This window comes from Symphalangus syndactylus, chromosome 8, assembly GCF_028878055.3.
Source record: "Symphalangus syndactylus isolate Jambi chromosome 8, NHGRI_mSymSyn1-v2.1_pri, whole genome shotgun sequence".
In the NCBI taxonomy this organism is placed as follows: Eukaryota; Metazoa; Chordata; class Mammalia; order Primates; family Hylobatidae; genus Symphalangus; species Symphalangus syndactylus.
The window spans coordinates 114,308,283-114,552,640 of record NC_072430.2 but is presented as its reverse complement, the minus strand read 5'-3'; the positions used below and the strand labels follow the sequence as shown (position 1 = coordinate 114,552,640).

Below are 244,358 nucleotides of genomic sequence, written 5' to 3'. Positions count from 1 at the left end.
CCTCGGCTCTTGACTTCACATCACTTTTTGTTTCTCCACACTTTGCATATGCGTTTCTTTCCTCTCTAGCGCCTATGCTGGCCCTTTAAAACAACAATTAAAAACCTTTCTCCCTCGTATTTCTCCTAGAGCTCTTTTGAGCTGGAGGAACCCTGGCTCTGCCAGATACTAGCTGGGTGACCTGGCAAGTCACTTTTTACTTTGGTTTTCTCATCTGTAAAGACAGTGCCCAGCTTAGGGTTGTATTAAATGAGTGAAGCCATGTAATGCGTCCAGCAGGATGCCTGGTGCTCAGTACAAGATGGTAGTTATATTACCCTCTTTTTCTGCCTCTGCACTTCCTCCGTCTTATCTTTTTTGTTTTTTCCTCTGTTGAGGCTCAGAAAATGATAGCCCAAAGTGAAGGCCTCAGATGCAACAGTGTTTCTCTGACTTTCTGCCGTGCTCTCTTCTCAGTCTCATTCCAGGAGGCAGGTCATAGAAACTACAGCCCGTCTTCCCTAAGAAGAGTCATTGAAACCAGAACCCCCTTTCCCTGAAGCCAGACGTAAAACCCAAAAGCATTACCCTTTCCTCCACCTTTCTGTGTAAAAACTGGCCATAAATTATTTGACCCACCTCAACTGTAGGTTATAAAACTCCTCTTCTAGAGAAGCTTCTATCCCATATCCAGGAGGAGGGAATGCTGCACAGAGAGGCCAGGAATCTAAACTAGACTGGCCAAGGCCAGGTCAGTCTGTTAGCATTAGATTGTCTATTTTGTCCAATCATATTTCTACATGACTGTCTATACTTTGTTGAAGCTAAGTATAAAAATGGGTAATCACCCCTGTACCTTTGGGTCTTCATTCTGAAGGCTCCTGTGTCAGGTAAAACTATAATCAAGTAAGTTTTTCTCCTGTTAATCTTCTTTTTGTCAGTGATTTTCAGCTAACCTTTGGATGGTGAAGGGAAAGTTTTCCCTTGACCCCTACACCTCTCCAATGCTCATTCACAAATTGTGATAGATTTGTGTGCTGTTCACACACAGTTCAGAAATGGGTAAAAGTATCCTGATGCTAAATGTGCATAGGGTCAGGAAAAGAGACAGAGGTAAAACCACATGACGGGGAAAAATGGACTTAGCAAGAGCAATTCTTAAGGGGTCAGAATAGAGCACTTTGTACTCTGTATAAAAGATGGAAATGGTAACTTGGACTGAGGGGTGACAGCGTGCTGGCAGCCCTCGCAGCCCTCGCTCGCTCTTGGCGCCTCCTTGGCCTTGGCACCCACTCTGGCCGCGCTTGAGGAGCCCTTCAGCCCGCTGCTGCACTGTGGGAGCCCCTGTCTGGGCTGGCCAAGGCCAGAGCCGGCTCCCTCAGCTTGTGGGGAGGTGTGGAGGGAGAGGTGTGGGCGGGAACCAGGGCTCTGTGCAGGCTTGTGGGCCAGTGCGAGTTCCAGGTAGGCGTGGGCTCTGCGGGCCCCGCACTTGGGCTGGGAGGCCCGCTGGCCCTGGGCAGTGAGGGGCTTAGCACCTAGGCCAGCAGCTGTTGCACTGGACTTCTTGCCAGGCCTTAGCTGCCTCCCCACGGGGCAGGGCTTGGGACCTGCAGCCCACCATGCCTGAGCCTCCCCTCCATGCCATGGGCTCCTGCGCAGCCAGCCTCCCTGATGAGTGCCGCCCCCTGCTCCACGGCACCCAGTCCCATTGACCACCCAAGGGCTGAGGAGTGCAGGCACATGGCAGGGGACTGGCAGGCAGCTCCACCTGTGGCCCCAGTACGGGATCCACTGGGTGAAGCCAGCTGGGCTCTTGAGTCTGGTGGGGACTTGGAGAATCTTTATGTCTAGCTAAGGGATTGTAAATACACCAATCAAGACTCTGTATCTAGCTCAAGGTTTGTAAACACACCAATCAGCACCCTGTATCTAGCTCAGGGTTTGTGAATGCACTAATTGGCACTCTGTAGCTAGTTAATCTGGTGGGGACTTAGAGAATCTTTATGTCTAGCTAAGGGATTGTGAATGCACCAATTGGCATTCTGTATCTAGCTCAAGGTTTGTAAATGCACCAATCAGCACTCTGTGTCTAGCTCAGGGTTTGTAAATACACCAATGGACACTCTGTATGTAGCTAATCTAGTAGAACTTTCGTGTCTAGCTCAGGGATTGTAAACGCACCAATCAGCACCCTGTCAAAACGGGCCAATCAGCTCTCTGTAAAACAGACCAATCGGCTCTCTGTAAAATGGACCAATCAGCAGGATGTGGGTGGGGCCAGATAAGAGAAGAAAAGCAGGCTGCCTGAGCCAGCAGTGGCAACCCGCTTGGGTCCCCTTCCAAGCTGTGGTAGCTTTGTTCTTTTGCTCTTTGCACTAAATCTTGCTACTGCTCACTCCTTGGGTCCACACTGCCTTTATGAGCTGTAACACTCACCATGAAGGTTTGCAGCTTCACTCCTGAAGCCAGCGAGACCATGAACCCACCAGGAGGAATGAACAACTCCAGACGCACGGCCTTAAGAGCTGTAACACTCACCGTGAAGGTCTGCATCTTCACTCCTGAGCCAGCAAGACCACGAACCCACCAGAAGGAAGAAACTCCAAACACATCCGAACATCAGAAGGAACAAACTCTGGATACACCAGAACTGTAACACTCACCGCAAGGGTCCGTGGCTTCATTCTTGAAGTCAGTGAGACCAAGAACCCACCAATTCCTGACACAGGACCACGTGTTTCTGGCCACATTGTGAGGACAACCAGTCTTTAACAATCCCACTGGGAAATCTACCAGTTATTCCAGTAGGTCAAAGCCTGGGCAGAGAAGTTTATTTTTATTTTTTTTAAAGGTAGATTTGGAAAGCATGAGTAGAGTAGAGCTCAGTTTGTGGGAAGGGGTGACGGGGAGTGTACTGGAGGTGTCTAATTGGATGGTGACCTCAGGCCAGACTGGGGAGGTTAAGGATGGACAGCAAGGCATTAACAAAGGCACACCCCAGGAATCCAAAATGAACATCTGCCTGAATGAGTCAACCTATTACCTACATTAAGAAATGAAACTTAGGCATCTTAAATGTTTTTAGATTTATTTTATTATATGTGCATACCTAAACACAGAAGTCTTAATATCTTTCATAAATATCTTTCATAAACATTTCAGTATTTATTCATATGTATTTTTTCCACGTTCTTTGGTCATTCAGTACTCATAATAGACTTCATAGTTATCTGAGGGAAGTCGGCTGTGTAGTCATTTTTTTGTTTTAACCTATAAAATGGCTAATAAAGGATTTTCATCCTGTGGTCACAGTGACTATTCAAAGATTTATGGAGGTAAATTGATCTGTAATCCTAAATGATCATAAAATAATATCAGTAAATTTGTCTTAAGCTTTTCCAAATACATTCTGCCCTCAACTTGTTTTTATTCTCCTGAGTGTCAAATCAAAATTTGTTTCTGAAATGCTGCAGTTGAGACCCACTAAAGTAAAAAGAAGTGGGATTTTTTACTCCCTGCCAAGACAAGGCCATGGAATTGGAAGTGTGAGGTCACAGGGCAACAGCATGACTTGGTGTGATAGCAGCAAATTCTGGAGACTGTGTTCTATTAAAGTATCCTTTATAACTTGAGGAAGGATGTTTAATTCATGTTTCAGACTGTAATTCTATTCATTTATGACCCTTTCTTCCCTAAAGGCCCCTCCACACACATCCTATTCTCATCTCAGATACTCTCAGAGCTGGGCAGCAGAGTGGAGAAAGTTCTTCGTTGACTAAAGGAATATAATGCTAAAGAAGAGAGGAGCTAGTACCTTGTTTAAGGTACTCCTGGAGGCTTGAAACAGCAAACCAGTTACTCCCAGCCTGTGCAACAGGCCCTAACCAGATCACTAGTACCACAGATTTTTCCACCAGCACTGCCATGCCCATTTATGCCTTTTGATTTTGACACTGTAGTTCTCAGTGCCTTGTCTTAATATACTCAATAACTCAGTTTCTTTTTCAGAAAAATAACATAGCTCATCTAATAGAATTCTAGAAAGCAGCAAATACTGAAAAATGAAAGTAAAATGTTTTGCTATAGGAGATCCTATATCCAGAATTTAAACTGTTTTAGTTGGATCTGAGTCATACTATCATGGATAACACATGGTTTATTCCAAGGTCTCTCAAAAGCTAATTTCAGAAGAAGCAACCTCTTTGTTGAGTCTAATTTTTTCTACATGGGAAGCGGGTACCTTTTTTGTTTTTCCTCTGAATAAGATAAATATCATTAAGTATCATGGCTTAAGAAATGATCTACTATTACAAACACTGCATTTATCATATGTAGTAATTAGCTTTTAGTCATGTACTTAATAATATTTTGAACATTTATCTTGAACTTTTTTCTAGTCTTCCCCAACTTTTTTTTAATAGTTATTCCTTTCAAACTCCAGGTAACAGTATTCCTGAGAATACATCTTGTGACAGTTTTATGCACATACATATAGATACTTTAGCCATTACACATAAACATTGAACACATTACATTCAACACATTTAAGGGCACCTTAAATGGAACAGATGCACACATCTGCAAAATTTCGGTAGTCCCAGTATGAAAACATTCCTACTCTATAAGGCCCTGTTTCTCAGAGTAGAGGCTTTTTTGCAAGATACAACATTGCTTAGCTTATAGAAAGTTTCTAATAGACTTCACACACAAGAGTGAAGGAGTCAGGCTAAAAGGCAGACAGACCAGCATAATCATGTTCAGAACAGCCCAATACTTTTTAAATACATATAAAGGTATTTATGATTCTTGTTGGATATTTAACAATCTTCTTTGACTTCTTTGCTATTTAAATATTTCATACAATTATACATAGATAATTTGAAGAAACTGGAACAAAGCACACACATATAGAGAGACGCACAATAGCCCAGACACTTGTAATTACCAAACATAAGGCCTCTAATGCTAATTTAGCAGCATAATTTTTAACAAGTGAAATATATCAGCTTGGAATCATATAACCACTTAACATTTATATTCCTGCACTTGAGAATTATTTCAGCATTAACTGTAAATAACATGAAAATATTGTAAAACATAAAAGAGGTCATTTACTGCCTCAATTTTCTGAATTGTTAGATTTGAAATTTTTAGTTTTGTTCTTTTATCTTTAACTCATGGATATCTTTCATTCTCTTAGTGAATAGGACCATAACCCCAAATTATATTTGAAATTATAAACCACAGTATAAAGTATGCCTATTTAATAAGCAAGTCTAACAAAAAATAATTTTCCTTTATGATTAAGGTGGGTTTAGTAGGTATCCTCTTTATATACGTATACATTTCACAGCCAACACACTCAAAGTTTAAGCATACAGAATGTGTTTTAAATTCATTGCAGGGTAATCAAAGTCTATATTTAACTTCATCTTGAGGACTACAACACATACACACACACACGCACACACACATACACCACCGTACCAATTTAAGTATGTATATGAGTTTGTATATGCTTAGTTGTTAGGTAACAGTTTTCTTTTTTTTTTGAGACGGAGTCTCGCTCTGTCGCCCAGGCTAGAGTGCAGTGGCGCGATCTCGGCTCACTGCAAGCTCCGCCTCCCGGGTTCACGCCATTCTCCTGCCTCAGCCTCTCCGAGTAGCTGGGACTACAGGCGCCCGCCACCGCGCCCGGCTAATTTTTTGTATTTTTAGTAGAGACGGGGTTTCACCGTGGTCTCGATCTCCTGACCTCGTGATCCGCCCGCCTCGGCCTCCCAAAGTGCTGGGATTACAAGCGTGAGCCACCGCGCCCGGCCGTAGGTAACAGTTTTCTAATGTAAACTGTTAAAATTTTGAAATTCAATTGTGAACCACATGATGCACAGCCCTATTATAGGATCAGTAACACACTAGATGTTGGCCTCACAAGCCTTGTAAGTGTTACACTTTTCTTGAAGTAACTGAACTTCAAGTTAAAGGCCTATTTGTAAAATATATAAACTGGAGGTGTCTATGAAGAAATTGCTTACTTTACACGTTTTTCCTTATAAACTTAGATGTTCCAAGTATCATAAGAATATTGTTTCTATTAGGAAAATGTTATTTTATTAAACCGATTCTAACAACACTAACCTTAATATCTGAAAATATGGCCTCCAGGGCAGGCACAGGATACTATAAGGAAAAGTATTACTAATCACATTTTCCCATATCTTCTAATCTTGGTATTGATGTAGTCAGGGCCAGGAATAGGAATACCATCTCTTTTAAGTGATTATATTTACATTTAGTTTTTATAATTGTATAGGCTGTTTAGGTTCTTAATTCAGAATTATTTCTGATTATTTCTAGAATATTCTCTAATATTCTAATGTGACAGATTATGAAATGGGATGATCTTATGCCATCTGCATTTTGATTTACAACATGCAATGAAAATGGTAGTTGAAAAATAAGTATCTAAAAGTGACAGCTCTCTATATAGTATTTTTTTCTTCTTCTAAATGGCTGTATTGTTAATCAAAACAAAAATGGCTGCAGGCATATTTGTTATTTAGTCTCCCCAAAGTAATATTTTTCCCATTAATTATTTTTTAATGTAAATTGCTACTTGTATAGCCAACCTGAATTGATATTTTTTAAACTATAAAAATAAATATTTGCATGAGATGTATAATGTGAGTAATCTCAAAAAATTGCATTCTATTTTTAGATCATATCATTTGTTAATATTTCTATGAAAGCAGCACTGAATAGTATATATTTTTAACTGCTGAAGGCTTCTTGAATCATAAACAATGTGCAGTGAAATGGCTCTTTCCCCTTATTCCTCCCTGGTTTTATGATTTTCACACAACTAAATCCTTTTAGCCATTGACTTTTAAGATGTTTATGAAACATCATGTGTATTGGCAGCAAAACCTATTCAGATTTGTGCCACCCATTAGAAGTAAAGTGCTATTTTGTAATTAATCTTTTTCAAGCAAAAGTATTGAACTTGTAGTAGAGAGATCACTTTCATGTCTTCTCCATACCTGCAGAGCTTACAAGATACAGAATTAAACATGAGACTCATCTAATACTGCATCCGTTTTCCCCAGCTCAGTGGGAGTAAAGGTGAACTGGCTAGATAGTAGCGGGTTCTCCATGCCATTTTCCTCACTGATGTGAAGGACAGTGTCTCCATGCTGTAGGAGGCTGGATGTCTCGAGGCCTGTGAAGTCATCAGGGTCAGAGAGTTGGGTAGAGAGTGGACTGTGTGCAGTAGCACCTTGTGCTTCTGTGTCCTCCTTCTTTTCTCCTTCTTTAGTGGGGAAGTTCTCACTCTGTGATCAAAAGGATCATAACATTATGGAAAGATAGGATGGGTACCAGAGAAGAACATCAAAAAATGTTGTTGTCTAGTGGTAACTGGAAAAGGAATCAGATGGCTTGTCCCAGTTCCAGACTTTGTTATAGGTAGGACCTTACGTAGGCCTTTCCAACTTTCTAACCCTCAGTTTTTGAACCTGTAACATGAACACAATTTTTTGTCTTGCTTATCTTGTAGACTGTGAGGATCAAATGAGATAATAATGCTTAGTGTTAAAATGTTTTTTAACCATTAAAGACTATACAAATGTATACAGTAACATTGCCCTTTAGTTTTCCTTAAATACCACATGAGAAGAATCTGAAACTCTAAGAATTCATTTATAAAAATGAAAAGAAAAAATATACCAAAACAAGAAAAATATCAGCAGGAAGAATAGCAAAACAATGAGGAAAAGGATCAAAACAAAAAGTTCCTTTCATCTCATAGGACATAGAGGTTCTATATTTAGAGGCTTTATCTAAACTGGTAACTTAATTTTTTTAAACTGAACTATCTTTCAGCTATCCTTTATCTGAATGCTTGGAAACACAAGTGCTTTGGATTCTGATTTTGGAATATTTGCATTATATACTTACCTGGTTGAGCATTCTTAATCCAAAAATCTGAAATCCAAATGCTCCAATAAGCATTTTCTTTGAGCATGAACTTTGAATATTACATCAGCACTTAAAAAGTTTCAAATTTTTCTGAAAAAAAGTTTCAGATTTTTGTATTAGGGATGCTCAACCTGTATAAACCTGTTTTAAAGAGCTGTTTTAGCTGCAAAGTATTTTCTCTTAGGTTTTTCATAAGTAAAAATAGCAAGGCTTTTCTTGGTCCTTCTTAAGTAGTTATATGCCTGGCTATACTTTATATAGATTTTTCTCTTTCATGATGGCAAGAGTAGTATCTGTTTGGATAACAAAGCATTGCAGACCTGGACTTAACTATATGGAATAAATGTGCATACCCAAGTGGCTGCTAGAAGTAAGTACACAGGGAGCAAGCCTTGCCTGTTTCTCTAGTGCCCTCACCTGCTTGGGAGACAGGCTGTGGAGATCCGCAACAACTATGGCGGGAGAAGATGTGAGGACTGGTTCGTCCATTGCTTCTGGTTTCCTAGAAGGGCCTGGGCTGCAGCCCTGTAGTTGGCCTGTTGCAGGAAGCGCATCTGTTGGGGCAGCTGCTGGCTCTGGCTGAGCCTCAATGAAGGTCACAGATCGTTTCTGATCTGCTGCAGGTAGAGGTGAAACAGTAAATTGGGGAGGAGTTGGTGGAAACGGACCGTCAATGCTTAATAGTTGGTTTTAACCAGTGTCTCCTGGGGATTTTTTAAAATAAAAACACTGCTGGTTTATTAATAAATGAGAGCATGTTTGAACATTTTGTGCATGTTTGATTTTATCTTCTTACAAAGAGTAAGACTTAGGTAGAAAAGTAATTTTCACATAAATGGCCTAAAATAACATTTGTATAGAATATTAATTGAAGTTGATCATTCCTCATAACAACTGCCAACAGGACTTAAAAGTCCCTATTATTCATCATAGCTTTACCTTCAGTGAGACATATAGCAAACTCAGTTCTTGGCTTCAGTAAAGAAACCACATCCTTTTATAGTCAATTTCCCAGTATTAGTGGTTTACCTTGGGCTCTTCCATTTTTTCTAGGTTCATGGGGATAGAGACAAGGACTGGGGAAGGCAAGAAGAAAAAAAGACACTACAGTTTTCCGGGAAACTCCTTCCCTTATGTTAGCACCTCCCCAAAGGTGTGCTTATTTCCATCAGCTTGGTTTTTGTAAGCCTTCCTGGCTGAGCTGCATGGCATCATGTCAGTGGTATAGTCAGAAGGGACACAGGAGGCCTCACCAGACGGCTTCGTTTTAGGTTGAATGCTCCTGCGAGTGGTTGACAGCCGAGCCCCTTGGCGATTTCTGGGTTCATTCTGAGTTTTCTGACGTGATAGTAGAGGACGTCTTAGCTAAAGAGAATAGGCAGAATAAAACTTGCAAGAGGGTCTAACTGCTTAGGAGGAAATCGTTTCTTTATATGTTTCTGTGGATTCTTATGGTTGTTCCTTACATTTATAGCTGATAAATTTATTTCTGCATATTTAACTATAAGTATTTTCTTCTGACATTCCCTTTAGCTAGTTCATCTCCCAATTATTAGTCCTTTATATATGCCAAGAGCATTGACTAACATAATTTAGATCATAAACTTGAGAATTTCAGTAATTTTAGGATGCAAAGTGAATAACTATTGCTTACTGATCAACCTGTGCTCATTTAAAACTTATAGCTGAACATATGCTTTCAAAGGGGAGGTTTAGAACTCATGGACACAGGAAGGGGAACATCACACTCCGGGGACTGTTGTGGGGTGGGGGGAGCGGGGAGGGACAGCATTAGGAGATATACCTAATGCTAAATGACGAGTTAATGGGTGCAGGAAATCAACATGGCACATGTATACATATGTTAACAAACCTGCACATTGTGCACATGTATCCTAAAACCTAAAGTATAATAATAAAATAAAAAAAGAAAAAAAAACAAAAAAAAAACAAAAAAAAACAAAAGGGAGGTTTATTTTCAAAACCTGAGATGCTGGCCAAGTGCCTGGTACCTGAATCAATAATGGGAAGTTCCTATGGAAGCAACAGTGATAAGTTGCTTTCAGACTTTTATTTAGAAAGTAATGTAAAAGAACTCCGCCTAAGGAAATCTCTAAAGACGATCTTCAGTTTGCTTTAAATAATCTTGAAATGAGAAAGGACTTCTTTTTCTTTGCCTTTATGCAGAAACAGGCCTTAAATCAACTGTATAACAAATCTTCCTCTATCAGTAAGTTTGGCTGGTAAAGAAGGTTTCTGGGTAAGGAACAAATAGAATTATAGCCCCACTTACTTTACCACATAATCAGCTTTGCTAATAAGAAAATTCAGAGCTAAAATAGAAGATCAAAACATTCGGCTTGCCTAAGTACTTACCACGTTTTAAAGTTGCTCTGTGCTGCTTATTTTAGGTAGGGTGAATGCAAAATATAAACTTTAAAAAAAAACATTGTTTTATTTATTTAGTTAGTTTTTTAGAGACAGAGTCTTACTATGTTGCCCAGGCTGGACTCTAACTCCTGGGCTCAAGCAATCCTCCCACATCAGCCTCCCCAGTAGCTGGGATTCCGGGCACATCCAGCAGCAAAATATCTTAATATACATGGGCATGAAAAATCACACAGAGCTTCCAATTCGTAGGATGGTTCTCTTGCGCTTTAAGGGTCTACTTACCTGCCTCAGGCCCCTCTTCCTCCCCAGTGGCTGCTGAACGAGGAGGTTCTGTTGACCAGGTTCACTCTGTATACTTGCCACCCTGCCAAGCATCAACAGTGTTAGTGTACCCCGGAGAGAGTACAGGAGACCGTCCTCTGGTGGGTGTTAGCCAAAATCACTTGTATGATACAGTCACTTCAAAGATACTATTATCTTTGAAGGATGGTTGAGAGAGTCCCTGGGATGGGTGTTTTCAAATGTTTGGGAGGGAGAACAAGGCCTTGTAGCCCGAAGCTGCCAAAATTGAGATTCTGTTTTCAATCACTGATGCCGTATCTATCATTCAGAAAACATTGGTTTGATCACACCTCTGGTTTGGAAGCCACCAAAAGGTATAAGATGTCATATTCTAATCTCAATTTTTTTTTTCCAAGGGGAAGGGAAACGGTGGTGACAAACAAACACAAACAACTCTATCACGTGGATGAGAACATCTTTTTAAAATTTCAATTTAAATGAAAATAAGATGGACAAATATCGAACACATCAGACACAGAATTTATTTGGGTGAAGGGGCACATTCAACACGTTTGCAGCCTGAAGTCTCTGTGACTACTGAGTAAACAAATGTTTTTTTAAAAATGGTTTTAGATTTAAAAGGCTGGCAAAGTATAGCTATAGTTAAGCTATCATTACAACTCAGGAGCTTTAAAATTGAGTAACTGCACTGAAACATACCATGCAGTTGATAAAAGCAACAACCTGCTCCCCCCAAATTTACTGTGTATGTGTGTCTTTTGTATGCAAAAAATGACTGGAAATAGTTGCTATTTTAGTTTTGGGTGAAGCTGAAAACACTGGCATGGGCCCATGGTCCTTTTTCATTCTGCATGCATGTATAAAAGGTATTTATAATGGGAGTGGGGGGTGAAGAAAAGAAGTATCCTGTGCCCCAGAGAATATTACAATTCTGTGGATGATGCCAATGTGATTATTTGGTTAATGGTTAATTAATTTGTGCTTTGCCTTTGCAAAAGGAGAGTCATCTACAGATAGTTCTTAAGAGAATAATATTCCACAGAGGAATCCAGAGTCAGCAACTGCCAGGGAAAAGAAAGACTGTATCTGTTCATTTCCATTTTTTAAATAAAGAGCTACTTAAATACCCAGCTGCAGTAGGAGAGAAATTGGTGGTGAGGCAGGCAATCAGATGTTTCCCCTTTTGTGTTAATAATTGGTTAATCATCACAAAGTTGACATAGTCACATTTGTCATTTTTTAAAAGTCTTACATTTCCACTAAAAAGTCAATGTGATTCCAAATAGGGTTTATCACCGTTTTTATGAAATAAGGGTGTAATTATACCATTTGGGGTTCACATTAACGAAATTCACAAAGAGTACCAAAACAGGTGCTTTTTAAACTTTCTTGTTCTCCTGAATGTCAACTTCAAAAATATCCATGTGCATTATCCTTATACATATATAATCTTGAAACAGATGTGACCTTTCCATGAAGATAGAAAATTAACCCAAAGGAACAATGCAATAAATTCTGATAAGCAATCCAGACTATGTTGCTGGCATGTTTGAAATGACATCTCCTTATTAATTATACATGTTAACATGTCTGTTAAGTTGGAAAGAGTATTCAATAACCATATGCACAAAAGTAGAAACAAGTTTCTCCTAATACTAAGCAAAGCTTTCATTGGAATGGATTTTTCATTGACATCTAAATGTTACCTCAGTTCCCTTGGCCATTAAGAGGAGGTTAATACTTACCAACTACCTCCCATTAAGGTAGAGAAAAGAAGTTAGTTGATGTACAATGGTTTGAACATGAAAAGTGATGTACATAGCATGCTCTCTTGTTTTACATTTGATATTGTAATGAGTTTATTGCTTCTAGAATACTAAAAGGAAGCAGGTAATAAAATGTTTTGAAAATAATAGGGCAGAGAAAATGAAATCGAGGCAGTCCACTTGTCTCATTTTTATTCAGGAATCTGTGATTGTGAGAAAAAATGGTGTAAGAAAAGAAAAGAAATTCATGTTACTCAGGGAGTGTTAAATGTCAAAACATAATGGTAATTTCATGATGATTATTCCAAGAGAGGATCATAAGCATCGAAATTTTCTCTATGGATAGAGAGGCTTATAACTAAGAGATATATCAAGTTTATAGCTTTAGTATTTAGCTGTTCTGTAAATGATATAGCATTTCATCATGGAATGCACCCATCAAAGATGAAATTACAAAATATATCCTTGGAAATATCCCGGCTTATAAATTATACTCGCTCTAAAAATGTGATTGCTAACATGTTTATATTTGGAATATTGAAGGCTGGCTTAACTCCGTACAGTTTGGAATAAGCAGCCAAAAAAGTTCACAATGATAATTTATACAGAACATGTTTCTTTTTCTGGGGTCTATATCAAATTGAAGTTACATATGAAAAGTTTCAATTTAGCTTCTCTCCACATCATGTAATATTTCAGTCATCTGCAGGATTTGTGATTTATGACTATAAAATGTGCAGTACTAGAATGAACCAGGAGAAGACTAAGGGGTTTTCACTAAGCACCTCTCTATATTATGTCCAGTTTTTATTTAAATTTTTTGAAACAGTCCCATCATAGTCCCTACCTACTACAACTGCAGTAATCAAAATTATTTTTCTCTTTAGGGAAATGCTATGTTATATTTGATAGTCATATTTTAAAATATTAGATTGTATTTTGTGGTCACAAAATATCATACTCCAATAGACAACTGAATCCTTTCACATAAGTGAAATGTATATTTCATGCTCTGAAAAGTTGAGACTATTTGTCGAGATATGTCAGAGTAGTGGGACAACATCTTAAAACTGTCCAACAGAGAAAACTGGTTTTCTAATTTTTTTTTTTTTTGAGACAGAGTCTTGCTCTGTTGCCCAGGCTGGAGTGAAGTGGCACTATCTTGGCTCACTGAATCCTCCACCTCCTGCATTCAAGCAATTCTCATGCCTCAGCCTCCTAAGAATCTGAGATTACAGATATGTGCCACCACACCTGACTAATTTTTTTTTTTTTGGTATTTTTAGTAGAGACAGGGTTTCACCATGTTGCCCAGGCTGGTCTCAAACTCCTGGCCTCAAGCAATCTGCCTGCCTCAGCCTCCCAAAGTGGTGGAATTACAGGCATGAGCCATGGTACCCAGTCAGGTTTCCTAAAATTTTTAATCTTGGGAATGAGATATGGCTGATTTCCATAGTTTTGGCCAAGCAATAAGGTGGAACAATAAGGATATAAGCAAATAAAGGTTTCTAAATTGAAGCTAACATCTTACAATATATTTAGGAGTAAATAATCTCATATTTTTGAGTCAATGAAAAATATCACTATGGTAAACCATATAATCTAGGTCTTAGAGAAGTAAATGCAACTGGGGCTCAGCAGAACTGGTGTGACCCATATTATCTACAAAAACCAAAAGCATATTTTTTGAAATGCAAGGAAGTAATTTATAAGCTAGGGAAATTTAGAGAATGTTAGGAAGACAATTCTGACATAGATGACCTCTTCTCTCCTATATCAGTATAATGGCCTGGATTGCAGTATATAAATATGTATGCATCTCCTAATGAAATAGATACCTAATACTATGGAGGCATATCGTGCATAAAGGATATATTTTATAAAGTATATCTTTTATGCACTATATACACTTTATCCTTTATAAAGGATGCACTTTATAAATAAGGTATAAAGGATAGGTAAACAAGGGCCATTCAATAATGCAATAAAAATTCATATCGCTCATTTCAAAATTACAAAAAAATTATAAATTGAATTATATTTCCTATAAATTAAAAATTTAAGTAGAAGCACTAGGTGAGACCAGCACATGGAAAAGTGAATTCATATTTTCATTGCTTTTATCTGTGCTTTTGGTTTCAATTTTAATATCATTTAGAGAAATTTACAGGTGGCACAAAAGACATGAAGCATCATCATTTACCCTGAGTGATTGCCTTGTGATAGGAATGCATGAAGCTAGCACTTCACGGGAGCGATAAGGCATCTGTAGAGAGCAGGGAAATACGCAGTAGACTAAATCCTACTTCCCCTTTTCTCAATAAAAGATTATTGTTTAAAATTTACTTAACCTCAACAACATCTGAGAAACTGTATCTTAAGTGCCACATAATTTAGAGATTACAGGCTAAAATCACATTGAAAGGAGGAATAATCTGGATCTTAGATATCCCGTGAGAACTGATTTAGCAATGGCAAAGTAGATATCTGTGTATCACAACACATTTTCTTAGTCGTTAATTCTCAGCTACTTAAAAAAGTTTTTTATTTTTTGGTATTTTGAGAGTACTTGCCAAGTTTTTATGCTTTGAAAGTGTGTATAATCATGAGATGGGTTCCACTATATAGGTTATTTTTCTTTCTTTTCACCTAGACTATATAGTCTTGTTCAAACATTTTTATTTTTCACTGTGATTAAAAGTATCCTTGCAAATTCAAGTAGCATTATAATCTTTTTTTAAAAAAATTAGAGTTGACTGTCAATTTCTGCCTTTCAAAATGTTCTAACATGTCCAACCAGAATCTAATTCTTTGGTGTAAACATCTGGCCATAAGTTCTTGAATAGCCTCTGTATGTCTCTATTCTTCCGGAGAGAAAACATGTCCACAGATATGTGTGTGTGTTTCACGGTAGAGACAGAGAAGGAACATCTACAATGAATTTCTTTATCTCTAAGAGCAACAGTCTCTAGAGAAGAGAATTCTCCCATGGAATATGATTTCAGCTTATTAATTTCCAATACAAAGAATCTTTTCTGCAGAGCATAGTGTTTCTAATAGGCTATTTCTGGGGATGAATCTAAAAGAAACCAGTTAGCACATTTTAAAAAAAATCCTAGAAGTAATTTTCTATAGGTATGGCCAATTTTTATTGATTTCCACCTATTCATCAGGTTATCTTGGTCTCTTCCTCATTTAGCCCACTCCATCCAACTTACCCCTTTTGTCTAAAACAAATGTCCTTTCAAAAGGAAACTCTCATGCAAGTTTGGTAAAATGTTGTAAGAGGGTGGGAACAGCAGAGTTTATTATTTTCCCTTAGATATCTTCGTGATATTCTCTAAGCTTTAAGGCGAGATTTTCATTAGGACTACTTTGGGTGTATTTTAGGTCCTCAGTGTTGGAGTGTATGCCAAGTGTTATTACCTGGTTAATGCCTTACTACTTCAGGATTTTAAGAGTCTGCAGCTTAAAGGAAGTTCATGCCAAAAATAAGAAAGTCTGGAAACTAAATATAAAAAGTATATATCCTATTTTGTAAACCAACCTCCTAGTAAATGCCAAAAGTTCCTCTCCTCCAAAGAGAACTTGGTGACATGATGTAGTTCAAGAGATACAATTTGCAGGGTATGGCAAAGGTGGATGTGCTACTGGTTGGTAGAAAGCGTCTGTGCTATTAGAATTATTTCAGAAGCCAAAGTGAATGCCTCATCTTCCCATTTCTTAATGACCACAACTGGGTGTGGGTGACTCACACCCAGAACTAAAACACAGTGGTCACAGAAACAACGGATCAACAGCAGTTGATCTAAGACAGTCATCAAAGTACTACCATGACTGACTAATTCAGTTATAGACAAATCAATAGCTTCGGCTCTGAACCAGTCTCACCTACCAAAAACTCTGTGTATATTTCCATTGACACTGGAACCAGGACACACTGAATTGGTTTAGAAAACTACAGATAGGTCCTTTGAACCCTGAGCCTACCAGAGGGGGCCAAATACTTGGGAGAGTTCATAAAAATAAACTCAAACTCCTGCCTTCTCTCACCAATCCTTACTCATCAAGAGTAGAATTTGGCCTAATTAGAAAAGCTCCAGCACAAAGCTAGCTAAGTGGAAGTCTGATTTAATACTCTCTACTCTCAGTAGGCCACTGAAATTGTCTTCTAATCAAGGTTCCCATCACACATGTAATTTTAAACATTAAATACCTGCTTTCTTTGAAAGCAATGAACACTCTGCTAGACTTGGTTCAGATCTCTTCCAACACCGTGAATAAAGGGAAGCCCTCTTGAGGACTGTTTTGTTTCTCAACTTCCTCCTTGCCCCCAAAGCTCCTGCTAATGGAATTAAGTCTGCACTCTGCAGCACTTCCACATTTACCACCAATAAGAGACTGATCTGTCAAGGCGAGGGCTGGCAAACACGAATGTCATGAATTATGGGTCTGGTTAAAAAAAAAAATACACCCGATGATGGACTAAATTTCCCATTTTCAACTGCAAAAGAAAATGTGAAATCCGAACAAGATGCAAAGAAAACAAAAGACAACCTTTCACAGGAACAGCCTCTCAACATTTCCTCATCTTTGTGATAAAGCAATAAACACGGGTGTATTGTACTCACTAGATAGTGCAAACCTGAAAGGGAATGTTATCTCTTGAGATGGCACAAAGATAATCTAAGGATGAACAAGAAGCCTTATCCCTAATGAGGATTAGTTGAGAGGTGTGAATCAACAGCACAAGATTAGGAATGTTTGAGGTGGTTTATCTGAGTGTTAAAGGTGCAGTCCCCTTTTCTGAAGCTTTAAACCAATAGTCAAGACATTACATTATTTGCATCATAAGACTTCTCTTACTTACCAAGAACTGTTTGTGTCTGATATTTCATGCAAGTTTTGGAGTCACCTTTGTGCTAGAACAGACATTCTTTGTATAAGTGTTGCTGGAACAAGCTACTATAGAAGTCTGCACAATACCATGCATCAAAGAGAAGGAATTATAGTATATAAATTGTATCCACATTACCATTCTTTTTATAACATCATTGTCTATTTTCTTACCATCCATGGTATTAGCTAAAAGACCTGTTTTGATTTAATAAGGGGCTTCTTGATGATGTATTAAAGGGCCTCTGAAAAACAATTCTTAATAAATATCAGTGTGGGAGGGAATAATTAGATGGGATAAATTTAGCATTTGGCATACCAGACTTTTTAGACATCCATGGGAAATGCCCCATAAAGGATTCTATAATTTTTTTTAAAGTAAGCTTTTCAGGCTTACTTGATTGAGATTTAGCTCTGACGCTGAAAATGAAGGAGGGTTTGCTACACCTTTGACTTCCAGGCTCATATGTTCATGAACAACAAAGGGCAAGGAATGGAAATAGATATTAAGACGGGGTGAGAAGAGACGGAGAAGACAGAAAGACAGAGGAGACAGGGAACAGCTAGTTTCCCAGCACAGACACCAATAGACAGGTAGCATTGACACTGTACCTAGAGAGGCTGCCCTCGGTGGCCAGGCCCTGGGAGTCATCGAGGACATTAGGTTCACTGCAGGAGGGGTAGGGAGATGAAGCATTTAGGGAAAGAAAATGAAAGAAAAAAGAAAAAAGGCATGCAATTTTCTGCTTCCAAGAACCAAAAATAAATAGATTTAACAGAACAAGGAAGGAAAAGGAGACAGTCAACCATTTCACCTTGTGCTGGGTTTGTCAAGACATAGGACTCAAGGCAATGGGGGAGGAAGGGCTTTGGATGGATACAACTCTCAGAGGAGTAACCTATTTATTGGTCAAGAGTTAAAATGAACTCCGAATGGGCCCATAGGCTCTGAAACACATCGCAGAATGAATCTGTAGAAGATGAAACTATCATTTCCTTTGGTAACCATTTGGCTAGGTGGTGATTATTTTTAACCTGTCTTATGTACATGGTGTTTCATTGACCAGGACCCTGCTTCTTTCTTGTGCATTCTAACACTAGCACACAGAAACCACTTACCATGAACTGCTACAACCAAGCTCTTGGAACTGATGCCATTAAGAAAAGCAAAGAAAGAACACAACTTTCCCTGCTAATTTTGCAATGAAAATGCAAGTAAACAAACGGAAGGAAGATATCTTAGAAAATTCACGTGGAACTCGCATTTACCTCCTTACTCTCCATCCTCTAGTGACTGAATTGTAAATGCCAAAAGAAGAAACCTGTCAGGTTGGTGAGAGAATAATTAAATTGTTTATGGATTGATTGATATGTATGTAGCTGAACTGAGATTTGTGAACAGAAACTGTCATGCTTTATCTGTCCTTCCTTCAGTGCCTAGCATTGAACTAAGCATCTGTGAGGCACTCAATAACTACTCGTTAAATTGGAAAGAACTAAACCATTTAGAAAACTGGAGTGCCTGGCCCCAAAGAATTGAGGCTCACCTAAAAGTTCACTATAAAAACAGCCTCTGTCCCTAGGAAGAGACTCACTTTCCCTTATGTACAGAGATAGTATTATTACCTTCGCTAGTCTTCCAAAATATGAATGAAGCCCAAACTATTTAACTATATTATTTTTTCTTGATTTCTAGAAATCAAGAAAATGTACAATCAAGATATGTATAATAGGACAAATTTTCTCCCTGCAAACAACTTGACCCCTTAATGAATATGTAAAAAGGAAACTGATGGCCTGGTTATTTTAGGTAAATAACGAAAAACCTCTTTATGAAATTTCTACAATTCTATAATTTAAATAAAACTTTCAAATAATTGATTTCTTAAAATATTCTTCATAGAACCATGCACATTGCTAGCAATTAAAAATATACCGATAGCTACCAATATTAGCTGCTTGTGTGGCTTTATATCTTTTTTTGGACATGTTATTGTTTGGCTTTGATTTTGTTCACACTTTTTGTGTATAAGACTTTCTTTTCAAAGGAAAATTACCAGATGGTAGGTAAAACAATTTCTTACAATGATATAAACCTTTATATAGTATTAATCTTTGTAATAATTAAATGGTACTTACATAAAACATTGCCTTCTTAAAAAGTATGCAACTTGTTTATTAATGATTTATCATTTTACCCTATTCTTTGATATTCTCCAAACTTGGGCTTTGTTTCACAAATTTTATTTCATCTGTGTAGTTCACGAACCATTTGCGAAAGGATTTGGGTACAGGGTAATTATTCCTACATATAAACTAGTTTTGTGTGAATGTCAGAATATGCCCTGAATTTTATTATTTTCCATGTGTGAATTGTACTACAATGAATCTATAGGTATTAAAAATAAGCAACACACTAAAACCACATAAGGTCAATTCCTTGAAAAACTCAATTCCTGAAGTGAAAATATCATTGGTTCCAAAACATTTATCTACTTAAGATAGATGTTTTGACTCACGTGAGATCATTTTCATTTTACTTTTATTGTATATATATATATATATATATATATATATCGGAAGTTTTTTTACTTATATTCTTAAGAGACAGAGAACACACAAAATATTTAAGGGGGTTTTGTCATGGAATCATAGAACTATAGATGGAGAAGTTACCTTAAAGGTCATTTTAGCAAACCTCTTCATTTTACAGAGGGAGAACTGTGGATTACGGTTAAATGACCTGTCCAAGGTCACACGCAGTGGTGTAGATCCTTTTCTGCTTGGTTAAGTGTCACTACCTACAACTGAATACTAATAATATATCAGAAGCCTAAACTTTACCAAAAACATGAAGATGGTCCTAACTCTTGCCAAGTACCCATCATTAGCTTGGCTAATGATAAATCTGAAATACAAGAATGCCATTTGACAACAGAAAGAAGACCATATGTCTATGGAAAATTTTTAAGGAGAGACAATACTTGGATCAGAAATTGGGATCCCTTCTACTAGCTTGGCTTAGAAAACTGCAAAGTGTTGCCTGCAGGAACCTAGTTGACAAATCCTTTGTGGAATGATCTATCTAAAAATATTACCATTGCTTGCTTCTCTTTCAGTCTTTGTAGAATAACAGGAGTGTATTTTCAGAATTTCTAACTTTGCCCCCAAATGCAGAGTATAATATAACCATAGCTGTTTACCTCTGGCTGGGTAGCATGCCCACCTCAGCCTGAGGTGCAGACATGCTGGAGACATGGCTGGAGAATCGCCTCCTTCCAATGGCACTCAGGAGGTAAGCTTCTTGTTCACTTACCACGCTGGGCATGCTTATAGAGTCATCTAAAAGGGGCAAAGGAATAGAGTGTTACAAAAACTATGACACTGATCAGAAAAACCCAACCAAAGCTGTACTTGGGTTCTGTCCTTGGCTTGTGTACAACTTAGGGCTGTTTGTAAATCTAAATTATCATTGGTCCCTTCATACAGATAAAAAACTTAGACCTTTGTGGGTAATGATAATTCTTCGCATCTATACATCTCCCACCCTTCCACACTAGAACATCCTTCATGAAACAAATGTAAATTTTTACAAGTAGATTATTTGTGAAAGTCAACAGGCATCAGCAAATTTAAGATTTGAGAAAAGCTAGCACATAATTTTTTAAAAACATTGCATAAATACTTCAGGGGACTTTGTTATTGAATGAGTCAAATACATTTCCTTGACATTCAAAAACCACATTCAGTGCAGTTAATAATTTCTAGACTGCTGAGGGAAAGACAATTTCAGATATTTTTAGGAAAAATATTTGAAAGCTATAAAGAAATAATGCTTATTTTAACCAAAATTTTAAAATTTAAGTATGTGATTTTGTTTTCTCCATAGAAGCAGAGTTTTTTTTTTGTTTTGGTTTGTTTGTTTTTTGTTTTTGAGACAGAGGCTCGCTCTGTTGCCCAGGCTGGAGTGCATTGGCGCGATCTTGGCTCACTGCAACCTCCGCCTCCCAGGTTCAAGTGGTTCCCATGCCTCAGCCTCCAGAGTAGCTGGGACTAGAGGCGCACACCACCACGCTCAGCTACTTTTTGTATTTTTAGTACAGATGGGGTTTCATCATGTTGGCCAGGCTGGTCTTGAACTCCTGACTTCAGGTGATCCACCCACCTCGGCCTCCCAAAGTGCTGGGATTACAGGCATGAGCCACCGTGCCCAACCAGAAGCAGAAATTAATGTACTCAAATTCATATGAAAATTGACTTTAGCACAGTATTTATGACAAAGTGACTTAATTCTAAATGAGCTAATGTTGTTGATGAACACTAATATTCTTTGATAAACATATTGAGTTTTGAAGAATGTGTGCTACTGTATAAGATCATCTGATACTATTTATTTAAAATATCAAAGTAATCATATTTCTAATTGAACTTATTTCAAATCAAAAGGTGAATATAAAACATACTAGCAATTTTAATTTGCTATAAAATCACTGACTTAAAATTGATTCTTGTTATAGAATGATATTTTCTTTTTAGATGTGTCCACAGGGAAGAGAATAAACAAATGTGTCTTAAAAATATAAAAAACGTGGTAGGATACATTCAGCTATTTCTACAAAGGCCTTTCCCAAATCCTATTGATTATTCCCCCTTACTTGTATTCACATATCACTTAACACTTATGTCCCCAGTATTTGTTTGGTGATTAATCATGTGCTGTCTACCAGTAACTCTTTTGTTAGGTGTTCTTTATTGCAAATGTCTCTCATCTCCTCTACATAACTATATCTATTATAAGATCTTAGAAAGCAGAGAACGTATCTTTCTCATACTTCCTTCTTCCTTATCTTATACCTGATAAGCCTTAATACAAGTCTGATTATTGAATGTAAGAAAGTTTAATTCAAAACAATGATCTGGTTTTCATACCCCTCCCTATTTAAATTAATACACACCCATATCACAAACACACAATACCATTTGTTAGCAATCTTGCTTTCATTCGGATGGTTATGATGTCTGTGATCAGAGATATAAGCAAAAGATTTCATGGTTCCCCAATCCCCCTGCTGCCTCATCAGTATGTTAGTGTTGGCTTTTGGCCAGTGATATCCCTGTTTTAAGTCTTACTTACTTTTCTTTCCTTGCTCCTTCCTACAGGTTAGGTCATCTATTATTTTCAAGGTTACCTGCAAAATATATTTAGCTCTACAAAAATAGATGATATCATTTCCTATAATTAATAAGAATTACTGAGAGAGGCTACTTAAAGAATTAAAGAAAAAATTGATTTTCTTTAAGTTTTACCCATACTTAATGGATATTTAAACTGCTGATCCTTTTCTCTTTCATGGTGTTTTCTCAGTCAAGATTTCCTTAACTACAACTTTAGGTGTATTTTCATGAGCACTCACCAGGGTGATTTAGACAGGAATGTGTCTATAGGCCAGGCACAGGACTATATGATTTTTCCCTTGTCTGACCAACGCTGAAGCTAACTGCAAATATTACTGGTAAGTACTGACAAAGCATTTATTTTTTCTCTTCTCTTACGTTCCCAACTGTCATAGGACATTAAAACACTTTTATTCATCTTAGTTAATTAAAATTCTAACCTCAACTCTCATTTCTTCTATTTAATTTAGTTCAGAGTAGAGCTTTTTGTCGTTGTTTGGTATGGAGAGCCTCTGAGTGAAGATCTAAATTTTGTTCTCATTCATATGGCATTGACAACACACCTTTGCTATAAACGTTGTATCAGAGTATCTTAACACACAAGTGGAAAATAATTAATGCAATATTAAGACCCCTGAAATTACAGTAGCATTTAATGGAACCTTTTACCCTAATTTTACTTTTGATAACCTCCTGTGAAGAATACATATGTAGTATTTCTCCTTGTGTCATAACACCAAATCTCTGGCACATGCCTTAGAAGCTTCTGGGCTGACCTAGTCACTGGGGATTCTCTTAACTCAAATTTGGAGTACTTTCCCTCAAGACAGCCTGCTGGTTTGCATACTGGCTGGTAGAGCCAACTGGTCTTTTCTGAGTCCTAGGCATATACACGGCTCACTTTTCCTTGCCTAATGAGGCCATTTAAGTTCCAATCAACCCTCTAAGCAAGATATCCAGGAAAAAGGAGAATAAGTGCTTTCCTTGGTTAGTTATCCACAATTTAAATGGGAGTTAGTGGAAAAAGTTGACTATATAGGTTTAAAGAAAATTTAGGAGTCACTAACGATTTACTTTTTTCCTGAATTCTTTTTAAATGACCAAAGGATATCAAGGAATTTATAGAAATGCAGGCATTAGGAATCATGGAATCAGTCACATTTCCCCTAGAACTCCTTTTGTAAAAATGACTAGGGGATCAGAAGCGGAAAAGGTCAGAAGGGCAGTAATCCTTCCCAAGCCCTTGCTCATATGGCCAAGCCATGTCTTCCGCCCAGATTCTTTGGAATGACCTACTTTCCTCATCTTCCTCATCAGTCCGACTCAGGGTGTCCTGCGAAGCCTGCTGGGATGGCTCACTGTCCTGCTCCCAGACAGTGCCCGTGCCCGTGTTAGAGCGGGACATGGTGGCCAAGCTCAGGCGGTAAGCAGAGGTGGAGGTGCCCACGGTACTGATGGATGTCTTGCCTTGGTAGGCTAGAGGATTTGAGAGACCAAAGGAAATGCATGGTGAGAATCTTAAATGTCCACTTCGAAGTCCTCCCTGACCACTTGTATTTTTTAGGAAAGGTTAGTTAAATAATGTGTCCCAGACAAATGATCTTTATAACAAAGTTGCAAATGAAAGTGGGGATTTTTCATTTTAAAGAATCAATATTGGCCACTGATATAATTAAATAGTTCCCTTGCCAGAACATAACATCTGTAACAATATTAAATGCTTTGACATTGTTGCCTTTCTTATTGGTTTTCTATTTTATTTTCCAAGGTTGGTAGGATGCAAATTAAATTTGACCTGAATTGTAGCTTCCAACTTGGCAATTTTTACTAAGAAATATATCTTATCTGACACAAGCATATCAAAGTAATAAATAAGTTGTCTGATATGAACCCCGCAATGCATAATCAAAACTGTTCTTATTCTCATTTTCTGGAAATTACAACCTATAAAATACCCCTCAGTTCTATGTCAGGTTATTTTATTTCAAAGTAGAATATTTGAATGATAATGTGTAAACTTCACCAGGATTATACCTGTCAATTTTTTGTTTTTACCACATTGTCTGCAAAGAACAATAAAAGCTTTCAAAAGAAAGCAAATAACCTTTCCCTCCCACAAAAAAGAAAACCTAGCACACATTACATTTTACTTGTGGGTAATGACTGCCCTCTAATGGCAAATAATGATTTATTTTCCTTCCTCAGTAATCTGCTGCTCATATAGTTATAAGAAAGCAATGTACTCTCAAAGAATACCTTTAGAATAATGTAAAGAAAGTACCTCCTAGTTTGCCAGCTCTAAGGGAATCCTTCCCCTTCCAATGTGTGAAAAGTTAAAGTTAAAGGCCTTATAAATCAATCACAGAGATCTGGTTGAAAAATCCCCTTACAATAATCACTTTCTATGTGACAGTAGTAAGTTATTTACTTGTAAATTATTTATCTATTTTCTACTTGTCTGTTTCCTCATTCTTTACAGGGACTTTCAATTATATACCTTGAAGGTATTTGTATAGATTAAAGGAAATGATCTACCATAAAATAGAAGCTCAATAAATGAATGTCCCCCTTCTCTTTTTCAAAAAGGAAATAAAGGTAATGATTTAAACCATTTTTCTTCCAATTAAATACTCAAGAAAGAGATTAACTACTAAAATGAAGATTAAAAAATATATAGAAAAGGAAAACTAAATTCTTATGATATCCTTTTGATTTCTATTTTGTTACTGACAAGAGAGGAAGTCAAATCTAGTGGTGGTCAAATGGCTAACTTATTAGAAATGGTCAAATCTAGCAGTGTACCAAAATGGCTAACGTATTCATAGTTCCAAAAAGTGTGGTGACCTGGACAGAGGGATTCTTTGTAGGCTGTGAGTTCCATTAGTCAAACAAATTCACAACACTCTCATGCACACTCACCTGATCCACTATGAACTGCCTCTTTTAGAATTTTTAGTTCACTGTTGAACTCAGCAATGAGCGAGCTCTTACACAAAGGGCGTGGTATGAAGCGCCGCTCCAGCTGGTCGGCAATATGTTGCCGGGCGGAAAGCTCTTCATGATTCTCTGCTGGTTGGGCCAGCAGCTGAAAGGAAGGCATAACATTCTCAGGGCCTCAATTTTCCATCCATAAAATGGGCTAATTGCTGTACCTATTTCATTGTTGTGAGGAATAAATAAGGTAATGCATGTGATGTTCCTAGAATGGCACTTTACACAGGAAGTGCTTAATAATTACATCGTTTTAAATCACTGCCCTAAGAAATTGGGGCATGAAAAGGACAAGTGTAGATGGGTACTGAGGGTCTTGGAGGAAAAACATACGTTAAGTATCCTATGTTTTTCATACGTTTATTTAAAATCAGATCTCAGTCATGCCACTGAAGATAGAAGATTCTCCAAACTATTCCACTGGACCAATCTTTTGGGTGGGTAGAGTGGGGGATGATTAGTAGGGAGCGGGCAAAGTTTTACAGACTCCAATAAAGCTCTTACTGTGAAGGCATTTCTAGTGTGAAATTTTATCCTCTGGAATATATTTTTGGGTGGTTTTCTCATCAAGCATAGTATTAACAGGCCCTACTAACTGGCAACAGTAGGTACCATGAGCACTCCTGCCATATTCCTGCCTCAGTAGAGAGCCACACATTCATTGGAGCTTGCCACTTTCAGGAGGAGAAGCACACACCACACCTTGCACTGGATGAAAGGGCGCAAAAGCACAAAGATGGGTATTCGGGTCCGCACGATGAAGTCGAGGAAATCCCAAAGGGCCAGGCCTCCCACCTTCCGCAGAGCCATCTCCTTCACCTGGAGGCTCAGCCAGTACCACTGGCTTCCGAGCTGCCTCTCAAAGCAGACGAGAATCACCTTCAGCGCTTCATACCGGGAAAAGAGAAAAATGAGCCTGCGGACCTGTGCTTCCGAGGAACCCAACCTACATCCAGAGCCCTTTATGAAACTTTAGAAATTTTCTAAATTTCTAAGCTCTCTCCATGTTTCTAAAAACTTCATATGTATTCCTGAGCAAGAGTATTCTGGACATCGAGACAAAAACGTGTATGCTGAGTGTTTTGATTCTGATAAAGAGTACTCAAGTATCTTTCTTAAGTGCATCTTAAGAACTACTATTTTGGAAAATATAGAGCAATGTGGTCCACTGAATTGAAAGGAAAATGTTTCATAAACATGATGTGTGGCTAACGTTTTACCTTCCAAAAGTTTTGTCATAATAACTTTATTTTGTCATAATAACTTTATGGTAATACGGACATATCAGTCACATTCTTAGCTAAAACATGGATCTTAAAAATCTTTTCCTTTTTTCTTTTAACCATAAAAATAAATATTTGTGTTACTAAAATAAAACCATGAAGAAGTGCACAAAGTTAAAAAATATTAAGTCCTTTTCCTTCCCAGTTCCCTTCCTGACTCCACACTAAACTGCTCCCCAGAGGTAACCAGTAAATGCGTGCAGTGTATCTTTCCAAAAATAAAAAACACCTTCCTTCATCGCACACTACGTCTATTACTAAACCCTACTGGATTTATTTGTCCATATCTCTTTCCTCTCAGATTCTGGCAGCCCTTCACAATCTACATTTATTTTTATTTTTCAGGAAGCAGATTTCCCAAACCGTGTGTCAGGACAAACCAGAGTATTGTGAAGACATCAAAGATTATGACGGGAGCTCCCTCTGCCACTACAGCTTTTACCATGGAGTCTGCCATGGGGCAGTCAAGTGACCTGGGCCTTCTTGATCATTCTTCAGGCCCATCAATCTCAGCATCTAAAAGATGTGTATACTAAACACATTTTGATTCTGATTACTAAAACACGAAAATCTTTCTTAAGTGCATTGAGTGACTAAATGCACACAGAAATCCAATTCTCTAAAATCCTCAAGAGTCACATATGCCTTTACCATCTTTAGGATGTTTCCAGGAGAGAACCATGCCATGTAACACACAGAGAGAGATTGAAAGATTCTTTCTTACCCGTATTCCTCCTCAAAATCTCACTTTTCACAGCAACTGCTTATCTCAATTCCTTTCCCTCAACTAAACAAATAAACAAAAAACAACACTCTTCTTTCTCTACCATAATTCTGATGACATTTTCACTGTTACTAAGCCTGTTGGCTGACTTTGGCTTTCTGCCATTCTACTTCCCACCTAAACCTCCATCAGCCTAAGACACAGCAGTGTATAAAAGGGGCTCAAGAACAGAGACTCATTCTAGCTCTGTCACTTATTAAGATATATGCCTTCAGGCAAGTTACTCAACCTTTCTGGGCCCCAGCCTCTTCACTCCTAAAATGAGAATAACACTAACTTCTTAGAGTTATTGGGAATATGAGAGGATTCAAAGTGGTAATAGTGTAAAGCACAGAAAACTGCTTGGTGCACAGTAAGTGCTCAAAATAAATGTAAAAACAAACTTAAAATACAGGTTCAGTAGCCTGGCCACGTAACAAAGTAAAAACAACTCTTTACTGAAAAGGCGGAGAGTGGAGAGGACAGAAACTCATCAAGTGTCTTCTCATATCCTTCCTGTACATGGTAAGCCCCTTTTCTCCATCATCCTCTGTTCAATCCTAAACTTCATGTAGGGCTCTATGATAGAGCTTAGATTTGAATTCTACTTTTGTATACCTTGGCCAACTGAGCATCCATATGGGTTGGTCCTGGGTACATGCATTCCTTGTGTCTTTTTCGCCTTTTTCATTTTCATTGTCAATCCCCTCATTTTCAAACACATCCCATTATAAGGCAGTTCAAACACCGCCCCCATACTCCAAACTCCAAGGACTCATTTTCATCAGTGTGTTTGTGTTCATCTTATACTTCTCACCAATATCTGCTTTGGTGAATTGAAAAATATCAGGCAAGACTTTCTCATTTTGAAATTCCCCACTGCCAGTGCCACTTATTCTCAGTGCTATGGCAAGAGTGGTCTTTTCCTGCTGGCCCAGTTCATTCAGAGCCAAAGAGTGGCTTTCCATTGCTCCGTCGGTCAGGACTAGGTTAAAGGCAGCATGGGATAATGGGAAAGTAGGAGTCAAAGAGGGAAAGGGATTGGGAAGCCTGTGGGGGCAGGACTGGACTGGCCTCACTAGAGTAATGATCAAAGTGGAGATTAAAGACATGTTAAGGGAGGAAAAAGAGCTAGTAGGGGCATAACATATTGCAAGGTCACCAAATCTTGCTGCATAGAATGTAGACTGCCCAACTCCAGAACTCCATTTATATAGGTGACAGACCAATGAGCCCCACGTGTTGTGCAATGCTGTGTCTTTGTATATTAGACTGAGTTTAGATCCTATAACAGCTACTGAACCTCACTAGTGATCTTGTACTTAATCAGCATGGAAGAATCTTTACTGCAGATGCCTTCCTTACAAGCCCAGACACTCGTATATAAAACAGCCAAGTAATTTAGGCATGGCAGATGTGAAACCACGTTGTTTTTTGGCATATGTTTACTGAAGGAAACCAGACTTTTTTGCAAGGGTAATGTTTCTTGTTCAAGTGGCTTCTTTAAATACATTCTGGATTGAGGTCTCTTTAAATACATTCTGGTTTGAGGTCTCTAAATTCTTTCTGAGTTAAGTTGGAACTTAACTAAGTACGTCTATTTATTTATTTATCTATCTATCTACACATATATTTTCACATACCTATACATACACATGCACAAACAGAGAAAGTACCAACCCAAGTATGCTGCTTGGCTGGTGGACTCAGCCAGCCCTTCCCTGCGCAGGTCTTTCCCTGCATCCCCAGGGGTGGAGCAGTGGGCTGGGGAGCTCTCTAACATGAAGTTCTTGCTCCTGGATGTGCTGATGATCCGCGGTGGGAGGAGCACATTGATGACTGTCTGCAGCAGCAGCTGCACCTCAGGCTGCTCCAGCCATGGGCTATCTGAGGGGCAGAATTTGGAAGAGGGAAGTGGAAAGAAAAACATCACAAGGTAGACTGTCCACAGTAGATACAGAAAAACTCAGCTCTTTCCAAGTCCAAACTACAACACCCTAGAAATTCAGGTGTTTCCCATCAAGTACAGCTTCACCAATGGACAGAAACAGTGTTCCTGGCACCTGAGTATTTTCTCCATAGTGGGTACCCAAAAACTTGTGGTCTTAGCCAAATGTCTCGCTTACCATTTCAATCTCCTTTCTTTTTGCAAATACTCATGATGCACTGTACTTACATTTGAGACAAACTTTTCCTAAAAGAATCCCTCTACCCCTAAGAAGAAAGAGTAATGAAAATACATTGGAATTTAATGACAGTGGCAGGATTTCTGCTAAACCCAGTGTCCGTAGGTTGCACAAGTTTGTTCACCTGTCAATTCTTATATTGTACTTCAATGAATACCATTTTCTCAACTGAATTGAACGACTGTTCCCCTGATGTTTGCTGTACTGAAATGACTTTAAATAGGATGTATCTCCTAAGAAGTAGAGGAGAGAAACTCTGGTCCCAGGTAGCTAAACTGAAAAGAAAGAAAAACTCTTATTTCCTAAGATGACCCTATTTAAATTATTCAGACTGACTTCAGTGATAGCCTTCATGGGAACAGGAAAAAGAAATAACAGCCTGACATTTAAGAAAACACAACAATGATAAATTTCCTTTAGTTAAATTAATCAGACCTTTGCTTCCAGATCCTACTGTGAGCACAAATGGGATGAGCAGATTTAAAAGCATCCCCTCCCTTCGCTCTTGATTGGTGAATGGGGAGATCACATGGCTTAAAGGAAAATCTTCTTTTAAAGCCTGTGCAGCAATAATAGAAGAAAAGATTAATTGACCACCACACCCATTTAGTATGTTTGTTTTTACACAGTATGATGGAGACGGTGACTCCCTGCTGGCTGCTCCTGTAAACTATGAGTTCAATTGTTGTCTGTACAGCATACAAGCTTCACCCAAAACTGATACTTTACCATTGTCTTGATATAATTGAGAGCTATATACCTAAAAAGATAGTAACATCTTGAATATTAAATGAAAAATTAGAATACTTATGGCCAGGTACAAAAACAACTTCACATCCCCATTAATTTTCTCTATTTTTCTACCAATACATATTTTAACAGCAAAGGAGAAGGAAGAAAATCAGAACTTCTCACTTGCTCCTTTTGGTAGTTATTCCTCTGGCCCCTGCCATGAAAGGCCTTCTTCAAGCCAGGAAACAATATGCAATATAGAAAGAAATATGTGATCTTTGTATGCAAGTTATTAAAGTGTATCACTTTAGGGATGTCACTGTTTCTCTTCTGCACAGTAGCCACAGCTCTTACTTGATCTCTTTTCTATCATCTACCCATTCTCTGTATAATGAGCCATCAAGCTTGGTTGTCAAACAATGGATGGGTCAGTTATCCATTTACATCAGTTGTGTACTTTCCATTTACATCACTTGTGTACTTTCCATTGAATATGGAGCTTTCCAGTGATTTACCATTCTCTAAAACTGGGTGACACACAGAAATACACAGGAGATGGGATTCTGCAGTTTTTTTTTTTTTTTTTTTTTTTTTTTTGCCTTGGGAATGATTATTTTAATTTTAAGAAATAAATTAAGGGGGAGAATTTTCTTTAAAAAAGCACTCATAATATTCAACCCACAATCATTAAAGAAAATTAAGATATTCAAAGTCTAGTGATAACATTTGAAAGAATTTTATATTGCAATTCTTTCTGAAAATAATTTAAAACCAGACTGTGAATATTACTGCCTTTTAATTAACAATTGTGAGCTGATTTTCTGTGAACCATTATTTTGCACACATTTTCAATGACTGAAGTGTTTCCTGAAGTTGTGGCAGGACTAAATGACTCTGCTATATTTGAGATCTCAAGAAGAATTACAGAAGCACAACTTAGGGCCAAGCTCAGGGCTGAAGCTCCAAATCTATAAAAGTTTGGAGATGTTTACACTTTTGTTTCACAGATTTTGCCCAGCCTTTGCAGAAAAAAATGAGAACACCATGATCTGGTGCCTCAACCAGCAACTTAATGAGCGTGACAAACAGGTAAGGCAGTCACACCTGTATCTGCAATGCTACAAGCCGGACAACAGCTGTGCTGAAGGGCAGAGGTGGTGAGAGATAAGGGCTGAGATGAAGAAGGGGTAATCCATCAGCAACACTGGAAGGTCCTACCACTCCCATCACCTGAAATACAAACAGAGCACATGACCAGCCTTGACTATTGCAATTTCATGCAACCGTAGTAAGGGAGTCTCAATGATGATGATAATAAAAATGATAAATTGAAGGTTGGGCATGTTACTTTCAATCTTTTCTTTCTTGTTGCCTTCTGAAGGCATGTAATGTCTGGAGTCAGATTGAACGTTACACTGAATTCAGCCAAGGTTTTGTAGAATGTTGTTTATAGTTAACTATGTAAATAATGAGAGATGAACTAAAAAGCTATTCTAATCAGGAGATTGGACACTTACTTGTGAATTCAAAGGAATGCGGTCAACATTCCTTGATGGAGCAAATACTGACAACAATGATGATGGCAACAGCTCTATTTGCACTAGGCATTCCAACTACAGATTTATTGCTCAACTAGTGAAGCAGCAGGTCCTATTTAATGAGATGCTCTAACATGGTTTCCACACATTTTACAAAACCTTGTCAGGACCAGACTCTAGATATTACATAAACAATTAAAATTTTTTTTCTCCACATAAATCCTAGACTGGCCAACTCATAGTGTCATTTTGCACCATAAAAGAAAAAAATCCTCTTTGCATTTTAAGTTCCCCACCCCAGACTACCTCAACTTCTAGCCAATTGTGCAGGGTCCGCCACCCCACTCTCCAACTGGCAGCCCTCAACTCTCAGCGCAACTTGAAGAGGTGAATTGTCAAAGTAGTGCATGGGAAGCAGCACACCAAAATCCCTTCTGTGTAGGGATGGGTTCCTGGATCTCCCCACACACCACCTTGAAATGTACCTCACTATTTTCAGTGTCACCTGAGCCGTCTGTTTTCATGGGCAGATAGGGGCACAAAGTGGTTGACCTGTAAATCTTCAGTTCAGAGAAGTCAATAGCAGAGTTACACTGTGCAAAGTTTCATAAGATTGCCACTTGGCTACTCACCAGATTGACACAGACATTGATCAGTGACCTAAGGTGAGGCAGGAAGGATATGATTGGCTGCCTCTGAAGTGTCAAACAAACCCCTTCAATCAAATTGCTGGCAGGCTCCCACTCAACCTGTCGCCTGGAATACAATATAGGCGCCATTAGAGGCTTGGCTCCCTTCTGGAGAGTCTGAAACAAGTGAATGAGACAGTGATTCTGACGCCATCTAAGACAGGATGTGTCTCTGGGATGAAGTTTACCCATATTGTTCCAAAAGCACAGAGCACACTGGGAGGGGAAGAAGATACTGAAAACGTAGCAGAGGCAGGCCTGCCCCACTCGACTAAATCTATTGAAGAAAAAACAGAGATGATGAACGGGTTGCATTTTAATTTCCCTGGTTTTAGCTTTGAAAGAGGGTCCTAAGACTACCACTGTAGAAAACTGATCACAGGGGTAATTACTCCCAATAGAACTAATCTGACCCCAGCTGCATTTCTGAAACCTGTTTATCAGATTACACACGCCCATCAGTTTTTACACCAGACTACCACTAATTTGATTTATATAGCTTAACTCCTGCCAAGAAGATCACATTAGAAGAAAATAGTTTATTTAAACAATGTTCTTTCTTGGCCTCCCAAGAAATGGTATGTATTTTTTGGCTACTTTCTACGGTAGTATAAATGGTGTTACTGTACACATAACCCAATTAAATGAATATGGGATTTTCTGTAATAAAAGTCAATCCATTTCATAATTGTCCTAGTACTGATTCATCCCTGTGGCCCCAAAATAAACAGCTTGGGCTTTACTGATATTAACAGTATTTCCTTATATTTTCCTGGCAATACTTTCTAAGCTTATGTTTTCTAGCGAAATGGAATCTGCAATGACAAATGGAAATGTATTCATAAATGAGGCTATGTGACATCTCCGACACTGAAGGTAATGTGCAGGTCAGGTTCAGTCAACATTTCTTGTGCTGAACTGAGATCACCTAATGAGTTTAAATCCAAGCCAACTCTATATTCATAGCCTATCTCCCAAGAAAATTGCCTATAACTGACCAAGCCTATGTATGTATTAATCCAGAAATCTACTTTCGGGAAGCATAAATGGGTCATTTTTGGAGATGTTTAACATCTTTAGATATGAAGTATTTAAGAAAGGAATTTATTTCAACACACCCTTGTGAGACAGTTATAAATCTTTGATAAGCCATTTGCTGATAGACACAAATGTTCTATTGGAATCACTAAAGAAATAGTGTTTTAAAACAGGCATTTCCATGGCACTGAAATAAATAACCTTGAAATAATGTATAGGCAGTCATCACCACGGTATAAAAGAATATAAAAACAAATAATCAATTATTAGAATAAAGATTTTCAATTTGTTTTTTTAATGACTCCTGGAGGCTGGATTAGTGTGAAGGAGATTATGGACTAATACCTGAAAAATTCTGATGAATTGAACATTAAGTGCTATAAATTCTCAGGAAGGAGTCGCACTGATTTTTGGGTTTAGTTTAAAGGGACAGAAAATTTTCTCACTAACCCAAACTTGAAATTTCTGAGTAAGTGGGTTTACCAGTATTAATCTGTTGAACTATCTGCTCACTATCACTACAGTTTCCAAACTCGGCTCACATCTCTAAGTACAGTGGTTGAAAAACATCTGCTAATATGTAGGCTACCAATGAATATTTCCCAGGTCACTGAACAAAGATCAAGCATTAATAGTGTTCATTTAGTCACGCTGAATTAGGTAAAAAAGTGAAAATTAGGTGTTTGTTTTCAATCCTGCAAATATTTAAGCTTCTGCTTGGCGATTATTGTAAAGCTTGGAATTTCTCTAAACTGGTACCTAAATATGTTAACTAGCTATGTTAAATATGGTATTTTGAACATAAAATTCATTTTCTTTTCTCATTAGTTGTTTCATTTATAAGGCCAATTATCCCTTATTTTAAAAGGGATTAAAGGGTACTAATTGAAATTTTTATATGTGTCAGATGAGGAGCATGATAGCTAAGAAATGGATAGATTTTTTCAAGATGAGCACATATACTTTTAAAGAAAATGTTATTTTTCTCAAAATGTAGGCTTTGCTACTTAGGCATTCATAGACCCTATTAACTATGCACGTATACCAAAGAAAACTTTCAAGTCATTCATTCAACTCCAGAATGATCCACCATCTTAAAAAATGACAAATATTAACTTTGACATTTGTGATAGCAACAGCTAACTAGGAGGCACTCTCACCTCAAAGTAGGCATCTTATGAATTTTATTGAACATTCTATCCAATCTTTTTAAAATGAGGATGAGGGCCGGCCTCACTGCCTCAGCTGTCCAGTCAGTAATGGGTAGCATCTCCATGATGTAGCGCCGAAGCCCACGACTCTCCATTGTCTGAGTGTCATATGGTGCCAGCTTCAGAAGGGAGTGTGCAATTTCTGCCAACCTAAAATATATATATATGTATATATATTTTAAAGTATAAGCTTAGAATTACACAACAGGAATTTTTCCACACAGCATCATGTTAATCACCCCTTCCAGACCACCAACTCCCTGAACTAAGAACATTCTTCCCAACATCCTCTATCCCTCTGCTCTCCCACATATCAGAACAGTGATACCTACACATGCATATTAATAGAGAATCATAGAATGCTTCAGAGACAACATGTAAAGAGCATCTGATAAGGAAACTAAAATCCAGAGAGATTAAGGATAGGCCAAATATATTTAGAGAATGTCATTTCTGAGAATGTGCATGTGTATATATACAGGTATATATACACACAAATACATGTATATTATATATATGACATATATGCATATAAAAGAGAACCTAACTTTAATGAACAATAAAATCACAAATATCAAATGTCCTTGTAAATTTCATGGCTTCAGAACTCCCTCAGTACCCATAGTCAAGGTCAAAGCCACCCTACAAAAAGTGCTCTTGGTTTTTGTTGCAATCCAAGGAGTTCTTCAGGCTCCATTTCCATCCCTCTCCTTTAAAGCCTCCTCCTCTCTTTTTATCTTATACATGTATCTTTTCTCTCTGTTGAGATTCTTCATATAATAGACCCAGTTGTACTGTCTGGATGACATTGATTTTGGTTGCCTCTACTTCTTAGATTTCCCAACTCGGTTCCATACAGGAACTGCCAGAGGGAAAGTTGTGCTTCGACTCTCAAGGTTGGCCCAGGCTTGCAGTCACCAGACCCAAGTGTTAATGTCCTAAGTGTCAGATTTTCTGAAGGAGAATTGGCCAAATAGATTAATTGGGCAAATGAGGTTTCTAGTAAATGTAATAGTTAACGAAATAATCTTCAGAACTAGATATGGATTACCAATTTCCAAATAATACAAATACAATGATGTACATAGCCTTAAAGCCAACTTAATTTAATTTTGTGTGAAGGAGAAAGTATTTAAACATTTTACAGTGGCTCCTGATAAAATATACTGAGTAGATGCAGAATGTGTACAAGATAATATTAAGAGGTAATGTATACTCATTCATAAAAATATCTTACAGCTATTCTGTATGATTTGAGCTTGATTTTTTTCCTCAATAAAAAAGCTTATATTCTAAAAAATACACTTAAGACACAGTGGCTGAAATGTTCATATTCTTTGTCAAGATACTGAAAATTCATTTGAAAACAAATTTCTTTAGGAAGGGTAATACACTAAGTTACTACCACCCATTATTTGAATCTTTGGCTTGAATCAGTACATGTTGAGTTAGGCAGGCAAAGGATCCTATGGAACTGGAATGTAGGACAAAGGATTCCTGATGGAGGAGGGGTGCAGAGAGGCCTAATGTTACCTAGGAATTCATGTGTGGATGGCATCAGCAGGAGCAGCCATACGTGGAAAGTTTTCAGGATTGTTACTAAATAGAGGAGGAGATTTGAGATAAACAGAAAAATAAGATCTTTTTTTTTTTTTTGAGATAAGTTTGTACTGGAAAAGCTCTGAAGATAATCTTCTCTGTGTCATGGAATCTTAGGGTTGAAAGATCCCATAATAGTCATAATATCCTGTAGGCAGTCAGGTTCACACTGGCACCTCTTACTATTATTATTTTTCTAACACAGCTTAAAAGGAAAATGAAAAACTATAGTTTCCCAGGACCTCCAAAAATCTCATAAATAAGAACTTCTGGCCGGGCATGGTGGCTCACGCCTGTAATCCCAGCACTTTGGGAGGCCAAGGCAGGTGGATCACGAGGTCAGGAGTTCAAGACCAGCCTGGCCAAGATAGTGAAACCGTCTCTACTAGAAATACAAAAAAATTAGCTGGGCATGGTGGTGGGCACCTGTAATCCCAACTACTCGGGAGGCTGAGGAGATTGTGCCACTGCACTCTAGCCTGGATGACAGAGCAAGACTCTGTCTAAAAAAAAAAAAAAAAAAAAAAAAAACTTCTAAGGTCTGGGCCCAGAAATCTGTATATTTTTAACTTTTATTTTGGAAAATCTCAAACATATAAAAAGGTAGAGAGATCAGTATATAGTAAGCCCCAAAATACCCATCACTCAACCTCAGCCTTCCAAGTAGCTGGGACTACAGGTGCACAGCCCCATGCCTGGCTAATTTTTGTAGTTTTTGTAGAGATGGAGTTTTGCTATGTTGCCCAGGCTGGTTTTGAGCTCCTGGACTCAAGCAATCTGCCTGCCTCAGCCTCCCAAAAGTGCTGGCATTACATGTGTGAGCCACTGTACTCGGCCTACAGTGACTCTTGTTTTACTTATACCCCCAAACACTCCCCCTTTTTCCCCACCCTAGACTATTTTAAAGTAAATCCCAAGCATCATATCATTTACCCAGACATATTTCAGTATGTGTCTCCAAATTTATGGACTCAGGAAAATTAAACACAACACAATATGACATTTAACAAATTAAAAATAATTTTTTAAAAAACCCAAATATCCAGTCAGTTTTCAACATTCACACATTATCTCATAATTACTTTTTTTGTTGTTTACAAATTAGGAAAAAATAAGGCCCATAAATTTCTATTTGTTGATACGTCCTTAAGTCTCTTTTAATATGTAGAATTCCCCCCTTCTGTGGTTGTCTTTTTTTTTTTTTTTTTTTTTTTTTTTTGAGACAGAGTCTCGCTCTGTCGCCAGGCTGGAGTGCAGTGGTGCGATCTCGGCTCACTGCAACCTCTGCCTCACGGTACAAGCGATTCTCCTGCCTCAGCCTCCTGAGTAGCTGGGACTACAGGCACATGCCACCACGCCCAGCTAATTTTTGTATTTTTAGTAGAGACGAGGGTTTCACTATGTTGGCCAGGATGGTCTCGATCTCTTGACCTCCTGATCTGCCCAACTCGGCCTCCCAAAGTGCTGGGATTACAGGCGTGAACAACCGCGCCCAGCCTTATCTTGTTATTTATTAAAGAAATTCTCTGTAGCAACACTCTCAATTTTGCTGATTGAATCTCCACGGTGTAATTTAATCTATCCTACTGCCTTTGTATGTAATTCAATTGGAAGTTAAATCCAGGGCCTATATCTGCAGACTCAGTTTTGATTTTTTGGCAAGAGTACTTAGCAGGTGGTGTGTGTGGTGTGTACTTCTGCCAGGAGGTACAGGATTCCTAGTTGTCACTCTTTTTATGATATTAGCTGTTCTTAGTCACTGCACAGATCCACTGATGCATTAGGAGTAGTGCAGTGGTAATATCATGTAATTCTTTGTCTCACATATTAACTATAGCATTGTAATAAAGAGAAATTGTGATTACTCCAAGAGAACTGAAGAGTGAATAACTGAAAGGATCTAGAGGGTAAGAGCTCCTCAGTTGATTTTGATAGGCATCCTGGTTTAGGAATCACAGCCAAGGCCATTACCTCTCTAATTATTTAGATTGGTCTACAATTGCTTTATGTAACTAGCTCCATGGATAGAAAATTCACTACTGTACAAGGCAACTTATTTCATCTTTGGAGGTCCACACTGTGAGAGTTTCCTTTCATCTTAGGCCTCCAAATTCCCTTTCATTTCTTCCTACTAGGCTTAATTCTGAAAGCATAAATCCAATCCATCTTCTCCACCATGACCCTTCATTATCAAGAAATAGTTATTGTCTCTTAATTCCCACTGTCTTCTCTCCAAACTGAACATATTCACATTGTCCTGGAATTCTGTGTGAATGTGGGTGTTTAAAACAAATCATTTTAAACAGCTTATACATTCTTTTGTTTATCTCTTTCTCATGAATTTGATATACAGAAAATAATTCTTTACTTCTCAGGTTATTTGTGTGACAAATAAGAGTACATCTATATGCACTTATTTCTTTTCTCTTATTATTTTAAAGATAACATTGAGAAGTGCTTGTGAAATAATCAGTGTGTCTATTTGAAGCTTCCAAAGAATATTCAGAGCTGAATTTAAGAGCCATTTTACGGATTACTACCTGAATTTCTCTAATTCCTGGTCACGTGACAAAATAAATTTGTTTTGCGCATAAAACAAAATTTCCCTTTCCCATAGTCTTTGCTGTACTATCACATGCATAATCAAAAAACTTTCCTATGGTTCTTTCCCAGTGGGAACACAAGAGATTTTCCCATTCGGAGGGTGAGGGAGAGAAGAAAAGAGAAAGAGAGAGAGAGAATGAGAGAGATAGAGACCGCACATAAGAGAGAAAGAGAGACAGACAGAGAAAGAGAGAGAGAGAGAATTTGCAGATTCCGTTATCCAGCTGCTTTGGCAGCACTGGGTTGGACAAATGAAGCAATACATTTCTGTAGGTCAGAGACTCTAATCAAGAATATTTTCTTCAAGAGCCTTGCAACCAACCATACATTCTGCAAATTCAGAAGTATAGATTGCCTTAGCAATGCTTCTTAACTTGTTGGTTTGATTCGAATTATTTCAGCAAACATTTGTATTTTTTATATCATCCCATTTCTCTTTCTCTTTTGAAAAATCAACTTTTCATCCTTGGGTGACATTATCTATTCTTATAACTTAAGAACGATTTAATACTACCGTCAATTCGCAAATTTATATATTAAGCTCCAACTTTTACATATATTCAAGTGTGCACTTAATTTATAAGAGAGCCTTAATTACATCCTTTGCTTAGTATAAGTTCAAAGCATCTGGATCTGCCCCTACTCAGCAACACAGAATGTCTCTATTTGGTTAGAGACTATGGCAGGCCTGTCTTTTTCAAAAGCTTGTTGTGAGAAATTGCATTAAAAAAGGGCATTTAGTCTAAATATTCCCTGGGCAATAAAAATGTTGCCCTCCTATCGACCCAGGCCATGAAATAGCTATGCTCTTGAATGACATTATCCTGGCTTCAGATCAATTGCTCTTGCTGAACTGCATTATGACTTTGTGCCAACTTTATATACTAACAGGCATCCAGCCATGTACAACCAGCACTTTATCTACCATAGGGATGTTGTTGAGGACTCTGTTCATCATACTACTCTTCCCTTTTAACAAACACCAACCAGGAGACTGTTGAAGCTCAGAAAGCAATACCCCAAAATGAAGACCTCAGAAGCCAAGGTTTTTCACTGATCTTCTCCTGCCCTCCTCTCTGTGGCCTCTCATTCTTTTCCAAGGCTAGCCATGGAAACTGGAAACCCTTTTCCTCAAAGCAAGTCATTAAAACCAGAACCTTTTTTCCCGAAGCCAGCCATAAAACTTAAAAATATTACACAAACTTTCCCCCATGTTTCTGTGTAAAAACTAGCCATAAAGAAATTACCTGACCCATCTTGTTTGATTGTAGGTCATAACAATGCCCCCTTTCCAGAAAGGGTCTTGCCCCATTCCCAGAAGGAAGGGATGCTAACCAGAGAGGCCAAGAAGAATCCAAACACACAGGCCATGCTGGGTTTCCTCACTTGGTCTATGAGCATGGGATCATACCCTTTCTGTCCAGTCATATTTATACATGGCTATCCATACTTTGTTAAACTTAAAAATGGAGAGCTTCCCCTATATTTTTGGGTCTTCATCCTGAAGGCTCCTGTGTCAGGTAAAACTATGATCAAATACATTTTCATGCTTTTTGATTATGATCTGCCTTTTATCAGTTGACTTTCAGCAAACCTTCAGAGAGTGAAGGGGAAATTTTCCCTTGGCCCCTACAAGATTTTTCTTGTTCTTCGTATTTTAAAAAAGTATTGTTTCACCGAGCAACTGTTTTGTTTTTAACTTATTTATATTATGATTTTGTAATTAATCTTTTTTCACTCATTGCTTTGATAACTAAGAAGGTCAAATTTACGGTTCATGAATAATATCTAATATGATCTTATATTGATTTCCAGTGCTAATCTTATCATAAAGATAATTAACTCCTTGAAAATCTTTCACATTATCCTGACTCTATAATTTGTATACACTCTCCCTTCAAATATTTTCTGAGTTGCCTCAAATCCTTTATATAATAATACATAAATGTAAATGCGATTATAGTACTTGCAACTTTGTATTATAGGTATTTTCTTATGTGCCTCTTGCATTGAACCGTGATAATCTTGAAGACCAGGACCTGGCCGGGCGCGGTGGCTCACGCCTGTAATCCCAGCACTTTGGGAGGCCGAGGCGGGCGGATCACGAGGTCAGGAGATCGAGACCATCCTGGCTAACACGGTTAAACCCCGTCTCTACTAAAAATACAAAAAAATTAGCCAGGCGAGGTGGCGGGCGCCTGTAGTCCCAGCTGCGCGGAAGGCTGAGGCAGGAGAATGGCGTGAACCCCGGGGGGCAGAGCCTGCAGTGAGCCGAGATCGCGCCACTGCACTCCAGCCTGGGTGAAAGAGCGAGACTCCTTCTCAAAAAAAAAAAAAAAAAAAAAAAAAAAACCAGGACCTTAGTTTACATCCCCAGTGTTTAACATAGTATTTGAACCATTCTCATCAGCGTTAGTATCTATTGTGTCCAGATCTGTGCCAGGCACAGAGCTAAATCATTTCTAGTTCATTTAACCTTTAATAGGTATTGACCTCTAGAGGGAGCTCCAGCCTCTCTGACTCTTGCTGTCCCCTCCCTCCAAATGCCCTAAGGAAGAGTATAAATACAGTCAGGTTATGGGACAGTCATTATCTCATAGTCTCTCTCTCTCTCTCTCTCTCACACACACACACACACACATCCATCTTTTAGGAATATTTTTCCTTTTCTCTCACAAAATGGCCATTGGTCATACTGATTTTCTGACTCCGGGAATGTGATGTTTCTCTGTTCACAGAATTGCTTAGGTCAGCTAGAGAAGACCAGCGGGAAAGGAAGTGGAGGGGCTGAATAAATTCCTAGGTTGCTATGACAGCAGGACCTTAACACTCCAAATGTCCCTCCCCTTTCTCTGAAGGCTCCCATCTAGGAGCTGAACTTCTCAGTGTGAAATAAACTCTTCCCCATTACTGCACAGCAGGGAGTGTGAACTCCAGTGAGGCTCTGGGGTTCTCCAGGGCAGTGCTGGGTGTGTGCCCACAATTCAAAGAATGTGAAATTACACTGGAAGAAAAAGAACCTATGCTCACTGTACATTTCTGTCTTCTCATTTTCCTTCATTTAGTACTTTCTAAATTTAAAAAAAGGCAATAACCAGGAAACTGTGAGTTTTGTGAAATTGCAACGTTATTTGGAAGTGGCTGAACCTAACTCTACTTTTACCTTTATAGATACATTAAATTTTCCAAGTGAATCTTTTGTTACCCATGACATTTTTCTTTGAAGGGATTTTTATCACCCTTAACAAACGATTACAAATCTGAATAGACGGTCCTCTGTAATCACGTTCCTTTTGAAACACAAATACAGCCTTTAGCATGAATTTCAAGTGAAATGGCATCTCTGTAGGAAGACAAAATACAAGTGCACAGGGAAGTAATTCTGGGGCCTTTCCCTAGCACACTAAGAGTAAAACATGTAAATGACGACTGGCCTCATCTAGTTCAGAATTTTTACCACGACACATTTTTTTTACGGTTGGAAGGCTGTTTATATAAAGGGGATTTCAGGCCTAAGCCAAGTTGGCTGAGTTAAAACTGCTAACTTCCCTGCAGGGCTCATTACTGGCTTTTTAGGGACCCTAGAAGCAGAAAGTAGTTGTGCATTCCTCATGTAAAATAACAGAGAAGAAACATTCAATTCTTGTGAAAAATTAGAATCTGGGCAGTAAATAGTAGTGAGAAGAATTCTTTTCTAGAATTCTTTTCTAAGAATTCAGGTGATAAAATTTCCCTTTCTTTCTCTTTTATTGAGAAGCAAATATATAAACCGTGCTTTTCTATCTTAAGAACATTTTCCCCTTGTCCACCCTAAGAGCCTGTTTGATGGACTTAATGCACACTTTACCAGAGGGTTCTGTATGATGTGTACCTAAGTCACCGGAAACAAATCATTCTATATTAAGTGTTTTTCCTGGAGAACCCCCACTCTCAACCCAACACACACATTCAGACACGTGGGCCAAGCTGTGTTCACACTTGGGGCAGGGAAAGCAAGGCCAGTACCTCATATGAGACTTCACATCCAGCAGTTCCAGGGCAGTGACCCGAGGCTCCCCAGCCAGATTTTGCAAGATCTTCAGCCGCGGCCCACAGTGCTTATAGAACTCTGTGCAAATATTCAGTAAGGACTCCCGGGGTCTTCTGAACTCTTCCCGAGCAATTCGTTCATCCAGTTCCTCTCTGGGAAGGCCTTGCCCTTCCTCCAGTAAATGAAGGTTTTCCCTGGGAAATTGTGTAAGATTAAATAGGGGTCTGAAAATGTATTCATGTAGCAGCTGTGAGAAGAGGGTATCACACCGAAGAAAAATATAAGATTCCTAATGAGTTAATGCATCAGTAAGGTGAGGCCAAGGAGAACCTCACCTGAAGGATAAAGAAAGCTTATCAGCCTAGAAGAGACTGTCATCCCAAATTGTAGTAAAGCCACTTTTGGGGGTTTACCCAGAAATAGTATGTTATGCATCAAATGAAATCTAACAGAGCCATAAACCAGCTTAAAAGGCAATCATCTCAAGACGTCAGAAGTGGTATGAAATTAGAGCAAGTCTTTCTGTACCTGATAAAGTGCAGTTTGGCTCCTTGTTCCTGGTACCTGGGAGTTAGAAAAACAGTCTACATAACTATTAGAGCAAGAATGGGATCCTTTGGTTGGGCTTTCTTACAGACTTTTTCATATGAAAAGCCCTTGAAGCTATATATTTTGATAAGTTCACAAATATACATATATTACTCCTAAAACATAAAGCCTTTATCTTTCATTTGGCTAACACATATACTGCAATTATAGCTACTACAAAAGCTGTTTTATTGTTGCATGATTTGGGTAAAGACAACTATTATAAAAATATATACAAACTCATAGAATATAGCCAAATGAGAGAAATTTTTGGACATTTTGAAATTTAAGTTATAGTTTTAATACCATGTGCTCTGTCTTAAGTGACAGGAGGGAGAATCATGGCTGACTTCCTTTCAGTTCTGGAGACTTACTGCTTTATGATTCATGGATATTAAGACTTTAAAAGCCCTCTTTCTTCTTTAGAAGCTCTCATTTAACCCGGTGAACCTAGAGAAGTCTCTAAATATCACTAAACTATAGTATATCATTTTCCCTTAATATAGGAAATTGAGGCATGAGTTAACCATCACACCAGGCAATTTATAGCTGGGTTTGGAATTTATTTTTGTTTTATTTTTAATATGAATATATATGATGAGCAGGGAATTAACTTTACATGAATAATGATACACACTTAAAAATAGGCTTCAGAGAGCGTGAAAATTTATTGAATTTCTCCTTATGATTTCCATGCCAACTACTCCATACTGGAAAAAGATAATTTTTTCTTAAGCTGAGTTTGGGTTTGCCCTATCTTAAATCTTCCTTGTAGGAGGAAGCTAATTAGGCTTTTTGTGTATGTCGGAATATTTAAAGCTAACGCAGATGAAATGAAACGGGTAAAATATTAACTAGCATAGCCAGTATCAGAGTTACACCAAAACAAGAGAAGGAGATTAAGTTAACAACCATGAAAAGCATCATTTGAGGGCATATGTCAAAGTTTGTATGAAATGTCTGCAGAAAATCTGTCCAGATGAAAGTAAGTTGACTCTTAGTGCCCCGGGAATCATAAACCACCTCCTGATTATTATTGTTTATTTGCCTTTTGTTGAAGGCAAATGAAACAACACTGGAATAGTTCAAAGACCACCCAGGAGGCAGAGAACCATGCTCGAGCAAACAAAACAACAGCAATGCCTATTTATGAAGTTGGTTTAGATTTCTCTTTGACAATTTCAAAAGAAGCCTTGGTATTTTCTTGTAACTCTAAACTCTCACCTTCTTTTCTTTTCCTTGGAGGTTTTCACACTCAATATTGACTATGTTCAGGATTCCTTTCATTCTCAACAGCTGACATTGGGTTGTATGAAATTGAGAGACCATGGAAGAATAAGGCGCAGTGAATTACCTGGTGTTCACCCCAGACGACATGGTGTGATTGGCTGTGGTGGTTCCCTTATGACCTTGGTCACACCTGCTCATCTGTGGGGCTGTCATGGGCCTGTAACAATGACAGTAATCACCACAGCAAAACAACAACAGCAACAGAAGTGGAAACATTTATTAAATCCTCAAGTTACTGAAGCACACATAAGTTTTAAGTTAGTTTTAGAGTCTTCAAAAGACAGGCTGTCTAGCTTTGGGCTTTTCTGTTTGTTCTGAGAGGCACTTTAAAGGAACGTTGATTCCCAGGGGTTTATAAGCTCATCATGATTTAAGTTCTTCCACTTCTTTGTTCTGAGTAATAAACTCATCAAAATGACTCTTCCAACAAGACATTTATGAAATATCTACAGACTTCTAAGTCTGTACCAATTGAGAGTAAAGAGCTCATTCTTCAGTTCTACTGGGTAGTTCACCATTCTAGATGATAAGTAAAAGGCAAGGACGTATGTACCACTTTGGCCACCTACACCATTATCAACTACTCTATTTTTTCGGAGAAACTATCAAAGAATAAAAGAATTCTCCTAGTCACATCACACCTAAGGCTAACCAGGAAAGTGAGTACGTTAGTATCTATTATAAGTCAGTAATTTAGATGGTTAGTAATAGATTTGAATCATCTCATTTTATATCTGCCGGATTTACTTTAAATAATAGGTAAAATTTGCCTCTGTATTGGCATCTAGGACGAAAAAGGCATAATGCAGTTTTTTTTAAAGCAACTGCTTTTATGAAATCATCAAGGCTTGCTTCTTTGTTGCTCACTTTCTGTCTACTGGGGATAGCTAGAAAGTAAACTTTTAACGATCACACCAGATCTCCTCTTCCTGTGCCTGTTGTGATAGACACAATTTAGAGATGGCTCCCAATATCTTTGCCCGTTGGTGTTACTCTAGTGATTATATTACATTATATGGCAAAAAGGGGGAGTATCTGCATAGGCCTAATCTAGTCACATCAGCCCTTCAAAAGCAGAGAGTCTTCTCTGGCTAGGGCAGAGAGATTTGAAGCATAAGGATTCAAGGTGCTATTGCTGGTTGGAAGGTAGAGGGGGAGCACGTAAGAAGAAATGCAGGTGACTTCTCAATGCAGAGTGGTGCCTGGCTGACAGCCAGCCAGGAAATGGGACCTCAGACCTAAAGATGCATGGAACTAGATCCTGCCAAAAATTGAATGAGCTTGGAAGTGCATTCTTCCCCAGCGCCTTCAGATAAAAGTTCAGACTAGCTGACAACTTGACTTCCACCTTGAGAAACCCTGAGCAGAGAATCCAGCTGAGCCTACCTGGACTCCGGGCCTACACAACTGTGAGATAATAAATGGGTTTTGTTTAAAGGCTCTAAGTTTGTAGTAATGTGTTATACAACAGTTAAAACTAATGCACTTGTGATATATTTATGTAATAGTACTTATATAATTGTTAAACTTCTTTTGTCATAAGATAAAGAAACTACGAACATGGAGAAATTAGAAATTAGGGAATTCTTATCTTCTTTTTGTAAATACAGTGAAGCCAATTTTGGTTTCAGTAACTACTACCAACTAATGAAGCTAGTCTTCTCTGCCAAAAGAATATTAAATGCACTGGAATATTTAAAGCCACAGAATTTTAAATGCCAGAGCTCCATCCATAACTCTTTGTGACATTTTGAGTAAGTCAATTTTGGATAAGTTAATTGACTTATCCTTATAAAAAGGTATAGAAATGAGGAAAGCTTTAACATTATGTAATATGAGGAGAAATAGGCTGAGCATGGTGCCTTACACCTGTAATCCCAGCACTTTGGGAGGCCGAGGTGGGCGGATCACTTGAGGCCAGGAGTTCGAGATCAGCCTGGCCAACATGGGGAAACACCGTCTCTACTGAAAATACAAAAATTATCTGGGCCTGGTGGCACATGCCTATAATCCCAGCTTCTTGGGAGGCTGAGGCACGAGAATTGCTTAAACCCGGGAGGCAGAGGTTGCAGTGAGGCAAGATCATGCCACTGAACTCCAGCCTGGGTGACAGAGTGAGTCAGTGTCTCTGTGTGTGTGTGTGTGTGTGTGTGTGTGTGTATATATATATATATATATATATAAAATAGAAATACAGTGGCATTTGGGAACAATTGACTGCTTTTCTTTCCTCTAGTTGTAGGAAAAGGCCAGTGATGTAACCAGATGGGTACAGAAGGAATAGTGTAAGTCTTTCATTTCTCTTTAGGTTATTCTTCTGGGACTTTCATGAAACCATCAGCAATAGCATAGAAAACGATTTCTCCTTGGAAGAGGCAATTTGTCATGGCTGTCTGTGCCAACTCTTCTCATTTCCTTAGTTTAGATGCATATGAACATTTCAGGATGGTAGTCTACAGAAGGCTTTTGGGCAATATTCTGCTTGTCTAGTTTGGCAATGTAGCTCATGATTAGAAACTAAACATCTGTTGCTGTTAAAGAATTAGAATCCCATTCCCTCTCTTTCTTGCTGATGCATGCTGAAAAAGTCCTTCCTGGACTAAAGGGCTTCCCCCTTACCAGCACAGCAAGATGGGGCTGGGGGAGTTGGTGCCTTTTTGTGGAGGCATAGACAATTTCACACTAAGGATCTGGCACTTTAGATTGGACACACAGCATGGCAGAATGGAATGGAGGAGCAAAGACACTAAACCCAGGAAGAAGGCTTCCCCATCCCTATCCTGGGGAAGAATATTTCCTGGCAGCTAATTTAGATGGGAACGGAGCAGAAAAGCCCATCATAGGCATAGTGTCCTGCATCCACCTTCCTCACTCGCATTTTATTTTTTTGTCTCATCCAGGGCTCCCTGCCTGCCCCTTTCCTGCCATATGGCAGCTTAGTGATGCTGCTTCTACACCCAAGCATCTTGTGACAGGACTAACTGCTTGAACTTTGTTTAGGGCTGAACTCTGATGCCAATTTACCTTACCATTCCCAAATTTCTCAATCCTCTCTCCGCATTACTTAGTCCTGTCCCACACAGAATCTATTAATTCTAGCAGTAGGATAACATTCTGCTGTTTATATTGGTTATGTAGTTTCTGCAATTATAGTTAAAAATACAACACTTCACAAACAGTAAAATAATAAAAGAATACTTAGTTGAAATTGTAGGCATTCCGTGTCTCATAAAATAATATAATAACTAATAAAAATGTAGATTACATCTTTAAATTCACTAAATTGGCCCTCTTACACAAGATGTGTTTACCACTGGGTTATAACTGCTGGAGAAGCTCAGCAAGCTATGTGCAAATGTGTGTTTAGCAATGATAGTAAGAATATTAGTACTATTATTATACTACTACTAATCAGAGTGCTTAACATTATTTATTCAAAAAACTCAGGAACTGTTCACAGTTATAAGGCATAAAGGGCTGAGTTTAGGAGGTATCTGTAAATAAAGATTGGGTTTTAGATTTTTATCCATCACATTTTTTTCTTATTTTTTTTTTTCAGTGGATACATATGACGTAAGGCTGCAGCTATTTCTGCCAATGGGATTACCTGGTGAGGACCTCTACACTGTATAAAAGGGCCTGTAGGGACGTCGCAAGAGCAGCAGTGGCCGCAATCTCTTCTCGGGCAGCAGGTACTGTCTCCACCTGTGATGTCTGCCTCTTTAGCTTTTGTAGGTAACATGGAACTAAGGCTTCCAAGACCATCAGCATCTGAAGACTTTGAGTGACAGAAAGAAAACCGAGTCACCTTTTACATTCTACTTTTGTTGGTTGTGTCACATTTAGGAGCATAGAACAATGAAAAGCATCTAGAGATATATGAATTCTAAGCCCCCTTGCCACTCCAAATCAAAAGCAGTTAAAGCTGCTGGAAATGTTGACCAACAATTATTAATTCACTAACCACCTGCTAAAAGGTGATGAATCTTGCCTTAAGGAAACATGTGATCTAGTCGGGGGAATTAGCCATATATACAAATAAATGGTTGAAAGAATAACAGAATGGCTAGGCGCGGTGGCTCACGCTTGTAATCCCAGCACTTTGGGAGGCTGAGGCGGGCGGATCACGAGGTCAGGAGATCGAGACCACGGTGAAACCCCGTCTCTACTAAAAATACAAAAAATTAGCCGGGTGTGGTGGCGGGCGCCTGTAGTCCCAGCTACTCGGAGAGGCTGAGGCAGGAGAATGGCGTGAACCCGGGAGGCGGAGCTTGCAGTGAGCCGAGATTGCGCCACTGCACTCCAGCCTGAGCGACAGAGCAAGACTCCGTCTCAAAAAAAAAAAAAAAGAATAACAGAATGATAATAGGTGGAGCTATATAGTCCATCTAGAGAAACAGGCTTCAGAATAAAACTTCAATTCAGGAGTTTGCTGAGAGTGATTTTCCAGCTGCAACAATTTTGAGACAACATAAAACCCTTTCATGGGAGGCTGGCTTCCTGAGCTTAAAGAATTAAATAGCAAAAAACGTTGGAAACAGCCATTATGATGCACTCTGACAATGCCTGCTTACCAACGCGAGTGAACACCACTCACTGGATAGGGCCCACACTCAATTTAGTCCTGGGGTGCCAGAAACACCTTGAAGGGGAAATGGAGATTAAGTAGTTATTATGCAAAGTGGGTTTTCCCCTCTAAAGTTGTAAGTGTGTAACACCACCAACATAAATCTTTTTTTTTTTTTTTGACAGAGTCTTGCTCTGTCAGTCGCCCAGGCTGCAGTGCAGTGGCATGATTTCGGCTCACTACAACCTCTGCCTGGGTTCAACTGATTCTCCTGCCTCAGCCTCCCCAGCAGCTGGGATTATAGGCATTCACTACAATGCCCGGATAATTTTTGTATTTTTAGTAGGGACAAGGGTTTCACCATGTTGGCCAGGCTGGTCTCAACCTCTTGGCCTCAAGCAATCTTCCCACCTTGGCCTCCCAAAGATCTGGGATTACAGGCATGAACCACTGCACCCAGCCATCTTGTGTTTAGAGATTCCCCAATTATGTTAAAGTTTAAAGATTGTGGGTTCTAGAAAACAGCAGTCATGAGGTGATATCCCAGAGAATCTGAAATCAAGATTTTCTTTGATCTATTCTTTTTCCTACAGATACCAATGAGTTTTTACTATGCTCTTTATAATACTGAATACTGGTTTCTGGTAATATAATTTTGCCTGTAATATGTGCTCTATAAGCAGGAAATAGCAATTATCAGAATTGGATGGGTATGGAGAAAGAGCTATGATACTCTTTTGAGTTATCCTATTTTTTGGCAACTTAAAAAAGGAGGCAAGAAGTTAGTTCTGCTTTCTGTAACAATAAAAAGTACCTTGCTGTAGACTAATTGTCTTACTAGAAAGGGTGGACAAAATTTTTAAAACACATCGAAGGTACCAGGTAGAAGCTAAGGCTAGCAGATATCTTTTGGAGGTACCAGACTTCTGGGGGAAAGAAAGCTTCTTCAGTTCATCCAGACATTGTGCAGCACTCTTTTTTTCCAGGCATCTGCTCGTTTGTAAATTGCTTAGGGCCAAAAGGCTAAGGACAAATCCAAGCAGAAATGTCAGCTAAGAGCTATGAAGCTAAGCAGGATTTTCAGTAGCCTCATAATTGCGAGGAAATATATATTGGAGTTCAGGGACTTCCAAAGAGGAGTTAGGCCCATGGAAGGCTGATCCTAGGAGTGTGAAATAAATAGAACAGCCCTTACAAAGACTGAAACCCAACTTTAAATCAAATCAATCACACACTGAATTAAAATGATCTGCCCTGCCACAATTGCTAGTCAGAGAGTAAAAACGAATCATTTTTGGAGGAAGATAACATTGGGTAGATCCTCAAAGCATTTCTAATTTTTTTAATGCAATATTCACTAGTCAAAATTACCTATTCCTGCTAAAACCAAATGATCAAAATCCAAGGAAAGGAACAGACAATATAAACAGGCCACAAGTGATCTACATATTAAAGTTATCAGACACAGACTTTTATAAAACAATGACTAAAATGTTAAATAAGAGAGATAACAAAATGGAGAATTTCATCAAAACTCTGAAATCTATTAAAAGAGTGGAAATTCTAGAACTGAACACTAAAATATTTGAAATTAAAAACCTGAAAGATAAGTGTTAATAGTAGATTAGACACAGGAAGAGATGAGTGTGAACTGGAATAAAGAACAATGGAAAACATCAAGACAGAAGAACAGAGGGGAGAAATGATAGGAAATACAGGAAAGAACACAAGAGACATATATAGAGCATGGGGTTAAGGGGGAAAAGATATATATAAATAAATGGAGAGGGGAGGGAAAATGGGATAGAGGTAATATGTGAAGAGTTATTTGTCAAATTTTCTAAAATTATTGAAAGCTATCAAGCTTTATATTCAGGAAACACTGTGAATCCCAAGAAGTATAAACACAAAGAAAAATCATAACTAGGCACACCACAGTCAAACTGCTTAAAACCCAAGGCAAAGAGGAAATGTTAAAAGTAGCCAGAGAAAAAGACACATTAGGGCAGGGCACGGTGGCTCACATCTGTAATCCCAGCACTTTGGGAGGCTGAGGCGGGCAGATCACAAGGTCAGGAGTTTGAGACCAGCCTGGCCAATATGGTGAAACCTCATCTCTACTAAAAATATAAAAAATTAGCCGGGTGTGGTGGTGCATGCCTGTAGTCCCAGCTATTTGGGAGGCTGAGGGAGGAGAATTGCTTGAATCTGGGAGGTGGAGGTTGCAGTGAGCTGAGATGGTGCCACTGCACTTCAGCCTGGGCGACAGAGTGCGATTCCGTCTCGAAAGAGAAAAAAAAAAAAGGACATGTTAAATTCAAATGTGCAATAAGGTCTAATGCTGATTTTTCAACAGATATGATAAGTCAGTAGAAAATGGAATATTTTCTTTTTTATTTTATTAGTTAACTAATTTATTTTTTGAGACAGGTCTTGCTCTGTTGACCAGGTTGGAGTGTGGTGGTGCAATCTCAGCTCACTGCAGCCTCAACCTGGGCTCAAGCAATCCTCCCACCTTAGCCTCTTGAGTAGCTGGGACCACAGGCATGCACCACTATGCCCCACTAATTTTTGTATTTTTTGTAGGGACGGGGTTTTGCCATGTTGCCCAGGTTGGTCTCAAACTCCTGAACTCATGCAATCCACATGCTTTGGCCTCCCAAAGTGCTGGGATTCCAGGCATGAGTCACTGCACCTGGCCTGAATATTTTCTTTAAATTAAAAAAAAAAAAAGCCGGCTGGGTGTGGTAGCTCATGCCTATAATCCCAGCACTTTGGGAGGCTGAGACAGGTGGATCACCTGAGGGCAGGAGTTCGAGACCAACCTGACCAACATGGAGAAACTCTGTCTCTACTAAAAGTACAAAATTAGCTGGGTGTGGCGGCGCATGCCTGTAATCCCAGCTACTCGGGAGGCTGAGGCAGGAGAATCACTTGAATCCGGGAGGTGGAGGTTGCTGTGAGCCAAGATTGTGCCATTGCACGCCAGTCTGGGCAACAAGAACGAAAACTCCGTTTAAAAAAAAAAAAAAGCCAAAGGTAGAAAACAATAAAGATAAAAAAGGAAAGAAAAGGCAGACAATAAAACTACAATAGCAAAAATCAACAAAGCCCCAAATACTGGTTATTTGTAAAGGGAAAACTATTGATAAACTCCTGAAAAGAATAATAATAAAAAAAAGGAGGGATCAAAAATTCCCAGTATTAGAAATAAAAAAGTGAACACAATAAAAACTCCATAGTCATTAAAATTTTTTTTAAACAAAGCATATCAGGAACAAATTTCTGTCAATAAATTTGGGTACTTAAATTAAATAGAAAACTTCCTAGAAAAATGTGACTTACCAAAGCCACCACCAGGATAAAGAATCTTAATTGTAAAATGTTCCCACAAGAAACCACATTACTTACAGTTTTGTGTATAAATTCTACTCAATACTTTGGAAAGACAAAATGCTCATCTGAGGCAGGCACAGTTCCTTTGCCTGTAATCCCAGCACTTTGGGAGGCTGCGGTGGGAGGAGCACTTGAGCTCAGGAGTTGGAGACCAGCCTGGGCAACACAGTGAGACTTTATCTCTCAAAAAATCAAAAAAAATAACAGGGTGTGAAGGCACCCGCCTGTAGTGCCGGCTACTTGGAAGGCTGAGGTGGGAGGATTGCTTGAGTCTGGGAGATCAAGGCTACAGTGGGCCATGATCGTGACACTGCACTCCAACCTTGGCAACAGAACAAGACCCTGTTTCAAAAATAAAAAAAAGCTAATCCATACCAAATTTCTACAGAGAATAGGAGTTTTTAAAAAAGGGGTAGGGGGCCTGGGCGCAGTGGCTCACGCCTGTCATCCCAGCACTTTGGAAGGCCAAGGCGGGTGGATCACCTGAGGTCAGGAGTTTGAGACCAGCCCGGTCAACATGGTGAAACCCCGTGTCTACTAAAAATGCAAAAATTAGCTGGGTGTGGTGGTGGATGCCTGTAATCCCAGCTACTCGGGAGGCGGAGGCAGGAGAATTGCTTGAACCCAGGAGGCGGAGGTTGCAGTGAGCCGAGATTATGCCATTGCATTCCAGCCTGGGCAACAAGAGCAAGACTCTCTCTCAAAAATAAAAGAAAATTAGAAAGGGGGGGGTGGGTAGGGAAGACACTTTCCATTTCATCTTATGAGTCCAGCTTAATCTTCATATCCTTGATACTATAGCCTGACAAGGACTTTATAATAATAGAGGGTTACAAATACACCTGCTAAAACGTTTACCAGTGGGTAGTTAATAAAGTAGTAGCTAAGCAAGACACCCTTTTTGTTTAAGCACTTGTAACTTTTTTAAGTATCCAGAATTGGTTTATCTTAAATGACATAGAGCTACCTAGAATATCTCTTCTACTCCTAACTTCCCTGTGATCCTAGCAATAAAATTCATTAGATAAGACCTTTTTAAAGAATAAAAATTACAGACATCGCTCTCATTAACATAGTTGTAAAAATGCTAAAATAATTGCAAACCAAGTCTGGCAATACTGAAAAATGATAATTATACAACCCAATTACAGTTTATTTTTAAGGAGGCAGGAAAGTTTTAATTTTGAAAATAAATCAATGTAACCTATCACGCTTAGAAAATAAAGAATAAAAATCATATAATCATCTCTATAAATAGAGAGGAACATTTGGTAATATTCATTATCCATTAATAAGAAAACTCAAACTAAACTAAGAATAGAAGGCAGACTCCTTAATAATTAATTTCTTAATGAGTAATAAAATTACTTCCTTGATCTTACTGGTATATTACAACAAAATCCTTTAGCAAATATCATTCTTAGTGATGAAATATTGGAAATCCCCTCCATACCCCGAGATCAGAAATGAGACAAAGATCCTACCATCATCACCATCATCACTTCTATTCCATTTTGTATTAAGGTTCTAGCCAGTGCATTAAGGACAGAGAAAGGAATAATGTGTATAAGAATTTGAAAGGATAAAATACAACTCTCATGATTTGCAGATGACATAATTAATTAAATAGAAAACACTAAGAAATCGCACATATAAAATAAAAAATACTGATAACTTCATTTACAAATGGGCAGAAGACTTCAGTAGGCACTTTGCAAAAGGAGATGTCCAAATTTCGATAAACATTTATCTGAAAAGCTTCCAAACCTTTTAATTTGAAAAAGGAAAATGCAAATTAAAATGATAATGAATGTCACTACAACCCAACAAAATAGCTAAAATAAAAAGACTGAAGATAACAAGTGTTGATGAGGCCATAGGGTACTAGAACATTTACATACTGTCGGTGGGAATGAAAATTGAAACCACCTTGGAAAACTTTTTGGTAGTATCTACTAAAGCAAGAAATACTCATATTCCATGACTTAACCCAGCAGTTCCATCCATAGAAATGCATAAATATTTGTGTACAAAGACATATACAAAAACATTCATTGCAGCTTTATTTATAATACCTTCAAACTAGATACAACACAAATGCCTGATAACAAAAGAAGATATAAATAAATTGTAACATAGTCATACAATGAACTATTATAAGTGAATGAAAAAGAATCAACTACTGTTACACACATTTATATGAATGAATCTCATGAAATAATACTGAATGACAGAAGTCAGACATTAAAAAATAGCTACTATACTATTTCAGTTAAACAGATTTCAGAAATAGGCAAAGCTGATTGATCATATTAGAAATCAGGACAGTAGTGCCTCTATCTGATTTTTCAATCTGAGTGGTAGTTACATAGATGTGATAACATTATGAATATTCATGGAACTGTAAAATTATTATTTTTTAGTGTTTTATGTGAATGTTACACTTAAATAAAATACTTTTTAAAAAAAATTAAGTACAACAGAGACTTGCTGTTACAAATGTTGAAGTCCTGTAGGTATGTTACTTATTCCCATGAGAGATATCCCAAGAAACCACTACTTAAGAAACCCTGACCTTACTGAGACATCAAGATATCATCTGGTTTAAACTGACAGAATGGAAAATTAGGGAGGATTAAAAAAAATTCTAATTTAACTTAACAATATTAGACTTTGGCTTTTAACTCACAATGACAAGGGAATTTGATTGTGAACTCTAACACCTTTTGATTTCAATGTGTTTGAATTTTGACTTGAAAGAGAATTTTATGACTCAATGGAAATTTGGTAAAATTTGAAATGGGAGAATTTTTTAGTCAAACTTAGGTATTCTCTATGTTGCAGGAATTTTAATATTGGAGAATCTGTATGCATTTTATTATTACAGTGTCTCAGTTGCAGAATATCTGACATATCTGGTTAACAACGTAGCTGAACACATTTGGAATGGCAAATAGAGTAGAGAGAAGATGTTTACAATTACATATAGAATGGATTTGGAGTTAACTTAATGCAGGATTTGATCCATTCTGAAACTTTTTCTAGATCTGTGGTATTATAGGAAGAGCAAGAAAGTGGGAGTAAGAAATCCCCTCCATACCCCGAGATCAGAAATGAGACCATCCTGCAGCTTTGTTCTCCTGAAGGCCACAGCCACATCCATGCCTGACCACAGGCCTACTGTTTTTCTCCCCATTGCTCAAGAAGACAAAAATTCGAGAATATTGGGGGAAACACTTCTTACTCATTCCTCATGTGTCCTTCCAGTAAAAAGAGTTCAATTAATATAAATCCCAGCTCCTCTTGGCCCTTATTCATTCTCTTATGGGAGAGAGAAACAGGCTTAAGGTGCAGGGCAAATATATAAAGATATATTGGGCATAATCAGCTTGGCTCCTTCCTTATTCCTGGAAGAGCTTGTCAACAGAGTACAACTTTTAATAGATCAGATTTAAATCTCAGACCAGAGCCAACCTCTTTGAATTGGGATGACTCATTCTTCATGTGAGTCTTTTGAATTCTCTGCACTTGGCAAAATGAAGGCAAGATTGATATTCTTGGCCTTTGTGTTACAGAAATTCTTATTGCCCCTTGAAAGGAGTTTTCTTAAATAAATATCTGTTATGAAATTTTGTTTGCTACTGATTTACATTACTTGTGAGGAAAAATATTTTCTAACAAGACTAAATACCTTAGCATCTGCACAAAATTCAAATTAAGGGATTTCAAATGAATGAAGATGTACTATTGTTTTCCAGAACCTATGCTATGTTTTCTAAACTTTGTTTCTTCTTTTCTTTTCTTTTTTCTTTTTTTTTTTCTGACAAAGTCTTACTCTGTTGCCTAGGCTAGAGTGCAATGGTACACTCACAGCTCACTGCAGCCTTGACCTCCTGGGATTAAGCAATCCTCCTGCCTCAAGCCTCCCAAAAGGTTGGGACTACAGGTGTGCAACACCATACCTGGCTAATTTTTAATTTTTTAAAATTTTTGTGGAGACAGGGTCTCACTATGTTACCCAGGTTGGTCTCGAACTCTTGGGCTAAAGGAATCCTCTTGCCTCAGCCTTCCAAAGTGCTGGGATTACAGGTGTGAGCCACCACACCTGGCCTAAATTTAGTTTTTAAAAGCTTACTTGTCAGAATGTTAGACTGATATTAATCAGCATAACCTTTGTATTCATTCAATTTTATTTTCTCTGCCATATTTACTTATCACAAGGCATAGAATAAAGGGCTGCAGATACCTTCTGAATGATTCGGGAGCATACGCCACCACGGTGACACAGAGCTTAATGGCTTCACTGATAGAAAACGTCAGATCTTCGTTTCCATAGCAGAAATCTGAAGGAACAAAAAGTAAAGGCACACTATCAGAGTAGATTCAGCAGGAGATAAAGAAGCAACTATTACTCCTAATGTTATCATTCCAGTATATACTGTAGCTTTTTCTTGTTAAATTTTATTCCTATACTGTGAAAACTATTAATTTCTTCATCTCAAGGGAATGAAATTCTGTTTTCTAGTTTTGAACAATCAGATGTAAAATAAAAATACTTTTCTGGAGTGTTTAAAAAAAATCTCAGATAATAGAAGACACTGAAGGGCATTTAAATTGTCTAAGGTTGAGGCTTTACCCTTGAGTTATCTCTAGTTTTACACATTCCATGAAAATAAAAGACCATTCACTTAGAATTACCCAAGATAACCCAACTTTCTGAAAACTGTAGTGCTAGAGCAGTGGTCTACTGAGCATCATTTTAATATAGTTTTCATGGCAGAGAATTCCTTACTCTTTAGGATTCATAAGAGATTTAAGAAAAAAAAGTACTCATTCAATTTCTACTACTGTTCCATTTATTTTTGCTACTTCGATTTAGTTATATATATACACACATATAAATATATGTATATGTGTGTATAATGTATATATTTATATTTAACAACTGCAGTGAGAAAAAGAATGTCAAAGCAAGTTTTGCTTTTACCTAATGACTTGAGAGGCTTCTCAGCTTTGACCAGCTCTAAGATGTCTAATATGTCGGTGGTCTCTCCCTCTAGGGACTGCAGCAAGTCAAACAGGCACTGAGCTGACACACCTTTGCTGGGCCCATTATTGGCAGCATCCTGATAAAGAAAAACAATTTTAGTTTATTGACTCTCACCACAGTGCAACTATAACTTGACAGGAATTCAAATTTTATAAATGCTGTTACCAGTAACAAGTACAACATCTAGCTGGAATTCAGCTTACATAATTCTGGATCCAGCAATGCTGTGGTATGATTTTGGAGTGGTATACCTGACTTTTAAGGGATCTATTAAATTCTAATCTAGAAAAAAAGAGATATTTGTAAAAGCTCATAAAAATACAGCAATATATGAACTTCCAAAAAGTTCATATCAATGGTTCCTTTAATTGAAGATGGTAGAACTAAGAAAATATCTATAATTGATTGGTTGAATACTACAAATATGTTTGGGGAACATATGCTTATTTTAACTAACAACCCTGGAAATGTCACAGGTCTTCTTTGATAATGTATCTCCACATGGAGATACTTACAATTTTCAATCTATTTAAAATGGCCTTAAATAATTCACTGAAACAACAAATCCTTATGAAGTTCTTCTGTGCCAGGCACCAGGCTACACACTGGGGTTATAGAAAACCAAAACCAAAATGCAAGTAAAACAACAATACAACAATAACTAAAACCAAACAAACAAGCAGAGACAAAAGCATACAAAGGTCTTGCTTTCATGAAGATTAAATTCCGTTGGTTGAGTGTGGTAGAAATTCATGTTAATGAAACAAATACATATAACATGTGATATGGTGGTAAAATCTCTGAAGAAAAAGGAAAACAAAGCAGGGTAGGTGGTAGAGAGTGACAAAAAGGAATGAAAATTGGGAAACCTTCCTTTAACCGTTTTCTACTTTCCATCTCTTTTATGAATTGAATATTTAAAAAACTGTAGAGTTGGTCTATTTACGTGTTAGGAGCTGAGATGAAAGCTGGAGAGGAATGTTGAAGAGAAACGATATGATTTTTGAAAGAAATATTATTTATGGTATGCATGTCTCATTGGTTAAAGAAAGAGAGCTGAGAGACTGAATATACAAACTGTCAATGACTAAATCATACATAAAAATAGAGGCCGGGTGCGGTGGCTCACGCCTGTAATCCCAGCACTTTGGGAGGCTGAGGCGGGTGGATCACGAGGTCAGGAGATCGAGACCAGCCTGGCTAACACAGTGAAACCCCGTCTCTACTAAAAATACAAAAAATTAGCCGGGCGAGGTGGCGGGCACCTGTAGTCCCAGCTACTCGGGAGGCTGAGGCAGGAGAATGGTGTGAACCCCGGGGGGCAGAGCCTGCAGTGAGCCGAGATTGCGCCACTGCACTCCAGCCTGGGCGACAGCAAGACTCTGTCTCAAAAAAAAAAAAAAAAAAAAAAATATAGAACTTTGACCCACAACCTGCAACAACCTGCTCAGGAAACCAACCCATTGTCTACAATAACCAGCTCAGGAAGCCAGCCTAAGTCAGGCTTGTAGGAAGTCAGGCCACTACCTCCAGTGGTAACCAAACAATAACCTCTGTAACAACTGACCCAAAGTAACCAGGACTTGCATAGTAACTGAGAGCTTTCCTAATTTTTGTCCCTGCTTCCAACTTAGGACCAACCAGAGAAAGCCCAATATACACCCCTAACCCATCATATAAGATGCCCAACTACTAGTTACTTCACCTGCAGCTTCCCCAGGCCAATAGCTCCAATCAGGACATACCTGAAGCTTCCCCTTTTTTCACTATACAGCTTTCCCACTCCTCTGCCTGCCTTTGCATCTCTGCCAAAACACAAGTGATGGTAGCCAACTCCCTTGCCATAGTAAGCTCTAATAAATAACCTTTGCTTTTCTCATTTTGTTGGTCTTCATTTTTCTTCCCACAGAGCTCACTTACAGGAAATTCCAGGAGAGGGGCCACACTAGCAAACAGCTGGAGCACAAAGGGCTTCCGGTGTAGAACGTAGAACTGGTGACAGGCAAATTCGATGGCTTGACGCAGCTGGGGATTGCTTTCATAGTCGGAGTACACCTATGGAAAAATGCCAGATATTCAAAAAATGCCTTAATAAAGTATCAACATTGTACTCGCTTTTAAAACTCATGGTCATGGGAAGTTTGGAGGGAAATGGCTAACTTTGTAAACTGGTAGAAAGGAATGTAAAATGGCATAAACTTTCTCTAGATAAATTTAGTAATACACCTCAAAATGCTGAAAATCTAAACATACTTTTTTTCCAGGAAGTTTGTGACTAGGAATTTATCTCAAGGAAAGGACTAGACACATGTATAAACATGCATAAACATGCATACATAACGCGGCCTGCTGCAAGACTGGTTATAACAGTGGAAAATATGAGACAAATTATTCATAAATATTTCTTGGTTAAGTGAATTATGGTATATACAAACCGTAGAATACTGTGCAGTAATTTCAAAAATGCTGTAAGGCTAAATGTAGCTATATAAAATGCCTATGATATTCTTAGTGTTATATGAAAAAACTATGTTACAAACTTGAAAATATATAATTCTGTGTGGGGTGTGTGTGTGTGTGTGTGTGTGTTTGTGTAGGAAAGAGTGCCAGGATTTGGAAGTATGAACAATGATTACCTGGGAGAAAGGATTTTAAGTGATCCTTATTTTTTCTTTAAACTTTCTTCATCTTTTGAATTTTGTAATGAACATAATTGCTTTTGGTAATCAGTAAAAAAAATACTTACTAAAAAAATAGAGAAAATTGCAACTATCTAAAAATGAGGAAGAGAGTCCTGTGATAGTAACCTTCTTGCCCCCATAGGTTGAGCAAACTGCACTTTGTATGTGTTATGATCATAATTTTTATCAAAACTTCCTCAAAAATAGAGAACTAGGATGAGGCCCTGGGCCCTGCCTGATTTTATTTAGTACTCCTAAATGTAGCCAGCTATACATTAGACATGAGTAAATAAAAATTGTTCCTGCTGCCGGGCGCGGTGGCTCACGCTTGTAATCCCAGCACTTTGGGAGGCTGAGGCGGGCGGATCACGAGGTCAGGAGATCGAGACCACGGTGAAACCCCGTCTCTACTAAAAATACAAAAAAAAAATTAGCCGGGCATGGTGCCGGGCGCGTGTAGTCCCAGCTACTAGGAGAGGCTGAGGCAGGAGAATGGCGTGAACCCGGGAGGCGGAGCTTGCAGTGAGCCGAGATCGCGCCACTGCACTCCAGCCTGGGTGACAGAGCGAGACTCCGTCTCAAAAAAAAAAAAAAAAAAAAAATTGTTCCTGCTAAATTGCCTTCTCCAATCCCATCACACTATATTTACTGGGAATGAAAATCTTTTTTTTTTTTTTTTGAGATGGAGTCTCGCTCTGTCACACAGGCTGGAGTGCAGTGGTGCAATCTCGGCTCACTGCAAGCTCCGCCTCCCGGGTTCACGCCATTCTCCTGCCTCAGCCTCTCCGAGTAGCTGGGACTACAGGCGCCCGCCACTACACCTGGCTAATTTTTTTGTATTTTTAGTAGAGACGGGGTTTCACCATGGTCTCGATCTCCTGACCTCGTGATCTGCCCGCCTTGGCCTCCCAAAGTGCTGGGATTACAAGCGTGACCCACCGCGCCCGGCCGAAAATCTCTATTCAGTTAGAGGTCAGGGAATCTCTTGGGAGAAACATCACCTAAACACTTGCCATACATGTGACTCAAGAACATAAGTTCTCAAACTTTCTAGGGCAGTGGTCCCCAACCTTTTTGGCATCAGGGACTGGTTTCACGGAAGACAATTTTTTCATGGACCAGGGTGGGTGGGGGGGATGGTTTCGGAATGAAACTGTTCCACCTCAGATCATCAGGCATTAGATTCAGGAGCATGCAGCCTAGATCCCTCGCATGCACAGTTCACAATAGGGTTCCGGCTCCTTGAAAATCTAGGGGTGGGGGTTCCTTACAGGCCACACACCAGTACTGGTCCATGGCCCGGAGGTAGAGGCTTCCTGTTCTAGGGCATCAAAAACCATTTGAAGGTCTTGTTAAAAACACAAACTACTGGGCCCCGATCCCTGAGTTTCTGATTCAGTAGACCTGGATGGGCTCCAAGAATGTGCATTTCTCTTTTTTTAAAATTGTTTTTCTTTTTAGAGATGTGGTCTTGCTATGCTCCCCAAGCTAGTCTTAAGCTCCTCACTTCAAGAGATTCTCCCACCTTGGCCTCCCAAAGTGCTGGCATTACAGGCGTGAGCCACCACACCTGGCCAGAATGTACATTTCCAACAAGTTTCCAGTTGATGCTGATGCTGCTGGCCCAGGGACTACAACTTAAGAACCACTGTCCTAGACGAAATGGGAAAGCATATCCCAAGTCTGGGGCTCTCAGAGTAGAAAGGAATATTGTGAACTCTTGCAAATTTATGGCGGGATTTCATTTGTTGCCTTCTGTTGTCACAAAAGATGGTAACACCATCATTAAAAAGTTTCAGTACAGATCTAGTTGAACAGCTAGATATGAGCAGTACTCATGTTAATTTTCTGGTTGGGAAAGGAGGTTCTGGGCACCTGCAGCATGGTGGGGAGAATCCACTGGTAGCCGCTGAGAGAGAAGAGGTGGTTGAAGTGCACTGCGGTGTTGATGACGGTGGCAGCGTACTGCCTGAGCAGGGCACTGTCTTCTGGGTGGAGGATCAGAGCCCCGTTAAAAACGTTGAGGAAAAGCATGATTTCGTCTCCCCATGGAAACTCGCTCGGCATGCCCAGGAACATTTCCTCCAGCAGCTGGATCCACAAGCTTTTCTGAAGAGTGTCGAGGCCAAACAGTTCCTTTCCAGCTGTGAGAACATGAAACAGCAGAGACAGAATTAGCCCCGCACCAATCCTGTCAGCATGAGAGGTGATCAAACCCAAGGCGCTGCTGTTCTCCGTTTGTTCCAGCTCCAGGATGTGAAGATCTACTGCTGAAATGTTTTCCAGCACAATATTACTGGCCTTGATACAGCACTTCCCATTTCTCCATGGACTTTCATCATCACCTCTTTAACTAACTGTGGGTAAGGCAGAGCAGGCATTGGCAGTGTTTTACTGCTAAATAAGCGTCAGTTGGAGAAAAATAAATTATTTCAGCTAGAAAATAGCAGGGATGGGACTACTGCTTGGTCTTTTAATTAATGGTTAGAGGCTAGAGCTCTATCTACTCCTGCTGAAGCTGAAGCGTTTTGTTTTTTGTTTTTTGTTTTTCGTTTTTTTTTTTGGAGATGGAGTCTCGCTCTGTCACTCTGTCTGGAGTGCAGTGGTGCAATCTCGGTTCACTGCAACCTCCATCTCCTGGGTTCATGTGATTGTCATGCTTCAGACCCCTGAGTATCTGGGATTACCGGCACCCGCCACCATGCCCAGCTAATTTTTTTTTGTATTTTTAGTAGAGACAGGGTTTCACCACGTTGGCCAGGGTAGTCTCGAACTCCTGACCTCAAGTGATCTGTCTGCCTGGGCCTCCCAAAGGGCCGGGATTACAGGCATGAGTCACCTTGCCCAGCCTGTCTGAAGCTTCTGGATGAGGGCAATAAAGCATAGGGATGCTAATTTAAGTAAATTGTTTCAAATTAGTAACTGAGTTACAGAGCGAGGCTCCAAAGTGGGTCTCTTTCTGTGTCTCTGTCTCTTTCTCTCAATTGAGGTATTATTTAGAGTAAAATGCACAGATCTTAAATGCAGAGTTCATTGAATTTTGACAAAAATATGCACTATGCACTCATGTAAACAACATTCCATCAATATACAGACAATTTTCATCACCCTTCTGCCCCTTTCCAGGAAATTCATTCCCTCCAAATCCAGAGGCAACCACCATTCTGATTTCTGTCATTCTAGATGAGTTTTGCCTCTTTTTGAACTTCACACAAATACCTGGTCTTTGTTTAGTCAAGTATTCTCATACCCTTAACACCACCATCCTACCCACGCTTCAACTGCTGATGATTAGCTTAGAGCAGTGGTTCTCAAAATGTGGTGCTTGGGATAGCAGCATCAGCATCACCTGAGAACTTATTAGAAATGCAAACTCTTGGCCGGGCGCGGTGGCTCAAGCCTGTAATCCCAGCACTTTGGGAGGCCGAGGCGGGCGGATCACAAGGTCAGGAGATCGAGACCATCCTGGCTAACACGGTGAAACCCCGTCTCTACTAAAAAAAATACAAAAAATTAGCCGGGCGTGTTGGCGGGCGCCTGTAGTCCCAGCTACTCGGGAGGCTGAGGCAGGAGAATGGCGTGAACCCGGGAGGCGGAGCTTGCAGTGAGCCGAGATCGTGCCACTGCACTCCAGCCTGGGGGACAGAGAAAGACTCCGTCTCAAAAAAAAAAAAATAAAAAAAAAAAAAAAAAAAAAAAAAAAAGAAATGCAAACTCTTGAGCCCCATCCTGAAACCCAGAGGTGGAGGGTGGGGCCCCACAATCTGTGTTTCAACAAGTCCTTCAGGGGTCTCTTGTGCACACTCAGGTCTGAGAAGCACTGGTTTTACAGCACTGTCTGCTGATTCAGATGCTCTCCATTTGAGAACAAAACAAGTGCGTTAGAAAAAGCCCCAGAGAGGCAAGGTTTCTTTGTTTGATACCTTGAGGATCGCTGAAGAGTGAAAACTCAGCATCAATAGCACTACGAGGGAATGAGGGCAGGCGGAGGAGGTCTTCCTGAAGCATGGAGACGTGGGACTGTTTGTGGGCTGTGGGGATCTTCTGGGTTAAGGAGATGAGAAACAACACCCGCCCTACTTCTTCCAGCTTGCGGGTGAACACCTGGAGAAAACAAAAGCAGGAGCAGACAAAAAGGAGAATTAGAAACTCCAGATTTATAGAGTGAAAAAACTAAAGGAAAACCTTTAATGGCAAACTGGGTTGATAAAGTGGGAAAAGGGGAAAAAGTGAAATGAGGGAGACGTGTTTTTTTTCCTTTACCACAAGAAAGAGCAAACAATTCTTAATTGCCTCTTACTTCCTTCTGCCTGCTTCACAGAAGGAAATGTTCCTTACGGAGTTTTAGGCTGGAGAGGAGCATAAGACAAGCATTGTCAAGATTAGTTCAAAATTAAATAGAGCCCGTTTGTTTGGATGCTATAATATGGAAGACCTTCACTAACAGGGTCAGTCAGTCAGTCAGTTCCAATTGCTTCTACCATTGCCACCAACGCCTGAAGCTGTTTCCTGGGAGTTCCGGGTTTGTCTTTAAAAAAACAAAGACTGACGTGAGATCCAGGAAAACCCTAACTTGGGACAGAAGCTCGTATGTCCTTGATTGGTGCTCTGAGTTTAGAGGGCATACACATGGGGCTCTTGGTTCTTAGGTCATTTTCTCTTGATGATTAGGAAGTTTATACGCAGTGAGTAGCTACTGAGGAAACTTCTGAGCCAGACTCATAGGCCTCCATATTATAATCTCCCAGAGGAACTTAGAAGTCTTAAGGCTCTAACTTGAAGTGTGTATCAGAGCAAGAACTCCATTTGATGGCATTCTTTGAAAACTTGTTCTTAAACATGATGAACAGACACATAAACACACACACACACACAGAGACAGAGACTAGGGAAGTACCATTATTGATTAGAGTTTTAATTATCTTATCCCAAAATCACGGGCTGGGGTAATTTGGGGAGAATTGTTTTAGAAATTGTTTATATTTAAGATCTAACAGTTTTGCCCAACATCTCACCCCTTGCAACACATTCAGTATTTTCTTTCTTTTAAATAGAATGTAGGTAGTTAATGGTAGCTATATTTTTAATTAAGTGGTCTAATTCTATGCCATTCTCACTCATTTCATGAAGATATTTTTGGATATTTTGATGCCAAATTATTATCCTTGATATGTACAGAAAATTGAAATGATCAAGTATCCTGAAATTCTTTAAAGATTTTATTTAAAAATGAATGTAATAAATATGCAATATTAAAATTGTATCATTTTTAGAATTGTGTACTAAAGCTATATTTTGCATGCAGAATAGTGACTTTCCTTAAGCTGAAAGTCTGATTTGAGATTAAATGTGAATATTATTCTGTTCTTCAACCTTAAACCTAAGTACAGCTGCTAGACTATATCTCTTCCTGTTTCAAGAGAAATTAATAACATGCCCAAGGTCAGATTCCTGGTCAGAGGCAGAAGTGGGATGAAGTCCAAATCTTTGAACTTTAGTTTAATGCTTTTTTTTTCAGGCATACTAGAGTGACCCCTTTCACTTTGTAGCCAGCTAGTGTAAACCACTGGGATAACTTACATAGCTACATTATGTGTATTTCCAATCTGATTTTACAGAAATGTGAAATGAAAATCTACATATACAAAATAATAGGTAAATAAATTAGAAGATTTCTATTGTTTATACTCAATAATTCCTCATTACACTACTCCAAGTGAGTGTTTCTTAATACCTTTAAGTAATGATCCAATTTGTAAATCTTACACTATTTGGGGGAACAATTTATTGAGTAAGGGCCAACTACTGTCTCCAGAGAGGGTCAAAATGGAAACATAAAATCTCAAAGTTGTCAACATATGAACAGATATCTACTCCAACAACATGACAAAACCATGGAATAAAACTGATGTGGTCAGACACCTGTTTCTGAATGAGCTCCTGTCCCTTCTCTGGATGCATATGTACAAGGTTCAGCTGGGGAGATACTGACCTCCGGAAAGGATAAATATCTCGAACATAGGTCTGTGTGGATTACATAAAGAGACAAAAAAAAGAGTTCAAAAGATTAAACATTTATTCTCATTTCTTCTTTACCCAAAGGTCTAAGCCCTAGGATGCTATGCCAGGAGAAAAGCAGCTAAAGGCAATGTACTAAACAAGACTCTGGAAGATCACTGTAAAGTGATGTCAGCGAACATCCTGAAGCCCCTTCTGCTCATTAGATCAGGTCAGCATGGTCATGTTTAACATGGTAGAAAAGAGATGCAAAACAACATTCAAATTCCAAATAGACACACACAGGTATTATACAGGCAACATAATTTTTCATGTAATAATGATCAATAACTAAGTGTCTTATCTAGCTTATCTCACTTAACTATTACAACTGCTCTAGCATGTATACCATTATCATTACCTTCATTTTACACACAAGAAAACCGAAAGGTAGAAAGGTGAAGTCGCCAGTCAAAAGCCCCATTGATAGTAAGATGGTGCGACCCAGGTGGCCATACTGTTACCCTCTATAACAGCAATGCCTCCCTGATTGTAAGCCACCTTCAGGTAGGCATGATAAGCCTTTGGCACAACTCAATGGGATGTCATTAACTGGTGTCTCACCTTATTGTAGTGGATAAGGTTCCATCGTTTATCCATAAGAAAATAATGTGTTGACTGGGATTCTGGGATATTAAAAAACTCCAGACACTCCTAGAACAATAGCAACAAATTTTAATAAATGTTTATCAGGAAGATATTATGTGCTAGGTAGTAAGCTGACAGATACGAATTTCGAAAAAACAAGGTAACCTCTTACGAGAAATATATATATATATATATAGATGTCATATAAATTGTATACATTAGATATGTGTGTGTATATATGTATACACACACACACACATATACATATATATACACATACTATGGCTGCATATATACCCACACAGAGTTATACAAAGAATGGTACAATAAAGACTGATAATGTGATATAAACCAACTGCTCTCATAGTGCCCAAAGATGTACAATTATAATTCAGACTGAGTGATGGACTGTGGAGGAACAGTGGCACCTACTGGTCTCAGCATCAGGAAGAAAGCATGTTTGAGAAACATTTAAGAATAATATAAACTATCATGCACTGTGCACATTATATACTACATACGAGGCATAGATAACTTGTATAACCTGAACTAGTATCTCAGTACTGTTGAAAATGAAACTGAGACTAGAGAAGTCTTATCACTTGATTTAGGTCACACTGGTTGTGGTGAAGGCAGCGTTTGAACATACTCTGTTTGCCTTCCTGCTATCCTACCATTCATCGTGAGTATAAAAATGGAGTATTTGTTGAAGTTGGGCCTTAGAAATTCTCTGGAGATGTCTGAGTGAAGTCAAAAGGAGTAGTAATGACCCTTTCCACTGAAATAAGATGCACGAGTTTGGAAAAGTTGCTTTTTTTCCAGAGGTCTCTTCTACTTATATCTGGGCCCAGAACTATGTTCCTGAAAATCAGATTACTAAAAGTTTACTGACTAAAGTCAGTAGAAGTGGGGAAAATTATGGAAGGAAATAGCATAAGGAAATAATGGGCAGATTTTAGTAAAGAGTAAAGAAATGCATACATCCATTTAAAGACAGAAAAATGCCATTTTATTCTAAAATGGATCTTCAGTGAGGTGGCCATACATTGTCCTTAAAAATAGTTTCTGTTAAAAGTCATTTCTACCTTCAACAGGGCTTCAAATTGAGTGTCTTCATGGACTGGTAACTGGGTTGGGATATCGCACTCATTCTGTCCATGAACTACCAAGGTTTTAGTACCTACGGAAGATAAAAAGAATAATAAACTGACTTTTTCTATAGGAAAATTTGTATTTTAAAGCATAAAATATTAAAATATTATCAATAAGCTGATGTTTTTACTGTTAATTACAATTCTTAATTCATAGTTACATATATATTTTATTTATTTATTTTTAACCTGGAAGTTTAATATTAATACATATATATTTTAAATGTATTCACGTATTAAAAGTGATAGGTATGGAGTTCCCAATACTTTTAAAAAATTTTTATTTTTAGTAGAGACTGGGTTTTGCCATGTTGCCCAAACTGGTCTCAAACTCCTGACCTCAAGCAATCCACCCGCCTCGGCCTCCCAAAGGGCGGGGATTACAGGAGTGAGCCACCGTGCTCGGACAAGTTCTCAGTACTTCTACCTGTCTTTTACATGCATAATTGTATTTAAATCTCATAGCCACCCCATGATGTGGGTATTATGATTTTTTACCTTACAAATGAGGAAAAAGAGAAATGGAATAACTTAAGAGGCATATTTATTTAGTGGAAGAGTTGGAATTCAAACCTCAAGCATTGCAACAAGTAGTACATCCCTGTTTTCTAGATGAGGTGACCAGGCAATAAAAGTTAAGAAAATATAAACAGAGATATTAGCAAAACCAAACCAAGTACTTGAAATGTAGCTTAAAGCTACATTTTCTGTATTCTTCTTGGCTGATTGAGACAATATTTATTCTACTTCATTCATTAATTACAAATCTTTGTGAACATTATGATATACCTCGATTTTTAGTGAGTTGTCTTTAAGTATGTTAAAAATAGGAGTTTCTTTGCTATAATAAAAACTGATCACTTTTTTTGGATAATCTACAGAACATATACATACACAATTCCCATTTATCGAATGGTTATCATGAGCCAGGTATGGCAGCAAGTATTTCACATATCTCAACTCATTTATTCCTCACAATTGTGAAGTATGAATTATATCCCTATTTTATACACAAGGAAAGAAAGCTTTGAGAAATGATGTACTTCTTCACAGTTAATACTAGTTATGTGACTAATAAATGACAGTGCTATGATTTAAACACAGGCTTCTTTGCTGTGAGAACCTGTGTTCTCATCTCTACATAATTCTTTCCCTTTTATTTCAATACATGTATCATCTCAAATTTTCTTAGTCACTGCACAAGGATAAAGAATTGTCAAAATCTTTGTCTTAAGGCAAAACAAGCTATCTGAAGTGAAAAGGAACTGTATCTTGAGTTTACATCACGCTTCATGTTCTTTTGTAATGCTCCTTCTTCCTGCTTTCCCTTTTCCAATTTTTCATAAAGCCCTCTCTCATGGAATTTACAAAGGACTGGAGTCCATGCCATACAAACAATATTATTCTCCTTGCACTGCCAAAAATTTACTCAAAAAAGCTTTCAGTTCAGCTGGCTCTCTGCAATAGACTTAAATAAATCTTCAACCTTGGCAGCCCTTCAAGGACTGATTCATGCGGATCTCAGTTCTGAGTCTCCCTTTTCAGCTGGCAACCGCCGACTTTTTAAAGGGTCTATTGTATTTCCTCTGATTATATTAAACAAAAATTCTTTGAAGCACTCAATACTGGGGGTTAGAACTCTGAAAATTTTCTCATGAATGAAAGAGCCTCTTAGTCTTTCAAAGGGCTATTTATAATTTTTATTTTAAAGTTATGTTACTAAAAAATAGTAGTGGCTTACCTGGCATTGAAGCGGTCACCAGGAGCTTCACCTCGCACTGCTCCTTCTTCATCGTCTGCTTGAGATCCTTGAAGAAGAGGCCCTCCACGTAACCCACCACCTCCCACAGGAATGTCAGGGTGGCTGAAATGGCATCCATCCCCCACTCGCAGGGGGTCCGCACAAAGTACATGATTAATCCTACCTGCAAGTCAGGATAAGAAGAGTTCACAAAGCTACAATAATCCTGAGCTCACATTCTCATTTCCTTAGCTTTTCTTGTTTTAAACTCAATCTTCTGTGCCTTCGTATTCTCTGTTCAGATGCTTCTCTAACACTTTCAATGTTACCAGGAGAGGGCATAACTGGAAAACTGACCACACAGGCTGCTGTACATTTTTATATATCATTAAAATGGCAAATTCTTAAGAAAAAAGCAGATCATTCCCCCCTCCGCCCACCCAGGCATCATGTCACTTGGTAGCTAAGTACTGAGGCCATCTAAAATTCATCTGTATATGAAGTTTGTCCAAGCACTATTTGCAGCTTGGATTATGTCTAATAGTCTCAAACCTAAGAGCACGCTGCTTGGCTAAGTTGATGAACTTCAAAATTTTTGTTTGTGTGTCTTCTTTTTTTTGTTTTTAAATTCAGGGGTACACATGCAGGTTTGTTATATAGGTAAATGTGTGTCATGAGGTTTGTTGTGCACATTATTTTATCAGCTGGGTTGTTTGCATATCTTCTAATGTAATTTTGAAAAACTGTGTGCTCTTTTGCACCTTTTAAAGTTGACATCTAAAACGCCTCAAAGTTTACTTTTTGTTAGTAGGAGGTAGAATATGTTCAGCAGTCTATAGATTGAAATAAGATGAGGACTGACTATAATTGGAATATTTGATGAAATAACTTTCAATTATCCTATTCAATAATGTGCAAATATTCAGAAAGAAATAGTGTAAATTTTTTTTCTTGTGGGTTTTTACCATTGTTTCTTCAAAAATTTTGTAGTCCTGGAAAACTTTCTAGTTATGTTGAAAGAATCAGCGTCACAAACCTAATCTGTTTTGGTGTTCTAAATGCTGGACACCCTAAGGAGGGCCAACCCTCACCCTTAATAGAAATTTATAAAACATAGGACAGATAGAAAGTCCTATGGGTTAAAGTGCATTGATCAATCAGAAAAGATGATTTCTTAAAACTACTAATAACATAGAATTCAGATTCTTTCTCCAACCTACATGCCTGTCAGTGCAGCCTGGTAATCTCTGGGATGATGGGTTGGGTCTTCCTTGTGTGCACTAGAATAATGGTAGAGATGGCAGACTTACTCAACAAGTGTTAGTGCATATCTGTAAGTTGAGTATTTGGAGATTTATTTCTTTTAAAACTATCTGGGCATCAAGCTCCTTTAAAAATATTTTTGTTGCGGAGCTAAAGGATGGAGGAGAGCAATGGTCTGGGCAAGCATTTCTCCTATTCAGTGACCTGGGGAAAGGGCAGGTACACAGGCAAGCAAAAGAAACATTGAAGGCACTCTCGCCTCCAGTCCCTCTTTAGGCTCTTTCCACACCAGCCTGGATGGAGTGTAAATTTGGCAGGGCACACACCTAAACTGAGGGAGGCCCTGACATTTGGCTTTCCAAATCCACCTTTGGTTTTTGTGTGGTGTAGACAGAACCCAGAAGTAGTGGATGCTTGGCTGGAAAGCTTTCCAGATAGAACGGCCATAGGCTGTTGTCACTGAGCAGGATGCTATAGCTGGTGGACTTCCTATGTTAGAGCCATATGGGACTCATGGCAAGAACTCAGGGGTCTAAAGCACCCGCAGAAGCTGAGGGGAGGTTGAGTCTCCCAGCAAACACTGCCAGGAGCAGACAGGCTTTGAGTGACAGCAGCTATGGGCTTGAGTTTGTGCCCATCCAGACATCCAGCAACCAGCCAGACTAAGAACATGGTCTCACAAATGAAGGACCCAGATAAAATGCAAGGGGTGCGATGTGGAACAAAGGTCTTTTTTCTCCCCAACTCCACATAGCTATAGAGACAAAAGCAGTGGGAAGGAGGGAGAATTCCTAGAGACTATGCATTTTTATCCAAGAGAGCCTGAAAACCACCAAAAAGTACTGTTTATGTTTTGGTACCGGTCTGAACTTAAATCTGGATTGGACATTTATTCATATTTTTTCCCTTGCCAACAAGCAAGTAGGCACTCAGAAGGAAGATGACCAAATTAGTCTTAGACAAGAGAAAGGAATTACAAATGCTCTCTGCGCATGGGGGTTGTGGTGGGAGTTAAATTTATCACCCTGCTAGGGATACATATGCATATGGATAACTGAAGGAGTATGCCCAGCACAGACATTAATTTGGCTATTTGTCTGCCAGGATTAAGGGGCAGTTTCAAGGCATAGTCATCAGGTTCTAGTCCCCAAACTGCATATTCATTTGGGGTTTAAAAAAAGGATGTGAAGAAATTGGTAAGCCTCAGAGGATCAGGAAAGAACTGCCAGGGCAGTTAAAACTGTCATAGACAGTTGCCATGGAAAAATATATACACAAAAACTTTCCATCTAGGACAACAGTTGCATCCGTGTGTGTGTGTGTGTGTGTGTGTGTGTGTGTGTGTGTGTTTAAACACAGAGATAGGAAAAGAGGAAAAAATACCAAAAGAACACGTGTTTTCTCAACAGAAAACAAAAATAAAGAACAAATATAAAGAAGTTATATATTGCTAAAGGAAGACAGAGAAGAAACTGACATTTATATTGACTGCCCTCCATATGCCAAAGAGTATGCCAGGCAGGGGCTTCCCTACACAGAATTTAGTTGACCAGGATTTGCCTTTAGTAACGTAATTAATGGAAATTTATTGAAAAAAAATCTCCTAAGACCTTTTCATCATGGTGCTGCTTCGTAATTGGAAATGAACATTTATAACTCACCAAATAGTTGAATAGGATGTGAGATGTCTGAGCAGGAAAGTCTCCAATATTCAAGAGAAGTTTGCGCAGCATGTACATTAACTCGTCCTGAAAGAAGAATGGAATTTTTAATGTTTCCTTCAGCTGCCATGCTGCAGAAAATAAAATTAACTTCTTGAAAATTCGGGATTGGGTGAGGGATTTTTCTTACTTTTGCCCACATATTGATTTTAATTATGTTCAACATTTTAATATAGTATATGTGATACTTGTTAAGTAGTATTTAAACCATCTGGAACACCTTTCTCCTAGGAGCTAACACATAAAAATCACTGAGCAGTAAACGACTTTGTTCTTTTTAAATTGACACTGTGTGTGTAGGTCACAGGCAAGTCACAGGAAAGCTGTACATTTAGTTAACTCTATTGGCCATGGTAGCCTGATATGGGAATATGGGGAAGACCTATGTTGAAAAATCATTAAACAAACCATGTTTTTGTGAACTTCTTAATTCTGCTTTCTAGGTTTTGAGTCAAAGAGAAAAAGAGAGGTTACAAGAGACTAGATTGAAATGTCTGTAATTAACTTTACCTTTCAGAAACTAAACTTAACCTTCCAGTGAATATGACTATATCATAGAAATGAACAAATAATTTTTAATCATCGCGGTATTTTGCCACTGCTTGAAAAACTACTTTTATTTGGCATGATCTTCTTACAAGGTGGTCTGACAAATCAGATTTTTGATTAATGACAAATTTTAACATATTCTAATAATCATACCTGCATCAGACTGCCAAGCAATCAGAATTCAATGAAGGTACTCAATAGTAAGAACATTATATTTAATTTAATCTTGCAGTATTTTAGGATCCTCACTAGCAATGTAACATATATATACATATATATAGAAACATGAATTAATGGAGAAATTAAAAAGAAAACAGCAAAGTTAAGTATTGCTCATCATTATCATTATTTAAAAAGTACTTATTGGTTGTGTATTGGAGGGCATTGAGTTGCATGCACTGCACTATAAAGTTCTTTGCATGATTTTAACAGTGTTCACACTTGTAGCCACAGAGCTACACTAAAAAGGAAGAGGAATTTACTTGTCTATTGCTGATGGTCAGTTTTTCCAGAAAATGTCGAAGAACCGTTGATGGATCTTCAATTAGACAGTTCCATAAGACTTGTTGAGCCACAGCACTCACTTCAGAAGAGAAAGAAAGTTGAACATTTGTCTTAAATGGAGATAAGTCTATGAGATAAAGTATTTGACAATTTACAAGCTTTAGTCTCTGCTTTTTGCCTTAAAAAGGCTCTGTGAACTCTTTTTTCTTTTGAAAGGTAGGTGTTTGTTCTCTTCGTTGTTGTCTCTGAACATTTTCACATGTAAAGAACATGTTACCAAAAAGTGTAGGAGTTGTCTTCAGGTATCAGCAATGCTTTTGCAAAGAATATCTCTGTGAATATATGCAATTGTCTTTGTTGTGGAAGTCACCCCAATAATAGCAGTAGTAAGCACTTATTAAATTACAGTCATATTTTATTATTTTATGGAGAAACTATGAAAGACTATTTGGTTTTTGAAAATATGTTTTGGTTTAGAATGCATATGAATTAGGGATTTTTTTTTTCTGTCCACCTGAATGCTTCAAACAGTATCTCCTTCAGCAAGATAAAGTAGTTGAGCCAGTAACAACTAGGTTCTCACTTCTAATGAAGAAGTCTTAAGATAAATAATTAATCCTAATGAGAAAGAAAGTGCTATTTCTGTGGGGAAAGTGGTCAGGCTAAGATTGTCTAGAAGTGCCCAGACTAAGAAAGCAGGTGGGTAAAAAACAGGGCCAGTAAACACCGAATGGTCTTTAGTTTGAACGTGTTTCCCAATTCCACTGGTTTTCAAAAGTAGGAATACAGAATTTAGCATAAATTTATTTCAAATAAATAATACCAAATTTTGATTCAGAAACAAACCATACAATTAAAGTTAAAGGACATATAAATAATATTAACAAAAATATAAATCCAGAGCTGTAGCTTTCATGTGTCTCTATAACTAATTAAAATAGGTGTGAGTTTTTCTCAGGTTGATATTGATTGCAAAAAATATCTTTACATGTGAAATAAGCCAGGCACAGAAAAAGAAATACTGCATGTTTTCACTCATTTGTAGAAGCTAAATAAGTTGATCTCTCGGAAGTAGAGAGTACAATAGTGCTAACTAGAGGCTAGGAAGGGGAGGCGGGAGGGAGGCATGGGAAAGGTTGGTTAATGGATAAGAAATTACAGCTAGATAGCAGGAATAAGTTTCAGTGTTATTTAGCACTGTAGGGTGACTATAGGTAACAATAATTTATTCTATATTCTCAAATAGCTAGAAGAGAGAATTTTGAGTGTTCCTAACGTAAAGAAATACTGTTTGAGGTGAAGGATATGCTAATTACCATGATTTGATCATTACACATTGTATACAGGTACTGAAATATCACTGTACCCTGTAAATATGTACAATTATTATGTGTCAATTAAAACTTTAAAAATGTTCATATTGTTTTTATTTTAATTGCTTAAGTAAGGCAGTTTCATGCTTAAAATATGAAAAATACAAAAAAATGCAAAGAGAAAAATAAGACTGGGAAGTCCACTCATCACAGAAACAATTATTAACAGTTTGGAGTATGTCCTTTCACATACATGAAATATATACTTACGTGCATTATTTTATTATTATTATTTTTTTGAGATGGAGTCTCACTCTGTTGCCCAGGCTGAAGTGCAGTGGTGCGGTTTCGGCTCACTGCAACCTCCACCTTCCAGGTTCAAGCGATTCTCCTGCCTCAGCCTCATGAGTAGCTGGGATTACAGACATGTGCCACCATGCCTGGCTAATTTTTGTATTTTTAGTAGAGACAGGGTTTCGCCATGTTGGCCAGGCTGGTCTTGAACTCCTGATCTCAAGTGATCTGCCTGCCTCAGCCTTCCAAAGTGCTGGGATTACAAGCATGAGCCACCATGCCCAGTCTACTTACATGTATTTTTAAATAGTACTATATATAGAAAATATTCTTTGGTATTCGGTTTTTTACTTAGCAATATATTAACACTTTTTATATTAATATTCATCTAGAATGCAATTCCAGCGTTCACAGAATGTTATTATATGGAGGTACTATGATTAATTGCTTATTGTTAGGGATTTAAAGTCTTTCTAAATATTTTTATTTTAAATAATGATCAATGTACAACGTCCTTTATACAGCCCTCAAGATTGTCTTAGGAAATTGCTACAAGCCAAATCTGTGTCAAAAGCTTTTCACACTTTTAAGGTTTTTGATACGTATCATGAAATTCTGTTCTAGAATGCTTGTACAGAGTTTTATACTTCATCAGCAAAGTATGAGGATGCTCTTTCCCCTGCTTTTTCACCAGCAATAGATATTTTCATTTAAAATAATCTTTGCCGATTTTGTAGCTGAAATGTAAGATTTAATTACAGTTTTAAACAACAATGTTGTTTCCAGGTGTTACTGGCCATTGGATTGCCTGCTGATATCCTTTGCCCAGTTTTCTAATGGGGTTTTAAAAATTATTAATGAGTTATAAGAGCTTTTTTAAATGTAACGTTAAGAAATTAACATTTGTCTGTCGCAAATGTTACTCATCTTTTCCCTCAGTTTATCATTTCATTTTGCAATTATTCTTTTTAGTTAGTTAGTACATCTGGAAAGGTAATCACGTAAGACAGATGGTATTAGTGGTGTCAAGCTAATAGCTAAGATTTCTCAGGTTTGATTTCTATGTGGCTAAATAATTATTGTGTTGTTCTGTTCTCTGGTCACGAACAACGCTCCTGGACCCAACTACCTATTTTAAATGCAATTTTTTTGGGCATAAAGGTACAGGGAGAAGGAATTGGAGAGAGTGATAGTGTTAGTGCAGTATGTTACGAATCTGTAATTATAATATGTGCATAAAACAGTTCAACATGTGGCCAGTACATAATGTGTTTAAGAGCAACCTACTGTCTTCTATCAGATAAACAGCTTAAGAATGTCACTGATGATCCGACTGTTCAAAACCGTACCTGCTACTCCATCTTCCCGCACCTCACCATCCTCCATCAGATGAACAATGGGAAGTACTGCTGCACAGATGCATGCTGGGAACACTGCTTGTGGGGGCTGAGGCACATGGTGGTTCGGCGTGTGTTCAGTGGTATGTTCCTCATCTAAAATGGGAGACAAAATCAGGGTGCTTTTCTCAGTAACATAATTCTTTGTTGTTACTGTTGCTTTGAGATAGGGTCTCACTCTGTCACCCAGGCTGGAGTGCAGTGGCATGATCACTGCTCACTGCAGCCTCAACTTCTTGGGCTCAAGAGATCCTCCTGTCTCAGCCTCCAGAGTAGCTGGGACCACATAGGTGTGCCACCACACCTGACTAATTTTTTATTTTTTGTAGAGATGAGTCCTCACTATGTTGCCCCAGTCGGTCTTGAACTACTGGGCTCAAGCAATCCTCCCACCTCCACCTCCCAAAGTGCTGAAATTACAGGCATAAGCCACTGCATCTGGCCTCAGTAATGTAATTTTAATGCAACATTTCTCCGTTCAAGGCCTACTTATTTAACAGCATAATCCTAGCTATGAGAAAATGCCAACATTTTAAAAAAGATTACATTACACAAAGTGTCTCTTCATTTTGTAACAAACAAAAAAACCAGCCCACTTTCCAAGCACCATTATTCTTGTTTGGTAGAGAAGCAAAGCACAGACACTCTGGGACAAGAGGATCAGTTCACAATATTAAATCAATGAAGATAAAATTCTAAGCAGAGACTAAGACATTTTTCATAGATGCAACTGGTTGTATGCACGTGAGTGTGTGAGAGATGGTAAGCAGTAATATGGGGTAGAAGAAAACACACATGCATTTAGGATAAGAATGACATAGCCCACTCATATTAATGTTTTCATCCTCATTGATAAATACAATAACAAATTAATAATAAATATAATTGCATATAGGAATAAAGGAAAAAGGTTAGACTTAGTAGGCAAGGAAGGTAGAAAAGGTATTTAACAGCTTATTAATATGAAAATATACATGTCCCTTTTCTAAAGCACTAAAGAATTGTGAGTGTTTGATTCTCAGATTAAAACTTACATGACTATTTCGGATTTTAGAAGGCCTATGAAGGACTAGAGGGTAAGAGACTTATACTGTCATTCTCAGTCCAGGCTTTGAGAGGTGAAGCTAGCTGATCTTCTGGGTCGGATGGGGACTTGGAGAACTTTTGTGTCTAGCTAAAGGATTGTAAATGCACCAATCAGCGCTCTGTGTCTAGCTAAAGGATTGTAAACGCACCAATCAGCACTCTGTAAAATGGACGAATCAGCACTCTGTAAAATGGACCAATCAGCGCTCTGTAAAAGGGACCAATGGATGCGGAAGGGGCCAAATAAGTGAATAAAAGCTGGAATAAAATAAAATAAGGGAATAAAAGCTAGCCACCCGAGCCAGTAGTGGCAACCCTCTTGGGTCCCCTTCCATGCTGCAGAAGCTTTGTTCTTTCGCTCTTCACAATAAATCTTGCTGCTGCTCACTCTTTGGGTCCTCATTACCTTTAATGAGCTGTAACGCTCACTGCAAAGGTCCACGGCTTCATTCTTGAAGTCAGCAAGACCAAGAACCCGCTGGAAGGAATAAATTCCAGACACAGCTTCATAGTAGATGCATGTGGAAATCTTTAAAAATGTATACAGATGTAGTGGACCAAGCACTTCTGGAACAGTGGAGTATAGATCCCTGTTCCTCCATAAAAGCAGTGAGAACACTGTGAAATACACGTTTTTTCGGAGCTTTCAAAATTTACTAAAAGCTTGGAACTATTTGAGGAGCATGTATTAAACAAACAAACAAACAAAAAAGGATAAAAGACCAGTGGTATTTCTGGCATTTTAACTTGCCCTACTCACCTCCCCATCTTCCCAGGTCCTTAGGAGCCTTGAAAATTGACAACCTTGCAACCATGGTAGCTGTTAAAACCAGCAGCCTAGCAGCCACTGGATGGGCAGAGCAGTTTAGGAGCTCCCTAAAAGCCTCAACACCAGAGAATTGTCACTACTTGACCTATCTAGAACCCCATAGAAAATCCCTGTTCACAAGATTTGTCTTTATTTTGCTTGACTTAAAGCTTAGTGCAAACAGCTTTATCCCCAGGGCATTTACCAAAAAAAAATCAGCAACAATTATTTAACATTGTAGCTATCTGAGGTGCTCATATGAGTTGGTAGAAGCTGGAGGCTTACAAAAATCTTAAAAGGCAAATTGGGGAATGAGATTTCTAGGGGGCTTGCAAATCACTGACGTATTCCTGGTTATCTAGATGGCTGTACATATGTACAAGGTTGTGCACATGCCCAGGAAAGACCTGAGAAATTCCTGATCTCTCATGTTTGGCTAACCTTGAAGCTCTACACAAGCAGAAAGTACAAAAATGAAGGGCAGAGTTTTAAACTACTGGAACACTGAAGATGTGCCTCAACACACCCAAAGTGGCCCTCAGTGAAGTCTGGAAGACTTATTAGTTCAAGGAACTTAAGAAAATCTCTGTCTAATCATTACCTGACCACTAATGTAACTGAGCAGGGATTTCAGTGCTCACACTCAACAAAGGCTTATGGACTTTACAAATTAGTCAAGGAAAGTTACTAAACAAACAAATAGCAACACAATAACAACAAAAAATCCTGTTGAGGAAAGGGGGACATTTGATTTGCAGAGTTTCCACATTATATAATTTAAATTGTCCATTTTTCAATAAAAAGTTATGAGACATATAAGAAACCTGGTAAATATTGCCCATATACAGAAATAAAAGCAGTCAACATAAACTAACCCTGAGGAAGCTTAAATGTTGGACTTACTAGACAAAGATTTTGTCAGCTATTATAAATATGTTTTATTTTAATATAATGTCATAAATGTTATATAAAACATTATCTTATAAAGTTATTATAAGATAAAGATATAAATAAAACTATGTCTTTCACATGGCATATCTTATATTTTAAAATGGCAGACATATATCTTACCTTATCCAAAACTGCAATAAATGTAAACTGACTAATCAAAAGGCAAAATTAGCAGAATGGATAAAAACAAATATGAATCAACTGTTATGTTTAAGAGACGTAATTTAGTTTCAAAGACACAAATAAGATGAAAGGAAAGGATGAAAGAAGATATGCCATACAGACAGCAATAAAAAATGATGTGGAGTATCTATGTTAACATCAGACAAAGTATACTGTAAGTGGAAAATTTTTACCACAGGCAAAACAGAGCATGTTATAACGATAAAATAATCAATGAGAAAGACACAACAATTATACAAATATCTGCATATCAAGATTTCATTGTACTGAGAGAAGGATTGACATACACATCAGTAGAACAGAACTGAAAGACCATAAATATACTACTACATTTATGTTCAATTGCTTTTTGACAAAAGTGCCAAGAAAATTCAATGGAGAAAAATGGTCTTTTCTGTAAATAGTGCTGGGACAACTAGTTATCCAAATGCAAAATTCTAACTCATAACATAACAGATATTAACTCAAAGTTGATCACACACCTAAATATAAATGCTAAAACTCTTAGAAGAAAACATAAGTAAATCTTTGTGACCTTGGATTAGACAAATCGCGACCTTGGATTAGACAATTGTTTCTTAGATATGACACTAAAAGCACAAATGACAAAAGAAAAAACACACACATTGGACCTAATTAAGATAAAATTTTTGTGCCTCAAAGTTATCTTTAATAAAGTAAAAAAGATACTCGCTTCTCAGCCTTTTGGCTAAGATCAAGTGAAGAAAGTAAAAAGACAAACTACGAAATGAGAGAAAATACTTGCAAATCACATATCTGATAAGTGACTTATATCCAGAATGTATAAATAGTTCTTATAATTTAACAGTTAAAGGACAAATTGCCCAATTTAAAGTGGGCAAAAGATTTGAATGAACACTTTTACAAAGAAGATATACATATGGTCAATAAGCATATGAAAAAATGCTCCATATCGTTTGTCATTAGGGACGTGCAAATAAAAATCACATTGAGTTACCACTTTATACCCACAGGGATGAATTAAAAAAAATAAAAACAAAAACAAAAACTAGGGACACACACTGAAATCAGCTGAGGAGGTTTTAAAAACACTGATGGGTCCTACCTCAGAGATTTTGATTTGGTCTTAGGTGTGGTTGGAACTTTTTTTTAAGCTTCCCAGTTGGTTGTAATGTACTGTAGCTAGGTGGAAAACTATTAACTGTCTAGAATAATGTATTCTGAACCCTCAGCAATATGATTACATGCAATGTAATTAAAATAGAGCCAACTTAAAAATGACAATTGCTGAGGTAAATCAACAATTTTTTTTAAAGGATGCCATGCTAATTTTTTTTTAGAATGTCAAGTCATGAGACAAGTTATTTAATGAAGGCAATGTAATCAAGTGAGATAATGATATTAACTGGAAAGTGTTTCAAAACACATAAGTCAGGAGAAATAAAACGTATGCAAGAGGACACACCTTCAGCACTGACGGCTGAACGCACTGACCAGACTGACCCGCGGCGGAAGGAATAATTCCTGTGGGAAGTACTGGAGGTGCAGGATGGACTCACAGACAGTCGACGGGATGCCAGATTGGTGACTTCTTCTACTGGCAAACAAAATGGGGAATGTGAACTTTGGCTTTATAACAAAACAGTTATTATCACATTGCTCTTGTATCACAAATGCATATACTGCTCTCAGACCATAAGGCTTAAATAATTTTGAGTGTACTTAGAAAAGGAAAAATAAAAATTAAAAAAGCCCTACAGAGGAAAGACAGAAACTATCTCCCGAAGTTTTTACAAAAGCAGGACAGAGAATCACTCAATTCAGAATGATTAATTAATCATTTTTTGACACCAACTGACAAACTGCACTTGTGAAGGTTGAAAGTAGTTAATGAAAGATTGGTTGCATTTACTTTAATACACATACTAGATTCAGCAGTTCCCCGAATCATTCATTTAATGTAACTAATGTCCTCCTCTGAAAATGGCTAACTCTAAACTTCAGAAAACAACTTTTCTCTTTCTTTGGTTAGTGTCAGGAAGTGAGAGAGAGACGGAAGGGGGCATATCACCTCATGTCACATAAAATTGTCAATGTTAATTTCAGAGCACATTATTTCCCTGAGACTCAGCCCCCCAAGAAGTCCTGGGTGCAGAGGGCACCTTCTTCTTCCGGCTCTGAGTTGGGTGTGCATGTAGGCTCATAGCAAGCCTCCTGGGTGATGGGGATGGCGGTGATGAGGCTGGCTTCTCGACCAAGACGTTTCTTTTCTTCCTCCTGCTGCAAGTTCTTTAAGATGTGTTCTGCCCTTTGATGGGAGCGGGACACAGCCCGGGCAGAAAAGGATTTCTGTGGAGACATAAAGGCAAGTTCATTTAATAGCAATTCTTCTGCAAGGTCACAGGCTGGGTGCGGTGGCTCACGTCTATAATCCTAGCACTTTGGAAGGCTGAGGCGGGTGGATCACTTGAGGTGAGGAGCTCGAGACCAGCCTGGGCAACATGGTCAAACCCCATCTCTATTAAAAATACAAAAATTAGCTGGGCGTGGTGGCACATGCCTGTAATCCCAGCTACTCAGGAGGCTGAGGCATAAGAATTGCTTGAACACAGGAGGCAGAGGTTGCAGTGAGCTGAGATCATGCTACTGCACAACAGAGCGAGACCCTGTCTCAAAAAAAAATGGAGGACATTTATTTCATAAGGTTAATAAAATTGAAAGTCAGAACCATGGAAAAGAGGAAGAAAGAGAGATCTCTCATATAAGCCAGTTAGTTATATGACTTATTTCATTTCTGTAGCTCAAGTATCTGTCACACTATAAGCACTTAATAATATTTGTGGAAACAAAGTTATGGAATGAAAATTATGAGAGCTGATAGTGTTACTAAGGTTGAATGTAAAATCTGACTCTATTTAACAGTAACCAAGGCATACTGGAAAAATATCAAGAAAAACTCACTCCTCCATAGATGAAGGATCAGGAACAATGAAGAAAAGAAGATTCACTGTAAAATAGCTATTCTATTCATGTCTTAATTATGATGCTTATGCCCAGACAAGCTCCAAGAGCTTTGGAGACAGAGTCAGTGGCCTCTGAGCAGGGAAGTGATCACTGAAGTTCTTCTTTATCCACTTGAAGTAATGTTTATGCACAGTGGCAATTCCAGAACTCTTTGTTGGCTTATAGTCACACAGGGTTCAAGAGACAGGCAGGGGATGTTGATTACTCTTCTACAGGGCTGCATTTGTAGACAATCCCTTTGTGGAGGATCTTAACATAAGACTAAAGGTTTCCTATGTTGAATGGTAGGTTTCCTATGTTGAATGGTAGAGCAGCAATTAAGAGCAATTTTTTTCTTTTTGAGATGGAGTTTCACTCTTGTCGCCCAGGCTGGAGTACAATGGCACAATCTCAGCTCACTGCAACCTCCACCTCCTGGGTTCAAGCGATTCTCCTGTCTCAGCCTGCTGAGTAGCTGGGTTTACAGGTGCCTGCCACCATGCCCAGCTAATTTTTGTACTTTTAGTACAATTCATTTTCAGAGCCAGGTAGCTAAGCTGGTTTATTATATTAAGGCATAAGGTAAGAACTGTGGAATGAGAAAGATAACTGGGTATAAAATCAAGGTACTTGATTTCAAATCCACAGTGAGCTTGGCATACAGATTGTGGCTGGCTCAGATGAACCCACCACCTCTTCAGGAGAAAAACCAAAGATCTTTATGTTGGTGGTTCAGATGCTGAAATTACTGCACATATGGGAGAAGAACCAGGTGTGTATTTCTCTTTGGCAAGGTACCATCAGATATGAAGGTAGAATTAAAATAAAATAGGCATATTGTGATGGGAAAGAGTTTAAAAAACAGTTCTCCAAAGAAAGTGACAAATGCCTAGAAATACTATGAGTAATATGCAAAGATGTTCAAACTAATTTCATATATTCAACTAAAATTTTCAAAGAAGTGTGAATAAAATAAACAGTAAGTTGTTTTGGCCATTCAAAGTGGCAATTAAAATAATAACACTAGTTAATAAGATACTTTTCAGTTCTATAAGGACAAAGTAATATAACTTTTCTGGGGATATTTTGTGAGATGCATCAAAAACCTTTAATGGTTATTATTTTATTATTGCCATAAATCCCATAGGAATTTATGCAAGGAAACAATGATAAATTTGTGCAAAGAGGTGTTCTTTTTTCTATTTTTGCTTTATTTTCCAAATTTTCTACATTACTCTTGTAATTTAGAAAAATACTATTAAACAGGTGAAAAAGGCATATTTTGAAGATCAATTGTTTCAAAAGGTGCATATTCTTGTTTTTTGTCTATAAATGGACTGTGTTCTAAATCTGACCATTTATGAATTATATTACATATAGCAGTAGTAAGAGCAGGGGTCTCAGAGTGATGTCTGTGATGATGATACTGATGATCAGCAAAATGAAGAATAAACTCAGGTTCAAACAAGGAAATAGCTGCCAACTCTCTTCTTTTTCTTATTTTTTTCAGGGCCAGGGTCCTTAACTTGGCTTATGTCTCATTGGTTAAATGAGTATGCTCGTTTTGTAATAAATAGAGGCAAAAGGGCTACCTTTGGCCAAGAAATCAATGCCTAATGCTTTTAGTAGCTTTAACAGGTGACTTCTGCTTTGATTATAAAACAAGACTTTTTTTTTTTTGAGATCTGCAAGTGCTTGCTACTCAATATTATTCTCTCTATTATATTCACAAGGACAAAGACCTTTTGTGCTGACTTTCTGTGTTATTATTTCATTCTTATGATGAGAATGAACAAACTACCACATAATTGTTCTCTTTTACGTGTACACTATGGAACCTGGAAGTGTCTGTTACTCACAGACTGGTCTTCATTAATGGGGTCCTGGACACTCCCGCTGCACTGAGGAACCCACGGTGGGTCAAACATTGGGACGGATGGCATTCCAAGCACCGGCGAGGGAAGGGTGAAATTGATACTGGGAGGCGGAATCTGTTAGTTGACATCAGAAAAATTAGGTGAGAGGAAATAAAAGCTAGAATGAGGCTGAAGTATAATGATGACACAGTCTGTCTCAGGAAGTGTTAATGATCCAAGTGACTTCGCACAGAATGAACAAGAATTTTAGAAAAGGGCTATTTGCCAAGATTTTCTGTTATAGAGCACAAGATGAACCTATCTGGGCCTCAGTTTACTATTTCATTAATGGCTTTCAATCAAATGATCTCTATTTGAGTTTATCATCCCACCCTCCAAAACACACCTGTAAGTTTATATATAGCAAAATGTTTAGAAGATAATTCCCCAGACTTTCATATGCTTACCTCTGGGAATGCTGCTGAGATTTTGCGGTTTATAGAGACTTGATTTTCTTACTCTATATTCTTCTATATTTTAATTTTTTAACAGTAGGAATGCATTCATATATGTTAGGTTTACTTATATAATCAGAGAGAAAAAAGAAGAATATCTTTGGCCACATACTGTGACTTTGAGGTTCAAGGGTTTAAACAAACCTTGGGTTGGGTTTGCTAATGTAACTCCTCTGTGAGAAGTATCCCTCACCTTAAAAATCTGCTGTGCCCCTTCCTCCATCCGGGGCCAGACCTGATAGCGAAACCTCCACAGCGTGTGGAACTTGAGGACAGCGTTCAGCCTCTGCACGGTCTCCGGGTGGTGGAACTCTGACATCAGCATGTCGGACACGGCCTCAGGGACCTTCACTGCACACAGCAGGAACATGGCAGCTAGAGACAGTCAACAATTCATCAGCTATGCTTTTAAAATATTGCTTAGTTCCTGGGGTTGGGGAGAAGTGGAAACTGCTTCTATCTTCTGAAAATGACTCCTGAGCTATATGGAGCTAGGCTACCAGCACTGGAAAAAGCAAACCTTCTTTGTACCACCCACAGCCTTCCAATAGTTGGTGCGAGGGCAGCAACAACATGACATTTCAGTAGAATCACTCATTCTAAGCAAAGTTTCCTTTGACTCACAGTGAAAAGTGAATGCCAGAGAAAGCAAATGAAATTTTAAAAGTACATCCTGAAATATGTTTTTTAGGAGATAGCTAGAGTCATCTCTTAGTAACCCAAGGACAATAAATAAAGTTATCCTTTAACAACTACCTCATTTACATTAGCTATATTTTAAAAATTCCACATCATAGACTCTATTAGAAACATATATCCTTCCCAGAGATAGAAGAGGTTGAGAAGCCAAAAGAGATTTAATGAGTCATAATACCATGAAAAATTATTGTGAAAAGCCAAATATCAGTAAGTGAAAGGCCAGGTTCCATGATAAGTTATAAAGTTAATGAATAATAAGCTTTATAAATAAACTTTATAATACAGATAGAGGAGCCAGCGGCAGTTATAAAAACATACCCTACATGAGTATGTCATGAATCTCTCATGTTCTCTTTCACAGAGCCTAACAATGTGCTTAGGCAGTTGTGCCAGAAGAAATGGGGTTAAATCCTAGTCGCTCTGATACTTCTCTGCCATGAGATCTTGGGCAAGCCTCTTAACTTCTCTTAGCTTCCGCTTTTCTTTATTGGTGAACCTCCCAATAAGAACAATAATGATAATACTAATACCTGCTTCCAAAGTTGTTTTTAGAATAAAATAAAAGAATATATGAGAAAGTGCTTTGTGAAGTGAAAAGTACAATGCATTTCTAAAGTATATTGTTTTTTAAAAATAGATGCAATGTAGTTGTAATGGGAAGGGCATCTATCTGTGCAGTCAGAAAATCTGGGTTTGGTTTCCTTGCCCTTTGAGCTATGTGAACTTACATATGTCCTTTCAATTCTCTGACTCAAGTTTGCTCATCTATAGGATGGTTTATCAATAAGATAATGCATATGATCTAGTTCTATAACAAATGCTAGTTATTGTAATCATTATCTTTTGATAATACTTTTCTTTAGCCTACTAGGTGTTTAAGTCTCCACTCTTTCTCCTTTCCTTGCTTTTCTTTAAAATGAAACCTACCCTGCCTCAATTTTTAAACAATAGGCTCATTCTTTAAGTCACTGTAGAGATCTATCTTAATCTCTACTGAAAAAGTTTTCTTGTAATGCTCATGAATCCTCAGAGCCAATGGTATTTGTATGGCATTTGTTTCCTTTCAGTTTTTAATACCTTCATAACAATCTCCTCAAAGAATTATTTTCCTTTGCTTCCACAGCTTGAGATTATTTGAGTTCTGTACTTTTCTGATCACTTTTTCTGGCTGGTCTTCCTCCTTTGGTCCTCTAGATGTGGAGAAGACCAGTGGCTTAGTGGTCATTCCTCATCTTTCTTCTCTACTGACCCTCTCCCAGAGAGCCCATCTACTCTCATTATTTCAGCTGCCATGTATATCAACTTGTTCCCTAAGTTTACCTCTAACTTTGGCCTTCTTCTTTAGTTTCAGTGTCATGTCACCAATCATATATTACCAACTCTCCTTCATCTAAAAATTACTATGTCTTTTTGAAAAAAATTTAAAAATTTATTTTAAAAATATGTACATAATACTTGTACACATGGAGTACATGTGGTATTTTGTTATATGAATAGAATGTAATGATCAAGTCAGAGTATTTAAAATATCCACCACCTTGAGTACTTATTATTTCCATGTGTTGGAAACATTTCAAGTCTTTTCTTCTAGCTATTTTAAAATATACAATGCTCTGTTATTAACGATAGTCACACTACTATGCTTTTGAACATTAGGACTTATTCCTTTTATCTAACTGTATGTTTGTACCCATTAGCCAACTTCTCTTCATCCTTCCTCTACAACAAAACACTATTTTTAAAACCAAAGTATTCCACATATTGCTGCAGTATCAAACTTAGTAACAATTCACACTCTGTATACAACATTGCTATATGGCTCAGAAACCACCACTGTTTTTTCACAATTCAGTGGAAGGTCCACAATCATAAGCTTGTCATTCAAAGTCTGTTACAAGCTGAGTCCCACTCACCTTTCTAATATTATGGACTTGTGACCCCTCTACAAAAACCATGGTAGCCATGTTAGTCTTCAGTCTCCTCAGGCTTTCCAAAAAGCCCAGTGCACTTCCACATTCACCCAGTTGTTGTTTTTTGTTTTGTTTTGTTTTGTTTTTGAGACAGAGTCTCACTCTGTCGCCCAGGCTGGAGCGCAGTGGCACGATCTCGGCTCTCTGCAAGCTCCGCCTCCCGGGTTCATGCCATTCTCCTGCCTCAGCCTCCCCAGTAGCTACAAGTGCCTGCCACCATGCCAGGCTAATTTTTTTTTGTATTTTTAGTAGAGATGGGTTTCACCATGTTAGCCAGGATGGTCTCGATCTCTTGATCTCGTGATCCGCCCGCCTCGGCCTCCCAGTTTTGCACCCACCATCTTCCCTTCCTGGCTAACTTCTAAGTGTTCTTTAAAGCCCCATCCACCTGTTTATATTTTCCATGGAAGTTTCCATGACTATCCCACATTCGGGGAGTGTGCCATTCCCTGAACTCCTATAGCGCCCTCTGAGAAGCAAAAACCTAAGCTTTAATGTGAACAAAGATATTTTACCAATATATTTATTGCAGTATGGTATAAAAGAGCAAAAGGCTGGACTCCACCTAAATTTTCATCAATAGATCTTGTTTAAATTACGATTATGTCTATTCACTCAGTGGAACATTTTGTAGCCATTAAAAAGAGAAGAGGTAAAACTATAAACTGATTGTTTTTTATTTAAAAACAGTCTCCTAGATATAATGAAAAAAATTCAAAGTGGACTTACAGTATGTCCCATTTGCATGAAAAACAAAACATGCAATATATAACTTACATATATACATACATATATATGTGTGTGTGTGTGTGTGTGTGTGTATATATGCACACACACACACACACACACAGTTTACCCTAGAAGGATCCCTGAGAAACTTAAAAATTGTTGCCTCTGGGGAAAGGAACGGTGCGGGGAGGGGGAAGGGGGCTGGGGTATGGGGAGGGGGGGCGGGCCATAGGAGAGAGGGCAATACTTTTAACTTCATACAATTTTGTATTACTTGAATTTTTATCACGTGTATTTTGAAATTAAAATAACCACATACAAATTTAGGGATCTGTACAAAAAGTGGAAAAATGAAGAATACACATTTTGCCTCTATCACTAACTAGCTATGTGGCCTTGGACAAATCACTTAAATTTTAATACATTTGCTTTGATATTACCTTTTGGACACAGAACATTACTCACATAAGATTTGATAAAGTTAATTATGGTGGTGCATGTTAAATCTAGGAGATGACACAAAAAAGAATTTTGTTTCTTGTGAAATACAGTGAAAGTGCAGGATCTGGGGAAAATCATTCTCTATAATTTGGTAACACCCTGAGAGAGACATATGCTTTGGTGCAGACCATATGGTGAAATTGGAAGGGAGCACACAAACCCTGGGTCTACCTTCCTATAGCACACAGCTCTAGAGTCTACAGTTATAGCAATTGCCATTAACTTGACCTAGGAGCAAAAATAGAATGAAAGCACTTCTCTCCTATTTAAACACTTGGATCAGTAATGGCAGTGGCAGCAGGCACAGGGTTCCAGGTGGTCTTTCTTTACCTGCTGCCCCTGCCATGTGCTCATCCATGCTGAGCAGGAGCTCCCAGGCAGCCGGCTGGATGTCTCCGTACATCTCCTCTGTCAGAATTGGTGCTGCCTTGATTAACAGAGATAAGGGAGCAGGCGACAAGCTCATCACCTGGGAAAAGATGGAAATCATGTTTTAAAATCTTTTAAGACAGTGAATACTGCACTTCTCTTGAAATTTAAAAGCCACTTCCCCTCTCTCTGCTTGCCTTAAGTGACCTTAAAATGCTTTCTAAAATGGGAGCATATTTAGTTGACATGGCATATGATAGATAAGCTTTATACCTTATAACTGAAGCATAATTAGAAAAAAATACATTAATTTTATGACGTTTTCACCACAAAATTGCTTTGCAACCACCAAGGAGTAAACTATAGATTGAGTACAACTCCACAAGAAAAGAAAAACCCCAGGAAATACATCTTTGTGTTAAAAGTCTTCATAGATTTTTAAAGGATCCTGTTTTCCTTCCTAATAGTAGATTTCCACCGAAAACTATAAGCAGCCTGTAATTGATGAAAAAGTCCATTGTGAACATGCATGGCATTTTCCTTTGAAATACATAATACATTGTGGTTATTGCCCCAGATTAACCCACAAAATCCTATTTAATCCATTATTTCTGACAATTTGGGTGACAAATGTAGGTTCTAGACAAGTCATCATCATTTCAAATTCCAGAAAAATATGAACAATTTTTTTTGGGGGAGAAGATAATGATTTAGAACTTATGTTGTAATAACAGTATAACAATGTGTCAAGCACTGGATAAATAGGTACATGTACCATTTTCTTTAATCCATGCAATAAGTCCTTGGGACAGGTCTAGTGTTGTAACCCCCATTTTATAAATGAGGTGACTAAGATCAAGAGAAATTAAATAACTTGCCCAAGGTCCCAGGGCCAGAGCAGCAGACATGGGATATGAACCCAGACTGTCTCATTCCAAAACCCATAAGTGTCACTGTTACACACATGTGGGAATATACACATGTGGGAAGTTAGCTCTCCTGCAATGAGGACATTGGGGAGAGCTGTAGTTCGAAGCAAAGTTCCCAAGTCTTGTCTGTGGAAGCTGGCTATCTAGCAAGAAGAGATTTTTTTTTTCTTTGCACACTTGGTGGCACTCTTGCTCACCAACTGAAGGGGCTTTATGCCAACACTGTACCAACTGACGTTGTATGTCCCAAACATTAGTAAATAGGCTGTCTGGAGTCCCCTCCCTGTTAAAAGTTCCATGAATCCTTCTGATCCAGCTACCAATACCTGAAGTCTGATGTACTTCAGCATTCCGGAATCTTTTTTTCCTTCCAGATTGGCATCTGAAACTCTCTTCTTTAGAGAAGGTGTCCTCAGGCACGACTTATCTGAGCACTGAAAAGAACAGGGATATGTAATGAAGAGTGGTGTGTTTTCTAAAAACCCAACAGTGCTATATGTCCCCGCAATTCTCCAGGCAACCATCTTCTAGTGGAAGGGATAATTAAAGGCCTTTTTGTGGGTCCACATTTTCTAAAATTTATAAAAGCAGTTAATTTTATAATTAAAAATTAGCTTAGAGATATTGAGTAATGAATTCCTCTTTGACCTTTGAGGAAACTGGGATCCGGAGAGGTGGAGGAACTTGACTGAGTTGCAAAGCTAGTTATTAGCAGAAAAAGGAAAGGACAAGGATTTCCCCATTTCCATTTCAGGGCTAATTATATTTCATCAAGCAGTTAGAAAACACAAATCTTTTAAAATATTTAGTCAGATAAAATCCACTCTATCCAATAGTCCCTTCATAGGGTTGGATGCTGCAAGTTGCACGACTTGGTCATAAAGGAGAGAAAACATTTCAAGAGAAGTGTTAGGAAGTTAAAGGTCAAATACAGGACTCGTCAAGGAAGCATGAGCTCATAGTATCCATTATCAAGGACTGAGTTGTACAGGCAAAATGATTTCTTTTCAAAAACCATACTCTTCTGTAAGAGACAGCAGCTCTTCTTAAAAATTGTCTCCTCAACCAGGTGATTCATCTACGTAAGGATGAATAAGACAATTTCTTCCTCTAACTCCTTAAATGCCAAGGGATGGACTGAACAATGCAGCTGGGAGAAGGATTGAACCTAATGAAGGCAGGCTTATTTATCCAGAGTCCTGATTCTTCCTATTTTTGCACTCCAGGCTGTGCAAAGAGGGAATCGTTCTCCTCACACAGAATAAATGCTCATTTGTTTTTCCAGTGCCATGTCAGTGAAACACTTTCTCCCTCTAGCCAAGGGAAAAAAAACTGAACTTCTTAAGAATTTTTGAACAGAGCTTCATAGTGTTACAGATAAAGACATTTTGAAAGAAAAGGCAAATCTAAAAGTGCATGGATATTCCAAGAAAGTCTTTCAAAACTCTGACAAAAAGACCCAAGAAAATGCAGCTATTATGTGACGAGTATAGAACCAACTTTTAAAATGAACCTACTTGAAAACAAGTGAATCAGGGCTCTTGCTGTGCATTCTAAAGAAAAAATCATGGAGGTGCATATGTGGGAACACATATTATTTGGGAAGATAACTATTGCTTTGCTTTTCTCCCCTGTGAATGTGAAAGCCATATATAGCATAAATAACATGCCCATTTTATATAATTTGAAAACTGTTCTAAAATCATATATAGTAATAGTTTTCCATATTAATGTAGAGGTGTATCTGACCCTTGCAAAAGAGTCAAGATACTAAAAACGGGCACCTCTCTGTTTTATTATTTATATTTATAAAATAATAAATGTACCCCTACTTGCACTCATTCTCTCTCCTGCCACCCTGTGAAGGGCTGCCTTCCACCATGATTGTAAGTTTCCCAAGGCCTTCCTAGCCATGAGGAACTGTGAGTCAATTAAGCCTCTTTCCTTTATAAATTACCCAGTCTAGGGTATTTCTTCATAGCAGCATGAGAACAGACTAATACAATCCCCAACTCAATGATAGCCATTATTAGGTTCCTTTCAGCCTTTTCCCCCATGCATCTTAGCACAACGGTGATGATGCTATGTGTGGCACACAATTTCAAATGATTCATTTTACTATGATTTCATAAAGAGTATTTTTCCATTACAATTATTTAAAAATATGATTCTTAAATTTTGCAAATATTTTACCACTTTCTCTTTTGGTTGGACATTTTTTCTCCAGGAATTCTTTTGAACAACACTTCTTGATTAAATTACAGGAATTTTAACCAGGCAGATACAGGAAAATACTCAACACACCAAAAAAAAAAAAAAAAAAAAAAAAAAAAGGTGAGCATCTATATTTGTCCCTGATACTCTGTGTTTCTGCCTACCAGGAACAGAAAGTATAAGTCAAGCTCCTCAAATATTTAATATCCTACCATGTTGCCTTAGGAAGCATGGTGGGTTCTGCTGGCCTCATGATACTTAGGGTGCTTGTTTTAGTGGAAAAGGAAGGAAGCTGGAAGGGCTTTCACATCAAGGTGATAAGCTAGTAACTCTTTTTTAATGACTTGATTAGAAGATAGATATCACAGAGATGGGGGTATATGTGTGATGGGTTTGGGTACACTCTTGTAAAGGTCTTAAAGTCCCTCTACTGGTGTGACTCCTAACTCAGACTACTGGAAGGAGCAGGAGACTAGCTCCAAAGGCATCTACTAGTGGTCCTTTGAAGAGTTATAGATTTCACTGGACTACAAGATGCACCTAGTGGTTGAAATGACACATCAAGCAGGGATCTGTAGAGAAACTCAAGACTAGCAACCCAAGACCAAAGGACAGAATAGTGATAAATTCTGGAAACAACAGTGATAAATTCTGTCCTTTGGTCTTGGGTTGCTAGTCTTGAGTTTCTCTACAGTTCCCTGCTTGATGTGTAATTTCAACCACTATGTATATCTTGCAGTTCAGTGAAATCTCAAACTCTTCAAAGCACCACTAGTAGATGCCTCTATTAGTGATAAATAGAGATTACTGATAAATTCTGTCCTTTGGTATTGATAAATTAGTGATTAATTCCTCTACTCAGTCATTGTTGAGGTGGTTCTACAGAGGGAGCTGTGTTCAATGGGAGGCAGTTATGCAGCCTCATGCTCTGTCAGGGATACTTGGGAATCCCTGCTATGGGATAGGGTAGAACTTGGACCAATGATATTTTTTCCTATGCATATGTCTTAGAAAAATCCATCCTAGTTGACTCTGTGACTCCTCTCGGCATCCTGACCACTTTTGATTAGATTACCAATGCAAAACCAATTTTTTGACTGGCTAAGGATTTATCACTTGTGGTGTTTGGCCCAAAAGAGGAGGAGATGGCCCCCTCAAATTCTTGTCCTAGGGAATTAAGAGAAAGAGAGTCTGAATCATTTAGTGATGGTTGCTGTGCAGAAAAATAATGATGCCATCTTGAAATTTTCAGTCTCTGTACAAGATGAATACAGTAACAGGAGCTGGCCAGGGGATAGAATGTTTGTACAGATGGAGATGATTCAGAAAGAAGCAGAGATAAAAGACTATGTTCATCCTGAAATGGACAGCAGCTTTGGTTCTCATTCCCCTGAGGTTTAGCTGTTTCTTTTCCTGTCCCCAGTTTCATGAGATTCTACTGTATCCTTTGAAGAATCTCCCTAATTGTTTGAACAAGTTCAATCTTCTGTTCCTTACAACAAAAGATTATTGACTAGAGAGGAATAATAATGGTTTTAAGTAAAATTTTGCCTATTCATTGAATAATTCAAGAATATTTTTTGAGTTAACCATAAGCCAGAAACTAGACTAACTTCTGGAGTAGGTGCCTGCACTCCTAGAGAAGTGTAGGAAAGACAGATGACAAACAAGTAAACGAATGAAAAGTCAAGATAAATAGAAAAGCAAATTCATGCATGAAGGAGGACTCAGTGTGGAAATAACAAGGTATTTATATATTTCTTCTTCTTTTTTTAATTCTATAATAATTGTAACACTATAACAAGGTGTTTAAAATTTGGGGAAATTGAAGTCAGCCTACTGGCTCTCTGAGAAAGGGATTTCCTCACGTTTCTGGGAAGAAGTTTATGCCAACAGAAATGCAGTATTTCTCAAAAGGTAACCTAGATAGACTCTTCATGCCTTATACACCTTTAATACATGAATTATGTAAGTTATAGTGGACAGTCATCCTGGCCCATGAAATTAAGATCCAGGGCCTGGTCTTGGCCTTAAAATAATGTTGTTCATAGATAGCTTTAGGAACAATGTTGGTTCTGCAGGAAGTCAGTTGACCTCTTGACATTTGCACTGGAATTTGCTTTATGGAATTTACCCACACTGTGTCCTTTATTTTTTTGAGCATGTATCACAATTTGTTCCCCTCTCCTTTTTGGTTGAAAGAGGAAAAAATTTAATCTGCTCCTTTTTAAATTAACAAGCATTAATTAAACATTTATCCTATTTATAACATAGCTTTGGACAAAGTACAGACACAGAGGAAAAATCTCAGAATTCTTTGGTAAAGGTGATATATACATGTAGAATGACAGTTTATTTTTTAAAAACCCTCAAGTTTGGAAGCACACTAAAATAGACTAACAGATTGTACAGTGAGTCCCTGAGCATTGAAATGTAGATTAGCAAATTGATCAGAATTAGATGGGTTACAAAATGTACTAGCTGCCACAAATATACTCTGCCATAAAAAACCAATTAAAAAGAAAACAGGAATGGAATATCAATTGCTCATAAGACACAATTCTAATCAGAATACTGCTTTTACTCTTGCTTTATTGCCTACTCTGTTTTCATTTTTCATCTGGAAATGTGGGCATTGTTCGTTTATCTGGCAGATTCACAACAGGCAAATGAAAAGTATCATGAGAGAAAGCAAAGAGCTTGTGGAGGAGGCTAGCATTTTGGAAATAAAATGTTTATCACAGAGGAGTCAATTCATCTTTTCAGCTCTCTACCTGAATGACTAATTTCAATATGTTAAAGTTAGAAGCACTTATTCATTCTTTACTTTCCCTTTTCTTTTCAGAAATGTAAGCAATAGCAGAAGGTTGGTAAGCCTTTTCTACTGCTTCAGGCCAGAGGCCTGGTTGAGGCAGAGTGGAGGGCACTCATGAAACACCCTAGGACTACAGCTCTACTCACTCACTTAATATTAAGCTCTACTATTATATAAGTGAGTACTCTGTTAGGTTATCATGCAGGATACAAAATGTGAAAGACTTCCTCAGTTCTCAAAAAGCTTATAATTAAGTGCAAGAACATGACACTGCTCACAGGATAAAATGAAAGCCTTCCCATGGTCCCACATGGTCTGGTCTCAAGCTGCCTGTGCAGCTTCATCACGCACCACAGTCCTCTGTGCTCCAGCCATGGCCCTTCATACTCACCTCTTCTCGCTGGCTGGCAAATCTGTATCCAATTAACATCTATGCATCCTTTAGTCAGAGCTCACCTGTCACTTTATTGGAAAGGCTGTCTTTTATTTTCCCCTACAAGACCAAAGCCTCATTCATAAGCTCTCTTAGCACGGTGTAGCTCTCCATTATTTCACTTACTGCAGATGTAATTTTACATCAATTTGGGAGGTTTATTTGATCAATATCTGTCTTACACTAGATTATGTGCAGTATATGAGGGTACAAACTGTGTTTTTTTTTTTTTTGCCCATTATTGTACCTAGCGCAAAGTATGGGCTCAGCATGGTCCACAGGTTCTTTAAAAGTCTGTTGAATAGATGAATGGCTGGCTGCCTGGATGGATGGATGGATGATTGAAAGAAGAATGAGAAAACATGAGTAAAATACCATTATAATTTAGTTGAAGAAGGAAGTAAGGAAAATAACATTTAGTGTCCATCTGCAGTAGGCCCTGTGCTTAACACTTGAAGAATCAAAAAAGTTTCATGGAGGAGATGGCATTTAAGTTGGATCTTAAAGAATGTTTGGGTTGGGCTATGCTAGATTAGAGGCCCAGTGCCAGCAAAAAATATAGCAGTAAGAAATTCTGAAGTGTGTATGGAGAACAATAATCAATAATTCAGGGTCACATATTTTTGAAACTTTCAACATATATGGTTTTAACCTAAAGCTAAGGGAGTTTTTATAGTAAGAAAGAATTTACATAAATAAAAATAGAGATTTTCTTTAAATGCAGTGTCATTTATATTTGAAATATATATACAATGTATATACATATACATGTATGCACACACAAACATATTTATTTTTTTTCTTTTTATGTCATTATTTAGTAGTTTATTTGTACCCCACATTGTTCTATTCTCCACCTTCATTCCCCTCAGAATTTGTATTATTTGCATAACATGAAATGCAAGACAGTCTAATTTAAAAAGCCCTGACTCTGATGTTCCATATTTCTAAGGTTAAAGTCTAGCTAAATACATTATAGATATAAACTTGGATAATCCCAACTTTCTGAGCCCCCACAGTTGAAAAACCTGTAAAATGGGGATAAAATAACTCTTGCAATGGTTTTTAAGAATCAAAAGGCACTTGTCAATGAAATGTACTTACTTTATACCCTCACACATACATTTAGAAAAAATACTAAAAGATCATACCCCATAGGATGAACTTGCACACTTATGAGGTATATCAGATATGTAATTTTAAAAGAATATTTTGTATTATTAAAAATTTCTTCAATGAACATGTATTTCTTTCATAATAAAAAAGTTGTAATTAAAAAAATCCCTTTGTGAGCACGAAGGTATAACAAATTGCTACACGACTCAACTGTGGATTTTTGTTGTTATTGCTCATATTCTCTCATTGTTTGATGTATATATTATTAAGCAATAATATATACCCCTTCCCCAGCCCAAACCTGGTTTGCAAATTCCTTAGAAAGATTTTCTGCTTCTAGTTTTTTTTTTTCTTAACAGAATATCTAGCCTAATATTGTGCCAACAGAGGACACATAATAAATGCCTGTTGAAATGAATAGGTGTTATATAAAAATCTCTTTGCAAAACCACTTAGGAAAAGCAGCTGCAGGGGCAGCCACAACATTCAGTCAGGCATCTTGGCTGTGATGCCTGTTCAGGGGCAGGTGGAAAATTCAGGCCTTCCCTGGCAGGAGCACAGCAGCCCTGGTCACTGTCTTCATCTCCTGCCAGCTCAGCTGCTCAGGGTAGTTTTCAGAAAACGGCAGCTGAATACTTGAAAAATGTAATAGTTTCTTGAAGCAATTTCCTTTAGTCTGATTTGACCTAGATGACTCTTTTACTTGGCTGTGGACAGTGGGCCCATTTATGCATGTTTTTTAGTACATAGTTGTATTAGTTTCCTGTTGCTGCTGTAACAAGAGACCAGAACCTTCAGAGCTTAACATGACACAAATTTATTATTTTACAATTCTGGAGGTCAGAGGTCTAAAATGGATTGGCAGGGCTGTGGTTGCTTCTGAAGGCTCTAGGAGATAATCCATTTCCTTGTCTTTTCTAGCTTCTAGAGGCTGCCAGCATTTCTTGGCTCATGGCCCTGCATCACACTGACCTCTGCTTTTCTCACGACATTTCCTTCTCTGCCTCTGACCCTCCTGACTCCTTTTTCCACTTATAAGGACCCTTATGATGACATCAAGCACAGCTGGATAATTTAGGACACTCTGCCCATTGTAAAATTTTCAATCACATCTGCAAAATCTCTTCTGCCATGTGAAGATATTCACAATTTCCAGAGATTAGGACGTGAATGTCTTTGTGGGAGAGGCATTATTCTGCCTACCACAATAACGTATTCATCATCATCATCATCATCCCTATGCATTCATATTTATTTACAGAATAAGACAAAACCTGAAGAAAGATTCCACGTTTACTCATGGACAAGAAGACAAAACATTTGTCTTTCTTGTACATCTCTTCTGCTTTTATTTAGATGCACACAGACCTGATTGTTACAATTGCATTTGCTTGAAAATTCTTATTTCCAGAGAAGAAATTGTTAGGACACCATGTTCCTAGTATTGGAATATCATTCAATGGTCGTTTACTTACTTCTTTCTGTTTCTTGCCCCGGAGAGCCACATTGCTGATGTTGCTGCTTTCCCTCAGGGAGTCCACACTGTCTCCATAGAGTAGCTTGATGGCTCTGACCAGTCGGGCACAGGAGCGGCTGTGGTGCAGGTAGCAGTGGGGATGGCAGTAGTCAACGTGAGTGCAGATGAAACTCTGCTGATTGCACAGCAAGATCATCACCTGGAATACAAACATTCCTGAGACTCAGCCAGGCAACCAGGGTACAGATAAACTGAACATATCTATGGGGTGGAAGATGGGAAGTCAGAATGTCAGCTTCCCTGGATGTGTCTTGAAATTGCAATGATCCAATAATTCCCAAAGGAGAACAAAGGGTTCTTTATCCACTTGGCCTTTTGTTCTCCCTCCATTCATACTTGATAGAAGGATCTCTTTGAAACATTAAAAGGTTAACAGGTCTTCAAAAACTTAAAACAATTATTGTGGAGTGTATGGTTTCCAAATATTCTCAAATGGAGATTCTGAACTTAAAACTAAATTTTTTTCCAGCTCTTATGTTGGGGAAGGAACCAGATGGAAGGGCACAGACTGGTGAGAAATTCTGTCCCAGAGGATCTGGCTGACCTTTGACAGCTGTGGGACACCTTTAATGCCAGCCTACCCATGTAGGACTTGAAAACATTTCCACTTCTTCTCCTCTGGCCAATAATCTTCAACTAGAACTGGAACCTTACTGTATAGTCTCATTTCCACTCTCTGCAAAGTGATATTTTTCATCTGGCTTTTAGAACATTCTAGCTCTTCTCTTGTAGCTAAATCCAAATCAAATCCTCACATCTCCTATAATTCTCCCATTAAAATTACAGAAGGGAACTCATTTGATTTAAAGGATATGGTTATTTTAATATAAGGAATAAAGGCCCTTGCATTTGGAACTTCTTAAGGAGCTTTCCTTAAAAGGCAATAGCATATGCAGAGCCACAAGGTCAGTCAATAGTGTGTAGAGTATCTTCTGAATGCTTCCACCCTTCATGAAACTATAATAGTTCCCACCTTGACAACTAACCAGTGAGGGACTGTGTGCCATATTGAACACAAAGAGGGCACAAAGCAAGATGATGTGGGCAAGGCCAATATGTTGATTGCAGCCATGTGAGAGATCCTAAAGGAGAGGACCTAGCTAAGCTGTGCCAGAATTCCTGACCCATAAAAACTATAAGATAATAAATGTGTATTGTTTTAAGCCACTAAGTTTGTGGTAATTTGTATGCAGCACTAGAAAATTAACACATTCCCCCTCTAACCATGTATATATATACACATATATATAACATATATATATATATAATGTATATATAAAAATATATATACACAATTTCCTGCAGGGAGTCCACACTGTCCACACACACACACACACACATAAATATAATATATATATTGTATATACACACGCACACACACGAGTCAGCTCTCCATATCCATGGTTTCTGTATCCGTGGATTCAACCAACTGCAGATTAAAAATATTCAAAAATATCCCCCCCAAAATTGTGTTTTTACTAAATATGCACAGACATTTTTGGGAATCATTATCAATACAGTATAATAACTACTTATATGGAATTTACATTGTATTAGGTATTATAAGTAATCTGGAGATGATTTCGAGTATGTGGGAGGATGTGCATAGTTTATGTGCAAATACTATACCATTTTATATCAGGGGCTTGCTTCTCTGTGTATCCTGGTATTCATGGGAGGCCCTGGAACCAATCCCCATGGATACCAAGGGATGACTATACACATACACACACACACACACACACACATGTGTATACAGGCATACCTTGGAGATATTGCGAGTTCAGTTCCAGACCACCACAATAAAGCAAATGTTGCACTTAAGTGAGTCACACAACTTTTTCTATTTCCCAGTGCATATAAAAATCATGTTTACACTATACCATAGTCAATTAGGTGTGCAATAGCATCATGTCTAAAAAACCAATGTACATACCTTAATTAAAAATGCTTTATTGCTGAAATATGCTAACAATCACCTGAGCCTTTGGCAAGTTATAATTTTTTTTTTTTGCTGGTGCAGGGTCTTGATATTGAGGGCTGCTGACTGATGAGAGAGAGAAGTGGTTGCTGAAAGTTGGGGTGGCTGTGGCAATTTCTTAAATTAGACAATGAAGAAGTTTGGCCCATTAATTGTTCTTTTCATGAAAGGTTTTTCTCTAGCGTGTGATACTGTTTGATAGCATTTTACTCACAGTAGAACTTCTTTCAAAATTGCGATCAACCCTCTACAACTCTGCTGCTGCCTTATCAACTTAGTTTATGTAATATTCCAAATTATCTGTTGTCATTGCAATAACGTTCATAGCATCTTTACCAGGAGTAGATTCCATCTCAAGAAATTACTTTCTTTGCTCATCCATAGAGGTACTTCCTCACCCATTCAAGTTTTATCATGAGATTGCAGCAATTTAGTCACATCTTCAGGCTCCACTTCTAATTCTAGTTCTCTTGCTAGTTCCACCTTATCTGCAGTTACTTCCTCCACTGAAGTCTTGAGTTCCTCAAAGTTATCCATTAGGGTTGGCATCGACTACTTCCAAACTCCTGTTAATATTGATATTTGATCTCCTCTTGTGAATCACAAATGTTCTTTTTTTTTTTTTCTTGAGACGGAGTCTTGCTCTGTCGCCCAGGCTGGAGTGCAGTGGCGCAATCTCAGCTCACTGCAAGCTCCGCCTCCCGGGTTCACGCCATTCTCCTGCCTCAGCCTCTCCGAGTAGCTGGGACTACAGGCGCCCGCCACCACGCCGGCTAATTTTTTGTATTTTTAGTAGAGACGGGGTTTCACTGTGGTCTCGATCTCCTGACCTCGTGATCCACCCGCCTCGGCCTCCCAAAGTGCTGGGATTACAAGCGTGAGCCACCACGCCCGGCCCACAAATGTTCTTAATGACATCTAGAATGGTGAGTCATTTCCAGAAGCTTTCAATCTACTTTGCCAAGATCCATCACAGGAATCCCTATCACTGTCTGTGGTGGCAGCTATACCCCTGCAAAATGTACTTTTTTTTTTTTTTGAGACAGAGTCTCACTCTGTTGCCCAGGCTGGAGTGCAGTAGCACGATCTCGGCTCACTGCAAGCTCCGCCTCCCAGGTTCACGCCATTCTCCAGCCTCGGCCTCTCTAGTAGCTGGGACTACAGGCGCCTGTCACCACGCCCAGCTAATTTTGTTTTTTATTTTTAGTAGAGACGGGGTTTCACCGTGTTAGCCAGGATGGTCTTGATCTCCTGACCTCGTGATCCGCCAGTCTTGGCCTCCCAAAGTGCTGGGATTATAGGTGTGAACCACTACACCTGGCCACAAAATGAACTTCTTAAATCATAAGACTTGAAAGTCAAAATTACTGCTTGATCTGTGGGCTGCAGAATGGATGCTGCGTTAGCAGGCATGAAAACATTAATCTTCTTGCACACTTCCATCAGAGCTCTTGAGTGACCAGCCACATTGTCAATAAGCAGCAATCTTTTGAAAGAAATTTTTTTTTTTTTCCTGAACAGTAGATCTCAACAGTGGACTTAACATACTCAGGAAACCATGCTGTGAAACAGATGGGCTGTCATCCAGGCTTTATTTTTCCATTTATAGAGCTCAGGAAGAGTAAATTTAGCATAATTCTTAAGGGCTCTAGAATTTCAGAATGGCAAATGAGCACTGACTGAAACTTCAAGCTGCCAGATGCATTAACCCCTAACAAGAGAATCAGCCTGTTCTTTTAAGTTTTGAAGCCAGGTATTGACTTCTCTCTAGCTACGAAAGTCCCAGATGGCATCTTCTTCTACCAAAAGGCTCTTCTACATTAAAAATCGTTTTATAGTACAGCCACCTACATCAATGATCCTGGCTAGATCTTCTGGATAACTTGCTGCAACTTCTACATCAGTACTTGCTGCTTCACCTTGCGCTTTTATGTTATGGAGATGGCTTGTTTGTTTCAAACTCATGAAGCAACCTCTGCTAACTTGAGACTTTTCTTACACAGTTTCTTCACCTTTCTCATCCCTCACAGAACTGAAAAGAGTTAAAACCTTTCTGTGAATTGGGCTTTGGGTTTAAGAGAATATTGTGGCTGGTTTGATCTTCTGTCCAGACCACTAAAACTTTCTCCATATTAGCAATTACACTGTTTCACTTTCTTATTGTTCGTGTGTTCACTGGAGTAGCACTTTTGATTTCCTTCAAGAACTCTTCCTTTGAAATCACGACTTGCCTGTTTGGTACAAGAGGCCTAACTTTCAGTGCATCTTGGCTTTCAACATATCTTCTTCACTAAACTTAATCATTTATAGCATTTGATTTAAAGTGAGAGATATACAACTCTTCCTTCACTTGAACACTTAGAGGCCATCGTAGGGTTATTAATCGGTCTAATTTCAATATTGCTGTGTCTCAGGGAATAGGGAGGCCCTAGAAGAGGGAGAGAGACAAGCAGCAGCTGGTCCATGGGGCAATGAGAACACACACATTTATTGATTAAGTTCAACATTAATATGGGTGTGGTTCACGGTGTCCCAAAACAGTGACAATAATATCATCAAGGATCACTGATCACAGGTCACCATAAAAAATGATAATCAAGAAAAAGCCTGAAATATTGTGAGAACTACCAAAATGTGCCACAGAGGCACAAAGTAAGGACATGCTATTAGAAAAACAGCACCAACAGACTTGCTCAATGCAGGATTGCCACAAACCTATAGTCTGTAAAAAATGCGATATCTGCAAAGCACAGTAGAGTGAAGTACCATAAAATGAGGTATGCCTGTATACGCACAGACATGATACATAAATATACATATTTGAATGCATAAGACAGTGAGGCAGTCAGGATGAAGGGTATGATGTGGAGAGAAAGGATGTTCGCTGAGGTGAGGACAATGGGAGGACACACCACATTTCTCCTTGAGACATTTGCTGCATCTTAGGCATAACTGGCCAAGAAGCTAGGCAGAGCCTTAGGCAATCTCATGGGGGCTAGGAGGTAAAAATTAGAATTTGGAATTACCAAAGAAGGGAGAAACTGAATAGTCTAGATCCTGTGGAGAAATGAGGTCCAAATAAGTCAGACTGACACTGGGTGACAGTTTTCCCTTCTAGGCACTGGCTGATTGAGTAGCTAAAAAGAGAAGCAAAGACCAGCTGACGAATAGAGTAGAGATGTTGGCAATTTCATTGTGATGGGGAAACACAAATTGTAGTTCGTGACTCATCAAGAATGAGAGGCCCTGTAACATACCCCAGACTCTCACTGGGAGTCTTGGACATCTTCATATCGAAAGGTGTGTGTACGGTGTGTGGAAGGATAGGCTAGAAATAGTCCAAGTCCAGCTAGTATAGTCCCTGACTGGAGTGAGGTGATCTGCTTCTTTGTTGTCTGCCAGAGGACAGAGTGAATCCTCTCTGGAAGGAGAAGACATCAACCAGAGCCTCGGTGCTTTCTTTAAATTAATAAACTTTATGTTTCAGAGCAGTTTTGGCTTCACATTACAATTGAGCAGAAAGTACACAGAGTTCCCACATATACACTGTCTGCATACATGACAACCTCTCCTACTATCAACATCTTGCCTCACAGTGGTACACTTATTACAATCAATGAACTTATATTGACACACCATTATCACCCAAAGTCAACAGTTTACATTGCGGTCCATGCTTTGCTTTGTACATTCTATTAATTTTAACAAATGTATAATGACATTTATCTACCACTGCACCTCCGTAATTTTTTTTTTTTATATTATTATACTTCAGGTTTTAGGGTACATGTGCACAATGTGCCAGTTTGTTACATATGTATCCATGTGCCATGTTGTTTTGCTGCACCCATTAACTCCTCATTTAGCATTAGGTGTATCTCCTAATGCTGTCCCTCCCCCCTCCCCCCACTCCACAACAGTCCCCGGAGTGTGATGTTCCCCTTCCTGTGTCCATGAGTTCTCATTGTTCAATTCCCATCTATGAGTGAGAACATGCGGTGTTTGGTTTTTTGTCCTTGCGATAGTTTACTGAGAATGATGGTTTCCAGTTTCATCCACGTTCCTACAAAGGACATGAACTCATCATTTTTTATGGCTGCATAGTATTCCATGGTGTATATGTGCCACATTTTCTTAATCCAGTCTATCGTTGTTGGACATTTGGGTTGGTTCCAACTCTTTGCTATTGTGAATAGAATTTTTTTTATACACCATGCTCAGTCAATATAATTACAAGGCTTTTAGGAGCAGGACCAAGAAGAGTAAAGAAAATAGATTTATATATTGAAGTTATCAGCTATGGACTTGATCATGATATCTGCACTCCCATGTTTGTTGTGGCACTGTTCACAATAACTAATATTTGGAAGCAACCTAAATGTCCATCAACAGACGAATGAACAAAGAAAATGTGGTACATATACACAATAGAGTACTACTCAGCCATAAGAAAGAATGAGATCCTGTCATTTGCAACAACATGGATAGAACTGGAGATCCTTATGTTAAGTGAAATAAGCCAGCCACAGAAAGACAAACATCACATGTTCTCACTTATTTGTGGGATGATCTAAAAATCAAAACAATTGAACTCATGGACATAGAGAGTTAGAAGGATGGTTACCAGAGGCTGGCAAGGGTAATAGGGGGTTGAGGGAGAGGTGGGGAAAGTTAATGAATACAAAAAAATAGAATGAGTAAGACTTACTATTTGATAGCACAATAGGGTGACTATAGTCAATAATAACTGTACATTTAAAAATAACTAAAAGAATGTAATTGGATTGTCTGTAACACAAAGGAAAAATGCTTGAGGAGATGGATACCCCATTCTTCTTGATGTGATTATTTCATATTACATGCCTGTATCAAAACACCTCATGTACCCCACAAATATACACACCTAGTATGTACTCACAAAAATTAAAAATAATTTTTTAAAAAAATCTGTGATCAATTATGAATACATCACAATGGAAATTTTAAAATATTTTAACTGAATGATATGAACATATCTCAAACCTTGCATGATGCAGCTAAAACTGCTTCTAGATAATATTTATAGCGTTAAATTCATGTTAGCAAAGTTGTTGCAAATCAATCATCTGAGTATCCGTGTCAAGAAGTTAAGAAAAAAACAAAAACAAATTAAACTCAAAGAAAGTAGAAGAAAGTAACAAATAGAAAATATTAGTAAAAAAAATTTCAACATTCTAAAAATGACAAAATGAAAATCTGGTTCTGGTTCTTTTAAAAGACAAAATTGACAAACTCTTAGAAAGACACTATTAAAAAAAGAGAAGACAATCTACCAATATCAAAAACAATGAATGTAAATCACTGTAGATCCTACAGAATTTTAAATGATCTTAACAGAATATTATAAACTATCTTTTTGCTGATAAATTTGAATATTGATATTAAATGAAAAAATCTTAGCAAAAAAATCAGTTTACCTGAATTGCTCCCAGAAGAAATATAAAATCTAAATGGTCTTAGCTGTATTACATAAACTGAATCTGTAATTTAAAACTCTCCCATATAGAAATTTTTAGGTTTAAAAGGCGTGGCCAGTGATTTCTTCCAAATATTTAAAGAAGAAATAGCACTATTCTTACACCATGCTTCCAGAGGTGTTTATTTATGGAACACTACACAGAAAACTAAAAGGCATTATTGAAAGACATTTAAAGAGGCTCTAAATAAATGGAGAAACAGACATTAGTGGAATGACCATTTTAAACACTGGAAGATTCAATATCATAAAGATATGATTCATTTAAATTCATCTATGTATTACACTCAAGGCTGCTTTGGAAGTTTTTTTTAAAATTAATTAAAATAGGGTGATTCTAAATGGATGTGAATCTAGCCAAGAAGAAGAAGAAGAAGAATAACAAAATTGGAGGACCTACATTTATATGAGGAAAAGGAACCAGACACAACAGAGTAGTAGCATATGATGCCGATTACGTGCATTTCAAAAACAGACAAAATGAATCTATGGTGTTGGAAGGTAGGACGGTGGTTACTGTCAGGGGAGAGTAGCGTCTAGTAGAGGGCCTGCGTAGGATTTCTTAGGTGTTGATAGTGTTTTCTCAACCTGGCAGTGGTTACACAGGTGTATTTACTTCATAAAAATGTATTGAGCTGTATACATAGGTTTTGTATGCTTTTCAGTGGGTAGGTTAGAGTTCACTAAAAAGTTTACCTTAAAAAAACAGCTGCCTCAGAAATTCTCAAATCAGTCAATTCTGGGGACTGCTTCCATAGTGAAGGTAAGCCACCATATATCCGAGGACCATTATGTACCAGGTAGCGCTCATCTGACTTTTCCAAGAAGTCAGATTAAAATCAGGGTTAATGGTGACCCTCGTGATGGTCCTGGGGATACCCTGCCACTTGTACAACTGAGGTTACATTCCCTTACCTTTCTCCTTACTTCTTTCTTCATGCTCAGCTCAAATCTTGGACTCCACTCCATGCCCAGAGTTTCCTTGGGATCACCTCCTGCCTGTGCCCTCTGGCACACCCTTGGACATATGACATTCACCATCTTAGAGTGTCCTTGCCCCAGTTTAAAATTTGATCTAATACACACCCAAGAGCAACACCATGACCTTGTTCTCAAAATTCGCAGTAACCTGTTTAAAACTGATGGTGATACCTACGCTGTGTCACTCAGCTTATCTTGACCACCAACCTGGCCTCATGATTTTCCCTGACTTATGGTGACCCGCAAGCCAGCCATAACAAAAAAAAGCTTGGTCTTAGTTAAGCTTAAGATGAGTACAATCCAGCAGAATACCAATCCTAGAGAGTGTTGAGATATTTAGGTAAAACATAAGCCCCTGCTTTCTCCTGGAGGCTAGATTGGATTGATGATTTAGTATAATCTCTTGTCCTCCCTCCTCGGATCTTCCCCAGTGCCAAAAGAAATTGATCTCAGGGCTCTTTCTGAGATTCCTACTTACATGAAGCCACGACATGTTTCTGTGGTAATTCTCCTCTGCGCCGGCATTGCTCATTCCCTCTGGCTCAATGCTGGGCTCGCTTGCACTCCAAGGACTCCCTTCTTCAAAAGAAAAATACCAAGAAAGGTTTCAGTGTTCGGTCTCCCTGGAGAGCATGTTGGTATGGTATAGTTGTCCATGCTTCTGAATCCTAGGGCAGACTACCATGGCCCAGTGGGTTACAGGGCATAGCATCGACTTTGTTGGAGGAATATTAACAGGAGCTGTTCCCTTCACCACCAGCTGAACTGGCAATTTCAAAGACATTTATGATCTCTGTTATGGTGGCTTCCATTTTGAGAGATGGGAGCAGAGAAAAAAAAACAGAGTCAAGTCCTTGAATTGCTGAGATGAGCCAGTTATTGATTGAGTGCGCCCAAATCCATTCCAGACTGACCAGACCTTGCAGGTGTATTTAAGGAGGGACAGCAACTAACCTGCCTCACAGTGACTGCTGCCTCCACTGTTCTGTGACTGCAGCTAGTGCTATTGCTCTAGCCACCAGGCTTTGCTACCAGAGCTATTTCAAAGATGGCCAGGTACCTCTGAAAAACTAAGGAAATTTGGAAGCAATTATGTCCAACTGTGGACAGCCCTTGTGTCCAAACTCCTCTCTGTGGGAAAATATAAAGGAAATCTCTCTCAAGAATTCCCTATTTGGTAGACTATACAACAAAGCTTTCCCCTAAAATCTAAAAACTTTTATGGATCTTTTTAATAACAAAACAATGTCTTCAATCTGGCTATTTTGACTCAATTGGTCAGGATAAATCGATCAATTTAAATAATTAATTGCAATAATTTTTCCCAAAATTAACTGGTGATAATGCTCTAGCTTCAGACTTGTAACAAAAGAAGTCATATATACTTTAAAAAAAAGTCTCCTTAAGAAATAAGCTGAATCTTAAGTAATGCATAAATCAGCTATTTTCAAAGGCGAGAGTGGGTGGATACAGAAGCATTTTCTATTTTAAACCTTCTTTGATTAAATATACTCAGCTTTTATTTCAGCAGACTTGATCGATAATTTATCCACACTTCTTGCTGACTTTTGAAACTACTTACCTAGTAAGGAGAGCTTTCTATTTTGCCTTGCATACAGAGACTGAATGGCAAAGTGAATGTGCTTCAGCTTTTACCTAATATTTAACGTTAGGCAGCTGGTGAGTTCTATTTTCATGCCTACTTAATCTTTTGCTTGTCTATTAAGATACTAATTAGGGCCCATATTTTGGTATTTGGAATCTCTTTAGAGCCTACAATGACAATCTATAACTCTCATGCTTTGACTGTACACTGATTTCATTCTCAGGTATTTAACACATTGTATGGTCATCTTCTAATTTATCTTTAGAGCATCCTTGCATTGTAGGCAAGAATTATTCTCACTGTGTAGTCAGAGAAAACAAATCCCTGAGAAGCTAAATGACTTGTTGAAGATCACTCATTGTCAGGTCTACTCAATCTTTATCTCTGAGATTTTGTTTGTTCATACTGTTAAATAGAGACTTTAAAATATAGAGAATCTTTAGGTAGTCCTCCCCAAGGGAATTACATTTGACATTGAATGTTCTGATCAAAAGAATGAATACACAAACATCTGAATTTCAAAGACTGTCCTTGTCATTAAAGTGTTTTCTTTCCCTAATGAATACTGTACATCCTTGCTGCTCAAAGTGTCATCCTTGAATCAGCAGCATCGGCTCCACCAGAAAGCTTGTTAAACATGTAGAATCTCAGATCCCCACCCCAGATCTGCTGAATCAGAATCTGCATTTTAACAAGCCTCTCCAGTGACCCATATGCACATCAAGGCTTGAGCTGCCTTGCTCTACCAAGGGTAGTATGGTTTTCAGGCTGAACAGGTTGTCTACCCTATGGCTCTGCCCTCCATCTGTTTACGTTTAAGAAAATGGACTTCAGCTCTTTCGGGACTTGGGCCCTGTCTTCCTACCCCCCACGTCCCTGCACACCCCACTCCTCTATGTTACCTAGGTCAGTGACAGTGTCCCTGCTCTGGGACAGCTGCAGCTCCTCAGCCTCAGACTCTGAGTCCTGCCGTGATAACTTGCTGCTCTTTAAGCTGCCGACCCGGCGAATGCTGGACAAGGAACCCCCCTTCTTCACCTGGAAACTGCGGGTTCCTTTAATCTGGAGCAGGCGAGAACCTCCTATCCTGATCTTCCTGCTGGGAACTGTATTAAAAGAATAAAATAGGGCTTTTTCCCCCCTAGTGTTCCCCAGCCAGTGTTATATCCATTTCTCCCCAACTTGTCCCTGATCAGCCTCCTCTGCTGGCCTGGATGAGCACTCTGGACAAGGAGCTTCTCCCAAGCCCCTAGTCCTGCAGTAACCACCAGGAAGGGCTGGTGCAGCTTCTTTCTTGGACACAAAGCTCATCGGAACTGGGAACAACCTGCTCTCTTTCTAGCCCAGGTTTCACAAGCATGAGTGTGCCTTTGGGGCAGCATCAACTAGTACTATTAGTACACTTGTATCATGGGATTCCTTGATTCAAGAGAACCACAAACCATTTGTTTTTGCTTTCCTTTCGAAATGGGACTTACAGACTTCTGTAAGCTGTCACGTAAACCCCTTCATTTTGGAATACCTCATTCAGAAATAAGAACCAAAGGTGATTCTCTCTCTAATAGTCAGCAGTGGCTTCCACTCTGTCCCTCAGAAAAGGCACTAAACAATCTGTTTTCACTGGGGTGCTTTGGGTGAGCATGAGTGTGAAATGGCTCCATTTTCAATGCACTTAATGACTTCATACTATCCTCCTCTCAGTCAAAAGGCTGGGTGAGATGTGATTCCAAATGGTGCAACTCCCTCTGAGCCAAACTTATAACAGTCTATGCATACCAAGAAGAATATGCATTATTCATCTTTAGTTTCTGGAAGAAATAGTAATCGGTGAGGAAAATAAAAGGGTAAAAGAAATGCATTTAAACTTGAACCTATCTTTCTTTAAATCAGCAGCATCCTTATTTTCCATAGTCATATCCACACCTCCTTCCTTTTCAAGATATGGTGTTTTCACACATTGATTTTATAAGGGTGGGATAAAGTAAGTTTTCAGGGTTTAAAGTCCATTACCAGGAAGGGGCCAATTTTATAAGCTTACCTTCTTAAGACATGAACAAGATTTCTTACCAATTGTTTAAGGCACAGTTATTAATATTTAAAATTCCCAATCAGAAAGTTTGCATGTTAGTTTCAGGTTTCTCATTCATGAGAGAGTTAATATGTGACTGTGATAGAACTTGTATAACTAAAACGTTAGCTAAATGTATACTTTTAATGCCCTTTAAAGGAGGTCAGAAGAATTCCTGCTGAATAATGTGAAAGTTCTGATTTACTGTTGTGATGGAGAAAGACTAAAATTATCACCATGCAGCTGGTAAAGGCCCCATGGAGCTCCCTGAACACATCTGAGTAGAATTTCACATCTGGATGGAATTTCTTGCAGCACAGTTAGACAAATCCCACAAAGACTATGAACCATAAAGCTGCATTTTAATTATAGCATAAAACTCACAAACTATACTTTTCAATATTATTTTTATGTTTAATTGAGACTTTATCACCTATCTGAAATACGTTTGAAAGAGAAAATAATTAAAATTTTGTAATGACTACGAGTGCAATTTCATGTCTAAGTAGATTCCGAAGTACAGAAAATATTAAACAGATAATTCTTAGATTTTTACAGAGGCACACACTAATATTCTTTGCCCAATTTTATGACACTTTTTGGCCTACAGATGCAGCAAAATAAACCCAAATTAATGTAATCAGAAAGAAATTTAATTTTGAGAGCTTGTTCCACTAAAAATGATAGTTGGAGATATCCTATAGCACTGAAAAATTACAGTAGAATTATGGCATTGGTTATTTACAAGGGGCACAGCAGTTAGAATTTATATTTGGTATTGTACATAAAAAACATCAGTTGACATTGTGCAGCATTGAATTTTAGCCTTTATCTCCATGACAACAAGAACTAGTACAAAAGTGAAACAAATCCATCTAAACTGGATAAAACATTTTTGGCCTTTTCTCTCACCTCACACTGTATCAATTAGCAAGTCCTGCTGGCTGTACATTTCAAAATATCATAGGATTTTGACAGCTCCATCCCCTTTTCCCTGGACTAATGTAACTACATAACTGCTTCAGCTTTCCCTCTACTCCCATAGATTGAGTCATCTTTTAAATGCATAAATCATAAATACACACCTTATATCACATTTCTGGTAAAACCTACCAAAAACTCTAATGCACTTAGAATTAAATTTCTAACCACATCTACCAGACCCTGTTTGCCTTTTGCATACATTTCCAACCCATCTCCTACTATTCTAAATAATTATTTCACTTGAATTTTTCCTGGTAGAATCTGAATTGTCCTCAGGGTGTTTATTTCAAGAACTGGCATCTTCAGGTTTTATAAAACCAAATGATATAAAATTTTAAAAACTGTAATTAGCAGTGTCTCTATTGTCTTCATTTTCATATTGGCTTTCGTAGCTGACAGCTTGTCAAATGGATTAAGGAATATTTAGGAATCTTTGGGAAGATTTTTGTCAACTGATTAAGGACATTTTATGGATATATTCTCATTTAACTTATAGCTCCAGTTTTCCATTCTTTGTTTATTAAACAACTTTCATATATTAACATAACCATTCAATGAGTAGAAAAAATATTCAGCATTTGAGTGTTGAAATATTAAAGCCAATTTACATAAATAATAATCATTAAATTAAAGTTCTTAAAGTTAATCAGATATTTTATTTTATAAAATGGTGTAAATTTTACTCTGCTGAAGTTTAATTGTGTAATATTAGGAATTATCTACTATCTTATATATAATTAGCATAATAACTTTGAATGAGGAAAGAAAAGACTGCCTTCTAAATTAAAATCTCTTTGGGATATGTTTAAAAGAGGGAAGCTTCTCATCATATGCAGTATAATTTTCTAAAGTAAGTAATATTTGAAAAAATATTCATTTGATCTTCATACTCAAAAATTGCTCAAGACTTGACTTATCCTTCCTGCAACATGGCCTCTTTTGGCCATAAATTCAATAGAATATGATATATGATTATCTGTATTTTAAAAATGTTGTGAAAACATTTTGATCTTGAACTATTCAAACTTTTCCCAATGTATATCTATTCTCTTTTAAATACTGGGGTTTTCTCTATACAGGGCTATTCCTTCTAAGAATCATTCATTCGTTGTTATCCAAAATTTATTGAGTCATTGTCTATAGGATGCTAGAAAATGCTTCAACACATAAAATCATTTTTGACTCTTCTAGCAAATGTGCAGATGTTCTTTTAATTGAAATTCATTGGAAAAACATGGAAGGGCAATGGAATTTTAAAAATGGCAAAATCAAATAGTGAAGTTGGCAGTTTAAAGGAGGCTCTACAGGGCAACTTAAAACTCTGCAATCTTTAGTTCATAGTTAGGATTTTCTATGTAGGTTCTAATCTAGATGCTTATTATGTATATTTAAAAACCCAAGAATAGCTATTTATTGTGTACCTACAATCCACCAGGTATTAAGTTTACACTTCACTTGCATTGTCTTATTAAAAGTTTTCAACATCACAATGCAGTCGGTGTTAACCCAGTTTTATAGAAAAGAGAACTGTGGCTTAGAAGGTAAATAACTTGGACAAGGCCACATAGTGAGTTACTATATTTCACCCATTTTAAGATGCACAACTTGTTCACATTTTAACGTATCTGGAAATTGGTATTTGTCATGAAGAGATGACATCTTATGATCACTTGCGCCAGGTAGCAGTTGTGACACCTTTGTTATTACTTGTCTGTGTGAAAATGTAAAGCACCAGCAAAAAGTTAAACAGAATGAGTGACGGGATCTTTTAACCCTAAGGAACCAAGTGATAGTGAGGGGTAGGTGGGTGGGTGAGGTGGGTAAGTCAGATGTGCTTAGCAACATTCCTGAAGAGGGACTAAAGGTGGGCTAACTTCATATGGGTGCAAGTTGGCTTAACTAGCACAAAAAACTTCACTACTTTTATGAATCCATTTAAGAAATGATGCATCACTAACATTGTGATGGCACAGAGGACATTATTACACATAGAAACATAGACATTAGATAACTGTGAGTTGAAAAGTAATTAAGACATTTAAACTCTGAGTTGAAGATGGTTTATAAAAACCTTAACCAGTTTATTTTATTTATATATATATATAGGATTGCACAAGAATGATATATAATAATAATAATAGTAAACTACTTCTATTAGGTGTGAATGTCCTTTTTCAATAAGAATAGAAGACAAACAGCTGGGCACGGTGGCTCACACCTGTAATCCCAACACTTTGGGAGGCCGAGGCGAGTGGATCACCTGAGGTCAGGAGTTTGAGACCAACCTGGCTAACATGGTGAAACCTCATCTCTACTAACAATACAAAAGTTAAGAAAATGTGGCACATATACACCATGGAATACTATGCAGCCATAAGAAAGGATGAGTTCATGTCCTTTGCAGGGACATGGATGAAGCTGGAAACCATCATTCTCAGCAAACTAACACAGGAACAGAAAACAAACACCGCATGTTCTCACTCATAAGTGATAGTTGAACAATGAGAAACATGAACATAGGGAGGCGAACATCACTCACCAGGGCCTGTCTGTGGGTGGTGGGCTAGGGGAGTGATTGCATTAGGAGAAATACCTAATGTAGATGACAGGTTGATGGGTGCAGCAAACCACCACAGCACGTCTATACCTATGTAACAAACATGTACTTTCTGCACATGTATCCCAGAGCTTAAAGTATAAAAAATAATAAAAATGAAAAGACCTAGGGACAGAGGGACAGAAGCATGCATGACCAAATTAGGCCAAGGTGTGTATATGCATACAAGTGGGTGAATTTAAATTAATTATAATGGAAATGACATGTACAGATGGAAAATACTGAACTATTTTTAAAATATCACTGTCTAGAAAACATCCTTAGCCAGGCCAAAAGAAATTCTGTAAACGCTATAACACTTTTATCTTTCTTAAATAACATGGTTCCATAAATAACTTTTCTAGGTCATTCTTATCCATTGAAAAAATTACAAGCAACCTGTAGGCTGAGTATATTACTTGAAGACTCATAAAGTAGACTCCCATTTAAAAAATCAAATATAAAACCTTCACACCTGGTTAATATCTGGTCTATTGCATGGTTATGGAACTTGTTTAATGTGCATTTAGCAATGCAGAAAGATTGTAGCTGTTCTTTCTCTCTTCATAGTTTCATAAAAATGATTAAATAAGCCGAGTGCTTTATTAATTGATGAGATTAGCCCTATGAGTGTTTAGCAGAGGTGTAATTTTTAAAACGAGATTCTATTTACCAAATTAGTTTCACATTAAGTAATGGTCCGCAAGAATTTGGTACGAATGGATGCCATTGATGTTAAGATAATTGAGAAATATAATATTTTTTTTTCTCATTTTATTATGTTTTACATTTTAATAAAAGCATATTAAGAAAAGAAAGAAATAACAAAAATTAGCCGGGCGTTGTGGCAGGCGCCTGTAATCCCAGCTACTGGGGAGGCTGAGGCAGGAGAATCACTGGAACCTGGGAGGCGGAAGTTGCAGTGGGCGGAGATTGCGCCACTGCACTCCAGCCTGGGAGACAGACTGAGACTCTGTCTCACAAAAAACAAACAAACAAAAAAGCAACAAACAAACAATAAAAACAATAAAAGACAAGCTAAGTGATAAGAGAGTATTATGTAAAAGTTCAATTGGGAGTATTTTTCTTTTCTTATTGGTAAATAAAATAATGGTTCATCTTATAGTTTTAATGGAATATGGAGAGTTTCTGAGCTGGAATTGGAAGACAGGCCTCTCTGACTGCAGAGACCAACGTCTAACAAGCATGATTTTCCATCATAAAGTCTACACAGTCGGTATTGTAGGAAGTCAACAATTTGGGTACACAATTTTGTAGTTTAGACCCCAGTGCAAATATCTTATAAGAAACCCTGAAACATGAAGGAACCTTTGTGTTTCCATACCTTTCTTCTCCTCGACTCCTGCATCTGATTTGAGAGTGTGGCTGCTGCTGTGGAGAGAATCTTTTGAGTCTTCATTTTCGTCCAGTACCCCAGCAAAGCTGATCTTCCTCTCATATCTGTGCCGGTCCAACTCGGGATCCAAACGAAGTCTGCAGCTCTCCAAGTCCTAAAACGCCAGTGAGGAGCACATGAGTGCCGGCATCTCCCCTGCACTACATTGGTCTCGCGGCAAGTCTCCCTCCATTTTGAATTATACACAACTGCGTTTAAACAGCCAGATTCCTTTATCTGACGCTAATTTTAGATTGTGACCATGCAAAGCTATTCTTGACTTAAATAAATAAAATCTTTCCTAATTCATAGTATTTTTCCCCTTTTCCTCACATGCTTTACCTTCCAAAAGCATAGGCCTTGATCCAAATCCACAACTATCTTCCTTAGCTTCTAACTCTTTCTCCAGTTTTGGCTGCATCTTTGGCCTTTATCTCTTATTTAAAAATCATGCATCAAGCATGGATGCATTAGGTACTGAAGGATAAATAAGGAATTTTTTTTTTATCTCTAAAGGAGCTCAGAATCCCAAGATAGAAACTGAGAAGGCAAACAAGTGATAAATTTTAAGGCTGAGAGTAAGGAGCTCGGAAATCTGACTTGGAACTGTGCTCGACAGAATAACAGTCCCCTAAAGATGCCCTAATCCCTGGGACCTGTGAATATGTTGCCTTACATGGCAACAAGGATTTTGTAGATGTGATTAAGGCTAAGGACCTTAAGATTGGGATATTATTCTGGGCTAGCTAAATGGGCCAATCACAAATCCTTAGAAGAGGAGAGCCTTTCCAGGCTGTAGTCAGAGGAAGCTGTGGCTATGAAAGAAAGAGAGAGATGCGATGTTTCTAGTTATAAAGATGGAGGGGCCGGGCGCAGTGGCTCACACCCGTAATCCCAGCACTTTGGGAGGCTGAGGCGGGCAGAACACCTGAAGTCGGCAGTTTGAGACCAGCCTGATCAACATGGAGAAAAAACCCCGTCTGTACTAAAAATACAAAATTAGCCGGGCGAGGTGGTGCATGCCTGTAATCCTAGCTACTCGGGAGGCTGAGGCGGAAGAATTGCAGGAACCTGGGAGATGGAGGTTGTGGTGAGCCGAGATTTCGCCATTGCACTCCAGCCTGGGCAACAAGAGGGAAACTCTGTCATAAAAAAAACAAAAAATAATAATAAGAAGAAGATGAAGGAAAGGGCTACGAGCCAAGAAATGTGGGTGGCCTCTAGATGATGAATAAAGGGTGAGGAAACAGATTCTTCCCTAGAGCCCTAGGAATGGATGCAGCCTTACCAATGCCTTGATTTTAGCCCAGCAATAATACCTGCCTTGGATTTCTGACCTCCAAAACTGTAAGATATGTTTGTGCTGCTATAAACAGCTAAATTTCTGGTAGTTTGTTACAGCAGAAATATAAAATGAATAAACAGTTGATGTTTGAGTTAAGTCTTGAGGATTAAGTAAAGATAGTTTGGCAAACAAGTGGGGAAAGGCAGTTCAGCCTTAAGAAACCTCATGCACGAAGGCCAGAGGCTCAAAGCAGTATCACACATTGGGGGTATTTCTTACTCCCTTCTAAGAGGATTTAAGTATGACAGGAGTTCCATCACCATCTGAGGCTGAACAAAATGATCTCATATAATAAAGTAAGCCTTGAGGAGAGTAATTACTTAATAGAAGTTTGGTCTCTGAGGCCCCAAACTGAGAATTTGACTTGTTCTGTGAATAGAGATTTGTTTATCCTAAAGATCATATTTATTCTTTTTTATTTTTAATTTTTTAATTTTTTAATTTTTTTGTAGATATGGGGTCTTGCTATGTTGTCCAGGCTAGTCTCAAACTCTGGACCTCAAGTGATCCTCCCACCTCAGCCTCCCAAAGTGTTGGGATTGCAGGCATGAGCCACTGTGCCTGGTCAAGATCATATGTAATTATTAACTTATAAAGTACTTTTGGAGGACCTAAAAATATATACAAAATTCTAATTTTATTTTTATACTGTATTTTTCTAATTATGACATAATAAACCCTTAGATTCAAATAAATATAAAAAATAAAAATATTTTGTAAACCCAGTTTATACCAAGATTAAAATCTTATGCTTTTGATTGTCATCAATAAGATAAAATTTTAGGCTGGGCACGGTGGCTCACACCTGTAATCCCAGCAGTTTGAGAGGCCAAGGCAGGCAGATCACGAGGCCAGGAGTTCGAGACCAGCCTGGCCAATATGGTGAAACCCCATCCCTACTAAAAATACAAAAATTAGCTGGACGTGATGGCAGGTGCCTGTAGTTCCAGCTACCCAGGAGGTTGAGGCAGGAGAATCAGGAGAATCACTTGAAACTGGAAGGTGGAGGTTGCAGTGAGCCAAGATCACACCACTGCACTCCAGCCTGGGCAACAAGAGTGAAACTCAATCTCAAAAAAAAAAAAAAAAAGATAACATTTTAGACTCTACATTTTGTTTCTTGTCCTTTTGGCTTAAGAACAGAAGTTACATTTTGACTCAGAAAATTATATCACACCTAGAAAAATATAGAAACTATATGGAATCCATTTTACCATCATCAAGAATATTCTATAAATATAATTGCTTCCCTGAAATTAATCCCTTTTAGAAAAAAAAATAACCTAATCTACCTTCCATTGTGGTAGCCAAATCTAATGAGGGAAATTTCTTAGTTGGGATAAGAAGCAATCATATAATAATTCTGATTCACAAAAGTAGTTCTCCCTTCCAATTTCTTCTTTTATCTGCTTGTCCAAATCCTACCTAGTCTTTCAAAGCTACATTCAAATATGACCTCTTCCAAGAAGGTTCATCAGAGCTATTCAGCCCCTTCTTTGGCTAGCCATGGCTCTCTGCTACTTTCTCAGAGACCCTCTTACATTTTGCCTCAGAAAGTAAATTTTTGTATGTTGGTTCTCCTGTTACTATATAGTTATCCCTGTATCACCTTCATCCCCACCCCTGCAACCATCACACCACCTTGCTCATACTTTATTCTCAATAAATATTCATTAGTTTTGTCTTGGTAGCTATGAATTGTATTTTGCTTCTGATTTTTTTAACTTTAGAAACCTTTGAAATCCAGTGTTTGTTTTCTTTTTCTAAAAAAATTAATTTAATTTAATTTTAAGTTCCAGGATACATGTGCAGGACGTGCAGGTTTGTTACATAGGTAAACATGGGCCATGGTGGTCTGCTGCACCTGTCAACCCATCACTGAAGTGTTGAGCCCTGCATGCATTAGCTATTTATCCCGATGCTCTCCCAACCCCCCCGCCACACCACCAGACCCCAGTGTGTGTTGTTCCCCTCCCTATTTCCATGTGTTCTCATTGTTCTGCTCCCACTTATAAGTGAGAACATGCCGTGTTTGGTTTTCTGTTCCTTCATTAGTTTGCTGAGGATAATAGCTTCCAGATCCATCCATGTCCCTGCAAAGGAGATAATCTCATTCCTTTTTATGGCTGCATGGTATTCCATGGCCTATATATACCACATTTTCTTTATCCAGTCTATTATTGATGGGTATTTGGGTTGATTCCATGTCTTTGCTACTGTGAATAGTGTTGCAATGAACATACACATGTATGTATCTTTATAATAAAATCATTTGTCTTTAACCCATCTTGAGTTAATTTTTGTATAAGGTGTAAGGAAAGGGTCCTGTTTCAGTTTTCTGCATATGGCTAAGCCAGTTTCAGCAGTATATTTTTTATAACCTGATTTGTTAAATTCCATTGGCATGGTTGTTACAGCCTCTAGCACAATATTGCACAAAAGGATCCAATATGCTGTTTTCTGTAACAAACGAATGTAGACATACAGAGACCTCCTTACCACCTTCTTCTTTATTATTATAGACTCATCTATGCATTTGATGGGAATTACTGTTTTAATTACATGTTGCTTAGTCATCATCGATTGGTCTCACTAATTCAACTGGGAAACATTTTAGTAGATCAGCAGTTTTATAAACAAAATTTCGTTTAAAAAATATTCCTTTGTTATTCTCAAGTTTAGAAGATAATATTTAGAAAAAAATTGCTTATGCTGTTTTAGACTATAAATCTTATAAAAATGTTGCCTTTTCCTTTGTTTAAACATAATTTAATTGCATGGTTTACAAAATGCTACCACAAGTTGTTTCTTTGTGGGGGAGGGGGGGAAGCACACTAATTAAGTTACATTTAAGGATCTATCTGGGGAAAAAACGTCACTTTGGCTGTATTTACGCTTACTCTGTGGATTTACTGTTTAGTGCCATTTCTTAAAAAACTATGTAGCCTTAAAAAAGAAGGAAATTCTGACATATATGGCAACATGGATGAACTTTGAAGACATTATCCTAAGTGAAATAACACAGTCACAGAAAGACAAATACTGCATGATTCCACTTACATGAGTAAGTACGTAAAATAGTCAAATTTATAGAATCAAAGAGTAGGGGCCGGGTGCGGTGGCTCATGCCTGTAATCCCAGCACTTTGGGATGCTAAGGCAGGCAGATCATGAGGTCAGGAGATCAAGACCATCCTGGCTAACACGGTGAAACCTTGTCTCTACTAAAAAAAATACAAAAAAATTAGCCGGGCATGGTGGCGGACGCCTGTAGTCCCAGCTACTCGGGAGGCTGAGGCAGGAGAATGGCGTGAACCTGGGAGTCGGAGCTTGCAGTGAGCTGAGATCACGCCACTGCACTCCAGCCTGGGCGACAGAGCGAGACTCCGTCTCAAAAAAAAAAAAAAAAAAAAAAAGAGTGGAATGGTTGTTGCCAGGGACTTGGTGGGAGGGCACAATGGGGGAATTACTTAATAGAAAGGCATAAAATTTCAGTCAAGGAAGATGCTCTATAGATGTGCTGTTCAACATTATATCTACAGTCAACAATAACATATTATACACTTAAAAATTCATTAAGAGGAGAAATCCAATGGTCGGGGCTCTTACCACAATTTAAAAATAGAAAACAATTGCAAGAATTTCTGTGTTGGTAAAACATTTCAGTAAGTTAGAATGTGGCTTGAATTTTCTTTACTATCAACTAGAGTAAGATAACTGAACTGTAAGAAAAAGCTTCTTTCCCTCTTTATGTTATAAAGGCCACATCTCGACACAATACACAAACGTACACGTTAACAATGAAAATCCTAGTGTAATGAATAAAAGATTTCAGAGGCCCAGTTAAAGGTGACATAAAGTAAAAATTTTCCTCTTGCTAACTGACTAACTGCAAGTTAGTCAAATTATATTAATCAAATTTAGAAGATTTGATTGATCTTTTAAAAATAAATTTGTTACAATAATAAGGACCATTAAACTCCAGTTTTATAGAATTGATAGGGAAAACGAAAATAACCTACTCAAACTTTAGGATTCTTATTTTTTTTTATTACAGTGGATCAAAATGGTGACCAATAACAATCTGAAAACTTAAAAGTAGCTGCACTTTGTGCTTTTATGAAGACTTCAACATCATTAGAATGTTGATAGGGATAATACTGATAGAGGCCTACAGATGTGCTGAGTGGTGGCCTTGATTTGATTTTATAGAGTAGTCTCAATATAATAGTGAAAGTGACAATTCAGAAAATTAAAGATTCAGGTTATTATGAAATTACATAAGGGCAGTAGAAGAAAATTCTCTTTTCAATATCCAAATGGTAGTGTCACAGTCCAAATGTGGGTGTTTCTCTTGAGAGCAGACAGTTTACTCATAAATATTTCTAACTTGAAAATATCAACTTTATGTTCTAGGGTGTGAGGCAATGGTCTTCCTAGAACTCTGGAAAACCAGAGGCAGAGGTGCCATGCAGTGACACGAGAGCCCCCATTCTTTCACTCCTCTCCCCACCCCGCCTGGCCTTGCTTGGGACATGGCCTTGCTCATGCCGAGTTTGGTTTAAAAAGGAGGAAAGGTGGCCGGGCGTGGTGGCTCATGCCTGTAATCCCAGCACTTTGGGAGGCCGAGGCAGGCGGATCACGAGGTCAGGAGATCGAGACCATCCTGGATAACAACGGTGAAACCCCGTCTCTAGTGAAAATACAAAAAATTAGCCGGGTGCGGTGGCACATGCCTGTAGTCCCAGCTACTCGGGAGGCTGAGGCAGGAGAATGGCGTGAACCCGGGAGGCGGAGCTTGCAGTGAGCCGAGATCGTGCCACTGCACTCCAGACTGGATAACAGAGCAAGATTCCGTATCAAAACAAAAACAAAAACAAAAACAAAAACAAAAAAACAGAAGGAGAGGTGGTGGATTATGGATTGTAAAATTTGCTTAAATGGAAACACATAGATTGTTTATGTAACCGTTGCTCTGGGAGATAGTCTGGTTCCTCAGCTCCAGCTGGATGATGCCTGTGGTAAAAGAACCGCTAGAACCTTGGTGCCCATCAGAGAACTAGGAGTGAAGGAAAATTGCCTCCAAGGTGTGGCCGGGGCCACAGACTCTGTGAACGTGCCTGGTTCTTGCGTAGTATTTATATTTATATCATTGGTTAAACAAATCAGGCCCTCATGGTACACCACACAGGAGTGTATATGCATGCATTCGTGTGTGTTTGTGTGTGTGTGCACACGCATGCACACACACACGCATGGTCTTATTTCTGTCTATCCATAATCTATAGGAAATGCTACAGAAATAACAATGTACATTTGGGGAAGTTTAGACACTAAATACAGGAGTACTTTCAACCATAATTTAAATGAGAACACTCATTAAGAAACAAATTTCTATACAGATTTATGAGCAGTTGGTATAAAACAATTTGTTGGTGAGTTCTGGAAAACATTAGCCATAAAACTCCTCATATTTTCAGAGTAAAGGAAGCTAAAGGCTCCTAGATATTCCCAGCATAATTGATAGTGATCAATAAAACACTGTATCCAGTAGGACGACGTTCACTGATTTCTAGATTGACTTTGGAGTTATTATTATTTGTAATAAGGAAAAGAGTATTTCTTTTTATGTTTCAAAATCCCTTGGTTGAATTTTTAAAATTATGTGATACACTAGCCATGGAACATTTAAGAAAACTGTGAATCTTGGAAACCCAGACACATGCCTGGCCTCTCCAAGTAACCTGATTATTAACATGCATGCTTTAACTTACCACCAGAGGCTCAGTGCGAGGTCTGGGAAGGCAAGAAAAGGTCTCTCGCAGGAAGGTGGTAATCTCCAGAAGAAGCTGACATGCTGCCATCTTCAAGGCAAAGGGGCAACCGCATTTAGAGGGGTTCACAGTACCTATGAAATTAAAGTGTTCTTTCATAAGGAGACAAATCAACAAAAAATACAGAAATGCATAGTTTGATGGACATAGCTACACATGTGTAAAATCAAACTGCACATGAGAATGTTACCTATATATGTCCAACATCCAATTACATATGAGGACTTTATCTATATCTATGTAAGTTCAATTTACCTATTCCCTTTAGCATGATTTATGCACTACCATAAGCATCTCTCTTCCTCCATTTTGCAAATTCTACAGAGTGCTTCAGTATTAAAATATTGAACAAGCAGAACTAAATTATTTTCCTTAAAGCATCATAGAGTAACAAAATGCAGCTCCAACTAAACTAGAATACCTTTTAATGAAAATAGAAATGGGAAGTAATCTCGCAAGATTTCTATGCTGCTATTCAATCAGATTTAGACTATGTATATGGCAGTGAACTAGATTGGGAGCTACAAAAATTCTGTCAGTTCATTTTATGAGGGATATCTGTCTTGCTGTTTTGAGGGCAGTGAAGTTGTTTCAGCTCTAGTCCAAATGTGTTTCTGCAACACAGACAAGACATACTTACTGGATCACATATATCATAGTTTGTGCAAGCTAGCCTGACAAATTAAGGCATAGCTATACTAGAAATGTACAAATATTCTCTTTTGCTTTGCAGAATATTGACCTTTGAATTAGTAAGGAGTTGTATCCACTAGAAGCCAACTAATAGATTTTGCTCTAAAGACAGATAATGACCACGGTAACACCATGGTGATTTTTTAAATTCTCAGAATTAGTTCTCAGATATGTGTCATCACAACTGATGACACAGGATGATGCAGAAATATATTGATTATTTAAGTGTTTAGAAAAAATCAAAGCCATGTAGAATTCTTTCTCTTATAAAAGAAAGGAAATGGTTATCCATTTTAAATGAATCAAGTCATCAAGCAATCATAGTATCATTACATATGAACAGTCCTAAAAATATCTCTAAAATGTTTCCTGGGTGTTAGGCTTTCTTAATTGAATAGAATACATACTTCATGATTTCATTTGAAAATAGGTGGAGATTATGGTCTTTCTGTAGATATTTAAGCTATTGTTTTCTCAGGAAAACCATTTTCCCTCCCAAGTTAATTTGTTGCTGGGGACTTTGCCTCTTATCAAGAATGGAAAAGACAAGCTTCTGCAGAATTTCCAGCCCGAAAGTTGCCTGTACCATAATTAGCTTTTAAATGCAAGATGAGCTGTGTATTGACTTGGAAGTGGAACTAAAAATAAGACATATCAATCTTATATATGTCTTATAGGGGCTATTTGACTAAATATTGTGTGGATATGCAACACTTTTTAAAAAATAATTGAACACTAGACATTCGGTATAGACTTTTGGGTTTGTCGTTTCACTCCTAAGGTTATCATCCAGGCTTTTCTTACCAGTCCTACAGACAATGAGCTTAGTCTTAGTCTAGGCTCTTTCATGGCTATCATATTAAATATCCTGTTATAATAAACAAGGATTGAGTTCTAACTGGTCTCAACAAAAAACTAATATTCTAGGCATAACATATTGGTAAATGACACTTATGCAGTCTAATGGAGATTCAAGTTGTTTTGGCCTAGGAGGATGCATGCATTTAATGTTGCTTCAGCTTCTCTCTGTTCTGAAGGGCTCCTGGAAGTTCCAGGATGGTTTAGAATGCCTTCTGGCTAGATGGGTCTTATGGTGGGCCTTCCCTAGGTTCCGTGATTGCTGGATAAACCTCATTCTAAGATAGTCTAGGCTACCGTAGATATCTTTGGGGCCAACCTTCATTGTTAGGCTGAAAGACTGACATAATAATTTGGTGTTTTGTCAATGGATATGTCATGAAGATTTGCTCTGATTTGATAAGGTCTTAGAAGGGGCAACATGATTAAAAAATGCAAAAAAATAAAAACTTTGGAAGGAACGTGGAAAGGAAGATCATAAGAGTTTTCTTTGATTCTTATTTAGTCCTGCCTAATGTTATGCCCCCATCCATTCTTTTACATTTCATGACTGCAACAATGAAGTAGGTCTGAATCACCTAATGAAGGACAACCCTTAACATGTAGTCAGGGAGCTTGAATTTCAAACCACAGAGGAAGGTCAGGAGGAAGAGATCTCACTATGTTCATCATATAAAGATACGAATTCCATAACTATAACTGGAATTTTGTATTCCATAAAAGGCAGTGGTACATATACACAAAAGCTTGTATGGTATAGAATGCATGTATGCACAAAATGATGTTGAAGAAGGATGTAATAGGAATCTTTTTGTCTCTACTTTTCTATGATGAAATTCAATTCTAAATTTAATAAATAGGTACAGTGCAGCAGACATTCACAGTTCTAGCAACCTCTGAATATTTTAATATTTCAGTGTCATGTTAAATACTATAATATACTGTTTAAAATTTTGAGTATTTTAGTGATTTGGAAAATATTTCATATTCAATTTTATTTGGTCTGATTTTGTTTCCTAGAGCAATATAAAAAAACACAAAACCTGACAAAATCTCTTCTAGGACAGTAAATTTTCCACAACTACAGTGCCTCAGAGATATTTTCTCAGAGAATTCTAATACCAATATTTGTTTTGTCAAAGACAGGAAAAGAATAAATGTTCCATCTTGCCTGCAGCTCCTTGCCCCGTCTGTCTTCTCTTTCTGGTTCTTGCCTTGTCTCTGTGTGGCTTTATGCACATGCTTTACACCCATGCACAGGGAAAAGGGGAGAAGGAGCAGTGGAAAGACATGGGGAGGTGGTAAGAATATGAAGGAGAAAAGAGAAGTATTAAGTGCTCCTAAAGCAGAGGTTCTTACAAGCAGGGGTTCTTGTAGTAAAGGGAGTCTCCTTACTGTCATCTAAAAAGTCTTCCTCCTCATCCTCCTTTCTAAGTCTCCTCTTGGTCTCTTCATCATAAATGAGACCCAGCAGGTTGGCTGGGCTCTCACTTTCCCCGTGGCACAGCTCATTTAATCGGACGCCAATTGCCTACAATGGGAAGGAAAACAGTGAAGCAGCACAAACTAAGTCAAACTCTAAAATAGGCTCTCACATTACGTCAGAAATAAGCAACCAATTAATGAGAATTATTTCCAGCATAAGCCTCTTCTGTATGCCACAGTGTTGTTTCCACCATATTTGCCAGTATGGAAACTAGAAATGGAAGAAATGGCTATCCCCAAGGTCATTCAGTCTAAAGACTTGTAAAAACTAGAATGACACCTTTGTATATTTGTACAAAAGTTTTTCTGAAAATATTTCCATTTACTCAAAGGTTATTTATTTTATAGATATGATACAAGGGAGTACACAGTTGCTTTTAATGGAGGATTTTGTTGCAGTAAAACATCAGGAGGCACAGTTCCTCAGCGTGCTTCTGATTATGCTATTTTTAATGAGAATGTCACTGTCACGCTAATGAGTTTGGAAGTTGGCAAGAATTCTGTTGCTGCAATTTTTTTCTATCTGTCATTATATATGTACTTGTTGGCTTCTTTTATAGACTTTGTTCCTCTTTCCATAATACTCTATGAATTAGTAAGAAATGCTAACTTTTCTTTTGGTAGAGTGCCCAACAACATTAGAAATATAAGTTTTAATAACTCAGCACATGGACAATATTGGCTTTTACACAGTATTCTTAGAACAAACATCCTTGCTATCTGTTATTGAATCATCAGACACTATTGTCTGGTTTATCAAAGGAATTTTCCACAAGAAGAGACAAAAAACACTACCTCTATCTAATTTATTTTATTTCCAATTATATACTGCATGCAACAATAGAAGAGACACCGGCTCAGGAGTGAGAGAGAAAAAGTTAAACAAATCACTGAACTTGGGGCTTGACAGTCTGGATACTCTGCATTTAAGTAAGAGCAAAATTCCAGCTAACTTTCTTTTTTCTTTCTGTATCATACTTTGCAAATATTTAGAAAAGTTACTAAATTCTCAGCAAGTAAGAAAATATACTTACTACTGAAAACCAACATGCTTAAGCTCTCTAAGTGAAGATTATGCTCATACTCTTTAAATGAAAAGACATTTTTGAGGGTCTTAGATATCTGGAAACAAAAAGGTCTCCCTAAACTCTGGAATTAAGTGAGGAGCTAAAAACCAGGAAGCAAAAACCATACCAAGGAGAAAGCAGTATGTGGGATTCTAAAATTTTAGCTGCTAACTGGATAAGTTTTAAGCAAACAAAACAAATCATAAAAAGAAAACCACCACCACAACAAAAAGACTTATTCTGGTGCTGCTATTTTGGAGATCCTCTGTTAAGGAGGAGACATACAATTATGAGTCTGGAATGGAGCCAACAAACTAAATAGTGAGACTCAAAGGGGAAAAATATCTACATTGACCATTCCAGGATGTTGTAACTAAGCAACTTAAATTAAGTCCACAGTTTATAAAGCTTAAAGGGCTGCTCAAAAAAATGAACTTGTCTGGTGTAATACTATATGTCTAAATAATAATTTAGATCTCTATGGCTCATCCAAAGCTAGAAAAATGCCTCAGGGCTATGTTTATTCATCTCTTCCTTCATTCATCAAATATTTATTAAGTGAGGTAATTTGTTAGGTTTTAAACAGAACACAAAGTTGAGTAAGTTGTTATAGTACACTAGTACCTTTGTTTAATGTGCCTTGGTAGATTATAAGCCCACATAAGAAAGATTACTGTTTGGCAAATAGGAAGTTTAGAGGGGCTAGGAGGTTTTCCCAAGGTCGCTCAGCAGGATTCAAACATACGATGTCTGACTGTCTATGTCTGTGTTCTTCCTCTCAATGAGCTTACAGTCTATTGAGGGATGTAATAACATAACAAAACAACTTATTAACTGGCTAAAGAGACTAAAAACACTTTATTGGCTCATAAAATAGATTAAATTCAGCTCAGAGAGGGAGAGGGTCGAGGAGCTGTGGGACTGGGAAACTACATTTTGGGTACAACGTGCCCTACTCGGGTGATGGATGCATTAAAATCTCAGAATTCACTGCTATAAAATTAATTCATCTATGTTGTCAAAAACTGCCTGTATCCCAAAAGCCATTGAAATAAAAAAATAAAGAAATAAAGAGAAAATTTAGTTCAGAGGGTCACAGAAAATCTCACAGAAGGTCTCAAAGTTTGTAGACTTTGACAAATTGGTGTTTTGACTGATGGAGAATGAGGAGAATAGACATTCGAGGGGACGGTTCTGAAAGATTTATGCTCATGGAAATGCACTATGTGCTCAGAGACTGACAGAGGGGCCACATAATTGAAGTTCAATTTTGTGAGAGAAATAATGTACAGGAAGGCTGAAAAGGTAGATTTGGATCAGATCCTACAGTTCTTGAAGTTGAACTTCATTTTACATTCTTGAGAAGGATGAAAGGTAGTTTCTGAATGGGAGAAGTAACCCGATCACTTATGCCAGGGACGTTGTACTAGCTACCCAGGAATGCTGAGAGAAGCTTGGACTCTGCTTTCAAAAATTCATGTCAGAACCGATTATTATTGAACGTACATTAGTAAGAAAGTATTTAAACACATATTCTTTAGGTACATTAGCTCATATGAGTTCATCACTCATAATCTTGGAATGGTCTGAGCAAAGGTCGTGGAGAGGGCAGTGATGCCAGGCTAAGCAGTTTGGGTTTTATCCTGAGGGAAAAGGAGGGCCACTGAAAGCATTTTAAGTGGTTAAGAAACACACTCTAATTTGCATTGTAGCCTAATCACTCTGAGAGCAGTTTGGAGAATGAATTAGAGGGCGCAAGTCTGGAGGCTGGGAGATGAGGATGAATGTCATGTCATATCTTGGGTGGGCTGGGCTGTAGGAAGATCTTTTCACTGACAGTGTGTAGGATGCATTAAATGAGAGGAGACTGTGAGGAGAAGACCAAATAGGAAAACAGTTTAATCATCCAGATGAGAAGTCACGGGGATCTGACCTAACGGACTTCAGTGACATGAAAGAGGTGGGATCAATAGGGGAGGAGATTGGGATATGCTCAAAGGTTGGCATCTCAGATGACAGTGGTGTCAATAAGAATAGAAAGCTCAGAAGGGTTGTAGGTGGCAATGTGTTTACTTGAGGAGAAGGGTTTTATTTTGGAAGATTGAGTTCTAGGATATTAAGTGAATGTTTCCAAAGTGCAGCTGGCAATGTAGGTCTGGGATCTGAAAACTGCTATGGTTAGGGAAGTCTGTACTTACGGGTTACAGTTGTAAATATATGAATAAATGTAACCCTGAAGTAAGTTATATAGGAAGAAATTAAGAGAGACCCTGGAGAATATCTGTTTATGAGGAGGGAGGAGACAGAGGACCAGGAAAGGAGACAGAGAATTAGGCAGAGAGATGCAAGGAAACTCTGGAGCATAATGGTTTCAAAAAGACAAAAGACAAAAGACAGAGGTATGTGCAGTTGGCAGTGTCAAATCCTGCAAGAAAGTCAGAAGACATTTGTCCTGAAAACACCTGTTTGTGAAATCTGTTGGTCACAATCTCCCTATAAACCTGAAACTCTCGAATGCGTAGCACTTAATGGTTTTCCTCTCCTGTAGGAAGCCAATGGGATTATCAATTGTGACTGCTGTTTCAGAGAAGTCTCTCAATAAGACCTCCCTTGAATGAGATAGGTAATAAACGGGGGGTTGGAACATCTCTCCACATTAAAGAGATTACTGGTATCTCTATGTATCTCATGATATGCATTTCATTGACACTGCTTGACTTGTATAAACCCTTGTACTGTTAAAACCAAATATAATTAAATGCAGGATAAGTACAATGGAATCACATAATAACTTAGCTCAATGATTTACAAAAATAGATATTACATAGGAGAAACTGTGTCTTCTCACATATAACGTGCAATCGAAGCCTGAAAAGGGCAGTGCTAAGTCTTGATCATCGACATTAGCATTAATAAAGTGTTCTACTCCAACATATCATACACACACACACACAAACACACACACACACACACACATATATATATACACATACGTGTATCTTTTTAAACAGGATGTCTTTATATAGGAAAGAAAATCCAAAGAACAGCAAATAAAGAAGGAAAAACTGATACACTTATAGAAATACTATACACATACTGAATACAATTCACACTTTTTGAATAACTTTGGCACTTTGCAAAAAAGATGTGGGTAAAACTGGAGGAAGAATACCTTAGTTGGTAAGCACATTGGTAGACACATTCAGCTGAATTATTAATGGAAATTATAACAGTTATTCCAAGTAATCTTTAAGAAAAGAGGAATATATGGAACCTCTTTATGTGTGTTTATGTTCAGCTCTGTCTAAAATTAGCAGAAACAACTTGGTCCTCTTGAATTTCTTTTTATTCTTCACCTTTTTTCCTTCTATGGTAAAGAAGTTGTAGTTATTTTAAGGGTCCATTTTGTTAGAATTCCTAAAGAAGTTTCATTCATTCACTTTTAAATTTATTCACTTACTCATATGCATACATACATAGGTGTTTATGTGTGTGTGCAATTTCCAAAGGCTTTCAGGCAACTTAAAGGAGCCACATCAACAAAAGAGAAAATTTCATGAAGAAATTAGAAAAAATCATGTCTTACAAAATATTTAGAATAGAAACCAAAATAAGGGTGTATTTTACAATTATAACAACGACTTTCGAAAAGATAATTCTTGATGAATATAGCAGTTAGAAGCAAGGCTTTGAAATCTAATCTGGGAGATGAAATAGTGGTTCCTCTACTTACTATTAATAGATATGTAAACTTTGGTAGGTCGCTTGACCTGTATAAACTTCAGTTTTCTTAACTGTAAAACAGAGATAGTAATGTCTAACCTCATAGATTTATTGGGACGATTAAATGAGTTGTTTATTTTTCCCCAAAGTGTTTCCTTCAGTACCTGGTACATAACAAACACTCAATAAATTGTCTTCAAAACAAACACAATCAATCAAAAAATGACTCCACTTCACTCAAGCATCCTAATTGTTATAGAAGAAAACCAAAAGCTCACGTCTCCCCATTGGTAGAAGAGCTTGGCCGCATTCCACTGCAGCTTCTGGTTTCGCTTGTTGCCCACAATGGGAGAGCGTCCCCGGGAAAGGCCTTTCTTGGTGATGTTCACGTGGTGCCCTTTCATCCACTCTGGCCAGTTGCCACGGTTGCAGCGGTGAACAAAACGAGCACATTCCAGGAACAAGGCTGCTCTGGCCACCACAGGGGCTTCCTGTGTAGGTGTTTAGGAAAGAATAATGTGGGATTAATGAACAATAACTTTAAATTGGTCTTAAAGGGAATTACTGTGTATTTCTAGTTTATTTTCCTCTTCATGTTTTGATTTATTTTGGCCATATTTCCCAGGGTGGTGTCAGTATGGCCAATACAGTAGTGAGAAATCTGGAAAGCAAAATCCCCCCCAAAAATGTAGATCTTGAAGGATTAGACATTTTAAGTAGGTTTCTGTGTTGCTTTCTCCTTCTTCTCAAGAATCTCAAGTAATTACATGTCTCCAACTTTGTATATTTAAGGGTGACAGCGATTTGAGTGTAGAGTGAAAGAGCTTTTAGTGAGGTCCTTTTTTGAACCCTAAATTTTACATGAAGCAAACAAATATTCCATTTCTAGAACCAGTCTTATTTTAACCAACAGCATCAGATGTAATTTTGTAGCAGCAATAGTCTTTTGTCTACAACCATCCATATGTTCCAAAGAGGTAAAATTGGTTCTGCACATTTTGGCTATTAAAAAAAGGAGTTCAAGACCAGCCTGGCCAACATGATGAAACCTCACCTCCACTAAAAATACAAAAAATTAGTCAGGCCTGGTGGAGCGCGCTTGTAGTCCCAGCTACTCGGAGGCTGAGGCTTGAACCCGGGAGATGTAAGTTGCAGTTACATCGTGCCACTGCACTCCAGCCTGGGAGACAGAGTGAGACTCCATCTCAAAAAACAAAAAAGAAAAGGAAGCTCAATCTTGCTGAGTTAGTCTTTTTTTTTTCTTTTGTCATAAATAACTGACTGGATTATACCTAAATAGGCATGGTTTTAATTGAAAATGTTTGATAAAGAGGAGATTAATTGATAAATGATAGAGCATTTCTTCAGAAAAACATCACTCCACCTTGTCATGTCAAAATGTGCTTGAAAAAAAAAAAGAAACATCTTTTAGTTGATATCCAGAATCTGGTAAGAATCAAATACTCTACTGAAATCTTTGAAAGTTTCTTTTAAAAAAGTTAAGGAAAGAAGTAATGAGTTTTCCATAGAAGGTCAATAGATCATAAGAAAATATTTATCAACTATTCATGTGTATTTTGACTTGTGTCAGTTTTTTAAAAAATACATCACAATATCATTTATCATTAGGTATATCTCTCCTAATGCAAAATAATTGTTAATAATCATTGTAAGCGGTAGTATTCTTAACAATGTATCAATCCATAAAGTTAAAATAGAGGCTAATATAGAGTGTCAATTACATGTCAGTTAACTTTTAGAATTATAATATATAACATCTCTGTGATCTATAAATAATGTCCCCCATTTAAGATTTTTTAAAATGAGATATAATTTTTCACTATCATATAGCACGAAAGGGGTGAATATAGGAACATAGGATTCAACCCAGGTATCACTGATGCCGGTCCTATGCTAGTTTCTCTTTGGCATTTACATTGTCTTAATTTATACTCCCATAAATCTTAGTAAAAGATAATTTGTAGAGTGCAAGTAGAAATTAACTGTTAATATTTAAAGTGGGATATTAGTCCCATGTACTATTGTTTTCTAAAACATAAATATATAAACATATCGTTTCCCCATTTGATATCTATTACAGCCTCCATCCACCTCAACCATAAAACAAATAAAGATATCCAAGCTTTGTGATTTGGGTCATCTCCTTTTCTATGCCCATCTCAAGTGCTTTATGGTCCAATTATGTCAACTTAGTTGCTATCTCCCAAATATGACATCTTCTACCATTCCACATGTTGTCTCACGGCTTGCAGAGCCTTGGAACTTTTTCTATCCAGAAAATTCCCATTTTTAAGATTCAGGATTCAGTTAGTTACCTCCTCTGAGAAGCCTTCTTAAATCCCTTCCCTGGTCAGGCAGAGCTGGTTACTTTACATTTTTGGGTACCAAAGTATCCCAAACACACTGGATGATTCAAGTAAGTTAGTTCCTTAAGCCTTTCTTCATTGTATATGTCTTAAATGCAGCCATCAGAAATTACAATGAAAATATATTTATGTAGGTACTTAATTTTACAAAGAATATTATGTATTACCACAACATGAAAAATTAACCTATGTGAAAGGCAGAATGCAAGATGAACACTAATGGTGAGAATCTATCCTTAACAAAAGCTGGATACTAATGATGAGAATCTATCTCATCAATGCATGGGGCCAAGACTAGGAAGCAGGTCAAAGCAGGTCACAGGGATAGAAAAACTTGAGATTGCAAGGAGTCAGATGACCTTCTGCATTAAACCCAATAGTATTGCAGTGCCATGCCATATAGACTAAATATCTACATTCTTTCTTGTATTAAGTATTCATTTCACTAAACAGTTCAGATATGCAAATCTGTGTCTGGTAAAGGTTGGAACATTTGTTTCTAAAACAGAATGTCAGTTTAGAGGTCAGGCAAGTGATGCAAATTTACTCTTAGCCTGTCACAATATGACACATTCCCAATATAAAGCAATGTGGATTCAAAGCTCAATGACAGGAAAACATAGGTAACACTGCTGAAATAGCATTATATTGTGAACCCTGGCTCCCTCAGGATTAACAAGGGTGAAACTTAACGTGGACCATATGTATGGGGTAGAGGATCATTTTATTGCCTCTAAGTGTTAGATGGCAACTGAGAGGATTAACGATAGATGAATGAACTATCTAAATAGTGATATGTGAGGCTTCTTATATGGATTAGCCTGCCTTCTTTAGATAAAAGAATTCTTAAAAAAATATTGCTGAAAAATTAGTTGCTTAAGAAGCCCAAGGCATTTTTGAATCAAAACCAATTTCAACTCTCCTGTGCTCAAAAACTTCTCAGGATAAAACTGAGATATAATCAGCTATAGGCTGTGGGAAATTCTAATCCAAGTTTGGAAATGCAATTGAGATCAATGTGAAAATAATTCTCATTAACTATATGGTAAAACATTAAGGGGGAAGTTGGTTATTATCTGATGAATTTTATGCGTGTAAATAGCCAAACCCATTAATGTTTGGAAATGTCACTGTTTCCATCAAGGATGATGACATAGAGTCACTCAAATATTGCCTTTTTATTGTAATCATTATTAGCCTGATGGATGATGGCAGGCTTAGAAATTCTATATTCAAGATGGCAGTAAATAATACCAATTTCTGGGGTATTTTAGTATGTATATTACTATACTGAAAATTGAGGGTGATGCTAAGGTACAAATCTAAGGGCAATAATGTCCAAGATCGTTAGTAAGCAACAGCTAATTAAGTTTGCTGAGTTTGCAATGTGTGTGCAACAGCATTCAAGGAATTCTGTTGTGAGTGTGGCTATGAGGAATTGTTTTCATTCAGTTCCTTTTAAAAGGTAGTTAGAGAGTATCGATTTCAGGGGCAGGGTTATGGAATACCTTGGACAAAGGATTCTTCTTGAGCATAAAGGAAAGTCAGTTTTCCCTCTTTTGATGGAGCTTACCTCTTATGGCTCAGTGCAATCTGAAGAAGCAGCAAAAGATGGAGGCATGACATAATGGATAGGGATGGATTCACATCACAGAGAAAAACAGCACAAATGGAGAAAAATGAATCAGAAGAATGCTGCATAGCTGAAAAGAACCACAGAGTATCAGAGGCACAGTTACAGGTGAACATCTAAACAAAATTTGACACCATTGGCATACCACAGAGAATTTGCTGGTGATCCTAAAAGAAAAGTAGGCATATTTAAATTTCTTCTTTCTTATTAACATGTCTGCCCAGATCCCTTTTGATGCTCCATAATGTCACAGAGAGGCTTCTATTCCATTATATTATAACTTCGTAGTTTCCAGACAAGCAAGAATCAATTTTAACTGGGAAGGCAAAATATTAGATTGAACCTATGAAATTTCTAAATTTGAAGGTCAAAAATAGTCATATCAGCAATTTCATATAGTTCAATCTTGTATGAGGTGTTCTCTGCATGGGTTACAGGGTTGTCCAGTTGAAATTACAAAAAGTCTAACGAATGTCATTGCACAGCATGGGAGTCTCTAACAGTCTACAGCTAGAAAACATCAGGAGTCTGGCTACTTTCCTTGACTTCTTTGCCATTTTTTCCTTGAATTTTGTAAGATCATTATGTATATTGAATAATCCCTTTATGAAAGTGAGGCAGAGAATTGAGATACTAATTTCGACAGCTGTGCTTTATTTTGCCTGGGGACCTAAAAAATATTGTTGCCAAGATATGATGGTTAATTGAAGCTTATAACTGCAATACCTTCCTTTCCCTGGAGGACTATATCTAAGCTTATGATGTGCTAAGAAACCTTGACTGATCCTGAAAACTCATATAACACTGGATAGAAACTAACTGTTTTTAAAGACTAAATATTTTATGTGGGCCCCTAGGGAATTACATATTTTTTATTGCCTTACAAAATAAAATATAAAGCTGTTGCTGGTGCAGGATACTTGTTTATCTACAACCAATGGAAATAAGCAGTTATTTGGGGTCTTAGTAAGCATTGGAAAGTTCTTTCCTAGGGGGCATATACTTCTGAGTCAGTATTTATTACTTAGCTGTATTGAATTCTCTGCCTGACTGAGATCAATAAATAACTGACTCACTAGCTAACAGGCTGCCTCCATCCCTGCCTATTTCTGCAGTAGCTGTGGGTAGGCTGAAGACCAACATTACAGGTTAGCACATGGTCTGGAAGGCTAGTCATTTTAGCACTTACTCGGATCATGCTAATATTTTGGGTATTTTAAAAACCAAATAAGGACTTCTGTTTCTGACAGTATGATCAAGTAAGAGTGAAGAATTCATTTGATTTAGAGCACCTGAAATGGTGGGTAAAATATCCAAACATGTCTATTTTTATTTTGCTTTGGTTTCTAAAGTGAGATTGAAGACAACTGGAGAGTAGAAATTATAAGAAAGTGCAATTCTGGGGGTGGTGGTAGGGATAAACTAGATAGAAATATTTGTCCTGAAGGTTTCTGCTGACTATAGAGAGACTGGATGGGTTTCCAATGGGCCACAACTTAAAAGTTGGCACAAGTGGGTCGGTGGTCAGGTCATGTACTCCTCTGACATAAAGCCAGGATCCCAGGTAGGAGTCACCCTCAGTGGATGAATAAGAAAAAATCTGCCCCAGAGAAGTTGGTTTGCCTGACAAGGTTTGGCTCTGGGTAGGACAGAGCGGGAGAAAAAAAAGGAAAAAGTCTTTTAAGAGAATGCTTAACAAAATCCCACATTCTCATACAAGTTTGGAGCACTGAGAATGGGCTAATTCCATGCCCCCCAGCCCCCAAAAATAATTTTTAAAATGTTCTTAGATTGATAATGTTTCCAGGTGTCTGACAGAATAAATGGAAATTCTCTCTGGAGAAATACTTTAAACCAGCACTTCTCAAACCTTCATATTTGAGCCTAGGCGTCACTTAGGAAGATGGATAAAATAAATTCCTTAGCTCCATCCCCAGATATTCTGATTCAGTAGATCTATTGTAGGGCCTGGAAATTTGCATTTCTCACATGCTCACAAGTGATGCTGATGTTGCTGCTCCACTGAAAAACACTACTTCTAACACAGGTCTTAAATAATTCCTACAGATAAAGTGCCAAGGAATGAGCTACATTTTACTTCAAAATAACTAGAAGAGAAGATTTGGAACGTTCCCAACACAAATAAATGATAAATATTTGAGGTGTTGGATATTCCAGTTATCCTGATTGAATCATTACACATTGTATACATATATCAAAATATCACAAGTATTCCATAAATGTGCACAACTATTATGTGCCAATAAAAAGTACCACATAAAATAATCCACTATGAACAAGAGTCAGAAGAAATAAAGTACAGAATAAAGTTCACAAAGACTACAGTGATTGGAATCGTAGTGTATCAAACACATTTAAAGATAAATGTGAGTATCAAAAGTATGATGAAGGAATTAGATGATCAAAGTTGATTAGGAAATTTTAAAACAAAATTTAAATAGAATTTTTACAAATAAAAATGTAGTACTTGAAACTTAAAACTCAATAGATAGACTAAAACACAGGTTATATCAGGTTTTTCCAACTGCAGTACTGTTGACTATTTGGGTCAGATGATTCTCTCTCTCTCTCTCTCTCTCTCTGTGTGTGTGTGTGTGTGTGTGTGTGTGTGTGTGTGTGTGTCAGGGTGCATTTTGTATTATGGAATGTTTATCAGCATCTTTGGTATTTACCCAATCCCCAAGTTGTGACAACTGAAAATTCCTCCAGACATTGTCAAATGTTCCCTGATGGGCAAAACTACCCCTTGTTGGGAACCAAGGGATCAGACACAGTTGAAAAGAGAAAAGGTGAAGTGGAAAATATATCTGACAAAATTATCTAGAATTTAGCATAGAGACAAAGAGATGAAAAATATGAAAAAGAGGTTATCAAAAACAGAAAATAAAATGAAAAGATTTATCTTATATATTTTCAATTTACAGAAAGAAAGATTAAATAAAATGTGAAGGACACAATATTGAAAAGATAAGTTGAGAATTTTTAGAATAAATATCATATGTCAATTACACAATTCAAATACCTAATGAACCTCAAATAAGAAAAATGCTAAGAATGTTTTAGTAAAACTGCAAAATATAAACAATAAAGAGAAGATATTCAAAGTGACTACAGTGGGAGGAGGGCAGATTACCTACAAAGGATTGTCAATTAAGCCAGAAAAGAATGAGATAATATCTTTGAAGTATAGAAAGAAAATGTCAGCCTATAAATACAATTCTAGCAAAAGTATCTTCAAGTTGAGATCAAAATAAAGAGATTTTCAATTAAACTGTAACTGAGAGATCTACTGCCAATTGATTGTCACTAAAGACACTTCTGAAATAATCTTAGGAGGAATATCTAAGATGCAAGGAAAAATGGTGAACAAAGAATATGTTAAATTTGGGGAGTAAATTTAAAACTCATTTTCCTAAAAATCAATACAAATAATGTCTAATCTGTGAATATTAATGCAAAAGCAAGATAGAACTAAATCTTGAACAACAGGAACAACAGTTGGGGTTGAAGCCCTCTTTGTTTTTTTTTCTTTTTGAGACGGAGCTGGAGTGCAATGGCAGGATCTCGGCTCACTGCAACTCTGCCTCCCGGGTTCACGCCATTCTCCTGCCTCAGCCTCCCGAGTAGCTGGGACTACAGGCGTCCGCCACAACGCCTGGGTAATTTTTTGTATTTTTAGTAGAGATGGGGTTTCACCGTGTTAGCCAGGATGGTCTCGATCTCCTGACCTCGCGATCCGCCTGCCTTGGCCTCCCAAAGTGCTGGGATTACAGGCGTAAGCCATCGCGACAGGCCGAAACCCTCTTATTTTTTGAGAAGAGTAAAGAAATTCATTGATGGACTAGAAACAGCAGCGTTCGGAGGCTCCCATTGAAAAATAATAATAATAATAATAATAAACGTGTGAATCCTTCACCGGCAACCAAGGTATCCAGGTTCTCTCGTCAGAACTAAGAGGCTGCCCTGACCCATGGAGAGAAGGAAAAGCAGTGTGGTGCGGCGGCCCACTTGGGAGCCACAAAGGCCAGGGAATGTCCTCCCCCAAGCCAAGGGAGGCAGTGAGTGAGCATGCTACACAGGCAGGGAAGCCGTGCTTTTAACATGGAATTGTGCAACTCACAGATCAGAAGATGCCCCTCACGAACTCACGCCACCGGAGCCTAGCATCGCAACCCCAGAATGTGCAGACTCTTAACAGCCTCTCAGCTGGAATCTGCTTAAGCCTACTGAACTCCTGGTGGGAGAAGCGACCAGCACTGGCTGCCTGCTGTTTAAGCCATTTGAACTCCTTGTGGGAGGGGCAGCAGCCAGCAGTGGGACTCGAAATTACCTAACACGCTAAGCTCCCTGGGCGGGGGAAGGGTGGCACCCATCTCTACAGCCCAAGGCTGTGCTTTTCCCCTGTTGGTGCCAGGGAAGCTGCACGGCTTGGTCCCAAGACATGTCCCCCACAGCCCAACACACCGGCTGTGGCAGTCTGCGGCCAGAGTGCCTCTTCAGGACTGACCCTGACCCCTCTTTTCTCATGGGGTGGGGTTTCCCTACAGGAACTCCAATAACTCCAGCCAGAGGCTCAGGAACAGAATCTGGATGCCCCTGGGCCTGAGACCCTGGGGAAGGGGTGGCCTCAGTCTCTTCTTCGGGCCAGCAGACTTAGCCTTTCCTTTGAGGAATCTCTGAGGTAGCTGAGGAATCCGGGCAGCCCAGACGAGTGGGTTTCCCCACAGCGAGGCACACCCCCTCCACCAAAGGACAAAGTGCTTCATTAAATGGGTCCTGTTCCTCTTGCCACCCAACTAGGTGAAACCCTCCAAGAGGGGTTGTCAGACACCCTACAAAGGGGCAATCCTATTGGCATTTAGGTTGGTGCCCCTCGAGGTCAGAGGTCCCAGAAGAAGGAGCAGACACCCATCTTTGCTGCTCTCCAGCCTCCTTGAGTGACATCTCCAGGCACAGGAGCGAATCAGATGAATAGGGCCTGAAGTGAACCCCCAGCAAACTGCAGCAGCTCTACAGTGCAGGAACCTGACCACTGAAATAAAAATAAACAAGCAGAAGGCAACAACAACAGCATCATCATCAACAACACAAAAGCCCCCACAAAAGCCCCATCCAAGGGTCAGCAGCCTCAAAGACCGAAACTAGACAAACTCACGAAGATGAGAAAGAATCAACGAAAAAATGCTGAAGACCCAAAATGTCAGGGTGCCTCTTCTCCTCCAAATGATCGCAGCGTCTCTCCATCAAGGGCACAGAACTGGACTGAGATCACATGGACAAATTGACAGAAGTAGGCTTCAGAAGATGGGTAATAGAAAACTACACTGAGCTAAAGGAGCATGTTATAATGGAATGAAAAGAAGCTGAGAACCTTGATAAAAGGTTAGAGGAATTGCTAACTAGAATAACCAGTTTAGAGAGGAACATAAATTACTTGATGGAGCTGAAAAACACAGCATGAGAACTTCGTGAAGTACACACAAGTATCAATAGCTGAATCGACCAAGCAGAAGAAGGGATATCAAAGTTTGAAGACCACCTTGCTGAAATAAGGAAGGCAGGCAAAACTACAGAAAAAAGAATGAAAAGGAATGAACAAAGCCTCCAAGACATACGGGACTTCACAAAAAGACTGAACCTACGATTGACTGGAGTACCAGAAGGAGATGAGAAGAATGGAAACAAGCTGGAAAACACACTTCCGGATATTATCCGGGAGAACTTCCCCAACCTAGCAAGACAGGCCAACATGCAAATTCAGGAAATACAGAGAACACCATTAAGATATTCCATGAGAAGATCAACCCCAAGACACATAATCATCAGATTCTCCAAGGTGGAAATGAAGGAAAAACTGTTAAGGGCAGCCAGAGTGAAAGGCCAGGTCACCTACAAAGGGAAGCCCATCAGACTAACAGCAGGCCTCTCAGCAGAAACTCTACAAGCCGGAAGAGATTGGGGGCCATATTCAACATTCTTAAGAAAAAGAATTTTCAACCCAGAATTTCATATCCAGCCAAATGAAGCTTTATAAGCAAAGGAGAAATAAAATCCTTTCCAGACAAGCAAATGCTGAGGAATTTCATTACCACCAGGCCTGCCCTGCAAGAGCTCCTGAAAGAAGCACTAAATATGGAAAGGAAAAGCTGGTACCAGCCACTGCAAAAACACACCAAAATATAAAGACCAATGACACTATGAAGAAACTGCATCAACTAGTGTCCAAATAAACCAAATAACAGCATGATGAGAGGATAAAATTCACAAATAACAATAACTAACCTTAAATGTAAATGGGCTAAAGGCCCCAATTAAAAGACACAGACTGGCAAACTGAATAAAAAGCCAAAACCCATCAGTGTCCTGTATTCAGGAGACCCATCTCACATGCAAAGACACACATAGGCTCAAAATAAAGAGATGGTGGAAAATTTACCAAACAAATGGAAAGCAAAAAAAAAGCAGAGGTTGCAATCCTAGTTTCTGACAAAACAGACTTTAAACCAACAAAGATCAAAAAAGATAAAGAAGGGCATTACGTAATGGTAAACGGAACAATTTCAACAAGAAGAGCTAACTATCCTAAATGTATATGCCCCCAATACAAGAGCACTCAGATTCATAAAGCAAGTTCTTAGAGATCTACAGAGACTAAACTCTCAAACAATAATAGTGGGAGACTTTAACACCCCATGTCAATACTAGACAGATCAATGAGACAGAAAATTAACAAGGATATTCAGGACCTGAACTCAGCTCTGGACCAAGCAGACCTAATAGACATCTACAGAACTCTCCATCCCAAATCAATAGAACATACATTCTTCTCAGCACTGCATAGCAAGAAGTTATTTGAAACCAACGAGAATGAAGAGACAATGTACCAGAATATCTGGGACACAGCTAAAGCAGTGTTAAGATGGAAATTTATAGCACTAAATGCCCACCTCAGAAAGCTAGGAAGATCTCAAATCGACATCCTAACATCACAATTAAAAGAGCTAGAGAGGCAAGAATAAACTAAACCAAAAGCTAGCAGAAGACAAGCAATAAGTAAGATCAGAGAAGAACTGAAGGAGATAAAGACACGAAAAATGCTCCAAAAAAATCAATGAATCCAGGAGCTGGTATTTTGAAAAAATAAGCAAAATAGACCACTAGCTAGATTAATAAAGAAGAAGAGGGAGAAGAATCAAATAGACACAATAAAAAATGATAAAGGGGATATCTCTACTGACCCCACAGAAATACAAACTACTATCAGAGAATACTATAAACCTCTCTATGCAAATAAACTAGAAAATCTAGAAGAAACAGATACATTCCTGGACGCATATGCCCTCCCAAGACTAAACCACGAAGAAGTTGAATCCCTGTATAGAACAATAACAAGTTCTGAAATTGCAGCAGTATTAATAGCATACCAACCAAAAAAAGCCCAGGACCAGTTGGACTCACAGCTGAATTCTACCAGAAATATAAAGAGGAGCTGGTACCATTTCTTCTGAAACTATTCCAAACAATTGACAAGGAGGGACTTCTCCCTAACTCATTTTATGAAGCCAGCATCATCCTGATACCAAAACCTGGAAGAGACACAATATAAAAAGAATGTGCCTGATGAATATCTGTGCAAAAATCCTCAATAAAATACTGGCAAACCAAATCCAGCAGCACATCAAAAAACTTATCCATCACGATCAAGTCTGCTTCATCCCCGGCATGCAAGACTGGTTAAACATATGCAAATCAATAAACGTAATCCATCACATAAACAGAACCAAAGACCAAAACCACATGATTATCTCAATAGGTGCAGAAAGGCCTTTGATAAAATTCATCATCCCTTTATGTTAAAAACTCTCAATAAACTAGGTATTGATGGAACATATCTCAAAATAATAAGAGCTATCAATGACAAACCCAAAGCCAATATCATATTGAATGGGCAAAAGCTGGAAGTGTTCCCTTTGAAAACCAGTACAAGACAGGGATGCCCTCTCTCACCACTCCTAGTCAACATAGTATTGGAAGTTCTGGCCAGGGCAATCAGGCAAAGAAAGAAATAAGGGGTATTAAAATAGGAAAAGAGGAAGTCAACTTGCCTTTGTTTGCAGAGGACATGATTTTATATGTAGAAAACACCATCGACTCAGCACCAAAACTCCTTAAACTGATAAGTTATTTCAGCAAAGTCTCAGGATAGAAAATCAATGTGCAAAAATCACAAACATTCTTTTACAGCAATGATAGACAAGCAGAGAGCCAAATCATGAATGAACTCCCATTCACAATCGCTACAAAGAGAGTAAAATTCATAGGAATACAGCTAATAAGGGATGTGAAGAACCTCTTCAAGAAGAACTACAAACCACTGCTCAAGGAAATAAGAGAGGACACAAACAAATGGAAAACATTCTATCCTCATGGATAAGAAAAATCAATGTCATGAAAATGGCCATACTGCCCAAAGTAATTTATAGATTCAATGCTATTCCCATCAAATAACCATTGACATTCTTCATAGAATTAGAAAAAACTATTCTAAATTTTATGTGGAATCAAAGGAGACCCCATATAGCCAAGACAATCCTAAGCAAAAAGAACAAAGCTGGAGGCATCATGCTACCTGACTTCAAACTACAATGCTCACTGACTTCAAACAAGGCTACAATAACCAAAATAGCATGGTACTGGTACTAAAACAGACTTATAGACCAATGGAGCAGAACAGAGACCTTGGAAATAACACCACACATCTACAACCATCTAATCTTCAACAAACCTGCCAAAAACAAGAGATGGGGAAAGGATTTCCTATTCAGTAAATGGTGCTGGGAATACTGGCTAGCCATATGCAGAAAACTGAAACTGGACCCCTCCCTTACACCTTATATAAAAATTAACTCAAGACGGATTAAAGACTTAAATGTAAAACCCCAAACCATAAAAATCCTAGAAGAAAACCTAGGCAATACCATTCAGGACACAGGCTTCATGACAAAAAAGTACTTCATGACAAAAATGCCAGAAGCAATTGCAACAAAAGCAAAAATTGACAAATGGGATCTAATTAAACTAAAGAGCTTCTACACAGCAAGAGAAACTATCATCAGAGTGAACAAGCCACCTACAGAATGGGAGAAAATTTTTGCAATCTACCCATTTGACAAAGGTCTAATTTCCAGAATTTACAAGGAACTTAAACAAATTTACAGGAAAAAAAAACAACCCCATCGAAAACTGAGAAAAGGATATGAACAGACACTTCTCAAAAGGAGACATTATGCAGCCAACAAACATGAAAAAAAGGTCAACATCACTGATCATCAGAGAAATGCAAATCGGAACCACAGTGAGATACCATCTCATGCTGGTCAGAGTGGAGATTATTAAAAAGTCAGGAAACAATAGATGCTGGCGAGGCTGTGGAGAAATAGGAACACTTTGACACTGTCAATGGGAATGTAAATTAGTTTAACCATTGTGGAAGACAGTATGGTGATTCCTCAAGGATCTAGAACTAGAAATATCATTTGACCCAGGATTCACATTACTGGGTATACCCAAAGGAATATAAATCATTCTACTATAAAGACACATGCACACGTATATGTATTGCAGCACTTTTTACAATAGCAAAGACATGGAACCAACCTAAATGCCCATCACTGACAGACTTGATAAAGAAAAGGTGGTACATATACACCATGGAACAGCATGTAGCCATGAAAAGTGACATAATGTCCTTTGCAGGGATATGGATGAAGCTGGCAGCCATCATCCTCAGCTAACTAACACAGGAACAGGTACTCCAACACTGCATGTTCTCACTCATAAGTGGGAGTTGAACAATGAGGACACATGGGCACAGAGAGGTAAGCAGCACACACCAGGGCCTGCTGGGGTATAGAGAGTGAGGAGAGGAAACTTAGAGAATGAGTCAATCTGTGCAGCAAACCACCATGGCACACATATACCTATGTAACAAACCTGTACATTCTGCACATGTATCCTTTTTTTTTTAGAAAAAAATTTAAAAAAAATTCATCGATTTTAGACTTTTAGTTAAATATGTATGTGATTTCTAGAAACATAAAGTGAATATAATAATCTACAAACTAGTAAAGGAAAATAACTTTCACAATGTGAAATTATACCAAAGCAAGAGAAATAAACCCTAAACACAATCTAAAAGGAGGCATGAAATTGAAACACACACACACACACACACACACAATGAAATAATAAAAAGTGTAATAAATAAGCAAAAATGACAGAAGTGAATCTAAATATGTCAGTAATCACAATCTGTACAAATAGACTAAATTTTCTAGAAAAAAGCTGTTTAAATGATGAAAAAAATTAAATATAAACCTTTTTTCTTTCTTTTTTTTGGAAACAGGGTTTCATTCTGTGGCCCAGACTAGAGTACAGTTGTGTGATCTGGGCTCACTGCGACCTCTGTTTCCTGGGTTCAAGCTATTCTTGTGCCTCTGCCTCCCAACAAGCTGGGATTACAGGCATGGCTAATTTTTGTATTTTTAGTAGAGACAGGTTTTTGCTATGTTGGCCAGGCTGGTCTTGAACTCCTGACCTCAAGTGATCCACCCACCTTGGCCTCCCAAAGTGCTGTGATTACAGGTGTGAGCCACCATGCCCGGCCCAAATACATGCTTTTAATAAGACATACACCTAAGTAACAAACAAATAGAAAAGTTGAAAGTAAAGGATTGGCAAAAAGACATGCCCGGCCAATACTAACCTAATGACATTGTTGTAGCTATATTAGCCTTGTAGAAAAACGTATTTTAAGGTAGAAAGTATTACTAAAAATCAACGTGCCATTTGATAGTAATAAATGGTTCAAATCATTAGAAATTGTAATATTTCTAAACCTATTTGCTTCCAAATAAATAAAACAAAAAATGTCATCACTGTAAATACAAATGAACGTATTTGTCATTGTGAGGGATTTCAACACAACTAACAGTAATTGATAGATCAAACAGTGAGAAAACAATCAGAACATAGATTCAAATAACCCAATTAATGAGTTTGATCATATGTATATCAATCACTGTGTTCTACAACTGGCGAATACAAATTCTTTTCAACAACACATGGAACATTTATAAAAACTGATAATATTTTAGGTCATAAAGAAAGTCTAAATTAATTCTAAAGAATAAGTAACTTAGAAATTAATAACACAAATAGATTTTTAACAAAACCCTGGATTTTATAAATTAAAACACACACATATCGAGATACCTATGAGTCAAAAAGAAAATAGTTAAAGAAATTAGAAAGTACTTAAAAGTAAATTAAACAAAAATACTGCTTATCAAAATTTATGGTATGTAGTTAAAGTAGTACTTAGAGGAAAATTAATAGCTAAGTTCTTAGTTTACAACAGAGAAAAGAATATCAATGAACAAAGTAATCAATTTAAGAATAATGCAATTAGCCCAAAGCATGAGAGAAAATAATAAAAATAAGAGCAAGCATTAATAAATCAGAGAACAAACATACAATAGAAAGATTTAAAAAATGAAATAGACAAATGACTGGTACATCTAGTTAAAAAACTGGAAACAATTTTAGAAATAAAAATAGGTAACTACAGATACTGCAAGGATTAGAATAAGAATGTATTCTAATCAATTTTATGCCAACAAACCTTAAAATATAGATTAAATTGATAAACTACTGAAAAAATTAAAATTACTTAAACTGTCTCAGGAAGAAATAGAACTTTTGAATAATCAATTCAGATCTGAATTTCAATAATCTCTAAATATATCCGTGGACTCAATGCAATTACAAGAATAAATCAAATGATTTTTCATGGACTCTGATAAGCTAACTATAAAGTTTCATGTGGAAGAACGAAGAGCCTCGACTAGCCTACGTGATGTTTAAAGTTCTAACTATTAATACAGAGTAGGTTGACTCAGGATACATAGGAAATGGAATAAAACAAAACCCAGGACAGGCATGGTGGCTTACACCTGTAATCCCAGCACTTTGGGAGGCCAAGGTGGGTGGATCACCTAAGGTCAGGAGTTCTAGATCAGCCTGACCAATATGGTGAAACCCCGTCTCTACTAAAAATACAAAACTTAGCCGGGCGTGGTGGCAGGTGCCTGTAGTCCCAGCTACTTGGGAGGCTGAGACAGAAGAATTACTGGAACCTGGGAGGTGGAGGTTGCAGTGACCTGAGATGACGCCACTGCACTCTAGCCTGGGCAACAGAGCAAGGCTCCATCTCAAAAACAAACAAACAAACAAAAAACAAATAAACAAAAAAACCAAAACCCAGAATTACATCATGCTTGTAAGGACACCTGACATTTGATTAAGATGGAAATGCACATCTGAGAAGAATGCATTAACTAGTCAATATATTGTGCTAGGATAATTATTTTTCCACAGGAATGAAAGAACATAAAGAAAATGAATTCCTATCCTATACTATTCACATAAAACATGAAGACTTAATTGTGAAAGTTAATCTTTAATACTTTTAGAGAAAAATATAAGAATGTCTTTGCTACTTTGGAATTTCAAGACAGAAGTGCTAGCTATGAAGGATAATTTTTATGAATTATATTAAATTAAAATCTCTTAATTAAAATATATGAAAAAAATTGAAGAAGAAAACAAGCTGAACACTGGGAGATGATGCAATGTAAAGAGCAGAAAAAAGATTAATATTGACATCACCTATAATCTTTTAAAAATTAGAAATGAAAGATAATCTTCCAATAAGAGAATGAACAAAAGACACAAATGAAATATTTTACCAAAGCAGAAACAGAAATAGTAAATAAACTGATGACAAGACTTCTTAAACTTTAGGTTAAAATAGAGATTAAAGGTTATTACTTTAAAGCACCACATTGTTAAAAATAAAAATATTGGATAATACAGTGTTGGCAAGAACATAGAGAAACAGGAGTTTTCATTATACCGTTGGCACTTATTTGGAATTTTTGCAACTACTCTGAAATACAATTTGGTATCATATAGTAAAATTGTAACTCAATAATTTTACTCAGAGTTTTATTTAGGAAACTATATATGAATCGAGACCCATACACAAAAATATTAATAAAGGCATTGCTAAAATTAGCCAGAATTTTGAAAAAAATTAGAATGTTCACCTAACATAGAGTGGACATATAAATTGTGGCATGTTCAAACAAACGAATACCATTCACGAGTAAACATTAACATATTAACACTAAACGCATCAACAAGGAGGAACTCAAACATAATGTTAAACAAATAAGAAAAAGGATAGCATGACTTCCTATAAGTTAATTTCAAAACCAGACAAAACAAACCAAAACAAAATAAATAATATATTCTCTAAAGACACATACCAATGTGGTAAAATAAAGCACAAGAAAGATATTAAGATAAAGTTCAGAAGAGCAGTGTCTTCTCAGAGGTAAAGGTGTGTGATTAGGTAAAGGAACACAGAAACTGGAAATGTTTTGTGTCATGGATATGTGACTTTTAGATTTTTTTTCTTTAAATTCTATGTATTTATGATATATATTCATTTTGTTTCATTTTATTTTATAAGTTCTGGGGTACATGTCCAGGATGTGCAGGTTTGTTACTTAGGTAAACTTGTGCCATGGTGGTTTGCTGTACCTATCAACTCATCACCTAGGTATTAAGTCCAACATGCATTAGCTATTTGTCCTGATGCTCTCCCTTCCCCTGCCCCCCTAACCCTACTGACAGGTCCCAGTGTGTGTTGTTCCCGTGTCCACGTGTCCACGTGTTCTCATTGTTCAGCTCCCACTTATAAGTGAGAATATGTGGTGTTTGGTTTTCTGTTCCTGCATTAGTTTGCTGAGGTTAATGGCTTTCAGCCCCATTCAAGTCCCTGCAAAAGACATGATCTCATTCCTTTTTATGGCTGCATAGTATTCTATGTTGTATATGTACCACATTTTCTTTATCCAGTCTATTATTGATGGGCATTTGGGTTGATTCATGTCTTTGCTATTGTAAATAGTCCTGCAATAAACATACGTGTGCATGTGTTTTTATAGTAGAATGACTTATAGTCCTTTGGGTATATACCCAGTAATGGGATTGCTGGGTCAAATGGTATTTCTGGTTCTAGGTCTTTAAGGAATCACCACACTGTCTTCCACAATAGTTGAACTAATTTGCATTCCCACCAACAACGTAAATGCATTCCTATTTCTCCACAGCCTCACCAGCATCTGTCGTTTCTTGACTTTTTAATAATCACCATTCTGACTGGTGTGAGATGGTATCTCATTGTAGTTTTGATTTGTATTTCTCTGATGATCAGTGATGTTGAGCTTTTTTTCATTTGTTTATTGGCCACATAAATGTTTTCTTTTGAGAAGGGTTCATTCATATCCTTTGCCCACTTTTTAATGTTTTTTTTCTTGTAAATTTGTTTAAGTTCCTTGTAGATTCTGGATATTAGATTTTTGTCATATGGATAGATTGCAAAAAATGTCTCCCATTCGGTAGATTGTCTGTTCATTCTGATGATAGTTTCTTTTGCTGTATATTCATTTTAAAAATCTGCACTCTCATGTCCATTGCAGCACCATTCACAATAGCCAAGACATAGGTTCAACCCAAGTATCCATCAATAGGTGAATGAATAAAGAAAATGCAGCACATACAAAACAATGAAATACTATTCAAGCATTTTTTATGCTACATTTCATAGTTAGAATCTTTTTAAAAAATTCATTACCACTACATTAAGAGGATAATTTGATAGTTTAGTTTTGTTATTACTAAATTATTTCTAATTTTCTTATGATTCAAAAGAGAATCATAAGGTATTTCCTCTTTCATGCATTCCTGTCTCATTGAAAGGACTTAATTTGCATTGATCATTAAATATCTTGTGATGTTAAGCCCCAATATGAATTATATTTGATGCAATAAGCCTGGAGGTAAGTGTGAATTATACCTACGGTAACTGAAGGTCTTTTCCTAGGAGAGTCCTGGTTTATGTCTCTTTTCCTCACATAATTAATGATAACTCTTTCACTCTTGAAAGTGTCCTATTTTGAAAAAGAATTATATATGCACTCCTTCTAAAGCTGTCTACTTATGAGGCTAAATAATTTAACATTAGATTTCCTCCATCCACAGACTAGGGAGAATTCTATGATTCTATGGATGGGTCTTATACTTACGGAATTGTTCCTAAAGCAAACTGGCATTATTATTAGTGTTATTCATGCTAATAAATTACCAGTAAATTAGAAATCACTGCTTGTGCATGTTACAAATTCAACTAGATAAATAAAGATAGACTATTTCACTTGAAAAATATAGGAAGTAGACATACCTTTTGCTTGAACTGTTTAAATTTTTTTATTTTCTTTTTAGTTTTGTACTTGTAGATTATATAAACCTAGAGATGAAATGAATCCTTTCTAAAATATGTCTTCTAAAAAATGCCAGGCCGGGCCCGGTGGCTCACGTCTGTAATGCCAGCACTTTGGGAGGCCGAGGCGGGCGGATCACGAGGTCAGGAGATCGAGACCATGGTGAAATCCCGTCGCTACTAAAAATACAAAAAATTAGCTGGGCGCAGTGGCGGGCGCCCGTAGTCCCAGCTACTCGGGAGGCTGAGGCAGGAGAATGGCGTGAACCCGGGAGGCGGAGCTTGCAGTGAGCCGAGATTGCGCCACTGCACTCCAGCCTGGGCGACAGAGTGAGACTCCGTCTCAAAAAAAACAAAAAAAAATGCCTTACAGTTGCATCTGCTAAATTAACCCTAAAGAGAAAGATTGTGAGGAAAAGCTGTGCTGGACTTAAAATTGAATCAATTATCCCTACATTTAGTGGTCACAGCAATAATAAAATAGGATTGTTTAGAACCAACAAAAAAAAAACAGATCAGCAAAACTTTGAACACTGACATTTCTAGTATTTCTTTCATCTAACAATTCTTTTTAATTCTGAAGAAAATTACAGTCTTAAAAAAATCACATTTAAGGACATAAACTATTCTAATATAAAATTATGTCAAAATGCAAAAATTGTATTTAAGCTGCACTTAAAAATAAATGTAACAAAGCAAAACAATAAAAGAGAGGTGGGAGAAAATACAAGATTGAAATATGATGATGAATTGAGCACATTTATTTTTCCCCTCCTCCACCAAATTCTATTTGATGAAATGGTGGAATCTATAACTCTGTCTCTATCTATCTCTGTATATCTATATCTATCTATATATCTGTATCTGTGCCTATATCTAGATCCACATCTGTACCTCATTTGCATATCTACCTAGCATAGCTACATCTATGTTTATTTCTATATTTATATCTATTTATATTATATACATATATCTAAATAAAACCACAATGCATTTAAAAACACATAAAATATACTTAAAAACTGAGGCATTCTTGAAAGATTGGAAGTGGGTGAATCAGATATTGGATGAAACCAAATACAGAGGAAACAAAAGCTAAAAATACCTTTGGCAGAAAACATCAGTGAAAGTTAGCATAACCCTGAGGAACTCCTAACCCAGATCAATAGATATGAACAATTGCAGTTATCACAACTGGACAAATGACGGTAAACACCAAATGCTACTTTGATTCAAGCACATACAACATGTAGCTGCATTACCTTCCTCTCAGTCTGTCAGAATTCACCAGCCCCTTTAGTTCCTTCACTTTCCATAGCTGAGAAACTGATTGTAAGTGTGTCCTTATTTGGGGTTCATCTCTTGGCTTAATCCTTTTGCTCTCATACCAACAAATAAGACAATGAATGTGAAGGTGCTTTATAAACGATCAAGCATAATGAAAATGTTATGATTATTATTCTCTACCAACACCTCTGCCAGCCACCACCACCACCATCATCACCTATGCCTTTTATCCAACCAATCATGTCTACCCAGATTCTCTCTCTCTTTTTGCCTCACAATGGAAATTACTGAGCTCCTTTAACCCTTGATTGATTCTGACCTCTGGAATTTTGACCTCTGTACGCTACACACAGCTTGACCTTGACCTTGAATCAAAGACTGTCAGGTATGAAAGGAACTCCTACTACCCACACACTACTTGATCCTCCTGTACATTCACCCCCACTGGATCCAGTCTAGTGACAAAGACCTCATTACTTCCAGATGCAGGCTACTCAGTCAGTGGACACGTAGGTTAATGAGAAAATGCCTCTTTATTTGATGGCTCAAAAGACACTGCTTATAAGCTCCAGCGCTCCTTCATTTTCTTTCTTACCATTGAGACTTATGAGATCAACCAGCTTCTGTCACCTTCACTTCCCTAACCACGTTTAAGCTATTGGGTATAAAATATGGAATTCATTATTATTGCATGCTTTAAAGTAAATGGTCTCACATAATATTTTAATAAGAGAATCAGTATGGTAGAATACAAAATAGAAGGGCTTGGAAGATAGACTCAGGTTCCAATCTGGCTCCATCCTTTGCTGACTTTGTAGCCCTGCCTATTAATCGGTCTTTCTGAGCTTCAGTTTTTTCCTTTGGCAACAGGGTGGGCATACAATAAATACTAATCATTCATTAATCAACCTTAGAATGCTGTACACTAAGACATCTGGAAAAAAAATCACTATATAAACACAATCTTCATTGGAAAAAGGGAAAAATAGGTGCAGCCCTCCAGTTGAGTTTTGTTGTGTTATCATTAACAAAACCATGCCTGGCACATAGGAATCCTTCAAAAGACATTTGCTGAGTTAATTAATTATTATATGGTGAGTATCTTATAACTCGCATTGACTCTGGGCTTTTAAATACCACCACCCTTTCCATTTGATGTATTTGATATGTAGAGAACTGCTACTCTCCCTCCCTGACTATATACAGTCCAAAATTACTTACTACTCAGGGAGGAACTGAGGAGTGCTCCACTCACTATCACTGCTCTCATTATTACCCAGTTAGTCCAAGAATTCCTTCTGTTCTCTAATCAAATCCTGCTGCTTACACCACTACTGACACTGCATGTGGTGTTTGATATTTTCCACTCATAACAGCACTTTCAAATCATTGCCAACCTGAGAGCTATAAAGTAGGAATCTGTGGCTATTTTAATAGGTATTTCTTTTACTTTTTTTTTTAACTTGTAAATTAACAGAGCATTTCTTAAGTTCAAGTAAGATGAGGTATAGTTTACTGACTATTAGTATTTTTGGTGACTGGCTGTTCATATACTTTTCCATTGTTTAAGTGTTTGTTTGTTCTTTTCTAATGAATTTGTTGCATTTATTTATTTTAATCTGCTCCTTTGGGAACAGAGCAAGATGTGATTAAGACAAACCATGCATGACTCAAAAGAGTGACAGCTAAGTTTCCACTATCCCACCTAGAAAACAGGGGATTGGCTCCTTGCCTTGTCAAGCTCTCCTGCTTTAGACAGACATCTCACTGTACTTTGACTGTTTAATTGCCACAAACCTCAGCTCTCCTGGAGACCTGTGATATTCTACATTTTACAGTCACCATGGCACGTATCAATACACATTGAACATGCTGCAATTTTTAAAAAACTCTCAAAGGTCACTACCCAATAATGAGAAACTGACTGAAAAAACTTATATAATGGAAAGCAATCATTTTGGGTGATTATAAGTGGTATTAATATTTCAGCCTTAAATGAAGCCACATACCTTGCTGGTCACTAAATATCCTTAGAGCAAAAGCTGCAAATGTCACAGAGAAATTTCATGAATTACATTATAAGGTTTGGATTATTTTCCAAGGTAAAATATGAGTGACCACTGGTCACTTATTCGTGTGTCATAAAACCTGAAAAAAGGATCATTTATTGGCAGGCTTAAAGTTTTTTGTTCTAATAAAAATCTATTTCAGTTTGTCTTTTTTAAAAGTTAAAATAAAATACTTTTTTTCCTGATGTTTACTTGGTATTTTGTACCCAGTGTTTATGCAGCATATAAAGACTTTATAAATAAAGATAGAGAGGCTGAGTTCAAAACTCACATGTGGGCCTAATTTACCTGATAAAAACACTTTCTAACCAAGATCCACTTCATACTCTTTAATCCTTTACATGTGTATAATACCATACAATGTTCAAAGTGTTTGTGCAATTCATTTCAATTGATCCTTGCTTCATATTTTTCCTCCAATTGATGGATAACGAAATGAAGGCTTGGTGAGTTTAAAGGACTAATACATGGCAGACATAAGACCAATAATATAGTAATAATGGCCCACTTTATTGTGTAGTTCCTGTATTTCAGGCACTGTGATGAGGGCCTTATATCTAATATCTCATTTAGTTTTCATGCTAGCCCTGGGAGGTAGCTATAGTATTGTTATTGCTCTTACACTCATTTTACAGAGGTTCAGGTAGTAAATGTCAGAGTGATTTTAACTCAGTCAGTCTGACTCCAGAGCCTTCACATATTTAGACAGTCTATTTCCCAGGGCATATTAATTAAGATTTTTCTCCCTTTTTCACCATCTTTCTTCCCCCTTTTATCACTAATTCTGAAAAAGCAAACAAACAAACAAACACAGGAGGATTGCAATTGGGGAATCATGCTTACCTCTGTTAATAGTGTTACTTGGGATGGGGGGCAGGGTGGGAAAATTCTTTCACCAACTTACTAGATCCAAGGCAGCTGCTAGGATGGAGGCATCAGGAATTGTCCCTGGCTCACAGCAGTTTAACAGAAATTGGAAGCGTTTCATGCCTTGTCGGATTGCTCCAAGATTCACCACGTTTTTGCTTTTTCCACCATCTTGGTTGGGAGAGAGATGATCATCAAAACTGTGGCAACCTGTAAGGGTGGTGCCATGGTGGAGGAATGAAAGAGAGAGAATGTAAAGGATCGCAGGTTTAAAAAGAGTTTCAAAGATATAACAGAGTGTTTTCTACAGTGTTGGCCAGAAAACTTTCTCCTTCACTCCACTTCCTTGCTCTCCACCCTAATGTTTGATTTAAACACATCCTGACTTTTGGGAATCTGGTGACACGTGACATATGAAAATGCAAGATTTTACCTAAATATTTAAATACAGTGTTTGATCATTTTACTTGCAGGTCTTCTTTTGAATACTAGTAAGAGCTTTTGGTGTATTTAAAATTATTCTTCCTGTAATCAACAACTTCTGTTTTTATGGAAGTTGCAATCACTGTGCAATTTCAGATGTGTTACAACAAATTGATACAGCATTGGTACAGCATTGTGTATAATGTGTACACTGTGTACAGCATGCTGTACAAATTGGTACAGCACTGTGGTGAAAGGAAAAACCTTTTCTCAGTTACAGTGCAAAGAATCACTGGCTACCAGAGGTCCAGAGTTAGGGTTACCACTCTAACAATTTGCATTCATAGTAGATAAAAGGGGGTGTTTACAGTTATGGGCCTGGGTTTACCATGACAGTGCACGACACACAAGGATGTCAGCCACTATATCCACTAATGGAAAAATGCGGGAACCTGCTCTATCAGGGAACACATCCTTTGGAAGCAGTTTAAGCCTGGGACACAGATTCATTTAGACTTTATTACCACCAGATTTAAAAATTATGGCAAGGCATAAAAATAATTATCAATCTTGGTCTACAACTTTCACAGTGACTCAGTCATATTGACGTATGTCAGTATGAAATAACATGATGTCTGGGATTTGTTTTACAATACATTTAAAAGAGCATGAAAGATAGATGAAGCAAATATGGCAATTTCTAAATTATTTTTGCAAGTGTGATGAATATTTTGGATCCAATGAACCATTCTCTTTACTTTTTGCCTATGTTTGAACACTTTCATAAGCTCAAAAATGGCTCAGAAGATAATTAAAGTATCATTATTGAAATTTCCTATATTTCATTCTTTATGGGTATGTTTCTTTTTCAGATGCAAATATTCCATATTCAAAAGTTCAAAATTCAATACCTTCAGTGTTTTTTTTTCCAGTTAGTATAGCATATTTTTTATCATATGCAAAAGGAACTACCATGAGAAGAATCTGATGGCGGAAAAAATTCAAAAGACAAAATCTCAAATGATACAAAGAAGAAAAGCTATAGACGGCGAACAAACAATTCCAGGAGAGCTTTGTTTTCAAGCAGCTCCCTTTCAAAATGCTACTCTATTTCCTCACTGGACATTACCAAAGCTACTAGAACAGGTAAATTCCTGTTATTTTTTATAACTATATGTCACTTTATTAATCATTTATATATGCCCCTTTAATAGTATATAAAGTATACTAATATGTATACCAAAGGATTCTCATCTGTTAAAAAGTATAAACAGTCCCTTAAACTTTGAATTGAAGAGGCATCCCAAATAATAAGATTTATTTTGTGAATCCAGTTGTTTTATTATTTGTTGCTATAATTAAGATTTAAAATACATTAGGTAATAACTGCCTAAAATTTGTAATGGAATTAATACATAACACCAGATAGATGATCAATGAAGTTATTCTTATTTATCAAATTTATTAAGAACAGTTGAGATCATCTTATTTAAGGAAGCATTAAGAATATGTATTTCACAAATTTCTTCAATTTTTATTTGACAAGATTACCAATTTCAAAAGGATTGTATTCAATATTTCTAAAAGAAGTGCCACTTTAATTGCGAGAATTTCAGAAATGATGCAGTTAAGGGATGTAAGTAAAATAATGAAGAGAGAAGTCATCAGAACATTCACTGACAGCAAGAACCTATATTCTTTGCTTCACAGAATAATATATATTTATTACAGGTGAGAAGATCAGCAGAATCCTATAAGCACAGGACATAAGAATCATGTTGTTAATAAAAGCTAATTATAATGGACATTTTCCATTGTATTTATATAGCATTGTATTTATATAGCATTAATAGATAAGAATATATTTTTGATATATTTTTGGTACTATTTTTGAGCACTTAGTATATCCCAAGTACTGTATGAAATATTTTATAATTAATTTTCTTTATTTTTTGCCATAGCCCTATAAGATACGTTTTTTAAATTATTTTAAAAGAGAATGTATTTTGGGGGTGTATGGGTCTGTTGGTGAGGAGAGAGTGGTGGAAAGAGACAGAGAAAGAGAGAAGGAACAGGTGAAGGAACAGGTTAAGTAGCCCAATCTGTTTATACAATGGACAGTTATAAAGGCAAGATTTAAATCCAGATCTACTGAGAGTGCACAAACCGGCACTCTTACCACTATGCCACAATGTAATCTCTAAAATACCAAATGTTTATATGGAAGAAGGTCAGACTTTTATACTCTGCTGAAGGTGGTGATCATGTTAGAAAAACTTAATGTAGGAAATAATTCCTCATTGTACATATTATATTTCTTGGGTTTTCTCCTGTATTTTTAATGATAAACTGATGATAAAATTGTATCCTGCTGGCATTCCAAATTGTACTACTAAAAGAAATGTCAAAAAGTAATTTGGCTGCAAAATGTATTTTTTAATCAATTTTTTATAGCAATACACTAGGATGTAAGAATGCCTCTTGGCTTCCTTAGATATAACGATTACTTTTTTAGCCTCAGTATATTTTAGTTGCATTTGTTTAATATTTATTTTTTATGTTGAGGTGTATATTGAGGTGTAATTATAATTTTATTTACGTAGAATGCATTTTTATAAGCTTTTAAATCCAAGAAGGGATGTATAAAAATATCCTGCTTGTTTTTTAATATTATTTTTAATTGGCAAATCATTATCATATACACTTACGGGTACAAAGTTTCAGACATAAAATCTAGTATTTCCTTAAGCAGCATTTCCCATTGTGTTGATGGCACAGCTGAGAACATAGAACATGTGCAGTAAACGTGTTGAGTAGTTGAAAAAAATTGTTTTAATTGATCAAACACCTTCCCTCAAATAGAGACAACATGATTTTTAAAATGAAATAATTTCAGTGAATATGAAAACACAAAAGAAAAAGCTAATTTCTGAATGTAATTTCAATTCTATTTCATGTTCACCAGATACAGTTTTTATTTATTGAATAACTTTTAAATTTTAAAGAAATTCGATTGGCATTTCATCTCAAATCAGTGAAGTTAAAGTACTGCGTTTAAACTGAGGGTAAGAAGGTTTGATGTTTGTTCTCTTTAACAACTTTAAAGAAAGAAACAAAGAAATTCTGTAATTAAGATAATTTAGATGAGAAAAGACAACACATCTATCATGGTTGGGTACGAATCATTTATACACCTAGATTGCAAAGGAAAGAGAGAAAAAGAAAGAAGGGAAAGAAGAAAAGAAAGAACAAAGGGAGAGAGCAAGAAAGAAATCAAGAGAAAGAAAGGAGAGAAGGAAAGAAAGGAAGGAAGCAGAAAAGGAAGTAAGGAAAAAAGCAAGCTCAAAAATAGAATGATGTTTGCACAATTAAGGGCAGTAGGTGTTGCAAAATACAATGTATTTAGATTAGCAGATAATGTTGTTTAAGCTGGAGATACTTATTTTTTGCAAGCAATTCCAAAGGAATATCTTTTTTATAATTTTTAAAAAGCAAGAGAACATAGGCAAAGAATAGTGATATATAAGCTATATTCTCTTGCCAGCCTAAAGCACATAAAATATTCCAGATAACAATCTCAAATATTATGGCTTTGTTTTCTAGACATGCAAAAATAAACTGCATTTCAGGTATTGTTGACACAAACTCATTGTAGAATCTGGCTCTATGAATATTCCATATCAGATCTTTTGAATCTGTGAATGGAATACAAAGAATATACGAAGCAATGGCTAAAATCCATAGGAATTGTGGTAAGAAAAACACAAAGTCCAGAATGAACTAATGTTTGTAATAAATGCTAATGATAACATGTTTGGAACACGAATAAGAAGAGAATGTAAGAGAATTAAAAGGAGAGTGTAAACAAGTCAATTATGCTTTTATCTTTTCCACCAAGGAGAAAAATCTACAAATGGAGAAGTATAGTGCCATAATCAGGTCAGCTACAATGAAATGTCATAGACTGGGTGACTTAAAACAACAAACATTTATTTCTTACAGTTCTGAAGGCTGGAAGTCTGAGATCAGGGTGTCCGCATGGTCGGGTTCTTGGTGATGGCTCTCTTCCTGGTTATGTGCTCACGTGGCTTTTCCTTGGTGTATGCACGCAGAGAGACCTTACGTCTCCTCCTTTTTTTTTTTTTTTTTTTAATAAGGGCATTAAAATCCCATCACAAGTGCCCCCCTTATGACCTTATCTAAACCTAATCACCTCCCAAAGCCTCCACCTCTAAATACTATCACTTTGGGGATTAGAGCTTCAAGACAAATTTTTTGGGGATATACACATTCAGTTCATAGAAGACAGAAAAAGTTCACTTAAGAAGAAATATTTGAGCAGGCATGGTGGTTCATGCCTGTGATCCCAGCACTTTGGGATGCTGTAGTAGGAGGATCACTTGAGGCCAGCAGTTCAAGACAAGCCTGGGCAACATAGCAAGATCCACCCCGCCCATCTCTACAAAAAATGTAAAACAAATTTAGTGGGACATAGTGGTGCATGTCCCTAATCCTAGCTACTTGCAAGGCTGAGGCAAGAGGATCATTTGAGCCTGGGAGTTTGAGGCTGCAGTGAACTATGATTGTACCATTGCACTCCAGCATGGGTGACAGGGGAAGACCCTGTCTCAGAAAGAAAGAAGGAAGAAAGGAAAGAAAGAAAGAGAAGGAGATTTGGAAAGAAAAGAAAAGAAAAGAAGAAAGAAAGAAAGAAAGAAAGAAAGAAAGAAAGAAAGAAAGAAAGAAAGAAAGAAAGAAAGAAAGAGAAAGAAAAAGAAGAGAGAGAGTGAAAGAAAGAGAAAGAAAGAAAGAAAGAAAGAAAGAAAGAAAGAAAGAAAGAAAGAAAAAGAAAGAAAGAAAGAAAGAAAGAAAGAAAGAAAGAAAGAAAGAAAGAAAGAAAGAAAGGAGAGAAGAGGAAGGAAGGAAGGAAGGAAGGAAGGAAGGAAGGAAGGAAGGAAGGAAGGAAGGAAGGAATTTTGAAACAAGAAGAAATATTCACCAAATGTGAGAGACCCTACATTCTTTGAGTTTAAGCCTCAGTTATACTTTAGTGCATAAAGAGAACTTAAAGATGTGATTGCAGCTCCAGTCAAATGACATCCAGTTAGCATGACACATACCTGGAGAAACACACTTTAGCTCCACACTTCATTCTCAAAAAAGCACAAGAAAATTTCTTTATAATACTGACGTCTGAACGTGAGACATATTGTCTCCAAAATATCGTGAGGAGTGGAAAGAGTGTAAAAGGATTGAAAATGACAAATGTCCTGGTTATTAGAAGATTCTTAAAACCACAGAGACTAATAAACTTGATGTTTGCACTAGTCAAATTCTATAAGAGATAATTAAATAGATAGGAACATTTTCAAGAGAGAAGTAATCATAGGAATCACTGTAACTTCATTATGCTGAACTAAGTCATGTTCTTTTTGATAGAGTTGTAAGGATATCATAGGCATGTTTTGGTAAATTCTGATGATGTTTCTGTAGTGATATGGGAAAGTTCTCTGATCACTAGAAAATTAAGTGTATGGCTCACTAAAAATCTGTACCCACAAATTATTAATTAATCAAAGTCAAGTAGAAGTATTCTTAGAGTTATATCTTTGCATTTTTCCTGTTCAGTAATAATATGAACAACTTGGACGAGAATAGGGAAATGTGCATGTCTCTGCAGACAGATCTTTATAGTACAAAGAAGAAAAGACAGAGTTCAACTTAGTTTTGATTCTCTTTTCATTCACTCATTCATTCATTCATTTGCTTATTTATTTATATTTTGATCTCAAAGAGGAGTGGAAAGAGTGTAAAAGGATTGAAAATGGATTCTCCTCAAAATTATGGATTCTGTCTCTTAATTTCCTTCCTGGGGAAGTGACTTAACTACCTCCTAAGTTAATGAAATAATACATTTTCATCATTTTTGAAATGAAGAACAAATAATGGCTATATTAAAGTATACCATGATATTCATCCATGTGAAAAAAAGCTAGCAAAAATTAATCAATACAAACCAATTATGTGATATGAAAATAGAAAATGTAATTTTAAATTGTGTTCATATACTTCCTGTAGTCCTCAAGCTTAATAGTTACACTATCTACTATACTAATTAATTTTAAATATGGCATATTGCATTCCATCCTAAGTTCCACATTTTGTAAAAAAGCATATCATCTAACTAAAATACATAATAAAAAGGAATCAGAATGGTGATGGATCTAGAGACACTTCCATATAAGGAAAAGTAATCAAAGATGTTTAACTAGCAGCAGTGAGATCAAAAGAGAGAACATGAAATGGATAACATATGGAGCTTGCATGATATGTGTGTGTGAGTGTATGTGATGTGTATGCGTGTGCATCTTGGTACAGACGTCATAACTAGGACAAATGAAGCAAATTTGTGGATAAGTATGTCTTCAGAATGTAAGGAAAAATTCTCTAATAATTAAGGCTGTCTTGCTCTGGAACAGGTTGCTTTGTAAAGTTATAAACTCCCCCTCAGTGGAAGTGTGCAGAGGGTGGCTGGCCACCTGTCAGGGATATACTGAGCAGAATTTGTAAGTAGATAGGTGGGTGGATAAAAGGATCTCTGGAAGTTTTGTAAAGTTCTCAGATTTTAATAAAAGATAGAACAGCAGAAGAGGCTGGATCTTATTCTTTGAAAACCCAGTGCCCATCATGGAGTGAGGAACATAGGTAAGGCTTCCATAAATGTCTGTTTAATCAAATTGCAAAAAGAGAAGCTATAGACAGTGGTAAAAGGCATGTATGAGAAAGAAATGAATGAAAAACCAATGAAAATAGAAAATGGACCACTTAATGTAATCAAGTTTTTGTTCTGTGTGATGAAAGTTGAATAGAATTCTTAGGATGCATGACATTTACCAAGACGTTTGAAGAAACTCTCCTCTTCATCTCTTCCATTTTCCATGCCACTTCCTGGCCCACCTTCAGAAAGCTTCACAGCACTAGTGAATTTGACCTGAAAAAAAAAAAAAAAAAAAAGGAAAGTAGAGCGATAACAAGATTCAAATCTTGTGGTTAGATCAATTCTTGACTTGAAAATGACTTGTTTACTCATTTTCATACGATTACTTTGCTCTTCTGGCTTCCACATCTGGTTAGTTTAGTCATCAGTGTAGTTCATTCCCATGTGCCAAAAAAGACATCACTGTAACTAAAAGGAGGAACCAGGTCCCAGATTAAAAGCTAAATAATCAGGTGCTATAAAAATAATTGAGATATTCTTAGAGTTTAAATCTGATAAAGTCCAAACTGAAATTAATGAATAGCAAGACATAGTCATTCTTTACAAATACCACAATTGAGAATCAGACCAAAGTGAAAGATAGCCAAATAGAATACTTTAAATCTCTGTGAAAGAATCAGTATAAAGTAATTTATGGAGTGTACTATAATAAAAATGTAATAACATATTTCTCTTTCTAAGAATTAAAATATGTTCTTCATCTTGCTTTTAGCTCAGCAGTACTCAAAATTTTTCGCACAGCAAGGAAGCTATGGGCCACACAAACTCAAATACTTGACTTACGTTTTTTAGCAAATAAAAGGTAAGGAAGGAATGATACTATTTTCTAAATATGCTATAGTCTTGCATATTATTTGGATAATTTCAAAATATCACTTTTAAAACAGACTAGATAAAAGAAAAGTGGTTTGGCTGGGCGTGGTGGCTCACACCTGTAATCCCAGCACTTTGGGAGGCCGAGGCGGGAGGATCACGAGATCAAGAGATCAAGATCATCCTAGCCAACACGGTGAAACCCCATCTCTACTAAAAATATTAAATTAGCTGGGCATGGTGGCATGCACTAGTCCCAGCTACTCGGGAGGCTGAGGCAGGAGAATCGCTTGAACCTGGAAGGTGGAGGTTGCAGTAAGCCGAGATCGCGCTACTGCACTACAGCCTGGCAACAGATCGAGTCTTCATCAAAAACAAAACAAAACAAAAACAAAAACAACAACAACCTCAACAACAACAAAACCCACAAAGAACAAAACAAAACAAAAACAACCCTAGTTTTAGTGAGACTAGAAAACAAAAGAATGCAAGCAAATAATTTGTACACATATAAGGAAACATAACTCTTATCATATGCTGAAAATTAGGCATACAAATGACCAGGCCATGAAGCAACCACAGGGTGGACTCTCGGAAGAAACCTTACCTTACTCCAATGCTTCACAGTATTATGAAGGAGGAGTGTAGTGAAAAAAGTCATCCCGAATTTCTTTCTTCTTTTCAATATAGATAATGGTTCATATGGTGCCAAAAGTAGTGGGAAAAGGATGAATTATGTGTGTCTTAATATGTAAAAGGGATCACTGTAAAATTACCAGATCCTTGGACAGGAGTTTGAGATGTCAGTCATTTCGTAGGTGTGTTAAAAGTTAAAAATAGCTGGGAAATAATGTCTATATACATCTCTGTATTTGCATTATAATTTTATATAATTTTTTGACCACACTTTTCTTTTTCCCTTCCTGTGATAGCCTACTACTTAAACATTTTAGTTTCCATTGCTTATCTAAGTTTCCAAAGTTAGTTCATCTGGAGAGTTTCTTCAGCTTTTCCTTATTTGGCCCCTGCAGGTGTTTGCTATTTCTCAGCCTTCACATATTTCTATCAGTGACTTCAACATTCACTTACACAAGTTATGTCCTGTTTACCTTGGAGCTTTGCCTGATGAAAGAGAGTCGGTCCACAGAGCTAATGTCCAGGAGGTCCTCCACACCATCTGCCAGGCCCGAGAGGGATGATCTTTTCAGCCAGTTCCCTATTTAATAGTTAAATCATTTAGATCAATGTAGCATTTTCTATCCAATCAATTAAACAGAAATGTCAACATAAGCCCAACAGGTGATGAAAGTTACATGGCTTGGTATAAATAGAAAAACAAATTGTTCTCAATATACATGCTTTGAATAAAAATCTTCAGTGTTAGACTATAAAATTGCATAAGCATGTGGGGCCAAGACAAAAAGAATCTGGGTTGAGAGGAAACCATCCTCTATCCAGCTTCACATCTCTCATTAAAGCCTGTGAATTTTACCTCTTAAATATTTCTCAAATTTGTTCATTTATCTCTGCCTACATGGCCACCACCCAGTCCAAGCTTCCATTTACTTATACCTAACCTACTAGCTAACTTTCCTTCTGGTCTCCCTTATCTATTCATGCTGCCTCCAGTATGATTTCCATGCAGTGATGTTTTGGAAAAAGTTTACTTGCTTGAGTTACTCTCCTGTTCAACATCCCATCTTGGCTATCTAGGGATCTAGAATGAAGAGTCAACCTGACCTGGCCCCTATCATTCTACTACAGTCATACAGCCACTTGTCTCCTTGTTTCAGTTCCTTCACTTCCCTTCAGCCTCCTAATATCTTTGCAAATAATGGCTACCTGGAGTGCTCTCCTTCCTTCTCCCAAGTATCCTGGAGATCTTAATGCCTCTACCACTAGGAAGCCTTCCCTGATTTCTGCCTCCTCCCCCACATTCAGGTTAGGGCTCATTGTTGCATGCTTTCATAGAACTATGTATACTTCCTTCATAAAATTCATAGTTTGCAATTATACTTAGTTGTATGATTATCTGCTTTAATGACTGGGGCTCCTACTATATTGCAAGTTTAGCAAAGTTGGGAGGCTGTGTGTATTTGCTTGCTATTTAATCCTTGATGGCTAGTGTAGTGATCGCACACAGAAGAGGCATGTAGTAGGGTATTAAAATTATGCGTGGAAAAAATTAAATGAATGAATGAATGAATGAAGTCAGTCTAGGTCTTATGACTTGAAGGTCTTCTTTTTCGGCCCTACTATGCATCACTGAGTTGATCTGAGGACATGGTTGGTAATAAGATAATCCATAAACAAATACAGACATACTTTTACCTATGGGGAGTTTAAGCTTCTTCCGGAGGGAAATTCTGCGGGATCGTGAACGGGCACGTCGGTCAGAGGTGGTCCCTGAGTGGGCAGTCGTGCATTCTGAAGTGTCCTGCTCAGACTGGCTGCTGGTATCACTTGCTGCACTCTGGGACTTGAACATCTTACGCCAGAAATCTTTCCGCCCCAGGTTGGCTCCTTGCATTTGCTCATCGCTGTAAGCAAGCAGAGGATAGGGTTAAACTTCTGACAACACTTGAGAAATTCTCCTAAATTTATTTCATCTTCCTGTCAATGATATTTAGGCAAATCATGCAAAATGATCTTTGATGGGCTGAAATGTGGGAAGAGTGGGCATTGAAGTGGGAGGAAAGAGATCAAGGTTGATCTGAGCTCTTCTTGAAAATAGTCATGTCTCAGCTATAACATGAGGTGGTTGGATTTTTTCAACTTTAATAAAAACATTAAATATTACTGCAGGTATTCATCTGCAGGTGTGAGTCATAATACCAGAAGCACTTACAATTTCACTGCAACCTCCGCCTCCCAGGTTCAAGTGATTCTCCTGCCTCAGCCTCCGGAGTAGCTGGGACTACAGGCATGTGCCACCACACCCGGCTAATTTTTTGTATTTTTAGTGGAGAGAGGGTTTCACCGTGTTAGCCAAGATGGTCTCAATCTCCTGACCTCGTGATCTGTCCGCCTCAGCCTGCCAAAGTGCTGGGATTACAGGCGTGAGCCACTGTGCCCGGCCAATATTTAACTTTTTATTAAAGATCCCTAAGGCTTGTGCAGTACTGTTCCTCATTCCCCACCCATCACCCCAGTATAGTATCATACTTGAACACCAAATAAACTTACAAAAAATATTTAAATGAATGGAATGCCATCACACCATACCCGGGAAATGCATCATCCTACAACCAGTAAGTCAAAGAAACTTAGGTAGGGCTTGAAAGTAAAAAATAAGTACAACTCAGTAGGACAAATAGGAACACCTGCAAGGGGATTTTTGAGTAGGGCATTCCACAACAGGAAAAAGACCAGTGGCCAATAATATGCAGAATTTAATCTCACCCGAAATTACAAAACATAGGCAGCTGAAGTAAGATCTTTATTTTTACTCAATAAATTAGCAATGATTAAGGGAGTTCATGAGGGGTGCGGGGAGGTGGGGAGGAGGGAAAGCAATTATTATACTCCTAGTGGGTAGTATACTATCACACTCCCAGTGGGGAGGTAAAATGATCCAACCTCTCTTTAAAGTAATTTGGCAATACGTTATCCAAAGCTTATATCACCGCCCTTGACAGAGAAATTCAATTTCCAGAAAGTAATCTCATGGAAATTATGGGACAACATACTAAGATGTAGGTAAAAAGTGAGGCGTGGTGGCTCACACGTGTAATCCCAGCACTTTGGGAGGCCGAGGCAGGCAGATCACGAGGTCAGGAGGTCGAGACCATCCTGGCTAACATGGTGAAACCCTGTCTCTATTAAAAATACAAAAAATTAGCCAGGTGCAGTGGCGGGCGCCTGTAGTCCCAGCTACTCGGGAGGCTGAGGCAGGAGAATTGCGTGAACCCAGGAGGAGGAGCTTGCAGTGAGCCGAGATCGCGCCACTGCACTCCGGCCTGGGCGAAAGAGCGAGACTCTGTCTCAAAAAAAAAAAAAAAAAAAAAGATGTAGGTACAAGAAAGTCAAATACTCACTGAGTTTTTATTGGTCAACTTTAAAAAGGAGGAAACAATCTAAATGTTCAACACCAGGGAAACAGTTGAATAGATATGGGATTTCCATATGGTAGTATGCTCTGTAGTCATTATAATTTTATTTTAGAGGACTATTATATGAAAAATATTCACTATATACCGCAAAGTGAAAAGGTAACAATCAAATGGTTTAAAAAGAACATCACCAAGTTAATTGGGAAAAAAAAGTACACATATGACCATGTGTCTGAGTGTGGTTTTGTGTGCATACATGCTCAAAAATGTCTCCAACATAATACACCAAGAGTTTACAGAGGTTATCTCTAGTTGGTGGCATTTCCATTTTTAAACTACTTTCCCTTTATGTTTTTCTGTGTTTTCTACATTTGTCAACTTGAGCAACATATATTACTGCAGTAATTTGGAAAGTACAAGGTATAGAAAATACATAATATTTGATGAAACTTATTTATGGGGTTTTAGGTACTGATTTGCTTAAAAGCTTTGGGGCTGAATCAACCCAAAATTTGACAGTACTGTGTAAAGCAATTATTTTCTACAGATATTTATATGGGTATCCAGAATTTCTTAAAATCTCATCAGAGTACTACATATTTTTAAGTTCTTTTTTTAAAAAATAGGGTATTCTGTTTATCAAATATGGTATGAATTTAAATCCGTTTTCTAAAATTTGATTTCTCAGTTACTTTTTATCAAATGATTACAGGGTATGAAGCATTTCTCTCTTTTGGTAAATGCATGGCATGATACGTGTATGACTATGTAGTCTGGCTGGAAAAACATCTGGGGAGGCTATAATTTCTCAATTTCCTCAATAAAATGTTACATCGCCTTGTCCAATGGTGTGTATCAATATTGAGTTTCAGAGAAATTAGTGCATAAAACTGCTTTAATATGACTCAGGGAATGTGACTATTATTTAAGAAGGAAGAAGACACAGGGCCAGAAGGGGAGGGAAGGAAAGAGACAGAGAAGCTAGAGGAGGAGCCAGTGTCATCTGAAGTAACCACTCATCTTTCTCCAGTGCTGACCAGGGGATATTTGACATGCTTACCTTCTGGGCCTATTGGGATCATGAAAAAGTTCCATGTTTGACATTTTATGACATCTCTCTAAGTGGAAATATTTATGTAGAGGCATATTGAAACACGTATCTTCACATAAGAAGAAAGAATAGATGTGCTAAATGCTAAGAAATTAGGTGGTGTTTACAGAACACTGAACAGAGAGAATATTTTGGAATCTAGAAAACTTAATAACCTAGAAATATACAGTTGATGGTGTTATTTTTTAAATCCAATTTGGCTATTCGATCATTCTCATTGATCAGATTAGCTCAATAGTTGCTGGCGTTATTTGAAAAGAAAAAGAATCTCTTCTTTTTTGGGCAGACTTTCTGTGTATAAAGCCTTTTAACTAGTCTCATGGCTATTTAGTCACAGAACTCTGTCTTTCACGTTGGTTTTTTTTCCTTAGAGCTTATGTTTGAATTTTTACCATGTACTTAAAGGCTACCTTAAAGGGAAAACTAAAACTGAATTTTAAGAAAGGAAGCTAAAGAAAACAAAAGCTTAATAATAATCTGACACTTTTATCCTTTCATTCATTGATTGAATCATTCATTCATTCATTCATTCATTCGTGAAATATAGATTCAGTGCCTAGTATGAGCAAGCCCAGTCTCCATACTGGAGCTATAGCCATATGCAGAAACTCACATGTTCCCTGAACCCATGGAATTGATCTACTTGAACACTAAATAAACACAAAATTGTGTTTATCACACATTTGTGTTTACTACAAAATTTCTAAAATTTTGAAGTGCTACAAGAACTGTGTGGACATTTTTTCTTTGAAGATTTTGTTTGCTTGCTATGGATTACCAAAGTCCTATCTGATGGCTGTGTGCTTCTCACTTTGATTTGCCTGACTGTGAAGAAAGGATATCATAATACCTAGAATATTCTGCAGGATTCCTAGAAGAAAAATCACTTAATACTGAGTAAGGTTTTGAGAAGCAGAATGGTATACCTAAAACGAAGTACATGTTTACACTCCACTTGTGGATTAGTAGTTCTCAAAAAGAGAAAAAATACAAATAAAACTTGCATAGAACTAGGCTGTACAATTAGCGTCTATGGTAACCCTTATATTTTCTGGGGGCACTAATTTAAAGATGTTTTTGATTTTTCCATTATGAAAAGTGTAGATTAACTGATGTCAGAGGACACTGGAATGGATCTCAAGAGAGGACCAAGGTACAATGTGTTACAGTCTATGTTTCAGCTAAAGGTGAGAACTGGAGAAGTTTTTGTTACTTATTTTGGGAAAAGCTTCATTAAGTATATTGACAGCCATTCATACATTTAAGTTTTTAAAAAATTATAAGTGATTTTAAGCAAGAAACTGGAGGACACTCCCAGACCACCTGGTATATATGCCATTTTTCAAGGTGTATCTTCAGTAGTGTTCATGAAAAGCAGAAGTGAGGGAGCCACTGGAGATGGGAAATGTAGTTAGGGAGGCTTCTCATAGGCACAGACTGGTTATTTGTGATTTGGCCTGGAGAGGTTAGTGGCATTCGGAATGAAATGTAAAGGGTAGAAACAAGGCAAAGTTCAAAGGAGATGACAAACAAACAAATAGCAGTTTGGAAAATAGAAATTCTTCTAGAGTGAAGTGCATAGCCGTCTGCACTGGAGACAAAACCAACGCTACTTACTGCTCTGGAGTCTGTGAGGGGCGACCGGACATGAAGCTGCGACATTCCTCAGGTGCAGAGGATACCTGGCCTTTATCCACAATGCTTCCCGCCTCTGACCTATGCAAATGGTGCATTCCAACAATTACAGCAGAGCAGGATAGCAAGTCTTAATACTTCATACACTTCATAAAACAAAACACTCTGTTGTAGACAACTTTGCAGCTTATGAACTTTATGTCACCAGGAGTCTATGTTGTTTAGAATTTATACCACAACATTAACTCATGACTTAGCAGCCTTTTTGCTTCACAATATCACCATTATTGCAAACAAACTCATTAACTGCAAGCAGGATTTTAAGTTTAGGAGTTTATTTTAATTTTTAAGTGGCATTTAATATACAATAGGCATAAAATAAATTTATGTTTACTAGAAGGAAAAACAACAGGCTATTACTTAATCATTTGTCTTTTACCACATTTAGAATAGAATTTACTGAACAGGATCATATGGTATCAGTAATTGCTTTTCCTTTCTGAATAAAAGTGTAAATTATGTACAGAAGAGACTAAAACGGGTAGCATTTTACCATTTAATTAAGAGCTATGACGTGAAGTTCAAGTATATGAAAATTCAAGAACAACTGAGCTCTAATTCATATTAGAGGCGGCATTTATTTGACAGTAAATTTATTCATTTTTCTAAGCTGCTGCTGCACCACCCAGTGAAATCACTTACACAAGATAATTTTACCATTCCTACACTGAAGTTTCAACACAGGAACCACACAAACAGTACAACAACAGATTTTATTCTACTGACATAAGGCAAACACTAATATTCAGAGAGTTCAAGCTTCCAACCTTTTACTGCCTGCAGGCTTAGATTCCTGTTCATTCTCCTCCACCTTTTTCCCTGGTGCTAACTTCTCGGCACTGTCAAGCAGAGCGCTGAGGGCCACTCTCCTGAAGACATTCCCATGAGCCTCTTTGATAAACTGGACCAGCTGACGAATGTCACAATACAGTCCCTGTTTGGAGGCAAGAAGGAAGTTGGAGAAAGAAAGATAGCTGTGCGATTAAATAGTTTTTCCAGGTAGAGAGGAAGAAAGTAATTCCTTAGGCTTACATGAGCATTGGAACCATTAAGACAGGACAGTTTACTATTGATGAAACTGGTAGTATACTCCCTCTACAATGTTCCTATAGAAGAACATTACCAAGGCCTTTGCTGGTCATCCTTGGTATGAAAAAGGATGGTTATCACACTTCATTCAGAAAGTTTCCTGCATCATTAGAAAGACATTAATTTACATTTTAAACCATTGGATTCCCAAGCTTTAATTTTCTCTTTTAATTGTAACTTCTGAAGAGATGCCTGCAAAGAAAAAGGTAGTCAAAAATTTGTTTACATTAGAGATTTTGGTCCCTGTTCAGCTTCTCCAAATTTTCCGTATCATTATGACAAAATATGTTAAGTCCTCCAGACATTTCTACCAAAGACAGATTATTCAAAGGATGATGCGTTTTGCTGGACAGATTTAGCAAATTACATATATGTTGTAGCCCATTTGAACATGAACTTGACTACAAACTCAAGTTGATGTAGGGCTATTACAACCAATATATTGGTGAATCAATATTTAAAAATATATGCTGGACTTTTACTTGAGAAATTAAGCTTTGGATCCAGCATTTCCCCTCTCTCTCTCTCTGCTCATGAAGTGGGTAGTTACTGTATTTTTTTTTTTTTTGCCTTAGGAAAAGTTCATGGCAAGGCAGAATGCAGAAGCCTAAACAATACTTACCTTGATAGTTGTGGTTTTCAAAACCTAAGACCACTGGGACAATTATGTCCATAATTTTTAGGAAAGCAGAAGGTAGGACCCTTGGGGAGAACATGGATGCAGAACACTTTGGGTTCTGTGGGAAGCAGGGCCCTGTGTCCCTCACTCTGCTCTGCAGTAATTCCTCTAGGAACGGGGAAAGACTCCAAAAAGGAAAGATTCCAAACTCACCAGAGGGTGCCCAGCCCTAAGCACACAGCAAAGAGTACTATGTGAAATCAGAGGTGTAGACTAATCATTGAGACCTGTGGAACCTCCCCAGGCTCTAGATGCTTCCTAAGACTTGGGGGTCTTTACGCAACACTGTGAAGTGGGGAACCCCAAGAATGACAGAAGTTTGATGTCCCACTGTTCTTACGGGATGGGAGTTCAAACTTAAGATTTCTTTTTTAATATAGTATTTTTCTATACATGAGTTTGTAAAAAAAGATGTATAAGCAGTCATGTATATTATAATCAACCTGTTAAATTACTTTTGCTATGACCAAATTGTATGCATGGATGGTACCTGTGCTACACTCAAGCTCCAAGAAATTTGCTGGGTTGGCTTTGGCTGTCAGCAAAGTTCAACTCCTTTAGTTTGGGATTTTATCTCAAGTTAAGTGAATTGTTTCAATAGTTACAATAGCTTAAAATAATTTCCTTGATTTGAGTACATTAGCTGATAGGGTCCACATGTGCAAATGGAATGATTTCCGCGTAGGAGTCATAATATCTAACAGACTGCTAGGATAGAGAAATGCTGCTTTGCCTCCCAAAGATACCTGAATTCACCTATTCATGTTAGATTTTTCAGCCTTAATCTACATTTTCGTATCGGAAACCACAATCTTCTTGGTGGTAATTAAGCACTAGCCTTTTAATTTTTTTATTTCTATAGGTTTTGGGGAACAGATGGTATTTGGTTACATGAGTAAGTTCGTTAGTGGTGCTTTGTGAGATTTTAGCGCACCCATCCCCCAAGCAGTATACACTGAACTCCATTTATAGTCTTTTATCCCTCAACTCCTTTCCACCCTCCCCCTAAGTCCCCAAAGTCTATTGTGTCATTCTTATGCCTTTAGCACTAGCCTTTTATAACCTGGTTCTTCCCTACCCTATTGCGACTTCAGTGGTTTAATTAACAAAGTCTTTCAAGACAAGTAGCTAAAAGATTACAGACAGTGCTTAATAAAAGAAAACAAAACCAATTTCAGCAACATATTTGCATTAATTTTTAAAGTAAATATGGTTTCAAATAATACTTGGGATAACATTCTTTAGTATTTTATGAGCCAACAAGCTGTGCTCTAGAACCTCTTTTCTGAAGGGCTCAACATACTTTACAATTATTTCACCAAATACTTTATAACCTTTGAGATGGGAGAGGAAGATAGGTGAACTTGCAAATAGGATAATGAGTAACAAGGAGAAGAAAAGTGTTAACGCTCCATTATGACTTACTGGTGACACCAGGGAAAATAGATATTTACACTTTAAAGTGTAGACTTTTAGATTTCAGCTTCTCTTACTCATGGCCATGACAATGAGTACTTTTCTCAGGGCAGAGACTGACACCTCCTGTGGGAAGAGAGGAGAGCTTCTCACCAGATTCTCAGGGCTGTGCAATTCATGTGTGGTTGAAGCGCAGCGTGTGATGAGGGATTTAAACATGGCGCTGACGATAATGCTTTCCACATTTTGGGCTGTGGATTTGTTGTCCACTGTGGTGAAGTTATTTCCAAACCCAGCCTTGTCTGGAATGCAAAGACACAAATTAAAGACAATGTTTCCTTTAAGCTACACAATGGGTGGGAGTCAGGCAGTACTTGGCACCCAAGAATTAGTGAAGTGCTACGTGAAATACAGAAACAAGGAATTAAAGATGCCCCCAGTTTAATAATCTCTAGGCAGACCTGGAAATAAATGAATCATAGTCTCCTTCAGGGCCTTTACTATATGATACAACCAATTGCATTTCTGGAATGGTTTTGTTGATAAACCTTAGCAAAGGAAAGGAAACCAACTCTTAAGTTTAGGAAAGACTTTTAGGGTTAGAGTAGTTTTTAAATAGGTGATCATTTACAGAAAAAAAAAAAAAAAGGGCTCTTAAATGACCCCTCAATGGAGAGTTCATTTTCAAGCTTTCTGGTGGTGAGAAATGCTACTTTCTCAGTGGAAATTGTTCAGTCTGTCTAAAGTGGAATAAGGTGGGGCCAACCAGGTAGCTGGGAAGGGAGAAGAAAGAGTCAGGCAGGAGCCCTGCAGGGAAGCTCTCATAGGCCCTGTGAAAGACCGAGTCCTGCCAAGAACTGCAGAGTTCTCCCAGAAACTTCTTGGGCAGGTGGAGAGGGGAAACCTCCCACCTTCCTCAGAGCCACCTCCTTCTTGCTCACACACATGTGAAATGCCCGTGAATGGGAGCCTTTGACCTCCATGGCATTTTATGCCAGTTTTTCACAGAAAACTGGATCTTTCGTAGGCGACACATAGGTATCATATGCCCGTGCCAGAGGATTTCTCATGGTCTGTGAACCACCTGTGAAATGTGACAAAGGGCATGGGCAGCTCCAAGATTCACCATATGGGGACCTATGTCTGCCTGGCTGATTCACCGTGATCCACTCCCACATCTCAAGCAACGCAGGAGGAATTTATCACCTTAAAGTAATATACTTTATTACCAACCTCTCACTGTCTATGCCAATTGACAAGGGATGATCTCTAGATTTCACATTGCTGAAAGATTTCTTTTAGTCTATGCTTATAATTTCTATCTCAAATAGTTTAAAAAGGAGAAAAAATCATTTGTAATCAAGAATTTCTCTTGCATTGTCTCAACTACCTTCCTAATTTATTGTCTTTTAAATTTATATTGTGTTTGGTTTAAAACAACTCTGCTAATAGATTGTTTGAGGGGTTCTATAGAGGAGCAATATTTTATTTTAATGTGAAACCAAACAATATTCTTGGGTTACAACCAGGAAAACTGCTTCTAAATCTAGCAAATATATTTTCATTGCAAACTAATCAACTACTATCATACATTTGTTATATAAACAATAAAAGCCTATACTACAAAGCTATCCTTCCCAGACTCTAATTAAAATGTGTATTTTTTTCAACTCAGGCTTCATGCATTATTTTCCTTGCATTGCTGCATTTGCATTCACATTGGACTGGCGGTCTTTGGTTTACTATAAATGCAGTTGACACTTATTGGTCTCCCCCTGTAACTTAGGTCTTCATACTAGAGTTTTCTGAAAGCCATTAAGTTATAACATAGCTTGTAGGTTTATCTGTGGCTCTATTTGCCTTTTTTAAAAAAATTTAGTATGTGTGTGTCAAAATTGTGTTACTACTATGTTTACTGCAATCATAAGGTTTTTCTCCCATTTTACTTTGTGAAAAAACTGTCAAGCACTGTGCCACTATAATGCCTGTACGTTATAGACACTCATTTCACATCCGTTGAACTAATGAATATGATCACTGCCTCAGAGGTCATATAACACTATGTTATATGAGAGAGAGGAGTCCCACAAGCGGCGGTATAAAAATTGATGGGCTAGGTGAGAACTCCACAAGCTTTACCAAACTTTCATTTACTGTGGTAAGTTGTCCTCAGAAAGCCTCCAAAATGTGTCTTCAGAGATAATGTGCAAGCTTTTCTTGTTTATCCTCCATACACACACCCACACACATGCATGGACACATACGTATCCTTTCCTCTAAATTCTACCTCCACAAATTTAGTGTCCCCTTGAAACACTACCTGCTTCACCTCACAACGACTTCTCCTAGAACTTGGGTACAGCTTTACTTACTGTCAGTGACCGGCTCCATACAAAATCCTAACAAAGCATGCAAGAAGTCCACTACATTATTGAGAGAGTCCTTGTTCACATAGTCCCTCATGGTTTGTCGGAACTGCATCTTATCTAGCTTGTATAGCTTAGTGAGGCAGTTCTGGGCCTGCAATGAAGGAAGAAAAGTGAAAAAGTCACAAGTACCAGCTTAAGCTATGGATACTGGTAGTCTGAGACAGAAGCCTTCAGAAGGCAAGGGTTTCCAACCATCCCCACTCGCCAGTGACAGGCAACCCTACTAGCCCCTCTTGTCTGAGTAAGATGTGAGCACAGACAGACTGAGAAGTCTGAGGGTGTTTACATTGAGAACAGCTGCTCCATAGGAAAAACCCCAAAGCTCAAAGCTAAGGTCTAATGCTGGTCTCAGAAAGAGTTCAGTATTTTCACCAAGATAGAGATTTTAAGATCTTAATGAAAAAAAAGTTTGAAATTTAGATAAGTGATAGAATTGACAATCCATGTTTAGAAAACCTCAAAGGCTTTGTGTGCAATGGGAAGATGCGTGCCACACTACATCTGAATAAAAGAGACAAAAGAATGTCTACACAGTGGAACGAAATGGAACAATGACCGAAGTCTCTGGGTTGAGGGGAAAAGGGATAAGGATCAAGAAAGAAGGGGTGGCTGAGTGAGGGCCACCTTAATTATGGATGGAGAACTCTGGACCACCAGGCACAGGCATTGAAGTCAGATTAGGGAAGGCAATTCCTGAGAATTGGGATTGTATTAGTGCCCTTAATTGTGGCCCAGAAGAGAATTTAGTTATATCATCATTTTGACAAATCAAGGCCCAGGAAAAAATTCTTGGAAATTTTGAGAGAGAAAAAAAAGATTATAAAAGACTGAAACTTGGAATTAGCAATAGGCTTCTTGGTATAACTTTGTTATAATCTCTCCATCTGTATTGCAAGTCAGATGGATTGATACGTTCTTCATTTTTCCTTTATTATGTCCTAGATTTGAAATTAGGTATTTTTATTCCCAGGGAGTTTACAAGTTTCCAGATATTGAACAAACTCATTTTTATTGCAAAATAAATGCTACTAGCTATAAAATGAAGTTTGCAAAGTACTTAGGTAAAATATATTTTGCATAAAGAAGTATTTAATTGTCATTCTATAAAGAATATGTGAAGATGTTTATTGTAGCATTTATAAAGCTCTTTAAAACCCTGAGTTGGCAGGCCCTGAAGTACGAATTATTCTGTGTTTTCTATAAAATACACCAAAAAAGGTATAATTTCAAATTTTCTCTTTAGAGGATATTAAAATGTTTGTATCGTCTGTATGAGTTCAGTGGGAAGTTTAAGCAAGCATGAGAATATCAAACTTTAAATACTTAAATTCTGAAAGAATATCCTGAATTTCTTCAAAATATATAAAACTTTTAAGCAATGAATTCCTTTTCAATAATTGGAGACTACCAGCTAATGATTACATTAATACTCTAAGATACATTGAGGCATTATATGATGAAATTGCTGGGCACTTTGACGAATATCGTCAGAATAACCTTCTGTTTCTTGGAAGAAAAAAGGCTAGGGAAAGGACCTTGCCTAGTAAAGGTGACAAATATTCTTAGTATCTTAAAAATTAAGTAGTTTCTGAAAGGCCAATGGTAGAGAAATCTGAAAATATTTAGCTTCTGGAACTGGATATTTCTCAAGGAAAATTTCCCATATTTATATCTCTTGGACAATGTGTTTATTGAACTAAATAAGCAAATATAATATCAATAATGAGCATTAAATAGAAGGAGATAATAGAGAAATTGTCCCATAAGTCAAATCAATTAGACAGGCAGAACACTGGCTGGATGTCCTCATAGGAAGTGTTCGGTGCTCCTGGGGAGGAAAGTATGATGAACTAAGTGATAACAACAGCTCCTCAAATGGCTTCTGATCCAACTCATCCTGCTTTCTGTGAATCCAGAAAGACAAATCTTGGTTATCAGAGCCAGTTTATACTTCCAACTAAAGCATGACACTTTTTATTATGTTTATTTATTATGTTTTAGTGTTTCATGTCATGAAATTGGTCTTCTGCATGGGGAGTGATGTGGTTTATTTGTCTTTGAAGGCATTTATTCATACTGTAATACAATTTAAAATCAAAGATAAAAAATCTTATACACATGTGCAACGATGGCAGAGATGCCAGCTTTCTATAGCCTTATTAATTATTATTTTCAAATTTTGGCCTCAAAATCAAGATCTTGGTCAAAAGTTTCAGGTTTCAAAATTTAGAAGCTAATAGTGCAAATATAACCCCCATATACACATAATAAACTAAAATAAAACAACACAATATAATATAAAAGAGCAAAACAGAAAAGGATAGATAGATGGATAGATGAGAGATGATGCATTAAGCAAGAGACCCAGCATGCTAATACTGTGTGAACATTTCATGACAAAACCTAATATCAAGGAAAAATGGGCTGGCATTAGATTTTGACATGACCCTAAAACTCTGCCAAGATATGCCAAAGGATTTCCGGAACTCAACTTTGCATCAAACTCTTATTTTTAAGAGAATATTTTCTTATGATTTCAATTCAAACATACATATGAAGCAACCATCCCGGCTCAGACTGTGGAAGTAGGTTATTGTTCAAATTGAAAAAGAAAATTAACAGTCAGCAGAGGCAAATAAAAATGAGCTGGAAGACCATTTCCAGTACAGAATTATGTTTGGCAAGCCCAAATGCAGAGTTTCAAGTTTCACACAGTTGACAAGGACATGATCTCAAATATTCAGAAGGCAAGGTTCATTCTCAAATAAAGCAGCCAGAAAATGACTGGCTACTTTTACAGTCCTCTTTTGTCCCAATAAGGGCCATTTTCCATAACTTAAGAAGGACAGCAAACCAGGTGCTAAAATTTTGACCCCTTTCTCCAATATGCAATATGTTTCTACAGTACCCAGGCAGATGATTAAAAAGTCATTTGTTACAGGCCATCAAAAGCTTGCTAAGTGTGTTCATCTGTGCAAAAGTTCTTTCAAGCTGCAAGTCACACATTCCAATTATATATACTTTCACTAATTGGGAGTTGGTCTGCCCTAGGCAGGAGGCAGAAATGTTTTCCCAATTAAACTTTCCTAAGCCTGGGTTTTAGATGTCTTGAGATATCTCATGAGAATCTCCTCACACCACAACAGCATTAATTATTCCTACAAAATACAATATTTTTCAGGAAACACTGACCCTCATTGTCAAAGGACTCATTCTTAAACAGAAGGGAAGGAAGAGGGAGAGGAAATGGAATCTACTTTAATTCTCCTTACATTCTCTCGGAATACCTGGTGTCTCAGACGATCTCCAGAGAGCCCTCGGTGTCCTTCTCCACAACCATAGGCACATCCCAAAGACTTCACTATTTTGATGAGCATTGTTAGAGCAAGCCTATGGTTGCTTACAGGTGTACTTTCATCCTGGTACCCACGAATGAGAAAGAAAGAAAAATCTGTTTACTTTGTCACTGAGGTCCTTTCGCTAAGATTCTATTGTATGATTAAATCAAGTTTATATGTTTTACAGGGAGCACCTGCAATTTGGAAAACAGAATTGCAGCAGGCTCAACAAACATGCTCGGTTTTCTAAAATTTAGTACATGATTGAAAAGAAAAAATCTACGTATTTTGAACACCCTCTGTGGCTAGACAATATAAGTATAGACGTCTTTGTTAGAAGACATGCTTTTATATCCTTGACTGCTGTCAGACAACCACCTAAAGAGAGACAGTGCAGACTATCAGTGATGAAAGCAAGTAAGTTTTATTAGAAACTACCCTCATCGGTAGGCCTCTGATACACCAGGGAAGGATTACTGCCAAGTTTCTGGAACTGACCAAAGTCTGGAACTTCGAAATTTCATGCAACTTCTGACATTTTTGAGGGCTTTTATTTCTAATTGTATACTTTCACTGTATTATAATACACATGCACAAACAAAGTGAGAATATACAGAACTTTATAAACACTTTCAGCTTGATTCTTCCCCTGAGATGAATCATGAGAATTGATATCATCCTATCTTTTGCCCAATTTAATCTTTGCTGTTAGTGGAGAACATGGCTTCCAAAAAAGGAACTTCCTTGAATTATTTCCAAAGAAGCATAAGGAAGCGGTTGCTAAGGAATGATGCAGAGCCCAGTGTGGAAGAGTCACTTTCTTTGGGAAGCTGCAGCCTGTCTCAGTCCTTCTACCACTTTCTACCATCAGCACATACACCATAAACCTGGGATTCCAGCTCCTGTTCCTTAACTGCGTATGATGTTAGATAACTTAACTAATCTCCTTGTGTTTTTGTTTCCTTACCTGTGAATTTAGGATTCTAATAGCTGCCCTTCCTACTTCATAGGTTTACTATGCAGAGCAAATTAAATAATGTATGAGAATTGTTCTGCAAATTGTAAGGGACTTTTCCATAGCCACATGATTGGGTTAACGCATAAACTTTGGAAACAGATATGAGTACTCAAATGTGCGTGTGGTATGGAAGGAATAGGGGCTTATCTATACATTAGCATGGGCCTTACTATGAAAAGGTTGACTTCCTCCTCCCCTAATGTTATCCAGTTGGTCCCCCTTTTCTTATCTGTAAGCTCTTGTAGCGGAAGTGGTGCTGAACTCCAGATATTCCCCTTGGCACTGCAGCATTCATTCTCTGAGCTATTCGAAGTGCTGATGGCTTACTGCCCTCAGATGAGTGCCTCTGAAGGCCACAGCTAGAGAGCTGCCTCACCCAACATTATATTCTCTTCCTGGAGGCAGTCTACCTCTAATGACTGGACAGGGCCATAAAGGGACCTGGGATGTGTCTGCTAAAAAGGTCTCCTTGCATCACCTGAGGACTACTTAAAGAGCCATTCCAGCTTCAAAGCCCTCTGTGATTAGTTTAGGCCTCTATTACAACTACACTGCAGTTCAATTTCTCCCTATACCCCATCCTGCTTTTTCATACCTAACAGAGGTTAATCCTGAGAGGACACTCCAGTAAATTGCCTGCACACGTATCTTCATATTGGAGCCTGTTTCCAGGGACCCCTACTTAAGACAGCTCAGAAAGTTGCAAACAGAAGACTCAAACTTATCAACAGAACTGTATGTATATAGGTTGACTATCCTTATTCAAAATGCTTGGACTAGAAGTATTTTTGATTTCAGATTTCTTCAGATTTTGGAATATATGCATATATATAATGAGATGGGAATAGAACCCAAGTCTAAACACAAAATTTATGTATGCTTCACATAGGCCTTATATACATAAGCTGAAGATAATTTTATATAATTTAATAATTTTGTGCATGACATAAAGTTTTGACTGCATTTCATCTGTGAGTTGTCACATGAGGTCAGGTATGGAATTTTCTACTTGTGGCCTCATGTTGGAGCTCAAAAAGTTTCAGATCTTGGAGCATTTTAGATTTCAGATTTTTGGGTTTTTAGTTTGAATTCCGATTTTAGCTTCAACATTTACTAACTATATAACCTTGGACAAACTACTTAACCTACCTGTGCCTTACAAAGTCGGAATCATAATATCTATTTCATAGAGTTGTGAGAATTAGAGTCAAAACATGAAAGGCATGTAATAATAGAAAAACTAATTATTATTAATTATTAATAATAGCAAAACTAATTATTAATTTAAAATAATAATAAAATTAATCATTTTTATGTGTAGGGCACTGCTTTGCTCTGGAGCACCTTTATGCAAATTAGAAAAGGCACCCCTCTAGGAGGAGAATTAGAAGAAGATGAGCCCTCTGAATGGTTGTAATCCTTTGGTGAGTGGTTCCGAAAGCGGAGGTTGGACTGGATTTCAATCCTCACTGGCTTCCTTAGTCAAGGGCCTTTGTGTAGAGGGCTCTGTAAAGGCTACAAAGCCTTATGCAGCAGTGCCTCAGAAAAGGTCATCCTGAGCAAGGGCTTATTTGGAAGACTGGTTTACACATATTTTAAAATTATTATAAGCTCCTTTAAAAATTTTCTAGCTCTGGAAGCTCTTTGTAAATATCTATTCAGGTTTTTATTTCTTTAGACCTTCAGATGTCCTTGGGATTCAGGTTGCTTTCATAGGAGACATTCAGAAAGATGTAGCAACTTACGGCAAAAAAAATTGAAGATATTAAACAACATTCCAAGCTCTCAGTACAAGTTGTGGCAAATACGGAAATGGAAATTAGATCTTCCTTTCTACCTTAATCAATTCCTATGCTTCTGTTATTACTAAGTTGCAAAATTAGATAAACCTTCTGATTCCACTGAAGATAACAGATGGGTTTGGGGCAGAACAGACCAGTGTGAATCACAAACAGAAGGCACTTGACCCACCATCAGGTTTTATTTTATAAATTACTTGTACTAAAAAGAATATTATTTTGGGAACTAACTATAAGACATATATATCTTGGTGGCTGTATTGGAGATCACATAGTCTGACTTTAAAAATCCTATACTGATCAAAAGTGATAACTTCGGTCAAAATAACATCTATTACATCAAGCTATATAGTGTAGATAATATCTACGTTCTAAATAATCAAGACACTTGTGGGTTTTCAATAAAAATGTGGTTAAAATGCCACTTGGATAAAATTTCAAAGCTAAAAAAAGGAAGAGCAAAAATGAAAACAAAACACTAATTATGAACCTCAGAAATCTTTAGCATACATACAAAACCTCATCAGTTTAGTTGGAACATCTAAGTTTTGCTGATAAAAGCTTATCAATATTTCATAATATTCTCTTCTTTTTAATTTCCCTTGAATATTATAATGGGCAAAACACCATTTCTAATCTCTTTGTCCAAACAGAGTTGATATGTAAAGAATGGAAATTCAGTAAGAATCTCACCAGTTTCTGTGTTTATAAATTTGGTCCTTATAACTTGTATTTGTTTGCTAATTCCTAAGTAACTGATCACTGAATGATTCTTTAGATCTTAGCATCTGCAATCAAATCTCTTGTGATCTGTACCATTATTTAGATAATTTTCATTTACAGTCAGATCTGAAGTTCCTTGCATTGTCCTCAGTGATGGATAAGGTGCTAAGGTGTTGGGAAACTTAAAATCCAATAAAGTTTGTTAGAATTGCCCATGATTAACACAATTAAGGCAAGAGAAGAAAATCATATAGAAAAGGCTCAACAACCAAGATTATCAGAGCAAGAATATTTGGATCACGGTCCACAAATATTGGGAAGAAAAGAGTAAACAATAAAATGAAGAAACCAGATGATAAATGCATATTAAACGTGTCAAGTGGGACTCAAAATAAATGAGGAAGAAATTGTGAAAGAGGAAGGAGTGTTGCAACGCTTGCTCAGATGTGAAAATCTGATAACGTAAGAAAAATGGACAATTTATAGTTTATACAATATAAATCCAGATGGTATATATCTAGAACTCTACACAGTATAACTTCACATGTGTAAACACTTGACATGATGTGTAGAGTATTTGTTAGAGATTAAAATCTCTTGTTGATTTCAATTTCTGAATATCATTTTCTAGCTAAAACCACAAATTGAGATTAGTGTAAGTTATGTGAATTTAAGCTGTAGTAATTTGTATTTAAAATTTAAAAAGAAAACCAATTCTTGATGTTAAGAAATCATGTGCCAGATGTTGACAAGGCAGAGGGAATTAAATTTAGGAACAATTAATAATACAAAGACTAAAGCCACCGGGATGTGCCACACTGAGACATGAGAGGGCTGAATGAGGCTAAGAGAGTTATTCCCACTTCAAACCAACATAAACTAATCAAGCAAAATTCTTCTCTTGCTTTCTCCTTAACTGTGGTTGAAGCTGGCTGCCAAAAATGTGTTACTTAAAAGAAATAACTTTACATTGAAGAAAAACTATACTGCTTGTTATGGGCTGAATATTTGTGTATTCGCAAAATTCACATATTAAAGCTGTAACCCCTCAATCTGATGGCATTTGTAGATGGGTCTTTGGGAGGTAATTAGGGTTAAGTGAGGTCATGATGGTGGGGCCTGGTCTAGTGGGATTGGGCCCATATAAGAAGAAACACAAGGAAGCTCTTTTGCTCTCTCTCTTTTGCTTTCTCTGTATGCATAAAGAAGAGGCCATGTGAGAACACAATAAGACAGTGGTCACCTATAAGGCAAGAGAAGAGGCTTCAGAATAAAACTAAACCTGACAGCACTTGGACTTCCCAGCCTCCAGAACCATGAGAAATAAATTTCTATTGTTTAAGCCACTCAGTGTATGGTATTTTGTTATGGCAGCTTGAGAAGACTAAGACATTCTTCAATTAGGTCAGAGTCTGAAGGTTTTGAGAAAGGTTATACTTGGCGTCAGACTGAGAATTATGGCAACATAGCATAACTGAAATGTTCTCTTGCAGAAATAACATGACTAGAGAATTAGCCCTAACACTGTTTGGATGGCAATAGATATTGGATTTAGAGTACAGTTGCATTTAACTGTTTCTACTAATGCCTACTGAGAACCTAATGAAGAGATTTCTCCACTCTCCACTTTTTTGCTCTAGTGACTAGGTGCTGTTCGGAGTCAATAAACTGCTAGCAGGCAAGCTTTAGAAAGAAATTAGGTATGACATTTCATGAGGACACATAAGGTGGTTCAGTCATACCTTCTCTTGGTTCTTATCATTCTTCTCATAAGGGCCGCCTCCACCTCCTCCACCTCCTCCTCCATCACCTCCTCCACCTCCTCCATCTCCACCTCCTCCTTCTTCTCCTCCACCATCTCCAGCTCCACTAACAGCAGGGCCTCCGAATCCACAGGTGGAACTTCCAGATACTCCTTTGAACTGGAAAGCTCCCTCACTTGGCCTCTTTTCCAAAGTCTCATTTTCCTTGTTTTCACTCTTCTTTCTATTCTTTTCTACACAGGGCACCACACCAAGTTGAAGCAAGCATTCCACAATGTTTAGCGCCACGTCACAGATACGAGAGCTGATGTCATGATTAAGGACAAGATAAACAGCCTTCAGAACTACCTGAGAAAGACAAGATAAACACAGCATGATTAAGTTACCTGCACTCCCTCTTCCTAAAGAGATTTGGTTATTCTGTTTAACCCATTTCCTTAGGCTAGTCTATGAAATTTGGTAGAAATAATTTAGACAATTGTCAAATTTTCCTATAAAAGTTGCTGTGGAATCTTGTGTATTTGCTTAATAGAGCGTGTAAGTCACCCAAAGTATTAAAAATATATACATGTATTATCTCATGTACATCTTCCAAAACATGCTATGATATCAACAGTTAATGGGGATATTGAAGCATAGTGAGTTAATGGGAGAGTAATTATCTGTCCAAATGGAAAATTGTTCTATTGATTTTTTAAAATAAAAGTGTTTTAATCCCCTGTCTTTCATTCATTACTAATAATGGATAAAGAAAAACGATTTCCTTTTGTTCGTTCATGACTATATCATTATTCATATTTCATTTAAAGTACAAAATATTTGCATGTTTAAATTATGTTCCTTTATTGGTTTTAATATTGTAAATTATTTGCTAAGCCAGGATTCCTAATGTGCAATAAAATTTTGTGAAATATAATTGTAAAATACAACAACCCCTTCATTTGCTAATAACTGTACTCAAGACAGGCACTCTTGAGAATGCAAGCTTAAATCTTTTAAGAACTTCTATTCATTTTTTTCTGGCTACACAGGAGGTTTGTAGTCCTGTTAATACCAAAATAAAATAAGTGAAGAATTTTTTTGCCTTCATTCTAGACATAAGAGACTTACTAAACACACATATGTATGTGTATTTATATATGTATATTCAGGATTCACTAATGGTTTTGGATTATAAAAATATTCTGAGATCAGATCAAATCTGATGCAATGCTTGAAAAAAAAGTAAGGTGCACCTGTGATGGTTGACACATTGGTGAATTTTTTTCAGTGAGTGGCTTTTTCATTTCAAGGTTTGATATTTCTATGAATCTATATGCCCATTTTCTACAACATTGCAAAAATGCACCAAATAATTAATATCTGTCTAACTTTGGTAAGAAAAATTCTTGCTTCTTACAGAAAGATCAAGCATTCCATTCTTGTGGACAAAGTTATTGGTCCCGTCAATATGTTCTGTGTCCTCTAGGTAGCTGTAGTTTATGCAGGAGTCTGTGAGGCTTCGAGGTAGGTTAGCACATGCCAGAGGTTCATGTGGCATCTCCGGGATAGGCACCTGGTTGCAGAGTTTCCTCATATGCTCATTGAAAAAGTCTGCGTAGCCTACGTTGAATGACGCCAAAGTGGTATTGAACGTCGCAACTGTGATGGTGGAGATCTGAGATCGCACTAATAAAATGAAAGCGATGTCTTAGTTCTCCCTACGTTAACCTACAATATCAGTTAGACAGTTATACGATTACTTCAGTCATGACCACAATAACAGCTGTAGTTTTTGAAAATATTTAACTTATAGTCTCAAAGCTACTCTCAACTCTCATGGGACTACTGAAGCTACTAAGGCCATATGGTGTGTGGAAAATATTAAAGATTGTAGAAAAATGTGAATTATAACTGGCTTCCTTAAGGCTGAGATTAGGATTTAACTTCTGTCTAACACTGACTTAGTTTAGTTGATCAGCATAGATGAATTTTACCCACTGTTAGATGATAGATCATACTGATATAAACTATTCGTTTATAGCATTTTTATCTAGTATATTAAGGAACAACAAACATGAATAATTTTTTTCTCCTTTGGCTAAAAGTAACTGAAAATAAATTTGTGGTGGTAACTAACAGATATCATTGAATACCTGAAATACAGTGCAGATCAAAGAGGGACTAAATTTATGCTTCTATGAGAACATAAGAAAAAAATCAATTATTCTGTTAAAAGTACAGAATGAGAAGCTGTCTTGGATTATACCCAGAGACACATGTTTGCTGCATACAAAACACATAAGAACTTATCTAAAATAGAAGCTGTCTCAAAAAAAAAAAAAAAAAAAAAAACTGGTGGCCGTGGAAGGCAGTGACTTTCCTCCCGCTGAAGGTATACAAGCCCTTCAGAGAGATCTCATAGAGGGGATTGAAGCACTGAATCTGGATGTCTTCCAAGGTCTCTTTCAGCCCTGTGGGTCTATGAGCTTTTGAAAAGAAATATGAATGGCTTGTCCTTGCTCTCCCTCTGAGAGGTATGGTGTTTACAGTGCGATGTTAAATAGTTCTTGCCACTAAGGATATGCTAAGAATGGCTAACAAGTAAATTACCAAGCAATTCAGCACAAGAATGCCAGTTTTCAGAAAACACAGGAAGTGGATTACAATGGGAAAGTAACATGGTGTAATGACAGAAAACAAGAAAAGAAATCTGAACTCCTGCCCGTAGGCCTCACCTCATACCCACCTTCCTTGACGGTGTTTTCTCCATGGCTGTTGGAGGGGTCCGGCAGGTCGCTTACCAGGGTGTGATGGGAGTGGGAATGCCTGGCGCTCAGACTCTCCATCTCAGTGGCTGCATCTGAACTGCCTCGCCGGGTCAATTTCCCTGGGATGAATAAGAGCACCCCACAAGAGGGTTTTAAAATCTGAAAGTTATTCTGCCAAGATATTGTCTTTCCCAGTGACAGCAGGGAGAGTGTGGGGCTGTTAGGAAAAGTGTGAAACACAGACAAAAAAGCAAGAACTGAACTTGCCATGGGGATATTCAGGGTCAGGAAGATTGATGAAGCTGCCTGTGATAAGGTCAGCCCCAATCTTAGCCAAATGTCAGAAACCATCTGTTGTGGCCCAGCTAGCTGTCAGCTCTCAATTTTAAATTGGCCTATTTAATATGCAATCCAGAAAGAAAAATATATATATATATATTTTTCCTTTGCTGCTTTTTTGAAAAAAAATTCAAGTTTAACAAAAATCTGCCGTCTAGATTCACAATGGAAATTAATGCACAGAGCACCCTAAGGCCATGTTTCTTTGTCTAGAATGATCTAAGAAATAAGATTGTTACCTGTCTAATTTCACAGAACTCTTGCATAATTACTTCAATTATCTGGATTTATTTGGCTGTGAAAACATAGCATTATTTTGGTACTGGAGAACCCGAATTTGAGCCCCAAATTTCTTGGCTGAATTGTTCAAGAACGATTCAGGTTTGCCCAGGAGCCCTAGATCCAGTTCTAAACAGGTCACTTAAACTCTGCCCTATTTTGGAAGGCCTTATGGTCACCTAAAATGGTGGTTTGCCAGCCTCCTTTCTCAATTCCTCGCCTGTCTTCTCCCAGCCCAGAGAAACTTCCAAAGGAGAATGCGCTGCGCGTGGGGGACACATCCAGGTGGTCCTCGTGAAGCAGGAAGGGCACTCCCATTCTCCGTGGCCTCCTCTTGCCTGTGTGGTGGAATGGAATGGAGCCTTTCCTCTCTCGGTCTTCTTTGCGGCTCTTGAACTACAGTGATGAGAGGTGCAGAATTAGGCACAGGGCAAAGAAAAGGTTACAATCTGCTTCCCAAGGGGCTCCATGATCTGCAATAAAATACAAGAAATGTGCCAGGAAGAGGAGACCCAGAAAGTCACTGAATATCATCCAATAAAAATGGGAGAAATTTCACGTTAAAAGAGTGAAAGAAACTAAGTAAAAGGCCACGTATTCCGTGGGCCTTTCTCCTGGGTTCGGTTAGACTAGTGGTTTGCAAAGTGTGGTCCCTGGACCAGCAGCATCAGCATCACTTGGGAACTTATTAGAAATGCAAATTCTCAGACATATTATATTAGACCCTCAGAAGCTGAGGTCCAGCAATGTGTGTTTTAACAAGTCTGGTAGTTAATTCTGATGCACACTAAAGTTTGCAAATCACAAGGTTAGAGTCACTACTTGAACCAGCCTCTCTTTTTCTGTTCCATTTTTCACGATGGTGATCCATTGTTCCAGTTAGCCAACTTTAAATGTGCGCCACTGTTCGTAAGAAGAGTCAAAGAAGATACAGACCATACATTGCCACAAACCCATTATTCCTACCAAACAAGTTCAAAACCAAGTGCAACTAAAAGTTTAGAATTGCTAGGGAAACTTTTAAAATATAACAATTCCTTAGCCTACCTTCAGCAATGCTGGTTTAATTGGTCTAGGATTGAACCTGAAGATGTATTTTTTAAAGCTCCTTAAAAATTATCATATGCAGCCTGTATTGAAAACCACTTTTTTCCTTTCAAATGATCAGTGTTTTAAGAAAATTGATAGTCATTGTCTTTTGTTGCGTCATTAACAAAGGCAGAAAACTGCTTACTTAGTAACACTTTCAGCTCATAATAGGTTAATATCGTGTTCTGTGTTCTTCGTCGGCATAATTAAACTAACAGTTTTGAAAAAGAGAAAGCAAACCACTATGTATATACATGTACATAGGTCTACACATATTATTTTCTGTTTATCTCCAATTACTTACAAAAAAGAGAGGCAGAGTAATGGCAGAAAAATATAACGTATTTAACTAGAAGACCTACTTTTGAGTTTGGACTCAATCTTGGGCAAACTACCTAAAATTTCTAAGGGTCAATTTCTTACCTGCAGAATGAGGAGAATAAGGATGTCATTGGATTAAATGAGAACTATTTATATAAAGTACTTGATAAAAATGAGTTGAACCATACAAATGAAAGTTACCATCATTGTTACCACAACTACTTCCACCACCACACTACTTTACACTGCTTTATACGTATGATCAGAATTGAGCTTCATGACAACCCTGTGGAGCATTTAGAATAGGAAGTTCACTCATACACACAGAGGGACTTGCACAGGGGTATGCTGCAAGTCAGTGTTACATCTAGGAGCTGACTTCTGTTTCTAATGTCCCTTTCCCACCTCACCCCATACTGCAGTATGATCAGAAACATCTCATGTCCCACTGACATTTTTTATTTACCAAAATATCAAAGAGCATAAGCATTTCTACCCACCTTTTTAAAAATATTCATACCCAGGTCTGAAGAAAGATCTGGGACTGCAGATCTACGCAGATTGGTCAGTGAAACCTTGGAAAAGGCCTCAGAGCTAAGAGATTTTTCCTCCTCGTTACACTTCATGGTGAGATCCTTAATAAAGGTAGACAATGATCAAGGACTTAGGACTTTACATCCAAATACTGTTCCTATTGAAATGTCACATTTTTAATAGGGATGCGCCTATAGCTTTGACATCTTTGAACAATTGAACTTGTATGTCTGGACTTCTAGAATCCAAATTCTGCTGGTGAGAATATATATTTCATATTAATTATAATTTCTGTCTTGAGTTTTCGGCAGTGAGGTCATGTAGCCCCAGATTTAGAATGCTAAGAAAATAGAGAGAAGATGGATCTCTCTTTTTTTTTTTTAATTAAAAGAGTGTTTTTTTTTTCCATTGAATGATTCAGTAAAGCAGATATCCACTTAGGCAGACTATCTACTACTAAAAACAGACTATATTTCCTTTTAACTCTGCTATTGCTCGTTTGTTTTCAGAATATGCAGGAAAAAATTTCAGACTCAGTCAATTCACATTTAAGTAAATCCAAACAACTGGAACACACTACAAGTCATATTTTTCTCTACATTTTCAACACCTGGTGTTGATGAGAAAGAGGGCAAGAACAAGTGTTCAAGCTGGTATTAGGTCATTCATTTATCAAAAAGCAATTGCCATAAAGATATCACCGTATCAGTACACATTCAGTTTACTTCTCCAAACATTTATAGTAAATAGCAAGACTATCAAAATGCAATATTCCTAATGATGACATTAAGACACTGGAAAATGTTGGCCAGGCGTGGTGGCTCATGCCTGTAATCCCAGCACTTTGGGAGGCTGAGGCAGGCGGATCACGAGGTCAGGAGATCGAGACCATCCTGGCTAACACAGTGAAACCCCGTCTCTACTGAAAAAATACAAAAAAATTAGCCGGGTGTGGTGGCAGGCGCCTGTAGTCCCAGCTACTCAGGAGGCTGAGGCAGGAGAATGGCGTGAACCCAGGAGGCGGAGCTTGCAGTAAGCCAAGATCGTGCCACTGCACCCCAGCCTGGGCGACAGAGCGAGACTTCATCTCAAAAAAAAAAAAAAAAAGACACTGGAAAATGTTGAGTTATGCAAAAGAGGTTACATCATGTTTAGTAAAATCCTATGTTACTGATTTTATATTGGTAATCAACAGATTAAATGTCAGAACTCTCTATTAATTACTACTTTGATTATCCAGAAGACCCAATTTTCCACTATTCTAGATAAACAAAGACTTATACTAAATTAGCAGGTGCAAGAGGTGCACTTCTTCAAATGATTAAGTGCTAAAGCCAGCAAAGGGTCAAGCATGCAAGATGGAAGGGAAAAGATAATAGCAACAGTGTAACCCACCAACCAAAAAGTCAGCACTAGAGTACCTAAGAGCTGGATGCACAGAGAAAAAAAGAATCCATTATGGCAAAGTTGCTGGTTTGAATGACAATGAACTGAGTTTTTCTTACTTGGGTTTTGTGGGTGTTCACTAGTGAGGGAGCTGCCACCACCATGGAGCTACTCCTGGGTCTGGGCAGGAGAGGAATATCTGGCTCTGGAGGCTTTTCTGGCTTCTCTTCCAACATGTGTCGCAGCCTTTGTAGATAGTACATCAGAGACCACTGAGTGCCTTCCTCAGACCAATGGGGCTGAAGTAGGCAGCGCAGAACAGCAACGTCAAAGTAGGTGGCATAGCGGGACCTTTGGCATGGAGGTATCACAAGAGAGGCCCTGTTCCCAATGGCAGAGAGAAGATAATTATACTGGCAATCAAGCTTTCAGAGGGGCAGCACAGCATGGCTTATAGCTCTACTTTTCTCATTTGTTTAGTTATTCATTTACTTGTTTCTTATGTAGTTTACTCTAATACCCTTCCAACTGGTCTCTCTCATTCCACTTTCGCTAAACATCTCCTGAAAGTAGAGATATTGAGAGAGTTTTGAAGGATGGATAGGAATTAGCCAGGCAAAGTTGAGGTTTGGGCAGGAGGGAGGATTAGCATTTCTGTCAGAGGGAACAATGCCTACAAAGGTATGAATTTTAAAAATCACGAGTTTTAAGGGGAGACCCTAATATTTGGTGAGTAATTTGGGTGATGGACAATGATGAAAGTGAGAGCTATAGAAATAGATGAGGTTCAGATTACAATGCTTCCTTTATGCTAAGATCAGGTTTGACTTTTACCCCGATAGAAATAGAAATGATATTTGCCTTGCCTACTTCATTGAGCTATTTTAATTTCAGTTGTGAAAATATTATGTAAAATAACTAAGGAAAAGCTACAAAACGCTAAGAAACAGAAGTTTTGCTATGAGGAAAATAAATAAAATAAGTTTGAAAATTCTAAAGTTATATATCCTTGCAAGAGAGCAAGACCAATTTTTTTAAAAATCTCAAGTTCCTGGGATTCTATTATTCAATTTAAACACATAATATATTCATTACCTAGTGTTCAATTTAATTCTACTACAAAGTAGTTTTAAGAAATTACTCAGATTAATACACCATCCTATGTATCTTAGGTGCAACAAATTGAATGTTTGTGTCCCACAAAATTCAGATTTAATGGTAAATTTAACTTTCTCACCTTGAACAACATGTGGTCTGGTAAGAAAGACAGACAATAAGTGACAAAATATAAACTTAGAACTTCCGGGATCCAAGATGGTATCTTAATTCTAAAATCTAAACTTAACTCCCAAGCACAATTTCCTTCTGATTTAGGTGATGCAAAAGAGAGATGTTTGTACCCTACCATGAACTAGCAAATGATGCTACCCACACACAAAGTGCTCTCACAAAAAACGCAGCCACAGAGAGTGAGTAGGGATTTTCCTAAACTTCTTAGGCTCATATTTTTTTAATTAAAAAATCTACGGCTCACTAGTGGTTCAAGAAAATAATTCCATAGGACACAGCTACTATTTTAACCTATTAACTAGAATAAAAACTATGGTGCCGGGCGCGGTGGCTCATGCTTGTAATCCCAGCACTTTGAGAGGCCGAGGCGGGCGGATCACAAGGTCAGGAGGTTGACACCATCCTGGCTGACAAGGTGAAACCCCGTCTCTACTAAAAATAGAAAAAAAAAAAAAATTAGCCAGGCGTGGTGGCGGGCGCCTGTAGTCCCAGCTACTCCGGAGGCTGAGGCAGGAGAATGGCATGAACCTGGGAGGCAGAGCTTGCAGTGAGCCGAGATAGCGCCACTGCACTCCAGCCTGGGCTACGGAGCAAGACTCCATCTCAAAAAAACAAAACAAAACAAAAACAAAAACAAAAATACTATGGAGTAAGGACTTGGATGTTTGGTGAAACTTTTGTCTCACTTGATACATTTGTTATGAGTCATTGGTAAAATACATTTCTGACTGTGGGTTTCAGTAAAAAGTTCAAAAATACAAATCCAAACCATATCTGTGCCCTGCAAATTATTTTGACAGCTCTTCTACTTCCCTGTCGAAGCACATACCATACTTTATGATTTTTTCTCTTGTTAATAGCATTGTCTGATGGGTTGAGGTACAATTGCCTGTGTACACAATGGTTTTGAATTTCAATGCTATCTTACAGTCTAATATTCTTGAATATTTTGACAAGTAGGAAATAAATATAAACTGAAGTTCAAACACAAAAGTGAGTTGGCAGTCACATGAAAAGAAGCCTTCTACAATCCCTAAATTCCCGTATGTGCTATGCCAGAGTTTATCCTTTTTCCAGAGACCTAGAATATTCTTTGGACATCAGTTTTGTGACAACTTTAAATCTATCATAAAGTCTTACAGAATCTCCTTCCAACCACTTCTCATCAGTTCCACAGACACCACCCTAGTCCTAGCCACTAACATCTCTCATCAGGCTTATTGCAATTACTTCCTATTAATCTACTAGTTTCTCCTCTTATTCCTCCATTCCCTGGCTCAAACCCTTTCAATATATTACTTAATCCCCTTGGAATAAAACGCAAGCTCCCTTACAGTAGTGAACCAGGCCTGAATAGTCTGGCTGGGTTTACCATTCCAAACTCATTCTCTATTATGCTTGCCCTGGTGTGCCAGTTATTGATTTATTGCCTCTCAGCCCCAAATACATTTTTGAGTAAAAAGCCCTGTTTTAATATTTTCTCAAATTGTCCAGCATGCCACTTGTTTACTCCTGAGACCCTGAGTGCCACTTGTTTATCCTAAGACCCAGTTTGAGGGAAACTAAAAACTTTGATTTTCATTTCTACCCATCTCCTAAAAGGCTTTCACTGCTCTCCCTTCCCCCACCCATCCCATTTCTCCTTCTTAAAGATGCATGACGCACCCAACCCACTCCTCTCAGCCGATCATTTATACCGCAGATGATAGGATTTCTTTTCCCCTGCCCCCATGCTGTAATCTTGGATTTTTAAACAAAAGACAAAGTATAGGGTTGGCTGGTTACCAGCTGGGTAATTTTAGGTCCTCAAGGCTTTGTGACAATCATTTGATTTATTATAAGAGCCTGTGAAACTGTTGTTTTCTTGACTAGGCTGCTGTGGTTAAGATAGTTATTAGTTCGACCAAATTATTTCCTCCCCATTGGAATAGCTGGTAGTTGTTCTACACCCATTACCTTCTGCTCCACACTTTAAAGTCCCCAAATGTTTCTAGTTAGTAAATTAGATTAGGGAGTTCCATAAATTACTTCAAATCCCTAGATCAGTGCTCTATGTGAGATAACCATGAACCACGTTCATGAGAATCCTTCCTTCCAAGAAGGATACGAAGGAGGGAGGTTGTTAAAAACGCAGGCACCAGGTCTTGCCCCAGACTTCCTAAACCAGAATTTCAGAGGATGTGGTCCAGGAATCTTTATTTTAAACAACATTCTCAGGTACTCCTTGAATACTCTTTTTAAAAAATACACAAATTGCTTTATTGGATATCAATAAACTGCACACATTAACTATACAAAACGTTTCCTTGATACAAAATGTATGAAATGTAAGTACCCATGTACTTTTAAAAATGTAAACATCTTCCTCCCAGGCCTACCTGTTGGGCTCCCAAAATAGTTCTGGGAGATACATAGGGCAGACCAGAGCACCCCACTTAGGCCACTGACAAGTGACAACCATTACTTACAGTCCCTCTTGAGATATTGTTAAATTGCCTGGGAAACAGGTGACAACCACACCAAACAGGAAGCTGAAATAGCTGCTCAGGCCCAGAGCATCTCAGGCTCTAGACACGTCCTGGTGTCAGCCACCGCCTTCAAAGGTCCCGTGGCTGAAACTGGGGGTGGATTATTGCAGTCAAACCTCGCCGAGGGTGGCCTGAGGGCTCCTTCAGGGAGGGAGTGGGGAGGGTCCCCTGACTGGGGTGGACACTGTCTGTCAGTTCTTGTCCTGTAGCTCAAACAGCTGTATCCAAACAGTTCTGAATACACAAACACATGCAGAAAAGCCAGTTCAAGAAAGCCCCCGAGCTGGGGCTGCCAGCTGCCCTCCCGCCAGCCATTCACAGACATGGCCACGGGAAGGCCTCTTTCAGAGTCCACTGAGGGATCCAGCAGAGGAAACAGAACCAGAAAATGGTTTTCATCAAAGTCCCATGCGGCTGATGCATCCAGAAATGGGGGCGCTCAGGAGGGAATTCTGTGGCATGAGGCATGGTGTCCTCCTTCCTTCTGGAGCTTGGGGAGGCTGTTGGTTGGCGGGGGGCAGCGTGTCAGGTAGGGAGAGGAAGAGGGAGCCTCTAGGGTCAGCGAGAGACCACTGAGCAGCCCGACTCTTGGTGCTTGTGGAGCAGGGCCATTCGGGAGAAGGTTCGAGCGCACTCTTGGCACTGGTACTTCTTGACGTCCAAGTGGGTCTGGAGGTGGGCCCGCAGGTTGGAGCGGTCGGCGAAGGCACGGCTGCAGTGGGGACAGGAGAACGGCTTCTCACCAGTGTGGGTCCGGACATGGCCCCGCAGCAGCCAGGGTCTGGAGAAGGCCTTCCCGCAGGTTTCGCAGGGGAAGGGCAGCGTGTGGCTTCGGATGTGTCTCTTGAGGGCACCCAGGCTGAGGCATTCCTTACTGCAGTATTGGCAGTTGAAGGCTTTTTGAAACTGGGAATCCTTGGCCTCAGAGACCTGGGCCAGCTGCTTGGGCACTTGGCCCAAGCCTGGGAAGGTGGTATCGGTCTCTGCCTCCAAGGAAGAAGCTGAAATGGAGGAGAAAGACCAAGAAGGCTGTGAGCGTGGGCTGGGCGACTGGGAGCCTTTCCCGCTGTCCTCATCCGACAGTGAAGTCAGTTCTGCCTCCGTGGGACTCTCTTGGGGGAGTCCCAGTTGGAGGGAGGCCCTGGCAGTTGGTTGTGCTTGGAGTGCCAGGAAAGCGTCCCAGACGAGTGTTGGCAGCGAAGCAGTGGGGTTAAGGTGAGCCTGGTGGTAGGGCTGCTGGAAGGTAAACTCTGGATTCGAGTCCGGCAGTTTGCTGTAGTTAGGCTTCCGATCAGGGTCAGGGAGCTTCCTGACGAGGAAAGAGCGCGGCATGGTGGCGGAGGCAACGAGGTCGCTGAGTAGCGCAGAAGTAGTGCAGGCGATCCGCTCGCTAGGCCGAGCCTTGGAGCAATAAGTGCAGCCGCCCGCCAACTCCCTTAAGTACTCCAGGGGAGCAGGGTGGGACCTTTCCGGCCACGCCTCTTTATCACTTTCGCGCCAATTGGAGGCGTGCCTCCCCCTAATGTCACGCTCTGAGCAAGTGGGCCGGGCCCGGCTGGGCTCGCGCGGTAGCAGCCCGGGCCCGCCTTTTTTTTTTTTTTTTTTAGTGGCGCGATATCGGCTCACTACAACCTCCGCTTCCGGGTTCAAGTGATTCTCCTGCCTCAGTCTCCTAAGTAGCTGAGATTACAGGTGCCCGCCACCACGCCTGGCTAATTTTTGTATTTTTAGTAGAGATGAGGTTTTGCCATGTTGGCCAGTCTGGTCTTGAACATCTGATCTCAGGTGACCCACCCGCTTCGGCTTCCCAAAGTGCTAGGATTACAGGCGTGAACCACCACGCCCAGCCTTGAACACTCTTAATAATCCTATATGGAATCGCCGTAACTGAGAAGATATGCTGACGGTGTTGTCCCTGAGGGCAACAGATGACTAAATTGGTATCTTTCTCTATATACAAAATGTATTGTCTGAAAGTAATTATCAACTGTACAGTTGAGTCCCATAAGCATTAACTATTTTCTAGCAGGGCATGTTAGTTCAGCAGATGATGGGCTGCAGAACAGCAAGACTCCAACAACGTAAGGCTGTGATCAGAGACTAGAAACATATCTGTATCTTATGTAATCAAAATTTGTTGAGTAAAATCACATTTCAACTGATTGATACTGAAAGAGACTTCATTTGAAAATATCAATAAATTAACAAGACGTTTGGTAGCAAATATTTAAGTACCTCACTTTAAGGTGTTATCCAATCACTAGTTTATTTGACTTAATGTGTGAGCTGTACTGCACTTAATATTCAATAAAAAGCAGGAACTATCAATAAATATTTTTATTTCATTTAAGACAGTATTATCAGGTATGATCAAAGTATCACCATCCAATAAAAGTCATTTTAATTAACCAGCAGACTAACATGTGAGAAATAAATTTTCACAACTGGATAAAAATGACATGAGGGAGGCCAGGCGTGGTGGCTCATGCCTGTAATCCAAGCACTTTGAGAGGCTGAGGCATGCGGATCACGAGGTCAGGAGATCGAGACCATCCTGGCTAACACAGTGAAACCTGGTCTCTACTAAAAATACAAAAAATAGCCGGGCGTGGTGGTGGGCACCTATAGTCCCAGCTACTTGGGAGGCTGAGGCAGGAGAATGGCGTGAACCTAGGAGGTGGAGATTGCAGTGAGCCGAGATAGCACCACTGCACTCCAGCCTGGGTGACAGAGCAAGACTCCTGTCTCAAAAAAAAAAAAAAAAAAAAAAATGACATGAGGGAAGCTTCTTAGAACATGTGATAGAAAAGTTCTTTTCAAGTCTAATATCCTCTGAATCTAAAAGTTATTTCCTGGAGAAAATTAAAAATGAAAATGTTATAAAGGAATATGAATACAACTTTTCTTCTAAATGATATATGTAAAAATAATGAAGAAAAGCACATATATAAAAAGTTATTAATGTTTATAGCTACCTGATGGCTCATGGATGATTTTCACTTATTTTAAAAATATTTTATATATTTACATTTTTTCTGTAATCGACTCTATACAAAATTATATGCATAGAATAAACAACATATTATGACAGAAAAGAATTTCAAAACTGGCAAGAATTTCTTTAGTCTATTTTCCAAGCAACTATGGCTTTGGAAAGTCAAGTTATCCTTAATTAGGGTTGAGACCTGAGAGCAGAAAGTATTGAAGGCACATAAGCACTCCGGAAATAACAATCTCTGGAAGCAAAGAACTGTCAGTCTTGACTCTGTGCAGTATTTACTGAAGCATAAATTAACTCTCTGCATATAGTAATTAAAGATGAAATCTAACATTAATTTAAAAACTAGCTACCTGTTTACTTATTGCAGAGTACAGAGAAGACTGATGTGCAGTTCACTCAAGTTCAGAGCAAAACAGATAATGAATTGTATTTGATACATACAGACAGCTTTTGTTACTAGGATATTTGCATTGTTTTGTTATTAAAGTTCTCTTCTTTTCTGATTAATACATGAGCTCTTCCAATAAAGACACATGAACATTTGTATTTTCTGAAAGCTTTACCTTGCATCATTTCCATGGCAACCAACCACTGCAGCTGGGCAGAGAGAAAACCTAATTCATTTTTCCAAAGTGCCACTGATTCATGTCTAATTAACACATGTGGGTGTATGTTGCTGTGGGTGACTATGCACATATATGTGTCAGGGAATGCATATAAATATATATATAAAGAGAGAGCTTGAGTATAGACATATCAGAGAATAAGAAAAAAATATCTGTTCACAAATAGTAGTCTTGAACATTATAGCTGGCTTTTGTTTTTACCAGCAAATCAGAATGGAACTATTAACACTTGATTTTGTCAGAGAAAAGAAACATCATTTCTGTCTATATGTCTATATTTGTAAATTTCTATGTTTACTATGGATAAGAAAAATTATATAAGAAATACAAGCTAATGAGTATTTTTATGACCTCAGGATTTTACACTGATCTTGGTTTCTATGATATGTTTAAAAGTCAGACAGAAGCATAGCATTTGAAGTAAAAGATTACTTACTCTTATTTGAAATTAAGTTAAACTTTTTGGAATTTGTATAAAACAGAATTAGTGGAGGAGGAATACTCAATAATTGATGTGAAAAAATATGTACAGAAATAGCCATAAAAATTTTAATATATTAAATGATGGTGACATTATCATTATTATAGCCAGCCTCCAACATAGCCCCCAGTGATCCCTGCCTCCTGCTATTCACATTCTAGTGTGGTCCCTTCCCACTCTGCACTAAAGTTAGTTGGTGTGATCCAAAGTATAGCAGAATTGATGGTATGTCATTTCAGAGATTAGGTTATAAAAGATTAGGTTATAGAAGATTAGGTTATAGAAGATTAGGTTATAGAAGATTAGATTATAAAAGCATCATTTTTGATGCTCCCTTTCTTTCTTGAATAATTTGTTTTGGGGAAACCAGCTTTTGTGTTATGAGCAGCCCTACGGAGAGACACAGATGGTGAGGAATTGTGTCCTCTGGCCAATGGCCATCTGAGTGAGCTTGAAAGCAAAGTCTCCAAACCAGTCAAGCCTTCAGATACCTGCAGGCCTGGCCAACAGCTTGAGAGACTCTGCGCCACAATCACTCAGCTAAATTGTTTCAGCATTCATGATCCTCAGAAACTATGCAAAAAAAAAAAAAAAAAAAAAAAAAAAGTCCTTTGTTTTAAACTGCTAGGATTTGGGATAATTTGTTATATAGAAATTGACAACTAATACAGATTTTGGAACCAAGATAAAACCCTAATTTTGAAAATGGTTTCTTAACATGAAGTAAGGGGTATACTACTGGGAACTGGAGAAGGAGAATCCGTGTTATGTAGTAACAGAAAGTTGCTTAGCTGTGATGTGAAAAGTTAAAAAATAAGTACCTAACAAACTGGGTGATCTAACAAAGGAGACTTCCAAATAAAATACTGAAGGTGCCTTCTAATTTCTTCTTGCTCTTATAGTAAGTTGAGGGAGAAAAGTTATGAACTAAAGGAAGAACTGTTAAAGGGTAATGAGCTGGAACTTGATTTTGAAAAATCTCAGCTTCTCCAGATGGGAAATAATGCTAAAATTAAGAAATGGCTTCCAATAATACATCAAATACAAAGAACTTTTGGAAAAATGTGGTCTAAAGATGAAGCCAAGGGTGGGAGTTACACAGTCATTTGTTAAGACTTCAGAATGATCTCAGGCTATACCCAAGAATACCGTTCCATTAGATAAAAGGCCCTTTCGGAGCTTGCAGTGAGCCGAGATTGCGCCACCACACTCCAGCCTGGGCGACAGAGCGAGACTTCGTCTCGAAAAAAAAAAAAAAACCCTCTAAATTAAACGTTGAGAGTGTGATTCAAATCCAAACATTTATAACTTCTTTTACATGTATATATATATATATGGCTTCTAAGAAACTTAAGGGCACTTAAGTTTCTTAGAGGTTCAACAGAAGCACAAAATAGAAATAAGATTATCTCAAAGAGATTTGTAGATGTGGATTTTTTCCATTCTAGTGGACCCTAAAAAGGTTCACAGTGAACCCACAAAGTTTTAAAAGTAATTATATCAGCAAAAACACTTCCAGAGACAGTACAAGAGGAAAAAAGAGGCCACTAGACTCCCAAAACGTTACTGGCAGGAAGCAAGCTGAGGAAACTACTCAGCTGTAAACACATGCTATCTCTTTTAAAAAAGGAAAGCTGATTTGGAGGATAGAATTAATAGCCCAGAGGGTGGAGCCAAGAACCATGGGCAAGAATAGCACTGAGTTTTAATCAAGGACCTTCCAACATTTTTCCACCTTAATTTCAAAACTAATAAGGACTGGTGCCTCTCATTTTCTCTCTTTGATTATACATGTCCAGAGCAGGTATCCTATGCCTATTTTACCATTGTATGTTGGGCATGTTTGGTGCAGATAACCATATCTTTTTAGTCCACAGGTATTTTAAATCACTTTGGTAACATCTCATAGGTAATAGATGAGTAGGAAGTAATGATTAATGTAGAAATACTTGTTTGGAAGCAGTTGCAGAAATCCAAATAAAGGCTGGGTATGGCAGCTCACACCTGTAATCCCAGCACTGTGAAAGGCTGAGGCAGGAGGATCACTTGAGGCCAGGAGTTCAAGACCAGCCTGGGCAACATAACAAGACCATGTCTCTACAAAAAAATGTTTTTAAAAATAGTGGGACTTGGTGGTGCACATTGTATTCTTATCTACTTGGGAGGCTGTGGCAGAAGAATTGTTTAAGCCTAGGAGTCTGAGGTTACAGTGAGCTGTGATCATGCCACTGCACTCCAGCCTGAGTGACAGAGTGAGACCCTGTCTCTAAAAAATTAAATTAAAAAAAGAAATCCAAGTAAGAAATGATAAGGATATGAACCAAGCCAGTGACTATGAGGTTGGAGAAAAAAGATTTGACAGACATTAAGAAGGCAGAATGTAAAGGACTTGGTGTAGAGTGAACCTCATATTTTTGACTAGAATATCTAGGCCAATAATGGTGGCATATACTGACATAGAAATAAATGAATATATGAATATTTAAATAATACAATAAATGTAGAGACTCTAGTACAATTTTGTACACATAAATATCCAAAAACGTAGTTCTTATTGTTATTCTCTTAGTCTGTGTCCTAAATAACTACCTTTCCCCAAATCTGATTTAATTCTGTCATTGATGACTTTGTTGTCATCAAATAAAATGAAACCCTTGTGGAGGTGCTGGTGGTCATAATGGTTACTTTTGAATCAGTGGAAGGCTAATATAGGAAGAGTTTGTACATCTTCAAAAGAACTGTGTAGCCAGATTTTAGGATAAACACCCTTGATTCCCATCTGATGGTGTTCACACCCTTTATCATCTTCTCTTGAGTGCAGGCAGGAACTGTGATTTATTTATGACCAATAAAATATGGAAAAGGTAAAGGGATGTCACTCCCATAATTAGGTTACCTTATATGACAAAGGTAATGAGACATCACTCCTGTGGTTATGTCACATTATAAACACTGTATTAGCAGACTGGAATTAGAGAGGATTTCTCTCCCTTGCTGGTTTTGAACAAATCACCTGCCATATTTTGAGGTAGCTTATGAAGAGGGCCATGTGGAAAATAACTGTGGGCAGGCTTCAGAAACTAAGACCAGTCACCAGCCAATATCCAGCAAGAAAACAAGGACCTTAGTCCTAGAACTGCAAGGAAATGAATTCTGTCAACAACCTGAGAGAAACTGTAACTGGGTATTTCCCCAGTTAAGCCTGTGAGGCAACTGCAGTCCATGCCAACACCTAGATTTCAGCTTGGTAAGACCCTGAAGCAGAGAATCCAACTAAGTTATGCCTGGGTTTTCCCTTACAATAGAAAGATAATAAATGTGTGTCACAGAGCAGTTAAAAAAAATGCAAGAACCATAGACGGAAACTACAGAAAAGCAAATTTTGATCACGTATAAGAAGGACATTCCACTAAACAGAGCTACCTAAAACTAAAACAAGCTTCATGAGGGAGCACTAAATTGATCATTGCTTAAAGTTGTTAGTACATCAGCTAAGTTATAGGAGATGGGATTGATTATCCTCACAGAGTTCCTTCCATATTACTTTTACAATTTTTAACTATCAAATTTTTGTTTTAAATTGATGGATAATATATATTTATGAAGTACAATGTGATGTTTTAATATATGTTTATATTATGGCATGATTAACTCAAACTAAGTTACAGATTCATCATCATCTCATATACTTTTTTGTGGTAAAAATATTTAAAACCTGCTCTTTTAGTAATTTTGAAATAAACAATGCTTGATTGTTTATTATAGTCATCACTCTGTGCAATAGATCACTAAAGCTCCTTCCTCTCATCTAACTGAAATTTTATACCCTTTGATCAACATCTCCCTTTCCCCATCCATCCCCCTCTCCCAGCTTCTGATAACTACCATTCTACTCTACTTCTATAAGTTCAACACTTTTTAAGATTCCATCTATATTATATAATTTTAAATGCTTATCGCCATCGACCTGGGACAGTAAATCAGTGGATAAATACAAACAACCCTGTTTACACAACCAAAGTTGCTATCAAAATTTCATATTCTCTACCAGCAGAAGATTATTCAACTGGGCCACTTGCTTTTAAAGTCCAAAGAAAGACACAAAGACATATACATTATTTACATATTATTTTTTTAAAGCACAAGATAGTAGTATTTTGGTTAAAAAATTGTATTCATATGACTGTGCTTTAAACAATTCTAAGAAATCTTTCAAAAACAATGCACCCATGTAGCCTAATTCTAACCAGTTGGAGGTAGATCATTTAAAAATTATCAAATGAAAAGGTAAGTCAGATAAGAAGCAAAAAAAAAAAAAAAAAAAAAAAAGCAGGGATTGGCCCGGCACGGTAGATCACACCTGTAATCCCAGCACTTTGGGAGGCCGAGGTGGGTGAATCACAAGGTCTGGAGTTCAAGACCAGCCTGGCCAACATGGTGAAACTCCGTCTCTACTAAAAGTACAAAAATCAGTCGGGCGTGGTGGCAGGCACCTGTAATCCCAGCTACTCGGGAGGCTGAGGCAGGATAATTGCTTGAATCCAAGAGGTAGAGATTGCAGTGAGCCGAGATTGTGCCACTGCACTTCAGCCTGGACAACAGAGAAAGATTCCGTCAAAAAACAAAAAAAATAAAAAGCAGGGGTTGCAATCCTAGTCTCTGATAAAACAGACTTTAAACCAACAAAGATCAAAAAAGGCAAAGAAGGGCATTACATAATGGTAAAGGGAACAATTCAATAGGAAGAGCTATTTTAAATACATATGCACCCAATACAGGAACACCCAGATTCATAAAACAAGTTCTTAGAGACCTACAAAGAGACTTAGACTCCCGAACAGTAATAGTGGGAGACTTTAACACCCCAATGTCAGTATTAGACAGATCAATGAGACAGAAAATTAACAAGGATATTCAGGGCTTGAACTAAGCTCTAGATGAAGTGGACATAGTAGACATTTACAGAACCCTCTACCCCAAATCAACAGAATATTCATTCTTCTCAGTGCCACATGGCACTTATTCTAAAATCGACTACATAATTGGAAGTAGAACACTCCTCAGCAAATGCAATAGAACTGAAATCATAACAAACAGTCTCACAGACCACAGTGTAATCAAATTAGAAATCGAGATTAAGAAACTCACTCAAAACCACATGATTTCATGAAAATTGAACAACTTGCTCCTGAATGACTGCTGGGTAAATAATGAAATTAAGGCAGAAATCAAGAAGTTCTTTGAAACCAATGAGAACAAAGAGACAACATACCAGAATCTCTGGGACACAGCTAAAGCAGTGTTAAGAGGGAAATTTATAGCACTAAATGTCCATATCAGAAAGCTAAAAAGATCTCAAATCGACATGCTAACATCACAATTAAAAGAGCTAGAAAGGCAAGAACAAACTAATCCCAAAGCTTGCAGAAGACAAGAAATAACTAAGATCAGGGAAGAATTGAAGGAGATAGGGACATGAAAAACCCTCCAAAAAATCAACAAATCCAAGAGCTGTTTTTTTTTTTTAAATAACAAAACAAATAGACCACTAGCTAGACTAATAAAGAAGAAGAGAGAGAAGAATCAAATAGACACAGTAAAAAATGATAAAGGGGATATCACCAATGACCCCACAGAAACGCAAACTACCATCAGAGAATACTATAAACACCTCTATGCAAATAAATTAGAAAATCTAGAAGAAAGGGATAAATTCCTGGATTCATACACCCTACCAAGACTAAACCAGGAAGAAGTTGAATCCCCGAATAGCCCAATAACAAGCTCTGAAATTGAGGCAGTAATTAATAGCCTACCAACCAAAAAAAGCCCAGGACCAGATGGATTCACAGCTGAATTCTGCCAGAAATACAAAGAAGAGCTGGTACCATTCCTTCTGAAACTATTCCAAACGATTAAAAAGGAGGGATTCCTCCCTAACTCATTTATGAAGCCAGCATCATCCTGATACCAATACCAGGAAGAGACACAACAAAAAAAAATTTCAGGCTAATATCTCTGATGAACATTGATGCAAAAATCCTCAATAAAATACTGGCAAACCAAATGCAGCAGCACATCAAAAAAGATATCCACCATGACCAAGTTGGCTTCATCACTGGGAAGCAAGGCTGGTTCAATGTATGCGAATCAATAAACATAATTCATCACATAAACAGAACCAAAGACAAAAAGCACATGATTATCTCAATAGACACAGAAAAGACCTTTGATAAAACCCAACATCCCTTCATGTTAAAAATTCTCAATACCTAGGTACTGATGGAACATATCTCAGAATAATAAGAGCTGTTTATGACAAACCATAGCCAATATCCTATTGAATGGGCAAATGCTGGGAGCATTCCCTTTGAAAACTGGTACAAGATAAGGATGCCCTCTCTCACCACTCCTATTTAACATGGTATTGGATAGTATTCGAAGTTATGGCCAGGGCAATAGGGCAAGAGAAAGAAATAAAGGGTATTAAAATAGGAAGAGAGGAAGTCAAGTTGTCTCAAGTGTCCAGACAACATGATTTTTATGTAGAAAACCCCATCATCTCAGCCCAAAAACTTCTTGAACTGCTAAGCAACTTCAGCAGTCTCAGTATACAAAATCAATGTGCAAAAATCACAAGCATTCCTTTACACCAACAATAGGCAAGCAGCGAGCCAAATGATGAACAAACTCCCATTCACAATTGCTACAAAGATAATAAAATACCTAGAAATACAGCTAACAAGGGATGTGAAGGACCTTTTCTAGGAGAACTACAAACCACTGCTCAGGGAAATAAGAGAGGACACAAACAAATGGAAAAACATTCCATCTTCCTGAACAGGAAGAATCAATATTGTGAAAATGGCCACACTGCCCAAAGTAATTTATAGATTAAATGCTATTCCCATCAAACTACCATTGACATTCTTCACAGAGTTAGAAAAAAACCTTATTTTATTTTTTTAAAAATAAAATAATGAATTTAAAATAAATTAAATTTAAAATTTATTTTAAATTGTATATGGTATCAAAGAAGTATCAAAGGAGACCAGTAGGCTGGGCACGGTGGCTCACGCCTGTAATCCCAGCACTTTGGGAGGCCGAGGTGGGCGGATCACAAGGTCAGGAGATCAAGACCATCCTGGCTAACGCAGTGAAACCCTGTCTCTACTAAAAAAAAAAAACAAACAAAAAATTAGCCAGGCGTGGTGGCTGGTGCCTGTAGTCCCAGCTACTCAGGAGGCTGAGGCAGGAGAATGGCGTGAACCTGGGAGACAGAGCTTGCAGTGAGCCAAGATCATGCCACTGCACTCCAGCCTGGGCGACAGAGCAAGACTCCATCTCAAAATAATAATAATAATAAAAATGAATAAATAAAAAATAAAAAAAGGAGACCCGTATAGCCAAGACAATCTTATGCAAAAACAACAAAGCTGGAGGCATCATGCTATCTGACTTCAAACAAGGCTACAGTAACCAAAACATCATGGTATTGGTACCAAAACAGACATATAGAGCAATGAAACAGAACAGAGACCTCAGAAATAACATCACACATCTACAACCATCTGATCTTTGACAAACCTGACAAAAACAAGCAATGGGGAAAGGATCTCCTATTCAGTAAATGGTGCTGGCAAAACTGGCTAGCCATATGTAGGAAACTGAAACTAGACTCCTTTCTTATACCTTATACAAAAATTAACTCAAGATGGATTAAAGACTTAAATGTAAAACCCAAAACCAGAAAAACCCTAGAAGAAAACCTAGGCAGTAGCATTCAGGACACATGCATGGGCAAAGGCTTCATGACTAAAATGCAAAAAGCAATTGCAGCAGAAGCCAAAATTGACAAATGGGATTTAATTAAACTAAAGGGCTTCTGCATAGCAAAAGAAACTATCATCAGAGTGAACAGGCAGCCTACAGAACGGGAGACAATTTTTCCAATCTACCCATCTGACAAAAGTCTAATATCCAGAATTTACAAGGAAGTTAAACATATTTACAAGAAGAAAAACAGACAAGTCCATCAAAAAGTGGGCAAAGGATATGAACAGACATTTCTCAAAAGAAGACATGTACACAGCTGACAAACATATGAAAAAAAAGTTCAACATCACTAATCATCAGAGAAATGCAAATCAAAACCACAATGAGAACAATGAGATACCATCTCATGCCAGTCAGAATGGCGATTTTCTTTTTTTTTTTTCTTTTTTTTTTGAGATGGAGTCTCTCTCTGTCGCCCAGGCTGGAGTGCAGTGGCGCAATCTCGGCTCACTGCAAGCTCCGCCTCCCGGGTTCACACAGAATGGCGATTTTCAAAAAATCAGGAAACAATAGATGCTAGTGAGGCTGTGGAGAAATACGAATGCTTTTACACTGTTGGTGGGAATGTAAATTAGTTCAACCATTGTGGAAGATAGCATGGCAATTCCTCAAAGATCTAGAACCAGAAATACCATTTGACCAAGCAATCCTATTACTGGGTATATACCCAGAGGAAGATAAAGACACATGCACACATATGTTTATTGCAGCATTATTTACAATAGCAAAGACACGGAACCAACCCAAACACCCATCAATGATAGACTGGATAAAGAAAATGTGGTACATATATACCATGGAATACTATGCAACCATAAAAAGGAAAGAGATCATGTGCTTTGCAGGGACATGCATGAAGCTGGAAGCCATCATCCTCAGCAAACTAACACAGGAACAGAAAACCAAACACCACATGTTCTCACTCATAAGTGGGAGTTGAACATTGAGAACACATGGACACAGAGGAGGACTAACACACACTAGGGCCTGTGGTGGGGTTGGGGGTGAGGTGGGGGAACTTAGGGGACAGGTCAATAGGTGCAGCAAACCATCATGGCACTCATATACCTATGTAACAAACCTGCATGTTCTGCACGTGTCTCATTTTTTATTTGTTTTTTTAGAAGAAATAAAGGAAAAAGAAGAATATTGTTTAACAATAGAAAGGAATGAATTACTAATACATGCCATAATGTGGATAAATCTCAAAAACATTATGCTAAGTGAAAGAAGCCAGATTCAAAAGGCCACAGACTGTATGAATCCATTTATATGAAATGTCTAGAAATGCAACCCAATGGAAATAAAAAGTATATTAGTGGTTATCTGGGACTGGGTGTGGGAATGGGAGTGACACAAGGGATGGGCACAAGGGACATTTTTGGATGATGAAAATGTTCTTAAATTGGATTGTAGTGGTAGTTGCACAATTCTGTAAATTTACTAAAAATCATTAAACTGTGTATTAGTTTGTTTTCACGCCGTTGATAAAGAAATACCTGAAACTGGGAATATAAACAGGTTTAATTGGACTTACAGTTCCACATGGCTGGGGAGGCCTCAGAATCATGGCAGGATGTGGAAGGCACTTCTTACATGGTGGCAGCATGAGAAAAATGAAGCAGCAGCAAAAGAAGAAAACTCTAATAAACCTATCAGATCTCATGAGACTAATTCACTGAGACTTATCATGAGAATAGTACAGGAAAGACTGACCCCCATGATTTGATAATCTCCCCATGGGTCCCTCCCACAATACATGAGAATTCTGGGAGAGACCATTCAAGCTGAGATTTAGTGGGGACACAGCCAAACCATATCATTCCACCCCTGGCGCCTCCAAGTCTCATATCCTCACATTTCAAAACCAACCATGCCTTCCCAATAGTCTCCCAGAGTCTTAACTCATTTCAGCATTAACCCAAAAGTCCACAGTCCAAAGTCTCATCTGAGACAAGGCAAGTCCCTTCGCTTATGAGCCTGTAAAATCAAAAGCAAGTTAGTTACTTCCTAGATACAATGGGAGTATGGGTATTGGGTAAACACAGCCGTTTCAAATGGGAGACATTGGCCAAAACAAAGGGGCTACAGGGGGCATGCAAGTCCAAAGTCCAGCGGGACAGTCAAACTTTAAAGCTCCAAAATGATCTCCTTTAACTCCAGGCCTCACATCCAGGTTATGCTGATGCAAGAGGTGGGTTCCCATGATCTTGGGCAGCTCCGCCCCTGTGGCTTTGGAGGGTACAGCCTCCCTCTCGGCTGCTTTCACAGGCTGGTGTTGAGTGTCTGCAGCTTTTCCAGGTGCATGATCCAAGCCGTCAGTGGAACTACCATTCTGGGGTCTGGAGAACGGTCGCCCTCTTCTCACAGCTCCACCTGGCAGCACTCCATTAGGGGCTCTGTGTGGGGCCTCTAACCCCACATTTCCCTTCCACACTGCCCTAGCAGAGGTTCTCCATGAGGGCCCTGCACCTGCAGCAAACTTTTGCCTGGGCATCCAGGAGTTTCCCTATATCTTCTGAAATATAGGCGGAGGTTCCCTAACCTCAATTCTTGACTTCTGTGCACCTGCAGGCTCAACACCACATGGAAGCTGCTGAGACTTGGGGCTTCCACCCTCTGAAGTCACATCCTGAGCTGTACATTGGCCCCTTTCAGCCACAGCTGGAGCAGCTGGGACCCACGGCACCAAGTCCCTCAGCTGCACACAGCATGAGGACCCTGGGCCCAGCTGACGAAACTGCTTTTTCCTCCTGGGCCTCTGGGCTTTTGATGGGAGGGGCTGCTGTGAAGGTCTCTGACATGGCTTGGAGACATTTTCCCCATGGTCTTGGGGATTAACATTGGCTCCTTGCTCCTTATTTATGCAAATTTCTGCAGTTGGCTTGAATTTCTCCCCAGAAAATGGGTTTTTCTTTTCTGTTGCATAGTCAGGCTGCAAATTTTCTGAACTTTTATGCTGTGTTTCCCTTTTAAAACTGAATGCCTTTAACAGTACCCAAGTCACCTCTTGAATGCTTTGCTGCTTAGAAATTTCTTCCGCCAGGTAACCTAAATCATCTCTCTCAAGTTCAAAGTTCCACAAATCTCTAGGACAGGGGCAAAATGCCACCAGCCTCTTTGCTAAAACATAACAAGAGTCACCTTTGCTCCAGTTCCCTACAAGTTCCTCACCTCCATCTGAGACCACTTCAGCCTGGTTTTATTATCTATGTCGCTATCAGCATTTTGGGCAAAGCCATTCAACAAGTCTCTAGGTAAAGTTCCAAACTTTCCCACATTTCCCTGTCTTCTTCTGAGCTCTTCAAACTGTTCGAATCTCTGCCTGTTACCCAGTTCCAAAGTTGCTTCCACACTTTTGGGTATCTTTTCAGCAATGCCCCACTCTACTGGTACCAATTTACTATATTAGTTACTTTTAATGCTGCTGATAAATACCCCAAACTGGGAACATAAGTTTAATTGGAGTTACAGTTCCACATGGCTGGGAAGGCCTCAGAATCATGGCGGGAGGTGAAAGGCACTTCTTACATGGTGGTGGCAAGAGAAAAGTGAAGAAGAGGCAAAAGTGGAAACCCTGATAAACCCATCAGATCTCATGAGATTCACTCACTATCTTGAGAACAGCATGGGAAAGACCAGCCCCCATGATTCAGTTACCTACCCCTGGGTCCCTCCCACAACACGCAGGAATTCTGGGAGATACAATTCAAGTTGCGATTTAGTGGGGCACAGCCAAACCATATCAAACTGTAAACTTAAAACAGGTTAATTTTATAGTATATAAGTTACACCTCAATAAAACTAGTCTTAAAAATGTTCCCTTTAAAAATACTATGTATTACTAGGCTATAATTTTATTTGAAAGTAGGGATATACAAATGGTATTAGGAGCTCTTGCCCCATAGGTGGAGTGTCAAACCTCATGACTCCAGGTGTCCATAATTTCAACAGGGAATAAGAAGAAATAGACTATTTCTTGTTTTTGGGGAAGGTGTTTGTAAGCAAATTCACTATGTACACCAAATAACAAGGGTAGAGTTCGAATATTTACAAAGAATAGACTTTTAAATTCCTATGTAATTTAGAAGCACTAATTTTAATACAAGGATCTAGTGGTATAAAATATCCTTATATATTAAAACAGATCTTTAACATCTCTACAACATAATCTTCTGATAGCATCATTTGAGTTCTGCACTTAAACATCTTAAGTAACACCTAATTCAGACATCTCATTAAATCAGAAGCATCTTTCCACTTTCGCCCTAGTTTGTTTAAAGGAGAGCCATTCATAGCATATTTCTACAATTATTAATTATACTTTGACCAAGAAAATGTATACATATATTATCCAAATACATATTTTAAGGAACAGAGGCTATCAAAGTAGTTAAAAATGCATATTTGATTTTTGGTGACCAGTGACACATTTTGTCCCTAACATTGCAATCAAGTACCTGGAATGTGATGGGCCTCTTTCCTGGGAAGTTTGGGAGGACAGACTTCCATCAAAGGAGTTTCCTCGGTGACAGCCTGAAATGGTGGCCTTGGGTGAGATGGAATCAGACTGGAATGTTTCACAAACCACCTGGAGTCCCTTTTGGAGGTACAGATAGCAGATTAGGTTTTGTTTTTTGTTTTTGGTTTTCTCCTGTAGCTATATCATCTAGAATTAGCTACCATATTACCACATGGTTCCATACATGGGTTTTTTTTCACTATAGTTAATTATGATATTATGGGCCAAGGAATTTTAACTTCATCTCAGAGAGAATAGAAACAGACTTCTAGGGATCACCTGTGTCATTTCAAGCATCAGGCAAAGTAATTTCATGTATTTTATTTCATTTTATTCTTAATTTCTTTTTCATCTCCATACCCAGTATCTACAGGAGAGTTACACATCAAGAATTCATCATACCAAGGTGAACTGAATAGAAGCATGAGGTAAAATAGAAGCACCAGGTTAGTAGGAGCTAATCAAAGTGAAGCCAGAACATGAGAACAAAAGTGCAAGGTTAACTTTTTCTTCATTCCTCAATGCAGAGATGCAATACACTTTTCTAATCGGACAGAATGACCTTTATTCTGATTTATAAGTACACATTCAGCAGTTCTGTTACCAGGTAGCTTATTTTAATTACATTTAGCTGATTAATGTAATTCTGCCCAGGCAATGTGAGATAGTTTTCCATAGGCATTATAGGTGAAATTCTTTACTAAAGTATAAAGACTCTCAACAATCTATCTGGAAGGTTAGCCCTTACAATTTTAATTTTTACACACAAAATAAGGCATTATTCAATCATGATGGACAGAGAGATAAATACAGTTAGAAATTTCATGAATTAAGTCTTCTGAAGTTGACCATAAAATTCTTTAGCATAAGCATACTATCTGTGCCTCATGTTAGGTGATTTGAGAGATTTAAAAAATTAGATGAATCTGACCCTTAAACTCATGAGCTTACAGTTATGTCTGAAGACAGGTAAGTATAGGTCAGAGAAGCATGTCCAATAGAAAGATAATGCAAGCCACAAACAGCCACATATCTGATTTTAAATTTTGTAGAGGCCACATTAAAAACAGTGAAAAGGAACAGGTGAAATTGTTTATAATAATATATTCTTTTTAACCCCTAATTATCATTTCAACATAGAATCAATATAAAAAGTATTAAGATGGGGCCGGGCGTGATGGCTCATGCCTGTAATCCTAGCACTCTGGGAGGCAGAGGCAGGCGGATCACAAGGTCAGGAGATCGAGACCATCCTGGCTAACATGGTGAAACCCCGTCTCTACTAAAAATACAAAAAATGAGCCGGGCGCAGTGGTGGGCGCCTGTAGTCCCAGCTACTCAGGAGGCTGAAGCAGGAGAATGGCATGAACCCGGGAGGCGGAGCTTGCAGTGAGCCAAGATTGCACCACTGCACTCCAGCCTGGGTGACAGAGCGATACTCCGTCTCAAAAACAAAACAAAACAAAAAAAGTATTAAGATGTTTACTTTCTTTTCTTTCTTTCTTTCTTTTAAGACAGGGTCTCGCTTACCCAATCTGGAGTGCAGTGGTGTGATCTTGACTCATTGCAGCCTCCATGTCCCAGGTTCGGGTGATCCTCTCCACTTAGCCTCCCAAATAGCTGGGACTAAAGGCATGTGCCACTATGTCCTGCTCATTTTTCTATTTTTAGTAGGAGCAGAGTTTTGCCATATTGCCCAGGCTGGTCTCAAACTCCTGGGCCCAAGTGATCTGCCTGCCTAAGCCTCCTAAATTGCTGGAATTACAGGTATGAGCCACTGCGCCAAGTCTACATTCTATTTTATACTACACTTTCAAAATCTGATGTACATTTTACACTGTCAATTCAGACTAGCTGTATTTCAATTGTTCAATAGCCACATGGGCCTAGAGGCTATCATATTGGACAGTGCAGGCTTAGACTAATTAGACAAGAGTTTAGGGGGAATTGGGAATTGAGATCTTTTTTTTTTTTTTTTGAGACGGAGTCTTGCTCTGTCACCCAGGCTGGAGTGCAGTGGCGCGATCTCAGCTCACTGCAAGCTCCACCTCCTGGGCTCACGCCATTCTCCTGCCTCAGCCTCCCGAGTAGCTGGGATACAGGCGCCTACCAGCACACCTGGCTAATCTTTTTGTATTTTTAGTAGAGAGAGGGTTTCACCGTGTTAGCCAGGATGGTCTCGATCTCCTGACCTCGTGATCTGCCTGCCTCGGCCTGAATTGAGATCTTAATTGGTCCTTAAAAGGATAAAATTTAGACGAAGGAAAGAGAAGATTCCAGTTAGAGGAAACAATCTGAGCAAGGATTTGGAGGCTAAAATGAGCAGGCACTGTAAGTTAGAGACAATAGATAACTGACTGAAGGGATAATCAGAGACAGGGTCACTTAACAAAGGTGGTGCCAAGTGGTGGGAGGCACAAAAAAAAACAGGGAGAGGAATTTGATCTTGCAGTGACAGTCAATAGGATCCACTATAGGTTCCTAAGGAGAAAGGGACATGACAAAAGATGGCATTTGCATAAAATGCCTTATGTGGAATGGTGAGTTAATAAATAAATGATGTATTAGGAAAATTAGTCAGGAATTATTAATGGTATTTATGTGAAGAAGAAAAGTCTAGAAGTATAAAACTCAATTAGGTAGGTTCAGCTGCAATTTAGTTATGAGGGCCTGGATTTAGAGGATAGTAGTGGGCATAAAGAATAAAGAAAACATCTGAGCAACATAACAAAAAGAAGACAGACTTAGCAGGAAATCAAATCGAGAGGATTAAGTATAACATAATATGAGATGTATGTATCTCATTGTATCTAAGATGTCATCATTTAGAAGACATACCATTATTTTATGTAACATTAAGAAAAAAAAACCCTGTTAATTAAACTAGGACATATTACTTCTATCATTGAGGATTTTTTATTTTATACTAGTTGAAAGAGCTATTTTACATTTATTTAGGCACAGCTTTTTAATTATATTTCCATCCTGTGTATATGTAACAGGAAAGTATAAGTGAAATAAATTGGTGTAGGTATTCCTAAAACTTCTTCACATTTAAAATTTTCAACCCAGAATTGTTAATACTTGAGTTTTTCCAAAGAATAACCTCCTCTGTATCAAGAGTGTTATCTCTTAAAATACTGCTCCACTATTCCCTCTGACGTATGCTTATAATCCACCTACCCTGATGATGCAAATTTAGATGCTGGAAATGACCAAATTCATGCTGCACAAGAATTGCAACCATTCATGCTGCACAAGAATTACAACCATATCAAGACAGCTACCAGTAGGGAGATCATAAGAGGCCAAAGATTGTCAAGCATACTCAATTTCAAAGATGTTAAATGTGAAAAATATATACATCTTACAGCATATAAATCGCAGCATCTGTACTTAGTAATTGCTCAGTAAATGGTAGATGTAATAGGACTCCAAAATTTCCAGGTTGGAGGGTAAAAAGGGTGATAATCTTCCTGAGTAATAACAGTTGGAAAGAGGATCCAATTTTGATGGAAGGCAGCAAATTTCACTTTGCACATGTTGAATTGAAAGTGAAAGCAGGTCAATTAATGCCATAAGTTAATGGTAGTATCGATTTCTATGTAGCTTTCAATTACTCCGGCCTTCATTTCTTTCTTTTCTTGATCAAACGTGACAAATTTGTACTGAATTACATTTTGAATCTTATATCATATTTTGCATCTTCTGTTTTATGTGGGTTAGTCTTGACCCCTCATTAAACTTTAGATTCCTTAAGGGGTAGGACTATCGTATAACTCCTTCCAACTCTCTCTTTCTGACCTCTGGCAGCATTATTCTACCTACATTAGAGTTACTTAACAAGCATTAGGGGATTCCGTAATTGAGAACAAGGTGATATGTTATTTAATCTGGAATGTAATGATAACTAACACTTATTGAGTGTTACATGTTAGCCATTGAGATAAAGCACAACTCATTACACACTAACCACCGAGATAAAATACTAGTCGTATATGGTCTTATTTCCACACCTCCACGCTTTGGGGAGATACAGAAAATTAATTTTCATACACAACTGATAAAAAACCTGAAGCTGTTAAAAGTTGCACATTCAGAAAGGAGGAGTGGCTTTGAGCCTGGTAGTGATTCCAGAACTCATGTCTTTCCCTTCACACTACACTATGTCCAAGGACTTTCTGCCTCCCTTCTTCTTATGATTATAATAAACTAACCTCTAAATGTCTTGCGTCTTGATTTGGTGATTCACAGGTCCGGCTTTGACTGTTGATAGGAGAACTTCTCTTAGCTGAAAAGACGAAAGAAGTTCCACCGTTTTATAAGGTTGTAAGTTCTTTTTATTTCATAAGTTTATTTCATTTTCAAATAGAAAAGCTATTTTAATAGAACATTATTACTTTAAAAGAAGACATTAACGCATATTGTAAGAGAAACTCAAATAACCAATTCAAAAATCTTAGCATTTTTTGGTTATGAATGTAGATTTTCATCTCTTCAGTCTGACTCAGTACGTTAAGGTGCTAAAAAGTTGGCAACACTAAAAATAACAATAATAGTTAACACCTACTCAGCACCTAATACATGCAAAGTTCTCTAAGCATTTTACATATACAGTCATGCATCACTTAAGGACAAAGATACGTTCTGAGAAATGTGTTGTTAGGCAATTTCATCATTGTGCAAACATCATAGAGTTTACTTACACAAACCTACATGGTATAGCCACCTACACATCTAGGCTATATGACATAGCCTAGCGCTTCTAGGCTACAAACCTGTACAGTATGTTACTGTATTGAATCCTGTAGGCATTTATAACACAATGGTATTTGTGTATCTAAACACAGAAAATATACAGTAAAAATACGGTATAAAAGATAACAAATTATACACCTATATAGAGCACTTACCATGAATGGAGCTTGCAGGAATGGGTGTTGCTCTGGGTGAGTCAGTGAGTGAGTAGTGAGTGAATATGAAGTCTTTGCTAAATTTATTTTTTAAAAGTTTTTATTCTTTAATAATAAATTAACTTTAGCTCACTATAACTTTATAAACTTTTTAGTTTTTTAAACTTTTTGAGTCTTTTGTAATAATGCTTAGCTTAAAACAAATACATAATATAGCTGCACAAAAATATTTGATTTCTTTATAACTTTATTCTGTAAGCTTTTTAATATAGTCATATATTTATAAATTTATATATTTACTTTACTTTTATTTGTATATTTTTTGTATTTTATACTTTTAATATATTTTATAGTATATATTATTATATATACTAGTATGTAGTATGTATAGTATGTACTAAAAAGTATAAAAGTATATTTTATGCTTTTTATATACTTATAAACTTATATACTTATTTTATACTTTTTTTTTAAACTTTTTTTTTTTTTTTGAGATGGAGTTTCGCTCTTGTTGCCCAGGCTGGAGTGCAATGGTGCGATCTCGGCTCACCGCAACCTCCACCTCCCAGGTTCAAGCCATTCTCTTGCCTCAGCCTTCCCAAGTAGCTGGGATTATAGGCATATGCTACCAAGCCCAGCTAATTTTGTATTTTTAATAGAGATGGGGTTTCTCCGTGTGGATCAGGCTGATCTCGAACTCCTGACCTCAGGTGATCCACCCACCTCAGCCTCCCAAAGTGCTGGGATTACAGGCGTGAGCCACCGCGCCCAGCCAACTTTTTTGTTTTAAAACAAGTGCAGCTACTGCTTACTATGTGCCAGGCATTCCTATTTTTGGTTAAAAACAAGACACAAACACACACATTAGCCTAGGCCTACCCAGCATCAAGATCATCTGTATCACTGTCTTCCACCTTCATGTCTTGTCCCAAAGGAAGGTCTTCAGGGGCAATAACACACATGGAATTGTCATCTTTTATGATAACAATGCCTTCTTCTGCAACATCTCCTAAAAGATCTGCCTAAGATTGTTTTACAGTTAACTTTTTAAAAATAATAAAAATAGATAGTAGGAGTAGAAGAAATATACTCTAAAATAACAATGAAAAGTATGGTATAGTAAATACATAAACCAGTTATATACTCGTTGGTTATTATTATAAAGTATTATGTGCTGTATATAATTGTATGGGCTATACTTTTATAAAACAGGCAGCGCAGTAGGTTTGTTTAAACCAGCATCACAAACACATGAGTAATTCCTTGCACTATGTTACCATGGCTACGAGACCACTAGGTGACAGGAGTTTCTCAGCTCCATTATGATCTTATGGGACTACTGTTGTATACACAGTCATTGACCAAAATGCTGTTATGTGGCGCATAACTCAATAATACTACCATATTATTATGCCAATTTTACAGGGGAAGAAACTAAGACACAGTGACTTAAACTTGCCCAAGGTCACTTGACCCTTGCATGAAGGTTATAGCCCAGACTGACTTTAGAGTCTGTGCTTTAACTATTACATAAAGCTATCCTGGAGGTAAAATTCAAATCAGTTACATCTTTATCTGAGGACCAGGAACAGGGGGAAACTAAGATGGCTACGTCTCATTCAAATTGTGAGTAAACTGGTGCCGAGAAGGAAGGTGATTTATCAAGATCACCATGTGCCATTGCTTTTTCTTCTGGCTATGCTGTCTAAGCTGAGTCTAATTTCCCCTCAGATGCTGGGCACTGCTTCAAGTCCATCAGGCAGAGAGAAAATAAACCCACTGTGAATATCATCCAGAAACAAAAGGACGGTGAGGTAAATAGCCCAAGTACTTCCATGCAGGGACATGGTTTCTTAGTAGTTTTTATATATGTGTTAAATTATAGCTTATATGTTAATAAAAAAGATTGCCCATTGTCTGCACAAAATCCTTATGAATTAAGCAAATTATATGTATGTGTGTGTGGTGTATTTTAAAAATATATAGGTATATATATATATATATATGCTTCTGTAGATTTTCCACATAATTTATTTCTTTTTAAATTTTATTATTAATGCTAAAAATAGAGTTGGGAATAGAAGACTATAATTTATTCAGCACTTACTATAAAGCAGGCACTTAATGCACTCTCATTTACTTCTTACTAAAAAGCCCTATAAGGTGGCATTATCACCTCAATTTTACATAAATGGAAATGCTTAGGAAAGTTAGGTTATATACATAGTAAGAGATAGATTTAGAGATTTGGAGATAGATAGTGTGAGCCTGCTATGCACTTTTCAATCTATGATGTTGTGTTCTTTCTACAATTGAACAATGGGACTATTTCATTAGACAATTCCTGAAGAGAAATGCTTTGATAACAATACAACACTAAGACGATTTTGTTAAGGAGCCCCTGCCCCATTTACCATGATGATGATGATAACATAGTAATAATAATGATAATAATAATCGCAGCTGCCACTTACTATGTGCCAGACATTCTTCTGAGCAGTTTTACATATATTAGCTCCATTCCTCATAACAATCTTGTAAGTAGTATTAATATGATATTTAAATTCCGTTTACAGACGAGGAAGCTGAGGCACAGGAAGTCTAAACGAATTGCCCCAAGTCCATGCTCTTGATTCAGAGTAGTTTCTCCTCATGTGAATAAGCCCTATAGCAGGACACTTAAATAACTACATGTAGATATTTGCTTCTTTTTGACTTCTTAGGGGCAAATTATCCCATCACTCTAACTACTATGTGTGAGGGAATCTGCTAATACTGTCCCACTGAGTGTCCAAGTTACAAACCTGTAATGATGTTCCTGATGGGCTTCACTAGTGCAGTAAAGCCAGAGACTTCGGGCTGTCTGTGTTCCCACATGGGCTGCCATATAACAAGCCCACTGGCCAGACGGAAGGTGAGGTCAGATTCCTAGGGGGGGAAGAGAAGATCTATGTCCAATAACTGACATGTAACAACTGCTTAAAGGGACCAATCAATGCAAGGATTAACATCACTCACAAGGTTATTTTCAGTGTTTATCTGCCAAACTTTCTCTCATCAGTGAGACGAATGTTTCTAGAGTAAACCAATGACCCAAAGTTATCACTGCAATTACTAAGAAAATCCCAGTTGTCTGCTTTATCCAAAATTAATGACCAACCAAAACATAGCTTTGGGCAAAGCATGGAATACACAAACTATTGTTTTGTGTTTGCAGTGATTGAAACTTGTTTATTTCCGGAGTCTTGGCAGATCTCTTCACTTTGGTTATTATTATCATTCCTCTTAATTATTTAGTTGTCCTTATTTCTCCCTCATAAGGCAAAATACTCAGATACTGGCTATTTTGACATTCTATTGTCCAGTCCATCTTTTTTCTTACATTTTAGGGAATCAGACACATATAATTTGACCCTTCACAGTGTATTATTTTGTAATGTTGTCTTCTTAACAACCTTTAATTTCTTGAGGGCAAGGATAAATCAAGCATTCTCCTTCCCTCTCAGCCCGGAGCATCATCACAATGTTTAACATAGCATTAGGAACTGGGTGCACAACAGATACTCAATAAATACTTGCTGAATAGGGCTGACTTTACAACCCATGCTCGCTCAATTTATCTACGATTTAAAGTATCTTTCAAGAGCATATCCTCTGCTATCATATTGTATAAGTACAAATACATGACATTCTGAGATTATATCTTAAACACTTCAGTCTCTCAAAACAATGTAAAGATAGAAGCAGAGAAAGTGATCACAGATTAATGAATACATCTGAGACCCAGGAACTCACTTAGAGCAGTGATTTGCAACCCCAGCTTGCATATTATAATCACCAGGGGAGCTTTTAAATCTAAGAGGCCCAGGTATCACTTACCTCTCCTACCCAGACCCATTAAATTAGAATCCTGTGAGATTTTCTAAAGATCCCCCGATGACTCACACACATAGCTGAGGTTGAAAACCACTGGGATAGAAGGAAAAGAACTCAGAAGCAACTGGAAAAATAGAAAAAGAAAAGCAACTGTACCTAGTGAAAAGAAATCTAAAAGCTAGACTGGGATTCTGACACCACTTGGCAACAGAGCCACACAGTTCCCACGATGGGAAAGTCTCTAGAATTCCCTGTGGAAGTATTAGAAAAGCACATAAAGCATTTGGCTAAATCCATTCTGCATTTATTCTGTAAACATTTATAGAGCACCTACCATACACCCGGTACTATTCTAGGTTTTAAATACAACAGTGAACGAGGCATACAAAAATTTCTGTTCATAGTGCAGAGAGGAAGTAAAGGGCTGTGTCAGACAAAGTGTTGTCATTTTAGACCAGAGGATCAGGTGAAGCCTTATTGAGAAAGTGACTTTTGAGTAAAGTTCTGAATGAAATGAAGGAGCTGTCATGTAGCTATCTCCAGGAAAAGTATTCCATGAAAGAAGAACAGCAAACACAAAGGCCCTAAGTGTGCCTAGTGTGTTCAGAAATAGCCAAGAGACTGTGTGCCCACAGTCAAGTGAATGTGAGAAAAGTAGAAAAAAAATAAAATTGGAGAAGTCATTGAGTGCCAGATAATATACTGCCTGATAGGTCTTGATAAGGACTTCAGCAATTATTAAGATGGGAAGCCACTGGAAGGTTTCAAGTAGCAGAGTGACATGACTGAATGTATATTTTAATGGGTTCACTCAGGCTGTTGAGAATTGTTTGAGAAAGGGCAACAGTGAAAGAATAGACTATTTTGGAAGCTATTGTTATATAGGTGAAAGATGATTAGATGGGGGTACTAATAGAGGGCAAAATGAGAAGTGGTAGATTCTCAATGTATTTTGAAGATACAGCTTACAGAAATTGCTAATAGTCTGGAAGTGGAGAGTGAGAGAAAAAGATGTCAAGGATTTTTGGCTTCACAATTAAGAAAGATAGGTGAGATGAAGGAGGAGCAGGTTTGGGGATTTCAGAAGCCTAGTTTTAGACATGTTAAGTTTGAGATACCTGTTGAACATTAAGCTAGAGATACCGAGTAAGCACTTAGACAGGCAGCTGTGGAGTTAAGAGAAGAGTAACCCAAATTCCCTTGGAATGGACACGAGTAAGTCTGCATGGTATTGTATGTATAAGCAGGAAATTAACATTAAGCAAATCTTATCAGATTTGTCTCTACACATACAGGAAGCCAAACCTCAATTGACCTGGTTTTAATGATTTATTAGTTTCTGAGTTCAGTCCTTTTCCATGTTTGTCGTGAGAAATCTTTTTTTAATTTAATTTAATTTTATTATTATTATACTTAAAGTATAATAATAATAAAATTATTATTATTATATACTATTATTATATATAATATATATTATATATATAATATATTATTATTATATTATTATAATATTATTATTATTATACTTTAAGTACATGTGCACAACATGCAGGTTTGTTACATATGTATACATGCGCCATGTTGGTGTGCTGCACCCATTACCTCGTCATTTAGCATTAGGTATATCTCCTAATGCTATCCCTCTCCCCTCCCCCACCCCACAACAGTTCCCAGAGTGTGATGTTCCCCTTCCTGTGTCCATGTGTTCTCATTGTTCAATTCCCACCTGTGAGTGAGAACATGCGGTATTTGGTTTTTTGTCTTTGCGATAGTTTACTGAGAATGATGATTTCCAGTTTCATCCATGTCCCTACAAAGGACATGAACTCATCATTTCCTATGGCTGCACAGTATTCCATGGTGTACATGTGCCACATTTTCTTAATCCAGTCTATCGTTGTTGGATATTTGGGTTGGTTTCAAGTCTTTGCTATTGTGAATAGTGCCGCAGTAAACATACGTGTGCATGTGTCTTTATAGCAGCATGATTCATAGTCCTTTGGGTATATACCCAGTAATGGGATGGTTGGGTCAAATGGTATTTCTAGATCTAGATCCCTGAGGAATTGCCACAATCACTTCCACAATGGTTGAACTAGTTTACAGTCCCACCAACAGTGTAAAAGTGTTCCTATTTCTCCACATCCTCTCCAGCACCTGTTGTTTCCTGACTTTTGAATGATGGCCATTCTAACTGGTGTGAGATGGTGTCTCACTGTGGTTTTGATTTGCATTTCTCTGATGGCCAGTGATGATGAGCAATTTTTCATGTGTTTTTTGGCTGCATAAATGTCTTCTTTTGAGAAGTGTCTGTTCATGTCCTTCGCCCACTTTTTGATGGGGCTGTTTGTTTTTTTCTTGTAAATTTGTTTGAGTTCATTGTAGATTCTGGATATTAGCCCTTTGTCAGATGAGTAGGTTGCGAAAATTTTCTCCCATTTTGCAGGTTGCCTGTTCACTCTGATGGTAGTTCCTTTTGCTGTGCAGAAGCTCTTTAGTTTAATTAGATCCCATTTGTCAATTTTGGCTTTTGTTGCCATTGCTTTTGGTGTTTTAGACATGAAGTCCTTGCCCGTGCCTATGTCCTGAAAACTCCAGTGGAAACTGCAGCAGGGAGTGATCTCTCTTGTACTGAAATCCTGGGCTTTAACATCTGTTCTATTAGCATGACACAGCACTCACTGACGGTCATGGTCATCATTTTGTTTTACTTGATACATCTCCAAGTAGATTGTATATTTCTTGAATACAAGTTGAGATCTCCTTCTTCTGTGCATTTCCTGGAGCATCAATACAACATCAAACTAATATGTTCATTAATTGAACATGTTTTACCTTCTCCAAATAAATCCAATCACTCTTCAGATCTGAATGCCTGCAGCACCTGTGGTCTTCTCTTGCGTTGGTGTCTTCTTTTGTAAGTCTTCCTAACTTGGATAAATGTATAAACTCTGCACCTCTAATGTCTCTTCTAGAGTTTATTTTAATGGCACACACAATGCTATGTATACATACACAAGCAGAAACTCAATTAACTGGAGAGGACACTCTTTATCATTCAAAGAGTTGTAAAGCAGGTAGTCTAGAAGGGTCCTGAGAAAAGCCAGAAGTGTAAGTACACGTAGAGGCAATATCCCCACATTTCAGATGCTTTTCTTGCTTTCACTGAGAATCTGTTTCCAGGATGTCATAAAGCAATTCTGAATGTATTTACTAGTAGCTTAGAGAGATTTAAAGAAACAACTATTATTTTAAGTTCCATTTTAAAGTTGTTTACTTTACACATATGGATTTGTAAAAATCCCCTGAAGGGCTTGCTTTTTGTTTTATTTCTTGCTGTTTCTCCAGCACATTGAATAGTAGCTAGCATATAGCAGGCACTTGATAAGTATTTGTTGAAAAAATAAGTAAATGTGACAAAATCATGACAATGTTGATACCATATTTAAAGAAGATGACTTAGTTTAACAAATACTCACCATTTTTCACTGATAAAATCAAATTTGGTCTAAAATGAATAATATATTAAACAGGATTTTCAGACTATGAATTTTATATAAACTATTTGAGTGAATTATAAATTAAAAACTATAAAATATGCATTGAATAATACACTGTGTTACAAAAGGATGAGTCATTTATATTAGATTTATTTACAAATTAGTGAACTAATTTATTCACTTAATATTAATTAGATACCTATTAAACACAGATACTATGTTAGCTACCATGGGTACAATGATAATTCCTACAAACAGACCATTTAGAATCTAGTGGGGGAGAAAGCCACATAAAGGGATGATAATAAACAAAGTATAACAATAAAGCTGTACCTAGAATATTATGGAAATAGAGAAAAAGGGAAAGATGGATCTCAAATGAAGTCCTAAAGGATAAGTAGGAGTTTTCTAGAAAGAGAACTGCAGTATGAGGGCATTCTGGTCAGCAAGAACAACATGAGAAAAGATCTGAAAAAAAGTATGTTATGTTCTTGGGGAGACTTCAAACATCTGGAGTTCACAGACAGGAGAAGTAGTCAGACAGGTCATAGAGGGCCCAGTTTACCAGACTAAGAAGCTGGAGTTGTGCTCTCTGTATGGTGAGAAATTAACAAATTATTTTACGTATGTTGGTGATATTGCCTACATTTTTGATAGGTCACCTTGGTGTTGAGGTTAGATTTTATGAGACAAGCCAGGAGACTGAATCTAGTTAGAAAGTGGCCCAAGTAAAGGGTCCATGTAAGATACGATACAAGCTTGGGTTAAAGTAGTAAGTAGGGATGAAAAATATGTAATAAATTTGGGAAATATTTAGGAGAAAAAATGAGTAGGACTCTGTGATTAGTGGAATGTTGCAAGTAAGGATGAGGGATAGTGAAAGGTAGTTTGAGTTTTTGTGAATACATCCATTATCTAAAATATAGAATCTAGGGATGGGGCTCATTACAGGTGAAGTTTGAATTTCCCATGGATTATTTATTTGGAAAAGTCATTTGACAATCTGGTCTAGAGGCAAAGATAGGAGCCTGGATTTGAAATGTATAATTAGGTGATCTCAGCCTGCAGGACACACATGGTAAATGAAGCCGGAGGAAGTCTTCCTAGCAGAAAGGAGAGTGAGAAGAACAAAGTGTCAAGAATGCATCTCTGGGGAACCCCAGTGTTAAAAGGGCAGACAAAAAAGATGAGCTCTCAATAGAGATAGAACAGACAGAGTCAGAGATGCAAACAGAACCAGAAGGGTGTGGTGTCATCAGGAGAATTGAACCTTTCAAGAAGAGGGCATGATGGTAGTTTTAAATGCAGCTGAGGTTTAATGAAATGAGGGCTCCAAATAGAGATTAGATTCAACAGCTCAGAAGTTGTTCATGACCTGAGTGGAAAAAAAAACAACTCTGGTACAGAAACCTAAAAAACAGTGTAGTTTTGTAGAAAATCAGATAGGATTGGGTTTGAATTCTATCTTTTACTCACAGTCTTTACTATTATCTCTCTGGACCTCAATTTCCCTTTTGGTAAAATGGAGACAAAGATACACACATCCCTGTGGGTAGTTGTAAAAATTAGAAATGATAGTGAAAATTTTCTGTCGCATAATAGAGGCAAATAGAAACAAGAATAAGAGATTGAAGAGTAAGTAAATGGGAGGTGAGGATATGGAGGCATGGGTTTATGCTTTGATTAAATTTTGGCCTCCCATGCCTCCTATAGCACCATGTCTTATACAAGCCCCATCCTGCAGCACTAAGTGCTGAGTGGGAACCTGAGGGGGAAAATCAAGGAAAGGACTGACAAGCGGGGCAGCGCAGCACATTGGATTTAGAGACCACAGCGTTGCAGAAACATTAGTCTGAATGGTTGTGTGGTTTCCCCAGCAGCATGCAGATTTCTGAGTAGGGATAGAAAATGTGAATTTTGGTCTTGATCTGGAGTTGGAGTCATGAAAGGCAACTGCAAAGAAGCATAGGGATTAAAGGACGTTAATGGTGCTGGTGATGGGAAGTTTACATGGGTAGGAAAGACCATAGTCTCCAACAGAGCCTGATAATGGCAGGCAAATGAAAGATGTAAGGCGGTAGCTTTCAATCAGGACCAATTGCCTTCCACACACCTACCTGTGAACATTTGGCAACATCTGGAGTCATCTGTGGTTGGCACAACTCAGGGGCAATGGAGTGTTACTGGCATCTAATGGATGGAGGCCAGATATTCTACTAAATATCCTACAATGCATGGGACAGTGTCCCATAACGAAGAATTATCTGGCCCCAAATGCCAACAGTGCCAAGGCTGAGAAATCCTGATCTAGAGATTGTACATTCCCCAACAACTTGAAAAAACCAGACATCTCTCAAACAGAAAAGGCCTTGTGGCCAAAATTATTGACTGAATGCTTTTTATTCTCTACAGCATCAAGAACAATGCTTTCCTCATAACAATGACAAAATGATTAAACTATAATGATAATATAATAAAATGATAAATATATTATTAATACCACTAACAATAATTGTTTATTTATGTCAATCACCTTGTAGTATTTTGTATGAATTGTCTTACTCCTTTATAAATGCTCCATTCCCATGCCATAAGTTAAAGATAAGGGTCTTAAGTCAGCTTTTCGAATTATTTGAGTAGTCTCTCCTGAAAGGAGATCTTGCTCCTTTTCTACTAATAATACATAATACCAGCAGCAATAAAATACCAACACTAAAGACAACTAACGTTTGTTAATGAATTTCTTTGTATCAAGTTGAATACTATAACTTGTTTAATCTTCACAATGCCCTATAAATTTATTCTTAGGTCCAATTTATACTTGAGAAAACGGAGGTTTATAAGTTATTTGCTCAATGTCTTACAGTAGAGCACAGCAGGCACTGGATTCAAATACAGGCTTATCTGTTTCCAAAACTTAGACTCCCAGCCATGTCTTAAAAATAAAATTACAGCCACCCTGGGCACTTCTATATTCCCACATTTTCCAGGTGATATTTGTCAACATATAAACATCTTTTTTGGGCTACTTTTTAAGAAGACTTGTTTCCTGTCCTCTCCATTTTAAAGGCTTCATTTCTAAATATGCTGTTTTTAGCACTTGTATCAGCTTCCGATAATGACAAGTCTACTCAGTGTGTCAGTCATTAAATATTTATTGAGAGTCTCACATATGACAGACACTATTTGAGACACTAGAGATACAGCTGTCACCAGGACAGGCAGACTCCCTTCACTCAAGGACCTCTGTTCAGTGAGGGTGAAGGGCAACAAACATGCAGACAAATGCATAAATAATTCCAGGTACTTGTGAGTGCTAACAAGGAAAAAAATGTAGGATAGCATGCTAGTGGCTCGAGAGTAGCCAGGGAAGTACTTTCTGAAGTGTTGCCATTTGAGTTCTGAGTAAACCAATGACAAGTACATGGCTATGTGAAAATCTGAGTGTAGAAGGTGGGGTCAGTGTTTCAAGTTGAAAAAAACAGTGCAAGGATCTGAACACAAAAATGCACTTGTCAAGTTTGAGGGTGAGCCTCCCACAAGCCTGAAGGTGGTTAGTGAATGAGAGAAAGGCCAGTGAGATAGAGGGAGATGAGGCCCAGGAGGTGTGCAGGGGTAGGTCCTGCAGAGCTCACAGGCCAGGTGGACAGTCCCTATTAAAGCAATGCTTCCTACTAAGTATCACCTGTATAAAATACTTTAAAATGGAAAGCTAGAGATTTTAAAATGGCAAGTTAATTTGACTTGACACCTAAAGAGTTTAGTATGTTTGATGGGCAATGTGGCCAGTGTATGTGTTGCGTTTTGGGAATTTATAGGTAGTTTCGAATCTATTTCTCCTAGCAACGGACAGAGTTAATGGAAAGTGAATTTTTTAGGAAACTAAAAATGAATGAAAATACTCACTAGTCTGTTCCCTTCATGGTGACTGTTAATGTTCACAACCACCTTCATAAATACATTGCTAACTTGAACCACTGCTAACTTGATCCATTCACTGGGTTATAATATTCTATTAAAGAGCAGATGAACATATCAATTCTTATCTTAGCACTTAAGTGAAATTTGTTAATTTATTCATTCACAGAAGTAACAAATAGTTCTTGATTTCTTTTCATGCGTTGGAACTGCAGTGTGTGTCTTACATATATTCACCCCGTGTTACAGCAACTGAGGGGTTAAGTAATATCAACAAAATCACACAGCTGAAAAGTGGTGGCACAGTGATTTCAAATTATATTGTCTCCTCTAAGTGGATATGATTGTATTTTGAGATAACTGGTTTCCATGTAATCCTATGTTTTGTATTTTAAGCATTTAAAAATATTTTAAAAAGCAATTCTTAGGCTATACCCTACTGTCTAAAAGTCCATAGAACATAAAAAGTTAAAACTTATTTTTTTTTTCATTTTAAGACAGAGCCTCACTTTGTCGCCCAGGCTGGAGTGCAGTGGCACGATCTAGGTTGACTGCAGCCTGTGCCTTCCAGGTTCAGGAGATTCTCCTGCCTCAGCCTCCCGAGTAGCTGGGACTACAGGTGTGCGCCACTACGCCTGGCTAATTTTTGTATTTTAATTAGAGATGGAGATTTGCCATGTTGGCCAGGCTGGCCTGGAACTCCTGACCTCAAGTGATTCACCTGCCTCTGCCTCCCAAAGTTCTGGGATTACAGGTGGGAGCCACAGTGCCTGGCTAAAACTTAGACCCTGTATTATAAGAGAGGTAGTTACAAGATGCTATAAAAATGTAAAGGAGGTAGGAATGAAGTCTAGATGGTGAGGTCTAAGGAATAGCTTCATGTTAAATATGATATTAAAGTTGCAGTTTGAGGACTATGACAGGAATAGGGCGGGGAAAGGAGAATAGAGCAATCAGCAACGGCATATTCAGGGAATGGCTGTCATGGCTTCAAATACTGGATCATGAGGTGGCCAGTAGGGACAAATAGTCTATAAATCAAGAAAGCAATTTAAACCCTATGTCACGCTTGACCTTTTATTCTATGTTTAATATGTTGGGCATTATCGTGAGGCAGAGGGAGAACCACTGAAGATTTTTAAGTAGGTAAAGCCTATGTGAAAATTTGTGTTTCTGAAGCAATGTTCAGTAGTTTAACACAGAAATAAAGTTCTTCATGCCTTGACTTGCTCTAAGGTCATACAAAGACATGCCCAACCAAATATGGAAATATCATTTGAAGTCCACCCTCACCACATCTCCACCCACTCCAGCTCTAACACTGGGTTTCTGCTTACCTTGATCCTGTGTACCAGGGGAGCAAACAGAAACACGAAGAGCTCCACAGTAGCCATGGAGTTCTGGAAGATCTTTCTTCGGTTGTTCTCTTCTTCGTCATTAGAGCTGCTTTGGCAAGGCTGCCCTGGAGAACCCTGGTTTTCAACCTGATGGATGAAAGCACTGCTGCTTCCACCCCAGCTAGAGCCTCGGTCTGTACCCCCAAACCGCTCATTGTTGCAGTCCTGGGGGGCTTCCAGAAGCATCCAGTGTAGAGTGTGAAGGAGCTTTGTCTCAGCAACACCCAATTTATCCTGGTGGCCTGCATGGGACAATTACATAGGCAGGTTAAGGCAAACTCTGTGACCAGAGCAATAGATGTCAACATTGGGTCTGGGAAGAATATCCCTGCTTTCTCTATACTTCTTACAACCACTGCTAGCAGGGCTCATTCTTGTTTTCTGGACTTCCCTACTGGCCGCAATCTCTGCAGAATGATATGCTGCCATGGGGGCAGAAACTGCTGAATCACTTTTCTTCAGTTAGGTACCCAAATATATTTCCAAATAGGCAGCATAGTGGTTAAAAATATAGACTCTGAAGATAAAAGCGATCCTATTTTAGACAATGTGACCTAGAAAGGTCCCTCTATAGAAGTAATATTTGAGCAGAGGCTCAAACAAGGGGAGGAAATGGGATGGAGAAGAGTATGTACACTAACATGGGGTATATGGTCGGACACATTGCCAGATGAGAAAAGCAATCTGTAAAATATTCTAAAAAATAGTTCTTATGCACATGTGCACACACTCACACACAGTACTACAAAGTTGGAAAATGTCTGAGGCAAATATGCCCAGTTCATGAGAGTGGTTGCTTTAGGAACTGAGAGAACAAAAAGGATGACCTTGGCTAGGACTCATCTTGGGCAGGTGAAGGTCTTAGCTTACCTCTAATATTTTAATTTTTTTGTGTTGTTGTTGTTTGTCTGTTTTTGAGACGGAGTCTCACTTTGTCACCCAGGCTGGAATGTAGTGGTGCGATCCCAGCTAACTGCAACCTCCACCTCCCAGGTTCAAGTGATTCTCCTGCCTCAGCCTCTCGAGTAGCTGGGATTACAGGTGTGCACCACCACGCTCAGGTAATTTTGTGTTTTTAGGAGAGACGGGGTTTCACCATGTTGGCCAGGCTGGTCTCGAACTCCCGACCTCAGGTGATCAGCCTGCATCGGCCTCCCGAAATGGTGGGATTACAGGCATGAGCCACTACACCCAGCCTATTTTAATGTTTAAGAGGAGAATATATTCATATATTACTTGTAAAATTAAAAAATTAAAAACAAGACAGCCAGTTTCTTTATTGGTAAAATGAAAATAATGAGTATAAGTGTGAGGAGGATTTTGTGATAATTAAATGAGATAATGTATGCACAGTGCTTGAGAAAACAGAAACTACTCAATACAGGTTATTATGATGAGTGTTGAACACAAAGGGCAATGACATGCAATGAAGAAGTAATGTGGGGCACCAACCTAGCTTGTTTCGGTTTGAAAGCAGGGTTGCAGTGCAGTGGAGGACATGAGGCAAAGCAGCTTGCACCAGTTCCCATCTGGAAATGCTCTGGATGGCTTCAGAGAGAGCTGGAGAGAGGCCATGCAGCTTGTTTTCTACCAACACTCGCTCAAAGGACTGTAAATACAAAAACAAAAACAATAAGAAAAGCCAAAATCCAAAACCACGCAAACTAAGAAATTGAAGATTCTGATTAGTGAAAAAATGAACAGCAAGGTACTGTACCCCTTAAAAGATGCAAATTACTGGACCAAATTCTTTAGGAAGAACTCATTGCATTTTCTTGTATGTGTTGATGTGCAATGGGTCAGTAATAATTTTCTATTATCTACCCATTTGCAGGCTTTTGAGCCAAAGTCAATGGCTTGAATTAACAAACGATTTTTATTTCTGTTAAAGTAAGCTTCTTCCAACAAACAGGAACAAAACATTTAACCTTATGAGATTTTTGGATGTATATTTTATAAAATGTTGCTGAGTCATCCAAAAGGCTGTCACAACTGCAGACCAAAATGAGTTTTTTGTGAAAGTGTCTTGAGAAATAGAATTTACGTAGTTTCTTCAACTGGTGTTAAGTAAGATACAACTTTTTCAAGGATTCTGATTTTGGAATCCCTGATTTATCTCATGGCTTAGCAATGACCCGGCACAGAACACTCTCTACCTAATGCCTGGAACAATAAAAGATACTTAACATATCTGTGGAATAAAGAAAGAAAGGAAAGGAGAGCAGGAAGGAGGGAGGGAGGAGGAAAATAAGCCATCTTTACTTTGCTGGTTATTAAATTTTCTATCCTTGCCAGGGATACTCAGAGAGTATCAGAGAGTGCAGCACTCCAGAACAAGTAACAACTCTGACCTACTTAATTATTGTTTTTTCTTTTGAGGGAGGAGAGAATATCACTGTAAGGTGTTGGAGAAAATGTAGTTAAGAAATATTGGAATAAATTTAATAAACATTTGGCATGTAAGAACATGATTGGTACTTGATGCTCCAGTCAAGAAAATTGTATAAATGTTCTATATAATAATCACAATACAAGTCCCAAGTGTTCCAACTGTATTATTGGAATTATTAGGATACCTGTGAGAAAGACAGGTATCCTAATATGGCTTACTACAGAGATTTCCAAAGAAAACTTACTTTTTGATTCAAAAAAAGAAAAATAAGAAATTCACCTTTACAATGAAGGGCACACTGAAGTTTTGGTAAAGAGCATAATGAGAGATGTAGTATTTTGCTTTAAGAAACTAGATGAAGGCCTTTAGATATGTTGGTGATATAAATACAAATATTATAAAATCATCAGTCCTCAGCTAAGTATTCATTAAGTAAAGGATGCATATATTAGACACTAAAAGATTGTAAAGAATTTATACACTCTAATGAATATATTGTAGAGGATGAGTTATGCATTTCATAATCTCAGAGTGTTCTGGGTAATGTCATTTTCTCATTAAGTGTCACTAATATAACTTTTAATAATTTTTTTAAAACTTGGGAAATTGTTTTCTATATTGAGATCTATATATCTCTATCCCCATCTATACATTAATGTAACTTAACTATTTGATATCGTGTGACTACATTAAAAATGCCAGAAATATCTTTGCCAAGAACAGAGAAAAGTCAGGATTATTTTAAGCTAGTATAATTGTCAGCATGGTTAAGAAAGTCTGAGATTTCAAGTGTCAAATTACTCTAACAAGCTAAGTTCAACGACAAATTCCATTAAAAGGTCCTTATAATAAAGTTATATTTTAAAAAATGTGTTTGTGACAACATTGAAAGATAGGAGATGCAACAAAACAAATTCCTACATGAGTGGGCATGTATGTGTTTAACTTTCCAGTTGGCTTCCATCAGAATTTTTTGCCCTAACACATCTCAGAGCTCCTTACCACAAGGTCATCCACGTAGCTATTTGTAAATATGCATGGCAATATCCAAATTGGTAGATTTCCATTTTTAGGCTATAATATATGCAGTAAAGACTTTTAGGTAAGCTCCAAATATTAATGAAGGCTGTGAAAAGTCCATTTCAATTTTGCTTCATGATTTCATGTCTTATTTTCTCAATTTGTAAAATGAGAATTTGTAAAATGAGAATTTGTAGGGATATAAGATTCCCTTAGAATCTCAGGACGAATGCATTTTATTTTGTATAAATATTAACAGTATTATTTTCACAATTATTTTATATTATTCATTTTTAGAATTAGAGAACATATGCAAGGCATAAAAGTGCAGAAATGCATATATTTTGTTCAAGTAGTTCTTTCACAGGCACTCCATCATATGAACTTCCACTATAAGTCTCAGTTTTGTTGATTAAGGATTCAACTTCACACTTGCAGGGGGCAAAAACACTCTCCACCACCTGGTTCCCTGTTATCTCTCTGCCTTCTCTTCTACCACTCGATCCCTCCCCACCCTTTCACTTATTCCCCAGGAGGTGCTAATTTCCTTTAACATGTTTCCTCTGCTCTTCCCTCAGCTGTCCTTCCCTCCCTTCCCCTTGTGTCTTTGGCCAAGGTTCACATTAATAGATAGATAAGCCTTATCTATCCATTCTTATAAAACTCCCCTGTCTAGTGCTTCCTAGTATTTCTTTTTGCTTAATTTTTCTCCATAGTGCTTACCACCATCTGGCTTACTATGTATTTACGTATTTGTTTGTGGCTTGTCCCCTTTCTACTAGGATGTAAACACTCTATTTGTTTTTATCATTGTTCTATTCCAGCACAGAGAATTGTGCCTGGCACAGAGTGGGTGATCAATAATATTTGCCAAGTGAATTAATATATATAGTCCGTTTGATTTAAAATCTGTCTTTGGGTTCAAACCACCACACAGAATAGGGAAATAATTATTAAATGGTGAAAATCACATACCACACAAGAAGCTTCATATTGCTTCCCCAGTTTGGGCCTCAAAAATGCACTGAAAAATTAATAGAGATATTTGTTAATAAACATAAGTAAAATTATTATTAAAGCATCCTTGTGACATATTTTTCAATGAATAAGGCAGGATGCTATGAAATTCAAATTTCATGCTTCCTTATAGCTTTTTAATGAGCAGGTGTTGAACAGCTGATGACATTTTCTTTTACGCGTGTAATTGCATATATGAAAGAGATGTGGATCTCGAGGGTTTTCGGTATCCACTCTTATTCTGAAGATTTTTAAGATTTTAAATCGCCAGTGGTCAGAAGTGGTGCATTACTTACGTGTACAGTCATAATAAAAACTGAAAATTGCACACGGCTTATGGGTCATGATTTCCAGAATCTAATATTTTATCTGATAAATCTCTAAAATAACAATAATAAAGAAAACCTTTTCTGTTTATTGGAATAGGTGTCAGGCCTTTCCGGGCTTGGCAGGGGGAAGGTCCCTTATCACAAATCCTCAGGAGCTTTAACTGGGGAGATTAATCTGAGCAAAATGGTTAACAAGTGGGCATAGCAGATATTCGCCAAACAGGAGCTGGAAAAACAACAGGTCACTGGGCTAGAATTACAGCGGGAGATGGAGGGGGAATTGGACGCAGGAGCACAACCAGTCATAATTATCTTTCCTAGTTCCCCGCCCCCTCTTCCCAGGCTCTCTGCCCTCCCACCCCCTAAAATAATGTATACATTTATGCGACAACTGCCAATCTGCTTGTCGTCAAACTTCACTGAAATATATAGATATATATACATATTTTAATGCGTGTTTTTAAGCGGGTGCAGAGGGCTTGTTTTCCAGCCCCAGAGAGGGAGCTGCAGGCTGTGGCGCGGCCTCAGCGGCGGCGGCGGCGGCGGCGACCCAGGCGGCCCCAGGAGCGCCCCCAGCCCAGGGCAGCCCGCGGTGCGCCCTCTGCGCCCCTCACCTGGTTTGCCGCCACAGGAAGGTCTGGATAGGCAGGGGGATGCCGCGGCCGCCGTCCTGCTCCTGGCCCTCGGAGCTCTTCCTCTTCACCATGATGGTGGCTCCCGGGAGTCCTACTGCAGGACCCAGCTCTGTCTCCTCGCTAGCCGCCGCCGCCGCCTCCTCCCGCTGCTCCCCCCAACTCTCATCCCCTCCTTCCCCGAGGCAGAGCCGGCTCTCTCCGCCCTGATCCCCCGTGCCTCTCCCCTCCCCCCACCCCTCCCCGCGCGTGGAACATGGCTGCGGGAGGAGGGGAGGGCTGGAGGAGCCGCGGAGCGAGGAGGGGGGCGCTCGGAGCAGCCGTCCGCCTAGCCGCCCCCGCACCCGCTCCCTGCTTTCAGCACCTCCCACTGTGGACAGCGGCCCGCGCCGGGCTGCACGGCGGGAGAAGCGAATCCGGGGCAACTTGAGCCGCAGGGGTACGGCCCAAGAAGTCCACGCTCCGCATCGCAGGCGCTGGTCCCCTGCTCGGCCTCTTCAGCCCTCGGAATTCCGCTTTCCCCGCTCCGAGCTGCACTCAGGAGTGTCCCCTGTCCTGCTTTCCAACCTCAGCATCCAAACTGTCACCGTCTGGGTAGGAGGAGCTTTGGGGAACCGCAGAGCAGTCACTAACCCTGGCATCATTCTCACCTCTAGCAAGGAGGTCAAGAGTCCAGGGGATAGCCAGAGGAACACGTGAAAATTATTAAAAGTGTAAACCAGGAAGGGGAGGCAAGCTTGGCAAGTGAGAGGAAGCTTGAAAGATCTTAGAAGTGAGAAGTTATTTTTACATGATAACCGCAAGAAATAAACCTTGTTTGTTTTCCTAAAGCAGGAATACAAAGTTCCCAAAGTAACCAGTTGTGGATATCAGTTAATTGCAAATTGAGGAAGAACATTTGAATCATGCTGTGAGGAAATGTGGTTTATTACAGTCCATTAAATGCACTTGGGTGATCCTGTTCGCCCCCAGTGATAGCTACCATTTTCCTTCAGTTGTAATAGTCAAATGCTTATATGTTATATATATTAATATTTTATAGTTGGATTGCTGTTAGATATATTATGTAGCAGTAAAACAAGTAGGCCGGGGAGGGGGGTGAGGTGGGGTGAAGTAATCGGAATAGTAACTACCGGCAATTCCTCCTCCTCTTTCTCCTTCTTCTTCCTCCTCCTCCCCCTCCTCCTCCTCTTCTTCTCCTCCTCCTTCTCCTTCTTTCTTCTTTCTTGTTCTTTGACAGAATCTTGCTCTTCAACTAGGCTGGAGTGCAGAGGTGTGATCACGACTCACTGCAGCCTTGACCTCCCAGGCTCAAGAGATCCTCTCAGCTCAGTCTCCCCAACAGTTGGGACTACAGGTGTGCACCACTACTCCCAGCTAATTTTTTATTTTTGTAGAGATAGGGGCCACACTATGTTTCCCAGGCTAGTCTCAAACTCCTGGGCTCAAGCAATCCTTTCACCTTGGCCTCTCAAAATTCTGGGATTACAGGCATGAGCCACCATGACTGGCCTCATCTTTTAGAGCAAAGATACTGGTGTAATCCATGAAAGGAAGAATCAGACTCCAGGTCCTAATCTCAACAGATGTAATATTTCGTATATAATTAACAGCATAGTATATATCAATATTTTTTGCCATAGAAATAAATTCTTCATTTACTTCCTTGAAGTTATCTTTTATTATGAATCTCAAAAATACGGATCTTATGATCTCAAATATGGATCTTGAAACAAAGAAAGATTCTAAATATAGTTTATTCAAGGCATATTTATTGAGTGTATTTTATATACTCATAGCTCTATGGAGCTATATGGACTCTTGCTCACAAGGAAGTCTGAATATTAAGAGAAGACAGACATGAAAAGAGAAAAGAATCATGGGAGATATGAATGCAGATTCAGTTATGAACAAAGGGTCAACGCAGAAATTGTGAGTAGGAATCAGATGGAGACTTTGTATGACAGGCTAGAAAGTTTGCCTAGAAGGCCTTTAAGCAGAGAAGTAGAAACTTCATATCCATTTAAGTGTGAATGACATGACAGGAATGTAGGGATTATTTGAAACAGGCAGAAGTTGTATTAGGAACCCCAGTATGAAGATTAGAGAAATGTTTTACGAAATCCTGAACCCTGATCATAATAGCAGGACTACAGACAAGGGGGTGAGTTTGAATAATATTGCAGAGGTAGAATTAATAGGATATGATGACCAAGTGGGTATGGGAAAAGAAAAATAGCACATTGGTTAAGAGCTTAGGTCTTGAGCCAGACAGTTTTGGCTCTAGCCCTACCATTAACTAAATATAATATCCTAGAAAAGTGAAAAAACTGCTAAGATTTTCAAAGAATACCTTCCCCTATAGAGATGTTGTGAGGATTGAATGTTAATACTTGTAAATGATGAGGTCACATGGACACATACAAGGGAACAACACACACTGGTGACTTTCAAAGGGTGGAGGCTGGGAGTAGGGAGAGGATCAGGAAAAATAACTAATGGGTACTAGGCTTAATACCTGAGTGATGACATACATAAATCCATACAACAAACCCCCATGATACAAGTTTACCTATGTAACAAACCTGCACATGTACCCTTGAACTTAAAATAACAATTTTAAAAAAGAATTTAAGAGAGTCTCAGATCTATACTAAGCTTTCAATAAATGTCAGCAAAAGCTCCAAGTTTTCTGTTTTGGGCAACTGAGTAAGTGGTGATCTCATTCAAAGAAAAGGAGTTGACAAAAAGAATCATGTTCTTATTTTATGTGCACGTATGATGGCATTCAGGAGTTTTCCTTGAGTCTTTTTTGGAAATCTGAAATGGAGGTAGCTAGAAATATTTGTGTGGAGTTTAGAAGAGTTAATTGGGTAGAAGAGATTGATTTTGTAGTTAACACTGTATAAAAAGTAGTTGAAATCTTGGAAGTAGATAAAATAATCCAGACAAATAAATGGAAAGAGAAAAGAAAGGCCCCATTTTGGAAGTGTAGGGGACATCAACTTTATTGTCACAAAAAATGCTGTTGATGGGTGACAGGATAGAATAGGATAGTGGGATAGGCTGAATTCTAAGACGGCCCCCAAGATTCCCATGTCCTGTTATATGCACACACTTTCCTCCAATTACTCAAGCAAATACTAATCTAGGTGCTGCTGTGAAATGATTTATATGAATCTTCTTGAGTTTTTAAAAATTATTATTAATAGACTTTATCTCTTAGGGCAGCTTTAAGTTTGCAGTATATAAACATTCTCTTTCCTCTAGCCCATAGTTTGTCCTGTTATTAACATTTTTGCATTGGCATGGTATGCTTGTTATTATTAATGGAGCAATATTGGTGCATTATTATTAACTAAAATCCATAGTTTATGTTAGAGTTGACTCTTTGTAATATATAATTCTATAAATTTTGCCAAATAATGTAACCCATCATGAAGGTATCATAGTTTCACTGCCCTAAAAGTCTCTTGTGCTCCATCAAGTCACCCCTTTCCCCCTCTCTCTCCCTGTTTCTTGCCACCACTGATCTTTTTTATTATCTCGAGAGTTTTTGCCATTTCCAGAATATCATATAATTGGAATCATATTGGATGTAGCTTTTTCAGACAGGCTTCTCCGCTTAGCAACATGCATTTCAGTTTCCTCTATGTTTTTTGGTAGCTTAATAGCTCATTTATTTTTATTGCTGAATAATATTCCATTATGTGTATATGTCACAGTTTATTTATCCATTCACCTATTGAAGGACATCTCAGTTGCTTCCAATTTTTGGCAATTATGAATAAAGCTGCTACAAGCGTTCATGCGCAGATTTTTGTGTGAATGTGAGTTTTCAACTCATTTGGTTAAATACCTAGTAGCATAATATCTGAATTATGTGCTAAGACTATTATTAGCTTTGCAAAAAATGCCAAAATATCTTCCAAATGGCTCTAACATTTTTTTTTAAGATAAGAGACTTGGACATATTTATGGGCCAGAAATAGAGGGTCATTAAAAAAAGGAATGCTAAGAATAATTCAGAGAGGGGAATAATTAACAAACAAGACTCCGAAAGAGACTATTTTATGTGTAGTTGGATTGATCATCCTTGGCTGGAGGAATAATTCCTACAATGAGAAATTAAAAAGTAATAACGGTAGAGGCTAAATTAGCACGAAAAGGGGAAGGATGAGAATAGAAGAGTTCAGGCTTAATGTCCTACATAAACTGTGAAGGAATTGACAAGGTAATTTTCTAAGAGTGAGATTTGAAGGTGGAGGAGTAGGGCAGTTTTCAGAAAAATATTAACAGATAATGTACAGATAATTTACATTGAGTACTTGTTATATGTCAAGGTCTGTTTTAAGCACATCAATCGATTAAAACAATATTTAAAGAGGAGAAAACTGAGACATAACAAGGTTATATAACCTGCCTGAGGTTATACAATAAATGAAGGAAACTGGGAAGTCTGACTTCAAAGTTCTCTTCCTACTTTCTACTGTAATACTGACTATTGCTAGTCGTGAGGGTTTGGAAGAAGTGCTGTACGTCATGTGAATGAAAACTGCTCAAGGACATGGGAAAGAATTGCTCCATTGATGGTAAAAAATAAAGAAGAGCTAATGTCCCTTTCCAGTCCCAAATTCCCTTGAGGCAGTGAGTCTTTTGGGGAAATCTATAATAATAAGCATTGTCAATATCAGTTTTTAAAATAACTTTTCAGTGGAGAATCAATATTACCATTGTGGTTTACTTCCCATGTACCCACTGAAAACCCCCAAATATTTTATGTGTGAAGCAAAAAGCAGAATCTGGAATGCTTTGTAAGTACATGAAAGCTACTAATAATATAAACAGTCATAGTAGTTAATAAAAGCAGTTTTTGAAAAAAGCCTACCATTACCATTACTCTATGGCAACCCATTAGAAGTTGAAGGTGAAGCATGATTGCTGTATCATGCGTCAGTCAGGAGTGTATGATGATTACTCTATGGCAACCCATTAGAAGTTGAAGGTGAAGCATGATTACAAAGGGCACACTTACCTTGGGGTCACTCCCACTATGCAGAGGTGGATACATCCCATGTGTCTTGTTCATCCTTAGCCCAATTAGCTGATCTGTCCAAAGAAGACAGTCTCAGTGATATCTCAGTGCCAGAATAAAGCTCCAAAGCCCATGGCCTATACTGATGTAAACTCTTTACTCTACCTGATAAGGCTCTCCATGCTCTGATGTCATTTCATACATCTCTTTCTGCTCCATTTTACTTTATACACATTGGCTTCTTGAGGACATTGTATTGCATTTTTTCTTTCATATCTTCATGTGGCTTGGCACCAGCCTAATTATAACTCTTCACCTCATATGAGGCTATTTCTTAATTTGCCTGAAATAGTCCACCCTATCGTGTTCCAGAAATGTTCTATTACATTCTTCTGTGTTTTACTTCATAAAATTCATCATTCTCTGAATATATCACATTTATTTGTTTTAAAGTTTGCTGTGTTAAGCCTAGAGAATAGCATAATAGTCTATAAGGTAACCAGGAATAAGTCTAACAAAAATTATTAAATACCTTAGTGGAAAAAATATAATAAATTGTTTAAAGGTATAAAGACTTGCAAAAATGAGGAAGACTCATTTTAATAAAGACATTTCGATATTCTTTAAATCTAATTTTTTTGTGATTTTTAATGCAACCTTAAAAAGCTGTTCTTAAAATTCATATAGAAAAGTACAGAATCAAAAATGGCTAAGATAGGTTTGAAAAAGAAGAAACTAGTTGATGAATTATAATGCTGTATGATAATTAAGACAATGTGATAATAACATGGAATAGAAGATTAACAAGTAGAAAAGAATAAAATGTCCAACAATGAAATCTAAGAAAATCACATGACACATTGGGATGTGTTGTCTCTATTGAGAAAAAAAAATAAGATTTCTATGTGAAACTGTACCAAATAATAAGTTTAAGATGAGTCAGAGACCTAAATTTGGAAAGTAAAACTTAATGTTTAAAGATAAATAGATTGTTTAAACTCCTGGTTTCTTATAAATTATTTGAGTTTTTCTTGTAAAAGACTAAAAAAGTTAAAGCTACATAAGAAAATATAGATCTTTTAAAATATTAAATAGTCTTTACAATGAAAGACCCATAATAAATGAAAGCAGATATTCTATACTGGGAAAAGATATTTGCAACACATTCAATCAACAGATATCTGGGACCCAGAATATATGAAGAATTATCGCAAAATCAAAAAGCAAAGACAAAAAGTGAAAAAAATGAGAAATGATAACATGCTCATATCTCATCAGTAGCCTCAATAATAATCAGAGTGTTCAATCTCATAAATAATCTGGGAAAGGGAAGTAAAATCAACAATTTCACTATTTTCCAATTACACAAAATTAAATGAGTTTTAAAAGACTCATAATACTGAGTTTTGTTAAGAATTTGTAGAAGTGCCAGTAAGGATTTACTTTATAAAATCATTTGGAAACAAATTTTAAAATACCTAGTAAAATTGAAACGTGCATACTTCAATCTAATAATTCTCTTTCTAAGTAGCCCCTGAAGGACTTATCACATGCACACACAAAAAGAGAATAACAATAGTTGTTCATTACACTAACATTTTAGTAATGAATTCTAGGGATCCTATGCATATTCATATACAGGAGAATAAATAAGTTATTTGTAACATATTCACACAATGACATAATATTTAACATTTAACATATATGAATTAGAGCACCATATAGCTACATAGGGAAATTTCCAAAACCCAGTGTCGAGTGAACAACTTGTGAAATGATCTTATGGTATAATAATATTTATTTTAATTTAAAATTTGCAAAACAATGCTATATATTTTAGGTATATATAGGCATAATAACTTAATAAAAACATGTTTGGACATTATCTTTGTCCAAGCTTCTCAGAAAGCAGAGTTTGAAACACTGGCCTATGTGTTAGTTCTTACTGGTGAGTACAATCTAAGGGGGCAGGAGTGAAGAAAAGCAGAAGTGGGAAAGAAGGCACAGCTAATAGAATGGTGCATTACCAGACTGAGTACTACTTGGTATCAAATGCAATTGATTACTTGATCTGGAGACTACCTTCTAGGAGCCCACTTCTTGGAGCTACTGCTTCTCAGGAGAGTTTGTCTACAGAAGAAAAGGAGAAGAGTTCTTTCTGGAGGTACGTTTTGCCTTATGGGGTGTTAGCTTCTCCACAGTGCCTAGACATATATGTGTGGGCTCAGAAAGGGTACTACAGCATCTCATGTCTTAGCATCAATATAGGGAATTTCTGGGTCACTAGTTGACAGTAGGTAGCAGGGGCATTAGGCAAGATGAAGTTGGAAAGAGTCCGCTTGGCATTAATCTCTGTAGAGGTGACTGCAGCTGAAAGAAGTGGTGACTAGCTCCAGAGACAGGTGAGGCCAAAAGGATCTGAAATGGCACATAAGTTCAGAGACGACAACATCCATTTCAAGATACTTAAGAGAAATGACCCTGGAGCCTGACTACCTGGGTTCAGATATCAGCACTGCTTCTCACAAGCCATTTAACGTTGGGAATGCCATTTAATATCAATGGGAATCAATTTCCTCATCCAAGAAATGAGAATAAGAGTAGCTATTTTGTAAGGTTGTTATGAGGATTAGAGTTAATATGTTTTTTGGTTACTATTGTATAACAAATCGTTATTCTAAATCTTAGCAGCATAAAACAACCATTTTGTTGTGCTCATGATTTATGAGTCAGGAATTTGGGAGATCTCAGCAAGACGTTCTCATTTACAGTCTCTCCTGCGATTACAGTAAGATGTGGCTGGGGCTGTTGTTATTTTGAAGACTTGAATGGGCCATGTACAGCAGATGAATCACTCACATGCTGACAGTTGATGATGGCTGACTACTGGGAGCTCAGTTTGGACTCTCCACTGGAGTGAATATGCAGAGCCTCTCCTAAGTGTCAGTCTCAGGGTACTTTGACTTTTTACAGCTCACTTCACTCAGAGTGAACATCCCAAGAGAACCAGGAGGAAGTTGCACAGTCTTTTCTTATCTAGTCTCAAAAGTCACATAGCAACATTTCTGCTGCAGTTTATTGGTTATAAGCAAGTCATTAAGGCGGCTCCAGAGTCAAGAGGAAGCGATATAAACCTCAAATCTCAATGAGGAGGAGTATCAAAGACATTTTGGACAAGTTTTAAAATTACTACAGTATAGATAAAGCACTTGGAACAGTGCTTGTTCTACTATGTCATTAGTAATATTCTTTTCACATCATGACATAGGCTTTTAGCCTTTCAAATGAACTCTTCTGTAGCTCAGTGTTCTTTTTCATCTTGTCTTAATATTGCAATCCAATGCACTTACATTTTTTTTCACTTGACTTCTTATTAGGGCTTATTAGTCAACACATCCCTGAAGCACAGGGTTAGGTGACTCAGCATCACACACTGATGCCTGTACAGTACAGAGGTAGATGCTAGTTCCTGACACCATTTTAGGACTCACATATTTGAAATCATAAAACATGAATGGTCAGTTCTTTAACTGGCCAGATATCTGTTTTAACTTTAATTTCAGTGGCATCACCAAAAGAATTTATACCAGTTCTCTGATTCCTATCGTCTCACAGTCTGTTTCAGGAGTACAAAATCTTATTCTTCTACAGAGATTTAAGAACGCAGAAATGTATATATTGTACTTCAGGTAGACTTCAATATCTTAAAGCCTCCTTAATTTGTTTCTTGTTTTATAGACAATCACATCTTTCAGTGTTTAAATTGTATAAAACGTTCATGGTGCTGGAAGCCATATTTTTTGAGTCACCCAGTATTCATTTTCCTTTGACACGAATATGGTTTGAAACATTTTTAATCCTGAGCCTTCATTATTATGTATACTATTTGCCAGATGATGATGAGATGATGAAGATGTTCAAGCTTTCATTTCATATTATGTCATAATGGAGGAGGCTTCGTTTTATTAAGGTGAAAAATGCTGAACTGCCCTTTAGAAAACTATATCTCAATTTAATTTTTGCACTGAAATATAGAAAAAAATTTTTAAAAACTTTCTTTATACTTCCACTTGTTAAAAAAATGCTGCAATTCATGTTTTCCTAGCTTTTAAATCATTTCTGCAGTGGAGCCAATTTATAAAAAATTAAATAGTTTATTTTAGAAAGTGTGTTCTTGTAAAATGGGGAAATGCAATATTTGAACTTAAATATTCTATTGACATGTTTCTATTCATGAAATGTTTGTTTGTGTGTGACTGGCTGGAATTTCAGAAATACCTTAATTGGTGAAGAGAGCCTGTAATGCTTAAGCTGCCTTGTGAGACAGGGAGAGAAGGTCTTGCTGAAGCACTTCCTCCTTGCTGCTGCTCTTGTCTGTTTACTCCTCATTCTTCACTTGTGCTCTCTCCCAGAATGGCAGCTTCTGTCTAGGACTCAGCCATAGGACAGCAGTGCTGACCCCAGACCCTGACTTCTCCCTAGTAGAGAGAAATTTCTCATTCCACGTGAATACAACTATTATTTTTTGTACCCACAAGTGTATCCGGGAGTCTGCTTCCAGAAAACCCAACAGTATAATCATGGGAGGCACTTTCTCCCCAAAGGAGGGGAAGCTGATCTACAGAAGCATTTGCGATTTGATTTCAAATATCATCAAACTCTGAAAGTTAGGGTTTTCTCTTTTAAAGAGGCAAGCAATAACTATTAATAGAACTAAAGAACTAATTGAAGATACCTGGCATTGAAAGTGAGTAACAGTAGTGATTATAATTGGGCAGTATTACTAACACAAGTAAATATTAATTGGTCTGGAATACTTTAATTTTGCTTTATTTTCAGCATTATCCTTCCAATTGATGAAACCAAGATCTCATAAGCTTTCCTAAGTCCCTCTGTGAAATGCCATTTCACATGGCACTTCTGAGTTACCAATATACCAAGACCCATCTCTTTTTCTGTTTCATGATTCAAAGTGGTGTGCACCTGGATCAATATTATTTTATGTCAATGAGAACTAAGCCACATATCAATCTTCATGTTGAATAACTAGGTATCTAGAAGAGGTTGTGTAGGCTTCTCAAAACGAATGGTTCAAAATCCCAGTCATTAGAATCTTACCAGAGGAATTTAAAAAGTATGAATATCTGAGTTCTAGCCCAGATCAATTAAATCAGAATTTTTGGTGGGAGGGCAAGCTTCTGAATATTTTTACAAAGCTCTGCAGATGATGCTAATGTGCAAACAGAATGAACCATGGCATCCTAAATCCAACTGAATCCAAAATAAATGTGCAGTAGAAAAAGCAGGTAAGTAGCCCCACCCAAAGGTAAATGCTGAATATGTTAAAGGAACAAAATGATAATTATCTGACTTTTATTATTTTAGTATAGAAAACATGGCTACATAAAAAAATTGAAAAA

General features: G+C 37.9%; 2 protein-coding genes and 1 long non-coding RNA gene across 16 annotated transcripts; 1 reads left to right on the top strand and 2 right to left on the bottom strand.

The window, feature by feature from the left end:
• Positions 1-5,931: 5,931 nt before the first annotated feature.
• Positions 5,932-234,452, bottom strand: UNC80 (unc-80 homolog, NALCN channel complex subunit). Of its 14 annotated transcripts, none has more exons than XM_055290458.2 (65): positions 233,886-234,452; positions 232,901-232,949; positions 229,966-230,122; positions 228,454-228,755; positions 218,627-218,750; positions 215,127-215,200; positions 210,848-210,987; positions 190,745-191,006; positions 189,206-189,340; positions 187,475-187,691; positions 186,656-186,796; positions 185,327-185,595; positions 183,907-184,275; positions 178,559-178,705; positions 175,230-175,377; positions 173,011-173,159; positions 170,441-170,607; positions 169,596-169,694; positions 165,141-165,355; positions 163,925-164,031; positions 162,119-162,215; positions 154,839-155,011; positions 131,407-131,619; positions 126,213-126,384; positions 123,243-123,376; positions 116,074-116,239; positions 109,983-110,186; positions 107,953-108,053; positions 98,936-99,136; positions 91,209-91,316; positions 89,915-90,053; positions 85,879-86,060; positions 85,174-85,305; positions 82,474-82,660; positions 81,777-81,908; positions 77,254-77,397; positions 74,276-74,376; positions 73,185-73,271; positions 70,261-70,444; positions 68,454-68,548; positions 67,345-67,434; positions 66,646-66,747; positions 64,647-64,827; positions 62,599-62,867; positions 59,963-60,097; positions 57,980-58,118; positions 57,239-57,335; positions 48,637-48,807; positions 45,094-45,186; positions 43,680-43,715; positions 43,127-43,345; positions 34,868-35,068; positions 32,613-32,736; positions 31,547-31,672; positions 30,146-30,269; positions 29,205-29,411; positions 26,181-26,365; positions 25,407-25,572; positions 23,784-23,963; positions 20,516-20,654; positions 17,925-17,981; positions 10,630-10,711; positions 9,210-9,321; positions 8,374-8,573; positions 5,932-7,310 (listed from the first exon to the last, which is right to left on the bottom strand). In XM_055290458.2, the coding sequence occupies exons 1-65, from the start codon at positions 233,975-233,977 to the stop codon at positions 7,044-7,046; spliced, it is 10,017 nt and encodes a 3,338-aa protein (XP_055146433.1). In that variant the 5' UTR covers positions 233,978-234,452; the 3' UTR covers positions 5,932-7,043. The 14 variants fall into 14 exon arrangements, with proteins under 14 accessions (XP_055146433.1, XP_063501737.1, XP_055146434.1 ...); XM_063645667.1 differs by having other exon boundaries at positions 8,374-8,570; XM_055290459.2 differs by having other exon boundaries at positions 81,777-81,905.
• Positions 20,683-26,229, top strand: LOC129488366 (uncharacterized). The gene is made up of 3 exons (XR_008659640.2): positions 20,683-22,825; positions 24,967-25,082; positions 26,160-26,229. It is a non-coding gene; the product is annotated as an uncharacterized lncRNA (long non-coding RNA).
• On the bottom strand, positions 194,437-197,040 carry LOC129488365 (zinc finger protein SNAI1-like). The gene has a single exon (XM_055290471.2). The coding sequence runs from the start codon at positions 195,773-195,775 to the stop codon at positions 195,002-195,004; it is 774 nt and encodes a 257-aa protein (XP_055146446.1). The 5' UTR covers positions 195,776-197,040; the 3' UTR covers positions 194,437-195,001.
• Positions 234,453-244,358: the final 9,906 nt, after the last annotated feature.

Excerpts from the sequence above, each read along its gene's own strand:
- LOC129488365 (XM_055290471.2), bottom strand. The coding sequence starts at position 195,775 with ATGCCGCGCTCTTTCCTCGTCAGGAAGCTCCCTGACCCTGATCGGAAG.
- UNC80 (XM_055290458.2), bottom strand. The coding sequence starts at position 233,977 with ATGGTGAAGAGGAAGAGCTCCGAGGGCCAGGAGCAGGACGGCGGCCGC. Across the intron at positions 57,336-57,979 it reads GAAGCCTCTCAAGTCATTAG|ATTTCTGCTATGGAAACGAA; the intron begins GTAAAAGCAAAA and ends TTGTTCCTTCAG. Across the intron at positions 26,366-29,204 it reads CAGCCAAGCAGCATACTTGG|CGCTGAAGGTGATTCTCGTC; the intron begins GTTGGTACTTTC and ends CCCGGTATGAAG.